Source organism: Muntiacus reevesi, chromosome 1, assembly GCF_963930625.1.
Source record: "Muntiacus reevesi chromosome 1, mMunRee1.1, whole genome shotgun sequence".
In the NCBI taxonomy this organism is placed as follows: domain Eukaryota; kingdom Metazoa; phylum Chordata; class Mammalia; order Artiodactyla; family Cervidae; genus Muntiacus; species Muntiacus reevesi.
In genome coordinates, this window is record NC_089249.1 from 75,788,475 (window position 1) to 76,076,832 (window position 288,358).

Here is a 288,358-nt window from a genome sequence, read left to right on the forward strand (position 1 = left end):
AGCAGAAAAAGAAATAAATCCAGATAGGAAAAGAAGAAGTAAAACTCTCACTGTTTGCAGACGACATGATCCTCTACATAGAAAACCCTAAAGACTCTTCCAGAAAATTTCTAGAGCTAATCAATGAATACAGTAATGTTGCAGGATATAAAATTAACACACAGAAATCCCTTGCATTCCTATACACTAATAATGAGAAAACAGAAAGAGAAATTAAGGACACAATACCATTCAGCATTGCAACAAAAAGAATAAAATACTTAGGAGTATATCTACCTAAAGAAACGAAAGACTTATATATAGAAAGCTATAAAACACTGATGAAAGAAATCAAAGAGGACACAAACAGATGGAGAAATATACCGTGTTCATGGATTGGAAGACTCAATATTGTGAAAATGGCTATACTACCCAAAGCAATCTATAGATTCAACGCAATCCCTATCAAGCTACCAATGATGTTCTTCACAGAACTAGAACAAATAATTTCACAATTTGTACGGAAATACAAAAAACCTCGAATAGCCAAAGCAATCTTGAGAAAGAAGAATGGAACTGAAGGAATCAACCTGCCTGACTTCAGGCTCTACTACAAAGCCACAGTCATCAAGACAGTATGGTGCTAGCACAAAGACAGAAATATACATCAGTGGAAAAGAATAGAAAGCCCAGAGATAAATCCATGAACCTATGGACACTTTATCTTTGACAAAGGAGTCAAGGATATACAATGGGAAAAAAGACAACTTCTTTAACAAGTACTTAACAAGTGGTGCTGGGAAAACTAGTGAACCACTTGTAAAAGAATGAAACTAGAACACCTTCTAACACCATACACAAAAATAAACTCAAAATGGATTAAAGATCTAAATGTAAGACGAGAAACTATAAAACTCCTAGAGGAGAACATAGGCAAAACACTCTCCGACATGAATCACAGCAGGATCCTCTATGACCCACCTCCCAGAATATTGGAAATAAAAGCAAAAATACACAAATGGGACCTAATTAAACTTAAAAGGTTTTGCACAACAAAGGAAACTATAGGCAAGGTGAAAAGACAGCTCTCAGAATGGGAGAAAATAATAGTAAATGAAGCAACAGACAAAGGATTAATCTCAAAAATATACAAGCAACTCCTGCAGCTCAATTCCAGAAAAATAAATGACCCAACCAAAAAATGGGCCAATGAACTAAACAGACATTTCTCCAAAGAAGACATACAGATGGCTAACAAACACATGAAAGGATGCTCAACATCACTCATTATTAGAGAAATTCAAATCAAAACCAAAATGAGGTAACATTACATGCCAGTCAGGATGGCTGCTATCCAAAAGTCTACAAGCAATAAATGCTGGAGAGGGTGTGGAGAAAAGGGAACCCTCTTACACTGTTGGTGGGAATGCAAACTAGTACAGTCGCTATGGAGAACAGTGTGGAGATTCCTTAAAAAACTGGAAATAGAACTGCCATATGATCCAGCAATTCCACTCCTGGGCATACACACCGAGGAAACTAGATCTGAAAGAGACACATGCACCCCAATGTTCATTGCAGCACTGTTTATAATAGCCAGGACATGGAAGCAACCTAAATGCCCATCAGCAGACGAATGGGTAAGGAAGCTATGGTACATATACACTGTGGAATATTACTCAGCCATTAAAAAGAATTCATTTGAATCAGTTCTAGTGAGATGGATGAAACTGGAGCCCATTATACAGACTGAAGTAAGCCAGAAAGAAAAACACCAATACAGTATACTAACACATATATATGGAAAATAAAAAGATGGTAACGATAACCCTATATGCAAAACAGAAAAAGAGACACAGATGTACAGAACAGACTTTTGGACTCTGTGGGAGAAGGCGAGGGTGGGATGTTCTGAGAGAATAGCATTGAAACAAGTATACTATCAAGGGTGAAACAGACCACCAGCCCAGGTTGGATGCATGAGACAAGTGCTCGGGGCTGGTACACTGGGAAGACCCAGAGGGATGGGATGGAGAGGGAGGTGGGAGGGGGTTCGGGATGGGGAACACATGTAAATCCATGGCTGATTCGTGTCAATGTATGGAAAAACCACTACAATCTTGTAAAGTAATTAGCCTCCAACTAATAAAAATAAATGAAAAAAAAAAAAGAAAGAAAGTGGTGCTGGAGAAACTGGTCAACCACTTGTAAAAGAATGAAACTAGAACACTTTCTAACACCATACACATAAATTAACTTGAAATGAATTAAAGATCTAAATGTAAGGCCAGAAACTATAAAACTCCTAGAGGAACACATAGGCAAAACACTCTCTGACATGAATCACAGCAGGATCCTCTATGACCCACCTCTCAGAATATTGGAAATTTAAAAAATAAAGAAACAAATGGGACCTAATGAAACTTAAAGCTTCTGCAGAACAAAGGAAACTATAAGCAAGGTGAAAACACAGCCTTCAGAATGGGAGAAAATAATAGCAAATGAAGAAACAGACAAAGGATTAATCTCAAAAATATACAAGCAACTCCTGCAGCTCAATTCCAGAGAAATATAAGACCCAATCAAAAAAGTCGGCCAAAGAACTAAACAGACATTTCTCCAAAGAAGACATACAGATGGCTAACAAACACATGAAAGGATGCTCAACATCACTCATTATTAGAGAAATTCAAATCAAAACCAAAATGAGGTACCATTACATGCCAGTCAAGATGGCTGCTATCTAACGTCTACAAGCAATAAATGCTGGAGAGGGTGTGGAGAAAAGGGAACCCTCTTACACTGTTGGTGGGAATGCAAACTAGTACAGCCGCTATGGAGAACAGTGTGGAGATTCCTTAAAAAACTGGAAATAGAACAGCTATATGGCCCAGCAATCCCACTGCTGGGCATAAACACTGAGGAAACCAGAATTGAAAGAGACACTTGTACCCCAATGTTCATCGCAGCACTGTTTACAATAGCCAGAACATGGAAGCAACCTAGATGTCCATCAGCAGACAAATGGATAAGAAAGCTGTGGTACATATACACAATGGAATATTACTAAGCCATTAAAAAGAATTAATTTGAGTCAGTTCTAATGAGGTGGATGAAACTGGAGCCCATTATACAGAGTGAAGTAAGCCAGAAAGAAAAACACCAATACAGTATACTAATGCATATATATGGAATTTAGGAAGATGGTAACAACAATCCTGTATGCAAGACAGCAAGAGAGACACAGAAGTATTGAACAGTCTTCTGGACTCTGTGGGAGAGGATGAGGGTGGGATGATATGGGAGAATGGCATTGAAACATGTAAATTATCATATGTGAAACGAATCGCCAGTCCAGGTTCGATGCATGATACAGGGTTCTCAGGGCTGGTGCACTGGGATGACCCAGAGGGATGGGATGGGGAAGGAGGTGGGAGGGGGGTTCAGGGTGGGGAACACATGTACACCCATGGTGGATTCAAGTCAATGTATGGCAAAACAAATTCAATGTTGTAAAGTAAAATTAACAAATTAATTAATTTTTAAAAAAGAACAAAATGTTCATCTCTATTGGTTTTCTATTACTACCTTTAGTGTCTATAGACAGATCTAAATAAGTTTTATGGGTGATTTCATTAAAAACCCTGAAGGAGTCATTTGAACGCAATAGAAAATGAAAGATAAAGACATGGGAATAAATGCTTGAATTTATATATTAGTATTCTCTGGATGCTGTAGCAGAAGATCACAGACTGACTGACTTACATAATATAAATTTATTTTCTCATATTTCTGAAAGTTCACCATCCAAGATCAAGGTGCAGTAAAAGCTGATTTCTGGTGATGCCTTTCTCCTAGGCTTGTGGATAACACCTTCTCACTGTGACCTCATGTGGCCTTTTCTCTGTCAGGGCAAAGAGAGAAATCTTTCTCTTAAGTTCTATCAAATTAGTCTACTTCCTACAACATCATTGAACCTTAACTACCTCCATAAAGGCTATACCTCAAATTCCAATCACATGAGGGTTTAGGAAATGGCAACCTACTCCAATATTCTTGCCTGAAAAATCCCATGGACGAAGGAGCCTGGTAGGCTACAGTCCATGGTGTTGCAAAGAGTCGGACAAGACTGAGTGACTTCACTTTCACTTTCAGGGCCTCAACATATGAATTTTGAGGAGACATACTTCAGTCTATAACAACTGGTTTACAGGATGATGAACTTCTTCTTGGGGTGTATGTGGTTTTACTATTTCTAAGATCAGCTCTGGTCATGTCAATCCCATGCTCAAAAATTTAAATAAATGATGTTTTTCTGTTAGGTATTTTGGAAATATTATTATACAGAAAAGGAAACAGACCCAGAAGTTAACCGCTATCAACATCTTCATATCAATTTTTGTATTCTGTTGTGTCCCACATAAACATATGTGAATATCTTTTAAGAATACCAAGATAACCTAATAGGAGCTGTTAAACCCAGCCACCTATGTGATGTAAATTATTAGAAAGACTATCTGAATGCTGTTTGAAAACAAACTAAAAGGGTACAGAAACAGGGAGACTGTGAAGCTACTAAACTACTCCAGGTAAATATTGATGGATATCTTGGATCAGATATGTGATAAGAGATAGTCATATTACCAATATAGATAGATGACAGGTAAATAGATGATAGATGAGATATATTGATAGAAAAGATAACAGTATTTGGTGATAGAATGTGGGTTATGAGAAAATCAGTAAAATCTAGGATAATCTGTAAGACATTTTTGCCTCATAAGTTTACATAGTCACAGGTTCGGGGATTAGTTCATGGCTATAACACAAGAAAATAATGAGTATAGATAGTGAAGGAAAATCATATGGATGGTCTGTGTCTGACCCCTGGGATATTCCAGAATTTAGAGATTGAAGAGATGAGAAAGAAACTAGTCAAGGCAGCTAGGGAGCTACCACTGAGTGTGAGAGAAATGATTATGATTGTTGAATGCAAGGTGATGCAGGGAATTCAAGCAAAGACAGCTCCATTGCTGCTGAGATTGAAAGGAGATGAAACACGTTGTCTATGAGATGTAATGATAGTTTAATGACGTTTCCTAGTGACTTGAACAAAAGCAGTTCTATTGGTGTGGTGGGAATAAAGCATGACAAGAGGAACTTGGAGAGAAATGAATTAATTCAAATAAGGTACACAAATGGTTAACACACAGGAAATGATGTTCAACCTTGTTTTCATTATTGCTGTTGTTGTTGTTCAGTCACCAAGTCATGTCCAATTCTTCACAACCCCATGGGTTGCAGCACTCCAGGTTTCCCTGTTCATCACCATCTACCAGACTTTGCTAAAGTTCATGGCCATTGAATCAGTGATGCCATTCAACCACATCATCCTCTGTCACCTTCTGCTCCTTCAACCTTCAGTCTTTCTCAGCATCAGAGTCTTTTTCAAAGAGTCAGCTGTTCTCACCAGGTGGCCAAATTATTGGAGCTTCAGCTACAGCATCAGTCCTTCCAAAGAGTATTCAGTGTTGACTTCCATTAAGATTGACTGGTTTGATCTCCTCAAGATCAAAGGATTCTCAAGAATCTTATCCAGCACCACAGTTCAAAAGCATCAATTCTTTGGTGCTCAGCCTTCTTAAGTTCAAACTCTCACATATATGACTATTGGAAAAACCATAGCTTTGACTACATGAACCTATGTCACAAAGTGATGTCTCTGCTTTTTAAAACACTGTCTAGGCTTGACATAGCTTTCCTGCAAAGGAGCGATTATCTTCTAATTTCATTAATTAATCAGCGCAACTCAGTTCAGTCGCTCAGTCGTGTCAAACTCTTTGCGACCTCATGAATTGCAGCACGCCAGGCCTGCCTGTCCATCACCAGCTCCCGGAGTTTACTCAAACTCAGGTCCGTAGAGTTGGTGATGCCATCCAGCCATCTCATCCTCTGTCGTCCCCTTCTCCTCCTGCCCCCAATCCCTCCCAGCATCAGGGTCTTTTCCAATGAGTCAACTCTTCACATCAGGTGGCCAAATGTTGGAGTTTCAGCTTCAGCATCAGTCCTTCCAATGAACACCCAGGATTGATCTCCTTTAGGATAGACTGGTTGGATCTCCTTGAAGTCCAAGGGACTCTCAAGAGTCTTCTCCAACACCATAGTTCAAAAGCATCAATTTTTCGCTGCTCAGCTTTCTTCACAGTCCAACTCTCACATCCATACATGACCACAGGAAAAACCATAGCCTTGACCAGATGGACCTTTGTTGGCAAAGTAATGTCTCTACTTTTTAATATGCTATCTAGGTTGGTCATAACTTTCCTTCCAAGGAGTAAGCATCTTTTAACTTCATGGTTGCAGTCACCATCTGCAGTGATTTTGGAGCCCAAAAAAATAAAGTCTGACATTAATCATTAGGGAAATGCAATTTAAAAGTAACAATGAGCTATTACATCACACACACACACTAGGAAATCTATAATTTAAAAATGTATAATAATTATACACAGAAATTCTCCTATAATGTTGGTGGCATTGTGAAAATGCTGAAACTGCAGGTAGAATATGGGAATAAAGGAATGAGAGGTGGATGGATTACAAGAAGCATTTTGAAGAATGACCCAATGGAAAATAATGACCTGTTGGATGTCCTGAGAAATCTGTATGCAGATCAAGAAGCAACAGTTAGAACTGGACACAGAACAACAGGCTTGTTCCAAATCTGAAAAGGAGTATGCCAAGACTGTATATTGTTACCCTGCTTATTTAACTTATATGCAGAGTACATCATGCAAAATGCCAGGCTGGATGAAGCACAAGCTGGAATCAAGATTGCCGGGAGAAATATCAACAACTTCAAGATATCATTCTAATGTCAGAACGTGAAGAGGAACTAAAGAGTCTCCTAATAAGAGTGAAAAACCTGGATTAAAACTCAACATACAAAAACCATGATCATGCAATCCAGTTCCATCACCTCATGGCAAATAGATTGGGAAAAGTGGAACCAGTGACAGATTTTATCTTCTTGGACTCCAAAATCAGTGCAGATGGTGACTGCAGCTATGAAATTAAAAGATGCTTGCTTCTTGGAAGAAAAGCTATGACCAAACTAGACAGCATATTAAAAAGAAGAGACATCACTTTGACAGAAAGAACTGTATAGTCAAGATATGATTTTTCCAGTAGTTATGGATGGATGTGAGAGTTGAACCATAAAGAAGGCTGTGAAGTGGCTCAGTTGTGTATGTCTCTTTGTGACTCCATGGACTGCAGCCTCCCAGGCTCCTCTGTCCATGGGATTTTCCAGGCAAGAGTACTGGAGTGGGTTGCCATTTCCTACTCCAGGGCATATTCCCAACCCAGGGATTGAACCCAGGTCTCCTGCATTGCAGGCGGATGCTTTACCCTCTGAGCCAAGAGAAGGCTGAAGGAGAACCAAAAAATTAATGCTTTCAAACTGTGGTGTGGAGAAGACTCTTGAGAGTCCCTTGGACTGAAAGACCAAACCAGTCAATCCTAAAAAAAATCAGTCCTGAGTATTCATTGGAAGGACTGATGCTGAAGTTGAAGCTCCAATAATATGGCCACCTAATGCAAAAGCTGACTCATTGGAAAAGTTTCTGATGCTAGGGAAGATTGAGGGCAAGAGGAGAAAGGGACAAAAGAGGGTGAGATGGATGTATGACATCACAACTCAATGGACATGAGTTTGAACAATCTCCATGAGATAGTGAAGGGTAGGGAAGACTGGCATGCCACAGTCCATGGGGTCGCAAAGAGTCGACACGACTTACTGACAAACAACACTTGGAACCACTACTGCTGACACACACTGTTTATGGATGCCCCCCAAGTTTCCAGTACTACACAGGCCTCAGATGTAAATTTTCCTAGTTAACAGTGTTGATTCTTCAGAAAGAGGCAGCAGGACAGAAGTAGCAGTGATTAGGTTTGATAAGCACAAGTGTAGGTGCAGAGGGAACTGGTAAAGCCCAGGATGATCACAACTCCCATTTCTCACCTGGTCCATGCCTTCTTGATACTGGTCTTAACTCTGCTCTGTTCCATTGCCATCATCATGGTTCCTCTGGTCCTCCTGCAATGCTTCTTCTGAGTCACACACATACACAGAGTGGAGCTTGAATCAGCCTCAAAAACCTGTACCCAGTTCCATGGTTAAACCCCAGTGCCATTATCACACCCATCCGCCCTTTTGCAGGGGGAAATCTCTGAGCAGCAAGGTGAAGAAAAAGGGTTTCAATAGAAGACAGGAGTTATCTGAGGAAGAAAAAGAAATGCAACTTGCCTCTTCCAGTATCCATGTTCCTCTCCCTCTTATATATTTTCCAAACGCACAGTCCAGTTCCCAGGAAGTATAGCACAAGCACAGTGATACATAGGAGGACTCCAAAGGGGCCAGAAATGGTCTGTTCTTGTGAACCTGTTTCCCTCACACAGAGAAAATGGAGAATGTTTAAGGGAAGACAGAATTTTAAATATCCATTGCCATAGGGAGATAGAGAGAAAACATATGGAGAAGTCTAAAATCCTGGTTCAGAAGTTGAAGAGGTAAGAGTGCAGTAGGTTCATTCATAACTGAACTGAGAAAATACCACCTGGTACACATGTCTTCAGGATGGGCTGTACAGAGGAGGTGATGCATAAACTGAGTGTTAAAGGAGGAGTAGGAGTTTCCAAGATATTCAAGGTGGGTGGAGAATTTCAGAAAGGGGGAGCACCATGTTCAGGGAATCTTACTGTAAGATCATCAGCCCTGGGGGTTGCCATCACCCCACGCTGCAAGCTGGAGAGGGACAGAGCAGGAAGGAGCCAGATGAAGAGGAGAAGAGGGAGAAAGAACTGCCTTCCCAAGGGTCTTACTGAATGTTTATTTTATCTGACTGTCCATGATGAGGCTGAGGGGAGGGTTATAGGGGTTTAAGTGATGCTGACATATCAGATCCCTCCAGCAGGTCAGGTCTCCCTTGTGGAGGATGGGTTAGAAGGGCGAACTACACATATTCATTCATGATTCAATGAGACAGTGAATGTGAGCAAACATTGCCAAAATCTTTGCTTGGGACATGAATTCAAAGACAACAAGGCATGGCGTCTGCCCTCCAGGTATGCTAACTTACGCAGGAGACAAGTCCATAAACAGAATTGTTAACTCAGTGTGGGGTGGCCTTGGACCACTCCTTTATAAAGATGATGTCTATGCTGGAAGGTCACAGCACCTGCAAGGCACCATACCAAATGAGATGGAGGTTCCTTTTCCTCGAACTTTGTTAAGAGCAGAACCATAAAAAAGTACAGGACCCTGGGTAACCATATTGACCATCCCCCATGGAGCTGGCCTTAACTGAGAGATATCCTTCAACAGGAGTAAATAAGAAATTGAAGAACTCTTGACATTGGAGGACTGATTGTAGAGGTAACAGCATTTCCAGAGGGTCGGAAGCTTGTGACAGCAAGACTCATTCAGGGTCTCTAGTTAAACAATTCAGTGTGAAATATGTGAGGAGAGTGACATGGGCAGAGAAGCATTTAAGCCCTGAATCATACAGGGAGACACTGGAGGTCAATCCCTCAGATGACGCAGTTGACACAATCCAATTCCGTTTTTCTAAGACCACACTGAACACACAATGAATGATGAGTGATGTGGCTAGAGTTACTGAAAGGCTGCTATCTGGACCAACAATGGCAAGGGGTGGAGAGGAGAGCATGGATGTGTGAGAAATTTAAAAGCAGAAGCAAATTGGTTGTGCTTCCCAGGCCCAGGTATCGGGTGACCCCAGTGGAAGGTGGTGCTAATAATAGAGGGGGGAGAGAAGCCCAGAGCTCTCACCCAGAGCACGTGAACTCCAGGAGTGCCCCTCCCCTCTGGCAGGCTGCACTCACCATCGGAGCAGACTTGTGCAAAGTCTACAGAGGCAGTTTCCTTCTCCACATGGTTGCTGACCACACAGGTGAGGATGGCACTGGACTGGATCAGGGGCAAGTTCACAGTCAGTTCCCAGGTGTTGGGGGCTACTTCTGGTGTCCCACTCCACTCCAGCTCCCTGGGAAGGCCCTTGCTCTCCCAGGTCACACTGAGGTCTTCTCTGTGTCCTGGGACCTTACACTCCAGAGTGACATTGCACCAGCTTGATGTGATGGATGATGACTTGACCACGATCTCAGGAATGATCACGGGCTCTGGAGCAGGTGAGACAAAAGAATGGAGCATCACATGAGTGGAAAACATTACAGTTCACATTTTCTCATCCATTATCTCCCTGAAGCTCTGGCAACCTCCCTCTCAGGATGGTGAATGCATTTTCCAGAAGAAACACTATTCTCCCAAAACCCAAATATATAGCAGTGACAATAAGAAAAGAAGCAATTGAGGTAAGCCCTATGTGATCTTACTAGATTACCAAGCCTTAAAATTCTTCCATTAAAAAGAAAAACTATATGCTGGACCTCACCTTCCAGGATGCATTGTATATAAGCAATTGGGATGTTTCCTTCTTTCCAGGGGAAGAAGGTAGGGAAGGAAGGACTTGTCCTGGTCCAGGACCATTGCCCTGCTTCTCCTGTTCAGACGATGCCTGGGACTGCACAGTGCATATGGAGCATTGACATATGGCCTGTGCTGGGATGCCAAAAGTAGAGACATTTCTGAGAGATGCAGTGGCAGTGACCAGCAATTACAAACCAAGTGTGGTTAGAACATGCCACTAAACTTGAGGTCCGCACAGGCAGAGAAGTCACTGACAAGTTTGTCATAGATATCACGTGGGAAACTCAAGCTGTCAAAGTCACTCTCGTAGGAGATATTTCCCTATGCAGCAGAAACTCTAGGGGAAAAAAGAGTTGACTAATGAGGCTCTTAAGATGTGTCACTGTGTAAATTTTCTCCTGTTTCTATTGAGGATTTGAGAGCTAGATTGGAGGGGTGTTTGTGAGCAATTATATCTTTGGTCTTTTCACACCAGAGTTTGAGCAAGCTCCAGGAGTTGGTGATGGACAGGGAAGCCTGGCATGCTGCGGTCCAGGGGGTGGTAGAGTCAGACACGACTGAGTGATGGAACTGAACTGATACCTCTGGCTGGTGAGAAGAGAGAGGACAGGGAGGACTAGCTACATACGGATTTCCAAACTGTGGTCGATGAATAGTGCCCCAACCTCCAGAACCTCTGAATGTGTTAGGTTATTGGGCAAAGGGAAATGAAAGTAACAGATGAATTAAGGATATTTATTAACTGACATTCAAACAGGGAGATTATTCCAGAATAACTGGTTGGAACCAAGGTAATTACAATTGTCTTACAAGAAGAAGAAGGAAAAAGAAGAGGGGATCAGAGAGATCAATGTGAGAAGGAATTGTCCCTTCATTGCTGGCTCTGAAGATGGACAAGTGTGGCCATGAGCCCAAGAATGCAGGTAGACACTAAAAGGCCCAAGGTGAAAGAAAATGTTTGTTTCTCTGGAACCTCCAGGAAGGCACACAGCCCTGACAGCACTGAGAAATGGAACATTTCCTGCCATATCAACAAAGAAGGATGTCACAGCCATCAGTGATTCAAGCCCCCAAATATGAACTTCTGAGCTTAGAAGGGGCCCAGGAAGAACAGTGCCTGTTATCCTGCAGCCATCAGTCACTCCCCATGGTGATTGCTGAGGAGATGGGACAACAGGGGGGTGAAAAAGCCCCAGAGAGCTGAGATGAATATGAAAGGAGTGATTTCAGTAAGCCCAGACTTTTGCACCTTCCCACACATAGAAAAGCACTAAATTCCTTGAGATATCTGCTTTTCCTTAATTAACAATTATCTTTTGATGTTCAGACTACCTGCCCTTTGTTGCAAACTTCTATATGACCTGAGTCCACCCCCTGCCTCCTCAGAGCAGTTCTCTCAGGGTTACTTGAGATATTGTCTCTCAGGCTTGAAGTCCTAAAAATGTACACTGAATAAAATATAATTCTCAATTTCTAGGTTATGACTATTTTTTTTTAAATTAAATTGATTTAGCCCAGTGAGACCCCTATTTGACTTCTGATCTCCAAAATGATAAAATAATACTTTGGTGTTTTAAGCCACTAACTTTATACTAATTTGTGCTAGAAGCTATAGAAAATTAATACACAAATCAAATAAACTGAGTCCTATAAAGAATAATAATTATTATGTCAAATACTAATGAAGAACTATGGATGGAGGTTCATAACATTGTACAGAAGATGGTGCTCATAATCATTCCCAAGAAGAAGAAATGCAAAAAGGCAGTGGTTATCTGAGGAGGCCTTACAAATAGCTGAGAAAAGAAAAGAAGTGAAAGGCAAAGGAGGAAAAGCAAGATATATCCATCTGACTGAAGAGTTCCAAAGAATAGCAAGGAGAGAAAAAATAGCTTTCCTCAGTGATCGATGCAAAGAAATAGAGGAGAACAATAGAATGGGGGAGACTAGAGATCTCTTCAAGAAAATTAGAGATACCAAGGGAACTTATCGTGTAAAGATGGGCACAATAAAGGACAGAAACTGTATGGACCTAGCAGGAGAAGATATTAAGTGAGATTGCAAGAATACACAGAAGAATTATACAAAAAAGATCTTAATGATCCAGATAACCATGATGGTGTGATCACTTACCTAGAGCCAGACATTCTGGAGTATGAATTCAAGTGGGACTTAGGAAGTATCACTACAAACAAAGCTAGTGGAGGTGATGGAATTCCAGCTGAACTGTTTCAAATCCTGAAAGATGATGCTGTTAAAGTGCTGCACTCAATATGCCAGCAAATTTGGAAAACTCAGCAGTGGACATGTTGCAAGAATCTGACTGTTGAAACCAAGCACCACACGTGGAGGGTTGGATAACTCAGGTTTATTAAGCCTGTGGTCCCAGATAAGCTAACGCTCTAGGGTTCTGGGAGCCTGAACTCAGGATGAGCTTTACTTTTACAGGTTCAATACACACAATTACACTTGGCACTGGATGATTGGTTACCTGGGTGCTATGGGAAATGGGCAGTTATAGAGCACAGGAGTTGCTATGGGTTATGTGCAGGGAATTGACAAACAGAAATTCACAGAAGCAGGAATAGAACATTCCATACTTATCAGAACACCTTATGGTAATAGTCGACTGCTAGGTCATCTTGTTCCTATCTTGGAGCTGCAAGAATATTTTTACAGAAGCAGAACTAGCATGAAGTTATTTCTGAGTGTAAGTTTTAAATTTTCCTCTTCAGTCTCCTCTCTTGAAGCACCTTAAATCTTATAAGGCACCAACGTCTTGATCTTCTTGGCCCAGGGGCTGATAACCTCTAGGGCTAGGAGATGTGTGGTGCCCTCCATCTGTGGCAGCTTCTACTAGGCCAGAAACTGCCCTCATGATTAGTGACAAAAGGCACCATAAGAGGAGGCAGGTCCAAAGGAAGAGTAGGACTATTCATGCTAGTGTTTTGAATCCTCCGTGATAAGAAAACCATCCCTCAAGTAGCTCTCCAGGATTCCATCCCTTCCAAGTCTGGACCAGGACATGAGCTATTTTTCTCATTTTCCTGGTTATTTCTTCTATGACCTTGCCTTTATCATCTATCTGTAGACAACAGTTCCTAAGATTGAGGTTCCCACAGATGCCCCCCAACTCCCTGTAGTCAGTAAGTAATCTAGAGCCAGATGATTCTGATAGATAACATTATGCATCTTGGTTTGTTGTTCTACCAATAAGTTAAGAAACTTGACCATTTCATTAGTAAAGATCTCAACCACCATCTGGAGCCAGATAATTCTGTTATGCATGTAAATTGGGGCTTGGTAGCCTCAGGACCCATCTTCTGCTCAATTGGCTTGCCCATAGTGTAGGATTGTACATTCAGGAGGACATTTGTCATCTTTCCAATTTCCAATCTGTAGATATCTACACTTTTTGATGAGGACTTTGTCTTTATAAACTGGGACTCCCCGTGATTCACCTTGGGCTAGGGGAAGTAGTAAAAAGGAGAGATGGATAGTCCCCTATAAGCATGCCCCCTGACCAGTTGGATGGCAAAATTGAATATGCATTAGCCCCATAAATCCAACATGATAATCCTTCTGGAACAGGCCAATGATCTTCAGTGGACAAGTCATCCTGTCTGGTCTTTAAATTGGGGAAGCTTGCTAGAGGGTGAGGATTAGGCTCTGTATAGTTTGTGTTTCCCTACCAACCAGAGGTGTGAGTAGTTGCATTATAATATCTTTGGCAAAGATAAGTGACTCTTCCTACCAGAATGTTGAATATTGGGTCCCACAGCTCCAGACAATTCTTGCCAGTTATGGAAGTCCTTAAATGCCAAATTCTGACCCTGGTTTTCTTGAATTCACCTAAGCTGTTGAAGGGTCTCTGGGGATCTGATTCTTTAGCTTCCCAGGGCCGTTGTTCTCCCATCTTAGTTACCCCACACACATAGCAAGAAATAATCATTAATGTCTGGGCTATGTTCTCGGCTAGAGCTAAGAACAGGTATTTAGTTTTGACTGAAGAAGGAGGGGGACCACTTTCTATCTCTTTATAAAAAGAATGGAGGGCTTGTGTGTAGATGCCAGGAATGGAACAGAAACACTCCGGAAATCCAACACAGTTCCTGGGTCAGCACCTCTCCCATTGATATAAATATCAATTTTGAAACCATTTTTATTCATTTTGAGTCCCCGGGGTTGAAGATAGTGAAACTGACAGGATTATACATCCCTAGCTCACAATTGGGGCCAACAGTTCCCTTTTGAAGGAGAGTTATCTTCTTTTATCTTTTCACATTGGCCATGTGACACAGCTCCAGTGAGGGCAGTGAGCCCAACAATCACCATAGCAAGAGTAGTGTGTGGGTGGTAATTCACACATATGTTTGTCATTGAATGCGTACTCTTGTTCCCATGATAAGCCCCACATTTTATAGTATTCCAGGGGTTTCTGTTAATAGCAGCACACACTTCAAAGTGTACCACCACCAGAAGTTATAATTTGTAGTTTGTGTCTGGTTAATCAGAAGCCTTCCTTCTTGGTGCCGAACCTCTAACCAATCATCATTAGGGGGCAATCTGGGGGTCAAATCAAATATATTGGCCTTCTTGTTGACAAATAGAATAGGTTGCCTTGTTATGAACACAGGTTTCTTGGACCTCTCCTTGGCAGGGGAAGTGCATATGGTGAAGAAGGGTCCAAGTGGCCCCCTGACCTGATCTGGTCATGTGAATGCATGGAGTACATGCGGGGCAGTTTTACTTTCTAATGCACTATGGCTCAGCAGGGTGGAAACTGCTATTATACAAAACATTTGATTCCATTTAATAATCCCATTACTTTGGGGGTAGATTTTAACCAAAGAAATCCCTCATATTTGACCCACAGAAAGCATCAAGGCCAGTGGTGCAACCAGTCCCTACTTGGCAGGGTGTCATCATAACCCTTACTCTCAGATGTCCCTGGTCAAATTCCTCAAGGTTCCACCATGTGTGAACCAGCCAGCCCTGAAGTGACTTGAGCAGGGTTGAAGATCTTGGGCAGGATTTGGGTGTCTATGAAGGAAGACCCAAAGTGGGATTGTTGAAATGAGCCTCAGCAGTCCCGATCTCTTGCCCTTCTAGAGGTGCTGTTATCTTCACCCAGGTATGGTGACTCCACGGAGTGACACCTGTAACTTAAGAGCAGCAGGGGTCGCCAGGACGACAGTTTGAGGGCCTGTCTAGACTGGCTGAAGTGTTGCCTCTTTCCAGTCTTTAACCCATACCTCATCTCCTGGCTTATAGGAATGAACCCAATTGCCCAAAGGAACGGGAGTCCTTCCTAAGGTTTCTTGAGCGACATGGCGGAAGACTCTTCCCAGGGCTTGGAGGTGTCAGGACATCTTCAGGTCAGCTAGTCGTTGGGAGTCTCCCTTGAGCTTCCCTATCACTGGGGGTGGTCTCCCGTATAAGATCTCAAAGAAGAATAGCCTGAGGATCTCAGGGTGCACTGGGCTCAGAGCAAGGCTGGGGTAGCATGACGACCCAAGGTAACTGGGTCTCCTGACAGAGCTTAACTAACGTAGTCTTGAGGGTCTGATTCATGTGCTCAACTTTCCCTGAGCTTTGTGGCCTGTAAGCGGTTGGGAGCTTCAATTTGACCATCAGTGTCTTGGACAAAGTCTGGATTATCTCAGACACAGAGGCTGGCCCTTTGTCATACCCTATGGAGGCAGGTAGCCCGTACTTCAGGCTTATCTCTCTTAGTAGGACCTTGGCCACCTCACGTGCCATTTAGCGTGTCTGGGATAGGCCTCAGCACATCCCAAGTAGGTGCAGACTACCACAAGTAAACATTTAGAACACTTGCAGGGCTTGACTTCAGTGAAGTCAAAGGGCAGTGTCCCAAGTGTCTGAACCCATGGGCTGGGTCTTGGTCGTTGGCTGGCGTTGTCTCACGCACAAGTCACACCTAGCACTGATCTGGGGACACAGGGTTGGGAGCTTAGGAACAGAATAGTAGCAGCTCAGTAAACTTTCCAGTGCACTTTTCCTTAAATGAGTTGTCTCATGGTGCTGTTTCACCAGCTGGACTGCTATATTGCTGGAGACAAAGACCCTTTGCTCTGGCAGACTCCACCAACCCCCTTTTTCTTTTGTTCCTCCCTCATCTAAAGTCCATTGATCTTCTTTCTCCATATATCTCAGGGATGGAGGCAATTTTGGTTCCAAGAGTACCTTAGAAATTGGCTCAGGGCCTACCGTGGGACTTGTCTGGGCTGCTGCCTTCTTGGCTGTCTGGTCGGCCAACGGATTCCCTTTGCTAACTGGATCAGTTCCCCTTTGATGGCCTTTGTAACGGATGACTGCCACTTGGGAAGGCTTTCAAACTGTCTCTAACAGCTGAAGGATTTCTTCTTTGTTTGTGATCTACTTTCCCCCTGCTTTCAGTACTCCCCTTTCTTTATAAAGGACTCCATGAACATGTAAAGCAGCAAAGTCATACCTTGAGTCAGTGTAGATATTGACTCGCTTTCCTTCAGTGTGCCTTAGTGCCTGGATAAGTGCCCACACTTCAGCCCGTTGTGCTGCCCACCCTTGTGGAAGGCCTCAGCCTTTACTATGCTGTCTACTGTTGTTATTGCATAGCCTCTCTGGTGTTGTCTGCCCTGACAAAACTGCTTCCATCAATGAACATTTCCAGTTCTGGGTTTTGGAGGGGAACATCCATCAGGTTTGGCCTGCTCAAGTAAATTTCATCTATGACCTCTTTGTAGTTATGATCAGGGGTTACTGCCTCCTTAAGTAAGAAGATAGTGGGATCCAGCATCTGCACAGTTTCAAGGTGGACCCGTGAGTTTTCAGAGTAGTCCCTGATAGTGAGTCATCCTGGTGTTGGTGAACCGCCTGTACCCGTGGCTGTTCATCAGCGCAGTAACAGCATGGGGAAAAGTTACATTTACATTTTGTACTAGTGTAAGCTTATCTGCTTCTCTGACCAGGACCACAGTGGCAGCTAAAGCCTGGAGACATGAAGGCTATCCCGTGGTCACAAGATCCAGTCGTTTGGACAGGTATGCGACCAGGCACTGCCATGGCCCAACTGTGTGAGGACCCCCAGTGCAGTGTGATTTTTCTATGCATGAAGAGGTTAAAGTCCCATGAAACATCTAGCAGCTCTAATGCTGGAGCGCTGGTCAAAGTCTCTTTATCTCCCTGAAGGCTTTTTCTTGTTTAGGCCCCCACTCTAGGGGGTCCTTACCAGACCTTGTTGTGGTTTGGTACAATGGTTTGGCAATTTCAGAAAAACGCAGTATCCAGATTCGTTAAAATCGGCAACCCCAAGGAACTCACAAACATTTCTTGGTGCTTTGCTGAGGTATTGAGCAGATAGTTTGTTTCCTCTCATGCTCAAGTGCCCAGTGGCCTCTAGAGATGACAAACCCAAGGTACTGACCTCCTGTCTGCAGATAAGAGCCGTTCTCCAATGACATCCTGTACCCTGTAGTGGACAGTAGAGCCAGCAAGGCTTTGGTGAGTTTCCAGCAGTCCCTTTTGGTTTGACTGGCTAGCAACAGGTCATCCATGTACTGGAGTAGGGTGCGGTTCAAAGTTTCTCTGGGGAAGGCAGGAAGATCCACAGCCATGACTTCACCAAACCAGGTAGGTGAGTTCTTGAAGCCTTGCAACAGTCGGGTCCAAGTCAGTTGTGTCTGTCTCCTGGTTGTGTGGGTCTTCCCACTCAAGGGTAAAGAAGGGCTGGCTGGCCCGTGACAGCAGAAACAGAAGGCATCCTTGAGATCGAGACAGTTGACCCAGCTTGTATAGATGGGTAAGAGGCTCAGGAGCTTGTAAGGGTTTGGGAACCACTGGATGGATAGTCATCATTGTGTTGTTGATGGTGCGGAGATCCTGGTTATGGAGACAGTCGTTCCCTCTAGGCTTCTTAACTGGTAGGAGTGGAATGTTGAAGGGAGATTGACAATCAAAATTTGGGTGTCACGCAGGCATTGGATGTGGTCTCAAATTCCCAGGCATGCCTCCTGTGGTACTGGATATTGCCTCTGTCCGACAGCAGTGGCCCTTGGCTTCATGTCCACCATGAAGAGTGTGTGGTTTTTGGCCAAACCTGGGGGCCCCTTTTCTACCCGGACAGTGGAGAACTCTTTTAGCAGGCTGGTTGGATTTGTCTGTTCTCTCTCTGAAGAATAGAGGCACACTTCTTCTTCCCTGGGCACAGTCATAGCCATCATCAGAGCTGATTGCCTCCACAGGATGAGACTCACATGCCTCCTGGGGGCAAAGGTAATCTGCATGCCAAGCTTTGTCAGTAAGTCTCTGCCCAGTAGGGGAATGGGGCACTCCAGTTAGTACAGGAATTCCTGAGTCACTAGGGGGGCTTTCTGGCATGAGCGGGACTTGCAGAATGAGTGGGCAGTCCTGTCCCCTGTGGCACTGATGATAGTTGCTCTTTGACCTGTGAGGGGAATCACAGGTGTGATTATCACAGAGCCTTCAACTCTGGTGTCCACCATAAACGTCATTGATTGCCCCCCTAATTTCATTGCCACCATAGACTGCCAGGAGGCCACGGTCAAGGAGCCTGGTCCTTCCTAGTCTGATTCTGCTCCTGCCAGGCCAATAAGGTTTTGGACAACTGGCTCAGGCTGGTACTTTCCTTTGTTGAGTTGACTGAACTTCTTTGACCTTTCACACATCCTTCTGTGATGGGAGCATTCATTCTTCCAGTGTCCGGTCTCTTTGCTATAGGTGCTTTGGTTGAAATACAGTAGTGGTCCCTTCTTGATGTCCCCTTTACATGGAAGAATGGTCTGTTACACTGGATCTGGGTTCTCCAGTGCAGCAGCCAGCAGCAACACCTACTTCATCCTTTTCTCAGCCATCCTTTGGGCTTCTCGGTAGTGGTTCACAAACACCTTGTTTGCAACCTCCAGCACCTGAGTGGCATTCATTCCAGTGAACCCCTCGGGTTTATGGAGCTTAAGTCAGATGTCAGCATAAGACTGAGCCACAAATGCTGCGTTGACCATGTGTCGATTTTCTTGCACTTCAGGGTCAAAAGTGGTGTACACCCAGAATGCTGCACACAGTCTCTCATAGAACTCCAGGAGTGATTCACCTCTGGTGATTCACCAGGTGCTTCTGGTGCCCCTCCGTTGTCTTAGACATATTGGTAGGTTTTCTGGCTCCTGCCCTCAGTCCCTGTAGCAGGGCTTGCCAGTACTTTTCGAAGGAGTCCTTCCCATCCAGGGCATTGAAGTCTCAGTTGGGCCGAACGTCCCTTGTAGCCCCCAGGGCCCAGGCTGCAGGATCTACTGTACCAGCTGGTGCCTGCCCTTGGATCCATCCTGGAGCCTCTGAAGCATCCAGCAACATGTCTCAGTGTCAAAGAGAGTCAGGAGAAGATGGTGACAGTTGTCCCAGGTAGGTTGGTGGTTGTGAGAAATAGACTGCAAAATACCAATCACTGCCTGAAGTTTCTCTGAGTAAGATGGAGTGTGGTGTTTCCAGTTGAGGAGGTCGGTAGTGGTAAAGGGTTGGTAATAAAGGACTGAGCATCCTAGCTGGACAGAGTCATCCTTATTAATCTGGGGCGGGCCTCAGGTCTCTCATAAAGGCATCAGCAGGGCTGTGGGCTGATGAGCTGGCTGATTGTCTGAGCAAAGTTGCTGTGGGCTCGGAGGGTGCTATGGATTTGGAGGTGATGGAGACACAGATGGTGGAGGGCTGTCTGGTAAAGGGTGAGGAGGCTGAATGAGAACTGGAGAAGCAGTCGGAATGTAGGGCAGAGGCACAGGGACTCTTCTTCAGGGTCTCCTTGGTGGATAACCTTTTTTGGCCCTTCTTTGCCTTTTCTTGGAGCCAGCCGGGCAACTGGCTCAAAGATCCTACACTGTCCCTGCTGGTTTGCATAGAACTGAACCCAAGGAGTTAGCTGATTGGTGATTTGCAACCAGGACTCAATGTTTGGAAAATGGTCTGGGTGCCTGGGGGTCTCTATCACCGCTCAGTATACAGCTCTAACAGTAGGAAGATCTAGACTACCCTCTGCAGGCCAAGCCACCCCAAAAGTAGGCCATTCTGACTCACAGGGTGCAGAGCTTCTCTGAAGTCATCTTAACCCCATAGTCTCCAGAGAAATTTTTCTTAAAGTTTTTATCATACAATCTAAAACAGTTGGCTTAGAGTAACCTCCCCCATATTAGCAAATGTAATCTGCCTCTCTGACCAGGAAAGAGGGGGTGCACAGGGGAAGGGCCTTGTCTTAGGGCCTTATAGCTAAGGTAGCACTGACATCACCACTCCTGGAAAGCCCAGTATTCCCACACAGCGCAATTGCGGGTCTCCTTGAAGATGACCCTGATCCCTAAATGCCTCAGGGAGACAGGACTGAAAGGAGGAAATCCCTTGTAAAGGGATTCATGAAGGAATAATATCAGGTGGGACTACGGAGGGCATCTGGGGTGACTGACCCTCTCAAAGGCACTGAGCAAGTGGAGAGAGCAGTATGCATACTCCTTGCCTAGGTAAAGGGCCCAAAACACTTGGGGAACTGGGGAATTATATGGAAAAGGTGAAAGAGGAAGACAGCCTCATAATGAGAATCCAAAGGTAGGCAGGAGCACGTCAGACTGTGCCTCTTCACATGGGCTGGCCCACGGGACCAAGAGAAAGTGAAGTACAGAATTGCCTGGCAAAAGAGACAAGTTTTTTTTAGGAAAACTCAATTTATTGATAAGGTGGCTCAAAGAGTCAGCTGATGGAAGGGGAAAATGAGCATTCAAAATTTTAAGAAAATAATTTTGGCAGAGGGTCCTAGGGCAAAAGAGCCATTTGGACATACACAACTTCTAAATCAAATCAGTGACCAGTTGTCCCCCTCCCTGTGTATCCTGCCCTGTGTTGGTGGCATGAATAGAAACAAGTGTGGGTACTCCCTCCAAGAAGAGACCATTCAGGTGCCCACCTGGCCATGTCCCCATGGGGAACTTAGGTACCTCTTAGCTTTGGCAGGTAGTATAAGCCTCTAACCAGGATCTGACTCACAGGGAGGGACTGGGTCCCCCAGAGACAGACACTGCCCTGAGCCATATGAGGTCACCCCAGAACCGCAGGTTAGGGCCCACTCAGAACCCAAAGACATGAGGGCCAAAGAGCCACACAATCACCCTGGAACAAGGACAAACTTGGGAGTTCACTCATATACACATTCAGAGCAAAGGTCATCACAACACCTGCCTTCTGCATAGTTCCCAGATTTCCCTAACTCTTGCTCAAGGAGATGATCAATCTCCTCTTCTACCCGTTGAGTTAGGACATGACTGGGGGCTGGCCCTGGGGCCTTACCTTGTTGAGAAGTCTTGCCTGGTGAGTTGGTCCATCCCTCCAATGAGTCCGGCCAGGACTCAGCCACATAGAGATTCAGAATGCCAGTCCAAAACAGAATACAGAAAACCACCAAGTGGCAGCCCTCCTCATTTGTCTCGGAGTTCCTCCACTCCGAACTGGCCAAGACACTGGAGCAGTGTCTCAAGGAGTCAGTGTGGTTGGAATCTCCCTGGGGCTTCCAGAAATGTTGCAGAAGTCAGAAAATCAAGAAACCAAGCACCACACTTGGAGGGTGGGAGAACTCAGGTTTATTAAGCCAGTGGTCCAGGACAAGCTAACCCTCTGACGTCTGGGGGCCCAAGCTCAGGGTGAGTTTTACTCTTATAGGGTCAGTACACATAATTACAGTTGGCACCAGTTGATTGGTTACCTGGTTGCTATGGGTTTTGGCAATTACAGAGCACAGGAGTTGCTATGGGTTACATGCAGGAAATTTCCAAACAGAAACTCATAGAAGCAGGAACAGAATATTCCATACTTGTCAGAATATCTTATGGTAATAGTTGATTTCTAGGTCACCGTGTACCATCTTCACTCATCAAGAATATCTAACAGAAGCAGAATGAGTATGAAGTTAGTTCTAACTGAGTGTTAAGTTTTAAATTTTCCTATGCAGCCACATGATTGGAAAAGATCAGTTTGCATTCCAATCCCAAAGAAAGCAATGCAAAAATACTCAAACTACTGCACAATTGCACTCATCTCACATGCTGGCAAACTAATACTCAAAATTCTCCAAAATAGGCTTCAACAGTACCTGAACTGAGAAATTCCAGGTATTCGAGCTGGATTTAGAAAAGGAAAAGGGACCAGAGATCACAAGCACCTGTTGATTATAGAAAAAGCAAGAGAGTTCCAGAAAAACAATTGCATCTGCTTCACTGGCTATGCTAAAGCCTTTGACTGTTTGGATCACAACAAACTGTGGTAAATTCTTAAAGAGATGGGAATACCAGACCACCTTACCTGCCTCCTGAGAAATCTGTATGCAGGTCAGGAAGCAAAGTAAGTAGTAGACATGGAACAACAGACTGGTTCCAAATAGGGAAAGGAGAACATCAAGGCTATATGTTGTCACCCTGCTTATTTAACTTCTACACAGAGTACATACTGTGAAATGCCATGCTGGATGAAGCACAAGCTGAAAACAAGATTGCCAGGAGAAATATCAGTAACCTCAGATATGCAGATGACACCAGGCTGATGGGAGAAAGAAAAGAGGAATTAAAGAGTCTCTTGATGAAAAACCTGGCTTAAAAATAACAACAAAAAACTAAGATCATGGCATCCAGTACCATCACTTCATGGCAAATAAATGGGGAAACAATGGAAACAGTAACAGACTTAATTTTCTAGGGCTCCAAAATCACTGCAGATGGTGATTAGAGCCACTTGCTCTAATGAAAAGACACTTGCTCCTTGGAAGAAAAGCTATGACCAACGTAGACAGCATATTAAAAACCAGAGACATTACATTGCCGACAAAGTTTATTCTAGTCAAAGCTATGGTTTTACAAGTAGTCATGTATGGATGTGAGAGTTGGACCATAAAGAAAGCTGAGAACCAAAGAATTGATGTTTTTGAACTGTGGTGTCGGAGAAAACTCTTTGAGAGTCCATTGGACTGCAAGGAGATCAAACCAGTCAATAGTAAAGGAAATCAGTCCTGAATATTCATTGCAAGGACTGATGCTGAAGCTGAAGCTCCAATACTGTGGCCACCTGATGTGAAGTACTGACTCTTCACAGCATCAGAAAATTCTCTGATGCTGGGAAAGACTGAAAGCAGGAGGAGATGGGGAAGACAGAGGATGAGATGGCTGGATGGCATCATCCACTCATTGGACATGAGTTTGAGCAAGCTCTGGCAGTTGGTGATGGACAATGAAGCCTGGCATGCTGAAGTCCATAGGGTCACAAAGAGTCAGACATGACTGAGTGATTGAACTGAACTGATGATAAATAACTTACCCCAAATTTTCTTTCTCCTTTTCCAAAACGCTGAAATGATTTTATCCCTGGTTTGAATCTCAGCTCTGTTCATTTGTGGTAAACCTACTTATCCTAGCTCTGAATGAGAAAATGGGATATGAAGTCTGGTATCTTAAAGGGATCCTGAAAAATGGGGCCTGTGTGAAACTCCTACCACAAAAGCAGGAGGGCAGACTTAGGGTGGGGTGAGGAGGTCTCACTTACCATCAACAGTGAGGTGGAAAACCTCGGTACTTTCTATTCCTTCAGTGAAGCTGGCTCGAGCCCAGTACTGCCCACTGTCCTCAGAGGTCAGGCTCTCAATCTTCAGGGACATTAAACTGGGCACGTGGACCCTCTGCTGGTACTTGTCCTGGAGGCTGACCCAGGTCGGGGTGTCTGCCCCACGGCGGACTCGCAGCAGGACTCTGTAGTTTGACTGAGGACCAAAGCCCCATGAGACCTCCTCTGGGTCAGCTTCTTGTTCCTTGATCACTCGAAACAACACAGAACCTCCTCGTATTCCATACATGGGAACAAATCCAGAATCCTGAGCTTCAGAATCACGTGGTCCAGAACTCTGGACCACTGTGCTGCAGATGCCTAGGACATTGGAGATAGAAAATGTGAGTAGTTTCTCACTCAAGAAGAAAAGAGAAAGCAACAGAATTTATCTTTTTCATGAAATCCATCCAATATACTCTCCTGATTCTTGGAATGCAAGTACAGTGAATTTGAAGTAATTCTGGAATCTAATCCTGATTCTGGTGGTGCCTAAGCTTGAACAAGTTACTGAAACTTGCTAACCCAGATTTTCCTTGCTTGGCTGACAATGATGTGTGTGAAATACGTGAGATCATGGTCTGAATCACATTTTCAGGTACATATAAGTGTGAATTTGTAGAAGGAGCTCCCAATGTGTCTCTCAAAGACCCCCCTTCCTCCCGTTCACACCCTTTTGACACCTCTTCCCCTGGAATATGGTACACACCTAGTGATTTGCTTCCAAGGAATAGAATACAGACACAGATGGATGTTACTCCATGATACTGGGTTACACAAGACTGTGACATCCCTCGTCCTTACACACACACTCTCTTTCTCTCCTTCACTCTCTTTCTCACTCTGAGGAATACACCTGCCATGTTGTCAGCTGCCATAAGGAGGGACCCACGTGGCAAGGAACTGAGGGAGCCTCTGGCCAACAGCCAGGGAGGAACTGGGGCCCTCAACCCAACAGGCACAGAAACTGCCTCCCATCAGCAATTGCACAAGTGAGCTTAGAAACAGATCCTTCTCAGATAACCCCAGGGCAGATGCAGCCCTATCAAGACTTTGATGTTAGTTGGGGACACCTTGAGCCAGAAAGGACTCAGCTGAACTACCCCTAAGCCCTGACACACGGAAACTGTGAAACCATATTGGGTGGTGATTGAGGCACTACGTTTTGGGGTGACAGGTTATACAGTAATAGACACCTAATACAAATATGAAGGCTGCTCTCCCTCCTGTTCTTTATAGGCAGCATAGTGGTCAGGACAGATAGACTGTGCTGTGTAAAAAACAGTTATAATACCTCAGGGTCTTAGAACAAGGGGTGTTTATATCACACACCCAGGTCCCAAAAGACAGTGAGAGAGAAGTCCTATCACACATGGAGGAGGTGCCACCTCCTTGTAGCTGCACCCATGGAGCTCACAGCATCCTCACAGGCTCCCAGTCCCACAGCAGGGAGGGGAGACAGGAGAATCACCCAAGGGTTTCCCTGCTTCTCTCCAGAAATGGTGTGATTTCTGTTTTTGCTTTCTTGCCAGCACTGGAATATGAGAGGGAGCAAGTGAGCACTTAGTGAACTCTGCCATCCCTGTCACCAAGTCAGCACTTCCCAACGAGACCCTGAGAAATCACAGTGGGCCTTCCTCAGATAATTTTATGCAGAGTTGTGACCACTTGGCATATTCCTCTCAGGGCCAATTGCTCCAGAGTTTATCTTGCGCTTGAGGCTTAAGGTCCAGGGACCTGATACCTCTGTCCTTTAGGGGACCAGGGTAGGACAGTACAGGACCAGGGAAAGTGCCACAGAATAACTTCATCCTGGCAGGAAAAATAATCTCCTTCTTCCAATAGGTCAAGATTTGCCTGGGTGGGGCTCTGACCGCCGGGGACACAGTCTTCTCTCCAAATCAGTACATTCTCATCTCAAACCTGCCTTCCTCCTGCTGCACTAACACCCATTCCTGGTCTCACTGGAAGCAGAGAAGAGCTCATGCCAGCATTCATATGCACAGGTGTTTCAAATATTTTTGTATTCATTTAGTCATCAACTCATTTAATAAGACATCACCTCAGGATCAGGCCTTCACCACAGTCCTTTCATCTTCTTTTACAGAACTCACAGACACTCTTACAGACCCTCACACTGAGCTTAATTACCTTTTAGTCCCAGGTCAAAAGGCTTCACAACATATATCATTAGGGAAAGTGATCCACAAGAGTAAAAGGTATTCAGTCATCCATAAATTGTGTCCCGCTCCTCAGAGCTCCTCTTTTGTCCCGTCTTTCCACATCTCACTCCTCTATGAGACCCTAGTGCAAGACTAGGTCTGGTGCAAAGGACTGCTGCCCTGTAGAGCTGCAGTCGCCAAACTATTGACACGAGGGACTGGTGTTGTGGCAGACCATTTTTCCACGGGGGATGGTACAGGATGATTCATTTGCATTACACTTATTGTGCACCTTATTATTATAATAATACATTGGGACCTGTAATGAGATAATTATACAGCTCACCATAATACAGAATCAGCAGAAGCCCTGAGCTTGTTTTCCTGAGCTTTGGCAGTGAGGGGGAGTGGCCGTAAATACAGATGAAACGTCACTTACTCACCTGCCACTTAGCTCCTGCTTTGTGGCCAGGTTCCTAACAGGCCAGGGACCAGTGCTTGCCTGTGGCCACGGAATTGAGGGCCCCACTGTAAAGCACACACCCTAGTGTGAGAATGGACCCCCTACACACAGTTCACAGGAGGTCAATTGAGAAGTGCTGGGAAAAACTTTGCTACCAGTCCCTCTAAACAAATCAGGACACAAACGCCATGGCCAGAAGGCCCCCATGACACAGTGCCATATCCCTCTCTCACCAGAAACAGAGCTGGCACAAAACTTGATCTTAGAATACAGCCTCCAGAAGTAAGGGAAAACAAATTTCTGTCGTTAATTCACCCAGTCTGTGGCCTCTTGTTTGGCAGTCCAAACAGTGTGACACACCCTACAGGTTTTAGAGAGAATATATTCCTGCTGACACCTTGATTTTGGACTTGTGAGCACCAGAACAGAAACCATACATCTTTGCATTTTTATGTCATGCAGATTTGTGGTTTTCATTAAGAGATTAGTGCCTATATAGGAAGAAGAAGAAGAAGAAAGAGAGAAGTGTCCCTCTCTCTCCTCCCCCCCCTTCCTCTCTCCCTTTCTCCCTCTGCTCTCTCTGCATGCCTGTCTGTCTTTCTTATGTAATCTTTGAGCCCCAGGAACTATAGGAAAAACAAAACAACTCTAACATATCTCTTTAGTGAAATAAAATTGACAGAAGAGAAAGCTTACAATTTACTGTTGACATAAAGGTACCTAGTTAAATGGGATGTAATATCATGCAAAGTTCATTGTTATTTCAAGACATCTATTTACAAATGATTTCCAGGTGGCACTGATGGTAAAGAACTGGCCTGCCAATGCAGGAGACTTAAGAGACATGAGTTTGATCCCTTGGTCGGGGAAGATCCCCTGGAGGAGGGCATGGTAGTCCACTCCAGTATTCTTGCCTTGAGAATCTCATGGACAGAGAAGCCTGGAGGGCTATAGTCTGTAGGGTCAAAAAGACTCAGATACAACTGAAGCAACTTAGAACGAATGTTTTCAAATGCTCTCTAATTCACTGAATTTTATATAACTCTGACAAGTTCATATAATGACTGGGATACTAAACCCCAAAATTAAAACAATAAAAGCTTTACAAACGTTTTTCAGAATTGCTACTTCACTGGGTCTTATTATTTCTCATCAGTTTTTATTTAATTTAATTATAGACACATAATCTGTGATGAAGTCCTAAATGAGATATACAGAGAACAAGATGGTTGAGGAGTAGGCGGATGCAGAGTACATCTCCCCCCACGGATACATCAGGAATACACCTTCAGACACAGAAGTGCTTGCAGAACACCACCTGAGAGCAGACAGGAGTACCTGACCACCGGAAAAGAATATATAGAAGCATGAAAAAGTCAGTAGGATAAAGGAACCAAGGGGGGGGAAAGAGTTAGTAGGACTGGACCTGCCCTGAGCGGTTGGGGGAAATGAAGCAGGGGTCTGACCCCATATCAGGGCAATTGTCTGGGTCAGAGGAGAAACATTTAAGGCTGAGAGTGAAACAGCTGATCTGTGGCAGCCGAAATGGAAGGAGAATCAGACAGTCCTTGCCGCAGTCATACCGCAGACAGGGACACAGGTCCCCTAGAAGGCACAGTGTCTGGAAGCTGAATTGTATGGACTGTGGAGCAATCCCATGGCAAGGGCTGCTGTTGACTGCGAGAGGCAGAGCTAGGGGACATGAGGCAGCAGGTTGTGGTGGGAAATGCCTATGGAAGAAAGTCAAGCAGCCATGGAAGCAAGGAAATACTGCTGAGTCATGCATCGGGGGTGGAGCCAAGGGGGTTGCACAAGTGAAATCCAGAGGCACCTTGCTTTAGTTTTTTTCTTTTTTCTCCAGCGTCTGCTTCAGTTAGTTGTGTTCTTAACTGGTAGATATCATTTTTGGCTTCCTTTGTTCACCAAGTCTATCTATTGTACTTTATTTTTGTTTGACTGTTTTGATTTTACTTAGGGGTGTATATGTATACGTGTATATTCCATTATTTAAATGATTATTTCCCTGATTTTGTAACTGCCATTTGTCAAATCAAAAAATTCCTAGTAACAAATGACAATGGAAACAAGACAACTCAAGACCTATGGGATGCAGCAAAAGTTGTTCTAAGAGGGAAGTTCATAGCAATACAATCCTATCTCAAGAAACAAGAAAAACCTTGAGTAGACAACCTAACTTTACACCTAAACAACTGGAAAAAGAACTAAAAGTCCCAAAATTAGCAGAAGGAAAGAAATCATAAAGATTAAAATAGAAATAAATGAAAAATAAATAAAAGAAATAATAGTAAAGATGGATAAAACTAAAATCTGGCTCTTTGAGAAGATAAGCAAAATTGACAAACATTTAACCAGACTCATCAAGAAAAAAGAGAGAAGAATCAAATCAACAAAATTAGAAATGAAAAAGGAGAGGTTAAAACAGACAATGCAGAAATTAATAGGATTGAAATGAGACTATTATGAACAATTATATGGCAATAAAATGGATGACCTCGAAGAAATGGACAGATTTTTATAAAAACTCAATCTTTAAGACTGAACCTGGAAGAAATAGAAATTATGAACAACACAATTACAAGCACTGAATAGATGCTGTAATCAAAATTCTCCCAAAAAATGAATGCCCAGTAACAGATGGCATCACAGAATTCTATCAAACATTTAGAGAAGAGCTAATGCCAATCCTTCTAAAACTCTTTCAAACACTTGCAGAGGAAGGAACACTTCCAAACATTCTATGAGATGACCATCACCCCGATACCAAAATCAGACAAAGACAACACACAAAAAAGAAAACTATAGGTCTATATCACTGATGAACATAGATGTAAGATTCTTAACAAAATTTTAGCAAACAGAATTCAACAACACATTAAAAAAAGCTCATATACCATGATTTAGTCGGGTTTATTCCAGGGATGCAAGAATTCTTCAATAAATGCAAATCAATCAATCTGGCACATCATATTAACAACTTGAAAGATAAAAGCCATATGATAATCTCAGCAGATGTAGGAAAAGATGTTGACAAAATTTAGCACCCATTTATGATTAAAACTGGTCAAAAAATGGGCATAGAAGGAACCGACCTCAACATAGTAAAGGCCATGTATGATAAGCCCACAGCAAAAATTATTCTCAATATTGAAAAACTGAAAGCATTCCCCCTAAAACTGGGAACAAGACAAGGGTGTCCACTTTCCCCACTATTATTTAATATAGTTTTGAAAGTCCTAGCTAAAGCAATCAGATAAGAAAAAGAAACAAAAAGATTCCAGATTGGAAAAGAAGAAGTAAAGCTCCCACTGTTTGCAGATGGCATGATACTGTACATAGAAAATCCTAAAGATACTATCAGAAAATTTCTAGAACTAATCAGTGAATTTAGCAAAGTCACAGGATACAAAATCAATACACAGAAATCACTTGCATGCCTTTATACTAACAATGAAAAATCAGAATGAGAAATTAAGGAATCAATCTCATTCACCATTGCAACAAAAAGCATAAAATATCTAGGAATAAATTTACCTAAGGAGACAAAAGGACTTTAGACAGAAAATTATAAGACACTGTTGAAAGAAATAAAAAATGACATAAACAGACAGAGAGATATTCCATCTTCCTGGGTAGGAAGAATCAATATTATGAAAATGACTACACTACTGAATGTAATCTACAGATTCAATGTTATCCCTATCAAATTACCAATGGCATTTTTCACAGAACTAGAACAAAAAATTTTGCAATTCATGTGGAAGCAAGAAAGACCCCAAATAGCCAAAGCAGTCTTGAGAAAGAAGAATGGAGCTGGAGGAATCAACCCCCTGGACTTCAGATTATACTACAAAGCTACAGTAATCAAGACAGTATGGTACTGACACAAAAACAGAAATATAGATTAGTGGAACAAGTTAGAAAGCCCAGAAATAAATCCAGGCACCTATGGGTACCTTATTTTTAACAAAGGAGGCAAGAATATATAATGCAGCTAAGACAGCCTCTTTAATAAGTGGTGCTGGGAAAACTAGGCAGTTGCATGTAAAAGAATGAAATTAGAACACTTCCTAACACCATACACAAAAATAAAATCAAAATGGATTACAGACCTAAATTTAAAATCAGAAACTATAAAACTCTTAAAGGAAAACAAAGAACACTCAATGACATAAATCAAAGCAAGATCCTCTATGACACATCTCTTGGAGTAATGGAAATAAAACAAAAGTAAAAAGCAAGGACTTGATTAAACTTAAAAGATTTGCACAGAAAAGGAAACAAGCAAGGTGAAAAGACAACACTCAGAATGGGAGAAAATAATAGCAAATGAAACAACTGACAAAGGATTAATTTCCAAAATATACAAGCAGCTCATAAAACTCAATACCAGAAAAACAAACAATGCAATCAAAAAAAAAAGGGGGGGGGGGGAAGACCTAAATAGACATTTCTCCAAAGAAGACATACAAATGGCTAACAAACACCTGAAAAGATGCTCAACATTGCTCATTATTAGAGAAATGCAAATCAAAACTAAAATGAGATATCACCTCACGCTGGTCAGAATGGCCATCATCAAACAGTCTACAAACAATAAATGCTGGAGGGGGTGTAGAGAAAAGGAAACACGTGCACTTTTGGTGGGAATGTAAATTGATACTGCCACTAAGGAAGACAGTATGGAGATTTCTTTAAAAACTAGGAATAACACCACTATATGACGCAGCAATCCTACTCCTAGGCACATACCATGAGGAAACCAAAATTGAAAAAGACACATGAATCCCCTTGTTCACTGTTTACAACAGCTAGAACACGAAAGTAACCTAGATGTCAATCAACAGATGAATGGATAAAGAAGTTTTGGTACATACACACAATAGAGTATTACTCCGCCATAAAAAGGAATGCATTTCAGTCAGTTCTAATGAGGTGGATGAACACAAAGCCTATTATACAGAATGAAGTAGGTCAGAAAGAGAAAGATAAATATCATATGCTAGCACATACATACAGAATCTAGAAAGATGGTACCAAAGAATTTATTTGCAGGGCAGCAATGGAGAAACAGACACAAAGAACAGACTTACAGACATGGGAAGAGGGGAGGGAAGGGTGAGATGTATGGATAGAGCAACATGGAAACTTACATTGCCACATGTAATATAGATGTACAAGGGGAATCAGCTGTATGTCTCAAGAAACTCAAACAGGGGCTCTGTATCAACCTAGAAGGGTGCAATGGGGAGGGAGATGGAAGGGAGTTTCAAGAGGGAGGATATATATGTATATCTATAGCTGATTCATCTTGATGTTTGACAGGAAACAACAAAATACTGAAAAGCCATTATCCTTCCATGTAAAAAAAAAATAGAAAACTATAAATAAATAAATAAATAAATGAGATATACAACTTTCTCATGACAGTAGCCCTTAAGTTCCCTTTTTGCTTAATTCCCAGTCCTCTCTGCTTCACCCTCCTTTCTTTCTTCTCCAAGTTCACCCCCTGCTGGAACCCACTTAGCAGTTTACTGTTCCTTCCATGGTTTCTTCATTCTTTTACAACATGTGGCTATACAGACCCTTAAATTTTGGAGGCCGCTCCTCCTTTTACAAAATTAGAATTTTACTGTATTCAACATCCTTCATTGGCCCAAGAAAACTAGACTCCAGTTGCTTCCTCCAGTTCAGATACAGGATTCTAGGTCTGCCCCTTCTCCATTGGACAGTGGCAGAGACTATTACATTCCCTCTGTCGGGTCAGGGGGGTCTTGTTCCCACTCCTTTGGTCCCCAGAAGCTGCTTCTGTATCTCTCTCTAATCCTCTCCCCAAGTAGCTCCAGGCTGCCTTGGCTTCCCTGTTATTGAAACAGTAGTGACCTCACCTCCGTAGCAATGGATCCCTCATGCTAGCTAATGCTGCCTCCAATCAGGGGTCCCAGCCTCAACACAACTTAAGACATCAGAGAGAGAAGGGGTCCCTGTATGTTGCATCCCGACACAAAGAGCCCAGACGACTCACTGAGGAGGAGGCTGGTGAGTCCCAGGAGCCAGGTGGCCCAGCAGAGTTGGGGGTCTTCTGAAGAGGGCTCCATCTCAGGCTGCCTGCCAGCCTATGCAGCTGCAGAGGAAACATTTAGGAGGAGCAGCAAGTGAGCGGGAAAGGCTTCATCTCTAAGAGTTCTTGGGCTCTTCCCCACCCCAAGGGTGGGGCTACCAAGTTAGTTCTGGGTGCCAGCTAACAGGGATAGAATAAGCCATAGAGATGTTTCTTATTATCCCCAGAACCTACAATAGGACCTCAATAAACTATTGCAGAATAAATACATAAACAACTCCACTTTATGTTATACCTGTACTATATTGGCAAGGTGCCCCATTCCTGTGGTCATGCTAATTTGGTGATCACACACTCTTTACTCCTACCCCCATTATAATCCCTTTACTAGTTTTCCCTGGTTAACAGCTCAGCCCAGGCAGCTTTGGTCACTAATATCAGCCTATGATCCAGCACAGAAATTACACTGTTACACCCGGGATGGACAAGGTATCTTCTTCTTTATACCATTTGGAGATAAAATTTCTGTTTGATTTTCTGTGAACTTCAACTATCAGTTGCCCAGCTAAGAAGCCACTAGCAAAAGAAACTAAAGGTTGCTGTGAAAAGTGTCGCGTTCTCACATGCCCAGTACAAATATTAGCATATATCTCTTCTTGCACTCTTCAGGTTTTCTTACTTGTCACTAGTACTAGTTATCCTCCCTACACACAGGGCAAAGCCAGACCCCATGGCCTCTGATAGGCTCTTGTCTGCATCACACCCACCACTTCTCTTTCATCCTCTGCCAGCCCTGCTCCTGCTATCATGGAGGGGCAGGCATGGATATCTACACTCCTCCTGTCCACAGCCTCAGCTGCCTCAGACTCACTGCCACCTGCTGAGGCTCAGGCTCTGGTGTCTTCTCCTTAAACTCGGTCCCCACACCTGAGAACTGTCTCATCCCACACTCCACAGGAGCAGCCCCATCCACCTAACTCCTGGTCCATGCCTCCTTCCCCTGCCCACTGAGGCTTTCTGCTCAGCTGCCCAGACCCCAAAACTACATCCACAAGCCTGACATGCATTCAGTCATGCACTCAAGGCATTCATGGCATGGTGCATTAAACCCATTTTTGGATGTGAAAACAGATATCAAATGTGGCTGCATGTCCTGCGAAAAATCACACAATGAACCAAGGGTAAGGTGTGTACTCTAAACAGCAATCTCTAGAAAAAATTTCACTACATCACAGCCACTGTCCCATCCCACTCTGTGACCTCGAACAACTCACAAGAGTTCATTTTCTGTTCCCTTAAACTGTTCTGCAACATCTCAGACAAGAGAATATCCACCAGACTCATCCCCTCCAACCCAATCTATTATTGAGGAAATTACTTCAAAAGATGGTCCGTGGGTCCTGTGGTCACTAACTTCTGTATGCAGTCAAAATCCAGACAGCTCATCCACTGGTCATTCTCAGGGTGAAGATGAATGAGTCTGGTATGTCCTTCTCTGTCATGTCCCTACACCTGTTGTGAGCAATCTTTGTGTGAGAAATGTTTGGCTTTGAAAATCATTTGCTAAAGGGGGCTGTGAGGGAGGAGCCTAGAGAGAAAGAAGTAGCAATGTGGTACAAGCCACAGACACTGGGAGAGAGCCACATGGTAGAATTTATATGCTGGTAAAACAAGTAGAACTTTTAAAAAGTTGAGGTAGCCTATGTCATATTCCACATACTAACCATCCTGTACTAGGCGTAACACATAAACAAGCACACATACCAACTTCAGAAATCTTTCAAAGAGTTTACTAAACACAAGCATTTGGTGCTGGGATTCTTTGTGGAATTAAAGGAAGACAGACCTGGATCTCCATAGTGTGTGTGTCAGGAAGATCAGATGGGAGGAAAGTGCAGAGTCCAGTGATATGAAGAGTCCAGGAAACAGAGATCTGAGAGATGACGAGAGAAATTAAGCCCCAGAGAATGCACAGAAATTTTCAGAACTCTGGATGTCCAAGGGACTTGATGGATGATCATATTTATTTTTATTTGAATTCCAAAAGCGAACTATTCCAATGGAGAGCTGAGTGTGAAGAATACATTTATTGAATATCTATTCTATGTGTTTTTAATTGCACTTTATTATTATACATAATTATGTGAAAAAAATTACACATAGAAACTTACCTACGATATGTGCTTAATTAAATCCTCATAACATGATATTACCTAAGCATTACATGCATCTAATGAGGGATCATCCTGAAATTACAAAGAGATTAAATAACTTGCTCAAGGTTGTGTTTTAAGTAACTGACAAGTTGCTCACAAGGATCAACATCAGCCCAGCCATGGACTTGCTCAGGAGAGTGTCATTTCTGTGGATCTTACATCATGACTGTGAAAGGCTACAGGAGTTAGAGGCCCGCTGTTTCCTTATATGGGAGGAAACTTCAGCTCTGGGAGAAGGATTAGGTAGCCTAGGTAAAGGAAAATTTGGGATAGAGGATCCCATTAGTCTTTTCTACACTCGCCCTTCCTGGTGAAAGACAAGAGGCACCAAACCTGTGTGGTTTACCACAGAGCAGCAGAGAAGCCCCAGAGCTGGGTTGGAGGGAGAAGCAGATAGCAGCAGGTGCAGACTAGCCATCAGTAATCCTTTCCTCTTCTCTTTCTTCATAATAGAATTAGTAATTTGCCAGTTTGAAATTGTATTTAATATTTTTAATGAAAAATAAACAGCACTAAAATTTTTAAATTATTAAGAGGATGATGGGTGGTTTCAATGAGTCATTCAGGGAAACGTAGGTAAATACTGAGCAACTATAGCCATAATTAGAAAGCAATGAATAATTCAACATGCGTGTTAAAATGCAAAAGGTATAAAATCTCAGAGTAAAAAAATTCTCTCCTTTATAAAATAAATAAGAAAAACAGCATCCCTTCTAGGTCACTTTTTCTGAAGTCTGGAAAATAACTATAACACACAGTAATCCGATGGGGCATTTATTCAAGAAAAAACAGAATCCCAATAAGAACAGGAAGTGTTGTGGTGCTTTAACTTGCTCTATGTTCTCAAGTAGCATAATTCACCTGAAAAAGAATAGCCTGTATTCTTGGTGAACACCAGAGACTTTGCAGCCACCAGAGAGAGCCATTTCAGTGTTTCATTCCCAACAAATCTGTCATGATTTGGCATGCCTGTTGGTACTCTTCAAGATCCCACTTCAAAAAAAAAATCTGTGTTTGCCCTAACAAGGGGTATTCCTTTGAGCTGCCCTAAGTATTGAATAACAGTTAATGCAAACTATAGACTAATTAAAGTCTTATAAGGGAAAACTGGGGAGTGAGGGTGTTTTGAAAGGAGCCAGAGATCAAATCGCCAACATTCTTTGGATCATGGAGAAAGAAAAGGAATTCAGAAAAACATATACCTTTGCTTCGTTGACTACACTAAAGACTTTGACTGTGTGAATCACAACAAACTGTGGAAAAATCTTAAATTAATGGGAGTACCAGACCACCTTCCTTATCTCCTGAGAAACCTGTATGTGGATCAAGAAGCAACCGTTAGAACCAGACATGGAACAACTGAATGGTTCAAAATTATAAAAGGAGTATGAAAAGGCTGTGTATTGTCACCCTGCTCCTTTATCTTCTATTCAGAGTATATCGTGCAAAATCCAGGTTGGATGAATCACAAGCTGGAATCAAGATTGCCAGAACTATCAAGAACCTCAGATATGCACATGATACCACTCTAACGGCAGAAGTTGAAGAAGAGCTAAACAGCCTCTTGATGGAGATGAAAGAGTGAGAGGGTCAATTCCTAGGCAGGTTGATAAGAAGTCTGGGGTCCCCAAGGAGGAGAAACCAGTCTGGGGTTCTCAAGGAGAAGATAGGGGTCTGGAGTTCTCAAGGAAGAGAAAAGGACAAACTTTTTTTTTTTTTCTATAAGCACAGATTTGATGATTGCACAACTAAACAACCCATCTTGCTCAAGATAATGTTTTCCCTTAAAGTCTGTACCAATGATTGTATAACAACAATGTATGCAACTTGAGGACATATTTCTCCTTCTTGAGAAATTTCTGACTAATCCTGTCATCTTAAAATGTATAGAATGGAAGCCGGTCTGGTAAGATCTTTCTATTGTTAGCTCTGATCCTGTTGTCTTAAAATATATATTGTGGGAGTGGGTCTGGTAAGACTTTTACAAACTTGAGACACTACTTTCATTTATTGTAATAATCAATTGAAGAAGTATTTAGCTAGGACTAATGAGACTCCCAACTATAATCATGAACATGAAGAAGTACTTGCTAGGACTAATGAGGCTCCCAACTATAATCATGAACATGGACTTCTCCTGCATAGGAACATCACTCCTGACCTCTAACATGGGATAATATTGTTCGGGGACTTGAGCCCTAATCACAAAGTCCTGACACATGTTTTTGCTTCTGAACTGATGCTCCACCAATATACTGGACCCCCTCTCGCAGTATCTAGTTCTAACCACACCTCTAAGTCTCTGAGGTCAATGTTAAGGGCTGAATATTTGTATACCCACTGAATTCATATTTGGAAGCCCTAACCCCCAATGCTGGGTTTTTAGGAACTGGCCCTTTAAGAAGTGGTTGTTTTATGATCAAATCATGAGGGTGGAGCCCACAGGACAGGATTAGTTCCCTTATTAGAAGAGTAAGAGAGACCAGAATTTCCCCTCCACACCATGCAAGGAGACAGCAAGCCAGGAAGACGGCCTTCGCCAGGAAGACCATCAACCTGATCAACCTTGATCTTCAACCTTGATCTTGGACTTCACAGCCTTCAGAACTAGGAGTAAACTAATTTCTGTCGTTTAAGTCATCTGGTATATGGGATTAAGGAATAGTTCCCTGAGAAGATCAAGCAGTACACCAGGAAGAGAAAAGTATTGATTCCATGACCCGTCAACCAGCATCCAAGCTGCCCTCGAAGCATCTTCCTACCCTGCCTACTCAGGGCTAGTGCTCCCTGGTGGCTGAACACCAAACTGACGTTAGTGCTTTCCTGATGGTGACTTCCAACAAGGTCACTCGCCCTATAGCGATCAGTCACGCAGTGAGAGTCTACTGTGCGCTGCACCACTGGGATACAAAAACAAAAGGCATAGTCACTGTCCTAAAGGAGTTCAAACTCTAGTGGGGAGACTTCTAGAAGCAGAAACTGCTGCAGTGCGGGTGTATGTGCTACAGTACAGAGGAGTTAAGAGGCATTTTCTTTCATAGAGGGATAAAGGGCAGCACGTATGAAACTGAAATAAAGCAGAAAGGCCTCCTGGAGGAGGACTTCAGGATGACCTGCAGGAGGCAGGTCGACCTGGCCACCAGCAGGGGAAGGGGCTGCTTCAATAGTAAGAGCTGTACCTGGGAGGTCTGTGGCCAGGGTCTCCGCCCCTTACAGAGGCCAAGGAAGGTGCAAACTGGGAGGAGACTGGTCCAACAGTAGGGATGAGAGACATAGCCAATGAATTGGCCTTACAGTTAATTTTTTTTTTTTTTACTTTTTTTTTTTTTTAACAGTTAATTTTAAAAGAAAAAATTGAGCTTCTCATGCATAAAAATTTATCAGGAACTAACAGTCTGAGAAAGCAGGATACAAGGGAAGAAGTGAGTTCATTTTCTCCCTAGATTTTCCCCAGATCCCTCTTTACACATCTCCAGGGGTTCAAGTAAGGCTGAGATCTCAGCATACAGGGTAGGAGCCAACAGGAATGAGGAGAGCAGAACTGACCCCCAACAGGTCCTGTCCAACAGACCAACTCAGTGTCCAGAAGGTAGATTTGAATAGGAGAGATGGTGGGTCCCATGGACAAGCCCTAAGAGGATAGACTTTGACCACAGGAGCCTAAAAGCAAAAGTGATGAGCAGAGTCAGCAGCAGCAAGTTCCAGGTAAACCACCCATTTAGATCAAGACTCCACCAACCATCAGGAGGGGTATAGAGAAACCCCACATGCAGGGAGGCAGAACCAGGCCAAGCAGAAAGGGGGTGAGCCCAGGAGACCACGGCCAGCAGGATCCAGGGAATGTGGACAGAGCCCAGTGTCACAGCCAGATCATGTGATGAAAATTAAGGGGAGCAGCAAGACTGATAGCCCTGAGGACTTCAGTCTTTTATGGCTGCAGACGGGGTCTGTGGCTTCCACCAGGAAATAGGGCCCAGAGACCAGACAGTCTTTTTCACTTGTGTCCTCAGGCTTCCCACAGCCCTTCAGAGAGTGGGTGCTGAATAAACATTTGTTGGATGTGAGGATGACTCAACTTCCACCTGAAACAGACATTTCCTACAATACATATCATGGAAGAAAAAGGCCCTTTGTCTCTGAGCTAATCTTTCCCCAGAAGGTGTTCCAGACTCCAGTCAGTGCTCAGAGGTGCCAGCCTGACTGAACTCTACTCCTCAGCCTGACAAGAGCCCAGTTCCCAGCGGCCCTTACATGCAAGGCTAACTCCTCCCACCACCCCTGACCTAACCCAGTACCAACTTCCCCCTGAACCAGGACAGCCAAGACACAGGACCTGTGCAGGTTCAGGATGGGGCACAGAGACGGTGGGTGACATGCCAGGAGTTTCTCTCAAACATTCCATGGACTTAGTGAGCACGGGCTGACTGTTGCTCATACCTTGAAGACAGCCAGGGGCAGAACTGAACAAAAATGGCCCTGGATCTCAGACTAGATATTCTGGGCACCATTCTAAATAACATTAGGTGTTTCTCCTTCTCCCAGAAGAGTCGGAGGCCAAATTCAACTTCCCATGAGATCCTTAGCTCTATCCCTGGACCAGAGGACTTACAAATTTCCCACTTCCTCAAGTCCCTGGTGCTGGGATGCCTGCAACCACAAAACCCTTAAAAATTGCTGACACCTAACCTAGACTCTTACTGCATGTCCCCTCACTGTCAAGGCTGCTCTCACCCCTTGTCCTGTAAGGAGAGAGAATACCCCAGGAGCAGGATCCTTCTTCTGAGCACAGCCCCACTCTGTGCATCCAGCAAACAGTTGAGGTCTGACCACTCCTTTCTATGGACTTTGAGAGAACCAGGATCACATTCCACTTCTCTTCTTGCCAGCCTCTCTTGGTAAATTTTCTCCATAAAGCCTGTTCCTTAACCATATGAATTTTCAGGAATTCTACCTTTGACTGGTTTACAATCATGGTAATAACAAAAGACCCATCTTGCAAACCAGCACAAGACTCTGGAACTCAGCAGTGGGACATTAAAATGATTTTTGAAAGGAATCAAAGGCAGTGGGGCTGTTTCTCCAGACCCCACACTGCCCACAGCATCCCTACCCAGCTCAGGAGCATCCCAGCTTCCCAACAATGCTTGCTGCCCATGACTGTACAGTCCGCTTTCCAGCTTTCTTTCTCTTGCCTCAATATCTCTGGGGGGGTTGGGGAGGAGGAAATATCCAAAAGCCTGAGTATTCTCTTCCTCTGAAATAGCGATTAAAACATTCCCGGTTGTAGTCTAAAAATCCACTACTAAAAAGTGAAGCATCACCCTCTTGTCAATGAGAGATGTTAGTGAAGAATGAGGAGTGGGAGACAGAGGGGTGGGGCAGCTGTCTGGGGCAGCTCTGTCCTGCTGCTGGAGGAAAATCCTAAGGGACTCTCAGGCCGGGAGCTGTGTGAAGCAGAGGATAAATGCTGAGACTGCTCTGGTGGCCAGGAGGACAAACTCAATTTCAGGGTGCTAGAAAGAAGGGCTGGTGGCAGGAGGTGAAGCAGATCAGTACTGAAAATGGGAGCAAAGAGAATCCTCCTTCAACATGCAGTTGAGCCCATGTCAAAGAGGGAAGATAAGAATGACTGTAGTAAGTCCCTACTGTGTTCAGGGCACTGTGCCAGGATCTTTTATTCATTCTTCCTTGTTATCCCTGTGACTCTAATTCTGCTCCTACCTGGTCTACACAAATGCATACACCTGGCTCCAAGGGACATGAGAAGTAATTGGCCTCCAACTAATAAAATAAAATAAAAAAAAAAATTTCTGTAATGTTGGGTGAAGCCAGAGGAGAAAACACAAACTCTGTGCATTCAATTGTGTGAACCCCCAAACAGGCAACGGAAGTCTCCATGTTCATGGATGCCAACCAAGGAGGTCAAACTCTGGAGAAAGGCAAGTGCTTATCTCTGGGGGTGGGGACCTTGTAATTGGTAAGGGACACACAGAGATTCCTAAGATGTAAGGGTGTTCCATTTAGTGACCCGTGGTGCTCTTGTCGACTGTTTCTTTATAATTCATTAGGCTTTTCATTAATTGTTATGTTCTACCTCTGTTGCTTTTCACAATTAAGAAGGTCTTTAGCAAAGAATACAATGAACAACTTTGAAGCATAAAATATTTACAATATATTTGAGGTTTTTTTTTTTTAGAGTGTACTCCCAGATATGAGTAATGAAGCAGATGGTGTGAACAATTTATAGTTTTTGATACACATTACATTTGAATTTCTACCACTGCAAGTAAGTTCAAATGCATGATGAAATGTTTATTAACTGCTTATATTTTTATTTTCTGGACTCTCTATACATACCTTTGAATATTATTTATTTGGGAACTCAAGTCATGTTTGGGAAGCTGACTTAGAGTGATTTGAGGGCAATGAGGTGTCCATAAAGAGGAAGATACTAAAGATACCAATAGGCAGGGGTAACTGAGGGGACCAGCTGGTATCACTTCCCCAGGATGCAGATGCAGAGTCCTGAGAATCCTTTCTGTTTGGCCCCACCCATCCTGTCTCCACTAAAACCGCTCATAGGACAATCTCTGGAGATGCAGAGTGAGCCAACTGCATACCTGCCTGGGAGAAGCAGGGCCAGAGGGATAGCAGACAAATCAAACCAAGACATCAGAGAAACCAGACTGGTAGGAACACACACAGTGATGGAAGGCAGATAACATGAACAGGCAGGGTAGGGAAATGAGCACTTGAAATATCCAAGGAAAGAGCTGTTACAGGGGCAGTAGGGGCTGGGGGAAAAGAAACACAAGCAGATACAGAACTGTAAGGAACATTCAGTATGTTTGAAACTGGTCTGGGGAGACTGGGAGAGACCATGAAGGCCCTGGATGCCATGTTCAGAATCAAACTTTATCTTGTAAGTTGAGATTTCCAAAGTACTAATTTAGTGAAAGCTCAGACATTAATTTAGTAAAAGCTCAGAAGGGCTTTTGCTTGAATAAATTAGAAGGAACATGGAATCCCATGGTCACATATGTTGTGAAATACCGGATCAAAGAATTAAAACTGATGTTCCCACTGGAATAAGAGACTGTTCAATCTCTCAGAAAACATCAGTCTGTATATTTTGCAAAATTATCTGACCTATGGGCCCCACCGTCCTTTTGAAGAGTGTTCTTAGAACTGATGGTCCATGGAGCACCCTGAGAATTTCTGATGTAGATAAGCTGAGTGCCAGCTTGTGGTACAGTGTGTGCAGGAGCCAAGCTATGTTTTGTTCTCTTCACGAGCCCTCACCTTCCTCTCCATCTCCCCCACCTATGGTAGATCATCAACAATGTGATCCTTTTAATGGACCCCCATTTTATTGTCAGTAGCACAGCCACATCTCTGCATTAAGCATGAGCTGATTGAGGTAGACCTGTCTGCTCCAAGCCCAGGTCCTCTTCAGTGGGATCCTCTTCCTTCCACAAATATTCATGAGAACTACTATGTGTTGCTCCGTTTGCTTAGGATACATCCACTAATGAATCCAACACACCTTCTATCTCACAGAGGTTCAGCTCTCAACATTTAGATAATTAAGATGCTGTCATAAATGTAGCAAATTTCTATACATTTTTTTCATTTAAAAATTTTATAGCATTCTCTGCAGGTAAGGCATTAATATTTCTCAGTGCTCATTATGAATTGAATGAGCACTTCTTATATTGAATAAGAAGATATGATCTCTGGCTTTGGAGACCTGTTTTAAAATATATTTTATACTCCTATCGTTAGAATAGCATTAAACTACCTTCTTGCAGTATTTGTATTCTTTTATATCAGTATATTCTTTTATTATTAAACCATCCTTGTTTGGCTCCTGATTTTGGAGAAAAAGCTTTTAATTTTTTAGTAAGACATTGAGTCTGATAATAGTTATGGATTTGTGTATATTGCCTTTGTTATGTTGTTTTGTATCCTCTATATCAACTTTGTTGTGAATTTTTAATCATGAACGTGTCTTGAATTTTGTCAAATGCTTCTTTTGTATCTATTAAGATGATCATGTGACTTTTATTTTTCATTTTGTTAAAGTACTGAGTCATATTAATTGATTTTAGGTATTTAACCATCCTTGAAGTCCTCAAATAAATCCCTCTTCATCATGGTTTCTGATCCCTTTTTTTGTATGATAGAATTAAGTTTTCTAATATTTTAAAGAGAATTTTTGTATCTATGTTCATCAGGGATATAATTTTCTTCTTTATAGTGTCTTTATCTGGTTTTGGCATCATGATATGTCCAGGTGTGTGCCTATTTCGATTCCTCTTGTTTGAATCTTTCTGTGATTCCCATTCCTGGATTTCTGTTTCCTTCTTCAGATTCTGGACATTTTCAGCCATAATTTCATCAAATACATTTTCACCTCCTTCCCATCTCTCTTCTCCTTGTGAGACCCTATGATGTGAATACAAGTGTGTTGGATATTGTGCCAGAAGTCCCCTAAACTATTCCCATTTTTTAAAGTTTTGTTTGCCTTTTGCTGTTCTGATTGAGTGATTTCAATTATTCTATTTTCCAGATTACTTACGCATTCTCCTGTCACCTAATCTTCTAATAATACACTCCAGTGTAGTTTTATTTTTTATTTTATTTTCATTCTTTGTTATATTTTCTTGTTGTTGTTGTTCAGTTGATCTGTCATGTCGGACTCTTTGTGACACCATGGGCTCCAGCAGGCCAGGCTCCCCTGTCCTTCACCATCTCCTGGAAATTCTGTGTTCACATATTATGTTTCCCAGTTCCATTACAAATCCCTTACTATTGCTTTGAACACTTTATCAGACAAATTGCTTCTGTCTCATTAAGGTTTTATTCAGGATTTTTTTGTATTTGTTCTTTCATTTGAAGCCTATTCATCTGTGTGCTCATTTGGTTTCATTTCCTCTGTCTCTATGAAATTAAGTAAAACAATTGCCTATCCCAGTCTTGAAGGCATATCCTTGTGTGAGAGTGTCGCTATGCAATCTGCATCTAGCCAGTTGTTTTGGTGGGAGAGCTGGATCTTAAGTGAGAGCAGTCTGCATCTTCCTCTGGGGTATGCTAGCAGACATCACTTTAGTGGGAGCTAAGCTGGAAGTGTAGGAGCTAGATCCAGAGCCAGGTAAGGCTAGGATTTCTCCTATGCTCTAGTGGTTGGGGGTAGAGGGGGGCTCAAGGGGCTAGAGCAGGAACCCAGAGGTAGTTGAGTTTCTCTCAGTGTGATGGCCCCCTCTTCTTTGGTTTGGGACATGGTCAGGAAGCCTTGGGCTCCTGAGGGCTTGGGGATGTACTTCTGTGTTGGTTGCCATTTTTCCCTGATGTGCCTTGGATGGAGGCTTGGTTGGGTTCAGAGTGGTTGATGCCACCTGAATGAGCTGGCCCTACCTCCTCCTAAACATGCACAGACACACACTCTGGTGATGATGATCTCTGCCCTGGAGCTAAAATTCCTCACTCTGGAGTGAATGCAGGGGTACACGAGTTGGCAATGAGCTGCCTTTACCCTGATAAAGCATAAGTTCAGGGTCCACTGGCTCCATTCTTTCCAGGTGTGCACATTCTCATTGGCGATAGCAGCCTCTGAATTAGTGGGGAGCTGCACTGGAACTAGAAGGGCTGAATCAGGAGCCCACTGTGTGCCCGGCAGGAAGGCTGGGTAGTCCTGTCAAGCTGACAAGAGCCACAGGTAGTTATCCATCAGTTTCCTCTAAATGGTGACTGGGAGCAAGCGTATATGTGTGTATGCACTTCAAGAATGAATTCTTTTTCCTTACAGTGCTCTAATAAGCACATGGGTATTCAAATCAGCTAAGGGGCTTCATCTTCCCAGTATCAGACCCGGGGCAGCATGTTTAATATATGTCTCCTTCTCCTCATCCCCAAGGGGGATGCTTGAGCCTGTGCTTCCGCTTCTCCTCTCTGTGCCCCCTAATGGTGCCGTGAGACATGACGAAAACACTTCTCCTTCTTTCCTACCAGACTCCATGTATCCATTCTCTACAACCTTGGTTGTAGAAGAGCTATAAGGAAGTTGGAGTCATATATGTTTCAGGAACTCTGGGGGTACAGGTGGGAGTTTCCTTCACCTGGTCCCTGTCTAGTAAGAAGTCCATGGATGGAAGCTGAGAGAAGGGTAATAGCTAATATGGAGCCCTTTAAGTAGCTCCAGAGATACAGATGAGAAGGTCTCCCTAAGGTACCTGTATCATCAAGACATTCTTGGTCTGTGATGGGGACAAAAGGGGCACATTTAAATCTTTCAGAATCTAGTCAGACAAACTTTGGTGGACTTACCTCCAAGAGTTTCCCTACCACAGAGGGGCTGAACTGCATTCACAGGCAATTTCAGGGTCCACAGCAAGGACCAAGGTCTGTATATTTGTTACCTGATGCATAGGTGGACATGATTTTTCCTGGGTCTTCTGGCTGTGTTGGTGACAGGCACAGAGCCAAAAGAGGTTCTAACTGACTTCTCAGAGGTAGAGAGCTGATTCCATTTCTGTGGCCAGGACCACAGTTAATAAGTCAGCTTCTTTCTAGAAGTTATATGCTTCATTTTTATTCATTTGGAGACTTGACTTAACATTATGAAATGCATACCTAATCCAAACCCTACATCAATACCTCTGCCCACCTCCTGAAACTGAAAAGGAACTTAGAGCACTTCCATTCTTCTCTCTATACTCCTTAATGTTATTTTTACCCAGTGTTTGTGTTCTGTAATTTCACTACAGCACTTGTAAATTCTTTACTCCCAAACTCATTATATGGGGCTTCTGTCACCCTGATACAAAAACCAGACAAAGATATCACATAAAAAGAAAGAAAGGCCAACATCACAGATGAATACAGATGTAAAAATCTTCAATATAATACTAACAAACTGAATCCAAAGACACATTAAAAGGATCATACACCATGATCAAGAAGGACTGAGCCCAAGGGATACAAGCATTTTTCAATCTATCCAAATCAATCAATGTGATAGGCCATATTGCCAAATTAAAGGATAAAAACCATACAATCATCTCAACTGAAACAGAAAAAGATTTGACAAAGTTCAGCACCCATATGTGATGAAAGCTCTCCAGAAAGTGGGCATAGAGGGAAACTACCTCAACATAATAAAGGCCATACACAACACACATATTGACTGGGAAGAACTGAGTCATTGGAAAAGACCCTGGTGCTGGGAAAGATTGAAGGCAGGAGAAGGGGATGACAGAGGATGAGATGATTGGATGGCATCACTGACTCAATGGACATGAGTTTGAGCAAGCTCCGGGAGTTGGTGATGGGCAGGGAAGCATGGCATGCTGCAGTCCATGGGGTTGCAAGGAGGCAGACACAACTGAGTGATGGATCAGACCTGAACACAGCATTGTAAATCAACTACACTCTAATAAAAGACATTTTTAAAATTGTGAATCTTTTTTATTTTTATACAATGTACTCCCTGTTAAGTTCTACTCCCTGTTTAACTTCTACTCACTTTTTCCACTCACCATTCCTTTATGTTTTCAAGCTTCCCTTCTAGGTTATTTTTTAATGAAGTTTTGCTTAGTGATTAACTGTTGATGGTAATATTCTCAGTTTTAATTTGACTGGAAATATCTTTGTTTTAACTTTTCTTGAATGACAAGGGCAGACCTTGTCTAGAGTAATACATCTGGCATAATCGACACCCTGCTTCCACTACTTGTAGAAGAAGCACCACTGGACCACTGGTGGAGACTGGCATACCTCCTATCCCAGTGAATGGGGGCCACAGGCTCCTGCAGTGGTCCTTAGTGTAATACTCAGTCAAGAGGTCACTCCAAATAGGCACATGTTCCCAAGGTTATAACTTGGATTGGTTTTGTCTTGGGCTCCAAGAGTCATGAACTTGGGTTGACTCACACAGACCCTTCCCTGCAGAGCAGTCTGCAGATAAGTGCAATCTAATTATAATACTATTTGATTTGTCTATGTGATATCAATGCTATCAATACAAACTTAGATTCACCAATCTCTTTTACCCATTGATGGTGGTTTAGTCGCTAAGTCATGTTCTACGCTTGCAACCCCATGGAATGGGAACCTACCAGGCTCCTGCATCCATGGGATTCTCCAGGGAAGAATGCTGGAGTGGGTTGCCATTTCCTTCTCCAGGGGATCTTCCCAACCCAGGGATCGAAGCCAGGTCTCCTGCACTGCAGCCAGAGTCTTTACCTACTGAGCTACAAAGGAAGCCCCCTTTACTTATTATTTTGCTCTGATTTTTCCTTCCTAATCCCTTCCTCTTTGTTCTTTCTTCAGACATTTTTCTTTTTGTATTATAGGTTTCATTCCTTTCTGTATCTTTTGAAAAGTATAAACATAGTTCTCTGAAGTTCTCAGTTGCAGCTTTCTCAGTTAACTGTGGTTTTCAGATTGTGGTTTCCTGTTGGTGGGCTCTGCTGACTCTGTCTCAGAGGGATATGCATTTCCTAACAAACTAGTAATGTTCTAGCATTATCATACACACAGTAGCAATTGTTCCCTATAAGAGTCCAAACACCTGACTTGATATGGAAGTTGCCTTACTGGTCTGTTTACTCTTTGCTCCTGCCAAAGTCCTGTAAGCCCTATTTTATGGTATTGTTTTTGAGTTTTACAGCATAGTGAGAAATCACACTCTCAAATACATATATGTGCAGGCTTGGGTGCCAGTTTCTCACAAATTTCTCACAGATTCCTCCCATACAGTGCAAGTGGCAGCCCTCAAGCCAATTTCCTATGAGGCTGATATTTTCTCACCCTCTATTTACTCCAGCTCCTTATCTGGCCTTGTGCAATACCCCTAAAGGTCAAAGTCACACTTAAGAACATATAACACTGGCCTCTAAGGGACAGATACGTCTCTGACAACTCCACGGGATATGAGAAGTTTAAATCTCATGCACCCCTTTAACATTTAATTTTCTCTTGTTTCTGTGACTGGAGTTCCCTGAACCTCACTTACACAATTAAGTTTAATAAGGCACTGTTCTTTCCTAACTAAAACACTTTATTCTATAGTTATCAAGAATTTTTGTATAGTCAGAGTTTGAGGAGATGTTCCCGAGTCAGTTTGTGTGTCTTCCTCTCTGGAAAATTCCAAAGTATTTTTCCACTCTTGGAATCCTTCCTCCGCACACCCTCCAACACTTGGGGCTGAAGCAGCCATGCTTAAGGCAGAAGCTAGAACTCCACCGAAGGTGCAACTCCATGTTCATCTTTTAACTTCCAGGTATGAAAGACTATATTTTATTGATTAAAAAAGATATGTTTTCAAAAACCAAGGAATGTAGATTCAGAGAAAAAAATATATATTTTTCAAAAAGTACTGATAACAAGCTGAAAAGATGCCAGGAAAGTTCTAGGACTGAGAAGTGTAACAACCCAGGTGATAAAAACTCCAAACAGGTTAAGAAGGAGCACATCAGAAGAAGGAGCTGTGGTGCCTCTCATAATTACTCTGAGATGTAGTTCCATCTCCCAGGAAGTCCTCTGTTTATTAATAACAAACTAAAACTATGCCAGGCAAGCTGTAGGGCTCAGATGTGGAACAAGCCAGATGATAGAAACTCCAAACAGGTTAAGAAGGAGCACTGCAGCAGAGGCTTCCCAGCTTCTGCTAGTGGTGAAGAACCTGCCTGCCAGTGTGGGAGGCATAAGAGATGTGGGTTCGATCCCTGGGTCAGGAATGTCCCTGGAGGAGGGCATGGCAACCTGCTCCAGTATTGTTGCCTGGAGAATCCCATGGACAGAGGAGCCTGGTGGGCTCCAGGCCATAGGGTTGCAAAGAGTAGGACACAAATGAGCAACTCAGCAAGCACACAAGCTCACTGCAGCAGAACCACCCGAGGTGCCTCTCATAATTCATCTGGGACGGTAGTGCCATCACCAAGGAAATCCTCATGGATAGGAATCAAGGCATGGTGCATCTAGGCAGAAGAAAAAACCTCAAATGGGCTCCAAGTTCCCATCACCATTTACATGACGATAGGGAGATTCAGACATTCTCATGGATCCACACAGGAGGAAGAAAGTTCTGGGAGGATCATGTGGCAGAACATGCCTGAGAGGAGAAAAGGAAACCTCAGAGGACACAGATCTCAATCCAGGAGGCAGTGTGGGCTGTCCCAGAGGCATCTCTCCCTTTGGCTTTCTCAGGTGTGAGTCAGCCACCTGTCCAGTGCATCCTCAAAGGACAAGAGACACATCAAGCTCTCTGAGTAGTCTCATTAAAGCTCAGTCTCACGAGCTCATAGCTTTTGGGAACCCACAGAGGGGAGCAAGGGAATCACAATATAGCTTTCTCCAGATAAATTATCTTTTTCCTGGTGTCCAATCCTACTTTTTTATGCCTTCAGTATGTCTGAGATCTTAAGAGTCGCAAACCACTTTTCAAACGCTAACTTGCATATTCTGCCTGTGAAGCTATTTTCCCAAGGTTTACTTTCCCAACCTTTACTTCCCAAAGGCTATAGGTCTTGTTAAGGTGACATGTGTGGAGGTCAACTGGTGATTTCACCTGTTTGCGTGGTATCGGCAGGGGATATGCACGGTGGGGGAAACCAAGAGACTTTAGCCAACTGCCCTTCTCCAAAACTGATATTCTGAATGCCTTTCTCATTACATAACTTTGGGTAAAATATTTTCACTCTCCAAACTTCCGTTGCTTCATCTGTGAAATGCCCTGCCTTCCTAGCAGGGCTTTCTGAAACTAAATAAGATAATAGAAGGGCAATATGCTCTACAGTGCAAAAATAAGTGAGATGTTGCTGATCCAAAGAGGAAATTTAGTTGCTGTAGACATTTATAGAATTGCTGAGAAAATAGAATCAGAAAACTCTGCAAAAAAGACAATATAGAATACAGTAGTGGTACCCATCTTGTTTTCCAACTCCTTGAAAAAGATACTAAGAAGAGATGTAGACTTATTCCCTATTACCAACACGCTTAAAGGTTCAGAATATAACAGCAACAAAATTAAACTTTTTTAAAACTCAGCACAAAAGAAGCCTTGTCTGATGTTCTCAAACTGTTTTATGATTGTTTCTGTTTTTAATGGTAGCAAATAAATTTCATCATATATTCAAAGAATGTTCTTGAAGTACCCACTCTGTTCTGTTTTAGGTACTGTAAGAGACAGTTGGAATAAATTGTCTAAAGCTTCAAAATCATCCTGTGAAATAGGTGTTATAGTCACTTTTTCTAGTTTTCTCAAAAATATGTACAAATGTTTTCATATATATATATATATATATATATATATATATATATCTTCTTATAATTTCTTGTCTATATGGACCTTGTATATATTTATTGTAAACTCTGGTTTTGATTACTTTTACGTTTTTAAGGTCACAGGAAAACTCAACAGAAGGGAGGAAGAGTTCCCTCATATCTTTTGCCTCCACACATCCAAAGCCTCTCCCAGTACCAAAGTCCCCAATCTGAGTCGCATAGTTGTTACAGTTGACTAACCTATATTCACTATCACCTAAGTCCATAGCTGACCCAGCTCTCCATCCTTGGAGTTACACATCTGTGGTTAGGAATAAAATATTATGACGTGTGCTCACCATCAGTGTTGTTGCTGCTGTTGTTCCGTTGCTAAGGCAGGCCCAGCTCTTGGCAACTCCATGGACTGCAGCCAGGCTCCCCTGTCCTTCACTATCTCCTGGACCAATGTTCACTGAGTTGGTAATGCTATCTAACCATCTCATCCTCTACCATCCTCTTTTCCTCCTGCCTTCTATCTTTACCAGCATCAGGGGCTTTTCTGATGAGTTCGCTCTTTACATCAGGTAGCCAAAGTATTGGAGCTTCAACATCAGTCCTTCCAACAAATAGTATCATATTTTCACTATACGCACTCCGAAAAGAAAGGGACCCTGCCCATTCATCCACTAATATTCATTTGTTACCTGCTACCACAGAAGCCAATCCACTCCACAGATTCTATTTTCACAGTTCATCACAATAGGCTGATACAAACAGGACCACAGAGAACCTGAACCTCACCTGGAAAAGCAAAATTCACCCCAAGGAGCTGGAGAAGAGAAAGACCTGCGACCAGACCCAACTTTTGGTCCTGACTATGAGCCAACCTCAGGGACAGTCCAACACCAGCCCCAGCTGCGTGGTGAGAACCTAAGGGACAAGAGAACCACCCCAATGAATCCTAGAAACTTGTTAGGATCAAGAAATGTCCAGGCAGGTGATGCTAGCCACTTCAGAGCACACTTCTTTTCCAGGGGATTGGGGGAGCGGTGGTGCTCACTATCACCAGGAAATGTGAAATCCAATCCCTTCAGGCCTTTGCCTGATGCCAAATGGAATTGCAAAGACTGTAAAGGTCACGTGTACTCCAAGAAACCACTGAGTTGGGAGTAAGTAGGGATTTTTAAGAAGAAGAAATAGCTCTACTGGGCCCTGATGTTTATCTCTGATCAAAAACCCACTTGAAGGGCCATTGAGTTGACAAGGAATCCTATTTGTAATGAGAAAACCCAAGACAGAAACTATTGTCAGAGGATGAAGATAGAGGGAGATAGGTTTTGACTTAAATATTAGAGGATATCTTAAACATTATAGGTGATCTTTCTATAGTCTTTCTATAGTCAGAGTCATGCAAAAATGAAATAGATGCTTTGGGACACAGTGAGCTCCCATAACTGGTAGGATATAGCCATAGGTTCAGTCAGTTTATGGGTAGTTATAAGGCACACAATGGGGTAGGTGGATGGGGATGGGGTAGAAATCCACGGTGAGATTACTACCAATGAAAGACTCAGACATGTCCAACTCTTTGCAGCCCCATGAATTGTAGCCCATCAGGCTGCTCTATCCATGGAATTCTCCAGACAAGAATCCTTGAATGGTTGCCATTCCTTTCTCCAGGGGATCTTCCCTAGCCAGGGATCGAACCTGGGTCTCTTACATTGCAGGCAGATTCTCTAACATCTGACACACCAGTGAAACCCAGCTTCCAATGAGACATCCTTAGAATAAGAAACTCTCTTTACCAAAGTAACAAGATAATTCTGATCCCAAAATCTCATTTTCCCCATAACCATCAAGTGAAGCAGAGTCCCTGGCATTGAGCCAGTCTACTGCAGGGAGAGTGGCCAGTCTAGTATCCATCACCCAGAAGCCTGTTTCTTCCTCCTCTTGTTTCTACTCAATAGAGATCAGAACTCTATTCTTACTCCCATTACTAAGCAGGAGACTGGTGAAAAGCTTTCTGCTCTTCAGGCTCCTTGGGAAATTGAAAGTTTAGTTTACAAGAAGAGGTTTTCATCAGAAACAGGAAAGTCAGAGGTGCCCAAACAACCTTGAGAAATGGATTGGGGGTTTCTTTTTGTGCTTTGTCAAGTTTTAAGTCTCATAAATGAATGATTTCTATCATCTGCCAACTTTTAAGATGTGTTTGTTGGCATAAAAGTTAGCCCCTCTATAAAGATTTGAAGGAATTCACTGCTGATAGAATTTGGCCCTTATACCCTCAAAGGAGAAATACATACTTAGAAGTTTTACAATAATTTCTGTGTTGGTTTCCTGTGATTGATGTACACACATAAGTAAATTTTAGTGATTTGTATTTTTCCAGAAATTGCCCATCATGAAACTTTTTCATTTAATAGATGACATTCTCTTAGGGTTCTATTGTTGTTGTGTTGTACTTTGCAGTTTTAAATATGAGAAGAAATTAACTGAAAGGCTAAGGAATAAAATGGGTGAACACACCAAACTTGAGAGTCACAGGGTTCATTAACCAGTTCACCACATATTGCGGAATCTGTGAAAATTCAGATTTGTGGTTGAGCTGGTGCTATGTGGTATAGTAAGATGTCCTTTCTCTCTTCCCGTCCTCTCTACTAAGAACTCAGAAATAAGTAAATAGGACTAGTGAGAGTTTTCAGGGTCTTTTGTTTGTTTTTCATGTTCTTCTTGTTTAAAAGTTAAACAAAATACAAAATGCCTGTATTACATGAGAGGTATAGAGATTCTTTCAGATCAGAGCAAGCCTTAATCTCACATATGGAAATGATTAAAGAATATATTAATCAATCAAAGAGATGATAAATAAGAAATGTAGCACAAACAGAGATAAGGGACAGAGACAAAGGAAGCGCACAGTTGGGCTGGTAGGAGAATCTCATGCCCTGGGAAGATAAGTTTTTCCACAGGGATGGAGAGCTCAGATGAGAAGGCCACTGGGATCCATGCCAACAGCATCTGCTCACCTGCCCTAATATAGGGCTCCCCAGGCAGCTCAGTTGGACCTTGGTTTCTCATGTGGCCTTTTTTGGGAAAAGGATGCCCTAAGAGAAATATCCAACTCAGTTGACAAGTATCATTTTTACTGTTAATTTGTAAATAAGAAACCTGATTTTGTGTGTCAGCATCTGATGTCATTTGTTATCTAGATTTTTCATCTCCAAGTAAATCTCTTTTCTGGGCAAATGATGAGATGGAGTTTCTAGACTCAACCTGAGCCTAAGTGTCAGATTCTAAACCTTCATTAACACATGCAAATAATGCCAATTCGAGGAGCCTCATTATTCAATCATTCTGCTACTCAATTGATACACTACACTTTGTGCTGAGCACATGGTAAGCATCATCTTGGAAGGCAAACTCTCAACCTCTTTGTCTTCCCATTTGAGCTTTCTGAAGACACCATCTAGACCAAAGATTTTCAGTTCTTAACACACACTATACTTCAAAATCTCTTCAGATTTTTTTTTTTAAATACAGATGGTTTGTATTTTGGGTAGGGGTCTCAGGCTCTGTAGGTGATCTGAAGAATAGCCAGAGTTGTAAGCAATGAAAGGATTTGCATTGGCATCACTTAGAACAAAATGTTCATCTATATTAGTTTTCTATTACTACCTTTAGTGTCTAGACAGATCTAAGTATGGTTTATGTGTGATTTCAATAAAAAATCTGAAGGAGTCATTTGAACACAATAGAAAGTAAAAGATAAAAACATGAGAATAAATGCTTGAACTTATATATTAGTATTCTCTGGATGCTGTAGTAGAAGTTCACAGACTGAATGACTTACATAACATAAATTTATTTTCTCATATTTCTGAAAGCTCACAGTCCAAGATCAAGGTGCAGTAAAAGCTGGTTTCTGGTGATGCCTCTCTCCTAGGCTAAGGACAACACCTTCTCAGAGTGACCTCATATGACTTTTTCTCTGTCAGGGCAGAGAGAGAACTCTTTGTCTTCTCATAAATTCTATCAAATTAGTCTCCTCCCTACAACCTCATTGAACCTTAACTAACTCCATAAAGGCTATATCTCAAAGTCCAGTCATAGTAGGGTTTAGGAAATGGTAACCCACCCCAGTATTTTTGCCTGGATAATCCCATGGATGAATGAGCCGGATAGGCTACAGTCCATGGGGTCGCAAAGAGTCGGACACAACTGAGCGACTTCACTTTCACTTTCAGGGTCTGAACATATGAATTTTAAGGGGACATAATTCAGTCTATAACAACTAGTTTACAGGATGATAAACTTCCTCTTGCGGTGTATGTGGCTTTACTATTTCTAACATAAGCTCTGGTCATGTCAATCCCATGCTCAAAAATTTAAATGAATGATGTTTTTCTATCAGGTATTTTGGAAAATATTATAATACAGAAAAAGAAACAGACCCAGAAGTTAACCACTATCAACATCTTCATATCAAGTTTTGTATTCCCTTGTGTCCCACATAAACGTATGTGAGTATCTTTTTATAATACAAAAATAACCCAGTAGGTGCTGTTAAACCCAGTCACCTATATGATATAAATTATTAGAAAGACTTTCTGAATGCTGTTTGAAAATAAACTCATAGGGGTACAGAAACATGGAGACTGTTAGGCTACTAAACTACTCCAGGTAAATGTTGGTGGCCATTTTGGATCAGACATGTTGTAAAACATAGGCATATTACCAATATAGATAGATGACAGATAAATAGATGATAGATTAGATATATTGAAAGATAGAAAAGATAACAGTATTTGCTAATAGAATGTGGGTTATGAGAAAATCAGTAAGATAACAGAAAAGTTATGTGGCAAAACAATGGAAGTATGAAGGTGGCATTTATTGGGATCGGAAAACTGCATAAACATAGACATGTAAAGTTGGAGATGTCTATTATACATCTAAGTGGAGATGTCAAGTAAACAGTTGTATATTTATTGCACTCTCCAAAGTGGAGTGCCTTGGAGAAATCCAGACCACAATTTTGGAGCAGTCATTATGTTTAAAATCATGAGATGGTATGATATCTATATTGGTTTTCTATTACTGCCATTAAAAAAATCACTACAAATATAGTTGCTTAACACAAAACTATTATCTCACAGCTTTGAAAATCAGAAATCTGGAGTCTCATTCACATTAAATTGAGGTATTCACAAGCTAGAATCCTTTCTAGAGTCTCAGAAGGAGAATGCATTTTCTGCTTGTTCATTTTCTTAACTGTCTCAAACTTTTCCATTATGAAGTAACTTTTTAACTAATTACTTTATTTTATTGAAAGATAATTACTTTACAATATTGTGATGGGTTTTTCTATACATCAACATAATTGGCCCCTTGTATACATACTCTTGTTATTGCCTGAATTCAGTTCTTTGCAGTTGTAAGACTGACGTTTTCATTTTCATTCAGTTGCAGGCTTTCTTAGCTTCTAGAGACCACCACATGTTCTGAACTTCTGTCCCTCTTAGTCCATCTTCAAAGACAGAAATAGCATGTCACATTCTCATCTCGTATCTCTCTGACTCACTTTTCTACCTCTTATTCTTCCACTTTTGTGAACTTCCATGATTAAAATTGAACCATCTGGATAATTTAGAATAATCTCCCAATATCAAGGACCTTAACCTTTATCACATCTGTAAGACATTTTTGCCTCGTAAGTTTACATAGTCACAGGTTCTAGTACATGGCCATAACATAAGAAAAGAATGAGTATAGATAGTGAAGAAAAATTACATGGATGGTCTGTGTCTGACCCCTGGGATATTCCGGAATTTAGAGATTGAAGAGATGAGAAACTAGACAAGGCAACTAGGGAGCTACCACTGAGTGGGAGAGAAATGATTGTGATTCTTGAATGCAAGGTGATGCAGGGATTCAAGCAAAGACAGCTCCATTGCTGCTGAGATTGAAGGGAGATGAAACAGGTTGTCTATGAGATTTAATGATAGTTTAATGAAGTTTCTTACTGACTTGAACAAAAGCAGCTCTATTGGTGTGGTGGGAATAAAGCAAGATGAGAGGGACTCAGAGAGAGAAATGAATTAATTCAAATAAGGTATACAAGTGGTTAACACACAGGAAATGATGTTCAACCTTGTTATCTTTATTGTTGCTGTTGTTGTTGTTCAGTCACCAAGTCATGTCCAGTTCGTCGCAACCCAATGGATTGCAGCACTCCAGGTTTCCCTGTTCATCACCATCTACCAGACTTTGCCAAAGTTCATGGCCATTGAATCGGTGATGCCATTCAACCAGATCATCCTCTGTCACCCTCTTCTCCTTCTACCTTTAATCTTTCTCAGCATCAGGGTCTTTTCCAAAGAGTCGGCTGCTCTCATCAGGTGTCCAAATTATTGGAGCTTCAGCTACAGCATCAGTTCTTCCAGAGTGTATTCAGTGTTGATTTTCATTAAGATTAACTGGTTTGATCTCCTCGAGATCAAAGGATTCTCAAGAGTCTTATCCAGCACCACAGTTCAAAAGCATCAATTCTTTGGTGCTCAGCCTTCTCTATGGTCATACTCTCACATCCATATGTGACTACTGGAGAAACCATAGCTTTGACTATACAGACCTATGTCACAAAGTGATGTCTCTGCTTTTTAAAACACTGTCTAGGCTTGTCACAGCCTTCCTGCCAAGAAGCAATTATCTTCTAATTTCAATAATCATTAGGGAAATGCAATTCAAAAATGACAATGAGGTATTACATCACACACACTAAGAAGGCTATAATCAAAAAATGTATAATAGTTATACACAGAAATTCTCCTATAATGCTGGTGGCAATGTGAAAATGGTGAAACTGGAGGTAGAATATAGGAATAAAGAAATGAGAGGAGGATGGACTACAAGAAGCATTTTGAAGAATAACCCAATAGAAGATGATGATTGGTTGGATGTCCTAAGAAATCTGTATTCAGCTCAAGAAGCAACAGTTAGAACTGGACACAGAACAACAGACTTGTTCCAAATCTGGAAAGGAGTATGCCAAGACTGTATATTGTCACCCTGCTTATTTAACTTATATGCAGAGTACATCATGTGAAATGCCAGGCTGGATGAAGCACAAGCTGGAATCACGATGCTGGGGGAAATACCAACAACCTCAGTTATGCAGATGACACCACCCTTATGGCAGTAAGCAAAGAAGAGCTAAAGAGCCTCTTAATGAAAGTGAAAGAGGAGAGTGAAAAGGTAGCTTAAAACTCAGCATTCAGAAAACTAGATCATGGCATCTGGTCCCATCACTTTATGCCAGTTAGATGGGGGAAACAATGGAAACAGTGAGAGACTTTATTTTATTGGGCTCCAAAATCACTGCAGATGGTGACTGCAGCCATGAAATCAAAAAACACTCACTCCTTGGAAGAAGAGCTATGACCAACCTAGGCAGCATATTAAAAAGCAGAGACATGACTGTGCCGACAAAGGTCCGTCTAGTCGAAGCTATCGTTTTTCTAATAGTCATGCGTGGATGTGAGAGTTGGACTATAAAGAAAATTGAGCACCAAAGAATTGATGCTTTTGAACTGTGGTGTTGAATAAGACTCATGAGAGTCCTCAGACTGCAAGGAGATCCAACCAGTCAACCCTAAAGGAAATCAGTACTGAATATTCATTGGAAGGACTGATGCTAAAGCTGAAACTTCAATACTTGAGCTATCTGATGTGAAGAACTGACTCATTTGAAAAGACCTTGATGCTGGGAAAAATTGAAGGAGGGAAGAGAAGGGGAGGACAGAGGATGAAATGGCTGGATGGCATCACCGACTGGATGGACATGAGTTTCAGCAAGCTCCGGGTGTTGGTGATAGGCAGGGAAGCCTGGTGTGCTGTTGTCCATGGGGTCACAAATAGTTGGACATGAATGAGTGACTGACCTGAACTGAATTTCACTGGATGCCTGGAATAATGGAGGAAAAAAGAGTCAAAATTAGTGAAATTATAATTCTCTATAAATCCAAATCAGGCATATTACTTTACTTGGGAAACGTAAATGTGTTGTTTAACATCTGTAAGTTTTATTTTTCCATCTGTTCAGTGGAAATTTCTGCCTCACAGTATCATTGAATGTTAAATGAAAAACTTATGTAAAACCTATTGAGCAGACTCCTGAATAACAATGGAAGGGGAGCTAGTTTGAAGACTGTGCTGCTGAAATCCAAAACACACCTTGTAAAGATAGGAAGAACTCTTACATGACCCAAGATTGAGAAGCATGTCCTCTCAGAATGTTTCCTCTAAACTGAGGTCATGGTCCCCCTCTCCAAGTCTCCCATGCACCAAGCCCCCATTGTTCATTGAAGGGGTAATTCTTCTATTAGCAACCAGCTGATGCATAAACAGTGAACTCAGTCCATATTGCAGCAGCAGCATCAGAGGCTAGGTCCTTGCGAAAGGAACAAATGAAGAATATTCCCATCCAATATTCCAAGATTCAGTGACCATGTAGAGAAAGGATAAGATGTGAAAACTGGAATCACTCTTTGTTGGAATTAAGGCTTTCCTCTGTCACCAACCAGGTGGAAATAACAATTACTGTCTTGTAAAATATAGAACATGATAGCTACCCTAGAGCATTCTTGTGAAAACTAGAAGAGGTAATATTTGCAGAGTGCCCAGGATAAAACTTAACCCATTATCAGTTCTGAAACTCCAGCTCAATCTCTTGCTGAGCTGGCATCACATGGGTCAAAGTAAAAGATCAGGGGCAGATGGAGCTGAACCTGAACTGGAGATGCAGGTGTCTGGAGGATGTCAGCATCAGAGTGGAGGTGTCCCAGGATTCCCCTGTTTTTTCAATTATCTTCGTGCTCCGGCCTGTGTTCTGGATCGCAGGTTAGACACCACTGAGAGGCAACTCTTCTTTCAGACACTGCTCACTGATACTCTGGGAATGAAAGACAATGGATTCTAAAAGCAGATGAAGCATAAACCAGATCCAAATTTGGAAAACTCAGCAGTGGCCACAGGAAAGATCAATTTTCACTCCAATCCCAAAGAAAGGCAATACCAAAGAATGTACAAATTACTATACAACTGTTCTCATTCCACATGCTAGCAAGGTAATACTCAAAATCCTTCAAGTTAGGCATCAGCAGTATGTGAACCAAGAACTTCCAGATGTATAAGCTAGATTTAGAAAAGACAGGGAACCAGAGATCAAATCGCCAACATGTGTTGTACCATAGAATAAGAGAGGGAATTCCAGAAAAACATCTACATTACTTCACTGACTACACTAAAGCCTTTGACTGTGCAGATCACAACAAATTGTGGTAAATTCTTAAAGAGATGGGAATATCAAATCACCCTACCTGACTGTTGAGAAACCTATATGCACATCAAGAAGAAACAGTTACAACCAGACATGGAACAACAGACTGGTTCCAAATTGGGAAAGGAGTACATCAATGTTGTATATCGTCACCCTCTTATTTAAATTATATGCAGAGTCCATCATGGGAAAACCTGGGCTGGATGAATCACAAGCTGGAATCAACATTGCTGGGAGAAATATCAACAACCTCAAATATGTAGATGCTACCATTCTAATGCCAGAAAGTGAAGAGGAACTAAAGAGTCTCCTAATGAGAGTGAAAAACCTGGATCAAAATTCAACATACAAAATGTATGATCATGCAATCCAGTCCCATCACTTCATGGCAAATAGATTGGGAAAAGTGGAAACAGTGACAGATTTTATTTTCTTGGGCTCCAAAATCAGTGCAGATGGTGACTGCAGCCATGACATTAAAAGCTGCTTGCTTCTTGGAAGAAAAACTATGACCAAACTAGACAGCATATTAAAAAGAAGAGACATCATTTTGACAGAAAGAACTGCATAGCAAAGGTATGATTTTTCCAGTAGTTATGGATGGATGTGAGAGTTGGACCATAAAGAAGGCTGTGAAATGAAGTGAAGTGGTTCAGTTGTGTCCGACTCTTTGCGATGCCATGGACTGCAGCCTCCCAGGCTCCTCCATCCATGGGATTTTCCAGGCAAGAGTACTGGAGTGGGTTGCCATTTCCTACTCCAGTGGATATTCCCAACCCAGGGATTGAACCCGGGTCTCCTGCATTGCAGGCAGATGCTTTACCCTCTGAGCCAAGAAAAGACTGAGGGAGAACCAAAGAATTAATGCTTTCAAGCTGTGGTGCTGGAGAAGATGCTTGAGAGTCCCTTGGACTGCAAGATCAAACCAGTCAATCCTAAAAGAAATCAGTCCTGAGTATTCACTGGAAGGGAGGATGCAGAAGTTGAAGCTCCAATAATATAGCCATCTAATGGAAAAGCTGATCATTGGAAAAGACCCTGATGCTAGGAAAGATTGAGGGCAAGAGGAGAAGGGGACAAAAGAGGGTGAGATGGTTGTATGACATCGTAATTCAATGGACATGACTTTGAACAATCTCCATGAGATAGAGAAGCATCGGGAAGCCTGACATGCTACAGTCCATCGGGTCACAAAGAGCAGGACATGACTTACTGACGAAACAACAAACAACAAAGATCCCACAAGGAACCGATGCTGCTGACACTCACTGTTTATGGATGCCCCCCAAATTCCCAGTACTACACGGGCCTCAGATGTAAATTTTCCTAGTTAATACTGTTGCTTGTTCAGAAAGAGGTAGCGGGACAGAAGTAGCAGTGATTAGGTTTGATAAGCACAAGTGTAGGTGCAGAGGAAACTGGTAAAGCCCAGGATGATCACAGCTCCCGCCTCTCAATTGGTCCATGCCTTCTTGATACTCTTCTTAACTCTGCTCTGTCCCGTTGCCATCATCATGGTTCCTCTGGTCCTCCTGCAATGCTGCTTCTGAGTCACACATATACACAGAGTTGAGCTTGAATCTCAGTCTCAAAAACCTGTGCCCAGTTCCATGATTATGACACCAATGTCATTATCACATCCACCAGCCCTTTTGCAGGGGGAAATCTCTGAGCAACAAAGTGAAGAAAAAGGGTTTCAGTGGAAGAGAGGAGTTATCTGAGGAGGAAAAAGAAGTGCAACTTGCCTCTTCCAGTATCCATGTTCCTTTCCATCTTTTACATTTTCCAAAAGCACAGTCAAGTTCCCGGGAAGAATAGCACAACCACGATTGTCCATAGGATGCCTCCAAGGGAGTCAGTCATCATCTGTCTGTGCGAACCTGTTTCCCTCGCACAGAGAGAAAGGAGAATGGTTAAGGAAAGACAGAATTTTAAATATCCATTGCCATAGGGAGATAGAGAGAAAACACATGGAGAATTCTAAAGTCCTGGTTCAGAAGTTGAAGAGGTAAGAGTGCAGTAGGTTCATTCTTAACTGAACTGAGAAAATTCCACCTGGTACACATGCCTTCAGGGTGGGCCTTCCAGAGGAGGTGATGTATAAACTGAGTCTTGAGGGATTAGTAGGAGTTCCACAGATATTCAAGGTGGGTGGAGAATCAGAAAGGAGCACCATGTTCAGGGAATGTTACTGTCAGATCATAAGCCCTGGGGGTTGCCATCACCCCACGTTGAAAGCTGGAGTGGGACAGAGCAAGGAGGAGAAGAGGGAGAAAGAACTGCCTTCCCAAGGGTCTGACTGAATGTTTATTTTATCTGAGAGTCCATGATGAGGCTGAGGGGAGGGTTATAGGGGTTTAAGGGATGCTGATATATCAGATCCCTCCAGCAGGTCAGGTCTCCCTTGTGGAGGATGGGTTAGAAGGGCAAACTACACATATTCATTAATGATTCAATGAGACAGTGAATGTGAGCAAACATTGCCAGAATCTTTGCTTGGGACATGAATTCAAAGAAAATAAGACATGGCCTCTGCCCTCCAGGTATGCTAACTTACGCAGGAGACAAGTCCATAAACAGCATTGTTAACTCAGTGTGGGGTGGTCTTGGACCACTGCTTTATAAATATAATGTCTATGCTGGATGGTCACAGCACCTGCAAGGCCCTGTACCAAATGAGATGGAGGTTCCTTTTCCTCGAACTTTGTTAAGCACAGAACCATAACCAAGCACAGGACCCTGGGTAACCATATTGATCATCCCCCATGAAGCTGGCCTTAACTGAGAGACATCCCTCAACAGGAGGAAATAAAAAGTGGAGGGCTCTTGACTTTGGAGGACTGATGTTAGATGAAAGAGCATTTCCAGAGGGTTAGAAGCTTGTGATAGCAAGACTCATTCACGGTCTCTAGCTAAACAATCCAGTGTGAAATACGTGAGGAGAGAGACGTGGGCAGAGAAGCATTTGAGCCCTGAATAATACAGGGAAACACTGGAGGTCAAACCCTCAGATGGCACAGCTGACACCATCCAATTCCCTTTTTCTAAGACCACAGTGAACACACAGTGAATAATGAGTGATGTGGGGAGAGTTCCTGAAAGTTTGCTGTCTGGACCAACAATGGTAAGGTGTGGAGAGGAGAGCATGGATGTGCAAGAAATTTAAAAGCAGAAGTAAATTGGTTTTGCTTCCCAAGCTCCGGTTTCGGGTGACCCCAGTGGAAGGTGGTGCTGATAACAGAGGGGGGAGAGAAGCCCAGAGCTCTCACCCAGAGCACGTGAACTCCAGGAGTGCCCCTCCCCTCTGGCAGGCTGCACTCACCGTGGGAGCAGACTTGTGCAAAGTCTACAGAGGCAGTTTTCTTGTCCACTTGGTTCCGAACCACACAGGTGAGAATGACACTGGACTGAATCAGGGACTTTTTCAGAGTCAGTTCCCAGACGTTGGGGGCTAGTTGCGATGTCCCGCTCCACTCCAGCTCCCTGGGAAGGCCCTTGCTCTCCCAGGTCACACTCAGGTCGTTTCTGTTTCCTGGGGACTTGCACTCCAGGGTGACATTGCACCAGCCTGGTATGATGGATGATGACTTGACCAGGATCTCAGGAAGGATCACGGGCTCTGGGGAAGGTGAGACAAAAGAATGGAGCATCACATGAGTGGAAAACATTACAGTTCACATTTTCTCATCCAATATCTCATTGAAGCTCTGGCAGCCTCCCTCTCAGGATGGTGAATGCATTTTCCAGAAGAAACACTATTTTCCCAAAAACCAAATATACAGCAATGACAATAAGACAGGAAACAATTGAGACAAGCCCTATGTGATCTTACTAGATTACCAAGCCTTAAAATTCTTCCATTAAAAGGAAAAACTTTATGCTGGACCTCACCTTCCAGGATTCATTGTATATAAGAAATTGGGATGTTTCCTTCTTTCCAGGGGAAGAAGGTGGGGAAGGAAGGACTTGACCTGGTCCAGGACCATTGCCCTGCTTCTCCTGTTGAGATGATGCCTGGGACTGCACACCCGTATGGAGCATTGACATATGGCCTTTGCTGGGATGCCAAACTAGAGACATTTCTGAGAGATGCAGTGGCAGTGACAAGCAACTACAAACCAAGTGTGGTTAGAACATGCCACTAAACTTGAGGCGCACACCGGCAGAGAAGTCACTGACGAGTTTGTCATAGATACCATGTGGGAAACTCAAGCTATCAAAGTCACTCTCGTAGCAGATATTTCCCTATGCAGCAGAAACTCTAGGGAAAAAAGAGTTGACTAATGAGGCTCTAAAGATGTATCACTGTGTAAATTTTCTCCTGTTTCTATTGAGGATTTGAGAGCTAGATTGGAGGGGTCTTTGTGAGCAATTATATCTCTGGTCTTTTCACACCACAGTTTGAGCAAGCTCCGGGAGTTGGTGATGGACAGGGAAGCCTGGCATGCTGCAGTCCAGGGAGTGGTACAGTCAGACACGACTGAGTGACAGAACTGAACTGATACCTCTGGCTGGTGAGAAGAAAGAGGACAGGGAGGACTAGCTACATATTGATTTCCAAACTGTGGTCGATGAATAGTGCCCCAGCCTCCGGAACCTCTGAATGTGTTAGCTTATTGGGCAAAGGGAAATGAAAGTAGCAGATGAATTAAGGATATTTATTAACTGACCTTCAAATAGGGAGATTACTCCAGAATATCTGGTTGGAATCAAGGTAATTACAAGTGTCTTACAAGAAGAAGAATGAAGTAGAGGAGGAGGTCAGAGAGATAGGTGTGAGAAGGAATTGTCCCTCCATTGCTGGCTCTGAAGACGGACAAGTGTGACCATGAGCGAAGAATGCAGGCAGCCACCAAAAGTTACAAGGTGAAAGAAAACGTTTGTTCCTCTGGAACCTCAAGGAAGGCACACAGCCCTGACAGCACTGAGAAATAGAGCGTTTCCTGCCATATCAATAAACAAGGATGTCACAGCCATCAGTGTTTCTAGCCCCCAAATATGAACTTCTCTGCTCAAAAGGGGCCCAGGAAGAACGGTGCCTGTTATCGTGCATCCATCAGTCACTCCCCATGGTGATTGCTGAGGAGTTGGGCTGGTGGGGCAGCAGGGTTGTGAAAAAGCCCCAGAGAGCTGAGGTGAATATGAAACGAGTGATTTCAGTAAGCCCAGACTTTTGCACCTTCCCACACATAGAAAAGCATTAAATTCCTTGAGATATCTGCTTTTTCCTTAATGTTTAGACTGCCTGCCCCTTGTTGCAAACTTCTATATGACCTGACTCCACCCCCTGCCTCCTCTGAGCAGTTCTCTCATGGTTACTTGAGATGCTCTCTCTCAGGCTTGAAGTCCTAAAAATGTCCACTGAATAAAACATAATTCTCAATTTCTAGCTTATGACTATTTTTTTTAAATCAACTTGATTTAGCCCAGTGAGACCCCTATTTGACATCTGATCTCCAAAAAGATAAAATAATACTTTGGTGTTTTAAGCCGTTAACTTTATACTAATTTGTGCTAGAAGCAATAGAAAATTAATACACAAATCAAATAAACTGAGTCCTATAAAGAATAATAATTATTATGGCAAATACTAATGAAGAACTGTGGATGGAGGTTCATAACATTGTATAGGAGATGGTGCTCATAATTATCCCCAAAAAGAAGAAATGCAAAAAGGCAGTGGTTATCTGAGGAGGCCTTACAAATAGCTGAGAAAAGAAAAGAAGTGAAAGGCAAAGGAGGAAAAGCAAGATATATCCATCTGACTGAAGAGTTCCAAAGAATAGCAAGGAGAGATAAGAAAGCTTTCCTCAGTGATCAATGCAAAGAAATAGAGGAAAACAATATAATGGGAAAGACTAGAGATCTCTTCAAGAAAATCAGAGATACCAAGAGAACTTATGTAGACACGGGCACAATAAAGGACAAAAACTTTATGGACCTAACAGAAGGAGAAGATATTAAGTGAGATTGCAAGAATACACAGAAGAATTATACAAAAAAGATCTTAATGACACAGATAACCTTGAAGGTGTGATCACTCACCTAAAGTCTGACATCCTGGAGTATGAAGTCAAGTGGGACTTAGGAAGTATCACAACAAACAAAGCTAGTGGAGGTGATGGCATTCCAGCTAAGCTATTTCAAATCCTGAAAGATGGTGCTGTGAATGTGCTGCAGTCAATATGCCAGCAAATTTGGAAAACTCAGCAGTGGCCATGTTGCAAAAATCCAACTGGTGAAACCAAGCACCACATTTGGACGGTTGGAGAACTCAGGTTTCTTAAGCCAGCTGTCCCAGATGAGCTAGTGCTCTGAAGTTCTGGGAGCCCAAACTCAGGGTGAGCTTTACTCTTATAGGTTCAGTACACACAATTACACTTGGCACTGGTTGATTGGTTATCTGGTTGCTATGGGAAATGGGCGGTTACAGAGCATGGGAGTTGTTATGCGTTATGTGCAGGGAATTGCCAAACAGAAATTCATAGAAGCATGAATAGAACATTCCATACTTATCAGAACATCTTATGCTAATAGTCGATTGCTAGGCCATCTTGTTCCTATCTTGGCGCACCAAGCATATTCTACAGAAGCAGAACTAACATGAAGTTATTTCTGAGTGTAAGTTTTATATTTTCCTCTTCAGTCTGCCCTCTTGAAGTGCCTTAAATCTTATAAGGCATCAACTTCTTGATCTTCTTGGCGCAGGGGCTGATAACCTCTCAGGGCTAGGAGATGTGTGGTGCCCTCCATCTGCGGCAGCTTCTGCTAGGCTAGAAACTGTCCTCATGATTAGTGACAAAAGGCACAATAAGAGGAGGCAGGTCCAAAGGAAGAGGAGGACTATTCATACTAGAGTTTTGAATCCTCCGTGATAAGAAAACTATCCCTCAAGTAGCTCTCCAGGATTCCATCCCTTCCAAGTCTGGACTGGGACATGAGCTATTTTAGTCATTTTCCTGGTTATTTCTTCTATGACCTTGCCTTTATCATCTATCTGTAGACAACAGTTGCTAAGACTGAACTAACCACAGATGTCCCCCCCACCCCTGTAGCCAGTAAGTAATCTAGAGCCAGGTGATTCTGATAGATAACATTATGCATCTTGGTTTGTTGTTCTACCAATAAGTTAAGAAACTGACCATTTCATTAGTAAAGATCTCAACCACTGCCTGGAGCCAGAAATTCTGTTATGCATGTAAATTGGGGTTTGGTAGTCCCAGGACCCATCTTCTGCCCAATTGGCTGGCCCATAGTGTAGGACTGTGCATTCAGGAGGCCATTTGTCATCTTTCCAATTTCCAATCTGTAGATATCTGCACTTTTTAATGAGTACTTTGTCTTTATAAACTGGGACTCCCCGTGATTCACCTTGGGCTAGGGGCAGTAAGAAAATGGAGAGGTGGATAGTCCCCAATAGCATGCCCCTGACCAGTTGGCCAGCAAAACTGAATATGCATTAGCCCCACAAATCCAACATAATAATCCTTCTGGAGCAGGCCAGGGGCCTTCAGTGGACAAGTCATCCCATCTGGTCGCTAAATTGAGGAAACTTGCTAGAGGGTGAGGATTAGGCTCTGTATAATTTGTGTTTTCCCACCAACCAGAGGTGTGAGTATTTGCCTTATAATATCTTTGGCCAAGACAAGTGACTCTTCCTACCAGAATGTTGAATATTGGGCCCCACAGTGCCAGACACTTCTTGCCAATTATGGAAGTCTTTAAATGCCAAATTCTGACCCTGGTTTTCTTAAATTCACCTGAGCTGTTGAAGGGTCTCTGGGGATCTGGGGCCACTGTTCTCCCATCTTAGTTACCCCACACACATAGCAAGAAATAAACATTAATGCCTGGGCTATGGTCTCGATTAGAGCTAAGAACAGGTTTTTAGTTTTGACTGAAGTAGGAGGGGGGCCACTTGCTATCTCTCTATAAAAAGAATGGAAGAGCTTGTGTGTAGATGCCAGGAATGGAACAGAAACACTTCGGAAATCCAACACAGTTCCTGGGTCAGCACCTCTCCCATTGATATAAAAACCAATTTTGAAACCATTTTTCTTCATTTTGATTCCCCGGGGTTGAAGATAGTGAAACTGACAGGATTATACATCCCTAGCGCACAATTGGGGCTAACAGTTCCCTTCTGAAGGAGAGTTATCTTCTTTTATCTTTTCACAGTGGCCATGTGACACAGCTCCAGTGAGGGCAGTGAGCCCAACAATCACCATAGCAAGAGTAGTGTGTGGGTGCTAATTCACACATATATGTGTCATTGAACATGTACTCTTGTTCCCATGATAAGCCCCACATTTTATAGTATTCCAGGGGTTTCTGTTAATAGCAGCACGCACTTCAAAGTGTACCGCCACCAGAAGTTCTAAATTTGTAATTTGTGTCTGGTTAATCAGAAGCCTTCCTTCTTGGTGCCGAACCTCTAACCAGTCTTCATTAGGGGACGAACTGGGGGTCAAACCAAATACATTGGCCTTCTTGTTGACAGATAGAATAGGTTGCCTTGTTATGAACACAGGTTTCTTGGGCCTCTCCTTGGCAGAGGAAGTGCGTATAGTGAAGCACGGTCCAAGTGACGCCCTGACCTGATCTAGCCATGTGAATGCATGAAGTACATGTGGGGTTGTTTTACTTTCTAATGCACTGTACCTCAGCAGGATGTAAACTGCTATTATACAAAACATTTGATTGCACTTAATAATCCCATTACTATTGGGGTAGATTGTAGCCAAAGCAATCCCTCATGTTTGACTCACAGAAAGCATCAAGGTCAGTGGTGCAACCAATCCCTACTTGGCAGGGTGTCATCGTAACCCTGACTCTCAGATGTCCCTGTTCAAATTCCTCAAGTTTCCACAATGTGTGGACCAGCCAGCCCTGGAGTGACTTGAGCAGGGTTGAAGATCTTGGGCAGGATTTGGGTGTCTAGGAAGGAAGACCCAAAGTGGCTTGTTGAGATGAGCCTCAGCAGTCCAGTTCTCTTGCCCTTCTAGAGGTGCTGCTATTTTCACCCAGGCATGGTGAATCCACAGAGTGACACCTGTAACTAACAGTAGTAGGGGTCACCAGGACGACAGTTTGACGGCCTGTCCAGATTGGCTGAAGTGTTTCCTCTTTCCAGTCTTTAACCCATAACTCGTCTCCTGGCTTACAGGACTGAACCAAATTGCCAAAAGGAATGGGAGTCCTTTCTAAGATTTCTCAAGTGATATGGTGCAAGACTCTTTCCAAACCTGGAGTTGTCCGGACATCTTCAGGTCAGCTAGTTTTGGGGAGTCACCCTTGAGCTTCCCTATCACTGGGGGTGGTCTCCCGTATTAGATCTCAAAGGGAGAATATACTGAGGACGTCAGGGTGCACTGGGCTCAGAGCAAGGCTGGGGTAGCATGGCGACCCAAGGTAACTGGGTCTCCTGACAGAGCTTAACTAACGTAGTCTTGAGGGTCTGATTCATGTGCTCAACTTTCCCTGAGCTTTGTGGCCTGTAAGCGCTGTGAAGCTTCCATTTGACCATCAGTGTCTTGGACAATGTCTGGATTATCTCAGGGGCAAAGGCTGGCCCGTTGTCATACCCTATGGAGAGACGTAGCCCATACCTCGGGATTATCTCTCTTAGTGGGGCTTTGGCCACTTCGGGCGCCCATTGAGCATGCCTGGGATAGGCCTCAGCATATCCCGAGTAGGTGCAGACTACCACAGGTAAATATTTAGAACACTTGCAGGGCTTCACTACAGTGAAGTCAATTTCTAAATCTTCAAAGGGCAGTGTCCCAAGTGTCTAAACTCTTGGGCTGGATCTTGGTCCTTGGCTGGCATTGTCTCACGCACAAGTCACATACATAACATTGATCTGGGGACACAGGGTTGAGAGCTTAGGAACAGAATAGGAGCAGCTCAGTAAACTTTCCAGTGCACTTTTCCTTAAGTGAGTTGTCTCATTGTGCTGTTTCAGCAGCTGGACTGCTATATTGCTGGAAACAAAGACCATTTGTCTGCAAGTCTCCACCAGCTCTCTTTTTCTTTTGTTCTTCCCTCATCTAAAACCCATTGATCTTCCTTGGTATATCTCAGGGATGGAGACAATTTTGGTGCCAAGAATACCTTAGAAACTGGCTCAGGGCCTACCATGGGACTTGGTTGGGTTGCTGCCTTCTTGGCTGTCGGGTTGGCCAATGGATTCCCTTTGCTAACTGGATCAGTTCCCCTTTGACAGCCTTTGCAATGGATGACTGCCACTTGGGAGGCTTTCAAAATGCCTCTAACAGCTGAAGGATTTCTTCTTTGTTTGTGATCTCCTTTCCCCCTGCTGTCAGTAGTCCCGTTTCATTATAAACTATGACCTCTTCACAGTTATGATCAGGGGTTCCCGCCTCCTTAGTCAGAAGATAGTGGGATTCAGCATCTGCACAGTCTCGAGGTGGACCCATGGGATTTCATGGAGTAGTCCCTGATAGTGAGTCATCCTGGTACTGGTGAGCCACTTGTGCCCTTGGCTGTTCATCAGCGCAGTGACAGCATGGGGAAACTTTACATTTATATTTTGTACTAGTGTAAGCTTATCTGCTTCTCTGACCAGGACCACAGCGGCAGCTAATGCCTGGAGACATGAAGGCCATCCAGTGGTCACAAGATCCAGTCGTTTAACAGGTATGTGACCAGGCACTGCCATGGCCCACCTGTGTGAGGATCCACAATGCAGTGTGATTTTTCTCTCAATAAAGAGGTTAAAGTCCCACGTCAAATCTAGCAGTTCTAATGCTGGAGCGCTGGTCAAAAGTCTTTTTATCTCCCTGAAGGCTGTTTCTTGTTTAGGCCCCCACTCTAGGGGGTCCTTACCAGACCTTGCTGTGGTTTCGTACAATGGTTTGGCAGTTTCAGAAAAACCCAGTATCCAGATCTGGCAAAATTCGGCAGACCCAAGGAACACACAAACATTTCTTGGTGCTTGGCCAAGGTATTGAGCAGATGGTTTGTTTCCTTTCATGTCCAAGTGCCCAGTGGCCTCTAGAGATGACATACCCAAGGTACTGACCTTCTGTCTGCAGATAGGAACATTTTCCATGTCATCTTCTACCCCATGGTGGACATGAGAGCTAGCAGTGCTTTGGTGACTTTCCAGCAGTCCATTTTGGTTTGACTGGCTAGCAACTGGTCATCTATGTACTAGAGAAGGGTGCAGTTCAAAGTTTCTCTGGGGACGGCAGCAAGATCCACAGCCAGGACTTCACCAAACAGGGTAGGTGAATTCTTGAAGCCTTGCAGCAGTCGGGTCCAAGTCAGCTGTGTCTGTCTCCTGGTGTGTGGGGCTTTCCAGTCAAAGGCAAAGAAGGGATGACTGGCCCATGACAGCAGAGATGGAAGAAAGTGTCCTTGAGATCGAGACAGGTGAACCAGCTTGCATAGATGGGTAAGAGGCTCAGGAGCGTGTAAGTGTTTGGGACTAGTGGATGGATAGTGATCATTGTGTTGTTGATGGTGTGGAGATCCTGGATATGGAGACAGCCATTCCTTCCAGGTTTCTTAACTTGTAGGAGCAGAATGTTGAAGGGACACTGACAATCAAAATTTTACTGCCATGCAGGCATTAGATGTGGTCTGAAATTCCCAGGCATGCCTCCTGTGGTACTGGATATTGCCTCGGGTGATAGGAGTGGCCCTTGGCTTCATGTCCTCCATGATGGATGCATCGTTTTTGGCCAAACCTGGGGGCCCCTTTTCTGCCCTGACAGCGGGGAACTCTTTTAGCAGGCTGGTTGGATTTGTCTGTTCTCTCTCTGAAGAATAGAGGCAACTTCACCTTCCATGGGCATGGTCACAGCCATCATCAGAGCTGATTGGCTCCACAGGATGAGGCTCGCATGCTTCCTGGGGGCAAAGGTAATCTGCACTCCAAGCTTTGTCAGTAAGTCTCTGCCCAGTAGGGGAGTGGGACACCTCAGTAAGTACAGGAATTCATGAGTCAGTAGGGGGTGTTGCTGGCATGAGCAGGCCTTGCAGAATGAGTGGGCAGCCTTGTCCCCTGTGGCCCTGATGATAGTTGCTGTTCCACCTGTGAGGGGATTCACAGGTGTGATTATCACAGAGTGTTCAGCTCTGGTGTCCAACATAAAAGTCATTGATTGCCCCCTACCTTCATTGCCACCAGAAGCTGCAAGGAGGCCAGGGTCAGGGAGCCCAGTCTTTCCTAGTCTAATTCTGCTCTTGTCAGGCTGATAAGGTCTTGGATGACTGGCTCAGGCTGGTATCTTCCTTTGTTGAGCTGATTGAACTTCTTTGACCATTCACACATCCTTGGGCAATGGGAGCACTCATTCTCCCAGTGACCAGTCTCTTTGCAATAGGTGCACTGGTCGCTATGCAGTAGTGGTCTCTTCTTGACTTCCGCTTTCCATGGGGGAACAGTCTGTTTCACCGGATCTGGAGTCCCCAGTGCAGCACCCAGCAGCGACAGCTTCTACTTCATTCTCTTGTCAGCCATCCTTTGGGCTTCTCAGTAGTGGTTCACAAACACTTTGTTTGCAACCTCCAGCAGCTGAGTGGCATTCATTGCACTGAAGCCCTTGGGTTTCTGGAGCTTATGGCAGATGTCAGCGTAAGACTGAGCCACAAATGCCAAGTTGACCATGTGTTGGTTTTCTTGCACTTCCGGGTCAAAAGCGGAGTACACCCAGAATGCATCACACAGTCTCTCATAGAACTCCGTGGGTGATTCACCTCTGGTGATTCACCAGGTGCTTCTGGTGCCCCTCTGTTGTCTTAGATAGATTGGTTGGTTTTCTGGCTCCTGCCCTCAGTCCCTGTAGCAGGGCTTGTCAGTACTTGTCAAGGGAGTCCTTCCCATCCAGGGCATTGAAGTTTCAGTTGGGCCGAACGTCTAGTGTAGTCCCCAGGGCCCAGGCTGCAGGATCTACTGTACCAGCTGGTGCCTGCCCTTGGATCCATCTCTGAGCCTCTGAAAGGATTCAGCAGAATTTCTCAGTGTTGAAGAGAGTCAGGAGAAGATGGCAACAGTTGTCCCAGGTAGGTTGGTGGTTGTGAGAAATAGACTGAAAAAGACCAATCATTGCTTGCAGTTTCTCTGAGTAAGATGGAGTGTGGTGTTTCCATTTGAGGAGGTTGGTAGTGGTAAAGGGTTGGTAATAAAGGACTGGGCATCCTAACTCGACAGAACCATCCTTATTAATCTGGGGAAGGCCTCAGATCTCTCATAAAGGCATCAGCAGGGCCATGGGCTGTTGAGCTGACCATTTGTCTGAGTGAAGTTGCCGTGGGCTCAGAGGGTGCTATGGATTTGGAGGTGATGGAGACACAGATGGTGGAGGGCTGTCTGGTAAAGGGTGAGGAGGCTGAATAAGAACTGGAAGAGCAGTTGGAATGTAGGGCAGAGGCCCAGGGACTCTTCTTCAGGGTCCTCTTGGTGGATAACCTTTTTTGGCCCTTCTTTGCCTTTTCTTGGAGCCAGCTTGGGCTACTGGCTCAAAGATCCTACACTGTCCCTGCTGGTTTGCACAGAACTGAACCCAAGAAGTTAGCTGATTGGTGATTTGCAACCAGCAGTCTATGTATGGGAACTGGTCTGGGTGCCCGGGATTCCCTGTCACTGCTCAGTATACAGCTCTAACCATAGGAAGATCTAGAGTACCTTCTGTAGGCCAACCCACCTCGAAGGGGGGACCATTCTGACTCACACAGGGTGAAGAGCTTTCTGAAGTCATCTTACCCCATAGTCTCCAGAGAAATTTTTCTAAAGTTTTTCATCATACAATCTAAAACAGTTGGCTTAGAGTAGCCTCCCCCATATTGACAAATGTAATCTGCCTCTCTGACCAGGAAGGAGATGGGTGCACATGGGAAGGGCCTTGTCTTAGGGCCTTATAGCTCAGGTAGCACTGACATCACCACTCCTGGAAAGCCCAGTATTCCCACACAGCGCAATTGGGGTTCTCCTTGAAGATGGCCCTGATCACTAAATGCCTCAGGGAGACAGGACTGAAAGGAGGCAATCTCTTGTAATGGGATTCACAGAGGAATAATTTCAGGTCGGGCTCCGGAGGGGGCCTGGGGTGATTGACCCTCTCAAAGGCACTGAGCAAGTGGAGAGAGCAGTATGCATACTCCTTGCCTAGGTAAAGGGCCCAAAACACTTGGGGAATCAGGGAATTATAAGGAAAAGGTGAAAGAGGAAGGCAGCCTCATAATGAGAATCCAAAAGTATGCAGGAGCACGTCAGAGTGTGCCCCTCTACATGGACTGTCTCAAGGGACCAAGAGAAAGGGAGGTACAGAACTGCCTGAAAACAGAGATAAGTTTTTTGAGGAAAACTCAATTTCTCATTAAGTTGGCTCAAAGAGTCAGCTGATGGAAGGGGAAAATGAGCATTCAAAATTTTAAGAAAATAATTTTGGCAGAGGGTCCTAGGGCAAAAGAGCCATTTGGACATATACAACTTCTAAATCAAATCAGTGACCAGTTGTTCCCCTCCCTGTGTATCCTGCCCTGTGTTGGTGACATGAAGACAAACAAGTGTGGATACCCCCTCCAAGAGGAGACCATTCAGGTTCCCACCTGGCCATGTCCCCATGGGGAACTTAGGTACCTCTTAGCTTTGGCAGGTAGTATAAGCCTCTGACCAGGATCTGACTCACAGGGAAGGACTGGGTCCCCCAGAGACAGACGCTGCCCTGAGCCATATGAGGTCACTCCAGAACCCCAGGCTAGGGCCCACTCAGAAACCAAAGCCATGAGGGCCGAGTAGTCACACAATCACCCTGGAACAAGGACAAACCAGGGAGTTCACTCACACACACATTCAGAACAGAGGTCATCACAACACCTAGTTCTCCATAGTTCCCAGGTTTCCCTAACTGTTGCTCAAGGAGATGCTCAATCTCCTCTTCTACCCACTGAGGTAGGACATGATTGGGGTCTGGGGCCTTATCTTATTGAGAAGTCTTGCCTGGTGAGTTGGTCCATCCCTCCAATAAGTCTGGCGAGGGCTCAGCCATATGGAGATTCAGAATGGCAGTCCAAAAAAGAACCCAGAAAACCACCAAGTGGCGGCACTCCTCATTTGTCTCCAAGTTCCTCCACTCCAAATCAGCCAAGCCACCGGTGCAGTGTTTCAAGGGGCCAATGTTGTTGGAATCTCCCTGGGGCTTCCAGAAATGTTGCAGAAGTCAGACCATCGAGAAACCAAGCACCACACTTGGAGGGCTGGAGAACTCAGGTTTATTAAGCCAGTGGTCCCGGACGAGCTAACCCTCTGACGTTCTGGGGGCCCGAGCTCAGGGTGAGTTTTAATCTTATAGGGTCAGCACACATACTTACAGTTGGCGCTGGTTGATTGGTTACCTGGTTGCTATGGATTTGGGGCAATAACAGGGCACAGGAGTTGCTATGGGTTACATGCAGGAAATTTCCAAACAGAAACTCATAGAAGCAGGAATAGAACACTTCATACTTATTGTAATATCTTATGGTAATAGTTGATTGCTAGGTTATTGTGTACCACCTTTACCCAGCAAGAATATCTAACAGAAGCAGAATGAGCATGAAGTTATTTCTAACTGAGTATAAGTTTTAAATTTTCCTCTTCAGCCACATGACTAGAAAAGATCAGTTTTCATTCCAATCCCAAAGAAAAGCAATGAAAAACTTTTCAAACTGCCACACAATTGCCCTCATCTCACATACTAGCAAAGCAATACTCAAATTTCTCCAAAATAGGCTTCAACAGTACCTGAACTGAGAACTTCCAGGTGTTCAAGCTGGATTTAGAAAACGAAAAGGGACCAGAGATCAAATCCCCAACATTTGTTGATTATAGAAAAAGCAGGAGAGTTCCAGAAAAACAACTACATCTGCTTTGCGAACTATACTAAAGCCTTTGACTGTGTGGATCACAACAAACTGTGGTATATTCTTAAAGAGATGGAGATACCAGACCACCTTACCTGCCTCGTGAGAAATCTGTATGCAGGTCAAGAAGCTACAGTTAGAACTGGACATGGGACAGCAGACAGGTTCCAAATTGGGAAAGGAGTATGTCTAGGCTGTATGTTGTAACCCTGCTTATTTAACTTCTATGCAGAGTGCATCATGTGAAATGCTGGGTTGGATGAAGCACAAGCTGGAAACAAGATTACCAGGAGAAATATCAATAACCTCAGATGTACAGATGACTCCAAGCTAATGGAAGAAAGAAAAGAGGAACTAAAGAGCCTCTTGAGGAAGTGAAAGAGGAGAGTGAAAAAGCTGGCTTAAAACTTGGCAACAAAAAACTAAGATCATGGCATCTGGTACCATCACTTCACGGCAAATATATGGGGAAACAATGGAAACAGCAACAGACTTCATTTTCTAGGGCTCCAAAATTACTGCAGATGGTGATCACAGCCATGAAATTAAAAGACACTTGCTCCTTGGAAGAAAAGCTATGACCAACCTAGGCAGCATATTAAAAAGCAGAGACGTTACTTTGCTGACAAAGTCCATCTAGTCAAAGCTATGGTTTTTCCAGTAATCATGTATGGATGTGAGAGTTGGACCATAAAGAAAACTGAGAACCAAAGAATTGGTGTTTTTGAACTGTGGTATTGGAGAAGACTCCGAGAGTCCATTGGACTGCAAGGAGATCAAACCAGTCAATCGTAAAGGAAATCAGTCCTGAATATACGGACTGATGGTGAAGCTGAAGCTCCAATACTTTGACCACCTGATGTGAAGAACTGACTCTTCCCAGCATCAGAAAAGTCTCTGATGCTGGGAAAGACTGAAGGCAGGGGGAGAAGGGGAAGACAGAGGACGAGTTGGCTGGATGGCATCATCCACTCATTGGACCAGTCTGGGCAAGCTCTGGGAGTTGGTGATGGATAATGAAGCCTGGCATGTTGCATAGGTTCGCAAAGAGTCAGACATGACTGAGGGATTGAACTGACCTGAAATGATGACAAATACACTTACCCCAAACTTTCTTTCTCCTTTTCCACAACACTGAAGTGATTTTATGCCTGGTTTGAATATCAGCTGTGTTCATTTGTGGTAAACCTACTTATCCTAATTCTGAATGAGAAAATGGGATATGAAGACTGGTGTCTTGAAGGAGCCTGTGTGAGGCTGTGTGAAACTCCTACCACAAAAGCAGGAGGGAAGTCTTAGGGTGGGGTGAGAAGGTGTCACTTACCACCGACAGTGAGGTGAAAAACCTGGGTAAGTTCTATTCCTCCAGTGAAGCTGGCTCGAGCCCGATACTGCCCACTGTCCTCTAGGGTCAGGTTCTCAATCCTCAGGGACATTAAACTGGGCACTTGGACCCTCTGCTGGTACTTATCCTGGAGGCTGACCCAGGTTGGAGTATCTGCCCCACGACGGACCCGCAGCAGGACTCTGTAGTTTGACTCAGGGCCAAAGCCCCATGAGACCTCCTCTGGGTCAGCGTCTTGCTCCTTGATCACATGAAACAACACAGAATCTCCTCGTATCCCATCCATGGGACCAAGTCCAGAATCCTGAGCTTTAGAACCATGTGGTCCAGAATTCCAGGCCACTGTGCTGCAGATGCCTAGGACATTGGAGATAGAAAATGTGAGTGGTTTCTCAGTTAAGAAGAAAAGAGAAAGCAACAGAACTTATCTTTTTCATGAAATCCACTGAATATACTCTCCTGATTCTTGAAATGAAAGTGCAATGAATTTGAAGTAATTCTGGAACCTAATCCTGGTCCTGGTGGTGCCTAACCTTGAACAAGTTACTTAAACTTGCTAATCCAGATTTTCCTTGTTTGGCTGCTAATGACGTGTGTAAATTATGTGAGATCATGGTCTGAATCACATTTTCAGGTACATATAAGTGTGAAACTGTAGTAGGAGCTCCCAAAGTGTCTCCCAAAGATCCCCTTCCTCCTGTACACATCCTTTTGACACCTCTTCCCCTGGAATATGGTACACACCTAGTGATTTGCTTCCAAGGAATAGATACGGACACAGATGGATGTCACTCCATGATACTGGGTTACACAAGACTGTGACGTCCGTCTTCCTTACACACACACTCTCTTTCTCTCCTTCACTCTCTTTCTCACACTGAGGAATACACCTGCCATGTTAGCTGCCATAAGGAGGGGCCCACGTGGCAAGGAACTGAGGGAGCCTCTGGCCAACAGCCAGGGAGGAACTGGGGCCCTCAACCCAACAGGCACAGAAACTGCCTCCCATCAGCAATTGCACAAGTGAGCTTAGAAACAGATCCTTCTCAGATAACCCCAGGGCAGATGCAACCCTATCAAGACTTTGATGTTAGTTGGCGACACCTTGAGCCAGAGAGGACTCAGCTGAACTACCCCTAAGCCCTGACACATGGAAACTGTGAAGCCATATTGGGTGGTGATTGAGGCACTACGTTTTGGGGTGACAGTTTATACAGTAATAGACACCTAATACAAATATGAAGGCTGCTCTCCTTCCTGTTCTTTATAGGCAGCGTAGTGGTCAGGACAGATAGACTGTGCTGTGTAAAAAACAGTTATAATACCTCAGGGTCTTAGAACAAGAGGTGTTTATATCACACACCCAGGTCCCAAAAGACAGTGAGAGAGAAGTCCTATCACACATGGAGGAGGTGCCACCTCCTTATAGCTGCACCCATGGAGCTCACAGCATCCTCACAGGCTCCCAGTCCCACAGCAGGGAGGGGAGACAGGAGAATCACCCAAGAGTTTCCCTGCTTCTGTCCAGAAATAGTGTGATTTTTGTTTTTGCTTTTTTGCCAGCACTGGTCACAAGGCCCTGGCTAACTGCCAGGGCCTAGAATATGAAAGGGAACAAGTGAGCATTTAGTGAACTCTGCCGTCACTGCCACCAAGTCAGCACTTCCCAATGAGTCCCTGAGAGATCACATGGGACTTCCTCAGACACTTTCCTGAAGAGCTATGAACACTTGGCACATTCCCCTCAGGGTCAATTGCCTCAGAGCTTATTTTCCCTCTTGAGACTTAAGTTCCAGGGACCTGATACCCTCTGTCCTTTAGGGGACCAGGATAGGACAGTACAGGGCCAGGGAAAGTGCCACAGAATAACTTTATCCTGAAAGGAAAAATAATCTCCTTCTTCCAACAGCTCAAGATTCGCCTGGGTGGGGCTCTGACTGCCTGGGACACAATCTTCTCTCCAAATCAGTACATTCTCATCTCAAACCTGCCTTCCTCCTGCTGCACTAACACCCATTCCTGGTCTCACTGGAAGCAGAGAAGAGCTCATGCCAGCATTCATATGCACAAGTGTTTCAGATATTTTTGTATTCATTTAGTCATCAACTCATTTAATAAGGCATCTCCTCAAGATCAAGCCTTCACCACAGTCCTTTCAACTCCTTTTACAGAACTCACAGACCCTCTTACAGACCCTCACACTGACCTTAATAATCTTTTAAGGTCATCAGGCTTCACAACATGTATCATTAGGGAAAGTGGTCCACAAGAGTGAAAAGTAGTCACTCATCCATATATCCTGTCTGGCTCCTCAGAGCTCCTCTTTTGTCCCTTCTTTCCACACCTCACTCCTCTATGAGACCCTAGTGCAAGACTAGGTCTGGTGCAAAGGACTGCTGCCCTGTAGAGCTGCAGTCGCCAAACTATTGACACGAGGGACTGGTGTTGTGGCAGACCATTTTTCCATGGGGGATGGTTTCAGGATGATTCAATTGCATTACATTTATTGTTCGCTTTATTATTATAACAATACATTGTGACATGTAATGAAATAATTATACAGCTCACCATAATACAGAATCAGCAGAAGACATGAGCTTGTTCTCCTTTGGCAGTAATTTGAGTGAAGGTGAGGTACTGTAAACACAGATGAAGCTTCACTCACTCACCTGCCACTTAGCTCCTGTTTTGTGGCCAGGTTCCTAACACGCCAGGGACCAGTGCTTGTCCATGGCCCTAGAATTGGGGCCCCACTGTAAAGCACACACCCTGGTGTGAGAATGGACCCCATACACACAGTTCACAGAAGGTCAATTGAGAAGAGCTGGGAGAAACTTTGTTACCAGTCCCTCTAAACAAATCAGGACACAGACGCCATGGCCACAAGGCCCCCATGACACAGTGCCCTATCCTTCTCTCACCAGAACAGGGTTGGCACAAAATTTGAGCTTAGACTATAGCCTCCACAACTAAGGGAAAACAATTTTCTGTTGTTAAGCCACCCAGTCTGTGGCATCTTATTTTGGCAATCCATGCAGTGTAACACACCCTACAGGTTTTAGAGGGAATATATTCCTGCTGACACCTTGATTTTGGACTTGTGAGTGCCAGAACTTAAATCATACATTTTTGTTCTTTTATGTCATCCACATCTGGGGTCCTCATGAAGAGATTAGTGTCAATATAGAAAGAAGAAGAAGAAAGAGAGCAGCCTCTCTCTCTCTCTCTTCCTTCCCCCCTTTTCTCTCCCTTTCTTCCTTTCTCCCTCTACTCTCTCTTCATGTCTTGTCTGTCTTTCTTATATAATCTCTGAGCCCCAGGAACTATAGGGAAAACAAAACAACTCTAACGTATCTCTCTAGTGAAATAAAATTGACATAAGAGAAAGCTTACATTTTGTTGTTGACACAAAGTTACATAGTTAAATGGGATGTAATGTCGTGCAAAGTTCATTGTTATCTCAAGATATCTGTTTACAAATGCTTTCTGGTAGTATTGGTGGTAAAGAACTGGCCTGCCAATGCAGGAGACTTAAGAGACATGAGTTCGATCCCTGGGTCGGGAAGATCCCCTGGATGAGGGAATGGCAGTCCACTCCAGTATTCTTGCCTAGAGAAGCTCATGGACAGAGAAGCCTGGAGGGCTATAGTCTGTAGGGTCACAAAGACTCAGATACAACTGAAGCAACTTAGAATGAATGTTTTCAATTACTCTCTAATCCACTGAATTTTATATAACTCTGACAAGTTCATATAATGACTGGGATACTAAACCCAAAAATTAAAACAATAAAAGCTTTCCAATTGTTCTTCAGAATTGCTACTTCACTGGGTCTTATTATTTCTCATCAGTTCTTATTTAATTTCATTATAGACACATAATCTGTGATGAAGTTCTAAATGAGATATACAGAGAACAAGATGGTTGAGGAGTAGGCAGATGCAGAGTACATCTCCCCCCACGGATACATCAGGAATACACCTTCAGACACAGAAGTGCTTGCAGAACACCACCTGAGAGCAGACAGGAATACCTGACCACTGGGAAAGAATATATGGAAGCATGAAAAACTCGGTAGGATAAAGGAACTAGGGGGGAAAAGAGTTAGTAGGACTGGACCTGCCCTGAGCGGTTGGGGGAAATGAAGCAGGGGTCTGTCCCCATATCAGGGCAATTTCCTGGATCAGAGGAGAAACATTTAAGGCTAAGAGTGAAACAGCTGATCTGTGGCAACTAAATGGAAGGAGAATCAGACAGTCCTTGCCGCAGTCATACCGCAGACAAGGACACAGTTCCCCTAGAAGGCACAGTGTCTGGGAGCTGGAGTGCATGGATTTTGGAGCAATCCCAGGGCGAGGGCTGCTGCTGACTGCAGAGAGGCAGACCTAGGGGACATGAGGCAGCAGGCTGTGGTGGGAAATGCCTGTGGAAGAAAGTCAAGCAGCCATGGAAGCAAGGCAATACTGCTGAGTCATGCATCAGGGTGGAGCCAACGAGGTTTCACAAATGAAATCAGGGGCACCTTGCTTTAGCATGTTTTTTTTGTTTGTTTGTTTTTGTTTTTTCTTTTCAGCGTCTGCTTCAGTTAGTTGTGTTCTTAACTGGTAGTTATCATTTTTTGTTTCCTTTGTTCACCAGGTCAACCTATTGTACTTTATTTTTGTTTGACCATTTTGATTTTGCTTAGGGGTGTATATTCCATTACTTATATGATTATTTTCCTAATTTTGTAACTTTCATTTGTTAAATAAAAAAATTCTTAGTAACAAATGACGATGAAAACACGAAAACTCAAGACCTATGGAATGCATCAAAAGCTGTTCCAAGAGGGAAGTTCATAGCAATACAATTCTATCTCAAGAAACAAGAAAATCATTGAATAGAAAACCTAACTTTACACCTAAAACAACTGAAAAAGAACCAAAAATCCCAACATTAGCAGAAGGAAAGAAATCATAAAGATCAAAGGGGAAATAAATGAAGAAGAAATGAAAGAAATAATAGTAAAGATGAATAAAACTAAAAGCTGGCTCTTTGAGAAGATAAGCAAAATTGACAAACATTTAACCAGACTCATCAAGAAAAAAGAGAGAAGATTCAAATAAAAAAAATTAGAGATTAAAAAGAAGAGGTTAAAACAAAGCAGAAATTCATAGGATTATAATAAGAGACTATTATGAACAAGCATATGGCAATAAAATGGATAAACTGGAAGAAATGGACAGATTCTTAGAAAAACTCAATCTTGAAGACTGAACCAAGAAGAAATAGGAATTACGAACAACACAATTTCAAGCACTGAAATAGAAGCTGTAATCAAAATTTTCCCAAAAAATGAAAGCCAGTAAAAGATGGCGTCACAGAATTCTATCAAACATTTAGAGAAGAGCTAATGCCGATCCTTCTAAAACTCTTTCAAAAACTTGCAGAGGAAGGAACACTTCCAAACTCATTCTATGAGGCCACCATCACCCCGATATCAAAATCAGACAAAGACAGCACACAAAAAAGAAAACTATAGGCCAATATCACTGGTGAACATAGATGTAAAGATCATCAACAAAATTTTAGCAAACAGAAGTCAACAACACATTAAAAAGCTCATACACCATAATCAAGGTGGGTTTATACCAGGGATGCAAGAATTCTTCAATAAATGTAAATCAATCAATCTGATACATCATATTAACATATTGAAAGATAAAAGCCATATGATAATCTCAACAGATGCAAAAAAAGACTTTGACAAAATTTAGCACCCATTTATGATTAATACTTGTCAAAAAGGGGCATAGAAGGAACCTTCCTCAACATAGTAAAGGCCATGTATGATAAGTCCACAACAAAAATTATTCTCAATATTGAAAAACTGAAAGCATTCCTCCTAAAATCAGGAACAAGACAGGGGTGTCCATTTTCTGCACTATTATTCAACATAGTTTTGAAAGTCTTAACTAAAACAATCAGAGAAGAAAAAGAAACAAAAAGCATACAGATTGGAAAAGAAGTAAAGGTCCCACTGTTTGTAGGTGACATGATACTGTACATAGAAAACCCGAAAGGTAGTATCAGAAAATTTCTAGAACTAATCAGTGAATTTAGCAAAGTCACAGGGTACAAAATCAGTACACAGAAATCACTTGCATGCCTGTATACTAACAATGAAAAAATCAGAATGAGAAATTAAGGAATTAATCCCATTCACCATTGCAACAAAAAGCATAAAATATCTAGGAATAAACTTACTGAAGGAGACAAAAGAACTATATACAGAAAATTATAAGAGACTGATGAAAGAAATCAAAAATGACATAAACAGATGGAGAGATATTCCATGTTACTAGGTAGGAAGAATCAATATTGTGAAAATGACTATACTACTGAATGTAATCTGCAGATTCAATGTGATCCCTATCAAATCACCAGTGGCATTTCTCACATAACTAGAATAAAAAATTTTGCAATTCATGTGGAAGCACAAAAGACCCCAAATAGCTAAAGCAGTCTTGAGAAAGAAGAATGGAGCTGGAGGAATCAACCCCCTGGACTTCAGATTATACTACAAAGCTACAGTAATCAAGAGAGTATGGTATTGGCATAAAAACAGAAATATAGACTAAGGGAACAAGATAGCCCAGAAATAAATCCAGGCACCTATGGGTACCTTATTTTTAACAAAGGAGGCAAGAATATATAACGCGGCAAAGATAGTCTCTTTAACAAGTGGTGCTGGGAAAACTAGACAATTACATGTAAAAGAATGAAATTAGAACACTTCCTAACACCATACACAAAGATAAAATCAAAATGGATTACAGACCTAAATTTAAGATCAGAAACTATAAAACTCTTAAAGGAAAACATAGAAGAACACTCAATGACATAAATCAAAGCAAGATCCTCTATGACACATCTCCTGGAGTAATGGAAGTAAAACAAAAGTAAACAAGGGGGACCTGATTAAATTTAAAAGATTTGCACAGAAAAGGAAACTATAATCAAAGTGAAAAGACAGCACTCAGAATGGGAGAAAATAATAGCAAATGAAACAACTGACAAAGGATTAATTTCCAAAATATACAAGCAGTTCATACAACTCAATACCAGAAAAACAAACAATCTAATCAAAAAATGGGGAAAAGACCTAAATGGATATTTCTCGAAAGAAGACATTCAAATGGCTATCAAACACCTGAAAAGATGCTCAACATCACTCATTACTAGAGAAATGCAAATCAAACTACAATGAGATATCACCTCACCCTGGTCAGAATGGCCATCATCAAAAAGTCTACAAACAATAAATGCTGGAGAGGGTGTAGAGAAAAGGAAACACGTGCACTGCTGGCGGGAATGTAAATTGATACTGCCACTAAGGAAGACAGTATGGAGATTCCTTTAAAAACTATGAATAAAACCACTATTTGATGCAGCAATCCCACTCCTAGGCATATACCATGAGGAAACCAAAATTGAAAAAGACACATGTATCCCCTTGTTCATTGAAGCACTATTTACAACAGCTAGAACACGGAAGCAACCTAGATGTCCATCAACAGATGAGTGGATAAAGAAGTTTTCATACATATACTTTATAGAACATTACTCCGCCATAAAAGGGAATGCATTTCAGTCAGTTCTAAAGAGGTGGATGAACACAGAGCCTACTATACAGAATGAAGTAAGTAAGAAAGAGAAAGATAAATACCGTATACTAACGCATATATACGGAATCTAGAAAGATGGTACCAAAGAATTTATTTGCAGGGCAGCAATGGAGAAACAGACACAAAGAACAGACTTATAGACATGGGAAGAGGGGAGCGGAGGATGAGATGCATGGACAGAGCAACGTGGAAACTTACGTTGCCACATGTAATATAGATGTACAAGGGGAATCAGCTGTATGTCTCAGGAAACTCAAACAGGGGCTCCGTATCAACCTAGAAGGGAGGATGGGGAGGGAGATGGGAGGGAGTTTCAAGAGGGAGGATATATATGGATATCTATGGCTAATTCATCTTGATGTTTGACAAGAAACAACAAAATACTGTAAAGCCACTATCCTTCAATGTAAAAAATAAATAGAAAGCTAAAAATAAATAAATGAGATATACAGCTTTCTCATGACCGTCGTTCTTTAAGTTCCCTTTTTGCTTAATTACCAGTCCTCTCTGCTTCACCCTCCTTTCTTTCTTCTCCAAGTTCACCCCCTGCTGGAACCCACTTAGCAGTTTACTGTTCCTTCCATGGTTTCTTCATTCTTTTACAACATGTGGCTATACAGACACCCTTAAATTTTGGAGGCCGCTCTTCCTTTTACAAAATTACATTTTACTGTATTCAACATCCTGCATTGGCCCAAGAAAACTAGACTCCAGTTGCTTCCTCCAGTTTAGATACAGGGTTGTAGGTCTGCCCTTTTTCCATGAGACGGTTGCAGAGGCTGTTACATCCCTCTGTCAGGTCAGGGGTACCTTGTTCCTTTGGGGAATACTCCTTTGGTCCCCAGGAGCTGCTTCTGTATCTCTCTCTATTCTTCTCCACATGGAGCTCCAGGCTTCCTTGGCTTCCCTGTTATTGGAACAGTAGTGACCTCACCTCCCTAGTAATGGATCCCTTATGCTAGACAAGGCTGCCTCCAATCAGGGGTCCCAGCCTCAACACAACTTAAGACATCAGAGAGGAAGGGGTCCCTGTATCTTGCCCCCCATCACAAAGAGCCCGGGCGACTTACCGAGGAGAAGGCTGGTGAGTCCCAGGAGCCTGGCGGCCCAGCAGAGTTGGGGGTCTTCTGAGAAGGGCTCCATCTCAGGCTGCCTGCCAGCCTATGCAGCTGCAGAGGAAACAGTTAGAAGGAGCAGCAAGCGAGCAGGAAAGCCTTCACTCCTACGAGTTCTTGGGCTCTTCCCCACCCCAAGGGTGGGGCTACCAAGTTAGTTCTGGATGTCAGATCACAAGGCTAGAATAAGTCATAAAGATATTTCTTATTATCCCCAGAACCTACAATAGGATCTCAATAAACTATTGCAGAATAAATATATAAACAACTCCACTTTATGTTATACCTGTACTGTATTGGCAAGGCGCCCCATTCCTGTGATCATGCTAGTTTGGTGATCCCACACTCCTTACCCCTACCCTCACTATAATCCTTTTACTAGTTTCCCCTGGCTAACAGCTCAGCCCAGGCAGCCTTGGTCACTAATATCAATCTATGGTCCAGCACAGAAATTACATTATTACACCCAGGATGGGCAAGATATCTTCTTCTTTATACCACTTAATGAGATAAATATCCTTTTTGATTTTCTGTGAACTTCAGCTATCAGTTGCCCAAGTAAGAAGACATTAACAAAAGAAACTAAAGGTTGCTGTGAAAAGTGTCGCGTTCTCACATGCCCAGTACAAATATTAGCATATATCTGTTCTTGCACTCTTCAGATTTTCTTACTTGTCACTAGTACTAGTTATCCTCCCTACACACAGGGCAAAGCCAGACCCCACAGTCTCTGATAGGCTCTTATCTGCATCACACCCACCACTTCTCTTTCATCCTCTGCCAGCCCTGCTCCTGCTATCATGGAGGGGCAGGCATGGATATCTACACTCCTGTCCACAGCCTCAGCTGCCTCAGACTCACTGCCACCTGCTGAGGCTCAGGCTCTGGTGTCTTCTCCCTAGACTGAGTCCCCACAGCTGAGAACTGTCTCATCCCACACTCCACAGGAGCAGCCCCATCTACCTAACTCCTAATCCATGCCTCCTTTTCCTGCCCACTGAGGCTTTCTCCTCAGATGACCAGACCCCAGTGCTGCATCCACAAGACTGGCATGCATTCAGTCATGTACTCAAGGTATTCATGGCACGGTGCATTAAACCCATTTTTGGATGTGAAAACCGAGGTCAAATGTGGCTGCATGACCTGTGAAAAGTCATACAGTGAATCAAGGGTAAGATGTGTACTCTCAACAGCAAACTCTAGAAAAAATTTCACTGCATCACAGCCACTGTCCCATCCCACTTTGTGACCTCAAACAACTTACAAGAGTCCATTTTCTCCTCCCTTAAACTGCTCTGCAACATCTCAGGCAAGAGAATATCCACCAGGTTCATTCCCTCCAACCCAATCTATTATCGAGAAAAGTACATCAAAAGATGGTCCGTGGGTCCTGTGGTCACTAACTTCTGTATGCAGTCAAAGTCCAGGCAGCTCAACCACTGGTCATTCTCAGGGTGAAGATGCATGAGTCTGGTATGTCCTTCTCTGTCATGTCCCTACACCTGTTGTGAGCAATCTTTGTGTGAGAAATGTTTGGTTTTGAATATCATTTGCTAAAGGCGGTTGGAAAGGAAGAGCCTAGAGAGAAAGAAGCAGCAATGTGGTGCAAGCCACAGACATTGGGAGAGAGTCACATGGTAGAATTTATATGCTGGCAAAACACCTAGAACTTTTAAAAAGTTGAGGTAGCCTATGTCATATTCCACATACTAACCATCCTGTACTAGGCATAACACATAAACAAGCACACATACCAACTTCAGAAACCTTACAAAGAATTTACTAAACACAAACACTTGGTGCCGGTAATTCTTTGGGGAATTAAAGGAAGACAGACATGGATCTCCATAGTGTGTGTGTCAGGAAGATCAGGTGGGAGGAAAGTGTAGAGTCCAGTGATATGAAGAGTCCAGGAAACAGAGATCTGAGAGATGACAGGAGAAATTAAGACCCAGACAATGCATGGAAATTTTCAGAACTCTGGGTGTCCAAGGGACTTGATGGGTGATCATATCTATTTTATTTGAATTTCCAAAAGCAAACTATTCCAATGGAGAGCTGAGAGTGAAGAATATATTTATTGAATATCTATTCTATGTGTTTTTAATTGCACATTATTATTGTACATAATTATGTGCAAAAAAATTACACATAGAAACTTACCTACAATATGTGCTTAATTAAATCCTCATAAAATATTACCTAAGCATTACATGCATCTAATGAAGGATCATCCTGAAATTACAAAGAGATTAAATAACTTGCTCAAGGTTGTGTTTTAAGTAACTGACAAGTTGCTCACAAGGATCAACATCAGCCCAGCCATGGACTTGCTCAGGAGAGTGTCATTTCTGTGGATCTTACATCATGACTGTGAAAGCATGAGGAGTTAGAGGTCAGCTGTTTCCTTATATGGGAGGAAACTGCAGCTCTGGGAGAAGGATTAGGTAGCCTAGGTAAAGGAAAATTTGGGATGGAGGATCCCATTAGTCTCTTCTACAATCACCCTTCCTGGTGAAAGACAAGAGGCACCAAACCAGCCATGCATCGTTTACCACAGAGCAGGTGAGAAGACCCAGAGCTGGGCTGGAGGGAGAAGCAGACAACAGCAGGTGCAGACTAGCCATCAGTAATCCTCTCTTCTCTCTTCCTTCATAATAGAACTAATAATTTGCCAGTTTAAAATTATATTTAATTATTTTAATGAAAAATAAACAGCACCAAAACTTTTAAATTATTGAGAGGATGATGGGTGGTTTCAATGAGTCATTCAGGGAAACATAGGTAAATACTGAGCAATGATAACCATAATTAGAAAAAAATGAATAATTCAACATGCGTGTTAAAATGTGAAAGGTATAAAATCTCAGAGTAAAAAAATTCTCTCCTTTATAAAAGAAATGAGAAAAACGGCTTCCCTTCTAGATCACTTTTTCAGAACTCTGGAAAATAACTATGACACACAGTAATCCGATGGGGCATTTATTCAAGAAAAAAACAGAGTCCCAATAGGAACAGGAAGTTTTGTGGTGCTTTAACTTCCTCTATGCTCTCAAGTAGCATAATTCACCTGAAAAAGAATAGCCTGTACTCTTGGTGAACACCAGAGATCTTGTAACCACCACAGAAAGCCATTTCAGAGTTTCATTCCCAATAAATCTGTCATGATTTGACATACCTGTTGGTACTCTTCAAGATCCCACTTCAAAAAAAATCTGTGTTTGCCCTAACAAGGGGTATTTCTTTGAGCTGCCCTAAGTATTGAATAACAGTTAATGCAAACTATAGACTAATTAAAGTCTTATAAGGGAAAACTGGGGAGTGAGGGTGTTTCGAAAGGAACCAGAGATCAAATTGCCAACATTCTTTGGATCATAGAGAAAACAAAGGAATTCAGAAAAACATCTATCTTTGCTTCGTTGACTACACTAAAGACATTGACTCTGTGGATCACAACAAACTGTGGTACAATCTTAAATTAATGGGAGTACCAGACCACCTTCCTTGTCTCCTGAGAAACCTGTATGTGGATCAAGAAGCAACACTTAGAACCAGACACGGAACAAGTGAACGGTTCAAAATTATAAAAGGAGTATGAAAAGGCTGTATATTGTCACCATGATCCTTTATCTTCTATTCAGAGCATATCATGCAACATCCAGGCTGCATGAATCACAAGCTGGAATCAAGATTGCCAGGAGAAGTATCAACAACCTCAGATGTGCACATGGTACCACTCTAATGGCAGAAGTTGAAGAAGAGCTAAACAGCCTCTTGATGGAGATGAAAGAGTGAGAGAGTCAATTCCTAGTTAGGGTGATAAGAAACTTGGAGTAGGAGGAGGAGAAACCAAGTTCGGGACTCTCAAGGAGAAGATAGGGGTCTGGAGTTCTCATGGAAGAGAAAAGGACAAACTTTTTTTTCTATAAGCCCAGAGCTGATGATTGCACAACTAAACAACCTATCTTGCTCAAGAGTATGTTTTCCCTTAACCTCTGTACCAATGATTATATAACAACAATGTATGCTACTTGAGGACATATTTCTCCTTCTTGAGAAATTTCTGACTAATCCTGTCATTTTAAATTTATAGCATGGAAGCCGGTCTGGTAAGATCTTTCTATTGTTAGCTCTAAGCCTGTTGTCTTAAAATATATATTGCGGGAGTGGGCCTGGTAAGACCTTTATAAACTTGAGACAATGTTTTCATTTATTGTAATAACCAAATGAAAATGTATATAGCTCCCTTGCTAGGAATAACGAGGCTCCCAACTATAATGATGAACATGGACTTCTCCTGCATAGGAACATCACTCCTGACCTCTAACGTGGGATAATATTGTTCAAGGACTTGGACCCTAATCACAAAGTCCTGAGACATGCTTTTCACCTGAACTTTTGCTTCACCAATATACCGGACCCCCTCTCCCGGTCTCTAGTTCTAATCACACCTATAAGTCTCTGAGGTCAATGTTAAGGGCTGAATATTTGTATACCCACAAAATTTATATTTGGAAGCCCTAACTCCAATGCTGGATTTTTAGGACCTGGCCCTTTAAGAAGTGGTCATTTTATGATCAAATCATGAGAGTAGAGCCCCCAGGACAGGATTAGTTCCCTTATTAGAAGAGGAAGACAGACCAGAACTTCCCCTCCACACCATGTAAGGAGACAGCAAGCCAGGAAGAGGGCCTTCGCCAGGAAGAGCATCAACCTGATCAACCTTGATCTTCAACCTTGATCTTGGACTTCACAGCCTTCAGGACTATGGGAAAACTAATTTCTGTTTTTTAAGTCATCTAGTATATGGGATTTAGGAATAGTTCCCTAAAAAGAACAAGCAGTACTTCGGGAAAAGAAAAGGATTGACTCCAGGTCCCTCCAACCAGCATCCAAGCCTCCCTCACAGCATCTTTCTACCCTGTCTACTGAGCGCTAATATCCCCTGGTGGCTGAACACCAAACTGACGTTACTGCTTTCCTGATGGTGACTTCTGACACTCACTCCCCATTCAGCAATCAGTCACTCAGTGAGAGTCTACTGTGAGCAGCACCACTGGGATACAAACACAAAAGGCAAAGTTACTGTCCTAAAGGAGTTCAAACTCTAGTGGCGAGACTTCTAGAAGCAGAAACTGCTGCAGTGTGGGTGTATGTGCTACAGGACAGAGGAGTTAAGAGGCATTTTCTTTCACAGAGGAGTAAGGGCAGCACGTGTGAAAGTGAAATAAAGCAGGAAGGCCTCCCGGAGGAGGACTTCAGGATGACCTGCATGAGGCAGGTCGACCTGGCCACCAGCAGGGGAAGGGGCTGCTTCAATAGTAAGAGCTGTACCTGGGAGGTCTGTGGCCAGGGTCTCCGCCCCTTACAGAGGCCAAGGAAGGTGCAAACTGGGAGGAGACTGGTCCAGCACTAGGGATGTGAGGCATGGCCAATGCAATGGCCTTAAGGTTATTTTTTTTTTAACTTCTCTTTTATTTTATTTTATTTTTTTTTTATTAGTTGGAAGCTAATTACTTCACAACATTTCAGTGGGTTTTGTCATACATTGATATGAATCAGCCATAGAGTTACACGTATTCCCCATCCCGATCCCCCCTCCCACCTCCCTCTCCACCCGACTCCTCTGGGTCCTCCCAGTGCACCAGGCCCGAGCGCTTGTCTCATGCATCCCACCTGGGCTGGTGGTCTGTTTCACCATAGATAGTATACATGCTGTTCTTTCGAAACATGCCACCCTCACCTTCTTCCACAGAGTTCAAAAGTCTGTTCTATACTCCTGTGTCTCATTTTCTGTTTTGCATATAGGGTTATTGTTACCATCTTCCTAATTCCATATATATGTGTTAGTATACTGTAATGTTCTTTATCTTTCTGGCTTACTTCACTCTGTATAATGGGTTCCAGTTTCATCCATCTCATTAGAACTGATTCAAATGAATTCTTTTTAATGGCTGAGTAATATTCCATGGTGTATATGTACCACAGCTTCCTTATCCATTCATCTGCTGATGGGCATCTAGGTTGCTTCCATGTCCTGGCTATTATAAACAGTGCTGTGATGAACATTGAGGTGCATGTGTCTCTTTCAGATCTGGTTTCCTCAGTGTGTATGCCCAGAAGTGGTATTGCTGGGACATATTGGAGTTCTATTTCCAGTTTTTTAAGAAATCTCCACACTGTTCTCCATAGCGGCTGTACTAGTTGGCATTCCCACCAGCAGTGTAAGAGGGTTCCCTTTTCTCCACACCCTCTCCAGCATTTATTGCTTGTAGACTTTTGGATAGCAGTCATCCTGACTGGCGTGTAATGGTACCTCATTGTGGTTTTGATTTGCATTTCTCTAATAATGAGTGATGTTGAGCATCTTTTCATGTGTTTGTTAGCCATCTGTATGTCTTCGTGGAGAAATGTTTGTTTAGTTCTTTGACCCAATTTTTGATTGGGTCATTTATTTTTCTGGAGTTGAGCTGCAGGAGTTGCTTGTATATTTTGGGGATTAATCCTTTGTCTGTTTCTTCTTTTGCTATTATTTTCTCCCAATCTGAGGGCTGTCTTTTCACCTTACTTATAGTTTCCTTTGTAGTGCAAAAGCTTTTAAGTTTCATTAGGTCCCATTTGTTTAGTTTTGCTTTTATTTCCAGTATTCTGGGAGGTGGGTCATAGAGGATCTTGCTGTGATTTATGTCAGAAAGTGTTTTGCCTATGTTCTCCTCTAGGAGTTTTATAGTTTCTGGTCTTACATTTAGATCTTTAATCCATTTTGAGTTTATTTTTGTGTATGGTGTTAGAAAGTGTTCTAGTTTCATTCTTTGACAAGTGGTTGACCAGTTTTCTCAGCACAACTTGTTGAAGAGGTTGTTTTTTTTACCATTGTATATCCTTGCCTCCTTTGTCAAAAGTAAGGTGTCCACAGAAATACAGAACAGACTTTTGAACTCTGGGGGAGAACGTGAGGGTGGGATGTTTTGAAAGAACAGCATGTATATTATCTATGGTGAAACGGACCACCAGCCCAGGTGGGATACATGAGTCAGGTGCTCGGGCCTGGTGCACTGGGAGGACCCTGAGGAGTCGGGTGGGGAGGGAGGTGGGAGGGGGGATCGGGATGGGGAATACGTGTAACTATATGGCTGATTCGTGTCAATGTATGACAAAACCCACTGAAATGTTGTAAAGTGATTGGCCTCCAACTAATAAAATAATATTAAAAAAAAAAAAAAAAAAAAAAAAAAAAAAGTAAGGTGTCCATAGGTTCGTGGGTTTATCTCTGGGCTTTCTATTCTGTTCCATTGATCTACATTTCTGTCTCTGTGCCAGTACCATACTGTCTTGATGACTGTGGCTTTGTAGTAGAGTCTGAAGTCAGGCAGGCTGATTCCTCCAGTTCCATTCTTCTTTCTCAAGATTACTTTGGCTATTCGAGGTTTTTTGTATTTTCACACAAATTGTGAAATTATTTGTTCTAGTTCTGTGAAAAATACCGTTGGTAGCTTGATAGGGATTGCATTGAATCTATAGATTGCTTTGGGTAGAATAGCCATTTTGAAAATATTGACTCTTCCAATCCATGAACACAGTATGTTTCTCCATCTGTTTGTGTCCTCTTTGATTTCTTTCATCAGTGTTTTATAGTTTTCTATGTATAGGTCTTTTGTTTCTTTAGGTAGATATACTCCTAAATATTTTATGCTTTTTGTTGCAATGGTGAATGGTATTGTTTCCTTAATTTCTCTTTCTGTTTTTTCATTGTTAGTATATAGGAATGCAAGGGATTTCTGTGGGTTAATTTTATATCCTGCAACTTTACTATATTCATTGATTAGCTCTAGTAATTTTCTGGAAGAGTCTTTAGGGTTTCCTGTGTAGAGTATCATGTCATCTGCAAACAGCGAGAGTTTCACTTCTTCTTTTCCTATCTGGATTCCTTTTATTTCTTTTTCTGCTCTGATTGCTGTGGCCAAAACTTCCAACACTATGTTGAATAGTAGTGGTGAGAGTGGGCACCCTTGTCTTGTTCCTGATTTCAGGGGAAATGCTTTCAATTTTTCACTATTGAGGGTGATGTTTGCTGTGGGTTTGTCATATATAGGTTTTATTGTGTTGAGGTATGTTCCTTCTATGTATGTTCCTATGAGGTATGTTCCTGCTTTCTGGAGAGTTTTAATCATAAATGAGTGTTGAATTTTGTCAAAGGCTTTCTCTGCATCTATTGAGATATTCATTAGGTTTTTATCTTTCAATTCGTTAATGTGGTGTATTACACTGATTGATTTGTGGATATTAAAGAATTCTTGCATTCCTGGGATAAAGCCCACTTGGTTATGGTGTATGATTTTTTTAATATGTTGTTGGATTCTGTTTGCTAGAATTTGGTTAAGGATTTTTGCATCTATGTTCATCAGTGATATTGGCCTGTAGTTTTCTTTTTTTTGTGGCATCTTTGTCTGGTTTTGGAATTAGGGTGATGGTGGCCTCATAGAATGAGTTTGGAAGTTTACCTTCATCTGCAATTTTCTGGAAGAGTTTGAGTAAGATAGGTGTTAGCTCTTCTCTAAATTTTTGGTAGAATTCAGCTGTGAAGCCATCTGGTCCTGGGCTTTTGTTTGCTGGAAGATTTTTGATTACAGTTTCGATTTCCTTGCTTGTGATGGGTCTGTTAAGATCTTCTATTTCTTTCTGGTTCAGTTTTAGAAAGTTACACTTTTCTAAGAATTCGTCCATTTCATCCAAGTTGTCCATTTGATTGGCATAGAGCTTCTGGTAGTAGTCTCTTATGATCCTTTGTATTTCAGTGTTGTCTGTTTTGATCTCTCCATTTTCATTTCTAATTTTGTTAATTTGGATCTTCTCTCTTTGTTTCTTAATGAGTCTTGCTAATGGTTTGTCAATTTTGTTTATTTTTTCAAAAAACCAGCTTTTAGCTTTGTTGATTTTTGCTATGGTCTCTTTAGTTTCTTTTGCATTTATTTCTGCCCTGATTTTTAAGATTTCTTTCCTTCTGCTAACCCTGGGGCTCTTCATTTCTTCCTTCTCCAATTGCTTTACGTGTAGAGTTAGGTTATTTATTTGGCTTTTTTCTTGTTTCTTGATGTAAGCCTGTAATGCTGTGAACCTTCCCCTTAGTGCTGCTTTTACAGTGCCCCATAGGTTTTGGGTTGTGGTGTTTTCATTTTCATCCATTTCTATACATATTTTTATTTATTGTTTTATTTCTTCTATGATTTGTTGGTTATTCAGAAGCGTGTTATTTAGCCTCCATATGTTTGAATTTTTAACAATTTTTTTCCTGTAATTGAGATCTAATCAAAAAAGAAGAGAAGCCCTATTTTTAAACCGAACTTCATATATATTTCTAAAAATTTTTTGTGTGTGTTTTGGTTTTTGTTCTTAATATAGAATTTTTAAGAGTCTAACCTCTACTCTAGATTTTTACTTTTTGTTTTTCAGCATATGATATAAACTGTGAGCATTTAAGAATCCAATATTCAGTTCCCATTTTTATTCAGGAGTGTGTTGATTATTCTCTCTCAATCTTGACTCTCTGTTTTCTACGTCAGAAAACCTCTATTTCCTCCTTTCATCTTCTCTTCCCAATCCAATTCTGTGAATCTTTGTGGGTGTCTGGGCTACGGAGAACACTCTGGGAACAGACAACTGCATAGATCTGTCTCTCTCCTCTTGAGTCCCCCTTTTTCTCCTCCTGCTCATCTCTATCTCCCTCCTCCCTCTTCATTTCTTCATGTAACTCTGTGAACCTGTCTAGGTGTCCCTAATGGGGGAGAATCTTTTCGCCATTTACCTAGAAGTTTTTTTATCAGTGCTGTATAGTTGGAGAACTCCTGAGACTACAGGAAGAATAAAACTGAAATCCAGAGGCAGGAGACTTAAGCCCAAAACCTGAGAACACCAGAAAACAACTGACTACATGGAACTTTAAGTAATAAGTGACCGTCCAAAGGCCTCCATACCTACACTGAAACCAACCACCACCCAAGAGCCAATAAGTTTTAGAGCAAGATATACCACGCAAATTCTCCAGCAACTCAGGAACATAGTCCTGAACATAAACATACAGGGTGTCCAAGATCACACCTAACGCATAGTCCCATCTCAAAACTCATTACTGGGCGCTCCATTGCTCTCCAAAGAGAAGAAATCAAGTTCCACGCATCAGAACACTGACGCAAGCTTCCCTAACCAGGAAACCTTGACAAGCCAATCGTCTAACCCCACCCACTGGGTAAAACCTCCACAATAAAAAGGAACCACAGGCCTCCAGGATACAGAAAGTCCACTCCAGACACTGCAACCTAAACAAGATGAAAAGGCAGAGAAATACCCAACAGGTAAAGGAACATGAAAAATGCCCACCAAGCCAAACAAAAGAGGAGGAGATAGGGAATCTACCTGAAAAAGAATTTAGAATAATGATAATAAAAATGATCCAAAATCTTGAAAACAAAATGGAGTTACAGATAAATAGCCTGGAGACAAAGATTGAAAAGATGCAAGAAATGTTTAATAAAGACCTAGAAGAAATAAAAAAGAGTCAGTTAAAAATGAATAATGCAATGAATGAGATCAAAAACACTCTGGAGGGAACCAAGAATAGAATAATGGAGACAGAAGATGGGATAAGTGAGGTAGAAGATAAAATGGTGGAAATAAATGAAGCAGAGAGGAAAAAAGAAAAAAGGATCAAAAGAAATGAGGACAACCTCACGGACCTCTGGGACAATGTAAAATGCCCAAACATTCGAATCATAGGAGTCCCAGAAGAAGAAGACAAAAAGAAAAGCCATGAGAAAATACTCGAGGAGATAATAGCTTAAATCTTCCCTAAAATGGGGAAGGAAATAGCCACCCAAGTCCAAGAAACCCAGAGAGTCCCAAACAGGATAAACCCAAGGTGAAACACCCCAAGACACATATTAATCAAATTAACAAAGATCAAACACAAAGAACAAATACCAAAAGCAGCAAGGGAGAAACAACAAATAACGCACAAAAGGATTCCCATAACAGTTGATCTATCAATAGAAATCCTCCAGGCCAGAAAGGAATGGCAGGACATACTGAAAGGAATGAAAGAGAATAACCTACAACCTAGATTACTGTACCCAGCAAGGATCTCATTCAGATATGAAGGAGAATTCAAAAGCTTTACAGACAAGCAAAAGCTGAGAGAATTCAGCACCACCAAACCAGCTCTTCAACAAATGCTAAAGGATATTCTCTAGACAGGAAATGCAGAAAGGTTGTATAAACGTGAACCCCAAACAACAAAGTAAATGGCAACAGGACCACACCTATCAATAATTACCTTAAATGTAATTGGGTTGAATGCCCCAACCAAAAGACAAAGATTGGCTGAATGGATACAAAAACAAGACCCCTATATACGCTGTCTACAAGAGACCCACCTCCAAACAAGAGACACGTACAGACTAAAAGTGAAGGGCTGGAAAAAAATATTTCACGCAAATGGAGACCAAAAGAAAACAGGAGTCTCAATACTCATATCAGATAAAATAGACTTTCAAATAAAGGATGTGAAAAGAGACAAAGAAAGACACTACATAATGATCAAAGGATCAATCCAAGAAGAGGATATAACAATCATAAATATATATGCACCCAATATAGGAGCACCGCAATGTGTAAGGCAAACGCTAACAAATATGAAAGAGGAAATTAATAGTAACACAATAATAGTGGGAAACTTTAATACCCCACTCACAACTATGGATAGATCAACTAAACAGAAAATCAACAAGGAAACACAAACCTTAAATGACACAACGGACCAGCTAGACCTAATTGGTATCTATAGGACATTTCACCCCAAAACAATCAACTTCAACTTTTTCTCAAGTGCACATGGAACCTTCTCCAGAATAGATCACATCCTGGGCCATAAATCTGGTCTTGGAAAATTCAAAAAAATTGAAATCATTCCAGTCATCTTAAGGTTAATTTTAAAAGGAAAAATCATGCATAAAAATTTACCAGGAACTGACTGAGAAAGCAGGATACAAGGGAAGAAGAGAGTTCATTGTCTGCCTAGGTTTTCCCCAAATACCTCTTTATACATCTCCAGGGGTTCAAGTAAGGCTGGGATCTCAGCATAGAGGGTGGGAGCCCACAGGACTGAGGAAGGCAGAACTGACCCCCAATAGTTCCCATCCAAGAGACCAATGCACTGTCCAGAATGTAGATGTGAATAGGAGAGATGGTGGGTCCCATGGACAGGCCCTACGAGGATGAACTTTGACCACAGGAGCCTGAAGGCAAAAAGGATGAGCAGAGTCAGCAGCAGTGAGTTCCAGGTAAGCCATCCACTTAGATCAAGACTCCACCAACCATCAGGAGGGGTATAGAGAAGCCCCACATGCAGGGAGGCAGAGCCAGGCCAAGCAGAAAGGGGGTGAGGCCGGGAGACCAGGGCCAGCAGGATCAGGGAATGTGGACAGAGCCCAGTGTCACAGCCAGATCATGTGATGAAAATACAGGATAGCAGTAAGACTGATAGCCCTGAGGACTTCAGTCTTCAGGGCTGCAGATGGGGCTTGTGGCTTCCACAAGGAAATGGGGCCCAGAGACCAAGACAGTCTTTTTCTCTTGTGTCCTCAGCCTTCCCACAGCCCTTCAGAGAGTGGGTGCTGAATAAACATTTGCTGGATGTGAGGATAACTCAACTTCCACCTGAAACAAACAGACATTTCCTACAATACATATCACCGAAGATAGAGGCCCTTTGTCTCTCAGCTAATCTTTCCCCAGAAGGTGTTCCAGACTCCAGTCAGTGCTCGGAGGTGCCTGCCTGACTGAACTCTGCTCCTCAGCCTGCCAAGCGCCCAGTCCCAGGGGCCCTTACATGCAAGGCTGCCTCCTCCCACTACCCCTGACCTAACCCAGTGAGTACCAACTTCCCCCGAACCAGTACAGCTGAGACACAGGACCTGTGCAGGTTCAGGATGGGGCACAGAGACTGTGGGTGACATGCCAGGAGTTTCTCTCAAACCGTCTATGGACTTAGTGAGTATGGGTTGACTGTTGTTCACACCTTCTAGACAGCCAGGGACAGAACTGAAAAATAATGGCCCTGGATCTCAGACTAGATATTCGGGACACCATACCAAATAACATTAGGTGTTTCTCCTTCTCCCAGAAGAGTCTGTAGCCAAACTCTACTTCCCATGAGATCCTTAGCTCTATCCCTTGACCAGAGGACTTACAAATTTCCCACTTCCTCAAGTCCCTGGCGCTGGAATGCCTGCAACCAGAAAGCCCTTAAAAATTGCTGACACCTAACCTAGACTCTTACTGCATGTCCCCTCACTGTCAAGGATGCTCTCACCCTTTGTCCTGTAAAGAGAGAGAATACCCCAGGAGCAGGATCCTTCTTCTGAGCACAGCCCCACTCTGCACATCCAGCAAATGGTTGAGGTCTAACCACTCCTTTCTATGGGCGTTGAGAGAACCAGGATCACATTCCCCTTCTCTTCTTGCCAGCCTCTCTTGGTAAATTTGCTTCATAAAGCCTGTTCCTTAACCATATGAATTTTCAGGAATTCTACCTTCGACTGGTATACAATCATGGTAATAACAAAAGACCCATCTTGCAAACCAACACAAGACTCTGGAACTCAGCAGTGGGACATTAAAATGAATTTTTAAATGAATCAAAGGCAGTGGGGCTGTTTCTCCAGGCCCCACACTGCTCGCAACATTCCTTCCCAGCCCGGGAACATTCCAGCTTCCCAACAACGCCTGCTGCCCATGACTGGACAGTCCACTTTCCAGCTTTCTTTCTCTTGCCTCAATATCTCTGGGGGTGGGGGGTGGGGGGGAATGTCCAAAAAGCCTAAGTATTTTCTTCCCCTGAAATATAGATTAAATGATTCCCATTTAAAGTCTAAAGATCAGCCTACTGAAAAGTGAAGGGGCACCCTCTTGTCAATGAAGGATGTTAGAGAAGAGTGAGGAGTGGCAGAGGGGTGGGCTCTGCCTGGGGCAGCTGTGTCCTGTTACTGGAGGGAAATCCTAAGGAACTCACAGGCTGGGAGATGTGTGAAGCAGAAAAATGCCAAGACTGCTCTGGCGGCCAGGAGGTCAAAACTCAATTTCAGGATACTAGAAAGAAGCGCTGGTGGCAGGAGGTGAAGCAGATCAGGACTGAGAATGGGAGCAAAGAGAATTCTGCTTCAACATGCAGTTGGACCCATGTCAAAGAGGGAAGGTAAGAATGACTGTAATAAGTCCCCACTGTGTTCAGGGCACTGTGCCAGGATCTTATATACATTCTCCCATGTTATCCCTGTGACTCTAATTCTGCTCCTAACTACCTGGTCTACACAAATGCATACACCTGGCTCCAAGGGACATGAGAAAAAAACTCCCGTAATGTTGGGTGAAGCTAGAGGAGAAAACACAAACTCTGTGCATTCAATTGTGTGAACCCTCAAAGAGGCAACGGAAGTCTCCATGTTCATAGATGCCAACCAAGGGGGTCAAACTCTGGAGAAAGGCAAGTGCTTATCTCTGGGGATGGGGACCTTGTCATTGGCAAGGGACACACAGAGATTCCTAGGATGTAAGGGTGTTCCGTCTAGTGACCTGTGGTGCTCTTGTCGAGTGTTTCTTCATATTTCATTAGGTTATTCATTAACTGTTATGTTCTACCTCTACTGTTTTTCATAATTAAGAAGGTCTTTAGCAAAAACAACTATGAGCAACTTTGAAGCATATGTTTACAATATTTTTGAGTTTTTTCCTTAGAGTGTATTACCAGATATGAGTAATGATGCAGATGGCATGAACAATTTGCAGTTTTTGATACACATTACATTTTAATTTCTACCACTTCAAGTAAGTTCAAATATGTGCAAAATGCTTTTTAACTGCTTATATTTTTATTTTCTGAACTCTCTATACATATCTTTGAATATTGTTCATTTGGGAACTCAAGTCATGTTTGCAAAGCTGACTTAGAGTGGTTTGAGGGCAAAGAGGTGTCCATGAAGAGGAAGATACTAAAGATATCAATGGGCAGAGGTAACTGAGGGGGCCAGCTGGTATCACTTCCCCAGGATACAGATGCAGAGCCCTGAGAATCCTTTCTGTTTGGCCCCACCCATCCTGTCTCCACTGAAACAGCTCATAGGACAACCTCTAGAGATGCAGAGTGAGCCGACTTCATACCTGCCTGGGAGAAGCAGGGCCAGAGGGATAGCAGACAAATCAAACCAAGACATCAGAGAAACGAGACTGGTAGGAACACACACAGTGATGGAAGGCAGATGACATGAACAGGCAGGGTAGGGAAATGAGCACTTGAAATATCCAAGGAAAGAGTTTGGACATGGGGCAGTAGGGGCTGGGGGAAAAGAAACACAAGCAGATACAGAACTGCAAGGACATTCAGTATGTTTGAAACTGGTCTGGGGAGACTGGGAGAGACCATGAAGGCCCTGGATGCCATGCTCAGAGTCAAGCTTTATCCTGTAAGCTGAAATTTCCAAAGTACTAATTTAGTGAAAGCTCAGACATTAATTTAGTAAAAGCTCAGGAGGGTTTTTGCTTGAATAAATTAGAAGAAACATGGAATCCCATGGTCACATATCTTGTGAAATACCAGATTAAAGAATTAAAACAGATGTTCCCACTGGAATAGGGGACTGTTCAATCTCTCAGAAAGGATCAGTCTGTATATTTTGCAAAATTATCTGACCTATGGGCCCCACCATCCCTTTGAGGAGTATTCTTAGAACTGATGGTCCATGGAGCACCCTGAGAATTTCTGATGTAGGTAAGCTGAGTGCCAGCTTGTGGTACAGTGTGTGCAGGAGCCAAGCTATGTTTTGTTCTCTTCACGAGCCCTCACCTTCCTCTCCATCTCCCCCACCTATGGTAGATCATCAGCAATGTGATCCTTTTAATAAACCCCCATTTTATTCTCAGTAGCACAGCCACATCTCTGCACTAAGCATGAGCTGTCTGAGGTAGACCTGTCTGCCCCAAGCCCAATCCACTTCAGTGGGATCCTCTTCCTTCCACAAATATTCATGAGAACTACTATGTGCTGCTCTGTTTGCTTAGGATACATCCACTAATAAATCCAACAAACCGTCTCTCTCACAGAGGTTCAGCTCTCAACATTTAGGTAATTAAGATGCTGTTACAAATGTAGCAAATTTCTATACTGTTTTTTCTTTAAAAATTTTATAGCATTCTCTGGTGGTAAGACGTTAATATTGCTCAGTGTTCATTTCTATTGAATAAGAAGATATGATCTCTGGCTTTGGAGACCTGCTTTATAATATATTTTCTACTTTTATCATTAGAATAGCATTAAATTACCTTCTTGTAGCATTTGTGTTCTTTTATATAAGTGCATTCTTTTATTCTTTATACATCTTTGTTTGGCTCCTGATTTTAGAGAAAAAGCTTTTAATTTTTTAGTAAGTCATTGAGATTGACACTACTTATGGATTTCTGTATATTGCCTTTGTTATGTTGAGATGTATATCCTCTACATCAACTTTGTTGTGAGAGTTTAATCATGAATGTGTCTTGAATTTTTTCAAATGCTTCTTTCGCATCTATTAAGATGATCATGTGACTTTTATTTTTCATTGTGTTAAAGTCCTGAGTCATATTAATTGATTTGAGAGTGTTAAATCATCCTTGAATTCCTCAAATAAATCCCACTTAATCATTGGATTTGATCCATTTTTGTATGATAGAATTCAGTTTTCTAATTTTTGATGAGATTTTTTTGTATCTACGTTCATCAGGGATATAATTTTCTTCTTTATGGTGTCTGTATCTGGTTTTGGCATCATGATATGTCCAGCTGTGCCTCTATTTGGGTTCCTCTTGTTTGAATCTTTCTGTGATTCCCATTCCTGGATTTCTGTTTCCTTCTTCATATTCTGGACATTTTCAGCCATAATTTCATCAAATACATTTTCACCTCTTTTCTCTCTCTCTTATCCTTATGAGACCATATGATGGGAATATGAGCGTGTTGAATGCTCTCCCAGAAGTCCCCTAAACTATTCCCATTTTATTTTTATTTTATTTTATTATTTGGAGGCTAATTACTTCACAACATTTCAGTGGGTTTTGTCATACATTGACATGAATCAGCCATAGAGTTACACGTATTCCCCATCCCGATCCCCCTTCCCACCTCCCTCTCCACCCAACTCCTCTGGGTCCTCCCAGTGCACCAGGTCCGAGCACTTGTCTCATGCATCTCACCTAGGCTAGTGATCTGTTTCACCATAGATAATATGCATGCTGTTCTTTCGAAACATCCCACCCTCACCTTCTCCCACAGAGTTCAAAAGTCTGTGCTGTACTTCTGTGTATCTTTTTCTGTTTTGCATATAGGGTTATCGTTACCATCTTTCTAAATTCCATATATATGTGTTAGTATACTGTAATGTTCTTTATCTTTCTGGCTTACTTCACTCTGTATAATGGGCTCCAGTTTCATCCATCTCATTAGAACTGATTCAAATGAATTCTTTTTAACAGCTGAGTAATATTCCATGGTGTATATGTACCACAACTTCCTTATCCATTCATCTGCTGAGGGGCATCTAGGTTGCTTCCATGTCCTGGCTATTATAAACAGTGCTGCGACGAACATTGGGGTGCACGTGTCTCTTTCAGATCTGGTTTCCTCGGTGTGTATGCCCAGAAGTGGTATTGCTGGGTCATATGGCACATGAAAAGATGCTCAACATTACTCATTATCAGAGAAATGCAAATCAAAACCACAATGAGGTACCATTACACGCCAGTCAGGATGGCTGATATCCAAAAGTCTACAAGCAATAAATGCTGGAGAGGGTGTGGAGAAAAGGGAACCCTCTTACACTGTAGGTGGAAATGCAAACTAGTACAGCCACAATGGAAAACAGTGTGGAGATTCCTTAAAAAACTATTCCCATTTTTTAAAGTTTTGTTTGCCTTTTGCTGTTCTGATTGAGTGATTTCACTTACTCTATTTTCCAGATTACTTGTGCATTCTCCTGTGTCACCTAATCTTCTATTTATACACTCCAGTGTAGTTTTATTTCATTATTTTATTTTCCTGTCTGACTAGTTTTTGTTATATTTTCTTGTTATTATTGTTCAGTTGATCTGTCAAGTCAGACTCTTTGTGACACCATGGACTCCAGCATACCAGGCTTCCCTGTCCTTCACCATCTCCTGGAAATTCTCACTGTGTTCACATATTATGTTTTCCAGTTCCATTAGAAATCTCTCTTACTATTGCTTTGAACACTTTATCAGATAAATTGCTTCTGTCTCATTAAGGTTTTATTCAGGATTTTTCTGTTGTTGTTGTTTTATTTAAAGTATATTCATCTGTGTGTTCATTTGGTTTCATTTCATCTGTCTCTATGAAATTAAGTAAAACAATTGCCTATCCCAGTCTTGAAGGCATATCCTTGTGTGAGAGTGTCCCTAGGCAAACTGCATCTAGCCAGTGGCTTTGGTTGGAGAGCTGGATCTTAAGTGAGAGCAGGCTGCATCTTCCTCTGTGGTATGCTAGCAGACACCACTTTAGTGGGAGCTAGGCTGGAGGTCTGGATCTGAGGCGAGATCCAGAGGCAGGTGCAAGCTAGGGTTTCTCCTATGCTCTAATGGCTGCCACCACCCGACTAGGGGAAGGGGAGGGCTCAAGGGGCTAAAGCAGAATCCCAGAGGGAGTTGAGTTTCTCTCAGTGTGATGGCACTCGCTTCTTTGGTTTGGGACATGGTCAGGATGCATTGGGCTCCTGAGGGCTTGGGGATGTACTTCTGTGTTGGTTGCCATTTTTTCCGTGATGTGCCTTGGATGGAGGCTTGGTTGGGTTCAGAGTGATTGATGCCACCTGAATGAGCTGGCCCTGCCTCCTCCTAAATACCGTGTTTAATATACGTCTCATACTCCTCATCCCCAAGGGGGATTCTTGAGTCTGTGCTACCCCTTCTCCTCTCTGTGCCCCCTAATAATGGTGTGGGACCTGAACAGAACACTCCTCCTTCTTTCCTACCAGATTCCATGTATCCTTTCTCTACAACCTTTGTTGTAGAAGAGCTATAAGGAAGCTGGAGCCATGTATGTTTCAGGATCTCTGGGGGTATGGATGGGAGTTTCCTTGACCTGGTCCCTGTCTAGCAAGTAGTTCATGGATGGCATCTGAGAGAAGGGTAATAGCTAATATGGAATACTTTAAGTCTCTCCAGAGATGCAGATTAGAATGTCTCCTGAGGGTACCTATATCATCAAGCCATTCTTGGTCTGTGATGGGGACAAAAGGGGCACATTTAAATCTTTCAGAATCTAGTCAGAAAAACTTTGGTGGACTTACCACCAAGAGTTTCCCTACCACAGAGAGGCTGAACTGCATTCACAGGCAATTTCAGGGTCCACAGCCAGGACCAAGATCTGTATATTTATTACCTGTTGCACAGGTGGACGTGATTTTTCCTGGGTCTTCTGCCTATGTTGATGACAGTCCCACAGCTAAAAGAGGTTCTGACTGACTTCTCAGAGGTAGAGAGCTGATTCCATTTCTGTGGCCAGGACCACAGTTATTAAGTCAGCTTCTTTCTTGGAAGTTATATGCTTCGTTTTTATTCATTTGGAGATTTGACTTAACATTTTGAAATGCATACCTAATCCAAACCCTACATCAATACCTCTGCCCACCTCCTGAAACTGAAAAGGAACTTAGAGCACTTCCGTTCTTCTCTCTATAGTCCTTAATGTTACTTTTACCCAACGCTTGTGTTCTGCAATTTCACTACAGAACTTGTAAATTCTTTACTCCCAAGCTCATTCTATGGGGCTTCTGTCACCCTGATACCAAAACCAGACAAAGATATCACATAAAAAGAAAGAAAGGTCAACATCACTGATGAATACAGATGCAAAACTCTTCAATATAATAGTAACAAACTGAATCCAAAGACACATTAAAAGGATAATACACCATGATCAAGAAGGACTGAAACCAGGGATGCAAGGATTCTTCAATCTATACAAGTCAATCAATGTGATGGGCCATATTGCCAAATAAAAGGATAAAAACCATACAATCATCTCAACCGATACAGAAAAAGATTTGACAAAGTTCAATACCCATATATGATGAAAGCTCTCCAGAAAGTGGGCATAGAGGGAAACTACCTCAACATAATAAAGGCCATATACAACACACATATTGACTGCTGAGAACTGACTCACTGGAAAAATTCCTTGGCTGGAAAAGATTGAAGGCAGGAGAAGTGGATGACAGAGGATGAGATGATTGGATGGCATCACTGACTCAATGAGTTTGAGCAAGCTCTGGGAGTTGGTGATGGACAGGGAAACCTGGTGTGCTACAGTTCATGGGGTTGTAAGGAGTCAGACACAACTGAGTGATGGATCAGATCTGAACACAACATTGTAAATCAGCTACACTCTAATAAAGAATACTTTTTAAATTGTAAATTTTTGTTATTTTTATACAATGTACTCCCTGTTAAGTTCTACTCCCTGTTTAAGTTCTACTCACTTTTTCCACTCACCATTCCTTTATGTTTTCAAATTTCCCTACTAGGTTATTTTTTTAATGAAGTTATGTTTAGTGATTAACTCTTTGTGGTAACAGTCTCAGTTTTAATTTGACTGGAAACATCTTTGTTTTTACTTTTCTTGAATGACAGGGGCAGACCTTGTCTAGAGTAATATATCTGGCAGAAGTGACACCCTGCTTCCACTACTTGTAGAAGAGGCACCACTGGACCACTGGCGGAGACTGGCATACCTGCTATCCCAGTGAATGGGGGCCACAGGCTCCTGCAGTGGTCCTCAGTGTAATACACAGCCAAGGAGGTCACTCCAAACAGGCACAAGTTCCCAAGATTATGACTTGGCTTGGTTTGTCTTGGGCTCCAAGAGTCATGAACTTGGGTTGACTCACACAGACTTTCCCTGGAGAGTAGTCTGCAGATAAGTGCAATCTTATTATAATACCATTTGATTTTGTCTATGTGATATCAATGCTATCAATACAAACTTAGATTTGCCAACCTCTTTTACCCCTTGGTGGTGGTTTATTCGCTAAGTCATGTTCTACTTCTGCAACCCCATGGAATGGGAACCTGTCAGGAATGTTTGACGGGAGGGTTCCTACGTGCTGTCTCTCATGAGTCCTTTGTCCCTCGTCAAGCGGAACAGCACGCTGCTCCCAGGGACTGAGGTCGTTGTGTGAGGCAGGCTTGGGTCTCCTTTAGCAAACATTCTCTTTAGGACAAAACTGCTTAGTCTCCTTCCCCTTTCTTGAGATATAGATTGTCTCCTGACCTGTGACTAACATTACCCCTGTTCCCTTGGTTACGGTGGCTGTACGTTTGGTTTTCTGATCTCTATCATTCCCGAAACAACTTTCTTGTGCCACAGCCTATATATACTCATAGAGAAATCATTAAAGCACTTTGCTCCATCAGAGCTTAGGTCCCCGGGTCTTTTTTTGTCTCTCTCTCTCTTTCTCTCTTTTACTTTCTTATCGTCGACTCCGTACCACCAGGTTCCGGTCCATTAGAGGACCCCAACAAATGGCGCCAAGGAACAGGGACGCTGGTATATGTGACATATCGGGTGGAGTGACTCGGGGACCTTTTGAGGTCGGTAAGTACTAGGGCATGGGTCAAGAGGCTGGCCAGCCCCATTATTTTTCTACTTTACTTCACCATTTGTTTAAATTTCAGGGTCTTCTGGTTTCACACCAATGAATAGAGGCTTGCCTTCAAACAGTAGTTGAACATAATTCTTAGTTTCCTGATAAATGCAGTGTTGATTTAGAAATTTGGCTCCAGGTCAAGGAAAATGTTAAATAAGCAGCCAAACAAGGAAAAAATATTCCAATTGATCTCTAGCCTCTATGGGCTCTTATTAAAGCTGTAATTCTGTCATTTCAAGGTACATTCTAGCCCTTCCAATATTCAGCAACAGACAGAACACTTATTACATAAATAGAAATTAATTGATTAAACTTTACAAAAGGCCCAATTAAAACAATAATACAAAATATCTCAAAATTTTCTTACTAACCCTGCCCCGGCTGCTCCAAATGCTTCTCCTCTGCCAACAGTCGCAACTGCAAAATTCTCTCCTTTGTTGGAACCTAATGAAAAGTTATGCTAATTTTTAAGCTAGATTAGAAGCTGCTATTTCTCGTACTGTAATCGGAGAAGAAACCAAAAAACAGCTAGAGAAATTACTTGCTTATGAGAATGCAAATCAGAAATGACAAAGAGCTATAGCTGCAATTTGTGAGACTAGGACTATTATTGGTTATTTGAAGGCTTGTCACAATCCAGGATCAAAAATTTAAAAGATGCAAATACTAGCTGAAACAATGGCTACTACCTTTTAAAAATGGAAATGAAGGATGCTTTACATGTGGAGATAAAAACCGTTTAAAAAGGGACTGCCCTAAGAAGGCTAATAAAAAAAAACCTCCAAAAATTTGCCCTTGCTGTCATAGAGGAATGCATTGGGCCAAAGACAGTAAATTTAAATTTGATATTGAAGGAAAACCTATTCTAGGAAACTCCAAACAGGGGACCTCCCAGGTCCCCTACAACAAAAACCAGGGGCAAATTCTATCTTTTCCATCAAACCCTCAACATCCAGCAGTGCTGCCATTAATATACCAGCCCTAAATGATTTTTTTCCTTTACCCTTAAGCAGTCCCTTCTAGAATGCCTACTGGACTTTTTGGACTCCTGCCCCCACAAACCTTCAGTCTTTTACTTGGCTGATCTAACTTGGCTTCTAAAGGAATTACTATTCACCCTGGAATAATTGATTCAAATTATAAAGGAGAAATTCAAATTATGATGTCAGCTCAGATTCTATGGCAATTCAAAAGGGGGGACAAAATTGCTCAATTACTTCTTTTGCCTTACATTTCTATTAACTCCTCTAATAATGTACAGACAGGCAGATTTGGCAATACAGATCAAAAACAATCCTTATGGACATCATTTGTATTTAAATATGTCCGACCAAATATAAATATCAAAATTAGTGGTAAAAGATTTTCTGATCTCCTCGGCACTGGATCTAATATCATTATTATTTCCAAGCACTTGTAGCCCAAATCCTGACCTAAATAAAAGGTCTCTTGCCAAATTGCAGGAATTTCTCAAACCAAAGTATAAGAAATTTATCAAAATATTCAAATCTACCCATATGATAGACCAAAAGGCCAACGTACAACATTAAGACCTTATGTGATAGATGCACCCCTTAATCTAATAGGAAAGGACATACTTATGCAGTGGCAAATTCAGATATACATTCCACATTTTTCCTAGGGGCCACTGCTCATTTAACAAACAAAACAATTATTAAAACAACTGAGAAAAATTATGAACCTATTTGGACAAAGCAATGGCCCCTTACGAAAGAAAAATTACAAAACTACTAACAAACTTATAAACACACAATTAAAATTGAAACATTTTGAGGAATCTTGCTCTTTTTGGAACTCTCCTATTTTTGTTATAAAAAGGAAATATAACAAATGGTGTCTCTTAACAGAGTTTAGAAAAGTTAATTCTTTTATGAAACCTATGGGTGCATTGCAACCAGAGATCCCATCACCTATTACTATTCCTCAAAATTGGCACATTATTATTACTGATTCACAAGATTGTTTTTTTAATATACCTTTACACCCTTTAGACCGGGAGAGATTCACTTTCTCTCTCCCTAATCCTAATCACATCGGGCCTCATAAAAGATTTCAGTAGACTATGTTACCTCAAGGTATGCTTAAAAGTCCTGCTACTGCTGCTGCTAAGTCACTTCAGTCGTGTCCTACCCCATGCGACCCCATAGATGTCAGCCCACCAGGCTCCCCCATCCCTGGGGTTCTCCAGGCAAAAGTACTGAAACAGGGTGCCATTGCCTTCTCCATAACAGTCCTAGTATTTGTCAGCATTTTGTAGCCAAGGCTTTACTTCCTATGTGACAGCAATTCCCTCATGCATATATCATTAATAATATACTATAGCTACAAAAAAGAAAAATGATATTTTTAACACTGAATGGCTATGATATTCTTTAGACTCTGGAGAAAACCGATTAAAATAAAATCTTTTTTGAAATTGCAAAACTGGTTCTTCTTGCACGTGCAGTTAGGAAAAGGTTAACTTGTTAAAGTATTTTTTTGGAGCTCCGGTTCTGCCTGGGAAACAAAAATAGGCCTAAGAAAAAACCTTAAGTTAACTCTTATCGTGTCCTTGGGATACACAGCTCACTCCATCTAGGACTCCAGCCATTAACAAATTGGTGGAGCTCAAAACAAATAAATGAACCAAAAAGATATTTTAAATTTCAAACGGAGAACTATTCTTATGTATCTAAAATCATCTATGTCTCAATGTATGTCTTTGTTTTTGGATAATATAAAGTTAATAAGCTCTACTGAAATTCAACTTCACATGAACTGAAAAGTATTCAATATTAAATATAATATTTATTTAAATATAAATATAATTTAAATATAATTATTTGTTAATCTAATTAAGACATGTCTTAAGTCATCAACATTATATAATACTTTTATTATGCCTTGGTTTAAGGTAGACTAAGTTTGTCAACAAAAAGGTAACTCTTTATATATATATATGTACAAATATATAAGTGAGATGAAAACTTTTATATAAGCTCTATTAGAAATAATTATATTTTTAATAGAATAATCTATTATCTATAATCTAAAACAATCTCTTAGGATTGGAGTGACTTAGGTTTCTGGAGTTGTACTGAACTAAATAGTGGAAGTTTGTTGAATGGCTGGGTCATTTCCAAATGAAGTAGGATTTTGAAGCATTAATTACTGAATATTGGCTTACTCTTACAAGGGGTTTTTCTTGCAGAAGAGCTGAAGAGATTTTTGAGCTGTTAATGAATATAAATATATATTTATATAGGAATGGATATATATATATAATATAATATTATTTGATAAATATATTCAACAGTCTATAAAATACTAACATATAAGACACTTCATAGTTGCTATAGAAAAGCAAAATATATACTTTTAATAGAAAGATATAAGAAATGGCAAATAAAATGATGAATACAAAAATATTTTTTAATTGTTGAAACATTTATTATAAAATAAAGAAGTATTTACATAAGCTTTACTAAACTAGTTTTTCATTGTCCTTCTAGCTACAGCAAATGTTCTTTCTCCAAATTAAACCAAATTAGAAACAAAAGATAAATTCTGGGAAAACAACATTTAACAGAATTAACTCTAGTCAACAGATACATTCAGACTGCAAAAATATTGGAAAATGCAGTTAAAATATTTAGGTAGATCACAATGAAAACCACAAAGTATGATGTGTTTATTTGAAATAAACATTGCATTTGTTTTTTGTGCTTTCATATTTTGTTTTGGCCTTTTAACTTTTAAAGATATTTAGTGCTGGAATTTTAAAAAGGCTTATGACAAATGAAAGAAAATTTTATGGCAAATAAATGTAACTCATGGTCCTGAACTTTCTTCCTCTTCCTTCTTACATGTCTCGATCAATACAAATTCTTCTTTTCTAGGGGCAACACCTCTCTAAGGTAAAACTACACAACATGTTATAACCCACCTATCAACTTACTTCACGATAATGAGAACACCTAATTCTATAAAAACAGACAATGACTCTGCCTATATTTCTAAGCAGTTCAAACAATTTTTACATTCATTCACTATTAAACAGATTACAGACATTCCTTATAATCCACAAACACAAGACATAATTAAACAAACACATTGCACGCTGTAACTGCAAGTAAAAAATTAAATAAGAGGAAATACACAGGAACACTTTTATCTTCCTTATCCAGAACAAACTTTACTAGATTCTAATGTAATATAGTCTTTAAGCCTATAACTATTATTAATATGACTTTATTTCTGTTTCCAATCTGTAAGATTCTTAAAACGAAAACAACATAAAAAAAGATACCATTTCTCGAATAAATTATTTGTTCATAAGAATATCAAAAATGTAAAATATTCACCTTCTTTTCAGGTCTGTCTTGAAAGTATAATCATCTTCTTTAACACACTGAACAGTGAGATTCAACAGTTGCTAAGCTGCATTTCTTTTTCAAGGACAAGGTCAAATATGTTTGGATGCGAGCAACATTTCATTTGTCAAGTTGTTCTGCATCACCTTTTCAATAATTTCACTTAGGAAAAAACATTTGAATGGTTACTCCTAATCCTTTGCCCCAAATAACACAAACCACAGCCAAATACCAGTCCCAAACAGATTTCTGAATGATTTTTTTCTTTTGGACTGAAATATTTCCTAAGAATGTTTTCATCATTATCGCTTTCCTTTTTATAACTATTGTTAATCTAGCCTTATTTGTTTTAAACTTTTTAAGCTTACCACAAAGAGATGTTTTGACAAAAACAAAAAACAAACAAAGAAGTTTTGAAACATTAAAGGACACCTCCTTTCCTTTGCCCATTTGATATCAAGACGGGTTAACTAATCAATGGAAATCTAAGAAACTAATCTTACAGGGAAAGGGTATGCTTCTATTTCTCCAGATAGATCCAACGAGCTCACATGACTTCCTCTTCAGAATATTCAATCTAAGGCGGCCCCCAGCATTCAGACTAGAGATGAAACAGCAAAAAACCCAGGAAGAAAGAATTCCAATACAAGCCATGGCGACATTAAAAATTTCCCAAAAAACGCCGCACTCGATGTCATCGACCTTATGATCTCCCTACTTGGGGACAGATAAAAACCCTTACTACTCAAACTGAAAATCTGATTTCTCAACAGGGAATGCCTCAGAATCCTGAAAATATTTTTCTTCGCTATGCTTGTTTTGCTTGCTTTTGCTTCCCCTGCTCAGGCTGACTTGATTGATCATACTTACTGGGCTTATATACCTAACCCCTTTTTTTATTGTAGGTTGTAAAATGGACAGATATAGGACCAGTCATATCCACTAATGAGTCAACACATATGCCCCCTCCTTGGAACTGGGAGGGGCCCTCTCATCCTGAAGGAAAAGAAAAACTATAATTATTATCTTTCTAGGTTATGAAATCCTTCCTTTGTGTATGGGCACAACAGAATTATGCATAAACATTAGCTGACAAACTTAGGCCTTCCCCTGCCTCCAAAAGAGGACTTTCTGATGCTTTTTGGATTACTTACTGCCCTTTCTTTGTCCATGAATCATGTTTATACTACTAAAACTTTAGGAAAAGAATTAAAGAAAAAACAAAGAACACTATGCAAAGGTTTACTAATAAGAAATTTAAATATATTCCTGTTCATTAAGACAAATGTCAGGCCAAACCAGGAAAATTAATGTTTATAGCTAATCATACAATTGTCAATTGGGGATCCCATAGTATGTAGTTATTGAACTGCTCAGATGATATTAACAATACTATGTATGATTATATTACCCAAGTAACATAGAAGGTTACTAATACTACAATGGAACATTACCATGACAGAGGACTTCTTGGCTAGCTTGATGATGGAATGGCCCCCACCTCGTCCTTGAATCATCCTTGATAAACAGATTGGGCCTAAACAATGGGACATCTGAAAACTTGCTGCAAACACCGAAGAACTTGGGACTTGGACCAGACATTTCACAGGGATCAATTATAGCTATAGCAATTATTTCTTTCACTATAATCAATCATATTTTTTTCTTTTTTCTATATATTTAGTTTTAATTTGTAAGTGCCTATCTTTAAGTCAATTAAATATAGCTCAGCCAATCAAAGTAAGTACCATCATACATACATACAAATAATAAAACATTGTCCCACAAACAGAAGGTCAAAGTATAGCCCGAAGATTCCACTTCTGCTCCCAGAGAGAGGCTTCCATGGAGATTGAGAACAGGGCTAACACTCAGGGAACCGAGTGGCTCAGATCCCCCCAAGGAAGTAAGCCCAGAGTGGAGTGGAGAGAATTTCCAATCTTGCCATTCCTGTGACAAAAACATAGCTGAAGAGTTGTGTATGCTACCATACAAAGTTTCAAAGTCCCAAAATGGCCTCAACACAGTTTGGTCATTCCTGAAGTTACCGGCTCCTGACCTGTCTCGAGTTTTAGATTATTAATAGTCCATTCTATACAGTTCATTCCACCTCCCACCCCTAGTAGTTTTTCAGAACATACTTCCCAGCATGTAGAGGTGCTGGTAAATGTTTTGCACTATTTCAGGTACTGTTTGTACTGGAGAATTTTTTTCCTCCTGTGTCCATGCAAACATTTTTTTTTTTTTTAGTTGGAGGCTAATTATTTTACAATATTGTAGTGGGTTTTGTCATACATTGACATGAATCAGCCATGGAGTTACATGTATTTCCCATCCTGATCCCCCCTCCCACCTCCCTCTCCACCCGATTCCTCTGGGTCTTCCCAGTGCACCAGGCCCGAGCACTTGTCTCATGCATCCAACCTGGCTGGTGATCTGTTTCACTATAGATAATATACATGCTGTTCTCTCGAAACATCCCACCCTCGCCTTCTCCCACAGAGTCCAAAAGTCTGTTCTGTACATCTGTGTCTCTTTTTCTGTTTTGCATATAGGGTTATCATTACCATCTTTCTAAATTCCATATATATGTGTTAGTATGCTGTAATGTTCTTTATCTTTCTGGCTTACTTCACTCTGTATAATGGGCTCCAGTTTCATCCATGTCATTAGAACTGATTCAAATGAATTCTTTTTAATGGCTGAGTAATAGTCCATGGTGTATATGTACCACAGCTTCTTTATCCATTCATTTGCTGATGGGCATCTAGGTTGCTTCCATGTTTGAAAGGGGACTGAAAGTCTAAGCAAAATAATTTGATCAGTAAAGGGTCTTTTGAAGTACTTTATAATAAGGATAGTTTAAGCAGAGTATCGGAGAAGGCAATGGCACCCCACTCCAGTACTCTTGCCTGGAAAATCCCATGGAAGGAGGAGCCTGGTAGGCTGTAGTCCATGGGGTCGCTAAGAGTCGGACACGACTGAGCGACTTCCCTTTCACTTTTCACTTTCGTGCATTGGAGAAGGAAATGGAAACCGACTCCACTGTTCTTGCCTGGAGAATCCCAGGGATGGGGGAGCCTGGTGGGCTTCCATCTACGGGGTCGCACAGAGTTGGACACGACTGAAGCGACTTAGCACCAGCAGCAGCAGCAAGCAGAGTATGTTCAGACTCAAGGTCTCTTTTGTGATCTAAACCTGGGATGAAGCAGCTTTGGAATCAGGCTGGCTTGGGAACAAATTCTTGCCCTATCACTTTTTGGAAGTGTGATCTTGGGCAAAATTCTTTAACTTCTCTGAGCCTCAAACTGCCTTGCACAGTGAGGTGGATCAATGAACTAAGGCATGTGAAGTTTACAGCACAATGCCTGCATCTGATAGGTAAGCAAGTCTCAATTTTGTAGCACAGGGCAGGCTCAAATGAGAGGAATGAGGTAAGAGGTTCTTCACTTATTTTCAGAAGGGTTTCCAAACATCTCCTTGGAGGTGTTGCACAGAACAGAAGAATGTTTGTAACGTTTGTGAAACTGAACAAGATACCTCTCTCTAATCTCAGTTTTCTCATCTGTAAAGTGGGAATTACAATTTCTTTTATGCAGGATCATTGGAAAAAAGACAAGATTGGCCATAGAATGCTATGCAGTGTTAAAGATCATTATTAGAGTTATTCTTCACTCACCCCCGTCAGTTCTTAATTTTTCCAAATGAAACAACAAACTACCTATCCCATCTTCTTATTTTTCTTATTTCAAGCCATTACTAAGATTTCTTTCATATTGTGGAAATTGATGCCAACAGTTATGATTCAGAAATGCTAACCCTAAAGAAGGTGAAGTATCGGAATTGGATAACAGAGAAAAAAAGTGTGGCAAATACACAGAATGGTAATTTCTACAAGAAAAATGATAATTTCTAAAATCATAAAACTCATTAGGAGATTAAGCCAGAATTTAAAACTTCTATACATAAAAAAACACAACCAACAGAATGAAAAAGTGGCTTATGGAATAATGGAATGCAAGTCATGATAAAAAGATTAATATCTAGAATATATAAAGAACTCCAATGAGAACACAAAAAACCTGACTAAAAAATGAGCAAAGAACTTAAATAGATATTTCTCCAAACAAGATATTCAAGTGGTTAACAAGCTATGAAAAGGTGCTCAGCATCACTAGTCATTGTAGAGATGCAAACCAGAACCACCAGGACGGTGCTGTGTGCTTAGTCACTCAGCCGTGTCTGATTGCGACCCCAAGGACTGTATTCCATCAGGCTCCCCTGTCCATGGGGATTCTCCAGGCAAGAATACTGAAGTGGGTTGCCATATCGTCCTGCAGGAGACCTTCCCAACTTAGCATCAAACCCAGGTCTCCTGCACTGCAGGCAGATTCTTTACCATCTGAGCCACTGGGAAGACCAAAACCACCATGAAATATCACTTTATACCCATTAGGTTGGGTACAGTCAAAAAGATAGGAATAACAAATGCTGGGAAAGATATAGAGAAACTGAAAATTTGGCACCCTGTTAGTAGGAATGTTAAATGGTGACCCCCTGTGGAAAATGGTATAACAGTCTCTAAAAAATTCTATTAGAAATAGAATTTCCATATGATTCTGCAATTTCACTTCTGGGTATATAAATAAAAGAATTGAAAGAAATGTACACCCATGTTCATAGCAGCAATATCCACAATAACTGAAAGGTAGAAGAAACCCAAGTGTCCATTAACAGATGTATGGACAATCAAAATTTACTGTAGATATATGTAGATACATATAATGGAATATATGTATATGATGGAATATATATATAATGGAATATCATTTAGTCTTAAAGGGAAAGAAATTCTGACACATGCTTCGATGTGAATGAACCTTGAGGGCATTATGCTAAGTGAAATAAGTAAGTCACAAAAAGATAAATATTCTATGATTCTACTCACACAGGGTATCTAGAGTAACCAAATTTGTAAAAGCAGAAAGTAGAGTGGTAGGTTCCAGCGGCTTAGAGGAAGAGAAAATGAGAATGGTTGTTCAATGGGTATAGAGTTTAATTGTGTAAGATAAAATTGTTCTGGGGATTACTTGCACAACAGTATGAATATACTTAACATTACTGAACTGTACACTTAAAATGGCTAAGGTAGTAAATTTTATGTTATGTGCATTTTGTTACAATTGAAAAAAGCTTGTTTGGCAAAAAGCAATAGGAAGAAGTATAAAAGAGAACAGAAGAGTGAGCAGGTGACAAGAGTACAGTAACATTATGTGAGCATCAGAAATGCATTTGACAACTACTTCCATAAAAGTTGTGCTTCAAATTAAATTGGCCTGTTTTTGAATGTTCTCATCTAAATAGATTGCTGGCAGGGTGAAAATACTATGTAATCAGGGATAAATGGGAAGTACATCTGGTTGGAAGCAAAAGGTCCACTAGGGCATGTCAGAGGCAGGTGCTGAATTGACCTCATTTAACAAACTCATTAATGACCTAGAAGAAAACGGAAATAGCCACTGCTAATGAAATTTGCAAAGATATGTTGGCAATGCCCTGGACTTGGCCATCACAGCGTAAGCATTGCTGGGATGGAGAGATTTTCCACTAGGTAATTAATTGGATTAAAGGAATGACTTCCTAGGATAAGAACACTTGCTCATTTTCAACTCTCATCTCCAGAGCAGAAAGCAGATTTTGTCATGTGATGCAGATCAGAAAACCACACTTGATAGAGGCCTATGAAAGAATAGTGCTTTCCAGAGCACAATTCTGCCTTTGTCCTTTATCTCTAGGTAGAAGACAATGGAATCTATTCCTTAAAAAGGTAGAAGAAAGGAGAAGGTAAAAGAAGCAGAGGAGATACAGTCTTTCTTCCACGGAGGAAGGTCTAGGCAAGAAGCCCATATGTGCTCAGTCACTCAGTCGTGTCCCCACTAAAACTTAATGTATACTCTCTGAAGCTTGGCACAAATTATGCCATCCTCTTCCCCTGCTTAAAACCTGTCTGTGGTCTCCCAGGGCACTCAGGAGGAATCCAGAATCTTTGACAAGGCCCCGAGGGATCAGCCCTGCCTCGCTATCCAGTCTCATCTTGCACAACTGCCCTTCTCTCCCACGTAATGCCCATCAGCTTCTCTGCCATCCCAGCAGAAATTCAGCACCACTATCTGCCTTGGCAGTTTCACCCCTTCCCACTCTGAGCCACTGTGCTTGGTTCAGGAGTGGACAGGGGACTCAAGCTGTGCCAATCTGATTCCATCCCATCACTTCCAGAGCAACAAACTCCGAGAAGCAGCTCTCCTGATGAGGTTGACTGCCTATAGGGCTTATCAGATGAAGATGTTGTTAGCATTTCAAGCAGGATTCTTCTTTATTATGCAGAACCCTCATTAGTCTTTAGTATTCGCACTTCTATATGCAAACTTTCAGTTATACTCCCTGAATCATTGTGATGACAACAACAGCAACAAAATGATACACCTGAACACTACCCAGGGTTGAGAACTGCAAGACATAGAACTTTTTGTGGTGAGATGGAAATCGAGGAAAGAAGCAATTTGCCTAAGGCATTCAAGTCTTCAGTTAATGTGTCACTTCCTCAGAGAACTTTTCATATCTCCCCCATCTGAAGTAGGTCTCTGCCATGACACTACTTATTGCGTATAGTACAGAACCAGTTTACAAATACATGCTTAGTTGTGTGGTTTTTTTGTTTCATATCTGTTTTCTCCCACTAGATTGGAAGTTCCATGTTGTTGCTGTTCAGTCTTTAAGTCCTGTCTGACTCTTTTTGACCCCACGTACTGCAGCATGCCATGATCCCCTGTCCTCCACTATCTCCCAGGATTTGCTCAAATTCATGTCTATTGAATCAGTGATGCTATCTAACCATCTCATCCTCTGCCACCACCTTCTCCTTTTGCCTTCAATCTTTCCCAGCATCAAGGTCTTTTCCAATGATTCTTCACATCAGGTGGTCAAAGTACTGGAGCTTAAAAAGGGGCTGTTTTGGTTTCAAATGACTGACATTCAATAAACATTTGTAGAGAAAAGAAGGGAGGGGGAAAGGAAGGTTGTTTGGAAACTAGTAACACTGTTCAGTTACTAACATCTCAATCCAACCCACAAAAGTCTGTTTAATCTAAGAACTTAAATGTCATCCCTACATTGCTTTTATGAGAGATGGGTTGATTGTAGGGCCCCAGGAGCCCACCTGCCTCTCTATAAAGCCAGTTTTGAGAATTCCCCTGGCTCCCAAGGAAACAGGTCCCACTTCAGAAGAGCAGGGCTTGGAAGATGGAGGGGGCTGGTATGAGTCTGATAGCAGTTCATTAACCCTTTCCTCTCCCCTCCCTCACTCCAGCATTGGCAGTACTCTCAGGGGCTCCAACAGCAGGGAGAAAATGTAGGCTTCAGAGAGGGAACATTTGCACTACTTCGGAAATCAGACACCTCTCTTCTAAAAGACTCCTTTTCTGGAAACATGCTGTTTTGTGGTCACCCGGCACCATGCCCCCCTCCCTAATACACCCTGCCCTTAGGAGGAGTTACCCTTTCTTTTGTGGGTTTGCCTTTTTGGGGTGGGAAATCCAGATGCCTGACTCCCAATCCAGAAGCCAATAGATCAAATCCTTCCTGCCATGGTTGTTGTATAGCTGATAGAGTCTCTCCAGGGCTTTAAACACTGAGTGAGCAATTTTTTTAAAAAGACTGGGGGACATTCCCTCAGTAATGTAACACTGATCATAGTGTTTCTACTGCTTGGTTAGTCCTGACTTCTATTTTCCTGGCCCTCAAGGGCTGCCTTGCCTCCTGCCCATTTCCAGGCCTAGTTCTCTATTTTCTCAATCCTTGGACTATCTCAAAATCATTCCAATAAAATCTCCTTTGTTTAAATTACCAGAGTCAAAGACTCTGTAGGCAATGCAAGATTCTAGATGAATTTCCTGAGTCCTGATCAAATTATTCATTGGAGTTTCACATTTGCATTCATGCGTTCCAAGTATAGCTAATGAAAGTCCATTATTCCCCACACTCTGGACCAAGTGTTAAGCGTGCAAAAACAAATAGGATTCGGGCCCAGGCCTAAAAGAACACATTCTGCTTGAAGAGGCAGTGAATTAGATCAGAAATTGAAACTGAAGTGGTGTAACCTGTTGCAAGAGTCCTTGGAAGATAACGATCCAAACTCCTTCACTCTCTCAGGTACGCATTCAATCTCTCTACCTCTCCCACTTCTAGGGCCTTCTGGGGTCTTTGGACAGCAGGGTCTAGTGAAGATGTGGGTAATGTGAGTTTCTGCTGACATGGAAATATCCATAAGAAGACACAGAATGCATGTACAGTGAAATAGAGCTGCTGAAGAAGAATGTCAACACTTTTAAAATGAATTTTTAATTTAATTTATTAAATTAAATTAAATTAATAATTTTTTAAATAAAAATAATGAGTACTTGGGGACTTCCCTGGTGTTCCACTGGTTAACACTCCATTCTCCCAATGCAGGGAACATGTGCTCGATCCCTTGTTGGGGAAATAAGATCCCACATGCTGCAAAGCATGGTCTGAAAAGAGAAATTAAAAATAAAATAAAATAAAAAATAACAAGTACTTATGGAGACTCATGTACGAAACACACAAGAGCAAGATAGCCTTGCTGGTGTCTAAAAAAATCTCAACTAAGAGATTCAGGAAAGAAATCACAATAAAGCGTGGTCATTGTTGAGATCCAAGTTAATGGCCTGGACGATCAAATTATAAGAAATATTTCAAAGCACAAAGGAAAAATGTGAAGAGATGAAAATCATGAAGGAGAACTTAAGAGCCGTGGAGAGCATATCCAGAAGGCCCAGTATGTGAAACATGGGTGTTTCAGGAGAAGCAAGAGAGTTATAACACAAGACTCTCTGAGTTCTGTTGGGACTATAGAGTCAAGACACATGAAGAAGCATCTTGGTAATATTCCAAACTTTGGGTGAAAAGAAAAGCATTCAAATAAAAAGAATGTAAGCTCAGACTTGTAGAGACAATGCGGGAAGGAGAAGGTGGGACAAATTGAGAGAATAGCATTGAAACATTACCATATGTAAAATTAAATAGCCAGTGGGAGTTTCCTGTATGGTGCAGGGGACTCAAATCATGTGCTCTATGACAGCCTAGAAGGGTGGGTTGGGGTGTGAGGTGGGAGGGACGTTCAAGAGGAAGGGGACATACTTATACCTATGGCTGATCCGTGCTGCTATATGGCAGGAACTAACACAATATTGTAAAGCAATTATCCTTCAATTAAAAATAAATTAAAAAAATAAAAGAACTCAAGGTCTGTAAGGGAAAATAATCAGAATGGCATCAGATTTCTTTACTGCCACCATAGACACTGAAAAACAGTAAAATAGCAGTCAGAGACACTGTGAGATTGCAATCTAGATTCTACTCCCAACCAAGATTATTCCCTTATTAGAATGAATGGAAAATGTATAGGAACACGCTGGAAATTGGAGAGTGTATAAGCACCTTAGGAAAAGAATCTAGGGAGGATATCCATAGGCAAAACAACAAAGTGGGATTCCTACTTAAGAAAAGTGGAACATAGACATAAATATAATAGCTAAAACTCCTAGAAGAAAACATAGGAGTAGATCTTCATGACTTTGGGTAAAGCAATGATTTCTAAGCAATGTCACTGAAATCACAAGCAACAGATGAAAATATTGGAAATATTGGACTCTTCGAAATTTAAAATGTTTGTGGTTAAAATGACACCATCAAGAAAATAAAAAGACAACCCATAAAAAGGAAGAAACTATCCACAATTCATGTATCTGGTAAATGACATGTATCCAGAATACAAAAAGAACACTTTTCAATTCATTATTTTCAAGGTAGATTTTATTTTGGGGAGCTCCAAAATCGCTGCAGATGGTGACTGCAGCCATGAAATTAAAAGATGCTTGCTCCATGGAACAAAAGCAATGACCAATCTAGACAGCATATTAAAAAGCAGAGACATTACTTTGCCAACAAAGGTCCATCTAGTAAAAGCTATGGTTTTTCCAGTAATCAGGTATGGATGTGAGAGTTGGACCATAAAGGAAGCTGAGCACCAAAGAACTGATGTTTTTGAACTGTGATTTTGGAGGAGACTCTTGAGAGTCCCTTGGACTGCAAGCAGATCCAACCAGTCCATCCTAAAGGAAATCAGTTCTGCATATTCATTGGAAAGACTGATGTTGAAGCTGAAACTCCAAAACTTTGGCCGCCTGATGCGAAGAACTGACTCATTTGAAAAGACCCTGATACTGGGAAAGATTGAAGGCAGGAGAAGGGGACCACAGAGGATTAGATGGTGGATTAGATGGCATCACTGACTCAATGGATATGAGTTTGAGCAAACTCCAGGAGTTGGTGAAGGACAGGGAAGCCTGGCGTGCTGCAGCCCCTGGGGTCACAAAGAGTTGGACAAGACTGAGAGACTGAACTGAACTGAACTGAGAACTGACAATAGAAAGGTCTTACCAGACCCACTCCCACATCATACATTTTAAGATGACAAGATTAGTCAGAAGGTTCTTAAGAAGGAGAAACAATTCCTCAAGCAGGATACATTGTTTTATATTATCATTGGTACAGAGTTTAAGGGAAAACATAGCCTTGAGACATTAGTTCTGGTCTTAAAGAAAAAGTGTTTTATGTGACTAAGACAAGGAATGTAGGAAAAAAATGTTTGTCCCTTTCTCCTCCTTGAGAGCCCAGGACACTTTTCTCCTTCTCAAGGGCCTGCACTACTTCCTCCTTGAGGACTCTGGACTCCTTATCAATCTACCTAAATTAACTCTCTCATTGGAGATTGAGGAAATGAATAATAAAATTATAGGTATATTTCAATCCTAAATCCACCAAACAAGAACTACTCATTTTTTTATTATGTCCCTGGAATATTTATGAAAACCAGCTATGCATTTGTCCACAAAGAATATATTACTTGGAAAAAATTAAGGGTTAAATTAATAGTCAATAAAAAAAAAGAAAGTTTTTCAGCCAATAAAAAGGAAATGAATAATTTAAAAGTAATCAAAAGAAAATCTTAACTTTTAGAAATTAGAAATACCTTCTTGAATAATATAGTATATATATGAAACATATTAGTCAGGTTTTTCTCTAGAGAAGCAGAATTGAAGACAGGGACTCAAATTCATGTGCATCATAATTATTTTGCTTTTAAAAGATTTGTTTTATTGAAGGATAATTGATTTACCATGTTGTGTGGATTTCTGCTTTACAGAAAAATGATTCAGTTATACATATATATGTATACATATGTATATTCTTTTAAAATTTCTTTTCCATTATGGTTTATCATAGGATATTGAATATAGTTCCCTGTGCTACATAGTAGGACCTTGTTGCTTATCCATTCTGTATATAATAGCCTGCATCCAAACTTCCAATCCATCCCACCTCCCTCCCTATTGGTAACCACAAGTTCGTTCTCTATATCTGTGAGTCTATTTGTGGGGAGAGAGCAAATGAGCCAAGATGCTGTGGTCATGCTCTCTCGCCCATTTTGTAAATAATGACTGTGTAACAGTTGAGATCACTTATGTCTGACACCTGAGCTTAAAAACTGAGAATTTTAGGGACTTTTCCCATGGTCCAGGAATTAAGACTGTGCTCCCATTGCAGGGGGGGGTGCAGCATGGGGGCAGGTTTGATACCTGGTCGGGGAACTAGATCCCACATGCTGCAACTAAGAGCTTGCGTGTTGCCACTAACAGCCGGCACAGCAAAATGAACAAATTACAGCGTGAGTGTGAGTGCATGCTCAGTCACGTCCGGCTCTTTGTGACTCCACGGGCTGTAGCCTGCCACGCTTCTCTGTCCATGGGATTTCTCAAGCAAGAATACCAGAGTCGGTTGCCATTTCCTCCTCCAGGGGATCTTTGTGACCCAGGGATCAAATTGGCATCTCCTGCTTTGGCAGGCAGATTTTTAATAAGTGAGCCACCTGGGAAACCCAAATAAATAAATAATAAATATTTTTTAAAAAGGGAAAATTTGAAAGCTACTAAAATTTAGACTCTGTATAATTTATATGTTAGCTTCACTCAATCACTTAGCAGTTACATTAGCACACTTATTTGGGGCATATTATGTGTAAACTCTCTGTGCCTCAGTTTCCTCAGCTGAAAGGAGATGATCACAGCACATTCTCCAGAGAGTGGTTGTAAGAACTGAGAAAGTTAAACATTCAAATGGTACTTGTTGTCATTACTTTCTATGTGGCTGGTTCTTTCCGCACATTTTGCATGAAACCACAGCTGTACAGAAAGTAAACAGAGGATCATTATTCTCCTCACTGGTTTTTCTTCCTCTTCTCCCCTCCTTTTCCTGTAGTGGAAGTGCTTGTTCTTCCTTGTTCTTGCTTGTTCTGTGGCAACTCTGGAGTCATGGCAACACTGAAATGAGAAGTAGACCAAGCATCGGGCAAGGCCAAGTGATAATATAAATGGACTTAGTGGATTAGAAATATGGACAGCACATAATAAAATGAGATTTATCTTGGGAGAAAAATAGTTTATCTAAGAAGAAACAGTTCGATGCATAGTCAACCCAGAAGGGGAAAACGGTGTATCTCAGAGAGGTAAAGATAATGAACAGAGGAAAGGGTACTGGCAGAAATACAGCCAGAGGGCCCCTGTTCTATACAGCATGACCCTAGGAAAAGGAGATGGGATGGCCTCTGATAAATATCTCCTCATCCTATGGACTGCTCGTTTTGTGCTTGATTTAAGATTTCCAACTCTAACAGAGGTCAGTGGCCAAGTGGTTGATGTCACTGTGCACCAAGAATATTTTTGTCAGTTGCATTAGTCATTATTTTGGCTGTTTGAATAACCGAATTAGAACAATCACAGACAGTCTGAACTGTAGCTGGGCAATGTGCCCTCATGACGAGCACAGATACCAAATCTAGTACCGAGAGAAGTCTCAGTCACACTGCATAGACACAGCCCTGGGTTCCAGAGCTATTGCCAGAAAACACAGTCCAGTCCAGAGCTGGTGCTGGGAGCTGAGGGATCGTGCTGCCATTGCATCTCTAAACTGAGTGCCATGGGAGCCTGCCTTTCCTCTGCTGTGGGTTAGGTCAGCTCAGGAGGCTTTGTGTCTGTAGACAAGAGCATTGGACTCCCTTAATTAAGAACTAAGGCATTAGTGTAAAACTGATCAATAAAGACACAATCTTACTTGAAATTCCTCCCCATCTTAATTGGTTTAAAACTAACATCAATGGAGAAAACAAAGAGAGCCAGGGTATAATTAGCCCCTGGGATGGTGCTGTGAGGCAGTAGACCCAACAGAGGCTGTGATACCTTTATCGCATCCCTCCAGGGGCAAAACCCCAGGATGAGGAAGACCTTCAGCCTGGGAGGCACCCAGAGCCAGAAGGGTGACTTCCTGCTGTCTGACCATGATGGAAAAGAATTCGCAAGAACTGGATTCACCCCCAAAACAGATCATTATGTTTCCTCAGTTTTCCCTTCAAACAATCTCAGGGACCTGTCCTTAGTTCTTCAACACCACTAATTGTCCCTTACTTCAGATACCCTCTATACTGGCTCCCAAACTGATCTCCCTGCCCCTCGGCATCGAGGCCTTCCACCCTTCAACACCTCCCCAACTTCATCTGTCCTTTGAACAATGAAATGCATGTAGCCTAGAAGATCTACTTAAAGCGCAAATGTGACTATGACAGTCTCTCATCCATCAATTTAAAAATACCCAGGTAATTTATTCAACAAAGTTTTAATGTGCATAGGTGGGTCCCAGGCACTGTACTAGGCACTGAGAATATGATGATAAAAAATAAAGAAGCCCCACCCTCATGAAGCTTGGAGTTTAATGGGGAAAAAAGACAGCCAAACAATTACACAAGAAGACATGGTTAAATTCTATGAAGAAGAGGGGGCTCTAGCAGAGGCTCAATCTAGCCTGGAAGGTCAGGAGACTTTCCTGAAGAAGCAACTTGTGAACAGAGATCTGAAAGATAAGTAGGAATCAACTAAGCCAATGCTTCTTGTAAACTCTGATTAGGTTAAGGAAATTAAATAGTGTGCCATGACCAATATCTTTTGAAATGAAATAATAGACTGGACAATAGCACAGTAGAAGAGAAAAGGATAGAAGGAAACAGAATAGAGTATAGATCAGAACATATGTCAGGTAGCAAAGGTTAATATTTCATGATATGTTTATAATGAGTTAACTATAAAATGTATTTCTTAGTGTGGGCCGTAAACTAGCCAGTGGCAGAAGTAAGGGGAATGGAAGCACACATCTTAGAAAGGGAACAGCTTCTGCAAGACTTAGGTGAGAGAAAGCAGGAGGTATTTAGCCTCATTTTTAATCTGTGAGGGAACCCACACATCATTCATTCAGCAAATGCTTATTTAATTCTCTTTCAAAGCAGCACACCCAATCAGAGTCACAAGGAGGAGCCAGGCAGCTTTCCTTGTCTAAATGAGTTTACATGCCATCAGGAGAGAGAGGTATGTAAATAAATATTAGACTAAGTTTGAAAAAAAGCTGCAGGAATAAATCAAATATAATGAGAAGAGAATATAAGGAAATTGCTTCTATCTAGGAAAGATCTCAGAGAGCTTTATGAAAAGAGAAGGCTTTTTCTTGAGGTCTGGAAGGACAGCTAGAGGTGAAAATTCAGGAGAGGAAGGGACACAGAGGTACAAACAGTCCAGGATAAAGAACAGTGGTGATAAAGGCATGGAATGCCTTTGGGGATTCCATATTTGGGGAATGGTAAATCAAGGCTGAGAGTGGAGAGAGGGTCATTGAAAGACTTCATAAGGACCAGAGTGGATCAGTATCTGTCTCAACCTCCAACTGTGATACCTCAGACAACTCTAGCCTTCTCTCCATTGGTTATCCCCTCTGTGAATTGGGAAATATAACTCTGGCCTCTGATACAATCAGCAGAGCTGGGGAAAATAAAATGCACTCGACCACATAAAATGTTTATAGCTCACTGGAGTCAAGGTGCCCAAAATCTGCAAAAATCTTAGTAGCCCCAAAGAAAGTCAGTTGTTTTAGAGTAATAGGATTAATGGGGCTTGGGGTTGGGGGGCATATTTTTCAGTCCTGCCAATCTTCTTATTGTTGAGCTGCCTCAATTTCCTTTTTAAGAAAATTTTTCCTTTCTAAGAATAAAAGCTAAAAGACCTGAGGGTCATTATAGAGTAAAACAAATATCAAAGCATGAGTATTTCTGTAATAATACTATGAACATACCTTCAAAGTCATAGGATCTATCCTCAGGTGGTCCTATCCATCAACAAAGGGTATTGTCAAAATCTGTTAATTTTTCTCTATATCTATGTATCCTGGATTCTTGATTCACTAAAATCTGTTAGATTGTAATCTCTGTTAGGTAAACAGAGATCTTGGTTACCTGACACATCTTTATCGCCTCACACAAGTAGACACCCATCATTGAATGAATGAATGAATGAATTCTCCTCCAGTGAATGAAGCCATTCTCCAACCAGCAAAATGTCACAGAATCACTTTAATCAGACCACTCCAATAAAGTAAGGGAAAGTGTCTGATGGACCCAAGCACTTTTTCTAGGGGAGGAAATATATTTTTTTTAATGTATATGTATCTCTGGGACTGTGTGGTGGTGCAGTGGTCAGGACTCTGCACTCCACTGCAGGGGGCACAGCTTCAATCTCTGGCTGGAGAACTAAGATCTCACATGACTCGCAGCATGGCAAAAAAAAAAGTATAAGTATTTCTAAAACACTGAATCTTATTTCCTGCAGACTGACTTCTTTCTGTCTCGTTCTCGTTTTTCTTAAGGGTCTGAACATAAATGCTGAGGCAGAAGGTATGCTGATCAGCAGCATCATTTGAGTCAAGACTCTATGTTACATGTGACAAAAATCTATTCAAACTGGTTCATATAATGGCAAAGCACAGGATCAGGTTTGTCTTCAGGTATGACCAAACCCATATATTCAAACAAGGCCAGCAGAGTTTATCTCTCTCCATCTCTTGGCTCTCCTTTCCTCTGTCTGCATTCTTGGCTGAACTCTCCTTTGTTTGTGACAAAGAGACCAGAAACTCTAGGCTTAATGGAAAGACAGAGCTGTTCTCTCCCCATGTGTGTGTGTGTTAAGCCGCTTCAGTTGTGCCCGACTTTTTGTGACCCTATGGACTATGGCCCGCCAGGCTCCTCTGTCTGTGGGATCTTCCAGGCAAGAATACTGGAGTGGGCTGCCATTCCCTCCTCCAGGGGATCTGTCCAACCCACGGACAGAACCTGCGGCCTGTGTCTCGCATCTCCTGCTTTGGCAGGGGGGTTCTTCACCACTAGTGCCACCTGCGTCCCAGGGTTGCCTCTCACTGGCTCAGCTTGGGTCGCATGACCATCCCTAAACCAATCATTGAGATTCTAATTGTGTGAGACCTGCCCTGGAGCAAGGGAAATGAGATCAGCTCTACTTGAACCACAGAGAATATAAGCAGGCAAAGTATAGGAGGAAGGGTAGGGTCCCAAAAGGAAATCAGGTGCCATTATCAGAAAGGGTAAATGATTGCTGAGAAGACCAGACTGGCAGCTGTCATCATCTCCATCTGTCCAGAAAGAGGTTGAAGAGGGCCATCAGATGGGCTGGCAAAGAGAAAGTGATTAAGCCTTTTGCCACTATTGATGCTATGCATGTGCTTAATGATAACAGATGAGATTCAGCACCAGTGAGCAGCTGCAGAAAAGAGCCAGTAGGGTTGGGAGTGGAAGCCAAGCGGCAATCCATCTCACAGCCTATGAGTTCCCCCAAGTCTGTTTTACTACATGAAATGCCCAAACTGACTCAGGCACTTTTCAAGTTGCAAAACTTGCACTCATGTTCAGCAGATATATTTAAAACTGTTTTACAACCAACAGTTAAACAGAAGGAAATTAAGGGAGAAAAATCAAGGATATAGCTTGATGCATAAAACTCAACCATACAATTAACAGAGTCCATATTAGTCACATGTCAGTTAGGCCTCAGTGGTTTGGTAGTTTTTCGTCAGCAGAAATAAGCCAATTCTGATAGGCAAAGATGGTTGATGTCAGTATAACTGAAAGACTTTAAACGTAGGGCCCCTATCATTAATTAATCAAGTAATTACTCTCTTAATGCCATATTTGGTAATTAGGTTTTTAGCATTTTTCCCCCTTTGGCTCTAGCTCTTTATCATACCAACATTCCTTTATCTAGAGTTTCCAGTGGAAGATGAGATGTGTTTTTAATAATAATAAAAATGCTTGTATTTGTAGATCACTTTGTGCTCTATAAAATCACTCACTAGAGTCTTCCAGCAGCCTTTGCAGATAAGCAGGACAAATATTATTCTCCCAAATAACTGCCAGAGTGTCTGGCTTGGACTCAGACTTGCAAAATGCCAACAGAATCCCATTCTCTTGCAGGTGGAGTAAGGCATCGTCTCATTCTGATGGCGGAGTCTTGGTTCCGGGGTGATGCACAGAACAGCATCACCCTTAGTACTTACAGTCCCCGAGGACACGAGTCAGCACCACACAACTCCAAAGGCATTGCATGTACCTGGGCTTGAGAGGAACCACAATTCTCTCGAGGGGGAGAAAAGCAATCAAATAGAAAACATGAATTCACAAGATAACATTTCACAAGATAATAAAAACGTGCTTTAATGATGCTCCCACTCATATTGTGGTTAGGAATCCTTCATGAAATGCATTATCCCATTAGTCCTCAATCTCTGTAGATCAGAAGTACTGTCATCTCTATGATGGTGAGAAATCTTATAGGAAACAGACAAGGTCCTGCATTGCTGAGAGACCTCATAGCTTTTAGATTAATCTTTCTCAGGGCTGATAATACAATCAATGTATTCAGGAAGTGACTCTTTATTTTAATAAGAAAAATATTGGCTCCTTGAATTAATAATATTCATTAGCTTTTTGCATGACTTTGAGGTCCATTCTTGGAACTACTATCCTGAAAAATGATAATTATAAAAAGCTACCTGAATTTACTCTCTAAAGCATTCATATATCCATTCATTTAGTCAATAAGCTTTCAAGGGCACGATGCCAAGTCCTACGGTGGTGCAGAGTATGTAAAGATGAAAAGTTATAGTCCCTTAATTCAGCAGCTAGCCATGCAAGTCAATCATTACAACAGTAACAACAAATAATGCCAGATGTTTCTGAGCACTTACCATAGTCCAGGCACTGTGCCAAGTGCCTTCTCTGTAGTTTGTAATCTTTCCCACAGCCAATGAGGTAGATATTATTAATAATACCATTTTACAGATGAGTAAACTGAGCCCTGAGAAGGGAAAAAGTAGAAGCAGTGACAGACTTTATTTTCTTGGGCTCCAAAATCACTGTGGATGGTGACTGCAGCCATGAAATTAAAAGATTCTTGCCACTTGGAAGAAAAGCTATGACAAACCTAGACAGGTATTAAAAAGAGACATCACTTTGCTGGCAAAGGTCTATCTAGTCAAAGCTATAGTTTTTCCAGTAGTCAGGTATGGATGTGAGAGTTGGTCCATTAAAAACACTGAGCATCAAAGAACTGATGCTTTTGAACTCTGGTGTTGGAGAAGACTCTTGAGAGTCCCTTGGACTGCAAGGAGATCCAACCAGTCCATCCTAAAGGAAATCAACCCTGAATATTCATTGGAAGGACTGATGCTAAAGCTATAGCTCCAATTCTTTGGCCACCTTTTGCAAAGAGCCACCTCACTGGAAAAGACTCCAATGCTGGGGAAAACTGAAGACAAAAGGAGAAGGAGGCAGCAGAGGATGAGATGGTAAGGTATCACGATATGACTTTGAGCAAACTCCAGTACATAGTGTAGGACAGAAGAGCCTCACATGCTCCAGTCCATGGGGTCACAAAGAGTCAGATATGACTTAGCAACTTAACAACAACAACAAACTGAGGCTCCCATTATTTTAGTGACTTTTCCAGTTAGATATGGAGCTGAGAGCCAAGCTCAGGCAGTCTGACCCCATAACACATTCTTTTAGCTCTGTAACTCATACTTCATATGCACTAGTCATAGCATATGGAGAAAGTTTGGTGGTTGCCCAAGGGAAGAGGCTGTACGATATCCATGAAGGAATTAGGTAAGCATCACAGGGGAGAGAGGATCTAGGCTGAGACCTAATGGACTTGTAATACTTGTTCAGGCTGAATAGCTTGCAAAGAGCATCCCAAGTAAGGGAATGCATGCAGCAAGCACAAAGCAGGGAGAGAAGCCTGGTGCATTCTATGATGGAGAGCTAGATCCCAGGAGCTTGGGCACTGAGCAAAGACTGGGGAGAATGGAAGGCAAGGCCAGTGAGGAAGGCAGGATCTGAATACCATGCCTTATTATGTAAGGTATCTATGAGCAGCAAGTGGCGATGGTGCTGGAGCGGCGAGCAGCCAAGAGGAGACACCCCATGTCCAAGGTAAGAGAAACCCCAGGAAGATGGTAGGTGCTAAGAGAGGAGATCAGAGGGCAGACAGACTGAAACCACAATCACAGAAAACTAACCAATCTAATCACATGGACCACAGCCTTGTCTAACTCAATGAAACTAAGCCATGCCATGTTGGGCCACCCAAGACAGACGGGTCATGGTGGACAGTTCTGACAAAATGTGGTTCACTGGAGAAAGGAATGACAAACCACTTCAGTATTCTTGCCTTGAGAACCCCATGAACAGTACGAAAAGGCAAAAAGATAGGACACTGAAAGATGAGCTGCCCAGGTCGGTAGGTGCCCAGTATTCTACTGCAGATCAGTGGAGAAATAACTCCAGAAAGAATTAAGGGATGGAGCCAAAGCAAAAATAACACGCAGTTGTGGATGCAACTGGCGACAGAAGCAAGGTCCAATGCTGTAAAGAGCAGTATTGCATAGGAACCTGGAATATTAGGTCCATGAATTGGAAGTGGTCAAACAGGAGATGGCAAGAGCGAACATTGACATTTTAGGAATCAGTGAACTAAAATGGACTGGAATGGGTGAATTTAACTCAAGTGACTACTATGGGCAAGAATCCCTTAGAAGAAATGGAATAGCCATCATAGTCAGCAAAACAGTCTGAAATGCAGTACTTGGATGCAATCTCAAAAAAGACAGAATGATCTCTGTTCGTTTCCAAGGCAAGCCATTCAATATCATGGTAATACAACTCTATGTCCTGACTAGAAATGCTGAAGAAGCTGAAGGTGAATGGTTCTATGAAGACCTACAAGATCTTTTAGAACTAACACCCAAAAAAGATGTCCTTTTCATTATAGGGGACTGGAATGCAAAAGCAGGAAGAAAACACCCAGAATAACAGGCAAATTAGGCCTTGGAGTAGAGAATGAAGCAGGGCAAAGGCTAATAGAGTTTTGCCAAGAGAACGCACTGGTCATAGCAAACACCCTCTTCCAACAACACAAGACAAGACTCTACACATGGACATCACCAGGTGGTCAATACCAAAATCAGATTGATTATATTCTTTGCAGCCAAAGATAGAGAAGCTCTATACAGTCAGCAAAAACAAGATTGGGAGCTGACTGTGGCTCAGATCATGAACTCCTTATTGCCAATTCCAGACTTAAATTGAAGAAAGTAGGGCAAACCACTAGACCATTCAGGTATGACCTAAATCAAATCCCTTATGCTTATACAGTGGAAGTGAGAAATAGATTTAAGGGACTAGATCTGATAGACAGAGTGCCTGATGAACTATGGATGGAGGTTCATGACATTATACAGAAGACAGGGATTAAGATCATCCCCAAGAAAAAGAAATGCAAAAAGGCAAAATGGCTGTCTGAGGAGGCCTTACAAATAGCTGTGAAAAGAAGGGAAGTGAAAAGCAAAAGAGAAAAGGAAAGATATACCCATTTGAATGCAGTTTTTGCAAAGAATAGCAAGGACAGATAATAAAGCCTTCCTCAAAACCAGATCTGAAAGAGACACGTGCACCCCAATGTTCATCGCAGCACTGTTTATAATAGCCAGGACATGGAAGCAACCTAGATGCCCATCAGCAGACGAATGGATAAGGAAGCTGTGGTACATATACACCATGGAATATTACTCAGCCATTAGAAAGAATTCATTTGAATCAGTTCTAATGAGATGGATGAAACTGGAGCCCATTATACAGAGTGAAGTAAGCCAGAAAGATAAAGAACATTACAGCATACTAATGCATATATATGGAATTTAGAAAGATGGTAATGATAACCCTATATGCAAAACAGAAAAAGAGACACAGATGTACAGAACAGACTTTTGGACTCTGTGGGAGAAGGCAAGGATGGGAAGTTTTGAGAGAACAGCATCAAAACATGTATATTATCAAGGGTGAAACAGATCTCCAGCCTAGGGTGGATGCATGAGACACGTGCTTGGGCCTGGTGCACTGGGAAGACCCAGAGGGATGGGGTGGGGAGGGAGGTGGGAGGGGGAATCGGGATGGGGAATACATGTAAATCCATGGCTGATTCATGTCAATGTATGGCAAAACCCACTACAATACTGTAAAGTAATTAGCCTCCAACTAATGAAAAGAAATGGGAAAAAAAAAAAAAAAGAAAGCCTTCCTCAGTGATCAGTGCAAAGAAATAGAGGAAAACAATAGAATGGGAAAGACTAGAGATCTCTTCAAGAAAATTAGACTTACAAAGGGAACATTTCATGCATAGATGAGCTCAATAAAGTACAGAAATGGTATGGATCTAACAGAAGCAGAAGACATTAAGAAGAGGTGGCAAGAATACACAGAAGAACTGTTCAAAAAAGATCTTCATGGCCCAAATAACCACAATGGTGTGATCATTCACCTAGAGCCAGACATCCTGGAATGTGAAGTTAAGTGGGACTTAGGAAGCATCACTACAAACAAAGCTAGCAGAGGTGATGGAATTCCAGTTGAGCTATTTCAAAGCCTAAAAGATGATGCTGTGAAAGTGCTGCACTCAATATGCCAGCATATTTGGAAAACTCAGCAGTGGCCACAGGAATGGAAAGGGTCAAATTTCATTCTAATTCCAAAGAAAGGCAACGCCAAAGAATGCTCAAACTACTGCACAATTGCACTCATCTCACACGCTAATAAAGTAATGCTCAAAATTCTCCAAGCCAGGCTACAGCAACATGTGAACCGTGAACTTCCAGATGTTCAAGCTGGTTTTAGAAAAGGCAGAGGAATCAAAGATCAGATTGCCAACATCTGCTGGATTATTGAAAAAGCAAGAGAATTCCAGAAAAACATCTCTTTCTGCTTTATTGACTATGGCAAAGCCTTTGACTGTGTGGATCACAATAAACTGTGGGAAATTCTGAAAGAGATGGGAATACTAGACCACCTGAACTGCCTCTTGAGAAATCTGTAGGCAGGTCAGGAAGCAACAGTTTGAACTGGACATGGAACAACAGACTGGTTCCAAATAGGAAAAGGAGTACGTCAAGGCTGTATATTGTCACCCTGCTTATTTAACGTATATGCAGAGTACATCATAGAAATGCTGGGCTGGATGAAGCACAAGGTGGAATCAAGACTGCCCGGGAGAAATATCAATAACCTCAGATACACAGATGAGACACCACCCTTATGGTAGAAAGCAAAGAGAAACTAAAGAGCCTCCTGATGAAAGTGAAAGAGGAGAGTGAAAATTTTGGCTTAAAATTCAACATTCAGAAAACTAAGATCATGGCATCCGGTCCCATCACTTCATGGGAAATAGATGGGGAAACAGTGGAAACAGTGGCTGACTTTTTTGGTGGGGGCACCAAAATCACTGCAGATTGTGACTGTAGCCATGAAGTTAAAAGACACTTACTTCTTGGAAGCAAAGTTATGACCAACCTAGAGAGCATATTAAAAAGCAGAGACAACACTTTACCAACAAAGGTCCATCTAGTCAAGGCTATTGTTTTTCCAGTAGTCATGTATGGATGTCAGAATTGGACTATAAAGAAAATTGAATGCCAAAGAATTGATGCTTTTGAACTGTGGTGTTGGAGAAGACTCTTGAGAGTTCCTTGGACTGCAAGAGATCTATCCAGTCCATCCTAAAGGAGATCATTTGAAGTGTTCATTGAAGTGTTCATTGAGTATTCATTGGAAGGACTGATGCTGAAGCTGAAACTCCAATACTTTGGCCATCTGATGCAAAGAGCTGACTCATTTGAAAAGACCCTGATGCTGGGAAAGATTGAGGGCAGGAGGCGAGGGGGATGACAGAGGATGAGATGGTTGGATGGCATCACCGACTCAATGGACATGGGTTTGGGTAGACTCCAAGAGTTGGTGATGGACAGGGAGGCCTGGCATGCTGTGGTCCATAGGGTCGCAAAGAGTCGGACACGACTGAGTGAACTGAACTGAACTGATGTAACTGTCCAGTTATGAAACAAATCTGTCATTTAATTTTGTCTGGCAAGTCATAGCTCTCACTGCCTGATTAACATCAGAATGAACTTACCCTTAGATTGTTGGGGTCTAGTCACATTGGTAAATAGGCTAATTTTACTGCTATTGTTTAATGCCAAAGGTCTCTTTGCAGAAAGATTTTAATATCATGTTTATTTTGGTTTCATTTGAAATCATAAGGGAGATTTTAAATGTTACAAATTATCTATGGAATCTAAGTTAATCAGTTTAGATTCACAAATTTGAATACATCAAGTTGTATCCTTACTCCACATAATCACAAATGTGTGTAAATGTAATTGATCTCAAAAGACTAGAAGACAATGGGCCAATATTTTAATAGTTACCTCTAAATCCTGGAGAAGTTTTATATCGTTTCTAAATTTTCCATAGTGAAAGCATATCACTTTCAGGAGTACAGAAAGAAATTTTTGTAGAGTGGAAACCAGATATTTTAAAATTCAGTGTAATGCACACACATAGTTCAAAAGTCAAATTTGTCTACAAGGACTAATAATGAAAATAATACTCTGTTCTTCACTCTCACCCTGTCTTAACTCCCCAAAATCAGCCCGCTAACTCTATAACTTGTTTATTCTATAGCTACATCAAAATTCTGTATTTCTTCTATGATTCTACAGTAAATGTGAGTTTATATACAATGTCTGAATTTGTCCATTTTAGATATTCAAGTTGCTGCTATAAGATTCAGCTCACTTATATCACCTCACATCTATCTTCCCCAATTTCCCCGTGTAATTATAACACATATTTATTTCTTTATTGTTTGGCTATCTTTGAAATTTTAGGCAGTAAACATACACCAAATATAGTCGGTCTCTTAACATCCCCTTGGGTTTAAAGAGAACACTGATGCTCTCAGACTTATCTTTAGCTCTGCTGTCTTCCTTTTCTGGCATTCCAATCGTAGAGCATTCCAGATGATAACATTTACATTTGGTTCTATAATTAAAATTACATCTTCCATGCTTTCTCTATCAGTTCATTTTAAAATTTGTAAACTAATAACAACGTTTTACATCATTGCGACTTTGTAAGCATTATTCACGGAGGGGTCAAGTGGTATTCTGTGAAGTTAACTTTCTCCTTATACTTGTTTTTGTTTCTTCTAATTCTCTCAGTATTTTTAAATTTTCCATGACAACAGATATTCTACAACATCTTTTGTCCCAGGAGACCTCTCCCCCAGAGCCACCTGTCCTCCTGTTTTACCTGGACTGTACGTTCTGCAGGTACAGTGGACAGTTTGAATGATTCCCCAGATCCATTCCATCGCAGACAATGACTGAGGAGACAGTCATGTCCCCTCATTAGACCGAGGAGACATCCTCAGTGAGGATGTTCCCAAACACCATTCCTAAAGTTCCAGCAGTCTACAACACTTCCTATTCCTTCCTCTACTTTATCTATTACACCAACACATATCACGTTATAGCATAGTTGCTTTTCATCTCTTCACCTGAAAGTAAGCTCCATGAAGGCAGGAAAGTTTGTCTTTATTTTGTTTTTTCCCATATATTTCATATATTTCCATACATTTCATATATTTTCATATATTTCATACATTTTCAGATATTTCATATTTTCCATATTTTTCATATATTACATGTATTTTCATATATTTTCATATATTTCATATAATTTCATATATTTCATATATTTAATATTTTTCACATATTTTCATATATTTCATATTTTCCATATTTTCCATATTTTCCATATATTTTCATATATTTCATATTTCCATATATTTCATATATTTTCATATTTTTCATATATTTCATATATTTTCATATTTTTCATATTTTTCATATTTTTTATATATTTCATATATTTTCATATTTTTCATATTTTTCATATTTTTCATATATTTCCTATATTTTCATATATTTGATATTTTCCATATTTTCCATATATTTCATATATTTTCATGTATTTCATATTTTTCATATATTTCATATGTTTTCATATATTTGATATTTCCCATATTTTCCATATATTTCATATATTTTCATATATTTGATATTTTCCATATTTTTCATATATTTCATATATTTCCATATTTTTCATATATTTCATATATTTCCTATTTCATATATCTGTCTCTTAAAATCTCCAAAAACTCCTCCATAATCCATATAGTAAATGTCCTCTTTTGATAACCTTTCCCCAAAAATTTCCACAAGCTCCCAGGACATCATCTTATCTACATTTCCTCATGTTATCTACATGTCCATCATCTTATCTACAGGTCTTCATGTTCTTTGCCTTCCATCTGTGTTCTTAGCCGTCCCCTTTACACAATACACTATCCCTCTTCTCTACTCAAAGAAATTGCTCTAAAACTGTCCTTTCCTTCCTCCACCATAAAACTTTCCTTCCCTACCAGATCATTTCTCCAATTATTTCTCCCTTCTTAAAATAAACACAGCAAAAAAAATCAACACTTTGTCTTCCACTTCACTTCCAGCCATAGCCCTCTCTTCTTTTCATAAAATAACATCTACTTCAGTTTACCATGACAGTTGCAGTTTATATTTTATTATTAACAATGCCCTTTTCAAATGCATTCCAGTTTGGATTGTAAATTACATAGCTAGCTTACCACTTGGTGTAAAACTCCCTAAAACTGTTGTCTGTATTCATTCTCTCCAGTGTTTCACTTTTATTCTCTTGTGCTCCAACGACAAACAGAACTTGCCCCCACAATTCCACTACAACTTTTTCAAGGTCAACAGCCATGTTCTTATTGTTAGATCTGACTGTCAGTTTTCACTCATCTTTTTGACCTCTGAGCAGCATTTAACAGTCAACCATTCCCTTCTTCTTAAACAATGTTCATTAGGCTAAATTTTAGGGCACCACTGTCTGATTTTCCTTCCATCACCACTTCATGGTCTCCTGTCCTGATTTTTCCTTACCTTTCTGGCCTCTGAACACTGGATTGGCAAAGAGCTCATTCTTTAAACTTCTGCTTTCTATCTATATCCATTCTCTCCTTACTATTCTCCCAAGCTATTTAGGGATGGAACTAAAATCCATCATACCTCCCCAACAACATACACTCGTCTTTATTTTCTATGAATACTTTTTCCTAATGCTGAAAACAGTGCCTGTCTACTGAAAGAATCCAATGAAACGAACTAAATGAAAGAATCAAAATAACTCCATCTTCCTTGCTAGAGACTCTTTCAGCAAAGGGCAACCCGCATAGGCCAGTTTGGGCTAATGAATTGTGAGGGAATACTTGCTGGAAAAGAAAAACCAGTCCTTTTCCTACTAGATATGAACAAAGAAGCATTTGATCAAGTTGCTTCAGGCAGCCAGGTATCATCAGGAGGAAAAGCATCTTTGTGTAAGTTGCTACAATCATGTCCGACTCTTTGTGACAACATGGACTGTAGTTCTCCAGGCTCCTCTGTCCATGGGATTCTCCAGGCAAGAATACCGGCGTGGGTTGCCATGCCCTCCTCCAGGGGATCTTCCTGACCCAGGGATTGAACATGCATCTCATGTCTCCTGCATTGGCAGGCAGGTTCTTTACCACTAGCGCCACCTGGGAAACCCCCTAGCTTTAGGATGAAGGTAATACCAGGAATGACAGGGCAGAAAGATGGTAAAAAGACTGGATCTTTGTTGACCTATGAACTATTAAATCAATTTGGGAGACCTCCCTATCTTCAGTTTTTACTTAAGCCAATTTGAGCTGGATTTTTCTTTACTTGCAGTCAAGAATCTCAGCAGTTACTTTAGTTCTGCTGCATATCTGCCATCGTAGGAGCTGCCTTCACTGCCTTTCTGAACCTGAGTCACACTTTTATGTACTCTGTCTTCTTTGGTTTACTTGCCAGCTTTATTGGGATGCATACTGGATAAATTTCTGAGAGGTCATTTTTCTAGGCCCTTGAATGTCTTAAAAAGTTTTCATTTATCCCTTCATTGATGACTTGGGTAGGTGTGGGACTATAGGTTGAAAATTTTAATGTCTCCGAATTTTTAAAACATCAGTCAAATTGCCTATTACCATCCACTGCTAATTGATGGGATGTTTGGGTAATCTGATTTTACTCTGAAAAACAGCATTGCCACATCTAGCAAGTAAAAATATAGGATATACAACTAAGTTTGCATTTCAGATAAACAATGAAATTCTAGAAACATACTTATTCTAAAATTTACTTATTGTCTATTTGAACTTCAATGTTAACTAGCTGTCCTATATTTTATGTTAACATTATTGGGACATTTTTAGGATATTCTTTTTATCCTTAACATTCTGAAATTTCACAGTATTTCTAGTTGTGAGTCTTTAAAAAAAAAAATGTCTTTATATTAGTGCTTGAGCCCCAAGAAAGAGGGTATGATTATTATTGACATAATAATGTTTAAATGATGAGTCATTATTGCTTCCAGGCTCTGGCTGTCTATCAGCTTGAGTCTGGGGAGCAGGAACAAGAAAAAAAATGTAAAAAGTTTCATCAGTCTTAGGATTTGAAAATCTTTAGAGTAATTATCAGAGTGAAAGCATGAGATGACTATAACCTATTTCATACAGAGCCTGGTTATCTAGTAGAGTTGTCTGGTTTCAAACCTTGCCACCCAACTGGCATTTCATACAAGTATCAGTGAGCAACCAACATTCAGGCTGAAGAGCCTCGTTTTATAAGAGTGAATATTCTGGACACATCCCAGATTTACCATGTAATTGCTCCACAGTGAACACAGCATAGATGTCTCCAAAGGAGAAAATGGTTTGCTTGTGAGTTGCATATTTCCTGTGGTTTTCTCTGAGTGAACTAGCCATAAAGTAAGTGAAGAGGTGACAGACAAGAAGTAATCACTTTGCAAAGTAGTGGTAAAATCAACCAAGGTAAAACTGGTTTAAAGAAATTTGGAGAACTATAGAGTTGAGAGAGAAATTTTTAAAACTGACTTTAGAATCAGTTATCTAGGTCAGCCCACCTTTTATAGGTGACACTAGCCAGGCTAACAGAGTGGAAGAGACTTGCCCAGAGTCACCGAACCAGACTAGACCAGTTCCCGATTCCCAGTCCAGTGTTTACTCCCCTTCATTGCTGCTGTGGGTTGGGACCTATTGCCCAACAGCCCTATTTAATCATCCTGACAGCAATCCGGAGAATGATAAACTTTCTCTGCAACAATCTGACTCAGCTCAGGTAGCAGCTTCACCAAATGCCCCATTAAAATGCAGTCAACTCCAAGGGGAGGTGAAAAAAAAGGAAGGGGGTGGTGGTCCAGAGGGCTTGGAAAAGTTTCTCCTAACCAAAAATATTGCCTGCACCCACATACCTGTGTGCCTGAAATTAACCACTGAACATGTCTGCTGTAAGGCAAATTATCATCTTTAACATTTTGCTTGGATTTTTGGAGAGGCTCCTTAACAAAGAAGAGGGTCTTAATGGTATATGACACCAGACAAATACATTGTGACTGAACATGGTAGAATGACTAGACAGTGGTCTGAAATGTATTAGGACCCATCCGGTGCAAATAGCAGCAGGTGCCTATTTTACCATCATCGTTTCACATCAGAACAAAGCAACAGATTGCTGTGTGCTCTAATCATTTCCCTGTCATCAGATTTCACTTTTGGTGTCTGGTGTCATGGTAAGGTACTTTAGTAGACCTAGTTTCCTTGATTACTTGAATAATTCACATTTTGATTCTGAATATGGGATGTTTTCAGCAGAACAAAGGCCCTTTCAATGGCAATTTCGATCTCAGCACTGAAACTCAGTTTGTCTGGACTCAAACTTCAAAATGTATTTCCCACACCTTAAGGTCATTTGTCTTCTTCTCTTTGTGGTCAAAAGTTAAGCAAGATGAAGATTGAAAGATAACCATTTGCTTTTGTTACTGAAGAGGTAGTTTTAACCAGAGCTGGTATAATGGTCGTTAGGAGGCCAAGGGCAGATTGCCATGCCTTGCTAAGAAACAAATGCAGGTGGAAAGGTGGAGAAAAATTAATGCAGATAACCTTTTAAGAAGGTTGACTAGGACCAAAAAGAGAAAGTCTTTTAAAGAAATGTTTGGATGGATATTGATTGATTGGTTAATTTTAAAGGGCATAGGGGAGACATGAGCATTTCTATTACCTGGGGGTGGGGGGGGGGGTGAGTCAGGTCCTTAGCTTCTCCATCCAAATATTGCAGAAATGTTAATATAACTGTAAACAAAGAGTCTGTCCAAGGTCATCCAGCCAACTGACCAAAGCATCAGAACTAAAATCCTGGTCCTTCAACAGCTTGTTTTCTTGGGCACATGAGGTCTCTCCATTTTGCAACTGTTTTTGATTTCAGTGGGTCATGGGAGGATGAAGGTGGTCATTTCTGTACAACTGCATTTGTAAAGAGCTATAATGTCCTCTTGGGCAGGGAAGGGATAAGGAGAGTAAATACTTGATTAAGTTAACATTTTCCATTTGCCAGACACCAGGCTAAGTGCTTTACCTAAATAAGTTATTCAACCCTCACAGCAACATATGAAGCAGATTAAGTTATTATCTTTTCACAGACAAAGAAATTGTGGCTCGAAGAGATTTAGTAATTCACCTGAAATCACACCAGCAAAAGCCAAATAAAAAAAGTGGGGGTTTTAACCAGTAGATTATCCCATCTCTCATATGCTATTTCAAATCCTGAAAGATGATGCTATGAAAGTGCTGCACTCAATATGCCAGCAAATTTGGAAAATTCAACAGTGGCCACAGGACTGGAAAAGGTCAATTTTCATTCCAATCCCAAAGAAAGGCAATGCCAAAGAATGCTCAAACTACTGCACAATTAGTGATATTTTTAAATATCACAATTCATTTTTTCTAGGTACAGTCACATTTTTGTCCTGTTTTATTTCCAGAAAATGCTGTGAGACAACTGAAAACGTCAACTCCACTTGAGAATAGGGACAATGAAACATATTCTCTCTCTCTCCACTGCTCCCACTTCTCTCTCATACACACACATATACACACCATTAGGGAGGAAAGCCCATTAGAATGGAAGTAACAGAGCCTAGATAGCTCGGTGGCCGAATTTGCCACAGAGCTGCCAGGACCCTTAAGAGAAGAGATTCAGTCCTCTGCTGTTTTTAGCCTGCAGCACCTGGTGTCCAGGGCAAAGGAAATAAACCCATTCCATCAAAATGCCAGAATGTATGCCCACAAGCAGCTTTATTGGAAGACCAGGTGAGAGGACTCATAAATAATAACTAGGAAAGCTATTTCCAAGTGGAACAAACTCTTAAAATAATAAACGCAGCAGATCTTGACCACTACTAGGATCCTTTCCTCTCCCCAGTGAACTACAATGAGTCTCTTGGCATCACAGGGCTCTGTGCTGAGATGAGAATTTGCAATTAGCTTTAAGAATAAAAGAGTAAGTACAAATTGGCCCCATATAGCCTTGATTCATAACATACCACTTAAAAGACAGCATCCATCAGTTACAAAAAAAGAGTCTCTGTGTGAAGGTCAGCCTAGGTATGGTTTGTTTGTAATTTTTGTGCAAGAGCTATGTCTTACTCATCGTTGCATTCCCAGCACCCAGCATAATGTCTGGCACATTGTTAGTACCCAATAAGCTTTGTTTAGTGATTAGTGAATATTAGCCAGGATAAAATGGTGCCATGTCTGCCACTTTGCTCCAGTTCTCTAAAACCAAGAAATATATTTGGGATTATGTTAATCAAATATACTTAGTTGGATGAAGGTAACACTGGATTGACATTAAACAGCTCTAGCCTGAATTTCCTAGGGAATTGCCTCAACTTTTAACTTACATGGTTTGTAGCATTCTTATTTAATGGAAGCAATTCCTTTATTAATGGGTGAGTTTCTAGATCAGCTTGTAAAATTCAGTCAGTTAGTTCAGTCGTTCAGTCACGTCCAACTCTTTGCAGCACCATGGACTGCAGCACGCCAGGCCTCCCAGTCCATCACCAATTCCCAGAGCTTGCTCAAACTCATGCCTATAGAGTCGGTGATGCCATCCAACCATCTCATTCTCTGTCATCCCCTTCTCCTCTTGCCTTCAATTTTTCCCAGCAGCGGGGTCTTTTCAAATAAGTCAGTTCTTTGCATCAGGTGACCAAAGAATTGGAGTTTCAGCTTCAACATCAGTCCTTCCAATGAATATTCAGGACTGATTTCCTTCAGGATGGACTGGTTGGATCTCCTTGCAGTCCAAGGAACTCTCAAGACTCTTCTCCAACACCACAGTTCAAAAGCATCAATTCTTTGGCTCTCAGCTTTCATTATGGTCCAACTCTCATATCCATACATGACCACTGGAAAAACCATAGCTTTGACTAAATGGACCTTTGTTGGCAAAGTAAGTCTCTGCTTTTTAATATACTGTCTAGGTTGATCATAACTTCCCTCCCATGGAGTAAGTGTCTTTTAATTTCATGGCTGCAGTCACCATCTGCAGTGATTTTGGAGCCCCCAAAAATAAAGTCTCTGTTTCCATTGTTTCCCCATCTACTTATGGGACTGGATGCCATGATCTTAGTTTTTTTAATGTTGAGCTTTAAGCCGGCTTTTTTACTCTTCTCTTTCACTTTCTTTTTTTTTTTTTTTTTTTTTTTTTTTTGATAGTGGAGTGCAGTTTATTACACCGGCGGGCCCAAGGCAGAGTCTCCTCTTAGCCAAGGACCCTGTCCAGCATTTGTGAAAATCTTTTATACCCCATGTGTACGTGTCTAAACCCACCACCTACCCCATGTGTACATGTCCAAACCCACCACCCCAATTCCCTTGAGACCTACCTAAACAAAGGAAGGGTAAATACAACTACAATAACCCCATCATTCACGTGTTATGTGTTTAAACAGTCAATAACCAATAAGCCCGCAGTTACATTCCAAGTAGTTAATAACTGATAAGCCTGTGCTTACATTCTGATAGATAGTGTCCGGAGGCAGGGGTGATTAGTGTCTGTTTTCTCTTAGGTGATGAGTAACCTGGATGTGATCTTCATGGTTCCCCTGTCCGGAGGGGGTCTTATCCTTCCATTGTCGTTCCCACAGGCGCTAAGCAGAGAGTTCAGAGTTCACTGGAGAGGTGGCCAAGCACGGTCAGCACAGACAGGCCTGAGATGGAGTCCAGGCCGTATGAATTCCTTCTTCAGTACAATTATTCTTAATGGAGTTTATGTAAAAGCTCTTGTCACATTTATATTTTTCTTTTTTTAAGAAAAATTTTCTTCACTTGAGTTGCTTTCCTTATTGACAAATTTAGCTTACATTAAAGTTAGGAACAATAAAAGTATTATACAGTGTTGATGACTCAAGACATGTCTTAATTATGTCAGGCGAGTGTATTCCCCTTGGTTCTGTCTCATCGCAACAAAGATTGGGAGTGACGGACATTAAAGCCCTCGGCATGTCACAGCTCTAGGGTCTTGGACAGACCGTGTCGTAGCTCTCAGGTCTCGAACGGACTCTGTTATAGCTCTTAGACAAATCAATGTAACAGCTCCGTGTTACAACTCTAATTTATTTAGATAATAGCAGGAAAATCCATCATTGAGGCGTGAGGACATGTCGACCCAAAGACTCAAAGAGAAGAGCACCCCAGAGTGCGGGAGAGAGAGAGAGAGCCCTGGCCCTTTGGCTCCTCTTTTTATATGTTTTTTTCTCCCCCTGGGCCTGCCCTATGTAGATTGGGCTAGCCAGGAGTATTGTTTGTTCTACGTGAGGTCCTCACTCTGGTCCTTGGACCTTCCTTTGTTCTATTTTCACAGTATTTTCCCTTCCTTGTCTTTTAGCCACCGCCATTCTGGACTCCTGTTTCCTATTCTAACTACTTAACAATTAGATTAGCAAACAAACATTAATACTAGATATTTAATATTGAATATTTCCCAGTTCACGTGAACCTGAAATTCATTTAGGTTAATTTCTCTTGTAATTGATTTGGAAGCACTTACTATTCTTTATTTTTATTTTATTTTTTTTTAAATTTTATTTTATTAGTTGGAGGCCAATTACTTCACAACATTTCAGTGGGTTTTGACATACATTGACACGAATCAGCCATAGAGTTATACGTATTCCCCATCCCGATCCCCCCCTTCCACCTCCCTCTCCACCCGATTCCTCTGTGTCCTCTCAGTGCACCAGGCCCGAGCACTCGTCTCATGCATCTCACCTGGGCTAGGGATCTGTTTCACCATAGATAATATACATGCTGTTCTTTTGAAACATCCCACCCTCACCTTCTCCCACAGAGTTCAAAAGTCTGTTCTGTACATCTGTCTCTCTTTTTCTGTTTTGCATATAGGGTTATCATTACCATCTTTCTAAATTCCATATATATGTGTTAGTATGCTGTAATGTTCTTTATCTTTCTGGCTTACTTCACTCTGTATAATGGGCTCCAGTTTCATCCATCTCATTAGAACTGATTCAAATGAATTCTTTGTAATGGCTGAGTAATATTCCATGGTGTATATGTACCACAGCTTCCTTATCCATTCGTCTGCTGATGGGCATCTAAGTTGCTTCCATGTCCTGGCTATTATAAACAGTGCTGCGATGAACATTGGGGTGCACGTGTCTCTTTCAGATCTGGTTTCCTCGGTGTGTATGCCCAGAAGTGGTATTGCTAGGTCATATGGCAGTTCTATTTCCAGTTTTTTTAAGAAATCTCCACACTGCTCTCCATAGTGCTGTACTAGTTTGCATTCCCACCAACAGTGTAAGAGGGTTCCCTTTTCTCCACACCCTCTCCAGCATTTATTGCTTGTAGACTTTTGGATAGCAGCCACCCTGACTGGCGTGTAATGGTACCTCATTGTGGTTTTGATTTGCATTTCTCTAATAATGAGTGATGTTGAGCATTTTTTCATGTGTTTGTTAGCCATCTATATGCTTTCTTTGGAGAAATGTCTGTTTAGTTCTTTGGCCCATATTTTGATTGGGTCATTTATTTTTCTGGAATTGAGCTTCAGGACTTGCTTGTATATTTTTGAGATTAATCCTTTGTCTGTTTCTTCATTTACCATTATTTTCTCCCAATCTGAGGGCTGTCTTTTCACCTTACTTATAGTTTCCTTTGTAGTGCAGAAGCTTTTAAGTTTCATTAGGTCCCATTTGTTTAGTTTTGTTTTTATTTTCAATATTCTGGGAGGTGGGTCATAGAGGACCCCACCGAGATTTATGTCAGAGAGTGTTTTGCCTATGTTCTCCTCTAGGAGTTTTATAGTTTCTGGTCTTACATTTAGATCTTTAATCCATTTTGAATTTATTTTTGTGTATGGTGTTAGAAAGTGTTCTAGTTTCATTCTTTGACAAGTGGTTGACCAGTTTTCCCAGCACCACTTGTTAAAGAGGTTGTCTTTTTTCCATTGTATATCCTTGCCTCCTTTGTCAAAGATAAGGTGTCCATAGGTTCGTGGATTTATCTCTGGGCTTTCTATTCTGTTCCATTGATCTATATTTCTGTCTTTGTGCCAGTACCATACTGTCTTGATGACTGTGGCTTTGTAGTAGAGTCTGAAGTCAGGCAGGTTGATTCCTCCAGTTCCATTCTTCTTTCTCAAGATTACTTTGGCTATTCGAGGTTTTTTGTATTTCCATACAAATTGTGAAATTATTTGTTCTAGTTCTGTGAAAAATACCGTTGGTAGCTTGATAGGGATTGCATTGAGTCTATAGATTGCTTTGGGTAGAATAGCCATTTTGAAAATATTGATTCTTCCAATCCATGAACACGGTATGTTTCTCCATCTGTTTGTGTCCTCTTTGATTTCTTTCATCAGTGTTTTATAGTTTTCTATGTACAGGTCTTTTGTTTCTTTAGGTAGATATACTCCTAAGTATTTTATGCTTTTTGTTGCAATGGTGAATGGTATTGTTTCCTTAATTTCTCTTTCTGTTTTTTCATTGTTAGTGTATAGGAATGCAAGGGATTTCTGTGTGTTAATTTTATATCCTGCAACTTTACTATATTCATTGATTAGCTCTAGTAATTTTCTGGAAGAGTCTTTAGGGTTTTCTATGTAGAGGATCATGTCATCCGCAAACAGCGAGAATTTCACTTCTTCTTTTCCTATCTGGATTCCTTTTACTTCTTTTTCTGCTCTGATTGCTGTGGCCAAAACTTCCAAGACTATGTTGAATAGTAGTGGTGAGAGTGGGCACCTTTGTCTTGTTCCTGATTTCAGGGGAAATGCTTTCAATTTTTCACCATTGAGGGTGATGCTTGCTGTGGGTTTGTCATATATAGCTTTTATTATGTTGAGGTATGTTCCCTCTATTCCTGCTTTCTGGAGAGTTTTAATCATAAATGAGTGTTAAATTTTGTCAAAGACTTTCTCTGCATCTATTGAGATAATCATATGGTTTTTATCTTTCAACTTCTTAAAGTGGTGTATTATGTTGATTGATTTGCAGATATTAAAGAATCCTTGCATTCCAGGGATAAAGCCCACTTGGTCATGGTATATGATTTTTTTAATATGTTGTTGGATTCTGTTTGCGAGAATTTTGTTAAGGATTTTTGCATCTATGTTCATCAGTGATATTGGCCTGTAGTTTTCTTTTTTTGTGGTTACTCTTCTCTTTCACTTTCATCAGGAGGCTCTTTAGTTTCTCTTCACTTTCTGCCATAAGGGTGGTGCCATCTGCATATTTTGGGTTATTGATATTTCTTCTGGCAATCCTGATTCCAGCTTGTGCTTCATCCAGCCCAGCATTTTGCATGATGTACTCTGCATATAAGCTAAATAAGCAGGTGACAATATACAGCTTTGATGTACTCCTTGTAAAATTATTTTATCAGAATATAGAAAAATAATGCTATTCAATTATATTACAGACCTGTTTTCCCATTGTAATCATTCTTATTTGGGAATATTTATTTGAAGTTCCAGTCTAAGATGGCAGAAAGAGACTGTCTGCTGTTCAGATTCGGGAATCCCTTCTTAACTCTCCATTCTTTCCTACCTTCCGTTACCTGTATTCACCTACCCACCTTCATCCAAATAAAGCCTACTTCTCCTCCTGTTTTCTGAATCTCAGTGAGTAGCACTTGTCGTCTACCATTGACTGAAGTCTGACACTTTGGAGTCATTCTCCCTTAGTGTGTCCCCTCACTCGCACTACATAGATCCACATCCACACAGACATGTCTAGTGGGCTATCAGGTAGTGATGATTCTATCTCAGCCACTGCTCTAGTTCAGGACATTATCTTTCTCGACTACTTCATATGGTTTCTAGGTTCCAGAGAGAAGAAATCTGTAAATATGGCAAGTCTTCTTGCCATTTCCATGCATAGAAAATTTACCTGAATTCATAAGTTAACACATACACTCAGGTGAAGACAACTCTGAGGTAATAAATAAGATTTTAGTAGTGGATAAACTCTCCAAAGGAGGACACAATCTTTCATCAGGACCTTGGAGAGAACCAGCAAAGTAGCTGATAAATAGAACTAGGCAGGTTTTGTCAAAACCAGGATTATAAATGGGCAAATACTGGAAAGAAGTCAGCTTAGACTTTCCAGCCACAGGTTGACTTTCTGATCCTTAAATGCTTCAAGTCCAGTCCTGTGACAGGCTTTTGCACCAGATGTTTCCCTTGATTGCAACCCTCTTCCCCCATATCTTTGCATTGCTGTCACCTTCTCACCATTCAGGTCTCAATCCAAATGACTGTGCAGTACAGCCTTTCCTCAATCACTCCTATCCCATTTCCCCATTTTACTTTCTTCATAACAATTATCACTGCTTGAAACTGTGTTATTTATTCATTTGTTTACATGACTATTGTCTCCCTAGGCTTCACAGAGAGTAAGTTTTGTGGGTGAATAGACCATGTCTATGTGAATAACTGTCATATATCTTTAGTGTTTAAAACATATCTGACACCTAGGAGGCAGTCTATAAATATTTGACAAATGAGAAAATGAAATAAGACAGGCAATTAGATTTGAAGTTTAGGAGACTAGTGAGGACCTTGAACTGAGAAGTTGGAGCTAATATCAGACACTAATTATTGGGTTTGAGAAATAGGATTCAAGATGCCATGTATAGATTTGTGTTCACATGACCCATGTAGGGCCAAACACCAAACACACTCATTGGGTGGCATGCATACCAATACTACATTTTAATTTCTAGAATAATTACTATAGTTTGAATAAAAGCAAGATAGCCCTTATTTTGATCTCTGCAAAAGGAACAACACTGTTCCCTGCATTTTCTCTAAAAAGGGATTTTTATTCTCTCAGTGGCATTAAGTGGGAACTGACCAAGCAAATCAGTGGGTGGGGTGTTTGACCACTCCAGAGGTCAGTGAGTTAGGACTATTTCCCTTGAGCCCCCACTTCCAGAGTTCTTAGAAACGAGAGAGTCCTGTGGCTTGGAAGCTTGGATCTTGCAATTTCTCTCTGCAAATGGAGAAGTCACACAAAGGGTGGTAGGGCAAACTATATGTCCAGGGTTTTAATTAGGTACACATGTTTTAATTAAGTACACACATTTGGCCAATGCAGAGGTTTTAAATGTTTTTGATTAGTCACCAACATTATAAAAATCAGGAGATTTCTTATAAAGAAAGATTTCCAGCCTCTCTTAGAAATACAGGAGTTCTAGAAGTACTAGCCCTTGATTTCCCACATGACAAAAATCACCTGACATGGAGTGGCAGCTGCCCCTTCAAATAGGACTTGTAGTCTCAACACCGCCTCTGTCTCCAGGTCTCCACCTACTTCACTCATTTACCATAACTACATGGCCCTTGAAGGTGTTTGAGTCTGAGGTCCTCCACTATGAAATACAAGAATTAGATGATTTTAAGAATTGGAGACATATGAATAATTATGAAGGTAAACTATCTATAAGGAATCACAGTGTGCATTTCCCCAAAAAGCAACTAATTTTTGGTATATTGCTATGGGTATGAAACTTGTATGTATTATAAGATATTTATGAGGATATTGACACCATTCACACAGTGTCTCCATAAAAGAAGATCTAATGAAATTGTGTTTATGTGTGTATGTGTTCACACATGCACACAGATATGCACAGAGTAGATACTCAGTAAATATTTCTTGAATAAAGTAATGAGAGGCTCAAGAGCATTCATCAAAACCCTAAGCAATAATAAATATTATGAACTGCTGCTGCACACCTCACAGCTTATGAACTCACTCTACTTCTCTTTTTTCTTATTTTCCCCCAGTTGTAATCCAAGTCTGAGAATCTAATTGAGATATAATGAAAATTTATTAATTAATTGTAAATAGAATGGGTTGATCAAGCATCAGTTAGCCTATCTGCATTAGTTTGATGTGGTCTGAGAGTGAATTCATTACTATAGTGAAACCAGAACTTCTTAGTTTGGAGATATGGATTCTGGCCCTGATTCTACCACTAACTGTAGTTCTTTGAATAAGTAACTTGGCTCTCTGGCCAAAGTTTGATCATCCATAAAGTTATATGGTTTTTAGGGCTTCTCTCTGCTTTATGATCTCTCTTTATGTGAAAAACAAAGACACATCAGAGGTAAGAGCTAGAAACTCAGAGCCAGCAACGTCTAGCAAGGAAAGACCAAGAAGAGATTCTTTCCCCCAATAATTAAGGCAAGGAAGTCTCCAAATGCATGGGCAACAATCCATGGAGGGACAAGAGTGGAATGTGAACTCATTAGCAGAATGTTGAGTAAAACTCAGGGAGGAAAAGAGAGTAATAGAGAGGGAATCCAACTGTAGACTAAGAGAATTCTAAAGAAAAAAATGGGAAAATTGCTGCTAATTAGGTCATTTAGAAACTGAACAACTGAATGTAATTCTTGCTGATGCAATAAGGAAACAGCCATGGGATGCACAATAATAACAAGAATACATGCTAATAGACAAAATTAGGATCCCCCAAGTAACTTAAGAAGTCCCATACAAACTAGTAGATATCAGGTGGAAAATAGCACTTGAATTTCACACAGATTTTTAAAATATACTGAGGAAACATGTAGCAAAGGATCAGATAATATTTGCTGAATCAAATTCTGTTATTAAAAACTCTGGTATGCTTCACTATTTAAAAACTTTAATGTGGAAAATTAAAAATTTGAAAAATCTCAGAGTGATTATTTCTTTTTATAAAAGAATTCATTGCCGGTATATTTTAAACAGAAATCTTTCACCCTTAAAATGAAAAAAAAAAAAAATTTGAAACATTTCCTTTTACAAAAATCTTTCATTAACAAAAATGAGGTAGAGTTCAGAATCAATGCTTTATTTAGTCTTACATTCACGTCACCTAATGCAACGTCAGGCACAGATGGACAGTTCAGTAACTTTCAGTGAATGGATTATGTGTGGTTTTCTACTGCTACATAACAAACCACCCCAAGTTAATGGCTTAAAATGACTTTACCTTTCACAGTTCCAAAGGTTGACTAGGCTCAAATGGGAAGTTCTTCTGGTGGTTTCACTTGGGTTCTCTTGTTTGCTTGCAGTCAGATAACAGCTTAGCATGGGTTCATATGGAGGCTCAACCAGGATGCTAGGTTGACATGGTCTCTCTCCCTCTCCGCAGTCTCAAGTTTCTTCCTCTCTATGTAGACTCTACATGTGGTCTTTGCAGCAGGGAAACCATACCTCTTACATGGTGGTGGCTCAGGCATCCCCAAAGTACAAAATCAGAAAACTGCCAATGTCCATTGGTTAAAACAGATCACTGGGCCAGTCCAGATTCAACGAGTAGGGGAACCACAGAAGAATATGAACAGGAGGTGTGATTCATTGGGGCATTTTCATAGACTAGCCACCTAAGTTTGGCTTCAGTTTGGGCCCTTAACTTCCAAAGAGATAGGAAACGGGTTTAGAGTTAGACAGCTACAAACATAGGCTATTTTAATGAAAATGGAAGAATGACTCAGAGCCAGAACCCAGAGGATAAAACCAAGAGCAGAGGGAAACCATTCCTAAAAAGCAAAACTGTACCTTAATCAAGGACTATCCTCTGCCTTGAGTTAGAGAAATTGGGATATGCACCAGGTTGGATTTTAGAATTGCTATAAATCAGGAAATGCTCTTGTCTCCCTTTTCTCCTCTTTTTGAACATGGGAGTCTGCTGAAGTTTTTCTGTCTCTTTCACCATTACATGAAAGATATGGGTTGGGGGGTGGATGGATAATCTGCTCTTCTTCACTGGTCTCTGCACCTGAGAAAGTGCATATGAGAAGATGCCTCCGAGCAGTCACATCCATACCAGCACCTGATTTTGTTGACAATATCCTGGAATTTAAACTGATACCATATTAGGATGAGATTTGCAGAGGTAAGCACATTTTTCATGTAGAAAGGCCATGAATCAGTAAGAGCCAGAGGATGGTACCCTAGTCTCCAAAGATGGCTCCCAATGAACCACATCTCCTTGAATTTGCACCATGTGTAGACCCCTCCCTCATTGAAGCTGGGCTTTTCTGGGACTTGATTTAAATAACAGAATATGGCAGAACTGACACTATACCAGCAGCTAGAGCCTAAGCTTTATAGACCTGGCAGCTTCCACTTTTTAGTTTTGAAAACCTTGAGTCTTCACGTAAGAAGTCTGGCTTTCCTTCTGGCAAGATCACATTGACAGAAAACATAGAGAGGCCACACGGAGAGACAGAGGAGGCCACTTAAAGTGGGAAAGAGGAGCAGCTATCCTGGCATCTCAGCCAAGCCTGCATCTAACTACAACTGCGTGAGAGAACTCAAATGTGATCAGCAGAAGAACTGCCCCGATGACCCCAGGCATCCCACAGAAATATGAAAGGTAATAAAATCATTGTTTTAAGCCACCAAGGTTTTCAATAGCTTATTAATGCAGCTATAGATAAATAAAAGAGTATCCATAAATGAATATGGACAAAGTACCCTATTTAGGGGAGTTACAGTTTCACATACTAACCATGAAGTTCTCTTCTCTATTCAAGAAATATTTACTAAGCCCCTACATCAGTTAACACATCCTTCTTATGTATATAAGAAAGATATAGGCTTATGGAAAAACATCTTTAATTGAAAACTGGAAAGTTTAGTTGAAAAAAACTTTCATCTATCATTTGCTCCAGCCTCCTCAGGCCTCAGGGGAGGTAATTTCGATATATTAGCAACAGGAAACTACTGCAAACTCTTGGGGGAACAGTGACATGATGGAAATGGTATTTGGAAAGGTTCATTTGGCAGTAGAAAACAGGGTTAGTGGCAGGGCTAGTGAGGCACAATCTTAGATGCAAGTTGATCTGGGTTGAAACCAGGGTAAATGGAAGAGGAAAGAACTTGATTACAGATCTTGAAATTTTATTGAAAGAGTAAAAGAGAACATGTCCAAGATTACAGAAGCTGGGAGAATAATGATGACAACAACAACTAAAGGAAGAATGTGGGGCACTTGGAAAAAGAGTCATGAATGGGAAGAACAGATCCATACAGATTTGGATTTAATCATTTGGATAAGAGGAAAATTGAACAGAGCTATCTGATAGGCAGCTGGCATTTCGTTAACTTAAAAACAAAACAAACAAGCAAAAAGACTAGGGCAGCAGACTACAGGTGAGAGAAAAAAGGATAAGGATTCAGGAGATGATGATCTGCTTCTATGCTTACACCCTTGGATTCAACATGGCTTTGACACACCAGCCAGTGAACCGTGTGGTCTAGGCCACAATGTCTAGATCTGAGACCTGGAATTCTGCAGACCTATCCAGTCATCCTGCTTCTAATGAAGAGCCTAATGCATGTGGGAGGATCCAGGAAACACAGTGGAGGGCTGAGTGCTAGCAAGGAGTAGATATCAAAGGCCAAACCTCTATGGATCAGCCAGTGGCTAAGCTAGCAAAATTTGAACACAGAGCATATCATTTTCTGACTTCTCCCTCAAATTATCTTCAAAGTGGTAATTTCATTACTGATTGTCTTGGACTGAATGTTTGTGTCCCACCTCAAATTTCTTTGCTGAAGCCCTAACCCTAAGGTATAGCATTAGGAGGTAGGGCTTTGGGGAAGTGACTAAATTTAGATGATTTCATAAAGGTGGAGCACCCATGGTGGGACTAGTGCCCTTATAAGAAGAGGAGTAGATATCAGAGTTTCCTTTCTCTACCATGTGAGGATACAGCAAAAATGCAGCCATTTGCAATCCAAGAAGAGAGCCCTTACCAAGAACCAAACTGGCCAGCATCTTCACCCTGAACTTACCAGCCTCCAGAACTGTGAGAAACAAATGCCTGTTGTTTAAACCAGCCAGCATGTGGTATGTTTTATAGCAGTCCATGCTGACTAAAACACTTTATCCTTTAAGTAGATACTATATTCTATATGGAAGTGAATTTGGTGAGCTTCCAATTAGTTCATAATGGCTTAGCATAACTGGAAAAGAACTGACAGTCCCTTGAACTGCAAGGAGACCAACCCAGTCAATCCGAAAAGAAATCAACCCTGAATACTCATTGGAAGGACTGATGTTGAAGCTGAAGCTCCAAAATTTCAGGCACCTGATGTGCAGAACCAACTCACTGGAAAAGACCCTGATGCTGGGAAAGACTGAGGGCAGGAGGAGACGAGGGTGACGGAGGATGAGATGGTTGGATGGCATCATCGACTCAATGGGCATGAGTTTGAGCAAACTTCTGGAGATAGTGAGACAGGAAGCCTGACATGCTGCTGTCCATGGGGCCACAAAGAGTTGGACATGACTTAGCAACTGAAAAACAACAAGAGCTCCCTTTGGGACCACTTTGTGTCTCCAACACCTGTGATACTAGATATTCTTGCATTTAAGCTGTAAAGCAAAAATAAACAATGTTTGTGAAGATGATGGAACAGAAGCTGAGTTCCTTTAGTTCTAACATTCTATGTGACCACATGCTTTCTATTTGTGTTCAAAAGTTTAGAACATGAAACATCCCACCTTGCCTTCTCTCACTGATGATTTGAAAGAATAGCAGTGAAACATGTACATTACCATATGTAAAATAGATGACCAGCACAAATTCAATGCATGAAACAGGGAATCCAAAGCCTGCTCTGGGACAACCAGAGAGAGAGGGTGGGGAGGAAGGTGAGAAGGGCGTTCAGGATGGGGGAGGGGGAAACATGAATACCTGTGGCTGATTCATGTTGATGCATGGCAAAAACCATCACAATATTGTAAAGTAGTTATTCCCCAATTAAAGTGAGTTACTCAATTTAAATAAATAAATAAATAAAACACTGAAACAGAGTGACCAGGGTGATTATTTGAAAACATGCTCAAATGAAACTGAAATCCAAATACCTCTGTAATGTACTCCTCAAGTGTGCAGTTGGGCCTTTGTGTGTTAAGGGCCCATTCTAGCTACATAATACAATTAAATCTCAATAGTATTGCAGTAACTGTTTAGGTCTTCAGTTCAGTTCAGTCGCTCAGTCGTGTCCAACTCTTTGCGACCCCATGGACTGCAGCACACCAGGCTGTCCATCACCAACTCCCAGAGTTTACTCAAACTCATCTCCATTGAGTTAGTGATGCCATCCAACCAGTTTATCCTCTGTCATCCCCCTCTCCTCCTGCCTTCAATCTTTCCCAGCATCAAGGTCTTTTCAAATGAATCAGTTCTTCACATTAGGTGACCAAAGTATTGGAGTCCTTGCATCAGTCCTTCCAATGAATATTCAGGACTGATCTCCTTCAGGATGGACTGGTTGGATCTCTTGCAGTCCAAGGAACTCTCAAGAGTCTTCTCCCACACCACAGTTCAAAAGCATCAATTTTTTCGTGCTCAGCTTTGTTTATAGTCCAACTCTCACATCCATTCATGACTACTGGGAAAACCATAGCTTTGACTAGACGGACTTTTGTTGGCAAAGTGTCGTCTCTATTTTTTAATATGCTGTCTAGGTCGATCATAACTTTCCTCCCAAGGAGTAAGCGTCTTTTAATTTCATGGCTACAGTAACCATCTGCAGTGATTTTGGAACCCAAAAAAAGTAAGTCTGCCACTGTTTCCACCATGTCCCCATCTATTTGCCATGAAGTGATAGAACCAGGTGCCATGATCTTAGCTTTCTGAATGTTGAGCTTTAAGCCAACTTTTTCACTCTCCTCTTTTACTTTCATCAAGAAGCTCTTTAGTTCCTCTTCACTTTCTGCCATAAGGGAGGTGTCATCTGCATATCTGAGGTTATTGATATTTCTCCCGGCAATCTTGATTCCAGCTTGTGCTTCCTCCAGCCCAGCGTTTCTCATGATGTACTCTGTACATAAGTTAAATAAGCAGGGTGACAATATACAGCCTTGATGTACTCCTTTTCCTATTTGGAACCAGTCTGTTGTTCCATGTCCAGTTCTAACTGTTGCTTCCTGACCTGCATACAGATTTCTCAAGAGGCAGGTCAGGTGGTCTGGTATTCCCAACTCTTTCAGAATTTTCCACAGTTAGATAACAGTTTTTCTTTTAGGAAGGAATATTTTATTATTATTTACTGGCATATGACAATAATAAAAAAAAAAAAAAAAGATCAACTCACAGATGGTTTTATAATTTAAAAAATTTCCTTGCAAAAAATGTACCAACTCATTTCCTGCACCCAGGGAAAATCATTCATATCCTTCTTCCTTGGTATGCCAGATAGGCCCTGATTCTCAAAAACAGCATAACAATGTGGCATTAAACAGCCTCAATTCCTAGTATGAATGGACACAGACCAGAATGAAAAGACAGATTGGCGTGAGGTCACTTCTACATGATTGTACAATCCACACAGGACTATTTAACTATCAGAGAAATCAAGTAACTTGCCTAGTTACCTAGTTAATGAATTGCTAAATGAGACAGATTTCTGTATCTCACCAATATGTACCTTCTCTCTTTCCTTGGCACTCTACTGGATCATGTTCCCAGTCCCTTTACATCTAGGTGGGACCATGTGACTAGTTTCAGCAATGGAATGAGTTAACATCTGGCATTTACAGCCCTGGCCCTTAAACCCACCAGATTCTCCATGTTCTTTTTCTTTTTCTTGTCTCCTGGCTGGTTGCAGAAGATCCAGTGGAGGACCCAGAGAACACACTAGGTGGAAGGAGCCGTGTTCCCTGAATCTCTACATGAATATACATGAGTGTGATCATGCACAAGTTAGCCAGCTGGAGGATAAGATACCATCCCAACTGAGCCCTCTTAGACCTGGCAGCCAGCCAGCTCTGCAGATCATCACAGATGTGAGTGAAGTGTGTTTGTTGTTCAACCATGTCCAACTCTTTGCAATCCAATGGACTGTAGCCCACCAGGGTCCTCTGTCCATGGAGTTCTCTAGGCATGAATATTGGAGTGGGTTGCCACTTCCTTCTCCAGGGGATCTTTCTGACCCAGGGATCAAACCTGATCTCCTGCAATGCAGGCAGATTCCTTACCATATGAGCCACCAGGGAAATACCATCGCATATGTATAGGGCACCAAATACATAAATATATAGATAAGCAGTGCCATAGGAGAGAAATACACCTTTCTGGTGTGAAGCCACTGAGATTTTGATGTTTTTATACCGTTGAGATTTTATAACTGTTACTTCCACATTGACATAATGCCATGATTCGAATCAATGCCAATTTGACTCCAAAGCCTGTGCTCCTGAACAGCACAGAGTATGACTGGTAACAGCCCACCTGCTAGCCCAGTTCACCCACATTACACTTGGTGCAGCAGAAACTGTCCCTAAAATCCCACCCATATGATCCCACCCTTGGCAATGGGCTCTAGAAGAACACTTAGGGAAATATCTGTCAGTTAACTTTTGCTACATAACAAAACAGTTCAAAACCAGGTGTTCAAAACAGTTCAAAACAAATCAATTCAAAACCAGTTCTAAAACAACAACAAAAAGAAAAAAGAAAAAAAAAAGACATTACTTTGGCTTACAATTTGAGAAGTTGCAGTGTAGGCCTCTTGTGCCTGAGTGGTTCTTGCAGCTTGGGACCAGACTCTGCTAATATCAGCTGGGCACTCATACATCTGTGATCAGCTGTAGAGTTGACTGGCAACTGGCTAGTCTATGATGGCTCGAGTGGGATGGCTTATCTCTGATCATGTGGTATCTCCTCCAGGAAGCAAGCTCATGCTTGATCATTTGGTGGCAGCAGCAGTGGTTGCAAGACCAGCAAGAGGACCAGCCCCAATATACAGGCACTTTTCAGGCTGCTCCCTTGGCCAAATCAAGACACACGACTGTGCCAAAAGTCAGTGCAGGGGGGCATTATCAAATGCCTGGATACAGGTGGTGGGAAAAAATTCAGACATTACTACAATCAATCAACCCGAATATCCAAGGGTCACTGGGTGGAGACCAGAGCACAGAACAAGTGTGTCCTAGATGTTCAGTTCAGTTCAGTTCAGTCGCTCAGTCAAGTCCAGCTCTTTGCAACCCCATGAATCACAGCATGCCAGGCCTCCCTGTCCATCACCAACTCTCGGAGTTTACTCAAACTCATGTCCATCGAGTCGGTGATGCCATCCAGCCATCTCATCCTCTGTTGTCCCCTTCCCATCCTGCCCCCAATCCATCCCAGCATCAGGGTCTTTTCCAATGAGTCAACTCTTCACATCAGGTGGCCAAAGGATTGGAGTTTCAGCTTCAGCATCAGTCCTTCCAATGAATACCCAGGACTGATCTCCTTTACGATGGACTGGTTGGACCTCCTTGAAGTCCAAGGGATTCTCAAGAGTCTTCTCCAACACCACAGTTCAAAAGCATCAATTTTTTGGCACTCAGCTTTCTTTAGAGTTCAACTGTCACATCCATACATGACCACTGGAAAAACCATAGATATTAGAGCTCCTCAAATAATTTCTTCCAATTTCTGACTTCCATACCTGCAGCACTCCCATGGTAATACTGATGTAATCTAGGAGACAACAGAATCAGTTTGTTGCTTTTTGTGTTTTCCTGTGTTTGTTTTGTTTTGTTAGTTTATTGAAAGCCATGCTTGGGAGGAAATGACCGATTGACTGCTCTTGTGGACGGTTTGGCAGAACCCTGGAGGCAGAGAGCCTTCTCTATCTGACAGAACGATGGTTCTGCTGGGTGTGGGGAATCTTCTTCCTGCAAAAAAAAATGAGTCATGATAAGAATATAGTGCCAGACCTCCTTCGTACTCTTCATGTGGAAAGGAGAATGTGACCAAATCCCTGGTGAATACAGCCCTTTTCCTAAGAGGGAAGAGATAAAAGGCTATCAGGCAGAAGAGAACTGCTATTGAAGCTACTGCCTGGTCTACTCTCTCCTAGAAGTTTCCCTTCTGTCTTCATTTCTATGTTCAAGATCTTCTCTTTGTGGCTTGCTGTTATTTCTGTAAAAATGACTTTCACTTGGCAACATCTTAGCCAAGAAAAGCAAAATATCTACCATGAAAAAACACGACATGTCTGTCATTCCAGTGACTTAAGGCCAGAGCAATAATGAGTTGTTATGGATTAAACTGTGTTCTCTCAAAATTCATATGTTAAAGTTTTAAACCCCCGTAGCTCAGAATGTCATCTTATTTGAAAATAAGAATATTTCAGATGTAATTAGTTAGGATCGGGTCATAGTGGACATTCACACAGAGAACACGCTGTATGATGATGAAAACAGATTGGTGTGATGCAGCAGAAGACAAGGAACCCAAAGATTGGCAGCAAAGCCCCAGAAGCTCAGAGAGAGACATGGGGACAGACTTCAGAAGGAACTGACCTCACCAACACCTTGGACTTCTGGGCTTTAGGACTATTTCTAAATAGTTCTACAAATTTCTGTTGAGACAGATTTCTGCTCTTTAAACAGCCTACTTTGTGGTACTTTGTTATAGTAGTCCTAGCAAACTAATAAACGAATGAACAACCACCCATGTCATGGGATATTTCAAGCTCATTTTCTTTTTTAATCCTTGTTCCCAAGACTGTTGGCCCCTGTTTCAGGCTGAACCAGCATGGCCAAAAGCCAGATTCAAATCTGGCTCTCCTGACCTTCTCTATACATTTCCATTTATACACGGTTGCTGGCAAAGGCTGGTGGCAAGGAAAACGTTGGAGCAGCAATTCTAAAGATAGTTACATCCCCGTTGTGCAATAGATTGGTTTCTGAAGGAATTGGTTCTTAATCGATCCCTTATAAACTCAGTGATATTTTAACTGCTCCCTACCAGTTCCCTATTTAAAGGAACCCCGTGGGAGATCCTTTTGTTTAGAAAAGGGTCTCTTTGGATTGTGAGTTATCACCCGCTTCTCTCTAAATTCATTTGCTTCAAAAGTGTAATTTGTTTTTTGTGAAAGCAGGCCTGCCTTCAATTCTGCACCTCTGCCTCGGCTGGCAGGGGCTCAGTGAACACAGGCTGTTCCCATTGTGGTTAACGATGGTAATGAAGGATGACCGCCAGCAGCATTGCCTTTTAACTACACATGATGTCTGGAGTGATTTCCTCCCCTTTCATGCCATTTTGAGCATCCTCAACTTAAAATCATTGCTTGGGTAGAAAAAGGGGGAAACATTTTGTTAAATGCCAACATTTGCCTATTAATTACTCCCTAACTATTAGTGAGCTCTGTGCTAATTATTACTCGAAATACCCTGGTGTTTGTAAATTAACAGGTGTTTCATTTCATTTTCTGGGTCTGCTTTTAGGCTGTCTGTGCAAAAAGATTCCCCTTAGGGGATGCACATGGTTCACTGGAGAGGGGACAGTTGTGGCCAGAGTGACTAGAATCTTACTATTTTAATAACAGCCTCTATTTGGGAATTCAGGGTGCTGAGTTGCCAGTGTTTTCAACTAGTTTCAAGATTCTTTCCTGAAAGTGTTTTTATTATTAACTAATTTGCTAATTTCACAAGCATCATCTGAGTTTCTACTAAGTGCCAGGCACTGTCCTTGAACCTGAAGATGCAGAGGTGAAGAGAACTCTGCCCCTACTCTTTACAACCTCACCATCTAGTGAGAAGATAAATATGTAGGAGTCAATAAACACAATAATGTGGTAAGTGCTATATTAGAAGGATGGGAAAAGGCTGGGAGCACAGAAAAGGAATTGCTACACTTTGATGGAAATGGCAGAAACCATTTCCCAGAGTTGGATGGCATTATCACTAAATCTTGAAAGATGAGTAGGAGCATGCCAAATTCATAATATGACAAAGGACATTTCAAGAAAAAGGGGTAGGGCACAATGAGATGCAGCTCTGAGAGCCAGATACTTGGAAACTGCTGGATGGCTACACAAGGAAGGTGATGAAGGAACAGCAGGAAGTGTATCTAAAATGATTTTCTGGGGCAAGATTACAAAAGAGCTTGGACATTATTCTCCTAGAAATAGGGAACCATTGGAGGGTTTTATCTTGGAAGGAATGGTGGCTCGATTAAATTCAGTGGCATGGAAGATGGCCTGAAATGTGAAGAGGCTGGAGGCAAAAACTGAACTAGGAGACAAACATGACAGATGGAGGACTAAGCTAAGGAAGCGCCAGTGGAGATGAGAAGAAGAGCAGTAATTTAAGCAGTAATATCAAGGTCAGATTCTGAAAGTCTGTCACTGGTAAGTGAGGGAGAGGAGTGGTCTGCGATGACTGCACACCTCAGGCTGGGCATCCAGTCTGATATAATCCTGATAGGATACTCTCAGATTAGTGGATACTAATGGAAGTGGAGGATGCAGGCAGAAGAACACTCATGCCCAGTATATTTAGAGTGCAGAAACTGCAAGGAAACCTCTTTAGAAGTGAGAAGTATGCTCACTTCTTCAAGAACAGTTTGGGACCTACTCATTCATTCTGACCCAGCAGCTCTTAAAAAGCTGTACCTTTAATCAAACAAACAAACAAATGAAATCTCTTCACGTTTGCTTAAAAAGGAAGCACTTTAAAAGAAGTCTTACCAGTCAACAAGGGAGAGATTTTTCAGTCGGGTTCTCAGTTACACATAACAGAACTTCCTCTAGCTACCTTAAGCACAGAAATAATTTATTAAAGATTTTGCGGAATTTCCTTCGTGGTCCAGTGGTTAAGAATCCACTGTATAATGCAGGGGACTCAGTTTCGATCCCTGGTCAGGAAATTAAGATCCCACATGCCTCAGAGCAAATTAAGCCTGTCAGCCAAAACTAAGACCCGACCCAGCCAAATAAATAAATAAACATTAAAAAAAAATTGGGGGGTAGCTCAGAAAATCTCTAGAAGGGTCACAAAGCCAGCCTTGGAGGTGACATGATGAGGAACGTTTGGACCATACTGATGTCTTCCTCGGAGATCCCACTGAAGGTTTGACACAGCACAGATTTCACACTGCTGACAGTGGGACCTGGGAGCCTAAAACCCTGACTCCCAATCTGAGGGCTGTCTTTTCACCTTGCTTATAGTTTCCTTTGTTGTGCAAAAGCTTTTAAGTTTCATTAGGTCCCATTTGTTTAGTTTTGCTTTTATTTCCAATATTCTGGGAGGTGGGTCATAGAGGATCCTGCTGTGATTCATGTCATTTTGCCTATGTTCTCCTCTAAGAGTTTTATAGTTTCTGGTCTTACATTTAGATCTTTAATCCATTTTGAGTTTATTTTTGTGTATGGTGTCAGGAAGTGTTCTAGTTTCATTCTTTTACAAGTGGTTGACCAGTTTTCCCAGCACCACTTGTTAAAGAGGTTGTCTATTTTCCATTGTATATCCTTGCCTCCTTTGTCAAAGATGAGGTGCCCATAGGTTCATGGATTTATTTCTGGGCTTTCTATTCTGTTCCATTGAACTATATTTCTGTCTTTGTGCCAGTACCATACTGTCTTGATGACTGTGGCTTTGTAGTAGAGTCTGAAGTCAGGCAGGTTGATTCCTCCAGTTCCATTCTTCTTTCCCAAGATTACTTTGGCTATTCGAGGTTTTTTGTATTTCCATACAAATTGTGAAATTATTTGTTCTAGTTCTGTGAAAAATAACGTTGGTAGCTTGATAGGGATTGCATTGAATCTATAGATTGCTTTGGATAGTATAGCCATTTTGACAATATTGATTCTTCCAATCCATGAACACGGTATGTTTCTCCATCTGTTTGTGTCTTCTTTGACTTCATTCAAGAGTGTTTTACAGTTTTCTATGTATAGGTCTTTTGCTTCTTTAGGTAGATATACTCCTAAGTATTTTATTCTTTTTGCTGCAGTAGTGAATGGTATTGTTTCCTTAATTTCTCTTTCTGTATTTTCATCGTTAGTGTATAGGAATGCAAGGGATTTATGTGTGTTAATTTTATATTCTGCAACGTTACTATATTGTTTGATTAACTCTAGTAATTTTCTGGTATAGTCTTTAGGGTATTCTATGTAAAGGATCATGTCATCTGCAAACAGTGAGAGTTTCACTTCTTCTTTTCCTATCTGGATTCATTTTACTTCTTTTTCTGCTCTGACTGCTGTGGCCAAAACTTCCAAGACTATGTTGAATAGTAGTGGTGAGAGTGGGTACCCTTGTCTTGTTCCTGATTTCAGGGGAAATGTTTTCAATTTTTCACAATTGAGGGTGATGATTGCTGTGGGGTTGTCATATATAGCTTTTATTATGTTGAGGTATGTTCCTTCTATTCCTGCTTTCTGGAGAGTTTTAATCATAAATGAGTGTTGAATTTTGTCAAAGGCTTTCTCTGTATCTATTGAGATATTAATATGGTTTTTATCTTTCAATTTATTAGTGTGGTGTATTACATTGATTGATTTGCAGATATTAAAGAATCCTTGCATTCCTGGGATAAAGCCCACTTGGTCATGGTGTATGATTTTTTTAATATGTTGTTGGATTCTGTTTGCTAGAGTTTTGTTAAGGATTTTTGCATCTATGTTCATCAGTGATATTGGCCTGTAGTTTTCTTTTTTTGTGGCATCTTTGTCTGGTATTGGTTTTAAGGTGATGGTGGCCTCATAGAATGAGTTTGGAAGTTTACCTTCTTCTGCAATTTTCTGGAAGAGTTTAAGATAGGTGTTAGCTCTTCTCTAAATTTTTGGTAGAATTCAGCTGTGAAGCCATCTGGTCCTGGGCTTTTGTTTGCTGGAAGATTTCTGATTACAGTTTCGATTTCCTTGCTTGTGATGGTTCTGTTAAGATCTTCTATTTCTTCCTGGTTCAGTTTTGGAAAGTTATACTTTTCTAAGAATTTGTCCATTTCTTCCAAGTTGTCATTTTATAGGCATAGAGCTGCTGTTAGTAGTCTCTTATGATCCTTTGTATTCAGTGTTGTCTGTTGTGATCTCTCCATTTTCATTTCTAATTTTGTTAATTTGGTTCTTCTCTCTTTGTTTCTTAATGAGTCTTGCTAATGGTTTGTCAATTTTGTTTATTTTTTCAAAAAACCAGCTTTTAGCTTTGTTGATTTTTGTTATGGTCTCTTTAGTTTCTTTTGCATTTATTTCTGCTCAAATTTTTAAGATTTCTTTCCTTCTGCTAACCCTGGGGTGCTTCATTTCTTCCTTCTCTAATTGCTTTAGGTATAGAGTTAGGTTATTTATTTGGCTTTTTTCTTGTTTCTTGATGTAAGCCTTTAGTGATATGAACCCTGCCCATAGTACTGCTTTTACAGTGTCCCATAAGTTTTGGGTTGTTGTGCTTTCATTTTCATTCATTTCTATACATATTTTGATTTCTTTTTTGATTTCTTCTATGATTTGTTGGTTATTCAGAAGCATGTTATTTAGCCTCCATATGTTAGAATTTTTAACAATTTTTTTCCTGTAATTGAGATCTAAACTTACTGCACTGTGGTCAGAAAAGATGACTGGAAAGATTTCAATTTTTTTGAATTTTCCAAGACCAGATTTATGGCCCAGGATGTGATCTATTCTGGAGAAGGTTCCGTGTGCACTTGAGAAAAAGGTGAAGTTCATTGTTTTGGGGTGAAATGTCCTATAGATATCAATTAGGTCTAACTGGTCCATTGTGTCATTTAAGGTTTGTGTTTCCTTGTTGATTTTCTGTTTAGTTGATCTATCCATAGTTGTGAGTGGGGTATTAAAGTCTCCCACTGTTATTGTGTTACTATTAATTTCCTCTTTCATACTCGTTAGCATTTGCCTTACATATTGCCGTGCTCCTATGTTGGATGCATATATATTTCTAATTGTTATATCTTCTTCTTGGATTGATTCTTTGATCTTTATGTAGTGTCCTTCTTTGTCTCTTTTCACATCCTTTATTTGAAAGTCTATTTTATCTGATATGAGTATTGCGACTCCTGCTTTCTTTTGGTCTCCGTTTGCCTGGAATATATTTTTCCAGCCCTGCATTTTTAGTCTGTATGTATCTCTTGTTTTGAGGTGGGTCTCTTGTAGACAGCATATATAGGGGTCTTGTTTTTGTATCCATTCAGCCAGTCTTTGTCTTTTGGTTGGGGCATTCAACCCATTTACATTTAAGGTAATTATTGATAGGCGTGGTCCCGTTGCCATTTACTTTGTTGTTTGGGGTTCATGTTTATACAACCTTTCTGTGTTTCCTGTCTAGAGAAGATCCTTTGGCATTTGCTGAAGAGCTGGTTTGGTGGTGCTGAATTCTCTCAGCTTTTGCTTGTCTGTAAAGCTTTTGAATTCTCCTTCATATCTGAATGAGATCCTTGCTGGGTACAGTAATCTAGGCTGTAGTTTATTCTCTTTCATTACTTGCAGTATGTCCTGCCATTCCCTTCTGGCTTGGAGGGTTTCTATTGATAGATCAGCTGTTATCCTTATGGGAATCCCTTTGTGTGTTATTTGTTGTTTCTCCCTTGATGCTTTTAATATTTGTTCTTTGTGTTTGATCTTTGTTAATTTGATTAATATGTGTCTTGGGGTGTTTCACCTTAGGTTTATCCTGTTTGGGACTCTCTGGGCTTCTTGGACTTGGGTGGCTATTTCCTTCCCCATTTTAGGGAAGTTTTCAGCTATTATCTCCTCGAGTATTTTCTCATGGCCTTTCTTTTTGTCTTCTTCTTCTGGGACTCCTATGATTCAAATGTTGGGGCGTTTCACATTGTCCCAGAGGTCCCTGAGGTTGTCCTCATTTCTTTTGATTCTTTTTTCTTTTTTCCTCTCTGCTTCATTTATTTCCACCATTCTATCTTCTACCTCACATATCCTATCTTCTGTCTCCATTATTCTACTCTTGGTTTCCTCCAGAGTGTTTTTTATCTCATTTATTACATTATTCCTTTTTAATTGACTCTTTTTTATTTCTTCTAGGTCTTTATTAAACATTTCTTGCATCTTCTCAATCTTTGTCTCCATATTCATTTTTAATTTACTCTTTTTTATTTCTTCTAGGTCTTTATTAAACATTTCTTGCATCTTCTCAATCTTTGTCTCCAGGCTATTTATCTGTAACTCCATTTTGTTTTCAAGATTTTGGATCATTTTTATTATCATTATTCTAAATTCTTTTTCAGGTAGATTCCCTATCTCCTCCTCTTTTGTTTGACTTGGTGGGCATTTTTCATGTTCCTTTACCTGTTGGGTATTTCTCTGCCTTTTCATCTTGTTTAGATTGCTGTGTCTAGGGTGGGCTTTCTGTATTCTAGACGTCTGTGGTTCTTTTTTACTGTGGAGGTTTTACCCAGTGGGTGGGGTCCACGATTGGCTTGTCAAGGTTTCCTGGTTAGGGAAGCTTGCGTCGGTGTTCTGGTGCGTGGAACTAGATTTCTTCTCTCTGGAGTACAACAGGGTGTCCAGTAATGAGTTTTGAGATGGGTCTATGTGTTAGGTGTGACTTTGGGCAGACTGTATGTTGACCTTCAGGGCTATGTTTCTGCGTTGCTGGAGAATTTGTGTGGTATGTCTTGCTCTGAAACTTACTGGCTCTTGGGTGGTGGTTGGTTTCAGTGTAGGTATGGAGACGTTTGGATGGTCTCTTATTACTTAATGTTCCGTGTAGTCAGGAGTTTTCTGGTGTTCTCAGGTTTTGGGCTTAAGCCTTCTGCCTCCGGATTTCAGTTTTATTCTTCCAATAGTCTCAAGACTTCTCCCACTATACAGCACTCCTTCTTTTCTGGGCGCCTAATCACCTCAGCTAGCGATCAGAATTTGTTTTGTGAAGTTTCTCTGCATTCAATTGTTCTTTCAATGAATTTGTAGGGGAGAAAGTGGTCTCCCCATCCTATTCCTCTGCCATCTTGGCTCCTCCTCCCCTATAATCAATCATATTTTATACAAGTCTATGTTCCACTTCCTTTTGTTGTAGCTATAGGAAATTTACAATTCAATAAAACTTTACGTTCTGTAACTTGCATTAATTGTAAATTATATACTTGTCTTCACTCCTCTATTTCCTTAAAAAATTGACTCCCTTTTGATTCTTTGATCTCAACGTAATCTATGCTTACCAATAAATCTTCAATGGCTCTGGGAAGAAGGTCCCAAGGCTAGACTTGCTTCCCAATTATTTACTAAATTACTATAGCAATCTAAACGATTCATTGGATGGCTGATTTTTGGCATTATAGGATTAATAACTATTTGGGCCATTGCTGCCATCACTAGCATTACTTTACAAACCTCAATTCAAACACATAATTTTATCCAAAACTGGACTAAAAATGCTCATACTATGTGGGCCACTCAGGCTCAAATAGATGAGGATATTTAAAAAGAAATACAGGAACTGAGAACAGACATCAAATGGGTTAGAGATCAATGAACAGATGTACAAAACCAGATGATGCTAAAATGTGATTGAAATTCTACTCAATTTCATGATACTGCTGTTCATTTCTATAATAGTGGCTAAAACTGGAAACAAATCAAGTTTCATTTACAAAACATATATGATAGTGCCTTTCTGAATGTACAGTTATTACAAAAAAGAAATATATGAAACCTTTTCTAATAATCTGCCCTCTTCCACTAGTATGGGAACTTTAGCTAAACAATTGGCTGATCAATTATCTGGGCTAGACCCACGGTTTCAAAGCCTTACTCATAGCATTGGGTCTAGAACTATAATTTTGGTGATTGTCTTAACAGTTATATTTGTTGTCTACCGTTGCATTCATGCAAAGATTGTCAAAACTAAACAAAATCTGATGGTCAGAACTCTTCTTACAAATATTATAAATAAATAAGCGGGAATTGTCAGGGAATGTTTGACGGGAGGATTCCTACGTGCTGTCTCTCATGAGTCCTTTGTCCCTCTTCAAGCGGAACAGCACACTACTCCCAGGGACTGAGGTCATTGTGTGAGGCAGGCTTGGGTCTCCTTTAGTAAACATTCTCTTTAGGACAAAACTGCTTAGTCTCCTTCCCCTTTCTTGAGATATGGATTGTCTCCTGACCTTGTGACTAACATTACCCCTGTTCCCTTGGTAACGGTTGCTGTAGGTTTGGTTTTCTGATCTCTATCACTCCTGAAAGAAGTTTCTTTTACCACAGCATATATATACTCATAGAAAAATCATTAAAGCACCTTTGCTCCATTAGAGCTTAGGTCCCCGGGTCTTTTTTTGTGTCTCTCTCTTTCTCTCTTTTACTTTCTTATCGTCGACTCCATACCACCAGGTTCTGGTCCATTAAAGGACCCCAAAAGGAATCTACCAGGCTCCTCCATCCATGGGATTCTCCAGGAAAGAATGCTGGAGTGGGTTGCCAATTCTTTCTCCAGGGGATCTCCAGGGATTGAACCCAGGTCTCCTGCATTGCAGCCAGAGTCTTTACCTACTGAGCTACAAAGGAAGCCCCATTTACTTATTATTTTGCTTTAAATTTTCCTTTCTAATCCCTTCCTCTTTGTTTTTTCTTCAAACATTTTTTCATTTTGTATTATATTTTTGTATATATATAATACAGTATTATATATTGTATTATAATTAGAAATATATTATATTCTGTATTTCATTTCTGTATCTTTTGAAAAGTATAAACATAGTTCTCTGAAGTTCTCAGTTGCAGCTTTCTCAGTTAACTGTGTTTTTCAGACTGTGGTATCCTGTTGGTGGCCTCTGTTGACTCTGTCTCAGAGGGATATGCATTTCCTAACAAACTAGTAATGTTCTACTGTTGTCATACACACAGTAGCAATTGTTCCCTATAAGAATCCAAACACGTGACTTGATATGGAAGTTGCCTTACTGGTTTGTTTGCTCTTTGCTCCTGCCAAAGCCCTGTAAGCTCTATTTTATGGTATTGTTTTTGAGTTTTAGAGCATAGTGAGAAATCACACTCACAATTACATATATGTGCAGGCTTGGGTGCCAGTTTCTCACAAATTTCTCACAGATTGCTCCCATACAATGCAAGTGGCAGCCCTCAAGCCAATTTCCTATGAGGCAGGTATTTTCTCACCCTGTATTTACTCCAGCTTTTATCTGGCCTTGTGGAATGCCCCTAAAGGTCAAAGTCACACTTAAGAGCATATAACACTAGCCTCTAAGGGACAGATACGTTTCTGACAACTCCATGGGGTATGAGAAGTTTAAATCTCATGCACCACTTTAACACTTAAATCTCTCTTGTTTCTGTAACTGGAGTTTCCTGAACCTTGCTTATGCAATTAAAACACTTAGTTTAATAAATCACTGTTGTTACCTAACTAAAACTTTTCATTATATAGTTATCAAGCATTTTTGTATAGTCAGAGTTTGAGAAGGAACTCCCAAGTCAGTTTGTGTGTCTCCTTCTCCCGAGTCAGATTGTGTGTCTTCTTCTCTGGAAAATTCTAAAGTATTTTTCCACTCTTGGAATCCTTCCTACACACACCCTCCAACACATGGGGCAGAAGCAACCATGCTTAAGGTGAAAGCTAGAGCTCCACCAAAGGTGCAATTCCATGTTCATTTTTTAACTTCAAAATATGAAAGACTATATTTTATTGATTAAAAAAAAGATTTGTTTTCCAAATCCAAGGATTGTAGATTCAGAGAAAAAAAAAATTTTTTTAAGTACTAATAACAAACTGAAAAGATGCCAGGAAAGCTCGAGGACTGAGAAGTGTAACAACCCACGCGATAAAATTTCCAAACAGGTTAAGAAGGAACATAGCAGAAGAAGGAGCTTCTGTGGTGCCTCTCATAATTACTCTGAGATGTAATTCCATCTCCAGGAAGTCCTCTGTTTATTTATAACAAACTAAAAAGATGCCAGGCAACCTGTGGGGCTGACATGTGAAACAAGCCCGATGATAGAAACTCCAAAGGGGTTAAGAAGGAGCACTGCAGCAGAGGCTTCCCAGCTTCTGCTAGTGGTGAAGAACCTGCCTGCCAGTGTGGGAGGCATAAGGACGTGGGTTCGATCCCTGGGTCAGGAATGTCCCTGGAGGAGGGCATGGCAACACACTCCAGTATTGTTGCCTGGAGAATCCCATGGACAGAGGAGCCTGGTAGGCTCCAGGCCATAGGGTTGCAAAGAGTAGGACACGACTGAAGCAGCTCAGCAAGCACACACGCTCACTGCAGAAGAAGGAGCCGAGTTGCCTCTCATAATTCATCTGGGATGGTAGTGCCATCTCCAAGGAAGTCCTCATGGATAGGAATCAAGGCATGGTACATCTAGGCAGAAGAAAATCCTCAGAAGGACTCCAAGTTCCCATCAACGTTTACATGACAATAGGGAGATTCAGACATTCTCATGGATTCCTACAGGAGGAATAAAGTTCTGGGAGGATCATGTGGCAGAACATGCCTGAGAGGAGAAAAGGAAAGCTCAGAGGACACAGATCTCACTCCAGGAGGCAGTGTGGGCTGTCCCAAGGCATCTCTCCCTTTGGCTTTCTCAGGTGTGAGTCAGCCACCTGTCCAGTGCATCCTCAAAGGACAAGAGACACATCAAACTCTCTGAGTAGTCTCATTAAAGCTCAGTCTCACCAGCTCATAGCTTTTGGGAACCCACAGAGGGGAGCAAGGGAATCACAATATAACTTTCTCCAGATAAATTATTTTTTTCCTTGTGTCCAGTCCTACTTTTTATGCCTTCAGTATGTTTGAGATCTTAAGAGTCGCAAACCACTTTTCAGACACTAACTTGCATATTCTACTTGTGAAGCAACTTTCCCAAGAGATTTTACTTTACTTCCCAAAGGCTGTGGGTCTTGTTAAGGTGACATGTGTGGAGGTCAACTGGTGATTTCACCTGTTTGCATGGTACGGGCAGGGGATATGCACGGTTGGGGAAACCAAGAGACTTTAGCCACCTGACCTTCTCCAAAACTGATATTCTGAATGCCTTTCTCATTACATAACATTGGGTAAAATATTTTCACTCTCCAAACTTCTGTTGCTTCATCTGTGAAATGTCCTGCCTTCCTAGCAGGGCTTTCTGAAACTAAATAAGATAATAGAAGGGCAATATGCTCTACAGTGCAAAAATAAGTGAAATGTTGCTGATCCAAAGAGGAAATTTAGTTGCTATAAACATTTATAGAATTGCTGAGAAAATAGAATCAGAAAACTCTGTAAAAAAGACAATATAGAATACAGTAGTGGTACCCATCTTGTCTTCCTACTCCTTGAAAAAGATACTAAGAATAGATGTAGACTTATTCCCTATTACCTACCAACAGGCTTAAAGGTTCAGAATATAACAGCAACAAAATTAAACTTTTTTAAACCTCAGCACAAAAGAAGCCTTGTCTGATGTTCTCAAACTGTTTTGTGATTGTTTCTGTTTTTAATGGTAGCAAATAACTTTCATCATATATTCAAAAAATGTTCTTGAAGTACCCACTCTGTTCTGTTTTAGGTACTGTATGAGACAGTTGGAAGAACTTGTCTAAATCTTCAAAATCATCCTGTGAAATAAGTGTTATAGTCACTTTTTCTAGTTTTCTCAAAAATATATACAAATGTTTTCATATATATATATATATATCTTCTAATAGTTTCTTGTTTATATGGACCTTGTATAGATTTATTGTAAACTCTGGTTTTGAGTACTTTTAGGTTTTTAAGGTCACAGAAAAACTCAACAGAAGGTAGGAAGAGTTCCCTCATATCTCTTCCCTCCACACATCCATAGCCTCTCCCAGTACCAAAGTCCCCAATCTGAGTCGCATAGTTGTTACAGTTGACTAACCTACATTCATTATCACCTAAGTGCATAGCTGACCCAGCTCTCCATCCTTGGTGTTACACATCTGTGGTTAGGACTAACATAGTATGACGTGTGCTCACCATCAGTGTTATTGCTGCTTTTGTTCCTTTGTTAAGGCAAGCCCAGCTCTTGGCAACTCCATGGACTGCAGCCAGGCTCCCCTGTCCTTCACTATCTCCTGGACCAATGTCCACTGAGTCGGTAATGCTATCTAACCATCTCGTCCTCTACCACCCGCTTTTCCTCCTGCCCTCTAACTTTACCAGCATCAGGGTCTTTTCTGATGAGTTGACTCTTTACATCAGGTAGCCAAAGTATTGGAGATTCAGCATCAGTCCTTCCAACATATAGTATCATGTTTTCACTATATGCACTCTAATAAAAAGGTGCCTGGCCCATTCACCTACTAATATCCATTTGTTACCCGCTACCACAGAACTCAAATCCATTCCACAGATTCTATTTTCACAGTCCATCATGATAGGCTGATACAAACAGAGCCACAGAGAACCTGAACCTCACCTGGAAAAGCAAAATTCACCCCAAGGAGCTGGAGAAGAGAATGACCTGGGACCAGACCCAACTTTTGGGTCCTGACTATGAGCCAACCTCAGGGACAGTCCAACACCAGCCCCAGCTGCATGGTGAGAACCTAAGGGACAAGAAAACCACCCCCAATGAATCCTAGAAATCTGTTAGGATCAAGAAATGTCCAGGCAGGTGATGCCAGCCACTTCAGAGCACACTTCTTTTCCAGGGGATTGTGGGAGCGGTGGTGCTCACTATCACCAGGAAATGTGAAAGCCAATCCCTTCAGGCCTTTGCCTGATGCCAAATGTAATTTGAAAGACTGTAAAGGTCACTGTGTACCCCAAGAAACCATTGAATTGGGAGTAAGTAGGGATTTTTAAGAAGAAGTAATAGCTCTACTGGGCCCTGATGTTTATCTCTGCTCAAAAACCCATTTGAAGGGCCATTGAGTTGACAAGGAATCCTATTTGTAATGAGAAAACTCAAGACAGAAACTATTGTCAGAGGATGAAGATAGAGGGAGATAGGTTTTGACTTAAATATTAGAGGACATCTTAAATATTATAGGTGATCTCTCTATAGTCTTTCTATAGTCAGAGTCATGCAAAAATGAAATAGATGCTTTGGGACACAGTGAGCTCCCATAACTGGTAAAATATAGCCATAGGTTCAGTCAGTTTATGGGTAGTTATAAGGCACACGATGGGGTAGATGGATGGGGATGGGGTAGAAATCCACGGTGAGATTACTTCCAATGAAAGGTTCAGACATGTCCAACTCTTTGCAGCCCCGTGAATTATAGCCCATCAGGCTGCTCTATCCATGGAATTTTCCAGGCAAGAATCCTTGCCATTCCCTTCTCTGGGGGATCTTCCCTAGCCAGGGATCAAACCTAGGTCTCTTGTATTGCAGGCAGATTCTCTACCATCTGACCCATCAGTGAAGCCCAGCTTCCAATGAGACATCCTTAGAATAAGAAACTCTCTCTACCAAAGTAGAGATAATTGTGATCCCTAAATCGCATTTTCCCCATAACCATCAAGTGAAGCAGAGTCCCTGGCATTGAGCCAGTCTACTGCAGGGAGAGTGGCCAGTCCAGAATCCATCATCTGGAAGCCTGTTTCTTCCTCCTCTTGTTTCTACCCAATAGAGATCAGAACTCTATTCTTACTCCCATTACTATGGATGAGACTGGTGAAAAGCTTTCTCCTCCTCAGGCTCCCTAGGAAATTGAAAGTTTAGTTTACAAGAAGAGGTTTTCATCAGAAGCAGGAAAGTCAGAGGTGCCCAAACAACCTTGAGAAATGGGTTGGGGGTTTCTTTCTGTGCTTTGTCAAGTTTTAAGCCTCATAAATGAATGATTTCTATCATCTGCCAACTTTTAAGGTGTGTTTGTTGGCATAAAAGTTATCCCCTCTATAAAGATTTGAAGGAATTCACTGCTGATAGAATTTGGCCCTTATGCCCTCAAAGGAGAAATACATAATTAGAAATTTTACAATAATTTCTGTGTTGATTTTCTGAGATTTATGTACACACATAACTAAATTTCAGTCATTTATATTTTTCCAGAAATTGCCCATCATGAAATTTTTCATTTAATAGATGACATTCTCTTAGGGTTCTATTGTTATTGTGTTGTACTTTGCAGTTGTTTTTTTTTTATTTTAGATAAATTAATGAGTTTATTAATTTCCTAAATATCTTTAGAACTAAAATGACATACTGAATGACTCACATTTTGTAACTCTTTTAGTTATTTTAAATTCAAGTTGAGTAAATATCCTTCATGGAATTTTAAGTGTGTAACATTAAAGAAATCTCTAGGTTCAACTCATTTGATATTGAATCTTTAGCTGTATTTTCCCTGTTGTTTCATGATACTGAAATTTACTCATTTTAAAGGCTAACCAAATTTGGAATCATTACTCAGTGTACTACCCAAAGGTTTTAACGTGACCTCTTGCTGCACAGAGGATCTCTCCTTGTGGCTCTTTTCTTTTTGGCTCTTTCTTTGTGGCTCACAGTCTCCCTAGGTGCAGGCTGTCTAGTTGCAGGACTCAGGCTTAGTTTTTCTGTGGTATGTGAGATCCTAGTTCCCTGACCAGGGGTTGAACCTGTGTCCCAGCATTGCACGGAGGATTCTTAATCACTGGACCACCAAGGAGGTCCCAATTTATGACCTCTTAAAAGGCAGGCTAACTGGTCCATCACAAGCTTTTGGTGTTGTCTTGAATTTGATATATTATATGTGATCACTGACTGGGAAAGCCCCTCCTCATGAAACTAAAGCTGTCATAGTCCCCAGTCTTCTCTATTCTCCTTTGATAACTGAAGCAGTAAGTATAATTTATTTTGGAATCTGAGTATTTTTTAACCAAATACACATAAGAGACATACACAATGAATTTAGTAAAAGACATACACAATTATGGATGATAATACTGGCTTATTACAGCTAATAATGTTGCTCAACAGTGGCTAAGGGTTATTCCTGAAACTTGATATTTTAACTTGAATCCCAAGTCAATCTTAACTGCAGTAAGTAAAATTATTAGTGCATCTGTTAACAAAAAGGAATTTTTATCTTAAATAAGAAAAAAAGTTGGGTACTTTAATTAAAAATTAATTCATAAAGCATTTGTTTCAGAGAGGTGAATTTTAACTTCACTTTGCAGTTTTAAATATGAGAAGAAATTAACTGAAAGGCTAAGGTATAAAGGAGGTGAACACCCCAAACTTGAGAGTCACAGGGTTCATTAACCAGTTCACCACATATTGTGGAATCTCTGTGAAAATTCAGATTTGTGGTTGAGCTGGAGCTATGTGGTATAGTAAGAAGATGTCTTTTCTCTCTCTTCCCGTCCTCTCTACTAAGAACTCAGAAATAAGTAAATAGGGCTGGTGAGAGTTTTCAGGGTCTTTGTTTTTCATGTTCTTCTTGTTTAAAACTTAAACAAAATACCAAATACCTGTATTACATGAGAGGTATAGAGATTCTCTTTCAGATCAGAGCAAGCCTTCATCTCACATATGGACATGATTAAAGAATATATTAATCAATCAAAGAGATGATTAATAAGAAAAGTAGCATAAACAGAGATAAGGGACAGAGACAAATGAAGTGCATAGTTGGGCTGGCAGGAGAATCTCATGCCCTGGGAAGAAAAGTCCTTCCACAGGGATGGAGAGCTCAGATGAGAAGGCCATTGGCATCCATGCCAACAGCATCTGCTCACCTGCCCTAATTCAGGGCTCCCCAGGCAGCTCAGTGGGGCCTTGGTGTCTCATGTGGCCTTTTTTCAGAAAAGGATGCCCTAAGACAAATATCCAACTCAGTTGACAAGTATCATTTTTACTGTTAATTTATAAATAAGGAACCTGGTTTTACGTGTCAGCATCTGATGTCGTTTGTTATCTAGATTTTTCATCTCCAAGTAAATGTTTTTTGGGCAAATGATGAGATGGAGTTTCTGGACTCAGCCTGAGCCAAAGGGTCAGATTCTGAACCTTGGTGAACACATGCAAATAATGCCAATTCGAGGAGCTTCATCATTCAATCATTCCGCCACTCAACTGATACACTACACTTTGTGCTGAGCACATGGTAAGCATCATCTTGGAAGGCAAACTCTCAACCTCTTTGTCTTCCCATTTGAACTTTCTGAAGACACCATCTAGACCAAAAATTTTCAGTTCTTAACACCCACTATGCTTCAGAATCTATTCAGATTATTTCTTTTAGATAAAGATAATTTGTATTTTGGGTAGGGGTCTCAGGCAATTGTGTTTTTGAAAGCTCTGTAGGTGATCTGAAGAATAGCCAGAGTTGTAAGCAATGAAAGGATTTGCATTGGCATCACTTAGAACAAAATGTTCATCTATATTAGTTTCTATTACTACTTTTAGTGTCTAGAGAGATCTAAGTATGTTTTATGGGTGATTTCAATAAAAACCCTGAAGGAGTCATTTGAACACAATAGAAAGTAAAAGATAAAGACATGAGAATAAATGCTTGAACTTATATGTTAGTATTCTCTGGATGCTGTAGTAGAAGATTACAGACTGAATGACTTACATAATATAAATTTATTTTCTCGGTGTGTATGCCCAGAAGTGAGATTACTGGGTCATATGGCAGTTCTATTTCCAGTTTTTTAAGAAATCTCCACACTGTTCTCCATAGCGGCTGTACTAGTTTGCATTCCCACCAACAGTGTAAGAGGGCTCCCTTTTCTCCACACCCTCTCCAGCATTTATTGCTTAAAGACTTTTGGATAGCAGCTATCCTGACTGGCGTGTAATGGTACCTCATTGTGGTTTTATTTGCATTTCTCTTATAATGAATGATGTTGAGAAAGATAAAGACCAATATGTATACTAACACATATATATGGAATTTAGAAAGATGGTAACGATAACCCTATATGCAAAACAGAAAAAAAGACACAGATGTGCAGAACAGACTTTTGGATTCTGTGGGAGAAGGCGAGGGTGGGATGTTTCAAGAGATCAGCATCGAAACATGTATATTATCTAGCATGAAACAGGGCACCAGCCCAGGTTGGATGCATGAGACAAGTGCTCAGGCCTGGTGCACTGGGAAAACCCACGGTAGAGAGGGAGGTGGGAGGGAGGATCGGGATGGGGAATACATGTAAATTCATGGCTGATTCATGTCAAGGTATGGCAAAAACCACTACAATATTGTAAAGTAATTAGCCTCCAACTAATAAAAATAAATGAAAAAAAAAGAAAAAAAATTTATTTTCTCATTTTCTGAAAGCTCACAATCCAAGATCAAGGTGCAGTAAAAGCTGGTTTCTGGTGATGCCCCTCTCCTAGGCTTAAGGACAACACCTTCTCAGAGTGACCTCATATGATCTTTTCTCTGTCAGGGCAGAGAGAGAACTCTTTCTCTTCTCATAAGTTCTATCAAATTAGTCTCCTCCCTACAACCTCATTGAACTTTAACTAACTCCATAAAGGCTATATCTCAAAGTCCAGTCATAGTAGGGTTTAGGAAATGGTAACCCACTCCAGTATTCTTGCCTGGATAATCCCATGGACAAAGGAGCCTGATAAGCTACAGTCCATGGGGTCGCAAAGAGTCAGACACAACTGAGCGACTTCAATTTCACTTTCACTTTCAGGGCCTCAACATATGAATTTTGACGGGACATAATTCAGTCTATAACAACTAGTTTATAGGATGATAAACTTCCTCTTAGGGTGTATGTGGCTTTACTATTTTTAAGATCAGCTCTGGTCATGTCAATCCCATGTTCAAAAATTTAAATGAATGATGTTTTTCTATCAGGTATTTTGGAAAATATTATAATACAGAAAAAGAAACAGACCCAGAAGTTAACCACTATCAACATCTTCATATCAAGTTTTGTATTCCCTTGTGCCCCACATAAATGTGTGTGAATATATTTTTTTTTCATTTATTTTTATTATTTGGAGTCTAATTACTTTACAATATTGTAGTGGTTTTTGCCATACATTGACATGAATCAGCCATGGATTTACATGTGTTCCCCATCCCGATACCCCCTCCCGCCTCCCTCCCCATCCCATCCCTCTGGGTCTTCCCAGTGCACCAGCTCTGAGCACTTGTCTCATGCATCCAACCTGGGCTGGTGCCAATAGGTGCTGTTAAACTCAGTCACCTATATGATGTAAATTATTAGAAAGACTATCTGAATGCCATTTGAAAATAAACTTAAAGGGGTACAGAAACATGGAGACTCTTAGGCTACTAAACTACTCCAGGTAAATATTAGTGGCCATTTGGGATCAGATATGTGGTAAGACATAGTCATATTACCAATATAGATAGATGACAGAAAAATAGATGATAGATTAGATATATTGATAGATAGAAAAGATAACAGTATTTGCTGATAGAATGTGGGTTATGAGAAAATCAGTAACATAACAGAAAAGTTATGTGGCAAAAAAATGGAAGTATGAAGGCGGCATTTATCGGGATTGGAAAACTGCATAAACAAAGACATGTAAACTTGGGGATGTCTATTATACATCTAAGTGGAGATGTCAAGTAAACAGTTGCATATTTATTGTACTCTCCAAAGTGGAGTACCTTGGAGAAATCCAGACCAGAATTTTTGGAGCAGTCATTATGTTTAAAATCATGAGATGGTATGACATCTATATTGGTTTTCTATTACTGCCATAAAAAAATCACTACAAATATAGTTGCTTAACACAAAACTATTTTTTTTAATTTTTATTTTTATTTTTTTTATTAGTTGGAGGCTAATTACTTCACATTTCAGTGGGTTTTGTCATACATTGATATGAATCAGTCATAGAGTTACACGTATTCCCCATCCCGATCCCCCCTCCCACCTCCCTCTCCACCCAATTCCTATGGGTCTCCCTAGTGCACCAGGCCCGAGCACTTATCTCATGCATCCCACCTGGGCTGGTGATCTGTTTCACCATAGATAATATACATGCTGTTCTTTCGAAACATCCCACCCTCGCCTTCTCCCACAGAGTTCAAAAGTCTGTGCTGTACTTCTGTGTCTCTTTTTCTGTTTTGCATATAGGGTTATCGTTACCATCTTTCTAAATTCCATATATATGTGTTAGTATGCTGTAATGTTCTTTATCTTTCTGGCTTACTTCACTCTGTATAATGGGCTCCAGTTTCATCCATCTCATTAGAACTGATTCAAATGAATTCTTTTTAACGGCTGAGTAATATTCCGTGGTGTATATGTACCACAACTTCCTTATCCATTCATCTGCTGATGGGCATCTAGGTTGCTTCCATGTCCTAGCTATTATAAACAGTGCTGCGATGAACATTGGGGTGCACGTGTCTCTTTCAGATCTGGTTTCCTCAGTGTTAACACAAAACTATTATCTCACAGCTTTGAAAATCAGAAATATGGAGTCTCATTCGCATTAAATTGAGGTATACACAAACTAGAATCCTTTCTAGAGTCTCAGCAGGAGAATCCATTTTCTACTTGTTGATTTTCTTAACTGTATCAAACTTTTGTGAGGTAATTTTTTAACTAATTAATTTATTTTTTTGGAGGATAATTACTTTACAATATTGTGATGGGTTTTTCTATATATCAACATAAATTGGTCCCATGTATACATATTCCTGTTATTGCCTGAATTCAGTTCTTGGCAGCTGTAAGACTGACGTTTCATTTTCATTCGGTTGTAGGCTTTCTTAGCTCCTAGAGACCACCACATGTTCTGAACTTCTGTCCCTCTTACTCCATCTTCAAAGACAGAAATAGCATGTCACATTCTCATCTCGTATCTCTCTGACTCACTTTTCTACCTCTTATTCTTCCACTTTTGTGAACTTCCATGATTAAAATAGAACCATCTGGATAATTTAGAATAATCTCCCAATCTCAAGGACCTTGACCTTGATCACATCTGTAGGACATTTTTGCCTCGTAAGTTTACATAGTCACAGGTTCAGGGATTAGTACATGGCCATAACATAAGAAAATAATGAGTAGAGATAGTGAAGAAAAATTACATGGATGGTCTGTGTCTGACCCCTGGTATATTCCAGAATTTAGAGATTGAAGAAATGAGAAAGAAACTAGTCAAGGCAACTAGGAATCTATCACTGAGTGTGAGAGAAATCATTGTGATTGTTGAATGCAAGGTGATGCAGGGATTCAAGCAAAGAGAGCTCCATTGCTGCTGAGATTGAAGGGAGATGAAACAGGCTGACTATTAGATTTAATGATAGTTTAATGTAGTTTCCTAGTCACTTGAACAAAAGCAGCTCTATTGTTGTGGTGGGAATAAAGCATGACGAGAGGGACTCAGAGAGAGAAATGAATTAATTCAAATAAGGCATGCAAATGGTTAACACACAGGAAATGATCTTCAACCTTGTTATCATTATTTTGTTGTTGTTCAGTCACCAAGTCATGTCTGATTCGTCGCAACCCCATGGATTGCAGCACTCCAGGTTTCCTGTTCACCACCATCTACCAGACTTTGCCAAAGTTCATGGCCATTGAATCGGTGATGCCATTCAACCACATCATCCTCTGTCACCCTCTTCTCCTTCTACCTTCAATCTTTCTCAGTATCAGGGTCTTTTCCAAAGAGTCAGCTGCTCTCATCAGGTGTCCAAATTATTGGAGCTTCAGCTACAGCATCAGTTCTTCCAGAGTGTATTCAGTGTTGATTATCATTGAGATTGACTGGTTTGATCTCCTCGAGATCAAAGGATTCTCAAGAGTCTTATCCAGTACCACAGTTCAAAAGCATCAATTCTTTGGTGCTCAGCCTTCTCTATGGTCAAAGTCTCACATCCATATATGACTACTGGAGAAACCATAGCTTTGACTATATGGACCTATGTCACAAAGTGATGTCTCTACTTTTTAAAACACTGTCTGGAGTCAATATTGCTGGGAGAAATATCAACAAGTTCAAATATGTAGATGATACCATTCTAATGGCAGAAAGAGAAGAGGAACTAAAGTCCCCTAATGAGAGTTAAAAAGCTAGATTAAAATTCAACATACAAAAAACTATGACCATGCAATCCAGTCCCATCACTTCATGGCAAATAGGTTGGGGAAAGTGGAGACAGTGACAGATTTTATTTTCTTGGGCTCCAAAATAAGTGCAGATGGTGACTGCAGCCATGAAATTACAAGATGCCTACTTCTTGGAAGAAAAGCTATAACCAAACTAGACAGCATATTAAAAAGAAGAGATATCACTTTCACAGAAAGAACTGCATAGTCAAGATATGATTTTACCAACAGTTATGTATGGATGTGAGATTTGGACCATAAAGAAGGCTGTGAAGTGAAGTGAAGTTGCTCAGTCGTGTCCAACTCTTTGCGACCCCATAGACGGCAGCCTCCTAGGCTCCTCCATCCATGGAATCTTCCAGGCAAGAGTACTGGAGTGGATTGACATTTCCTACTGCAGGGGATCTTCACAACCCAGGGATTGAACCCAGGTCTCCTGCATCACAGGTTTACCTTGTGAGCCAAGAATAGGCTGAGGGAGAAAAAAAGAATTAATGCTTTCAAACTGTGGTACTGGAGAAGATGCTTGAGAGTCCCCTGGACTGCAAGATCAAACCAGTCAATCCTAAAAGAAATCAGTCCTGAGAATTCATTGGAAGGACCGATGCGGAAGTTGAAGCTCCAATAATATGGCAACCTAATGGAAAAACTGACACATTGTAAAAGACCCTGATGCTAGGAGACATTGAGGGCAAGAGGAGAAGGGGACAAAAGAGGGTGAGATGGTTGTATGACATCGCAACTCAATGGACATGACTTTGAACAATCTCCATGAGATAGTGAAGGATAGGGAAGCCCTGCATGCTACAGTCCATCAGGTCACAAAGAGTAGGACATGACTTACTGACGAAAGAATAAACAAAAAGATCCCACATGGAACCAATGCTGCTGACACGTATTGTTTATGGATTCCCCTAAAGTTCCCAGTACTACACGGGCCTCAGATATAAATTTTCCTAGTTAATACTGTTGCTTGTTCGGAAAGAGGCGGTTGGACAGAACTAACAGTGATTAGATTTGATAAGCACAAGTGTAGGTGCAGAGGAAACTGGTAAAGCCCAGGATGATCACAGCTCCCGTGTTTCAGTTGGTCCATGCCTTCTTGATACTGGTCTTAATTCTGCTCTGTCCCACTGACATCATCATGGTTCCTCTGGTCCTCCTGCAATGCTTCTTCTGAGTCACACACATACACAGAGTGGATCTTGAATCTCAGTCTCAGAAACCTGTGCCCAGTTCCATGATTATGACACCAAGGCGATTATCACATCCAACAGCCCTTTTGCAGGGGGAAATCTCTGAGCAGCAAAGTGAAGAAGAAAGGGTTTCAGTGGAAGAGAGGAGTTATCTGAGGAGGAAAAAGAAGTGCAACTTGCCTCTTCCAGGATCCATGCTCCTTTCCCTCTTATACATTTTCCAAAAGTGCAGTCAAGTTCCCGGGAAGAATAACACAACCACGATGGTCCATAGGATGCCTCCAAGGGAGTCAGCCATCATCTGTCTGTGAGAACCTGTTTCCCTCACACAGAGAGAATGGAGAATGGTTAAGGGAAGACAGAATTTTAAATATCCATTGCCATAGGGAGATAGAGAGAAAACACATGGAGAAGTCTAAAGTCCTGGTTCAGAAGTTGAAGAGGTAAGAGTGCAGTAGGTTCATTCATAACTGAGCTGAGAAAATACCACCTTGTACACATGCCTTTGCAGTGGGCCTTCCAGAGGAGATAATGCATAAACTTAGTCTTAAGGGGGGAGTAGGAGTTCCCCAGACATTCAAGGTGGGTGGAGAATTTCAGAAAGGAGCAGCACTCTGTTGAGGGAATGTTACTATCAGATCATCAGCCCCGGGGGGTTGCCATCAGCCCACGCTGCAAGCTGGAGTGGGACAGAGCAGGAAGGAGCCAGATGAAGAGAAGAGGGAGAAAGAACCACCTTGCCAAGGGTCTTACTGAATGTTTATTTTATCTGAGAGTCCATGATGAGGCTGAGGGGAGGGTTATAGATGTTTAAGTGATGCTGACATATTAGATGCCTCCAGCAAGTCAGGTCTCCCTTGTGGCCGATGGGTTAGAAGGGCGAACTACACATATTCATTCATGATTCAGTGAAACAGTGAATGTCAGCAAACATTGCAAGAATCTTTGCTTGGGACATGAATTCAAAGAAAAGAAGACATGGCCTCTGCCCTCCAGGTATGCTAAGTTACACAGGAGACAAGTCCATAAACAGAATTGTTAACTCAGTGTGGGGTGGCCTTGGACTGCTCGTTAAAAAGGATCATGCCTATGCTGGAAATTTACAGCACCTGCAAGGCCCCGTACCAAATGAAATGGAGGTTCCTTTTCTTCAAACTTTGTCAAGAGCAGAACCATAACCAAGCACAGGACCCTGGGTAACCATATTGGTAATCCCCCATGAAGCTGGCCTTAACTGAGAGACATCCCTCAACAGGACCAAGTAAGAAAGTGAAGGGCTCCTGACTTTGGAGGCCTGAGGGCAGAGGAAAGAGCATTTCCAGAGGGTTGGAGGCTTGTGATAGCAAGATTCATTCAGCGTCCTAGTTAAACAATCCAGTGTGAAATATGTGAGAAGAGTGACATGGGCAGAGAAGCATTTGAGCCCTGAATCATACAGGGAGACACTGGAGGACAATCCCTCAGATGGCACAGCTGACACAATCCAATTCCCTTTTTCTAAGACCACACTGAACACACAATGAATGATGAGTGATGTGGGGAGAGTTACTGAAAGGCTGCTGTCTGGACCAACAATGGCAAGGGGTGGAGAGGAGAGCATGGATGTGTGAGAAATTTAAAAGCAGAAGCAAATTGGTTGTGCTTCCCAGCCTCCTGTATTGGGGGACCCGGTGGAAGGTGGTGCTAATAAGAGAGGGGGGGAGAAAAGCCCAGAGCTCTCACCCAGAGCACGTGAACTCCAGGAGTGTCCCTCCCCTCTAGCACGCTGCACTCACCATGGGAGCAGACTTGTGCAAAGTCTACAGAGGCAGTTTTCTTCTCCACATGGTTCCCGACCACACAGGTAAACTTGGCACTGGGCTGAATCAGGGACTTGTTCACAGTCAGTTTCCAGGTGTTGGGGGCTATTTCTGGTGTCCCACTCCACTCCAGCTCCCTGGGAAGGCCCTTGCTTTCCCAGGTCACACTCAGGTCTTCTGTGTTTCCTGGTGACTTGCACTCCAGGGTGACATTGCACCAGCCTGGTGTGATGGATGATGACTTAACCAGGATCTCAGGATGGATCACGGACTCTGGGGAAGGTGAGACAAAAGAATGGAGCATCACATGAGTGGAAAATACTACAGTTCACATTTTCTCATCCATTATCTCACTGAAACTCTGGCAGCCTTCCTCTCAGGATGGTGAATGCATTTTCCAGAAGAAACACTATTTTCCCAAAAACCAAATATACAGCAATGACAATAAGAAAGGAAACAATTGAGGTAAGCCCTATGTGATCTTACTAGATTACCAAGCCTTAAAATTCTTCCATTAAAAAGAAAAACTTTATGCTGGACCTCACCTTCCAGGATTCATTGTATATAAGAAATTGGGATGTTTCCTTCTTTCCAGGGGAAGAAGGTGGGGAAGGAAGGACTTGACCTGGTCCAGGACCATTGCCCTGCTTCTCCTGTTCAGATGATGCTGGGAATGCACAGTGCATATGGAGCATTGATATATGGCCTTTGCTGGGATGCCAAACTAGGGACATTTCTGATAGATGCAGTGACAGTGACCAGCAACTACAAACCAAGTGTGGTTAGAACATGCCACTAAACTTGAGGCACACACTGGCAAAGAAGTCAATGACAAGTTTGTCATAGATACCATGTGGGAAACTCAAGCTATCAAAGTCACTCTCGTAGCAGATACTTCCCTATGCAGCAGAAACTGTAGGGGAAAAAAGTTGACTAATGAGGCTCTTAAGATGTGTCACTGTGTAAATTTTCTCCTGTTTCTATTGAGGATTTGAGAGCTAGATTGGAGGGGTGTTTGTGAGCAATTATATCTCTGGTCTTTTCACACCAGAGTTTGAGCAAGCTCCAGGAGTTGGTGATGGACAGGGAAGCCTGGCATGCTGTGGTCCAGGGGGTGGTAGAGTCAGACACGACTGAGTGATGGAACTGAACTGATACCTCTGGCTGGTGAGAAGAGAGAGGACAGGGAGGACTAGCTACATACGATTTCTGAACTGTGGTGGATGAATAGTGCCCCAACCTCTGCAACCTCTGAATGTGCTAGGCTATTGGGCAAAGGGAAATGAAAGTAACAGATGAATTAAGGGTATTTATTAACTGACCTTCAAATAGGGAGATTATTCCAGAATATGTGGTTGGAACCAAGGTAATTACAAGTGTCTTACAAGAAGAAGAAGGAAGTAGAGGAGGAGATCAGAGAGATCAGTGTGAGAAGGAATTGTCCCTCCATTGCTGGCTTTGAAGATGGACAAGTGTGACCAGGAGCCCAAGAATGCAGGCAGCCACTAAAAGTTACAAGGTGAAAGAAAATGTGTGTTCCTCTGGAAACTCCAGGAAGGCACACAGCCGTGACAGCACTGAGAAATGGAGCATTTCCTGCCAAATCAATAAAGAAGGATGTAACAGCCGTCAGTGATTCCAGCCCCCAAATATGAACTCTGCTCAGAAGGGGCCCAGGAAGAACAGTGCCTGTTATCGTGCATCCATCAGTCACTCCCCATGGTGATTGCTGAGGAGTTGGGCTGGTGGGGCAGCAGGGTTGTGAAAAAGCCCCAGAGAGCTGAGGTGAATATGAAATGAGTGATTTCAGTAAGCCCAGACTTTTGTACCTTCCCACACAGAGAAAAGCATTAAATTCCTTGAGATATCTGCTTTTCCTTAATTAACAATTATCTTTTGATGTTCAGACTGCCTGCCTCTTGTTGCAAACTTCTATGTGACCTGACTCCACCCCCTGCCTCCTCAGAGCAGTTCTCTCACGATTACTTGAGATGCTGTCTCTCCGGCTTGAAGTCCTAAAAATGTCCACTGAATAAAACATAATTCTCAATTTCTAGCTTATGACTATTTTTTTTAATCAACTTGATTTAACCCAGTGAGACCCCTATTTGACTTCTGACCTCCAAAAAGATAAAATCATACTTTGGTGTTTTAAGTCACTAACTTTATACTAATTTGTGATAGAAGTAATCAAAAATTAATACACAAATCAAATAAACTGAGTCCTATAAAGAATAATAATTATTATGACAAATACTAATTTAAAACTATGGATGGAGGTTCATAACACTGTATAGGAGATGGTGCTCATAATCATCCCCAAAAAGACGAAAGGCAAAAAGGAAGTGGTTATCTGAGGAGGCCTTACATAATAGTTGAGAAAAGAAAAGAAGTGAAAGGCAAAGGAGGAAAAGCAAGATATATCCATCTGACTGAAGAGTTCCAAAGAATTGCAAGGAGAGATAAGAAAGCTTTCCTCAGAACTCAATGCAAAGAAATAGAAGGAAACAATATAATGGGAAATACTAGAGATCTCTTCAAGAAAATTAGAGATACCAAGGGAACTTATGTAAAGATGGGCACAATAAAGGACAGAAACTTTATGGACCTAACAGAAGGAGAAGATATTAAGTGAGGTGGCAAAAATACACAGAAGAATTATACAAAAAAGATCTTAATGACCCAGATAACCATGATGGTGTGATCACTCACCTAAAGTCAGACATCCTGGAGTATGAAGTCAAGCGGGACTTAGGAAGTATCACTACAAACAAAGCTAGTAGAGGTGATGGCATTCCAGCTGAGCTATTTCAAATCCTGAAAGATGGTGCTGTGAATGTGCTGCAGTCAATATGCCAGCAAATTTGGAAAATTCAGCAGTGGCCATGTTGCAAAAATCCAACTGTTGAAACCAAGCACCACACTTGGAGGGTTGGAGAACACAGATTTGTTAAGCCAGCTGTCCCAGATGAGCTAGTGCTCTGAAGTTCTGGGAGCCCGAATTCAGGGTGAGGTTTACCCTTATAGGTTCAGTACACACAATTACACTTGGCACTGGTTGGTTAGTTATCTGGTTGCTATGGGAAATGGGCAGTTACAGAGCATGGGAATTACTATTGTTATGCCCGATGTCCGAATCCCCGAGCGGGAAGAGAGAAGGCTTCCAAGACAATGCAACTGGCAAAAAGGGGAAGTGTATTACTGACTCGAGCCTGGCTCGACATCCAACACATGCATCCAACACAGTGGTGCAGGTCAGAGAGCCCTGAGCCCAAGCTGTTACACAAATTTATAGGGCGAGCACACGCTGGTTGGTAGTTGGTTTAAGTGGATTGGTTACAAATTTGCAAAGCAATTTCATTGGTCAAAACTTTCGCACAGGCGGGACTTTCCCAGGGGTTTCTGCCTCATTCCTAATTTCCTAATTGGCAAACAGCGGTCAGTGTTAAGCGAAAGCTAATTGGTCCTTATTGGCAAACAGAGATCAGTGTTAAGCGAAAGCTACTCCATGGCATTACTTCTGCTTGCCCCACATTTCCCCCTGTCTGTTATTCAAGTAGAGGAATCTTCCTCTTTTCCATCTTGGGCCACTGGCTGATACTAGTCAGTTGAGTGGACCAAGGAGGGTGGAAATTAGTCAGCCAGGGGGAGTGTTGAAACCAAGACTCAAAACATCTCTGTTGGGCTTCCTGTTCTCTCCTTTGTTGTGCCAGTCCCTCTCTCACTTTTGCTATAGATTCTCTAACCACTCTTGTATGGTCTGCATAGAAAACAACATTCTTTTCCCAGAACCTCACAGACCCTACCCTGTTGGAGAAAAATCAAGTCTAATCCTCTCTTATTCTGCAAGACCACTTCAGACAAGGAAGTCAAAGACTTCTCTAAGTGACTGACTGCATCTACAGCGGCTCGTAGGGAGGAAAGCCCTTGGCCTTGCAGAGATAATGAAGCTTGGTTAAATTGCACCCATATCTGAGGTACTTGGCCCTGCAGTTTGCGCCACACTCGGGGCTACTAAATCTCTGTTTCCTACGTCCCATTCCCAGGGCCCATCACAAGAGGTTACACAGCTCCAGCTCCTGCAATAATAGCTTTCCATGCCACCACAGATTTGCCCGGGCACGCAAAGAACCCCTCTTGGCCGAGTTTTCTCCCAGTCCCCACGGCTCCCCATGGCCCGAATTGTGGGTATTTCCCCCAGGGTCCTTCCCTGGGGAAGATTCCCCCGGCCACCAGGTTTTTCGGAGGGTGGATTCCTGAGGTCTCATTGAGCAGCTCATGAGTCTGCCCATTGCTGATCAGCAGGAGAATTAGGAGACCTCCTGGTGGACGAGTCAAAGGATTTGACGGGTGAGGACTCGCCTTCCACTCTGCTCACGCTTTTTCCTGTTCTTCCGGTGTGGCTTGCCGCACGTGATGGCAGTGAACCCAGGGTCCAATCCCATCGACCTTGACAACAGTAGGAGTGGTAAGGAGAACAACATAAGGGCATTTCCATCTAGGTTCTAATATACACAGGAGGGGATCTTCCATACAGAATCTCAAAAGGGGTAAGATTCAGCTTATAAGGGGTGTTACGCACCTGAAAGAGTGCAAAGGGAAGGTGGGTCACCCAGTCCCCGCTAGTCTCTATTGCCAACTTTGTCAAAGTTTCTTTTAGGGTTCAATTCATTCTCTCAACCTGTCCTGAGCTCTGGGGATTATATTCACAATATAATTTCAATTTCATCCCCAGAGCATGGGCCAGCCCTTGTACAATCTGACTCACAAAGGCAGGTCCGTTATCAGAGCCCATAGTCACTGGCAGCCCGTACCTAGGCACTATCTTCTCTAAGATCTTTTTAGCAACCACTATTGCTGTCTCTCCCTTAGCAGGGAAGGCTTCCACCCACCCTGAGAAGGTATCTACCAGAACCAACAGATAGCGATACCTGTACTTGCCTGGCCTCACCTCAGTGAAATCTATCTCCCAGTGTTTCCCTGGCTCTTCCCCTCAGTATCTCATTCCCGTGTGCTGCTTTTTCTCTGTCCTCATCAGCTGGCATGCTTTGCAAGCCTGGATTATCTCTCGTCCATTTGCATTTTCCTCAAACACTGATCAACATGCAGATTCAGTCCATATTTGCTTTCATTTATCTACTGAGTGTACCCAAGCTTCTTCTTCAGAGACTCTGGCATCTCAGGGGGAGGAGGGCGAAGGAGCCTGAAGTAGACCTTCACAGAATCATAGATAAACCACTGCAGTGCAGTCAGAGTGCTGATAATGATGATGCGAACAAAGAGTCCCTTCCATACACCTCTAAATCCAAGTCTCTTGAGGACCTGAGAGGCACTGCTACCCTTCTCTTTATTCAACAGAGACACCACGGAATCGGCAACAGTACGTTCAAAGCAGGCAAACTTCATCATGGTGTATGGTATCTGTCTCATCCAAAGAGGAGCAACCCCCTTGTAGAACGCCTTTAAGCCTTCTTCCTTATACATTTTGGGAGCTGCATCCCTCAGAGTGTTAGCATAACCTGGTTGGGTTTGAATTCGAACCTTAACAGCTTCCATAGGAACAAGAGCAATGACAGCAAAGAATTCAGCACTGGCAGAGGCAGCCAAATACAGTGATGTGCGCCACAGATAGGTATTCTCCTCTCCAAGCATGTTGCTGTACAAAACCTTGAAAACTTCATAAAAGCCAAACTTGCAGAGCCCCTGCAGGGAGTAGCCAATGAAGGTCGGGGCCCATCCTTTGGCCAAACCACGGAAACCATCCTCTTTGAGTGTAACTGAAAATCCATTAAAAATGCCCTTGTACTTCTGTGGGTCCACCTGCATACGGCATTTCACTAAATCCAGAGGGACAACAGCAGTGTGTGTCAGACCACAACTTAAGACCCCACCAAAGCCACACAGTGCATAAAACTTCACGGAGCCATATTCACAACTGTACTCGTCTACCGCGGCGGCTCCAGCTTTCCTTTGCCCACCTTTTACATAGATGTTCCCATTGGTGAACCATACTAGCTCACTGTTCTCTAGGGGTACATCAGTTAAGTCTTTTCGTGCCGCCAGGGCCTCCACCAGTATCTCGCTGCAATCATGGAGCTACAAACAGCTGGAATGGCTTATTTGGGTTAGGCAGGGCAAGGGTTGGGGCTTCTAGTAGGGCCCGTCTGAGTGTCTGGAAAGCCTGTTTCATTGGCTCAGTCCAAGTCCGGTTTGGGGTCTCTTTACTTCCGTCATACAAGGGCCGGGCCTTCTCAGCAAACCCCATGATCCACAGTCTGCAATATCCAACAGTCCCCAGAAACTCTCTCACCTGGCGGGGGGTCTTGGGCTCTGGTATCTGCAATATTGTTTCCTTCATGGCCTGCGTTAGCCACCTTTGCCCCTGCCTGATCTTATACCCCAAATAGGTGACCTCTTGCCGGGCTATTTGTGTAGCAGAAGAACCTCTGGGTCTCAAGTCCGATATTCGTAGAGGTCCTCACTCAGAGCCTCATTAAACAAGGTAGGGGAGCTCTTGAACCCCTGTGGGAGGCGGGTACCAGTTGGCCTTCCCCCTCGGTCCACTCAAAGGCAAATATCTCCTGGCTCTTGGCCACCAGGGGTAGGCTGAAAAAGGCATCTTTCAAGTCCAACACAGTGTACCAAGTGTACTCAGGCAGCAAACTGCTCAGGAGGGTATACGGGTTAGGGACAGTGGGGTGTATATCACTCACCCGTTTGCTGATTTCTCGAATATGTCCCCCCTGACTTCTACACTGGCAGTAAGGGTGTGTTCCAAGGGGATTGGCACCGCCTGAGAATTCTGGCATCCATGAGACGTTGAATGTGGGGAGTGATTCCCCCACCGAGCTTCCTGGCTCATGGGGTACTGTCTCACCCTCACAGGAGTTGCCTAGGCCTTTAGCTCAATGACGACCAGATGTCTGTTTGGCCAGTCCCATCCCTGCCGTTTCAGCCCAGGCCACCGTGTATTTATTCATCTCTTAAGGCTAGGGATAAGACATGTATCAGCTGTCCAAGTCCATCCATGACTGTCATTCTCCCAGCTCTGTAGACTTCACTGAATAAAACCCAATGGCCTCTCATTTCTTCCACAGAATTTTAGCATAATCAGTACTGCTATGACACAGAAATGGGATCTCGTTTCTCTCCATTTCCTGCTTTAACCACTCTCTCCCCAAGAGTTCTCTCCTGCTTAAGCCCCTCTCTAGAAGGGACAGATGTTTTCACAATATCATCTATAGCCCACCACTGATCAGCAAGGTAAAGTGCCACAGCTGTGAGTGAGTCCTCAGCTGCAAAAAGAGCAAGAACTTTCTGGGTCTGATCTCCACCATAGAGAGGTACAAAGCCTACATTTGACAGGCTAATAGGAAAACATTCCGGATTTTCAGGGTCCCCACACCTCAGATCTAACATGTAATCTTCAGCAGAATTTTCCAGTTCCTTATGACTGCAATTATCCAACATCTCCACAGGGAATGCCATCGGCCAAAACGAATCTGAGCATTAACTTTAGTCAAGAAGTCTCTTCCAAGTAGAGGGGCTGGGCATTCTGGTATCACCAAAAAAGTAATGGGACTCCTGGTGGGTCCCCAAATCTACTTTTCGTTCTGTGGTCCAATAATATCTTTTTGTCCCCGTGGCTCCTTGCACCAAGCTTGTTTTCTTAGACATTGGTCCCAGTTTTTGATTTAAAACAGAGTGTTAGGCACCAGTATCTACCATGAAGCCAATGGTTTCCCCTCCACATGTATGGTTACTCAGGACTCGGGGAGGGGTACTGAGTCTTGACTCCCCCAGTCACTGTCTTCCACCGCATATAGAACTTGAGTTCTAGGGGAGATTTTCTCTCTCTGGGTCGTTCCTCTCCTCGGGTCCGTCTTAGGGCACTCGTTTTTCCAGTGCCCCTGTTCTTTGCAGTAGGTGCACTGATCTTTCTTTAGGGCCTGCCTTTTTGGTTTCTCTTTTTCTCTCGTCCGGGGGTCTCCAGGTTCCCTCAATTCTGTTCCAGCTTTTATCCCCACAAAAAGAACCTGGGCTAGCTCCCTCTGGTTCTTCTGGTTTTCCCTCGCTCTATGTATTGTCTGTTCTCCCAATCCCTCTATCTTTTGTAATTTCCTCCTAATTTACAAACGCTAACAGAACTGCAGCACGTGACTCCTCAGCCTGGGGGTCCATAGGTGTATATTCCCTGAAAGCTTCCATCAGCCTCTCTAGGAAGGCTGCCGGGCTCTCAGTGGGCTCTTGCTTACTAAATTTACCTTTGCCAAATTTGTCTGTTTCCTTGCTGTGGCCGCAGGCCAGTCATCAGAGTCTAGCGGTACACTTGGAGACACTCCCTACCTTCCACTCGCTCAAAATCCCAGTTAGGCCGCAACAGAGGAAACCACTCGTCCACGAGATGAGGCTGGACGGTTGGCCTCCCATCGGCCCCTGGGACCCGTTTCTGCGCTTCTGCCAGAATTCGCTCCCATTCTTCTGTGGTGAAGAGCACCTGCAACAGCTGCTGACAATCGTAGTGAAAGGAGAGTTTTACCTGGTCGGGCTCTAGTTACTGAGGCTCACTTGTAGTAGGGCCTTCAGAGTCCGCCAGAGTGTAGCCCTGGCCGGGACTCATCAATTGCCCCCACAACCATTCACCTGTTCACTGAAACTCCTGAAAAGAGTAGGAACGAGACCAGAGACAATGCCGGTACACACACAAACACGGAGAGCCGAAAACAAACACGGACAGACAAACGTCGGCCGACAGCACAGAAAGCTTTCTCCTGTGCCAGATACCTTCCTCCTTCACAGCAGGGCCTCGGATTTACACTGGACTTCCTGTGCCAGATACCTTCCTGCTTCACAGCAGGGCATCGGATTTACTCTGGACATCCTGGGCCAGATACCTTCCTGCTTCACAGCAGGGCCTCGGATTTACACTGGACTTTCCTGTCCTGCCTGAGACAATGCAGGCACACACACAAACACAGAGAGCCAAAGACAAACACACGGACAGACAAACGTCGGCGGACAACACAGCACTGGGTTTTCGAGCCCCCTGAGTTTTCCTAAGCACCGGTGCTATTATCTATCCTTCCCCTCTGTCCTGGAAGTGTTCTCTTCCCCCGGTCAAGGGATCCTGGATGAGCCCCCAAATGTTATGCCCGATGTCCGAATCCCCGAACGGGAAGAGAGAAGGCTTCCAAGACAATGCAACTGGCATAAAGGGGAAGTTTATTACTGACTCAGGCCAGGGCCCTCTGCTGCATCCAACACAGTGGTGCAGGTCAGAAAGCCCTGAGTCCAAGCTGTTACACAAAGTTATAGTGTGAGCACATGTCATTGGTAGTTGGTTTAAGTGGATTGGTTACAAGTTTGCGAAGCAATTTCATTGGTCAAAACTTTCACGTGGGCGGGACTTTCCTGGGGGTTTCTGCCCCGTTCCTAATTTCCTAACTGGCAAACAGCAGTCAGTGTTAAGTGAAAGCTAATTGGTCCTAATTGGAAAACAGCGATCAGTGTTAAGCGAAAGCTACTCCTAATCTTAGCTGCCATGGCGTTACTTCTGCTTGTCTCACACTATGCATTCTGTGCAGGAAATTGCCAAACAGAAATTCATAGAAACAGGAATAGAACATTCCATACTTATCAGAACATCTTATGGTAATAGTCGATTGCTAGGTCATCTTGTTCCTATCTTGGCACACCATGCATATTATACAGAAGCAGAACTAACATGAAGTTATTTCTGAGTGTAAGTTTTATATTTTCCTCTTCAGTCTGCCCTCTTGAAGTGCCTTAAATCTTATAAGGCATCAATTTTTTGATCTTTTTGGCGCAGGGGCTGATAACCTCTCAGGGCTAGGAGATGTATGGTGCCCTCCATCTATGGCAGCTTCTGCTAGGCTAGAAACTGTCCTCATGATTAGTGACAAAAGGCACGATAAGAGTAGGCAGGTCCAAAGGAAGAGTAGCACTATTCATACTAGAGTTTTGAATCCTCCGTGATAAGAAAACCATCCCTCAAGTAGCACTCCAAGATTCCATCCCTTCCAAGTCTGGACTGTGACATGAGCTATTTTAGTCATATTCCTGGTTATTTCTTCTATGACCTTGCCTTTATCATCTATCTGTAGACAACAGTTGCTAAGATTGAACTACCCACAGATGCCCCCCCCCACCCCCTATAGCCAGTAAGTAATCTACAGCCAGGTGATTCTGACAGATAACATTAAGCATCTTGGTTTGTTGTTCTACCAATAAATTAAGAAACTTGACCATTTCATTAGTAAAGATCTCAACCACTGCCTGGAGCCAGATAATTCTGTTATGCATGTAAATTGGGGTTTGGAAGTCCCAGGACACAAATTCTGCCCAATTGGCTGGCCCATAGTGTAAGACTGTGCATTCAGGAGGCCATATGTCATCTTTCCAATTTCCAATCTGTAGATATCTGCACTTTTTGATGAGGACTTTGTCTTTATAAACTGGGACTCCTAATGATTCACCTTGGGCTATGGGAAGTAGGAAAATGGAGAGGTGGATATTCCCCAATAGCATGACCCCTGACAGTTGGCTGGCAAAATTGAATATGCATTAGCCCCACAAATCCAACATGATAATACTTCTGGAGCAGGCCAGTGGCCTTCAGTGGACAAGTCATCCCGTCTGGTCTTTAAATTGGGAAAGCTTGCTAGAGGGGGAGGATTAGGCTCTGTATAGTTTGTATTTCCCCACCAATCAGAGGTGTGAGTAATTGCATTATAATATCTTTGGCCAAGACAAGTGACTCTTCCTACCGGAATGTTGAATATTGGGCCCCACAGCTCCTGACACTTCTTGCCAATTATAGAAGTCTCTAAATGCCAAATTCTGACTCTGGTTTTCTTGAATTCACCTGAGCTGTTGAAGGGTCTCTGGGGATCTGGGGCCATTGTTCTCCCATCTTAGTTGCCACACACACACAGCAAGAAATAACCATTAATGTCTGGGCTATGGTCTTGATTACAGCTAAGAACAGGTTTTTAGTTTTGACTGAAGTAGGAGGGGGGCCACTTTCTATCTCTTTATAAAAAGAATGGAAGAGCTTGTGTTACATGCCAGGAATGGAACAGAAACACTCCGGAAATCCAATACAGTTCCGGGGTCAGCACTTCTCCCATTGATATAAAAACCAACTTTGAAACCATTTTTTTTCCATTTTGATTCCCTGGGGTTGAAGATACTGAAACTGACAGGATTATACATTCCTAGATCACAATTGGGGCCAACAGTTCCCTTCTGAAGGAGAGTTATCTTCTTTTATCTTTTCACATTGGCCATGTGACACAACTCCAGTGAGGGCAGTAAGCCCAACAATCACCATAGCAAGAGTGGTGTGTGGGTGCTAATTCACACATATATGTGTCATTGAACGTATACTCTTGTTCCCGTGATAAGCCCCACATTTTATAGTATTCCAGGGGTTTCTGTTAATAGCAGCACACACTTCAAAGTGTACCGCCACCAGAAGTTCTAAATTTGTAATTTGTGTCTGGTTAATCAGAAGCCTTCCTTCTTGGTGACGAACCTCTAACCAATCTTCATTATGGGGCGACCTGGGGGTCAAAGCAAATGTATTGGCCTTCTTGTTGACAAATAGAATAGGTTGCCTTGTTATGAACAAAGGTTTCTTGGGCCTCTCCTTGACAGGGGAAGTGCATATGGTGAAGCACAGTCCAAGTGACTCCCTGACCTGATCTAGCCATGTGAATGCATGGAGTATATGTGGGACTGTTTTACATTCTAATGCACTATAGCTGAGCAGGATATAAACTGCTATTATACAAAACATTTGATTCCACTTAATAATCCCATTACTTTTGGGGTAGATGGTAGCCAAAGCAATCCCTCATGTTTGACCCACAGAAAGCATCAAGGCCAGTGGTGCAACCAGTCCCTACTTGGCAGGGTGTCATTGTAACCCTGGCTCTCAGATATCCCTGGTCAAATTCCTCAAGTTTCCACCATGTGTGGACCAGTCAGCCCTGGAATGACTTGAGCAGGGTTGAAGATCTTGGGCAGGATTTGGGTGTCTAGGAAGGAAGACCCAAAGTGGCTTGTTGAGATGAGCCTCAGCAGTCCAATTCTGTTGCCCTTCTAGAGGTGCTGCTATTTTCACCCAGGTATGGTGAATCCACGGAGTGACACCTGTAACTAACAGCAGTAGGGGTCACCAGGACGACAGTTTGAGGGCCTGTCCAGACTGACTGAAGTGTTTCCTATTTCCAGTCTTTAACCCATACCTCGTCTCCTGGCTTATAGGACTGAACCCAATTGCCCAAAGGAATGGGAGTCCTTTCTAAGGTTTCTCAAGTGATATGGTGGAAGACTCTTTCCAAACCTGGAGGTGTCCGGACATCTTCAGGTCAGTTAGTTTTTGGGAGTCACCCTTGAGCTTCCCTATCACTGGCGGTGGTCCCCGTATTAGATCTAAAAGGGAGAATAGCCTAAAGTCATCAGGGTGCACTGGGCTCAGAGCAAGGCTGGGGTAGCATGATGGACCAAGGTAACTGGGTCCCCTGACAGAGCTTAACTAACGTAGTCTTGAGGGTCTGATTCAAGTGCTCAACTTTCCCTGAGCTTTGTGGCCTGTAAGTGGTGTGGAGCCTCCATTGGACCGTCGTGTCTTGGACAAAGTCTGGATTATCTCAGGGGCAAAGGCTGGCCCGTTGCCATGCCCTATGGAGAGACGTAGCCCATACCTCGGGATTATCTCTCTTAGTAGGGCTTTGGCCACTTCGGGCGCCCATTTAGCGTGCCTGGGATAGGCCTCAGCACATCCCGAGTAGGTGCAGACTACCACAGGTAAATATTTAGAACACTTGTAGGACTTGACTTCAGTGAAGTCAATTTCTAAATCTTCAAAGGGCAGCGTCCCAAGTGTCTGAAACCCTGGGCTGGATCTTGGTCCTTGGCTGACATTGTCTCACGCACAAGTCACATACGTAGCACTGACCTGGGGACACAGAGTCGGGAGCTTAGGAATAGAAGAGGAGCAGCTCAGCAAACTTTCCAGTGCATTTTTCTTTAAGTGAGTTGTCTCATGGTGCTGTTTCAGCAGCTGGACTGCTATGTTGCTGAAAACAAAGACCCTTTGTCTGCAAGTCTCCACAAGCTCTCTTTTTCTTTTGTTCTTCCCTCATCTAAAGCCCGTTGGTCTTCCTTGGTATATCTCAGGGATGGAGGCAATTTTGGTGCCAAGAGTACCTTAGAAACTGGCTCAGGGCCTACCGTGGAACTTGGTTGGGTTGCTGCCTTCTTGGCTGTCGGGTTGGCCAACAGATTCCCTTTGCTACCTGGATCAGTTCCCCTTTGATGGCCTTTGCAATGGATGACTGCCACTTGGGAAGAATTCAAAATGCCTCTAACAGCTGAGGATTTCTTCTTTGCTTTTGATCGTTCACCCAGCTGTCAGTAGTCCCATGTCTTTATAAATGACTCCTTGAATATGTAAAGTGGCAAAGTCATAACTTGAGTCAGTGTAGATATTGACTCACTTTCCTTCAGTGCGCCTTAGTGCCTAGATAAGTGCCCACACCTCAGCCCGTTGTGCTGCCCACCCTTGTGGGAAGGCCTCAGCCTTTATTATGCTGTCTACTGTTGTTATTGCATAGCCTGTCTGGTGGTGTCTGCCCTGACAAAACTGCTTCCATCAATGAACAGTTCCAGTTCTGGGTATTAGAGGGGAACATTCTTCAGATTTGGCCTGCTCAAGTAAATTTCATCTATGACCTCTTCAAAGTTATGATCAGATATTCCTGCCTCCTTAGGTCAGAAGATAGTGGGATTCAGCATCTGCACAGTTTCAAGGTGGACCTATGGGTTTTCACGGAGTAGTCCCTGATAGTGAGTCATCCTGGTGCTGGTGAGCCGCTCGTGCACTTGGCTGTTCATCAGCGCAGTGACAGCATGGGGAAATTTTACATTTATATTTTGTACGAGTGCAAACTTATCTGCTTCTCTGACCAGGACCACAGTGGCAGCTAATGCCTGGAGACTTGAAGGCCATCCCGTGGTCACAAGATCCAATCGTTTAGACAGGTATGCAACCAGGCACTGCCATGGTCCAACTATGTGAGGACCCACAATGCAGTGTGATTTTTCTCTGAATAAAGAGGATAAAGTCCCACGTCAAGTCTAGCAGTTCTAATGCTGGAGCACTGGTCAAAAGTCTTTTTACCTCCCTCAAAGCTGTTTCTTATTTACGCCCCCACTCTAGGGTGTCCTTACCAGAACTTCTGTGGTTTCGTACAATGGTTTGGCAATTTCAGAAAAACCCAGTATCCAGATCTGGCAAAATTCGGCAGACCCAAGGAACACACAAACATTTCTTGGTGCTTGGCTGAGGTACTGAGCAGATGGTTTGTTTCCTCTCATGTCCAAGTGCCCAGTGGCCTCTAGAGATGACAAATCCAAGGTACTGACCTCCTTTCTGCAGATAGGAATCTTTTTCCATGACATCTTGTACCCCATGGTGGACATTAGAGCCAGCAGGGCTTTGGTGACTTTCTAGCAGTCCTTTTTGGTTTGACTGGCTAGCAACAGGTCATCTATGTACTGGAGTAGGGTGCAGTTCAAAGTTTCTCTGGGGAAAGTGGCAAGATCCACAGCCAGGACTTCACCAAACAGGGTAGGTGAATTCTTGAAGCCTTGCAGCAGTCGGGTCCAAGTCAGCTGTGTCTGTCTCCGGGTGTGTGGGGCTTTCCAGTCAAAGGCAAAGAAGGGATGACTGGCCCATGACAGCAGAGAGGGAAGAAGGTGTCCTTGAGATCAAGACAGGTGAACCAGCTTGCATAGATGGGTAAGAGGCTCAGGAGCGTGTAAGGGTTTGGGACCAGTGGATGGATAGTGATCATTGTATTGTTGATGGTGTGGAGATCCTGGATATGGAGACAGTCATTCCTTCCAGGTTTCTTAACTTGTAGGAGCAGAATGTTGAAGGGAAACTGACAATCAAAATTTTAGTGCCATGCAGACATTGGATGTGGTCTGAAATTCCCAGGCATACCTCCTGTGGAACTGGATATTGCCTCAGTCTGATAGGAGTGGCCCTTGGTTTCATGTCCTCCATGATGGGTGCATGGTTTTTGCCAAACCTGGGGGCCCCTTTTCTGCCCTGACAGCGGGGAACTCTTTCAGCAGGCTGGTTGGATTTCTCTATTTTCTCTCTGAAGAATAGAGGCAATTTCACCTTCCCGGAGCATGGTCACAGCCATCATCAGAGCTGATTGGCCTCACAGGATGAGGCTCACATGCTTCCTGGGGGCAAAGGTAATCTGCACTCCAAGCTTTGTCAGTAAGTCTCTGCCCAGTAGGGGAGTGGGACACCTCAGTAAGTACAGGAATTCATGAGTCACTAGGGGGTGTTGCTGGCATGAGCAGGCCTTGCAGAATGAGTGGGCAGTCCTGTCCCCTGTGGCAATGATGAGAGTTGCTGTTCGACCTGTGAAGGGAGTCAGAGGTGTGATTATCACAGAGTGTTCAGCTCTGGTGTCCACCATAAAAGTCGTTGATTCCCCCCACCCACCTTCATTGCCACCAAGGCTGCCAGGAGGCCAGGGTCAGGGAGCCCGGCCCTTCCTAGTCTAATTCTGCTCTTGCCAGACTGATAAGGTCTTGGATGACTGGCTCAGGCTGGTACCTTCCTTTGTTGAGCTGATTGAACTTCTTTGACCATTCACACATCCTTGTGCAATGGGAGCATTCATTCTCCCAGTGACCAGTCTCTTTGCAATAGGTGCACTGGTCGCTATGTAGTAGTGGTCTCTTCTTGACTTCCGCTTTCCATGGGGGAACAGTCTGTTTAACTGGATCTGGAGTCCCCAGTGCAGCACCCAACAGCGACTGCTTCTACTTCATTCTCTTGGCAGCCATCCTTTGGGCTTCTTGGTAGTGGTTCACAAACACCTTGTTTGCAACCTGCAGCACCTGAGTGGCATTCATTCCAATGAAGCCCTCGGGTCTCTGGAACTTATGGCAGATGTCAACATAAGACTGAGCCACAAACGCCATGTTGACCATGTGTTGGTTTTCTCGCACTTCGGGGTCAAAAGCGGAGTACAACCAGAATGCATCACACAGTCTCTCATAGAATTCCATGGGTGATTCACCTGGCTTCTGGTGCACCTCTGTTGTCTTAGATATATTGGTTGGTTTTCTGGCTCCTGCCCTCAGTCCCTGTAGCAGGGCTTGTCAGTACTTGTCGAGGGTGTCCTTCCCATCCAGGGCATTGAAGTCTCAGTTGGGCCGAACGTCCAGTGTAGCCCTCCAGGCCCAGGCTGCAGGATCTACTGTACCAGCTGGAATCTGCCCTTGGATCCATCCCGGAGCCTCTGAAAGGATTCAGCAGCATTTCTCAGTGTCAAAGAGAATCAGGAGAAGATGGCAACAGTTGTCTCAGATAGGTTGGTGGCTATGAGAAATAGGCTGAAATAGACCAGTCATTGCCTGTGGTTTCTCTGAGTAAAATGGATTGTGGTGTTTCCAGTTGAGGAGGTTGGTAGAGGTAAAGGGTTGGTAATAAAGGACTGGGAATCCTAGCTGGACAGAGTCATCCTTATTAATCTGGGGAAGGCCTCAGGTCTCTCATAAAGGCATCAGCAGGGCTGCGGGCTGTTGAGCTGGCTTGTCTGACCGAAGTTGCTGTGGGCCCGGAGGGTGCTCTGGATTTGGAGGTGATGGAGACACAGATGGTAGAGGGCTGTCTGGTAAAGGGTGAGGAGGCTGAATGAGAAATGGCAGAGCAATTGGAATGTAGGGCAGAGGCACAGGGACTCTTCTTCAGGGTCCCCTTGGTGGATAACCTTTTTTGGCCCTTCTTTGCTTTTTCTTGGAGCCAGCTGAGCCACGGGCTCAAAGATCCTACACTGTCCCTGCTGGTTTGCATAGAACTGAATCCAAGGAGTTAGCTGATTGGTGATTTGCAACCAGAAGCTATGTATGGAAACTGTTCTGGGTGCCAGGGGTCCCTGTCACTGCTCAGGATACACCTCTAACAGTAGGAAGTTCTAGAGTACCCTCTGCAGGCCAAGCCACCCCAAAAGTGGGATATTCTGACTCATGCAGGGTGCGGAGCTTTTCCGAGGTCATCTTAACCCCATAGTCTCCAGAGAAGTTTCTCTCCAGAGAAGTTTATCATCATATAATCTAAAACAGTTGGCTTAGAGTAGCTTCCCCCATGTTGACAAATGTAATCTACCTCTCTGACTAGGAAGGAAGGTTAACAGTGGAAGGGCCTTGTCTTAGGGCCTTATAGCTCAGGTAGCACTGAAATCATCACTCTTGGAAAACCCAATATTCCCATAGAGTGCAATTACGGGTCTCCTTGAAGATGGCCCTGATCCCTAAATGCCTCAGGGAGACAGGACTGAAAGGAGGAAATCCCTTGTAATGGGATTCATGGAGGAATAATTTCAGGTGGGGCTCCAGAGGGGATCTGGGTGATTGACACTCTCAAAGGCACTGAGCAAGTGGAGAGAGCAGTATGCATACTCCTTGCCTAGGTGAAGGGCCTGAAATCCGTGGGGAATCAGGGAATTATAAGGAAAAGGTGAAAGAGGAAGGCAGCCTCATAATGAGAATCCAAAAGTATGCAGGAGCACGTCAGAGTGTGCCCCTCTACATGGACTGTCTCAAGGGACCAAGAGAAAGGGAGGTACAGAACTGCCTGAAAACAAAGGCAAGTTTTTTGAGGAAAACTCAATTTCTCAATAAGTTGGCTCAAAGAATCAGCTGACAGAAGGGGAAAATGAGCATTCAAAATTTTAAGAAAATAATTTTGGCAGAGGGTCTAGGGCAAAAAGCCATTTGGACATACACAACTTCTAAATCAAATCAGTGACCAGTTGTCCCCCTCCCTGTGTATCCTGCCCTGTGTTGGTGACATGAAGACAAACAAGTGTGGGTACCCCCTCCAAGAGGAGACGATTCAGGTGCCCATCTGGCCATGTCCCCATGGGGAACTTAGGTACCTCTTAGCTTTGGCAGGTCAGTATAAGCCTCTGACCAGGATCTGACTCACAGGGAGGGACTGGATCCCCCAGAGACAGACACTGCCCTGAGGCATATGAGGTCACCCCAGAGCCGCAGGTTAGGGCCCACTCAGAATCCAAAGCCATGAGGGCCGAGTAGCCACACAGTCACCCTGGAATGAGGACAAGCCAGGGAGTTCACTCACACACACATTCAGACCAGAGGTCATCAAAACACCTCCATTCTCCATAGTTCCCAGGTTTCCCTAACTGTTGCTCAAGGAGATGCTCAATCTCCTTCTACTCACTGAGGTAGGATATGATTGGGGTCTGGCCCTGGGGCCTTACCTTATTGAGAAGTCTTGCCTGGTGAGTTGGTCCATCACTCCAATGAGTCCCGCCAGGGCTTAGCCATATGGAGAGTCAGAATGCCAGTCCGAAAAAGAACCCAGAAACCCACCAAGTGGCGGCACTCCTCATTTGTCTCTGAGTTCCTCGACTGGAACCGGCCAAGCCACCAGTGCACTATCTCAAGGGGTCAATGTGGTTGGAATCTCCCTGGGGCTTCCAGAAATGTTGCAGAAGTCAGAACATCGAGACACCAAGCACCTCAATTGGAGGGCTCGGGAACTCAGTTTGTTTAAGCCAGTGGTCCCAGCTAAGCTAGCCATCCAATGTTCTGGGGGCCCAAGCTCAGGGTGAGTTTTACTCTTACAGGGTCAGTAATTACAGTTGGCACTGGTTGATTTGTTACCTGGTTGCTATGGGTTGTGGGCAATTACAGAGCACAGGAGTTGCTATGGGTTACATGCAGGAAATTTCCAAACAGAAACTCAGAGAAGCAGGAACAGAACATTCCATACTTACCATAATATCTTATGGTAATAGTTGATTGCTAGGTCATCGTGTACCACCTTGACCAGCAAGAATATCTAACAGAAGCAGAATGATCATGAAGTTATTTCAAACTGAGTATAAGTTTTAAATGTTCCTCTTCAGCCACAGGACTGGAAAAGATCAGTTTTCATTCCAATCCCAAAGAAAAGCAATGAAAATTTTCAAACTACCACACAATTGCCCTCCTCTCACATACTAGCAAAGTAATACTCAAATTTCTCGAAAATAGGCTTCAACAGTACCTGAACTGAGAACTTACAGGTGTTCAAGCTGGATTTAGAAAACGAAAAGGGACCAGAGATCAAATTAACAACATCTGTCGATTATAGAAAAAGCAGGAGAGTTCCAGAAAAACAACTACATCTGCTTCACAAATTATGCTAAAGCCTTTGACTGTGTGGATCACAACAAGCTGCTGTAAATTCTTAAAGAGATGGGGATACCAGACCACCTTACCTTCCTCCTGAGAAATCTGCATGCAGGTCAAGAAGCTACAGTTAGAACTGGACATGGAACAACAGACTGGTTCCAAATTGGAAAAGGAATGTGTCGAGGCTGTATGTTGTAACCCTGCTAATTTAATTTCTATGCAGAGTACATCATGTGAAATGCCAGGCTGGATGAAGTACAAGCTGGAAACAACATTGCCAGAAGAAATATCAATAACCTCAGATGTACAGATGACTCCAAACTAATGGGAGAAAGAAAAGAGGAACTAAAGAGCCTCTTGAGGAAGTGAAAGAGGAGAGTGAAAAAGCTGGGAGACCGGGATGGGGAATTCGTGTAACTCTATGGCTGATTCACATCAATGTATGACAAAACCCACTGAAAAATAAAAAAAAAAAATAAAAATTAAAAAAAAAAAAAACTCGACAACAAAAAACTAAGACCATGGCATCCGGTACCATCACTTCATGGCAAATATATGCAGAAACAATAGAAACAGCAACAGACTTCATTTTCTAGGGCTCCAAAATCACTGAAGATGGTGAACACAGCCATGAAATTAAAAGACACTTGCTCCTTGGAAGAAAAGCTATGACCAACCTAGGCAGCATATTAAAAAGCAGAGACGTTACTTTGCCAACAATAGTCTATCTAGTCAAAGCTATGGTTTTTCCAGTAATCATGTATGGATGTGATAGTTGGACCACAAAGAAAGCTGAGAACCAAAGAATTGATGTTTTTGAACTGTGGTATTGGAGAAGACTCTTGAGAGTCCATTGGACTGCAAGGAGATCAAACCAGTCAATCGTAAAGGAAATCAGTCCTGAATATACGGACTGATGGTGAAGCTGAAGCTCCAATACTTTGACCACCTGATGTGAAGAACTGACTCTTCCCAGCATCAGAAAAGTCTCTGATGCTGGGAAAGACTGAAGGCAGGAGGAGAAGGGGAAGACAGAGGATGAGTTGGCTGGATGGCATCATCCACTCATTGGACCAGTCTGGGCAAGCTCTGGGAGTTGGTGATGGACAATGAAGCCTGGCATGTTGCATAGGGTCGCAAAGAGTCAGACATGACTGAGGGATTAAACTGACCTGAAATGATGACAAATACACTTACCCCAAACTTTCTTTCTCCTTTTCCACAACACTGAAGTGATTTTATGCCTGGTTTGAATATCAGCTGTGTTCATTTGTGATAAACCTACTTATCCTAATTCTGAATGAGAAAATAGGATATAAAGACTGGTGTCTTGAAGGGATCCTGAAAAATGGAGCCTGTGTGAAACTCCTACCACAAAAGCAGGAGGGAAGCCTTAGGGTGGGGTGAGAAGGTGTCACTTACCACCAACAGTGAGGTGAAAAACCTGGGTAAGTTCTATTCCTCCAGTGAAGCTGGCTCGAGCTTGGTACTGCCCACTGTCATCTAGGGTCAGGTTCTCAATCCTCAGGGACATTAAACTGGGCACGTGGACCCTCTGCTGGTACTTGTCCTGGAGGTTGACCCAGGTTGGGGTGTCTGTCCCCTGGGGGACTTGCAGCAGGACTCTGTAGTTTGACTCAGGACCAAAGCCCCATGAGACCTCCTCTGGGTCAGCTTCTGGCTTTTTGGTCACATTAAACAGCACGGAATCTCCTCGTATCCCATACATGGGAACAAATCCATAATCTTGAGCTTCAGAACCACGTGGGACAGAATTCCAGGCCACTGTGCTGCAGATGCCTAGGACATTGGAGATAGAAAATGTGAGTAGTTTCTCAGTTAAGAATAAAAGAGAAAGCAACAGAACTTATCTTTTTCATGAACTCCGTCCAATATACTCTCCTGATTCTTGGAATGCAAGTACAATGAATTTGAAGTAATTCTGGAATCTAATCCTGGTTCTGGTGGTGCCTAACCTTGAACAAGTTACTTAAACTTGCTAATCCAGATTTTCCTTGCTTGGCTAATAATGATATATGTGAATTATGTGAGATCATGGTCTGAATCAGATTTTCAGGTACATATAAGTGTGAAATTGTAGAAGGAGCTCTCAAAGTGTCTCCCAAAGATCCACTTCCTCCTGTTCACACCCATTTGACACCTCTTCCCCTGTAATACGGGCTGCACCTAGTGATTTGCTTCCAAAGAATAGAATATGGACACAGATGGATGTCACTCCATGATACTAGGTTACACAAGACTGTGACATCTCTCTTCCTTACACACACTCTCTCTTTCTTTCCTTCACTCTCTTTCTCACTCTGAGGAGTACACCTGCCATGTTGTCAGCTGCCTTAAGGAGGGGCCCACATGGCAAGGAACTGAGGGAGCCTCTGGCCAACAGCCAATGAGGAACTGAGGTCCTCAATCCAACAGGCACAGAAACTGCCTCCTATCAGCAATCGCACAAGTGAACTTAGAAACAGAACCTTCTGAGATGACCCCAGGGTTAATGCAGCCCCAGCCAAGACTTTGATGTTAGGTGGGGAGACCTTGAGCCAGAGAGGACCCAGCTGAACTACCCCTAATCCCTGACCCACGGAAACTGTGAAACCATATTGGGTGGTGATTAAGGCACTACGTTATGGGGTGACAGGTTATACAGCAATAGACACCTAATACAAATATGAAGGCTGCTCTCCTTCCTGTTCTTTATAGGCAGTGTAGTGGTCAGGACAGAGAGACTGTGCTGTGTAAAAAACAGTTATAATACCTCAGGGTCTTAGAACAAGAGGTGTTTATACCACCCTCCCCAGGTCCCAAAAAACAGTGAGAGAGAAGTCTTATTACACATGGAGGAGGTGCCACCTCCTTGTAGCTACACCCATGGAGCTCACAGCATCCTCACAGGCTCCCAGTCCCACAGCAGGGAGGGGAGACAGGAGAATCACCCAAGGGTTTCCCTGCTTCTCTCCAGAAATGGTGTGATTTCTGTTTTGCTTTCTTGCCAGCACTAGTCACAGGGCCCTGGCTAACTTCCAGGGCCTAGAATATGAGAGGGAACAAGTGAGCATTTAATGAACTCTGCCGTCCCTGCCACCAAGTCAGCACTTCTCAACGAGTCCCTGAGAAATCACAGTGAGCCTTCCTCAGACACTTTTCTGCAGAGCTATGGCCACTTGGCACTTTCCCCTCAGGGCCAATTGCTCCAGAGTTTATCTTCCCACTTGAGGGTTAAATTCCAGGGACCTGATACCCTCTGTCCTTTAGGGGAGCAGGGTAGGACAATACAGGACCAGGGAAAGTGCCACAGAATAACTTTATCCTGAAAGGAAAAAAAAATCTCCTTCTTCCAGCAGGTCAAGATTTGCCTGGGTGGGGCTCTGACTGCGGGGGACACAGTCTTCTCTCCAAATCAGCACATTCTCATCTCAAACCTGCCTTCCTCCTGCTGCACTAACACCCATTCCTGGTCTCACTGGAAGCAGAGAAGAGCTCATGCCAGCATTCATATGCACAGGGGTTTCAGATATTTTTGTATTTATTTAATCATCAACTCATGTGATAAGGCATCGCCTCAGGATCAGGCCTTCACCACAGTCCTTTCAACTCCTCTTACAGAACTCACAGTCCCGACCCTCTTACAGACCCTCACACTGAGCTTAATGACCTTTTAGTCCCAGGTCAAAAGGCTTCACAACATGTATCATTAGAGAAAGTGGTCCACAATGTAGTCACTCATCCATATATTGTGTCTGGCTCCTCAGAGTTCCTCTTTTGTCCCTTCTTTCCAGACCTCACTCCTCTATGAGACCCTAGTGCAAGACTAGGTCTGGTGCAAAGGACTGCTGCCCTGTAGAGCCGCAGTCGCCAAACTATTGACGCGACGGACTGGTGTCATGGAAGACCACTTTTCCACAGACGGGGGATGGTTTCAGGATGATTCAATTGCATTACACTTCTTGTGCTCTTTATTATTATAATAATACATTGTGACATATAATGAGATAATTATACAGCTCACCATAATACAGAATCAGCAGTAGCCCTGAGCTTGTTCTCCTGAGATTGGCAGTAATTTGAGTGAAGGGGAGTGGCTGTAAATACAGATGAAGCTTCACTCACTCACCTGCCACTTAGCTTCTGCTTTGTGGCCAGGTTCCTCACAGGCCAGGGACCAGTGCTTTTCCATGGCCATGGAATTGGGGGCCCCACTGTAAAGCACACACCCTGGTGTGAGAATGGACCCCCCCACACACGGTTCACAGAAGGTCAATTGAGAAGACCTGGGAAAAACTTTGCTACCAGTCCCTCTAAACAAATCAGGACACAAACGCCATGGCCAGAGGGCCCCCATGACACAGTGCCCCATCCTGCTCTCACCAGAAACAGGGTTGGCACAACATTTGAGCTTAGAATATAGCTTCCAGAACTAAGGGAAAACAAATTTCTGTTGTCAATTCACCTGTCTGTGGCATCTTGTTTCACAGTCTTTACAGTGTAACACACCCTACAGGTTTTAGAAAGAATATACCCTGCGGACACCTTGATTTTGGACTTGTGAGCACCGGAACTGAAACCATACATTTTTGTTTTTCTATGTCATGCAGATTTGGGGTTCTCATTAAGAGATTAGTGCCTATATAGGAAAAAGAAGAAGAAAGAGAGAAGTGTCTCTCTCTCCTCCTCCTCCTTCTCTCTCTCTTTCTCCCTCCACTGTCTCCATGTCTGTCTGTCTTTCTTATGTAAACTTTGAGCCCCAGGAACTATAGGGAAAAACAACAACAACAACAACTCTAACATATCTCTCCAGTGAAATAACAATGACAGGAGAGAAAGCTTACATTTTATTGTTGACACAAAGTTACTTAGTTAAATGGGATGTAATGTCATGCAAAGTTCGTTGTTATCTCAAGATATCTGTTTACAAATGCTTTCTGGTAGTATTGGTGGTAAAGAACTGGTCTGCCAATGCAGGAGACTTAAGAGACATGAGTTTGATCCCTGGGTCAGGATGATCCCCTGGAGGAGGGCATGGGCATACACTCCAGTATTTTTGCCTAGAGAATCTCATGGACAGAGAAGCCTGGAGGGCTACAGTCTGTAGGGTCAGAAAGAGTCAGATACAACTGAAGCAACTTAGAACAAAAGTTTTCAAATGCTCTCTAATCCACGGAATTTTATATAACTCTGACAAGTTCATATAATGACTGGGATACTAAACCCAAAAATTAAAACAATAAAAGCTTTCCAAACTTTCTCCAGAATTGATACCTCACTGGGTCTTATTATTTATCATCAGTTTTTATTTAATTTCATTATAAACTCATAATCTGTGATGAATTTCTAAATGAGAAATAGAGAGAACAAGATGGTTGAGGGGTAGGCAGATGCAGAGTCCATCTCCCCCCATGGATACATAAGGAATACACCTTCAGACAGAGAAGCGCTTGCAGAACACCACCTAAGAGCAGACAGGAGTACCTGACCACTGGAAAAGAATATATAGAAGCATGAAAAACTCAGTAGGATAAAGGAACTAGGGCGAAAAATAGTTAGTAGGACTAGACCTGCCCTCAGCTGTTGGGGGAAATGAGGCAGGGGTCTGACCCCACATCGGGGCAATTTTCTGGGTCAGAGGAGAAACATTTAAGGTTGAGAGTGAAACAGCTGATCTGTGGCAGCCAAAATGGAAGGAGAATCAGACAGTCCTTGCTGCAGTCACTATGCAGGTCCCCTAGAAGGCACAGTGTCTGGAAGCTGGAGTGCATGAATTTTGGAGCAATCCCAGGGCGAGGGCTGCTTGTTGACTGCAGAGAGGCGACCTAGAGGCCATGAGGCAGCAGGCTGTGGTGGGAAAAGCCTGTGGAAGAAAGTCAAGCAGCCATGGAAGCAAGGCAATACAGATGAGTCTTGCATCAGACATACAAAATCACAGGGTACAAAATCAATACACAGAAATCACTAGCATGCCTGTATATTAACAATGAAAAAATCAGAATGAGAAATTAAGGAATCAATCCCATTCACCACTGCAACAAAAAGCTTAAAATGTCTACGACTAAACTTACCTAAGGAGAAAAAAAAATTGTATACAGAAAATTCTAAGACACTGATGAAAGAAATAAAAACTGACACAAACAGATGGAGAGATATTCCATGTTCCTGGGTAGGAAGAATCAATATTGTGAAAATGACTACTATTGAATATAACCTGCAGATTCAATGCGATCCCTATCAAATTACCAATGGCATTTTTCACAGAACTAGAGCAAAAAAATTTGTAATTCAGGTGGAAGCACAAAAGACCCCAAATAGCCAAAGCAGTCTTGAGAAAGAAGAATGGAGCTGGAGGAATCAACCTTCTGGACTTCAGATTATACTACAAAGCTACAGTCATCAAGACAGTATGGTATTGGCACAAAGACAGAAATATAGACTAATGGAACAAGTTAGAAACCCCAGAAATAAATCTAGGCACCTATGGTTACCTTATTTTTAACAAAGGAGGCAAGAATATATAACGCGGCAAAGGCAGGCTCTTTAATAAGTGATGCTGGGAAAACTAGACAGTTACGTGTAAAAGAATTAAATTAGAACACTTCCTAACACCATACACAAAAATAAAATCAAAATGGATTACAGACCTAAATTTAAGACCAGAAATTATAAAACTCTTAAAGGAAAACAGAGAACACTCAATGACATAAATCAAAGCAAAATCCTCTATGACATATCTCCTGGAGTAATGGAAATAAAACGAAAGTAAACAAGGGGGACCTGATTAAACTTAAAAGATTTGCACAGAAAAGGAAACTATAAGCAAGGTGAAAACACAGTACTTAGAGTGGGAGAAAATAATAGCAAATGAAACAACTGACAAAGGATTAATTTCCAAAATATACAAGCAGCTCATACAATTCAATGCCAGAAAAACAAACAATCCAATTAAAAAAAAAAATTGGGAAAAGACCTAAATAGACATTTCTCCTAAGAAGACATACAAATGGCTAACAAACACCTGAAAAGATGCTCAACATTGCTCATTTTTAGAGAAATGCAAATCAAAACTACAATGAGATACCACCTCATGCTGGTCAGAATGGCCATCATCAAACAGTCTACAAACAATAAATACTGGAGGGGGTGTAGAGAAAAGGAAACACGTGCACTGTTGGTGGGAATGTAAATTGATACAGCCACTAAGGAAGAGGGTATGGAGATTTCTTTAAAACTGGGAGTAAAACCACTATATGATGCAGCAATCCTACTCCTATGCACATATCATGAGGAAACCAAAATTGAAAAAGACACATGTATCCCCTTGTTCATTGCAGCACTATTTACAACAGCTAGAACACAGAAGCAACCTAGCTGTCAATCAACAGATGAATGGATAAAGACGTTTTCGTATGTATACACAATAGAGTATTACTCCACCGTAAAAGGGAATGCATTTGAGTCAGTTCTAATGAGGTGGATGAACACAGAACCTATTATACAGAATGAAGTAGGTCAGAAAGAGAAAGGTATATATCATATGCTAATGCATACATACGGAATCTAGAAAGATGGTACCAAGAATTTATTTGCAGGGCAGCAGTGAGAAACAGACACAGAGAACAGACTTACAGACATGGGAAGAGGGGAGGGGAGGGTATGATGTATGGATAGAGCAAATGGAAACTTACATTGCCACATGTAATATAGATGCACAAGGGGAATCAGCTGTATGGCTCAGGAAATTCAAACAGGGGCTCTGTATCAACCCAGAAGGGTGCCATGGGGAGGGAGATGGGAAGGAGTTTCAAGCAGGAGGATATATACGTATATCTGTGGCAGATTAATCTTGATGTTTGACAGGAAACAACAAAATACTGTAAAGCTCTTATCCTTCAATGTAAAAAATAAATAGAAAGCTAAAAATAAATAAATAAAAGAGATATGCAACATTCTCATGACAGTCATCCTTTCAGTCCCCTTTTTGCTTAATTCCCAGTCCTCTCTGCTTCACCCTCCGTTCTTTCTTCTCCAAGTTCACCCCCTCCTGGAACCCACTTAGCAGTTTGCTGTTCCTTCCATGGTTTCTTCATTCTTTTACAGCATGTGGCTATACAGACACCCTTAAATTTCGGAGGCTGCTCCTTCTTTTACAAACTTAGAATTTTGCTGTATTCAACATCCTGTATCAGCCCAAGAAAACTAGACTCCAGTTGCTTCCTCCAGTTCAGATACAGTGTTCTAGGTCTCCATGGGACAGTAGCAGAGGTTGTCACATTCCCTCTGTCAGGTCAGGGGGGTCTTGTTCCCACTCCTTTGGTCCCCAGAAGCTACTTCTGTATCTCTCTCTATTCCTCTCTCCAAGTAGCTCCAGGCTGTCTTGTATTCCCTCTTATTGATACAGTAGTGACCTCACCTCCCTAGTAATGGATCCCTTATGCTAGACAAGGCTGCCTCCAATCAGGGGTCCCAGCTCCAACACAACTTTAGACATCAGAGACAGAAGGGGTCCCTGAATCTTGCCCCCCCACCACCACAAAGAGCCCAGGCTACTTACCGAGGAGGAGGCTGGTGAGTCCTAAGAGCCGAGTGGCCCAACAGAGGTGGGGGTCTTCTGAGGAGGGCTCCATCTCAGGCTGCCTGCCAGCCTATGCAGCTGCAGAGGACACAGTTCGGAGGAGCAGCAAGCAAGAGGGAAAGGCTTCACTCCTACCAGTTCTTGGGCTCTTCCCCACCCCAAGGGTGGGGCTACCAAGTTAGTTCTGGATGCCAGCTCACAGGGCTAGAATAAGCCATTCAGATGTTTCTTATTATCCCCAGAACCTACAATAGGACCTCAATAAACTATTGCAGAATAAATATATAAACAACTCCACTTTATGATATACCAGTACTGTATTGGCAAGGCGCCCCATTCCTGGAACTAGACATAAAAACTACACATAAAACCTTAGCTGCAATATATGCTTAATTAAATCCTCATAACATGATAATACCTAAGCATTACATGCATCTAATGAAGGATCATCCTGAAATTACAAAGAGATTTAATAACTTGTTCAAGGTTGTGTTTTAAGTAACTGACAAGTTGCTCACAAGGATCAACATCACCCCAGCCATGGACTTGCTCACTAGAGTGTCATTTCTGAGGAACATACATCATGACTGTGAAAGCCTGAGGAGTTAGAGGCCCACTGTTTCCTTATATGGGAGGAAACTGCAGCTCTGGGAGAAAGATTAGGTGGCCTAGGGAAAGGAAAATTTGGGATACAGGATCCCATTAGTCTTTTCTACAATCACCCTTCCTGGGTGACAGACAAGAGGCACCAAACCAGCCGTGCGTCGTTTACCACAGAGCAGCAGAGAAGCCCCAGAGCTGGGCTGGAGGGAGAAGCAGACAGCAGCAGGTAGAGGCTAGCCATCAGTAATCCTCTCCTCTTCTCTTCCTTTATAATAGAACTAATAATTTGCCAGTTTAAAATTATGTTTCATATTTTTAATGAAAAATAAACAGCACTAAAAATTTTTAAATTATTAAGAGGATGATGGGTGGTTTCAATGAGTCATTCATGGAAAAGAAGATAAATACTAAGCAATGATAGCCATAATTAGAAAACAATGAATAATTCAACATGCGTGTTAAAATGTTAAAGGTATAAAATCTCAGAGTAAGAAAATTCTCTCCTTTATAAAAGAAATGAGAAAAACAGCATCCCTTCTAGGTCACTTTTTCAGAACTCTGGAAAATAACTATGGCACACAGTAATCCAATGGGGCATTTATTCAAGAAAAACAACAGAATCCCAATAGGAACAGGAAGTGTTGTGGTGTTTTAACTTGCTCTATGTTCTCAGTGCATACTTCACCTGAAAAAGAATAGCCTGTATTCTTGGTGAACACCAGAGATCTTGCAACCACCACAGAGAGCCATTTCAGAGTTTCATTCCAAATAAATTTGTCATGATCTGACATACCTGTTGGTACTCTTCAAGATACCACTTCAAAAAAAAATCTGTATTTGCCCTAACAAGGGGTATTCCTTTGAGCTGCCCTAATTATTGAATAACAGTTAATGCAAACTATAGACTAATTAAAGTCTTATAAGGGAAAACTGGGGAGTGAGGGTGTATTGAAAGGAGCCAGAGATCAAATTGCCAACATTCTTCGAATCATGGAGAAAGCAAGGGAATTCAGAAAATCACCTATGTTTGTCATTGACTACACGAAAGCCTTTGACTATGTGGATCACAACAAACTGTGGGAAAATCTTAAATTAATGGGAGTACCAGACCACCTTCCTTGTCTCCTGAGAAACCTGTATGTGGATCAAGAAACAACACTTAGAACCAGACATGGAACAACTGAATGACTCAAAATTATAAAAGGAGTATGAAAAGGCTGTATATTGTCACCCTGCTCCTTTAACTTCTATTCAAAGTATATCATGTAAAATCCAGGCTGGATGAATCACAAGCTGAAATCAAGATTGCCAGGAGAAGTATCAAGAACCTCAGATATGCACATGATACCACTCTAATGGCAGAAGTTGAAGAAGAGCTAAACAGTCTCTTGATGGAGATGAAAGAGTGAGAGGCTCAATTCCTAAGCATGTTGATAAGAAATCTGAGGTCCCCAAGGAGGGGAAACCAGTCCGGGTTTCTCAAGGAGAAGATAGGGGTCTGGAGTTCTCAAGGAAGAGAAAAGGACAAACTTTTTTTTCTATAAGCCCAGAGCTGATGTTTGCACAACTAAACAACCCAATTGCTCAAGAATATGTTTTACCTTAACCTCTGTACCAATGATTATATAACAACAATGTATGCTACTTGAGGACATGTTTCTCCTTCTTGAGAAATTTCTGACTAATCCTGTCATCTTGAAATGTATAGCATGGGAGTGGGCCTGGTAAGATCTTTCTATTGTTAGCTCTGATCCTGTTGTCTTAAAATATATATGTGGGAATGGGTCTGGTAAGACTTTTACAAACTTGAGACACTCTTTTAATTTATTGCAATAACCTTTTGAAAAATTATATAGCTCCCTTGCTAGGACTAAAAAGGCTCCCAACTATAATCATGAACATGGACTTCTCCTACGTAGGAACATCACCCCTGACCTCTAACGTGGGGTAATATTGTTCAGGGACTTGGGCCCTAATCACAAAGTCCTGACACATGTTTTTGCTTCTGAACTGATATACTCCAACAATATACTGGACACCCTCTCGCAGTCTCTAGTTCTAACCACACCTATAAGTCTCTGAGGCCAATGTTAAGGGCTGAATATTTGTATATTCACTAAATTCATATTTGGAAGCCCTAACCCCTAATGTTGGGTTTTTAGGAACTGGCCCTTTAGGAAGTGGTTATTTTATGATGAAATCATGAGGGCAGCGCCCTCAGGACAGGATTAGTTCCTTTATTAGAAGAGGAAGAGCGACCAGAACTTTCACTCCACAGCATGTAAGGAGACAGCAAGCCAGGAAGAGGGCCTTCACCAGGAGGAGCATCAACCTGATCAACCTTGATCTTCAACCTTGATCTTGGACTTCACAGCCTTCAGGACTATGAGAAAATTAATTTCTGTTGTTTAAGTCATCTAGTATATGGGATTTAGGAATAGTTCCCTGAAAAGAACAAGCAGTACTTCGGGAAAAGAAAAGGAATGACTCCAGGACCCTCCAACCAGCATCCAAGCCTCCCTCACAGCATCTTTTTATCCTGCCTACTGAGCGCTAATATCCCCTGGTGGCTGAACACCAAAATGACATTACTGCTTTCCTGATGGTGACTTCCAACACTGTCACTCACCATTCAGCAATCAGTCACCCAGTGAGAGTCTATTGTGAGCACCACCACTGGGATACAAAGACAAAAGGCAAAGTCACTGTCTTAAAGGAGTTCAAACTCTAGTGGGGAGACTTCTAGAAGCAGAAACTGCTGCAGTGTGGGTGTATGTGCTACAGGACAGGGGAGTTAAGAGGCATTTTCTTTCACAGAGGAGTAAAGGGCAGCATGTGTGAAACTGAAATAAAGCAGAAAGGCCTCCTGGAGGAGGACTTCAGGATGACCTGCAGGAGGCAGGTCGACCTGGTCACCAGCAGGGGAAGGGGCTGCTTCAATAGTAAGAGCTGTAGCGGGAGGTCTGTGGCCAGGGTCTCCGCCCCTTACAGAGGCCAAGGAAGGTGCAAACTGGGAGGAGACTGGTCCAGCACTAGGGATGTGAGGCATGGCCAATGCAATGGCCTTAAGGTTCATTTTAAAAGGAAAAATTGAGCTTCTCATGCATAAAAATTTACCAGGAACTGACAGTTTGAGAGCAGGATACAAGGGAAGAAGTGAGTTCATTGTCTGCCTAGGTTTTCCGCAGATCCCTCTTTACACATCTCCAGGGGCTCAAGTAAGGCTGGGATCTCAACATAGAGGGTGGAAGCCAACAGGAATGAGGAGGGCAGAACTGACCCCCAACAGTTCCTGTCCAACAGACCAACTCAGTGTCCAGAAGGTAGATGTGAATGGGAGAGTTAGTGGGTCCCATGGACAGGCCCTAAGAGGATGGACTTTGACCACAGGAGCCTGAAGGCAAAAAGGATGAGCAGAGTCAGCAGCAGTGAGTTCCAGGTAAGCCATCCACTTAGATCAAGACTCCACCAACCATCAGGAGGGCTATAGTGAAACCCCACATGCAGGGAGGCAGAGCCAGGCCAAGCAGAAAGGGGGTGAGGCCGGGAGACCAGGCCCAGCAGGATCAGGGAATGTGGACAGAGCCCAGTGTCACAGCCAGATCATGTGATGAAAATACAGGATAGCAGCAAGACTGATAGCCCCAAGCCCTGAAGACTTCAGTTTTCTAAGGCTGCAGACGGGATCTGTGGCTTCCATTAGGAAATGGGGCCGAGAGACCAGGACAGTCTTTTTCATTTGTGTCCTCAGGCTTCTCACAGCCCTTCAGAGAGTGGGTGCTGAATAAACATTTGCTGGATGTGAGGATAACTCAACTTCCATCTGAAACAAACAGACAATTCCTTTAATACATATCACTGAAGATAAAGGGCCTTGGTCTCTGAGCTAATCTTTCCCCCAGAAGGTGTTACAGACTCCAGTCAGTGCTCAGACGTGCCAGCCTGACTGAACTCTGCTCCTCAGCCTGCCAAGCGCCCAGTTCCCAGCGGCCCTTACATGCAAGGCTGCCTCCTCCCACTACCCCTGACCTAACCCAGTGAGTACCAACTTCCCCCTGAACCAGTACAGCCGAGACACAGGACCTGTGCAGGTTGAGGATGGGGAACAGACTGTGGGTGACATGCCAGGAGTTTCTCTCAAACCATCTATGGACTTAGTGAGTACGGGTTGACTGTTGTTCACACCTTCTAGACAGCCAGGGACAGAACTGAAGAAAAATGGCCCTGGATCTCAGACTAGATATTCTGGACACCATCCCATATAATATTAGGAGTTTGTCCTTCTCCCAGAAGAGTCTACAGCCAAACTCAACTTCCCATGAGATCCTTAGCTCTATCCCTGGACCAGAGGACTTACAAATGTCCCACTTCCTCAAGTCCCTTGCGCTGGGATGCCTGCAACCACAAAATCCTTAAAAATTGCTGACACCTAACCTAGACTCTTACTCCATGTCCCCTCACTGTCAAGGCTGCTCTCACCCCTTGTCCTGTAAAGAGAGAGAATACCCCAGGAGCAGGATCCTTCTTCTGAGCACAGCCCCACTCTGCGCATCCAGCAAATGGTTGAGGTCTAACCACTCCTTTCTATGGGCGTTGAGAGAAACAGGATCACATTCCCCTTCTCTTCTTGCCAGCCTCTTTTGGTAAATTTTCTCCATAAAGCCTGTTCCTTAACCATATGAATTTTCAGGAAATCTACCTTTGACTGGTATACAATCATGGTAATAACACAAGACCCATCTTGCAAACCAGCACAAGACCCTGAAAGTCAGCAGTGGGACATTAAAATGATTTTTTAAATGAATCAAAGGCAGTGGGGCTATTTCTCCAGGCCCCACACTGCCCGCAACATTCCTTCCCAGCCCGGGAGCATCCCAGCTTCCCAACAATGCCTGCTGCCCATGACTGTACAGTCCACGTTCCAGCTTTCTTTCTCTTGCCTCAATATCTCTGGGGGAAAAAAATGCCCCAAAATCCTAAGTATTCTCTTCCTCTGAAATATAGATTAAATCATTCCCATTTGTAGTCTAAAGATCAACCCACTGAAAAGCGAAGCAGCACCCTCTTGTCAATGAAGGATGTTAGTGAAGAATGAGGAGTGGGGGACAGAGGGGTGGGTTCTGCCTGGGGCAGCTTTGTCCTGTTCCTGGACGAAAATCCTAGGGAACTCTCAGGCTGGGAGCTGTGTGAATAGCAGAGAATAAAATGCAAAGACTGCTCTGGTGGCCAGGAGGACAAAACTCAATTTCAGGGTGCTGGTAAGAAGTGCTGGTGGCAGGAGGTGAAGCAGATCAGTACTGAGAATGGGAGCAAAGAGAATGCTCCTTCAACATGCAGTTGGGCCCATGTCAAAGAGGGAAGGTAAGAATGACTGTAGTAAGTCCTCACCATTTCAGGGCACTGTGCCAGGATCTTACATACATTCTTCCTTGTTATCCCTGTTACTCTATTTCTGCTCCTAACTACCTGGTCTACACAAATGCATACACCTGGCTCCAAGGGACATGAGAAAAAACTTCTGTAATGTTGGGTAAAGCCGGAGGAGAAAACACAAACTCTGTGCATTCAATTGTGTGAACCCCCAAACAGGTAATGGAAGTCTCCATGTTCGTGGATGCCAACCAAGGGGGTCAAACTCTGGAGAAAAGCAAGTGCTTATCTCTGGGGATGGGGGGGGCCTTGTCATTGGTAAGGGACACACAGAGATTACTAGGATGTAAGGGTGTTCCATCTAGTGACCTGTGGTGCTCTTGTCGACTATTTCTTCATAATTCATTAAGTTATTCATTAACTGTTATGTTCTACTTCTGTTGCTTTTCACAATTAAGAAGGTCTTTAGCAAAGAATACAATGAACAACTTTGAAGCATAAAATGTTTACAATATTTTTGAGTTTTTTCTTTAGAGCGTACTCCCAGATATGAGTAATGAAGCAAATGGCATGAACAATTTATAGTTTTTGATACACATTACATTTGAATTTCTACCACTGCAAGTAAGTTCAAATGCATGCTGAAATGTTTATTAACTGCTTATATTTTTATTTTCTGGACTCTCTATACATGTTTTTAAATATTATTCATTTGGGAAGTCAAGTCATGTTTGGGAAGCTGACTTAGAGTGATTTGAGGGCAATGAGGTGTCCATGAAGAGGAAGATACTAAAGATACCAACGGGCAGAGGTAACTGAGGGGGCCAGCTGGTGTCACTTCCCCAGGATGCAGACGCAGAGCCCTGAGAATCCATTCTGTTTGGCCCCACCCAAACTGTGGCCACTGAAACCACTCATAGGCCAATCCCTGGAGATGCAGAGTGAGCCGACTGCATACCTGCCTGGGAGAAGCAGGGCCAGAGGGATAGCAGACAAACCAAACCAAGACATCAGAGACATGGGACGGAACACACACAGTGATGGAAGGCAGATGACATGAACAGGCAGGGTAGGGAAATGAGCACTTGAAATATCTAAGGAAAGAGTATTTACATGGGACAGTGAGGGCTGGGGGAAGAAGAAACACAAGCAGATACAGAACTGTAAGGAACATTCAGTATGTTTGAAACTGGTCTAGGGAGACTGGGAGAGACCATGAAGGCCCTGGATGCCATGCTCAGAGTCAAGCTTTATCTTGTAAGCTGAGATTTCCAAAGTACTAATTTAGTGAAAGCTCAGAGCTTAATTTGGAAAACTTAGGAGGGTTTTTGCTTGAAAAAATTAGAAGGAACATGGAATCCCATGGTCACATATGCTGTGAAATACAAGATTAAATAATTAAAACAGATGTTCCCACTGGAATAGGGGACTGTTAAATCTCTCAGAAGGGATCAGTCTGTATATTTTGCAAAATTATCTGACCTATGGGCCCCACCGTCCTTTCGAGGAGTGTTCTTAGAATTGATGGTCCATGGAGCACCGTGAGAATTTCTGAGGTAGGTAAGCTGAGTGCCAGTTTGTGGTACAGTGTGTGCAGGAGCCAAGCTATGTTTTGTTCTCTTCATGAGCTCTCACATTCCTCTCCATCTTCCCCACCTATGGCAGATCATCAGCAATGTGATCCTTTTAATCAACCTCCATTGTATTGTCAGTAGCACAGCCATATCTCTGCTTTAAGCATGAGTTGTCTGAGATAGACCTGTCTGCCCCAAGCCTATGTCCTCTTCAGTGGGATCCTCTCCCTCCCACAAATATTCATTAGAACTACTATGTGCCAGTCTTTGCTCCATTTGCTTAGAATACATCCACTAATGAATCCAATAAACCTTCTATCTCACAGAGGTTCAGCTCTCAGCATTTAGATAATTAAGATGCTGTCGTAAGTGTATCAAATTTCTATACATTTTTTTCTTTTAAAAATTTTATAGCATTCTCTTCTGGTAAGACATTAATATTTCTCAGTGCTCATTTTGAATTCAATGAGCACTTCTTATATTGAATAAGAAGATATGATCTCTGGCTTTGGAGACTTGCTTTAAAATATATTTTCTACTTCTATCATTAGAAAAGCATTAAACTACCTTCTTGTAGCATTTGTATTCTTTTATTCTTTATACATCCGTGTTTGGCTCCTGATTTTAGAGAAAAAGCTTTTAATTTTTTGGTAAAGCAGTGAGACTCACACTAGTTATGGATTTCTGTATATTGCCTTTGTGATGTTGAGATATGTATCCACTACAACAACTTTGTTGTGAGTTTTTAATCAGAATGTGTCTTGAACCTTGTCAAATGCTTCTTTTGCATCTATTAAGATGATCATGTGACTTTTATTTTTCATTTTGTTAAAGTGCTGAGTCATATTAATTGATTTGTGGGTGTTGAACCATCCTTGAATTCCTCAAATAAATCCCTCTTAATCATCCTGTTTGATCCCTTTTTTCTATGATAGAATTAAGCTTTCTAATATTTTGATGAGAATTTTTGTATCTACGTTCCTCAAGGATATAATTTTTTTCTTTATAGTGTCTTTATCTGATTTAGGCATCTTAATATGTCCAGGTGTGTGTCTATTTGGGTTCCTCTTGTTTGAATCTTTCTGTGATTCCCATTCCTGGATTTCTGTTTCCTTCTTCAGATTCTGGACATTTTCAGCCATAATTTCATCAAATACATTTTCACCTCCTTCCTCTTTCTCTTCTCCTTAGGAGACCCTATGATGGGAACATGAGTGTGTTGAATGCTGTCCCAGAAGTCCCCTAAACTATTCCCATTTTTAAGTTTTGTTTGCCTTTTGCTGTTCTGATTGAGTGATTTCACTTGTTCTATTTTCCAGATTACTTACGCATTCTCCTGTGTCACCTAATCTTCTATTAATACACTCCAGTGTAGTTTCATTTCATTATTTTATTTTCCAGTCTGACTAGTTCTTTGTTATATTTTCTTGTTGTTGTTGTTCAGTTGATCTGTCAAGTCAGACTCTTTGTGACACCATGGACTCCAGCAGGCCAGGCTTCCCTGTCCTTCATCTCCTGGAAATTCTCACTGTGTTCTCCTATTATTTTCTCCAGTTCCATTAGAAATCTCTCAGATAAATTGCTTCTGTCTCATTAAGGTTTTACTCAGGATTCTTTTGTTGCTGTTCTTTCATTTGAAGCATATTCCTCTGTGTGCTAATTTTGTTTCATTTCTTCTGTCTCTATGAAATTATGTAAAACAATTGCCTATCCCAGTCTTGAAGGCATATCCTTGTGTGAGAGTATCCCTATGCAATCTGCATCTAGCCAGTGGCTTTGGTGGGAGAGCTGGATCTTAAGTGAGAGCAGGCTGAATCTTCCTCTGGGGTATGCTGGCAGCGACCACGTTAGTGGGAGCTAGGCTGGAGGTGTAGGAGCTAGATCCAGAGCCAGGTGCAAGCTAGGGTTTCTCCTATGCTTTAATGGCTAGGGGCAGAGGGAGGCTCAAGGGGCTAGAGCAGGAGCCCAGAGGGAGTTGAGTTTCTCTCAGTGTGATGGCACTCTCTTCTTTGGTTTGGGACATGGTCAGGAAGCCTTGGGCTCCTGAGGGCTTGGGGATGTACTTCTGTGTTGGTTGCCATTTTTCCGTGATGTGCCTTGGATGGAGGCTTGGCTGGGTTCAGAGTGGTTGATGCCACCTGAATGAGCTGGCCCTGCCTCCTCCTAAACATGCACAGACACACACTCTGGTGATGGGGATCTCTGCCCTGGAGCTAACTGTCCTCACTCTGAGGTGAATGCAGGGGTACATGAGTTGGCAATGAGCTGCCTTTACCCTGATAAAAGACAAGTTCAGGGTCCAAGCTGGCTCCATTCTTCCAGGTGTGCACACTCTCATTGGCAACAGCAGCCTCTGAATGAGTGGGGAGCTGCACTGGAAGTAGAAGGACTGAAGGAGGAGCCTACAGTGTGTCCAGCAGGAAGGCTGGGTAGCTAGCAAGAACCACAGGCAGTTTTCATCTGTTTCCTCCAAATGGTGACTGAGAGCAAGCATATATGTGTGTATGCTCTTCAATAATGCATTCTTATTCCCTATAGTGCTCTAATAAGGACATGGGTGTTCAAACCAGCTAAGAGGCTTCGTCTTCCCGTATCAGGCTGGGACACGATGTATAATACAGGTCTCATACTCCCCATCCCCAAGGTGGTTTCTTGAGCCTATGCTATCCCTTCTCCTCTCTGTGCCCCCTAATAGTGGTGTGGGATCTGAACAGAACACTTCTCCTTCTTTCCTACCAGATTCCATGTATCCTTTCTCTACAAACTTTGTTGTAGAAGAGCTATAAGGATGCTGGAGCCATGTATGTTTCAGGATCTCTGGGGGTACAGATGGGAGTTTCCTTGACCTGGTCCCTGTCTAGCAAGTGGTCCATGGATGGCAGCTGAGAGAGGGGTAATGGCTAATACGGAGCCCTTTAAGTAGCTCCAGAGATGGAGACGAGAGTGTCTCCTGAGGGCACCTGTATCATCAAGACAGTCTTGGTCTGTGATGGGGACAAAAGGGGCACATTTAAATCTTTCAGAATCTAGTCAGACAAACTTTGGTGGACTTACCTCCAAGAGTTTCCCTACCACAGAGTGGCTGAACTGCATTCACAGGCAATTTCAGGGTCCACAGCCAGGACCAAGATCTGTATATTTATTACCTGATGCACAGGTGGACATGATTTTTCCTGGGTCTTCTGCCTATGTTGATGAGAGGCCCACAGCCAAGAGAGGTTCTGGCTGACTTCTCAGAGGTAGAGAGCTGATTCCATTTCTGTGGCCAGGACCACAGTTAATAAGTCAGCTTCCTTCTTGGAATTATATGCTTCATTTTTATTCATTTGGAGATTTGACTTAACATTTTGAAATGCATACCTAATCCAAACCCTAAATCAATACCTCTGCCCACCTCCTGAAACTGAAAAGGAAAATGAGCACTTTCATTCTTCTTTCTCTAGTCCTTAATGTTATTTTTATCCAATGCTTGTGTTCTGTAACTTCACTACAGCACTTGTAAATTCTTTACTCCCAAGCTCATTCTATGGGGCTTCTGTCACCCTGATACCAAAACCAGATAAAGATATCACATAAAAAGAAAGAAAGGTCAACATCACAGATGAATACAGATGTAAAATTATTCAATATAATACTAACAAACTGAATCCAAAGACACATTAAAAGGATAATGCACCATGATCAAGAAGGATTGAACCCAGGGATGCAAGGATTCTTCAATTTATGCAAATCAACCAGTGTGATAGGCCATATTGCCAAATTAAAGGATAAAAACCATACAATCATTTCAACTGATGCAGAAAAAGATTTGACAAGGTACAACACCAATGTATGATGAACACTCTCTAGAAAGTGGGCATAGAGGGAAACTATCTCAGCATAATAAAGGCCATATACAACACAGATATTGACTGCAAATAACTGAGTCATTGGAAAAGACCCTGGTGCTGGGAAAGATTGAAGGCAGGAGAAGGGGATGACAGAGGATGAGATGATTGGATGGCATCACTGACTCATTGGATCTGAGTCTCAGTGGATCTGAGTGGATTGAGCAATCTCCGGGAGTTGGGGATGGGCAGGAAAGCCTGGAGTGCTGCAGTCCTTGGGGTTGCAAGGAGTCGGACACAACTGAGTGACAGATCAGAACTGAACACAACATTGTAAATCAACTACACTCTAATAAAAAATATTTTTTAAATTGTAAATTTTTGTTATTTTTATACAATGTACTCCCTGTTAAGTTCTACTCCCTGTTTAAGTTCCACTCACTTTTTCCACTCACCATTACTTTATGTTTTCAAACTTCCCTACTAGGTCATTTTTTAATGAAGGTTTGTTTAGTGATTAACTATTGATTGTAATATTCTCAGTTTTAATTTTACTGGAAATATCTTTGTTTTAACTTTTCTTGAATGACAGGAGCAGACCTTGTCTAGAGTAATATATCTGGCATAATCGACACCCTGCTTCCACTACTTGTAGAAGAAGCACCACTGGACCACTGGCGGAGACTGGCATACCTCCTATCCCAGTGAATGGGGGCCACAGACTCCTGCAGTGGTCCTTAGTGTAATACTCAGCCAAGGAGGTCACTCCAAACAGACCCAAGTTCCAAAGGTTATGACTTGGATTGGTTTTGTCTTGGGATCCAAGAGTCATGAACTTGGGTTGACTCACACAGACCCTTCCCTGTAGAGCAGTCTGCAGATAAGTGCAATCTTATTTTCATTCCATTTGATTTTGTCTATGTGATATTAATGATATCAATACAAACTTAGATTCGCCAATCTCTTTTACCCATTGGTGGTAGTTTAGTCGCTAAGTCATGTTCCACACTTGCAACCCCATGGAACGGGAACCTACCAGGCTCCTGCATCCATGGGATTCACCAGGGAAGAATACTGGAATGGGTTGCCATTTCCATCTCCAAGGGAACCTTCCCAACCCAGGGATCGAAGCCAGGTCTCCTGCATTGCAGCCAGAGTCTTTACCTACTGAGCTACAAAGGAGGCCCCCATTACTTATTATTTTGCTCTAATTTTTCCTTCCTGATCCCTTCCTCTTTGTTCTTCCTTCAAACATTTTTCATTTTGTATTATACATTTCATTTGTTTCTGTATCTTTTGAAAGGTATAAACATAATTCTCTGAAGTTCTCAGTTGCAGCTTTCACAATTAACTGTGGTTTTCAAACTATGGTTACCTGTTGGTGGCCTCTGCTGACTCTGTCTCAGAGGAATATGCATTTCCTAACAAACTAGTAATGTTCTAGTGTTATCATACACACAGTAGCAATTGTTCCCTATAAGAGTCCAAACACGTGACTTGATATGGAAGTTGCCTTACTGATCTGTTTGCTCTTTGCTCCTGCCAAAGCCCTGTAAGCTCTTTTTTATGGTATTGTTTTTGAGTTTGAGTATAGTGAGAAATCACACTCACTATTACATATATGTGCAGGCTTGGGTGCAGTTTCTCACAAATTTCTCACAGATTCCTCCCATACAGTGCAAGTGGCAGCCCTCAAGCCAATTTCCTATAAGGCAGGTATTTTCTCACCCTCTATTTACTCCAACTCCTTATGTGGTCTTGTGCAATACCCCTAAAGGTCAAAGTCACACTTAAGAACATGTAACAGTGGCCTCTAAGGGACAGATACGTCTCTGACAACTCCATGGGATATGAGAAGTTTAAATCTCATGCACCCATTTAACACTTAATTCTCTCTTGTTTCTGTAACTGGAGTTTCCTGAACCTCACTTATACAATTAAAACACTTAGTTTAATAAGGCACTGTTTTTTCCTAACTAAAATACTTTATTATATAGTTATCAAGAATTTTTTATAGTCAGAGTTTGAGGAGGCGCTCCCGAGTCAGTTTGTGTGTCTTCTTCTCTGGAAAATTCTAAAGTATTTTTTGACTCTTGGAATCCTTCCTCCCCACACCCTCCAACACTTGGGGCTGAAGCAGCCATGCTTAAGGCGGAAGCTAGAACTCCACCGAAGGTGCAACTCCATGTTCATCTTTTAACTTCTAAATATGAAAGACTATATTTTATTGATTAAAAAAGATTTGTTTTCAAAAACCAAGGAATGTAGATTCAGAGAAAAAAAACATTTTTCGAAAAGTACTGATAACAAACTGAAAAGATGCCAGGAAAGCTCTAGGATTGAAATGTGTAACAACCCAGGTGATAAAAGCTCCAAACAGGTTAAGAAGGAGCACGTAAGAAGAAGGAGCTGTGGTGCCTCTCATAATTACTCTGAGATGTAATTCCATCTGGAAGTCCTCAGTTTATTTATAACAAACTAAAAAGACACCAGGCAACCTGTGGGGCTGACATGTGGAACAAGCCCGATGATAGAAACTCCAAAGGGGTTAAGAAGGAGCACTGCAGCAGAGGCTTCCCAGCTTCTGCTAGTGGTGAAGAACCTGCCTGCCAGTGTGGGAGGCATAAGAGACGTGGGTTCGATCCCTGGGTCAGGAATGTGCCTGGAGGAGGGCATGGCAACCTGCTCCAGTATTCTTGCCTGGAGAATCCCGTGGACAGAGGAGCCTGGTGGGCTCCAGGCCATAGGGTTGCAAAGAGTAGGACACAAATCAGCAACTCAACAAGCACACATGCTCACTGCAGCAGAAGGAGCCGAGTTACCTCTCATAATTCTTCTGGGACGGTAGTGCCATCTCCAAGGAAGTCCTCATGGATAGGAATCAAGGCATGGTGCATCTAGGCAGAAGAAAAAACTTCAAAAGGGCTCCAAGTTCCCATCACCGTTTACATGACGATAGGGAGATTCAGAGGTTCTCATGGATTCGTACAGGAGGAAGAAAGTGCTGGGAGGATCATGTGGCAGAACATGCCTGAGAGGAGAAAAGGAAATGTCAGAGGACACAGATCTTACTCCAGGAGGCAGTTGGGCTGTCCCAGAGGCATCTCTCCTTTGGCTTTCTCAGGTGTGAGTCAGCCACCTGTCCAGTGCATCCTCAAAGGACAAGAGACACATCAAACTCTCTGAGTAGTCTCATTAAAGCTCAGTCTCACCACCTCATAGTCTTTGGCAACCCACAGAGGGGAGCAAGGAATCACAATATAGCTTTCTCCAGATAAATTATTTTTTTCCTGGTGTCCAATCCTACTTTTTTATGCCTTCAGTATGTCTGAGATCTTAAGCGTCGCAAACCACTTTTCAGATGCTAACTTGCATATTCTGCCTGTTAAGGTATTTTCCCAAGAGATTTTACTTTACTTCCCAAAGGCTATAGGTCTTGTTAAGGTGACATGTGTGGAGGTCAACTGGTGAATTCACCTGTTTGCGTGGTACGGGCAGGGGATATGCACGGTTGGGGAAACCAAGAGACTTTAGCCACCTGACCTTCTCCAAAACTGATTTTCTGAATGCCTTTCTCATTACATAACTTTGGGTAAAATATTTTCACTCTCCAAACTTCCGTTGCTTCATCTGTGAAATGCCCTGCCTTCCTAGCAGGGCTTTCTGAAACTAAATAAGATAATAGAAGAGCAATATGCTCTACAGTGCAAAAATAAGTGAGATGTTACTGATCCAAAGAGGAAATTTAGTTGCTGTAGACATTTATAGAATTGCTGAGAAAATAGAATCAGAAAACTCTGTAAAAAAGACAATATAGAATACAGAAGTGGTACCCATCTTGTTTTCCAACTACTTGAAAAAGATACTAAGAAAAGATGTAGACTTATTCCCTATTACCAACAGGCTAAAGGTTCAGAATATAACAGCAACAAAATTAAACTTTTTTTTTAAACCCACTGAAATATTGTGAAGTAATTAGCCTCCAACTAATAAAATAAAATTTAAAAAAATAAAATAAAATAAAAATTAAACTTTTTTAAAATTCAGCACAAAAGAAGCCTTGTCTGATGTTCTCAAACTGTTTTATGATTGTTTCTGTTTTTAATGGTAGCAAATAAATTTCATCATATATTCAAAAAACGTTCTTGAAGTACCCACTATGTTCTGTTTTAGGTACTGCACGAGACAGTTGGAATAAATTGTCTAAATCCTCAAAATCATCCTGTGAAATAGTTGTTTTAGTGACTTTTTATATCTTCTTATAGTTTCTTGTTTATATGGACCTTGTATAAATTTATTGTAAACTCTGTTTTTGAGTACTTTTAGGTTTTTAAGGTCACAGAAAAACTCAACAGAAGGTAGGAAGAGTTCCCTCATATCTCTTGCCTCCACACATCCATAGCCTCTCCCAGTACCAAAGTCCTCAATCTGAGTCGCATATTTGTTACAGATGAATAACCTACATTCATTATCACCTAAGTGCATAGCTGACCCAGCTATTCATCCTTGGTGTTATACATTCCGTGATTAGGACTAAAATAGTATGACGTCTGCTCACCATCAGTATTGTTGCTGCTGTTGTACCGTTGCTAAGGCAGGCCCAGCTCTTGGCAACTCCATGGACTGCAGCCAGGCTCCCCTGTCCTTCACTATCTCCTGGACCCAAGTCCATTGAGTCGGTAATGCTATCTAACCATCTCATCCTCTACCACCCTCTTTTCCTCCTGCCCTCTATCTTTACCATCATCAGGGTCTTTTCTGATGAGTTGCCTCTTTACATCAGGTAGCCAAAGTATTGGAGCTTGAGCATCAGTCCTTCCAACATATAATATCACATTTTCACTATATGCACTCCGAAAACAAAGGTGCCCTGCCCATTCATCCACTAATATTCATTTCTTACCTGCTACCACAGAACCCAAATCCATTCCACAGATTCTATTTTCACAGTCCATCATGATAGGCTGATACAAACAGAGCCACAGAGAACCTGAACCTCACATGGAAAAGCAAAATTCACCCCAAGGAGCTGGAGAAGAGAAAGACCTGCAACCAGACCCAACTTTTGGGTCCTGACTATGAGCCAACCTCAGGGACAATCCAACATCAGCCCCAGCGGTGTGGTGAGAACCTAAGGGACAAGAAAACCACCCCAATGAATCCTAGAAATCTGTTAGGATCAAGAAATGTCCAGGCAGGTGATGCCAGCCACTTCAGAGCACACTTCTTTTCCAGGAGATTGTGGGAGCAGTGGTGCTCACTATCACCAGGAAATGTGAAAGCCAATCCCTTCAGGCCTTTTCCTGATGCCAAATGGGATTGCAAAGACTGTAAAGGTCACGTGTACCCCAAGAAACCACTGAGTTGGGAGTAAGTAGGGATTTTAAAGAAGAAGAAATAGCTCTACTGGGCGCTGATGTTTATCTCTGCTCAAAAACCCATTTGAAGGGCCATTCAGTTGACAGGAAGCTTATTTGTAATGAGAAAACTCAAGACAGAAACTATTGTCAGAGGATGAAGATAGAGGGAGATAGGTTTTGACTTAAATATTAGAGGACATCTTAAATATTATAGGTGATCTTTCTATAGTCTTTCTATAGTCAGAGTCATGCAAAAATGAAATAGATGCTTTGGGACACAGTGAGCCTCCATAACTGGTAAAATATAGCCGTAGGTTCAGTCAGTTTATGGGTATTTATAAGGCACACGATGGGGTAGATGGATGGGGATGGGGTAGAACTCCATGATGAGATTACTTCCAATGAAATGCTCAGACATGTCCAACTCTTTCCAGCACAGTGAATTGTAGCCCATCAGGTTGCTCTATCCATGGAATTCTCCAGACAAGAATCCTTGAATGATTGCCATTCCCTTCTCTGGGGGATCTTCCCTAGCCAGGGAACGAACCTGGATCTCTTACATTGCAGGCAGATTCTCTAACACCTGACCCATTAGTGAAGCCCAGCTTCCAATGAGACATCCTTAGAATAAGAAACTCTCTCTACCAAAGTAACAAATTAATTCTGATCCCTAAATCCCGTTTTCCCCATAACCATCAAGTGAAGCAGAGTCCCTGGCATTGAGCCAGTCTACTGCAGGGAGAGTGGCCAGTCCAGTATCCATTATCCAGAAGCCTGTTTCCTCCTCCTCTTGTTTCTACCCAATAGAGATCAGAACTCTATTCTTACTCCCATTGCTAAGGAGGAGACTGGTGAAAAGTTTTCTGCTCCTCAGGCTCCTTGGGAAATTGAAAGTTTAGTTTACAAGAAGAGGTTTTCATCAGAAGCAGGAAAGTCAGAGGTGCCCAAACAACCTTGAGAAATGGGTTGGGGGTTTCTTTCTGTGCTTTGTCAAGTTTTAAGCCTCATAAATGAATGATTTCTATCATCTGCCAACTTTTAAGGTGTGTTTGTTGGCATAAAAGTTATCCCCTCTATAAAGATTTGAATGAATTCACTGCTGATAGAATTTGGCCCTGATGCCCTCAAAGGAGACATACATACTTAGAAGTTTAACAATAATTCCTGTGTTGGTTTCCTGTGATTGATGTACACACATAAGTAAATTTTAGTGATTTGCATTTTTCCAGAAATTGCCCATCATGAAACTTTTTCATTTAATAGATGACATTCTCTTAGGGTTCTATTGTTGTTGTGTTGTACTTTGCAGTTTTAACTATGAGAAAAAATTAACTGAAAGACTAAGGAATAAAACGGGTGAACACACCAAACTTGAGAGTCACAGGGTTCATTAACCGGTTCACCACATATTGTGGAATGTCTGTGAAAATTCAGATTTGTGGTTGAGCTGGTGCTATGTGGTATAGTAAGATGTCCTTTCTCTCTTCCCGTCCTCTCTACTAAGAACTCAGAAATAAGTAAATAGGACTGGTGAGAGTTTTCAGGGTCTTTTGTTTGTTTTTCATGTTCTTCTTGTTTAAAAGTTAAACAAAATACCAAATGCCTGTATTACATGAGAGGTATAGAGATTCTCTTTCAGATCAGAGCAAGCCTTAATCTCACATATGGACATGATTAAAGAATATATCAATCAATCAAAGAGATGATAAATAAGAAATGTAGCATAAACAGAGATAAGGGACAGAGACAAATGAAGCGCACAGTTGGGCTGGCAGGAGTATTTCATGCCATGGGAAGATAAGTCCTTCCACAGGGATGGAGAGCTCAGATGAGTAGGCCAGTGGGATCCATGCCAACAGCATCTGCTCACCTGCCCTAATTCAGGGCTCCCCAGGCAGCTCAGTGGGACCTTGGTGTCTCATGTGACCTTTTTTGGGAAAAGGATGCCCTAAGAGAAATATCCAACTCAGTTGACAAGTATCATTTTTACTGTTAATTTATAAATAAGGAAACTGATTTTATGTGTCAGCATCTGATGTCGTTTGTTATCTAGATTTTTCATCTCCAGGTAAATCTGTTTTTTGGGCAAATGATGAGATGGAGTTTCTGGACTCAGCCTGAGCCTAAGTGTCAGATTCTGAACCTTGGTGAACACATGCAAATAATGCCAATTCGAGGAGCCTCATCATTCAATCATTCTGCCACTCAACTGATACACTATACTTTGTGCTGAGCACATGTTAAGCATCATCTTGGAAGGCAAACTCTCAACCTCTTTGTCTTCCCATTTGAACTTTCTGAAGACACGATCTAGACCAAAGATTTTCAGTTCTTAACACACACTATGCTTCAAAATCTATTCAGATTATTTTTTTTTAATACAGATGGTTTGTATTTTGGGTAGGGGTCTCAGGCAATTGTGTTTTTGAAAGCTCTGTAGGTGATCTGAAGAATAGCCAGAGTTGTAAGCAGTGAAAGGATTTGCATTGGCATCACTTAGAACAAAATGTTCATCTATATTAGTTTTCTATTACTACCTTTAGTGTCTAGACAGATCTAAGTATGGTTTATGGGTGATTTCAATAAAAATCCTGAAGGAGTCATTTGAACACAATAGAAAGTAAAAGATAAAGACATGAGAATAAATGCTTGAACTTATATATTAGTATTCTCTGGATGCTATATTAGAAATCACAAACTGAATGACTTGCATAATATAAATTGATTTTCTCATATTTCTGAAAGCTCACAGTCCAAGATCAAGGTGCAGTAAAAGCTGGTTTCTGGTGATGCCTCTCTCCTAGGCTTAAGGACAACACCTCTCACAGTGACCTCATATGACCTTTTCTCTGTCAGGGCAGAGAGAGAACTCTTTCTCTTCTCATAAGTTCTATCAAATTAGTCTCCTCCCTACAACCTCACTGAACTTTAACTAACTCCATAAAGGCTATATCTCAAAGTCCAGTCATAGTAGGGTTTAGGAAATGGTAACCCACTCCAGTATTCTTGCCTGGATAATCCCATGGACGAAGGAGCCTGATAGGCTACAGTCCATGGGGTCGCAAATATTCAGACACAACTGAGTGACTTCACTTTCACTTTCAGGGCCTCAACATATGAATTTTGAGGGGACATAATTCAGTCTATGACAACTAGTTTACAGGATGATAAACTTCCTCTTGGGGTGTATATGGCTTTACTATTTCTAAGATCAGCTCTGGTCATGTCAATCCCATGTTCAAAAATTTAAATGAATGATGTTTTTCTATCAGGTATTTTGGAAAATACTATAATACAGAAAAAGAAACAGACCCAGAATCAACATCTTCATATCAAGTTTTGTATTCCCTTTTGTGCCCCACATAAATGTGTGTGAATATATTTTTTTTTCATTTATTTTTATTATTTGGAGGCTAATTAATTTGCAATATTGTAGTGGTTTTTGCCATACTTGACATTAATCAGCCATGGATTTACATGTGTTCCCCATCCCGATCTCCCCTCCCACCTCCTTCCCCACCCGATCCCTCTGGGTCTTCCCAGTGCACCAGCCCCAAGCACATGTCTCATGCAGCCAAATTGGGCTAGTACCAATAGGTGCTGTTAAACCCAGCCACCTATATGATGTAAATCATTAGAAAGACTATCTGAATGCCATTTGAAAATAAACTTAAAGGGGTACAGAAACATGGAGACTGTTAGACTACTAAACTACTCCAGGTAAATGTTGGTGGCCATTTTGGATCAGACATGTGGTAAGACATAGTCATATTACCAATATAGATAGATGACAGATAAATAGATGATAGATTAGATATATTGAAAGATAGAAAAGATAACAGTATTTGCTGATAGAATGTGGGTTATGAGAAAATCAGTTAGATAACAGAAAAGTTATGTGGCAAAACAATGGAAGTATGAAGGGGGCATTTATTGGGATCAGAAAACTGCATAAACATAGATATGTAAAGTTGGAGATGTCTATTATACATCTAAGTGGAGATGTCAAGTAAACAGTTGCATATTTATTGCACTCTCCAAAGTGGAGTGCCTTGGAGAAATCCAGACGAGAATTTTTGGAGCAGTCATTATGTTTAAAATCATGAGATGGTATGATATCTATATTGGTTTTCTATTACTGCCATTAAAAAATCACTACAAATAGAGTTGCTTAACACAAAACTATTACCTCGCAGCTTTGAAAATCAGAAATCGGGAGTCTCATTCACATTAAATTAGGGTATTCACAAGCTAGAATCCTTTCTAGAGTCTCAGCAGGAGAATGCATTTTCTGCTTCTTCTTTTTCTTAACTCTCAAAACTTTTCTATTGTGAGGTAATTTTTTAACTAATTAATTTATATTATTGGAGGATAATTACTTTACAATACTGTGATGGGTTTTTCTATACATCAACATAAATTGGCCTCATATATACATATTCTTGTTATTGCCTGAATTCAGTTCTTGGCAGTTGTAAGACTGAGATTTTCATTTTCATTTGGTTGTAGGCTTTCTTAGCTTCTAAAGACCACCACGTGTTCTGAACTTCTGTCCCTCTTACTCCATCTTCAAAGACAGAAATAGCATGTCACATTCTCATCTCGTATCTCTCTGACTCACTTTTCTACCTCTTATTCTTCCACTTTGGTGAACTTTCATGACTAAAATAGAACCATCTGGATAATTTAGAATAATCTCCCAATATCAAGGACCTTAACCTTTATCACATCTGTAAGACATTTTTGCCTCGTAAGTTTACATAGTCACAGGTTCGGGGATTAGTAGATGGCCATAACATAAGAAAATAATGAGTATAGATAGGGAAGAAAAATTACATGGATGGTCTGTGTCTGACCCCTGGGATATTCCGGAATTTAGAGATTGAAGAGATGAGAAACTAGTCAAGGCAACTAGGGAGCTACCACTGAGTGGGAGAGAAATGATTGTGATTGTTGAATGCAAGGTGATGCAGGGATTCAAGCAAAGACAGCTCCATTGCTGCTGAGATTGAAGGGAGATGAAACAGGTTGTCTATGAGATTTAATGATAGTTTAATGAAGTTTCCTAGTGACTTGAACAAAAGCAGCTCTATTGGTGTGGTGGGAATAAAGCATGACGAGAGGGACTCAGAGAGAGAAATGAATTAATTCAAATGAGTTATACAAATGGTTAACACACAGGAAATGATTTTCAACCTTGTTATCATTATTGTTGTTGTTGTTGTTGTTCAGTCACCAAGTAATGTCCGGTTCGTCGCAAGCCCATGGATTGCAGCACTCCAGGTTTCCTTGTTCATCACCATCTACCAGACTTTGTCAAAGTTCATGGCCATTGAATCGGTGATGCCATTCAACCACATCATCCTCTGTCACCCTCTTCTCCTTCTACGTTCAATCTTTCTAAGAATCAGGGTCTTTTCCAAAGAGTCAGCTGCTCTCATCAGGTGTCCAAAGTATTGGAGCTTCAGCTACAGCATCAGTTCTTCCAGAGTGTATTCAGTGTTGATTTTCATTAAGATTGACTGGTTTGATCTCCTCGAGATCAAAGGATTCTCAAGAGTCTTATCCAGCACCACAGTTCAAAAGCATCAATTCTTTGGTGCTCAGCCTTCTCTATGGTCATACTCTCACATCCATATGTGACTACTGGAGAAACCATAGCTTTGACTATATGGACCTATGTCACAAAGTGATGTCTCTACTTTTTAAAACACTGTCTAGGCTTGTCACAGCTTTCACGCCAACAAGCAATTATCTTCTAATTTCAATAATCATTAGGAAAATGCAATTCAAAAATGACAATGAGCTATTACATCACACACACTAGGAAGGCTATAATAAAAAAATGTGTAATAGTTATACACAGAAATTCTCTTATAATGGTGGTGGCAATGTGAAAATGGTGAAACTGGTGGTAGAATATAAGAATAAAGGAATGAGAGGAGGATGGACTACAAGAAGCATTTTGAAGAATACCCCAATAGAAGATGATGATTGGTTGGATGCCCTGAGAAATCTGTATGCAGGTCAAGAAGCAACAGTTAGAACTGGACACAGAACAACAGCCTTGTTCCAAATCTGGAAAGGAGTATGCCAAGACTATACATTGTCACCCTGATTATTTAACTTATATGCAGAGTACATCATGCAAAATGCCAGACTGGATGAAGCACAAGCTAGAATCAAGATTGCCAGGATAAATATCAACAACCTCAGTCGTACAGATGGCACCACCCTTATGGCAGTAAGCAAAGAAGAGCTAAAGAGCCTCTTAATGAAAGTGAAAGAGGAGAGGGGAAAAGTAGCTTAAAACTCAACATTCAGAAAAATAAGATCATGGCATCTGGTCCCATCACTTCATGCCAGTTAGATGGGGAAACAATGGAAACAGTGAGAGACTTTATTTTATTGGGCTCCAAGATCACTGCAGATGGTGACTGCAGCCATGAAATTAAAAAAAAAAAAAAAAAAAAAAAAAAAACACTCACTCCTTGGAAGAAAAGCTATGATCAACCTAGACAGCATATTAAAAAGCAGAGACACGACTTGGCTGACAAAGGTCCATCTAGTCAAAGCTATCGTTTTTCCAGTATTCATGCATAGATGTGAGAGTTGCACTATAAAGAAAACTGAGCACCAAAGAATTGATGCTTTTGAACTGTGGTGTTGAATAAGACTCTTGAGAGTCCTCAGACTGCAAGGAGATCCAACCAGTCAATCCTAAAGGAAATCAGTACTGAATATTCATTGGAAGGACTGATGCTCAAACTGAAACTCCAATACTTGGGCTATCTGATGTGAAGAACTGACTCATTTGAAAAGACCCTGATGCCTGGAAAGATTGAAGGAGGGAAGAGAAGGGGAGGACAGAGGATGAAATGGCTGGATGGCATCACCGACTCGATGGACATGAATTTCAGCAAGCTCCAGGTGTTGGTGATAGGCAGGGAAGACTGGTGTGCTGTTGTCCATGGGGTCCCAAACAGTCGGACACGAATGTGTGACTGAACTGAACTGAAATGAATGGATGCCTAGAATAATAGAGGAAATATGAGTCAAAATTAGTGAAATTATAGTTCTCTATAAATACAAATCAGGCATGTTACTTTACTTGGGAAACTTAAATGTGTTGTTTAACATCTGTAATTTTTATTTTTCCATCTGTTCAGTGGAAATTTCTGCCTCACAGTATCATTGAATGTTTAAATGAAAAACTTATGTAAAACTTATTGAGCAGACTCCTGAATAACAATGGAAGGGGAGCTAGTATGAAGACTGGGCTGCTGAAATCCAAAGCACACCTTGTACAGAGAGGAAGAACTCTTACAAGACCCAAGATTGAGAGGCATGTCCTCTCAGAATGTTTCCTCTAAAATGAGGTCAAAGTCCCCCTTTCTAGGTCTCCCATGCAACAAATCCCCAGTACTCATCTGAGGGGTAATTCTTCTATTAGCCACCAGCTGATTCATCAACAGTGAACTCAGTCCATATTGCAGCAACAGCATCAGAGGCTAGGTCCTTGCGAGAGGGACAAATGAAGAATATTTCCATCCAATATTCCAGGATTCAGTGACCATATAGAGAAAGTGTAAGATGTGAAAACTGGAATCACTCAGTGTTGGAATTAAGGCTTTCTTCTGTCACCAACCAGCTAGAAATAACAATTACTGTCCTGTCAAATATAGAACATGATACCTGCCCTAGAGGGTTCTTGTGAGAATTAGAAGAGATAATATTTGCAGAGTGCCCAGGATAAAACTTATCCCATTATCAGCTCTGAAACTCCAGCTCAATCTCTTGCTGAGCTGGCAACACATGGGTCAAAGCAAAAGACCAGGAGCAGCTGGAGCTGAACCTGAATTAGAGAGGCGGGTGTCTGAAGGATGTCAGCAACAGGTGGAGGTGTCCCAAGATTCCCCTGTTTTTTCAATGATTTTCATGCTCTCTCCTGTGTTCTGGATTGCAGAGTAGACACCGCTGAGAGGCAACTCTTCTTTCAGACACTGCTCACTGATACTCTGGGAATGAAAGACAATGGATTCTAAAAGCAGATGAAGCATAAACCAGATCCAAATTTGGAAAACTCAGCAGTGGTCACAGGAAAGATCAGTTTTCACTCCAATCCCAAAGAAAGGCAATACCAAAGAATGTTCAAATTACTATACAATTGATCTCATTCCACATGCTAGCAAGGTAATACTCAAAATCCTTCAAGTTAGGCATCAGCAGTATGTGAACCAAGAACTTCCAGATGTATATGCTAGATTTAGAAAAGACAGGGAACCAGAGATCAAATCGCCAACATGTGTTGTACCATAGAAAAAGCAAGGGAATTCCAGAAAAACATATACTTTGCTTCACTGACTACACTAAAGCCTTTGACTGTGCGGATCACAACAAATTGTGGTTAATTCTTAAAGAGATGGGAATCCCAGATCACCCTACCTGTCTCCTGAGAAACCTGTATGCACATCAAGAAGCAACAGTTACAACCAGACAAGGAACAACAGACTGGTTCCAAATTGGGAAAGGAGTACATCAAGGTTGTAAATCGTCATCCTCTTATTTAAATTATATGCAGAGTCCATCATAGGAAAAGCTGAGCTGGATGAATCAAAAGTTGGAATCAACATTGCTGGGAGAATATAAACAACTTGAAATATGTAGATGATGCCATTCTAATGGCAGAAAGTAAAGAGGAACTTGAGTCTCCCAATGAGAGTGAAAAACCTGGATTAAAATTCAACATAAAAAAAAAACTATGATCATGCAATCCAGTCCCATCACTTCATGGCAAATAGATTGGGAAAAGTGAAAACAGTGACAGATTTTATTTTCTTGGGCTCCAAAATCAGTGCAGATGGTGACTGCAGCCAAGAAATTAAAAGATGCTTGCTTCTTGGAAGAAAAGCTATGACCAAACTAGAAAGCATATTAAAAAGAAGAGACATCACTTTGACAGAAAGAACTGCATAGTCAAGATATGATATTTCCAGTAGTAATGTAAGGATGTGAGAGTTGGACCATAAAAAAGGCTGTGAAGTGAAGTCAAGTCACTCAGTCGTGTCCAACTCTTTGCGACCCCGTGGACTGCAGCCTCCCAGGCTCATCCATCCATGGGATTTTCCAGGCAAGAGTAATGGAGTGGGTTGTCATTTCCTACTCCAGGGGATATTCCCAACCCAGGGATTGAACCCGGGTCTCCTGCATCACAGGTTTACCCTGTGAACCAAGAGAAGGCTGAGGGAGAACCAAAGAATTAACGCTTTCAAACTGTGGTGCTGGAGAAGATGCTTGAGAGTCCCTTGGACTGCAAGATCAAACCAGTCAATCCTAAAAGAAATCAGTCCTGAGTTTTCATTGGAAGGACCAATGCGGAAGTTGAAAGCTCCAATAATATGGCCACTTAATGGAAAAGCTGACTTGTTCGAAAAGACCCTGATGCTAGTAAAGATTGAGGGCAAGAGGAGAAGGGGACAAAAGAGGGTGAGATGGTTGTATGACATCATAACTCAATGGACATGAGTTTGAACAATCTCCATGAGATAGTGAAGCATCAGGAAGCCTGCATGCTACAGTCTATGGGGTCCCAAAGAGTAGGACACGACTTACTGACGAAATAGCAAACAACAAATATCCCACGTGGAACCAATGCTGCTGACAGGCACTGTTTATGGATGCCCCCCAAATTCCCAGTACTACAGGGGCCTCAGATGTAAATTTTCCTAGTTAATACTGTTGCTTGTTCAGAAAGAGGCAGCGGGACAGAAGTAGCAGTGATTAGGTTTGATAAGCACAAGTGTAGGTGCAGAGGAAACTGGTAAAGCTCAGGATGATCACAGCTCCCGCCTCTCAGTTGGTCCATGACTTCTTGATACTCTTCTTAACTCTGCTCTGTCCCGTTGCCATCATCATGGTTCCTCTGGTCCTCCTGCAAGGCTTCTCCTGAGGCACACATATACACAGAGTGGAGCTTGAATCTCAGTCTCAAAAACCTGTGCCCAGGTCCATGATTATAACACCAAGGCAATTATCACATCCACCAGCCCTTTTGCAGGGGGAAATCTCTAAGCAGCAAGGTGAAGAAAAAGAGTTTCAGTGGAAGAGAGGAGTTATCTGAGGAGGAAAAAGAAGTGCAACTTGCCTCTTCCAGTATCCATGTTCCTTTCCCTCTTATATATTTTCCAAAAGCACAGTCAACTTCCCAGGAAGAATAGCACAACCACGATGGTCCATAGGATGCCTCCAAGGGAGTCAGTCATCATCTGTCTGTGCGAACCTGTTTCCCTCACACAGAGAGAAAGGAGAATGGTTAAGGGAAGACAGAATTTTAAATATCCATTGCCACTGGGAGATAGAAAACACAAGGAGAAGTCTAAAGTCCTGGTTCAGAAGTTGAAGAGGTAAGAGTGCAGTAGGTTCATTCTTAACTGAACTGAGAAAATACCACCTGGTACACATGTCTTCAGGGTGGGCCTTCCAGAGGAGGTGATGCATAAACTGAGTCTTTAGGGGGGAGTAGGAGTTCCTCAGGTATTCAAAGTGGGTGCAGAATTTCAGAAAGGAAGAGCACCATGTTCAGGGAATGTTACTGTCAGATCATCAGCCCCGGGGGTTGCCATCACCCCATGCTGCAAGCTGGACAGGGACAGATCAGGAAGGAACCAGATGAAGAGGAGAAGAGGGAGAAAGAACCTCCTTCCCAAGGGTCTGACTGAATGTTTATTTTATCGGACAGTCCTTGATGAGGCAGAGGGGAGGGTTATAGGGGTTTAAGTGATGCTGACATATCAGATCCCTCCAGTAGGTCAGGTCTCCCTTGTGGAGGATGGGTTAGAAGGGCAAACTACACATATTCATTCATGATTCAATGAGACAGTGAATGTGAGCAAACATTGCCAGAATCTTTGCTTGGGACATGAATTCAAAGAAAACAAGACATGGCCTCTGCCCTCCAGGTATGCTAAGTTACACAGGAGACAAGTCCATAAACAGCATTGTTAACTCAGTGTGGGGTGGCCTTGGACCGCTCCTTTATAAAGATAATGGCTATGCTGGACAGTCACAGCACCTGCAAGGCCCCGTACCAAATGAGATGGAGGTTCCTTTTCTTCGAACATTATTAAGAGCAGAACCATAACCAAGCACAGGACCCTGGGTAACCATATTGATCATCCCCCATGAAGCTGGCCTTAACTGAGAGACATCCCTCAACAGGAGGAAATAAGAAAGTGAAGGGCTCCTGACTTTGGAGGACTGATGGTAGAGGAAACAGCATTTCCAGAGAGTTGGAAGCTTGTGATAGCAAGATTCATTCAGGGTCTCTAGTTAAACAATCCAGTGTGAAATATGTGAGGAGAGTGACATGAGCAGAGAAGCATTTGAGCCTTGGTTCATACAGGGAGACACTGGAGGTCAAACCCTCAGATGACACAGCTGGCACAATCCAATTCCCTTTTTCTAAGACCACACTGAACACACAGTGAAAGATGAGTGATTTGGGGAGAGTTCCTGAAAGGCTGCTGTCTGGACCAACAATGGCAAGGGGTGGAGAGGAGAGCATGGATGTGCGAGAAATTTAAAAGCAGAAGCAAATTGGTTGTGCTTCCCAGGCTCCGGTATCGGGTGACCCAGTGGAAGGTGGTGCTAATAAGAGAGGGGGGAGAAAAGCCCAGAGCTCTCACCCAGAGCACATGAACTCCAGGAGTGTCCGTCCCCTCTGACAGGTTGCACTCACCATGGGAGCAGACTTGCACAAAGTCTACAGAGGCAGTTTTCTTGTCCACCTTGTTGCTGACCACACAGGTGAGGATGGCACTGGGCTGACTCAGGGACAAGTTCACAGTCAGTTCCCAGACGTTGGGGGTTAGTTCTGGCATCCTTTTCCACTCCAGCTCCCTGGGAAGACCCTTGCTTTCCCAGGTCACATTCAGGTCTTCTCTATTTCCTGGGGTGTTGCACTCCAGGGTGACATTGCACCAGCCTGATGTGATGGATGATGACTTGACCAGGATCTCAGGAAGGATCATAGGCTCTGGGACAGGTGAGACAAAAGAACGGAGCATCACATGAGTGGAAAGCATTCCAGTTCACATTTTCTCATCAATTATCTCACTGAAGTTCTGGCAACCTCCCTCTCAGGATGGTGAATGCATTTCCAGAAGAAACACTGTTTTCCCAAAACCCAAATATACAGCAATGACATAAAGACAGGAAACAACCGAGGTAAACACTATGTGATCTTACTAGATTACCAAGCCTTAAAATTCTTCCATTAAAAAGAAAAAGTATATGCTGGACCTCACCTTCCAGGATGCATTGTATATAAGAAGTTGGGATGTTTCCTTCTTTCCAGGGGAAGAAGGTGGGGAAGGAAGGACTTGACCTGGTCCAGGACCATTGCCCTGCTTCTCCTGTTCAGATGATGCCTGGGACTGCACAGCCCATATGCAGCATTGACATATGGCCTGTGCTGGGATGCCAAAAGTAGAGACATTTCTGAGAGATGCAGTTGTAGTAACCAGCAACTACAAACCAAGTGTGGTTAGAACATGCAACTAAACTTGAGGTCCGCACAGGCAGAGAAATCACTGACAAGTTTGTCATAGATATCACGTGGGAAACTAAAGCTGTCAAAGTTGCTCTCATAGCAGATATTTCCCTATGCAGCAGAAACTCTAGGGAAAAAAGAGTTGACTAATGAGGCTCTTAAGATGTATCACTGTGTAAATTTTCTCCTATGTCTATTGAGGATTTGAGAGCTAGATTGGAGGGGTCTTTGTGAGCAATTATATCTCTGGTCTTTTCACACCAGAGTTTGAGCAAGCTCCAGGAGTTGGTGATGGACAGGGAAGCCTGGCATGCTGCAGTCCAGGGAGTGGTAGAGTCAGACACGACTGAGTGACGGAACTGAACTGATACCTCTGGCTGGTGAGAAGAGAGAGGACAGGGAGGACTAGCTACATACGGATTTCCAAATTGTGGTCGATGAATAGTGCCCCAACCTCCGAAACATCTGAATGTGTTAGGTTATTTGGCAAAGAGAAATGAAAGTAACAGATGAATTAAGGATATTTATTAACTGACCTTCAAATAGGGAGATTATTCCAGAATATCTGGTTGGAACCAAGGTAATTACAAGTGTCTTACAAGAAGAAGGAGGAAGTAGAGGAGGAGGTCAGAGAGATCAGTGTGAGAAGGAATTGTCCCTCCATTGCCGGCTTTGAAGATGGACAAGTGTGGCCATGAGCCCAAGAATGCAGGCAGACACTAAAAGTTACAAGGTGAAAGAAAATGTGTGTTCCTCTGGAACCTCCAGGAAGGCACATAGCCCTGACAGCACTGAGAAATGGAGCATTTCCTGCCATATCAATAAACAAGGATGTCACAGCCATCAGTGATTCCAGCCCCCAAATATGAACTTCTCTGCTCAGAAGGGGCCCAGGAAGAACAGTGCATGTTATCGTGCATCCATCAGTCACTCCCCATGGTGATTGCTGAGGAGATGGGGTAGGGGGGCAACAGGGGTGTGAAAAAGCCCCAGAGAGCTGAGGTGAATATGAAAGGAGTGATTTCAGTAAGCCCAGACATTTGCACCTTCCCACTCATAGAAAAGAGCTAAATTCCTTGAGATATCTGTTTTTCTTTAATTAAAAATTATCTTTTGATGTTCAGACTACCTGCCCTTCTTGTAAACTTCTATATGACCTGAGTCCTCCCCCTGCCTCCTCAGAGCAGTTCTCTCACGGTTACTTGAGATGCTGTCTCTCAGGCTTGAAGACCTAAAAATGTCCACCGAATAAAACATAAATCTCAATTTCTAGCTTGTGACTATTTTTTTTTAAATCGACTTGATTTAGCCCAGTGAGACCCCTATTTGACTTCTGATCTCCAAAAAGATAAAATAATACTTTGGTGTTTTAAGCCACTAACTTTGTACTAATTTGTGATAGAAGCAATAGAATATTAATACACAAATCAAATAAACTGAGTCCTAAAGAGAAAAATAATTATTTTGACAAATACTAATGAAGAACTATGGATGGAGGTTCATAACATCATACAGGAAATGGTGCTCATAATCATCCCCAAAAAGAAGAAAGGCAAAAAGGCAAAGTGGTTATCTGAGGAGGCCTTACTGAGAAAACAAGACAAGTGAAAAGCAAAGGAGGAAAAGAAAAATCTATCCATCTGAATGAAGAGTTCCAAAGCATAGCAAGGAGAGAAAGAAAGCTTTCCTCAGTGATCAATGCAAACAAATAGAGGGAAAAAATAGAATGGGGAAGGCTAGAGATCTCTTCAAGAAAATTAGAGATACCAAGGGAACTTATAAAGATGGACACGATAAAGGACAGAAACTGTATGGACCTAACAGAAGGAGAAGATATTAAGTCAGGTGGCGAGAATACACAGAAGAATTTTGCAAAAAAAGATCTTAATGACCCAGATAACCATGATGGTGTGATCACTCACCTAGAGCAAGACATCCTGGAGTATGAAGTCAAGTGAGACTTAAGAAGCATCACTACAAACAAAGCTAGTGGAGGTGATGGCATTCCAGCTGAGCTAATTCAAATCCTAAAGGATGATACTCTTAAAGTGCTGCACTCAATATGCCAGCAAATTTGGAAAACTCAGCAGTGGCCATGTTGCAAAAATCCGACTGTTGAAACGAAGCACCACACTTGGAGGGTTGGAGAACTCAACTTTTTTTTTTTTTTTTTTAATGAATCAGCCATGGAGTTACATGTGTTCCCCGTCCCGATTCCCCCTCCCACCTCCCTCTCCACCCGATTCCTCTGGGTCTTCCCACTGCACCAGGCCCGAGCACTTGTCTCATGCATCCCACCTGGGCTGGTGATCTGTTTCACTATAGATAATATACATGCTAGAACTCAACTTGTTTAAGACAGCTGTCCCAGATGCGCTAATGCTCTGCAGTTCTGGGAGCCCGAACTTAGGTTGAGCTTTACTCTTATAGGTTCAGTACACACAATTACACTTGGCACTGGTTGATTGGTTATCTGGTTGCTATGGGAAACGGGCAGTTACAGAGCCCGGGAGTTGCTATGCGTTATGTGCAGGGAATCGCCAAACAGAGTCTCATAGAAGCAGGAATAGATCATTCCATACTTATCAGAACATCTTATGATAATAGTCATCTTGTTCCTATCTTGGCCCAGCAAGCATATTTTATAGAAGCAGAACTAACATGAAGTCATTTCTGAGTGTAAGTTTTATATTTTCCTCTTCAGTCTGCCCTCTTGAAGCCCCTTAAATCTTATAAGGCATCAACTTCTGGATCTTCTTGGCCCAGGGGCTGATAACCTCTCAGGGCTAGGAGGTGTGTGGTGCCCTCTGTCTGCAGCAGCTTCTGCTAGGCTAGAAACTGTCCTCATGATTAATGACAAAAGGCACGATAAGAGGAGGCAGGTCCCAAGGAAGAGGAGGACTATTCACACTCAAGTTCTGAATCCTCCAAGATAAGAAAACCATCCCTCAAGTAGCTCTCCAGGATTCTATCTCTTCCAAGTCTGTACTGTGACATGAGCTATTTTAGTCATTTTCCTGGTTATTTCTTCTATGACCTTGCCTTTATCATCTATCTGTAGACAACAGTTGCTAAGATTGAGCTTTCCACAGACACCCCTCTCTGTAGCCAGTAAGTAATCTAGAGCCAGGTGATTCTGATAGATAACATTATGCATCTTGGTTTGTTGTTCTGCCAATAAGTTATGAAATTTGACCACTTCATTAGTAAAGATCTCAACCACTGCCTGGAGCCAGATAATTCTGTTATGCATGTAAATTGGAGTTTAGTAGCCTCAGGACCCATCTTCTGCCCAATTGACTGGCACATATTATAGGATTATGCATTCAGGAGGCCATTTGTCATCTTTCCAATTTCCAATCTGTAGATATCTGCACTTTTTGATGAGGCCTCTGTCTTTATAAACTGGGACTCCCAATGTGTCACCTTGGGCTAGAGGAAGTAGGAAAAAGGAGAGATGGATAGTCCCCAATAGCATGCCCCCTGACCAGTTGGCTGGCAAAATTGAATATGCATTAGCTCCACAAATCCAATATAATAATCCTTCTGGAGTAGGCCAATGACCTTCAGTGGACAAGTCATCCCGTCTGGTCTTTAAACTGGAGAAGCTTGCTAGAGGGTGAGGATTAGGCTCTGTATAGTTTGTGTTTCCCCACCAATCAGAGGTGCGAGTAGTTGCATTATAATGTATTTGACCAAGACAAGTGAGGCTTTCTACTGGAACATTGAATATTAGCCCCACAGAGCCAGACAGTTCCTGTCAATTATGGAAGTCTTTAAATGCCAAATTCTGACCCTGGTTTTCTTGAATTCCCCTGAGCTGTTGAAGGGTCTCTGGGGATCTGATTTTTTAGCTTTTCAGGGCCGTTGTTCTCCCATCTTAGTTACCCCACACACATAGCAAGAAATAGCAATTAATGTCTGGACTATGTTCTCTGCTAGAGCTAAGAACAGGTTTTTAGTTTTGACTAGAGTAGGACGGGGACCACTTTCTACCTCTTCCTAAAAAGAATGGAAGTGCTTGTGTGTAGATGGCAGGAATGCAACATAAGTACTCTGGAAATCCAACACAGTTCCTGAGTCAGCACCTCTCCCATTGATATAAATACCATCTTGAGACCATTTTGTTCATACTGAGTCCCCGAGGTTGAAGATAGTGAAACTGAGAGGATTATACATCCCTAGATCACAATTGGGGCCAACAGTTCCCTTTTGAAAGAGAGTTATCTTCTTTTATCTTTCCAGGTTATCCATGTGACACAGCTCCAGTGAGGGCAGTGAGTCCAGCAATCACCATAGCAAGAGTGGTGTGTGGGTGCTAATTCACACATATATTTGTCATTGAACGCGTACTCTTATTCCCATGATAAGCCCCACATTTTATAGTATTCCAGGGATTTCTGTTAATAGCAGCACACACTTCAAAGTGTACCACCACCAGAAGTTCTAAATTTGTAATTTGTGTCTGGTTAATCAGAAGCCCTCCTTCTTGGTGCCGAACCCCTAACCAATCTTCCTTAAGTGGGAATCTGGGGGTCGAAACAAATATGTTGGCCTTCTTGTAAACAAATAGAATAGGTTGCTTTGTCATGAACACAGGTTTTCCAGGTCTCTCCTTGGCAGGGGAAGTGAATATGGTGAAGCAAGGTCCAAATGACCCCCTGACCTGATCTAGTCATGTGAATGCATGGAGTACATGTGGGATCTGTTTCACTTTCTAATACACTATAGCTCAGCAGGATATAAACCAATGTATCTATAAAAATATATAAACTAATGTATATTCTTTGTACATAGCTAATGTACAAAACATTTGATTCCACTTAATAATCCCATTACTTTTAGGATAGATTGTAGTCAAAGAAATCCCTCATGTTTGACCCACAGAAAGCATCAAGGCCAGTGGTGCAACCAGTCCCTACTTGGCAGGGTGTCATCATGACCTTGATTCTCAGATGTCCCTCGTCAAATTCCTCAAGTTTCCACCATGTGTGGACCAGCCAGCCCTGGAGTGACTGGAACAGGGTTGAAGATCTTGGGCATGATTTGGGTGTCTATGAAGGAAGACCAAAAGTGGCTGGTTCAGATGAGCCTCGGCAGTCCAGTTCTCTCGCCTTTCTAGAGGTGCTGCTATTTTCACCCAGGTATGGTGAATTCATGGAGTGACACTTGTAACTAATGGCAGTAGGGGTCGCCAGGACAACAGTTTGAGGGCCCGATCAGACTGGATGAACTGGTTCCTCTTTCTAGTCTTTAACCCATACCTCATCTCCTGGCTTATAGACATGAACCCAATTGCCCAAAGGAACAGGAGTCCTTTCTAAGGTTTATTGAGTGATATGGTGGAAGACTCATCCCAGGGCCTGGAGGTGTCTGGACATCTTCAGGTCAGCTAGTTGTTGGGAGTCTCCCTTGAGCTTCCCTATCACTGGGGATGGTCTCCTGTATAAGATCTCAAAGGGAGAATAGCCTGAGGACCTCAGGGTGCACTGGCCTCAGAACAAGGCTGGGGTAGAATGTCGACCCAAGGTAACTGGGTCTTCTAACAGAGCTTAATTAACGTAATCTTGAGGTTCTGATTCATGTGCTCAACTTTCCCTGAGCTTTGTGGCCTGTAAGTGATGTGGAGCTTCCATTTGACAATCAGTTTCTTGGACAAAGTCTGGATTATCTCAGACACAAAGGCTGGCCCATTGTCATACCCTACGGAGAGAGGTAGCCCATACCTCGGGATTATCTCTCTTAGTAGGCCTTGGCCACCTCGCGTGCCCGATTAGTGTGCCTGGGATAGGACTCAGCACATCCTGAGTAGCTGCAGACTACCACAGGTAAATATTTAGAACACTTGCAGGGCTTGACTTCAGTGAAGTCAATTTCTAAATCTTCAAAGGGCAACGTCCCAAGTGTCTGAACCTCTGGACTGGGTCTTGGTACTTAGCTGGCATTGTTTTACACACAGTCACATACCTAGCCCTGATCTGGGAACAGAGGGTCAGAAGCTTAGAAACACATAGTAGCAGCTCAGTAAACTTTCCAGTGCACTTTTCTTTAAGGGAGTTGTCTCGTGGTGCTGTTTCAGCAGCTGGACTGCTATATTGCTGGGGACAAAGACCCTCTGGTCTTGAAGCCTCCACCAGCCCTCTTTTTCTTTTGTTCCTCCCTCATCTAAAGTCCATTGATCTTCAACCTTAGTATATATCAGGGATGGAGGCAATTTTGGTGCCAGGAGTACCTTAGAAACTGACTCAGGGCCTACCGTGGGACGTGGTTGGGTTGCTGCCTTCTTGGCTGTCGGGTTGGCCAATGGATTCCCTTTGCTAACTGGATCAGTTCCCCTTTGACAGCCTTTGCAATGGATGACTGCCACTTGGGAAGGCTTTAAAACTGCCTCTAACAGCTGAAGGATTTCTTCTTTGTTTTTGATCTCCCTTCCCCCTGCTATCAGTAGTCCCCTTTCTTTATAAAGGACTCCATGAACATGTAAAGAGGCAAAGTCATACCTTGAGTCAGTGTAGATATTGACTCACTTTCCTTCAGTGTGCCTTAGTGCCTGGATAAGTGCCCACACTTCAGCCCGTTGTGCTGCCCACCCTTGTGGGAAGGCCTCAGCCTTTACTATGCTGTCTACTGTTGTTATTATATAGCCTGTCTGGTGGTGTCTGCCCTGACGAAACTGCTTCCATTAATGAACAGTTCCAGTTCTGGGTTTTGGAGGGGAATATCCCTCAGATTTGGCCTGCTCAAGTAAATTTCATCTATGACCTCTTCACAGTTATGATCAGGGGTTCCCGCCTCCTTAGGTGAGAAGATAGTGGGATTCAGCATCTGCACAGTTTCGAGGTGGACCCATGGGTTTTCACAGAGTAGTCCCTGATAGTGAGTCATCCTGGTGCTGGTGAGCCGCTCATGCGCTTGGCTGTTCATTAGCGCAGTGACAGCATGGGGAAACTTTACATTTATATTTTGTACTAGTGCAAGCTTATCTGCTTCTCTGACCAGGACCACAGCGGCAGCTAATGCCTGGAGACATAGAGGCCATCCCATGGTCACAAGACCAGTCATTTAGACAGGTATACAACCAGGCACTGCCATGGCCCAACTTTGTGAGGACCCCCAGTGCAGTGTGATTTTTCTATGCATGAAGATGTTAAAGTCCCACATCACATCTAGCAGCTCTAATGCTGGAGCGCTGGTCAAAAGTCTCTTTATCTCCCTGAAAGCTGTTTCTTGTTTAGGCCCCCACTCTAGGGGGTCCTTACCAGATCTTGCCATGGTTTGGTAAAATGGTTTGGCAATTTCAGAAAAACCCAGTATCCAGATCCGCAAATTCCAGCAGCCCCAAGGAACTCAGAAACATTTCTTGGCGCTTTGCTGAGGTACTGAGCAGATAGTTTGTTTCCTATTATGCCCAAGTGCCTGGTGGCCTCTAGAGATGACAAACCAAAGATACTGATCTCCTGTCTGCAGATAGGAACATTTTTCCATGACATCTTGTACTCCATGGTGGACAGTAGAGCCAGCAGGGCTTTGGTGACTTTCCAGAAGTCCCTTTTGGTTTGACTGGCTAGCAACAGGTCATCTATGTCCCGGAGTAGTGTGCAGTTCAAAGTTTCTCTGGGGAAGGCAGCAAGATCCACATTCAGGACATCACCAAACCGGGTAGGTGAGTTCTTGAAGCCTTGAAGCTGTGTCTGTCTCCTGGTGTGTGGGTCTTCCCACTCAAAGGCAAAGAAGGAATGGCTGGCCCATGACAGCAGAAACAGAAGAAGGCATCCTTCAGATCCAGACAGGTGAACCAGCTTGTATAGATGGGTAAGAGGCTCAGGAGTGTGTAAGGGTTTGGGAACCACTGGATGGATAGTGATCATTGTGTTGTTGATGGTGCGGAAATCCTGGATATGGAGACAGTCATTCCCTCCAGGTTTCTTAACTGGTAGGAGTGGACTGTTGAAGGGGGACTGACAATCAAAATTTTGTGACATGCAGGCATTGGATGTGGTCTCAAATTCCCAGTCATGCCTTCTGTGGTACTGAATATTGCCTCTGTCTGACAGCAGTGGCCCCTTAGCTTCATGTCCACCATGATGGGTGTGTGGTTTTTGGCCAAACCTGGGTACCCCTTTTCTGCCCAGACAGCAGGGAACTCTTTTAGCAGGCTGGTTGGGTTTGACTGTTCTCTGTCTGAAGAATAGAGGCACACTTCATCTTCCCTGGGCATGGTCACAGCCATCATCAGAGCTGATTGGCTCCACAGGATGAGACTCGCATGCTTCCTGGGGGCAAAGGTAATCTGCACTCCAAGCTTTGTCAGTAAGTCTCTGCCCAGTAGGGGAATGGGGCACTCCAGTAAGTACAGGAATTCCTGAGTCACTAGGGGACGTTTCTGGCATGAGCAGGCCTTGCAGAATGAGTGGGCATTCCTGTCTCCTGTGGCCCTGATGATAGTTGCTGTTGGACCTGTGAAGGGAGTCACAGGTGTGATTATCACAGAGTGTTCAGCTCCGGTGTCCACCATAAAAGTCATTGATTGCCCCCCACCTTCATTGCCACCATAGGCTGCCAGGAGGCCAGGGTCAGGGAGTCCGGTCCTTCCTAGTCTAATTCTGCTCCTGCCAGTCCAATAAGGTCATGGACAACTGGCTCAGGCTGGTACCTTCCTTTGTTGAGTTATTGAACTTCTTTGAGCATTCACACATCCGTCTGTGATGGGAGCATTCATTCTTCCAATGTCCGGTCTCTTGCAGTAGATGCACTGGTCAAGATGCAATAGTGGTCTCTTCTTGACTTCCCCTTTCCATGGGGGAACGGTCTGTTTCACTGGATCTGGGTTCCCCAGTGCAGCAGCCAGCAGCAACACCTACATCATTCGCTTGTCAGCCATCCTCTGGGCTTCTCAGTAGTGGTTCACAAACACCTTGTTTGCAACCTGCAGCAGCTGAGTGGCATTCATTCCAGTGAATCCCTCAAGTTTCTGGAGCTTATGTCAGATGTCAGCATAAGACTGAGCCACAAATGCCACGTTGACCATGTGTTGGTTTTCTCACACTTCAGGGATAAAAGTGGTGTACACCTAAAATGCTTCACACAGTCTCTCATAGAACTCCATGGGTGATTCACCTGGCTTCTGGTGCACCTCTGTTGTCTTTATTCTAGAATTGTGGACCCAGGCAGATAGACCCTTCACTTTTACAGCAGTTGAAGTCACTAGAACAACCTGATATGGCCCTGTCCATTTCTCGGACAGCTGGTTTGGACTCCCTTTTTCTTGCCAGGTCTTTACTGATACTTGATCCCCTGGCTTTACCTGGGGATCCTGCCCTCAGTCCCTGTAGCAGGGCTTGTCAGTTCTTGTCGAGGGAGTCCTTTCCATCCAGGATATTGAAGGCTCAGTTGGGCCGAATGTCCAGTGTAGCCCTCCAGGCCCAGGCTGCAGGATCTACTGTACCAGCTGGTGCCTGCCCTTGGATCCATCTCTGAGCCTCTGAAAGGATTCAGCAGCATTTCTCAATGTTGAAGAGAGTCAGGAGAAGATGGCAACAGCTGTCCCAGGTAGGTTGGTGGCTGTGAGAAATAGACTGAAAAAGATCAATCATTGGCTGCGGTTTCTCTGAGTAAGATGGAGTGTGGTCTTTCCAGTTGAGGAGGTCGGTAGTAGTAAAGGGTTGGTAATAAAGGACTGGGCATCCTAGCTGGACAGAGCCATCCTCATTAATCTGGGGAGGGCCTCAGGTGTCTCGTAAAGGCATCAGCAGGGCTGTGGCCTGCTGAACTGGCTGGTTGTCTGAGCAAAGTTGCTGTCGGCTCAGAGGGTGCTCTGGATTTGGAGGTGACGGAGACACAGATGGTGGAGGGCTATCTGGTAAAAGGTGAGGAGGCTGAATGAGAACTGGCTGAGCAGTTGGAAGGTAGAGCAGAGGCACAGGGGATTCTTCTTCAGGGTCCCCTTGGTGGATAACCTTTTTTGGCCCTTCTTTCCCTTCTTTTGGAGCCAGCTGGTCCACTGACTCAAAGATCCTACACTGTCCCTGCTGGTTTGTACAGAACTGAACCCAAAGAGTTAGCTGATTGGTGATTTGCAACCAGCAGTCTATGTATGGAAACTGGTCTGGGTGCCAGGGGTCCCTGTCACTGCTCAGGATACACCTCTAACAGTAGGAAGATCTACAGTACCCTCTGCAGGCCAACCCACCCTGAAGGTGGGCCATTCTGAGTCACACAGGGTGCAGAGCTTTCCCGGGGTCATCTTAACCCCATAGTCTCCAGAGAAATTTTTCTTAAAATGTTTCATCATACAATCTAAAACAGTTGGCTTAGAGTAGCTTCCCCCACATTGACAAATGCAATCTACCTCTCTGACCAGGAAGGACAGGGGTTAACAGGGGAAGGGCCTTGTCTTAGGGCCTTATAGCTCAGGTAACACTGACATCATCGCTCTTGGAAACCCCAGTATTCCCACACAGCGCAATTGCGGGTCTCCTTGAAGATGGCCCTGATCACTAAATGCCTCAGGGAGACAGGACTGAAAGGAGGCAATCCCTTGTAATGGGATTCATGGAGAAATAATTTCAGGTGGGACTCCGGAGGGCGTCTGGGGTGATTGACCCTCTCAAAGGCACTGAGCAAGTGGAGAGAGCAGTATGCATACTCCTTGCCTAGGTGAAGGGCCTGAAACCCTTGGGGTATTGGGGGAATTATAAGGAAAAGGTGAAAGAGGAAGGCAGCCTCATAATGAGAATCCAAAATTATGCACGAGCACATCCGAGTGTGCCTCTTCACATGGGCTGGCCCTAGGGACCAAGAGAAAGGGAGGTACAGAACTGCCTGGCAAAAAAGACAAGTTTTTTGAGGAAAACTCAATTTCTCAATAAGTTGGCTCAAAGAGTCAGCTGATGGAAGAGGAAACTGAGTATTCAAAATTTTAAGAAAATAATTTTGGCAGAGGGTCCTAGGGCAAAAGGGCCTTTTGGACATACACAACTTCTAAATCAAATCAGTGACCAGTTGTCCCCCTCCCTGTGTATCCTGCCCTGTGTTGGTGGCACAAAGACAAATAAGTGTGGGTACCCCCTCCAAGAGGAGACCATTCAGGTTCCTACCTGGCCATGTCCCCATGGGGAACTTAGGTACCTCTTAGCTTCGGCAGGTCAGTCTAAGTCTCTGACCAGGATCTGACTCACAGGGAGGGACTGGGTTCCCCAGAGACAGACACTGCCCTGAGCCATATGAGGTCACCCCAGAACTGCAGGCTAGGGCCCACTCAGAATCCAAAGCCATGAGGGCCGAGTAGCCACACAATCGCCCTGGAACAAGGACAAACCAGGGAGTTCCCTCACACACACATTCTACCAGAGGTCATCACAACACCCCCCTTCTCCATAGTTCCCAGGTTTCCCTAACTGTTGTTCAAGTAGATGATCATTGTCCTCTTCTACCCATTGAGATAGGATATGACTGGGCACTGCCCTGGGGCCTTACCTTATCGAGAAGTCTTGCCTGGTGAGTTGGTCCATCCCTCCAATGAGTCCGGCCAGGGCTCAGCCATATGGAGAGACAAAATGCCAATCCGAAAAAGAACCCAGAAAACCACCAAGAGGCAGACCTCGGAGTTGCCCCACTCTGAGCCGGCCGAGCCACCGGTGCAGTGTCTCAAGGGGCCAATGTGGTTGGAATCTCGCTGGGGCTTCCAGAAATGTTGCAGAAGTCAGACCATTGAGAAACCAAGCACCACACTTGGAGGGTGGGAGAACTCAGGTTTATTAAGCCAGTGGTCCTGGACAAGCTAACCCTCTGACGTCTGGGGGCCCGAACTCAGGGTGAGTTTTACTCTTATAGGGTCAGTACACATAACTACAGTTGGCACCAGTTGATCGGTTACCTGGTTGCTATGGATTTGGGGCAATTACAGAGCATACAAGTTGCTATTGGTTATATGCAGGAAATTTCCAAATGGAAACTCAGAGAAGCAGGAACAGAGTATTCCATACTTGTCAGAATATCTTATGGTAATAGCTGATTACTAGGTCATCGTGTACCATCTTGGCTCAGCACGAATATCTAACAGAAGCAGAATCAGCGTGACGTTATTTCCAACAGAGTGTAAGTTTTAAATTTCCCTCTTCAGCCACAGGATTGTAAAAGATCAATTTTCATTCCAATCCCAAAGAGAGGCAATGCAAAAATACTCAAAGTACCTCACAATTGCACACATCTCACATGCTAGCAAAGTATTACCCAAAATTCTCCAAAATGGGCTTCAACAGTACCTAAACTGAAAACTTCCAGGTATTCAAGCTGGATTTAGAGAAGGAAAAGAGACCAGAGATCAAATCACCAACATCTGTTGATTAGAGAAAAAGCAAGGGAGTTCCAGAGAAACAACTACATCTGCTTCACTGACTATGCTAAAGCCTTTGAGTGTGTGGATCACAACAAATTGTGGTAAATTCTTAAAGAGATGGGAATACCAGGTCACCTTACCTGCCTCCTGAGAAATCTGTATGCAGGTCAAGAAACAACAGTTATACTGGACATGGAACAACAGAACCAACATGGAAAGTTCCCTGGTTTCAAATAGGGAAGGGAGTATGTCAAGGCTATATGGTGTCACCCTACTTGTTTAACTTCTACACAGAGTACATAATGTGAAATGCCGTGCTGGATAAAGCACAAGCCGGAAACAAGATTGCTAAGAGAAATATCAATAACCTCAGATATGCAGATGACACCATGCTTATGGGGAAAAGAAAAGAGGAACTAAAGAACCTCTTGATGAAAATGAAAGAGGAGAGTGAAAAAGCTAGCTTAAAACTTGACAACAAAGAACTAAGATCATGGCATCTGGTACCATCACCTCATGGCAAACATATGGGGAAACAATCGAAACAGACTTAATATTCTAGGGCTCCAAAATCACCGCAGATGGTGATCGCAGCCATAAAATTACAAAACACTTGTTATTCAGAAGAAAAGCTATGACCAACGTAGACAGCATATTAAAAACCAGAGACATTACTTTACCGACAAAGGTCCTTCTAGTCAAAGCTATGGTTTTACAAGTAGTCATGTATGGATGTGAGAGTTGGACCATAAAAAAAGCTGAGAACCAAAGAATTGCTGTTTTTGAACTGTGGTGATGGAGCAAACTCTTTAGAGTCCATTGGACTGCAAGGAGATCAAACCAGTCAATCGTAAAGGAAATCCATCCTGAATATTCATTGCAAGGACTGATGCTGAAGCTGAAGCTCCGATACTTGGCCACCTGATTCGAAGAACTGACTCTTCCCAGCATCAGAAAAGTCTCTGATGCTGGGAAAGACTGAAGGCAGGAGGAGAAGGAGAAGACAGAGCATGAGTTGGCTGGATGGCATCATCCACTCATTGGACATGAGTCTGAGGAAGCTCTGGGAGTTGGTGATGGACAATGAAGCCTGGCATGCTGCAGTCCCCAGGATTGCAAAGAGTCAGACATGACTGAGTGACTGAACTGAACTGATAATCAATACACTTACCCCAAATTTTCTTTCTCCATTTCCAAAATGCTGAAATGATTTTATCCCTGGTTTGAATCTCAGCTTATCCTTATCCTAGTTCTGAAGGAGAAAATAGGAATGAAGACTGGTGTCTTGAAGGGATCCTGATAAATGGGGCCTGTGTGGAATTCCTAGCACAAAAGCAGAAGGGAAGCCTTAGGGTGGGGTGAGGAGGTGTCACTTACCACCAACAGTGAGGTGAAAAACCTGGGTAAGTTCTATTCCTCCAGTGAAGCTGGCTCGAGCCCGGTACTGCCAATGTCCTCTAGGGTCAGGTTCTCAATCCTCAGGGACGTTAAACTGGGCACGTGGACCCTCTGCTGGTACTTGTCCTGGAGGTTGACCCAGGTTGGGGTTTCTGCCCCACGGCGGACTTGCAGCAGGACTCTGTAATTTGACTGAGAACCAAAGCCCCATGAGACCTCCTCTGGGTCAGCGTCTTGCTTGTTTATCACATGAAACAACACAGAATCTCCTCGTATCCCATACATGGGAACAAATCCAGAATCCTGAGCTTCAGAACCACGTGGTCCAAAATTCCGTGCCACTGTGCTGCAGATGCCTAGGACATTGGAGATAGAAAATGTGAGTAGTTTCTCAGTTAAGAATAAAAGAGAAAGCAACATAACTCATCTTTTTCATGAAATCCATCCAATATACTCTCCTGATACTTGGAATGCAAGTACACTGAATTTGAAATAATTCTGGAATAGAATCCTAGTTCTGGTGGTGCTAACCGTGAACAAGCTACTTAGAGTTGCTAGCCCAGATTTTCCTTGCTTGGCTGATAATGATGTGTGTGAATTATGTGAGATTATGGTCTGAATCACATTTTGAGGTACACATAAGTGTGAAATTGTAGAAAGTGCTCCCAAAGTGTCTCTCAAAGAGCCCCCCTTCATCCTGTTCACACTGTTTTGACACCTCTTCCCCTGGACGCACCTAGTGATTTGCTTCCAAGGAATAGATATGGACACAAATCGCTCCATGATACTAGGTTACACAAGGCTGTGACATCCCTCTTCCTTACACACACACTATCTTTCTCTCCTTCACTCTCTTTCTCACACTGAGGAATACACCTGCCATGTTTTCAGGTGCCCTAACGAGGAGCCCACATGGCAAGGAACTGAGGGAGCCTCTGGCTAACAGCCAGAGAGGAACTGAGGCCTTCAGCCCAACAGGCACAGAAACTGCCTCCCATCAACAATCCAAAGTGAGTTTAGAAACAGATCCTTCTGAGATGACCCCAGGGCGAATGTAGCCCCAGCCAAAACTTTGATGTTAGTTGGGGAGACCTTGAGCCAGAGAGGACTCAGCTGAACTACCCCTAATCCCTGACCCACGGAAACTGTGAAACCATATTGGGTGGTGATTGAGGCACTACGTTTTGGGGTGACAGGTTATACAGCAATAGACACCTAATACAAATATGAAGGCTGCTCTCCTTCCTGTTCTTTATAGGCAGTGTAGTGGTCAGGACAGACAGACTGTGCTGTGTAAAAAAACAGCTATAATGCCTCAGGGTCTTAGAACAAGAGGTGTTTATATAACCCTTCCCAGGTCCCAAAAGACAGTGAGAGAGAAGTCCTATCACACATGGAGGAGGTGCCACCTCCTTGTAGCTGCACCCATGGAGCTCACAGCATCCTCACATGCTCCCAGTGCCACAGCAGGGAGGGGAGACAGGAGAATCACCCAAGGGTTTCCCTGCTTCTCTCCAGAAATGGTGTGATTTCTGTTTTTGCTTTCTTGCCAGCACTGATCACAAGACCCTGGCTAACTTTCAGGGCCTAGAATATGAGAGGGAACAAGTGAGCATTTAGTGAACTCTGCCGTCCCTGTCACCAAGTCAGCACTTCCCAACGAGTCCCTGAGAAATCACAGTGAGCCTTCCTCAGACACTCTCCTGCAGAGCTGTGATCACTTGGCACATTCCCCTCAGGGCCAATTGCCTCAAAGCTTATTTTCCCTCTTGAGACTTAAGTTCCAGGGACCTGATACCCTCTGTCCTTTAGGGGAGCAGGGTAGGACAGTACAGGACCAGGGAAAGTGCCACAGAATAAGTTTATCCTGAAAGGAAAAATAATCTCCTTCTTCCAGCAGGTCAAGATTTGCCTGGGTGGGGCTCTGACTGCCGGGGACACAGTCTTCTCTCCAAATCAGCACATTCTCATCTCAAGCCTGCCTTCCTCCTGCTGCACTAACACCCATTCCTGGTCTCACTGGAAGCAGAGAAGAGCTCATGCCAGCATTCATATGCACAGGGGTTTCAGATATTTTTCTATTCATTTAGTCATCAACTCATGTAATAAGGCATCTCCTCAGGATCAGGCCTTCACCACGGTCCTTTCAACTCCTCTTACAGGCCCTCACACTGAGCTTAATGACCTTTTAGTCCTAGGTCAAAAGGCTTCACAACACGTATCATTAGGGCAAGTGTTTCACGAGAGTAAAAGGTATTCACTCATCCATATGTGTGTCCCGCTCCTCAGAGCTCCTCTTTTGTCCTTTCTTTCCACACCTCACTCCTCTATGAGACCCTAGTGCAAGACTAGGTCTGGTGCAAAGGACTGCTGCCCTGTAGAGCAGCAGTCACCAACATTTTGACACGAGGGACTGGGTCGTGGCAGACCATTTTTCCACAGATGGGGGATGGTTTTAGGATGATTCGATTGCAATATATTTATTGTGCACTTTATTATTATAATAATACATTGTGACATGTAATGAAATAATTATACAGCTCACCATAATACAGAATCAGCAGAAGACCTGAGCTTGCTCTCCTTTGACAGTAATTTGAGTGAAGGGGAATGACTGTAAATACAGATGAAGCTTCACTCACTCACCTGCCACTTAGCTTCTGCTTTGAGGCCAGTTTCCTAACAGACCAGGGACCAGTGCTTGTCCATGGCCCTGTAATTGGGGGCCCCACTGTAAAGCACACACCCTGGTGTGAGAATGGACCCCTACGCACAGTTCACAGAAGGTCAATTGAGAAGAGCTGGGAAAAACTTTGCTACCAGTCCCTCTAAACAAATCAGGACACAAACACCATGGCCAGAGGGTCCCCATGACACAGTGCCCTATCCCTCTCTCACCAGAAACAGGGTTGGCACAACATTTGAGCTTAGAATATAGCCTCCAGAACCAAGGGGAAACAAATTTCTGTTGTTAAGCCACCCAGTCTGTGGCATCTTATTTTGGCAATCCATGCAGTACACACCCTACAAGTTTTAGAGGGAATATATTCCTGCTGACACCTTGATTTTGGACTTGTGAGTGCCAGAACTAAAATCATACATTTTTGTTCTTTTATGTCACCCAGATTAGGGGTTCTCATGAAGATATTAGTGTCAATATAGAAAGAAGAAGAAGAAAGAGAGAAGTCTCTCTCTCTCTCTCTCTCTCTCTCTGTCTCTGTCTCTCTATCTCTCTCTCCCGCCTTTCTCTTTCACTTACTCCCTCCACTCTCTCTGCAAGTTTGTCTGTCTTTCTTATGTAATCTCTGAGCCCCAGGAACTATAGGAAACAAACAACTCTAACACATCTCTCTAGTGAAATAAAATTGACAGAAGAGAAAGCTTACATTTTATTGTTGACACAAAGTTACTTAGTTAAATGGGGTGTAATGTCATGTAAAGTTCATTGTTATTTCAAGATATCTGTTTACAAATGCTTTCCAGTAGTATTGGTGATAAAGAACTGGCCTGCCAATGCAGGAGACTTAAGAGACATGAGTTCAATCCCTGGGTCTGGAAGATCCCCTAGAGGAGGGCATGGGCATACACTCCAATATTCTTGCCTAGAGAATCTCATGGACAGAGAAACCTGTAGGGTTACGGTCTGTAGGGTCAGAAAGAGTCAGATACAACTGAAGCAACTTAGAACGAAAGTTTTCAAATGCTCTCTAATCCACTGAATTTTATATAACTCTGACAAGTTCTTATAATGACTGGGATACTAAACCCAAAAATTAAAACAATAAAAGCTTTCCAAACTTTCTTCAGAATTGCTACTTCACTGGGTCTTATTATTTCTCATCAGTTTTTATTTAATTTCATTATAGACATATAATCTGTGATGAAGTCATAAATGAGATATACAGAGAACAAGATGGTTGAGGAGTAGGCAGATTCAGAGTACATCTCCCTCCACGGATACATCAGAAATACACCTTCAGACAGAGAAGTGTTTTCAGAACACCACCTAAGAGCAGACAGGAGTACCCGACCACTGGAAAAGAATATATAGAAGCATGAAAAGCTCGGTAGGATAAAGGAACTAGGGGGGAAAACAGTTAGTAGGAATGGACCTACCCTCAGCAGTTGGGGGAAGTGAAGCAGGGGTCTGACCCCACATCGGGGCAATTGTCTGGGTCAGAGGAGAAACATTTAAGGCTGAGAGTGAAACAGCTGATCTGTGACAGCCTAAATGGAAGGAGAATCAGACAGTCCTTGCCGCAGTCATACTGCAGACAAGGACACAGATCTGCTAGAAGGCACAGTGTCTGGGAGCTGAAGTGCATGGATTGTGGATCAATCCCAGGGCGAGGGCTGCTTGTTGACTGCAGAGAGGCAGAGCTAGGGGACATGAGGCAGCAGGCTGTGGTGAGAAATGCCTGTGGAAGAAATTCAAGCAGCCATGGAAGCAAGGCAATACTGCTGAGTCATGCATCAGTGGTGGAGCCATGGGGGTTTCACAAATGAAATCACGGGCACCTTGCTTTAGCATATTTTTTGTTTGTTTGTTTTTTCTTTTCAGTGTCTGTTTCAGTTAGTTGTGTTCTTAACTGGTAGATAACATTTTTGGTTTCCTTTGTTCACCAGGTCAACCTATTGTACTTTATTTTTGTTTGACTGTTTTGATTTTACTTGGGGGTGTATATGTATATGTGTATATTCCATTATTTAAATGATTATTTGCCTGATTTTGTAACTGCCATTTGTCAAGTCAAAAAATTCCTAGTAAAAATAACAATGAAAACACGACAACTCAAGACCTATGGGATGCAGCAAAAGCTGTTCCAAGAGGGAAGTTCATAGCAATACAATCCTATCTCAAGAAACAAGAAAATCATTGAATAGACAACCTAACTTTACACCTAAAACAACTGGAAAAAAAAACAAAAAAAAATCCCAAAATTAGCAGAAGGAAAGAAATCATAAAGATCAAAGTGGAAATAAATGAAAAAGAAATGAAAGAAATAATAGTAAAGATGAATAAAACTAAAAGTTGACTCTTTGAAAAGATAAGCAAAATTGACAAACCTTTAACCAGACTCATCAAGAAAAAAGAGAGAAGAATCAAATCAACAAAATTAGAGATGAAAAAGAAGAGGTTAAAACAAAGCAGAAATTCATAGGATTATAACAAGAGACTATTATGAGCAACTACATGGCATTAAAATGGATAACCTGGAAGAAATGGACAGATTCTTATAAAAACTCAATCTTAAGACTGAACCTGGAAGAAATAGAAATTATGAACAACACAATTACAAGCACTGAAATAGAAGCTGTAATCAAAATTTTCCCAAAAAATGAAAGTCCAGTAAAAGATGGTGTCACAGAATTCTATCAGACATTTAGAGAAGAGCTAATGCCGATCCTTCTAAAACTCTTTCAAAAACTTGCAGAGGAAGGAACACTTCCAAACTCATTTTATGAGGCCACCATCACCCTGACACCAAAATCAGACAAAGACAACACACAAAAAAGAAAACTATAGGCCAATATCACTGGTGAACATAGATGTAAAGATCATCAACAAAATTTTAGCAAACAGAATTCAACAACACATTAAAAAGCTCATACACCATGATCAAGTTGGGTTTATTCCAGGGATGCAAGAATTCTTCAATAAATGCAAATCAATCAATCTGATACATCATATTAACAAAAGAAAGATAAAAGCCATATGATAATCTCAATAGATGCAGAAAAAGACTTTGACAAAACTTAGCGCCCATTTATGATTAATACTTGTCAAAAAATGGGCATAGAAAGAACCTAACTCAACATAGTAAAGGCCATGTATGATAAGCCCACAGCAAAAATTATTCTCAATATTGAAAATCTGAAAGCATTCATCCTAAAATTGGGAACAAGACAAGGGTGTCCACCCTCCCCACTATTATTCAACATAGTTTTGAAAATCCTAGCTAAAGCAATCAGAGAAGAAAAAGAAACAAAAAGAATTCAGATTAGAAAAGAAGAAGTAAAACTCCCACTGTTTGCAGATGACATGATACTATACACAGAAAACCCTAAAAATAGTATCAGAAAATTTCTAGAACTAATCAGTGAATTTAGCAAAGTCACAAGATACAAAATCAGTACACAGAAATCACTTGCATGACTGTATACTAACAATGAAAAATCAGAATGAGAAATTAAGGAATTAATCCCATTCTACATTGCAACAAAAAGCTTAAAATATCTAGGAACAAACTTACTTAAGGAGACAAAAGAACTGTATACAGAAAATTATAAGAGACTGATGAAAGAAATCAAAAATGACACAAACAGATGGAGAGATATTCCATGTTCCTAGGTAGGAAGAATCAATATTGTGAAAATGACTATACTACTGAATATAATCTACAGATTCAATGTGATCCCTATCAAATTACCAATGGCATTTTTCACAGAACTAGAACAAAAAAACTTGTAATTCAGGTGGAAGCACAAAAGACCCCAAATAGCCAAAGCAGTCTTGAGAAAGAAGAATGGAGCTGGAGGAATCAACCTTCTGGACTTCAGATTACACTACAAAGCTACAGTCATCAAGACAGTATGGTATTGGCACAAAAACAAAAATATAGACAAAGGGAACAAGATAAAAAGCGCAGAAATAAATCCAGGTACCTATGGGTACCTTATTTTTAACAAAGGAGGCAAGGATATATAATGCGGCAAAGGCAGTCTCTTTAATAAGTGGTGCTGGGAAAATTAGACAGTTACATGTAAAAGAATGAAATTAGAACACTTCCTAACACCATACACAAAGATAAAATCAAAGTGGATTACAGACCTAAATTAAGATCAGAAACTATAAAACTCTTAAAGGAAAACATAGACAGAACACTCAATGACATAAATCAAAGCAAGATCCTCTATGACACATCTCCTGGAGTAATGGAAATAAAACAAAAGTAAACAAAAGGGACCTGATTAAAATTAAAAGATTTGCACAGAAAAGGAAACTATAAGCAAGGTGAAAAGAGAGCACTCAGGATGGGAGAAAATAATAGCAAATGAAAAAACTGACAAAGAATTAATTTCCAAAACATACAAGCAGCTCAATACCAGAAAAACAAACAACCCAATCAAAAAATGGGGGAAAGACCTAAACAGACATTTCTCCAAAGAAGACATACAAATGGCTAACAAACACCTGAAAAGATGCTCAACTTCGCTCATTATTAGAGAAATGCAAATCAAAACTACAATGAGATGTCACCTCACCCTTGTCAGAATGGCCATCACCAAAAATTCTACAAACAATAAATGCTGGAGAGGGTGTAGAGAAAAGGAAACACGTGTACTGTTGGTGGGAATGTAAATTGATACAGCCACTAAGGAAGACAGTATGGAGATTCCTTTAAAAAGTAAGAGTAAAGCCTCTATATGATGCAGCAATCCCACTCCTAGGCATACACCATGAGGAAACCAAAATTGAAAAAGACACATGTATCCCCTTGTTCATTGCAGCACTATTAACAACAGCTAGAACACGGAAGCAACCTAGATGTCCATCAACAGATGAATGGATAAAGAAGTTTTTGTACATATACATAATAGAACATTTCTCCACCATAAAAGGGAATGCATTTGAGTCAGTTCTAATGAGGTGGATGAACACAGAGCCCATTATACAGAATTAAGTTAAATCAGAAAGAGAACGATAAATACCGCATACTAACGCATATATACGGAATCTTGAAAGATGGTACCAAAGAATTTACTTGCAGGGCAGCAATGGAGAAACAGGCACAGAGAACAGACTTACAGACATGGGAAGAGGGGAGGGGAGGATGAGATGTATGGAGACAGCAACGTGAAAACTTACATTGCCACATGTAATACAGATGCACAAGGGGAATCAGCTGTATGTCTCAGGAAACTCAAACAGGGGCTCCGTATCAACCTAGAAGGGTGCGATGGGGAGGGAGATGGGAGGGAGTTTCAAGAGGGAGGATATATATGGATATCTATGGCAGATTCATCCTGATGTTTACAGGAAACAACAAAATACTGTAAAGCCATTATCCTTCAATGTAAGAAATACATAGAAAGCTAAAAATAAATAAATAAATGAAATATACAGCATTCTCATGACAGTCGTTCTTTAAGTTCCCTTTGTGCTTATTTCCCAGTCCTCTCTGCTTCACCCTCCTTTCTTTCTTCTCCAAGTTCACCTCCTGCTGGAACCCACTTAGCAGTTTACTGTTCCTTCCATGGTTTCTTCATTCTTTTACATGTGGCTATACAGACGCCCTTAAATTTTGGAGACCCCTCCTCCTTTTACAAAATTAGAATTTTACTGTATTCAACATCCTGCATTGGCCCAAGAAAACTAGACTCCAGTTGCTTCCTCCAGTTCAGATACAGGGCTCTAGGTCTGCCCCTTCTCCATGAGACAGTTGCAGAGGCTGTTACATCCCTCTGTCAGGTCAGGGGGACTTTGTTCCTTTGGGGAGCACTCCTTTGGTCCACAGGAGCTGCTTCTGTATCTCTCTCTATTCCTCTCCACATGAATCTCCAGGCTCTCATGGCGTCCCTGTTATTGAAACAGTAGTGACCTCACCTCCCTAGTAATGAATCCCTTATGCTAGACAAGGCTGCCTCCATCAGGGGTCCCAGCCTCAGCACAACTTAAGACATCAGAGAGAGAGAAGGGATCCCTGTATCTCGACTCCTGCCACAAAGAGCCCAGGTTACTCACTGAGGAGGAGGCTGGTGAGTCCCAGGAGCCGGGCGGCCCAGCAGTGGTGGAGGTCTTCTGAGAAGGGCTCCATCTCAGGCTGCCTGCCAGCCTCTGCAGCTGCAGAGGAAACAGTTAGGAGGAGCAGCAAGCGAGCAGGAAAGGCTTCACTCCTACGAGTTCTTGGGCTCTTCCCCACCCCAAGGGTGGGGCTACCAAGTTAGTTCTGGGTGCCAGCTCACAGGGCTAGAATAAGCCATTCAGATGCTTCTTAACATCCCCAGAACCTACAATAGGACCTCAATAAACTATTGCAGAAAAATATATAAACAACTCCACTTTATGTTATACCTGTACTGTAGGCAAGGCGCCCCATTCCTGTGGTCATGCTAGTTTGGAGATCACACACTCTTTACCCCTACCCCCATTATAATCCCTTTACTAGTTTCCTCTGGTTAACAGCTCAGTCCAGGCAGCCTTGGTCACTAATATCAAACTATGATTCAGCACAGATACTACACTGTTACACCTAGGGTGGACAAGTTATCTTCTTCTTTATACTATTTTGAGATAAATTTCCTATTTGATTTTCTGTGAACTTCAACTATCAGTTGCCCAGCTAAGAAGCCATTAGCAAAAGAAACTAAAGGTTGTTGTGAAAAGTGTCGAGTTCTCACATGCCCAGTAGAAATATTAGCATATATCTGTTCTTGCACTCTTCTGGTTTTCTTACTTGTCACTAGTAGCAGTTATCCTCCCTAAGGGCAAAGCCAGACCCCGTGGCTTCTGATAGGCTCTTGTCTGCATCACACCCACCACTTCTCTTTCATCCTCTGCCAGCCTTGCTCCTGCTATCATGGAGGGGCAGGCATGGATATCTACACTCCTCTTGTTCACGGCCTCAGCTGCCTCAGGCTCACTGCCACCTACTGAGGCTCAGGCTCTGGTGTCTTCTCCCTAGACTGAGTCCCCACCACTAAGAACTGTCTCATCCCACACTCCACAGGAGCAGCCCCATCTACCTAACTCCTGGTCCATGCCTCCTTCCCCTGCCCACTGAGACTTTCTGCTCAGCTGCTCAGACCCCAAAGCTGCATACACAAGACTGGCATGCACTCAGTCATGCACTCAAAGTATTCATAGGGTGATGCATTAAACCCATTTTTGAATGTGAAAACCAAGATCAAGTGTGGCTCATGTCCTGCAAAAAAGCACATAGTCAACCAAGGGTAAGGTGTGTACTCTCAACAACAAACTCTAGAAAAAATTTCACTACATCACAGCCACTGTCCCATCCCACTCTGTGACCTCGAACAACTCACAAGAGTCCATTTTCTGTTCCCTTAAATGGCTCTGCAACATCTCAGACAAGAGAATATTCACCAGGCTCATTCCCTCCAACCCAATCTATTATCGAGGAAATTACTTCAAAAGATGGTCTGTTGGTCCTGTGGTCACTAATTTCTGTATGCAGTCAAAATCCAGGCAGCTCATCCACTGGTCATTCTCAGGGTGAAGATGCACGAGTCTGGTATGTCCTTCTCTGTCATGTCCCTACACCTGTTGTGAGCAATATTTGTGTGGGAAATGTTTGGTTTTGAAAATCACTTGCTAAAGGGGGTTGGGAAGGAGTAGCCTAGAAAGAAAGAAGGAGCAATGTGGTACAAGCCACGGACACTGGGAGAGAGCCACACGGTAGAATTTACATGCTGGCAAAACACCTAGAACTTTTAAAAAGTTGAGGTAGCCTGTGTCATATTCCACATACTAACCATCCTGTACTAGGCATAATACATAAACAAGCCCACATACCAACTTCAGAAACCTAAAGTAAAACCTTTAGCAAAGGGTTTACTAAACACAAACACTTGGTGCCGGGAATCTTTGGGTAATTAAAGGAAGACATACCTGGATCTACATAGTGTGTGTATCAGGAAGATCAGATGGGAGGAAAGTGTAGAGTCCAGTGATATGAAGAGTACAGGAAACAGAGATCTGAGAGATGACAGGAGAAATTAAGACCCAGACAGTGCACGGAAATTTTCAGAACTCTGGGTGTCCAAGGGACTTGATGGGTGATCATATCTATTTTTATTTGAATTTCCAAAAGCAAACTATTCCAATGGAGAGCTGAGTGTGAAGAATACATTTATTGAATATGTATTCTAAGTGTTTTTAATTGCACATTATTATTATACATAATTATGTGTAAAAAATTACACATAGAAACTTACCTACAATATGTGCTTAATTAAAACCTCATAACATGATATTACCTAAGCATTACATCCATCTAAGGAAGGATCATCCTGAAATTACAAAGAGAGTACATAACTTGCTCAAGGTTGTGTTTTAAGTAACTGACAAGTTGCTCACAAGGATCAACATCAGCCCAGCCATGGACTTGCTCAGGAGAGTGTCATTTCTGAGGGTCTTACATCATGACTGTGAAAGCATGAGGAGTTAGAGGTCAGCGGTTTCCTTATATGGGAGGAAACTGCAGCTCTGGGAGAAGGATTAGGTAGCCTATGTAAAGGAAAATTTGGGATAGAGGATCCCATTAGTCTTTTCTACAATCGCCCTTCCTGGTGAAAGACAAGAGGCACCAAACCTGTGTGGTTTACCACAGAGCAGCTGAGAAGCCCCAGAGCTGGGCTGGAGGGAGAAGCAGACAGCAGCAGGTGCAGACTAGCCATCAGTAATCCTCTCCTCTCCTCTTCCTTCATAATAGAACTAATAATTTGCCAGTTTGAAATTGTATTTAATATTTTTAATGAAAAATAAACAGCACTAAATTTTTAAATTATTAAGAGGATGATGGGTGGTTTCAATGAGTCATTCATGGAAAAGAAGATAAATATTGAGCAATGATAGCCATAATTAGAAAACAACGAATAATTCAACATGTGTGTTAAAATGCGAAAGGTATAAAATCTCAGAGTAAGAAAATTCTCTCCTTTATAAAAGAAATGAGAAAAATGGCTTCACTTCTAGGTCACTTTTTCAGAACTCTGGAAAATAACTATGACACACAGTAATCCGATGGGGCATTTATTCAAGAAAAAACAGAATCCCAGTAGGAACAGGAAGTGTTGTGGTGTTTTAACTTCCTCTATGCTCTCAAGTAGCATAATTCACCTGAAAAAGAATAGCCTGTATTCTTGGTGAACACCAGAGACCTTGCAACAACCACAGAGAGCCATTTCAGAGTTTCACTCCCAATGAATCTGTCGTGATTTGACAAACATGTTGGTACTCCTCAAGATCCCACCTTAAAAAAAAAAAAATCTGTGTTTGCCTTAACAAGGGGTATTTCTTTGAGCTGCCCTAAGTATTAAAAAACAGTTAGTGTAAACTATAGACTAATTAAAGTCTTACAACGGAAAACTGGGGAGTGAGGGTGTATTGAAAGGAGCCAGAGATCAAATTGCCAACATTCTTTGTCATAGAGAAAGCAAAGGAATTCAGAAAAACATCTACCTTTGCTTTGTTGAGTACACTAAAGACTTTGACTGTGTGGATCACAACAAACTGTGAAAAAATCTTAAATTAATGGGAGTACCAGACCACCTTCCTTGTCTCCTGAGAAACCTGTATGTGGGTCAAGAATCAACAGTCAGAACCAGACATAGAACAACTGAATGGTCCAAAATTATAAAAGGAGTATGAAAAGGCTGTATATTGTCACCATGCTCCTTTATCTTCTGTACAGAGTATATCGTGCAAAGTCCAGGCTAGATGAATCACAAGCTGGAATCAAGATTGGCAGGAGAAGTATCAACAACTTCAGATGTGCACATGATACCACTCTAATAGCAGAAACTGAAGAAGAGCTAAACAGCCCCTTGATGGAGATGAAAGAGTGAGAGAGTCAATTCCTCGGCAGGTTGATATGAAGTCTGGGATCCCCATGAGGAGAAACCAGTCCGGGGTTCTCAAGGAGAAGATAGGGGTCTGGAGTTCTCAAGGAAGAGAAAAGGACAAACTTTTCTTCTATCAGCCCAGAGCTCATGATTGCACAACAAAACAACTCATATTGCTCAAGGATATGTTTTCCCTTAAACTCTGTACCAACAATGTATGCTGCTTGAGGACCTTTCTCCTTCTTGAGAACCTTCTGATTAATCCTGTCATCTTAAAATGTATAGCATGGGAGTGGGTCTAGTAAGATCTTTCTATTGTTAGCTCTAATCCTGTTGTCTTTAAATATAAATTGTGGCAGTGGGTCTGGTAAGACTTTTACAAACTTGAGACACTCTTCATTTATTGTAATAACCAATTAAAAAAGTATTTAGCTCCCTTGCTAGGACTAACGAGGCTTCCAACTATAATCATGAACATAGACTTCTCCTGCGTAGGAACATCACCCCTGACTTTTAACATGGGATAATATTGTTATGAGCCCTAATCACAAGGTCTTGAGACATGTTTTTACATCTGAACTGATGCTCCACCAATATACTGGACACCCTCTCCCAGTCTGTAGTTCTAACCACACCTGTAAGTCTCTGAGGTCAATGTTAAGGGCTGAATATTTGTATACCCACTGAATTCATATTTGGAAGACCTCCCCTATGCTGGGTTTTTAGGAACTGGCCCTTTAAGAAGTGGTTGTTTTATGATCAAATCATGAGGGTGAGCCCCCAGGACAGGATTAGTTCCCTTATTAGAAGAGGAAGAGAGACCAGAACTTTCACTCCACACCATGTAAGGAGACAGCAAGCCAGGAAGAGGGCCTTAACCAGGAGGAACATCAACCTGATTAACCTTGATCTTCAACCTTGATCTTGGACTTCACATCCTTCAGGACTAGTAGTAAATTAATTTCTGCTGTTTAAGTCATCTAGTATATGGGATTTAGGAATAGTTCCCTGAGAAGACCAAGCAGTACTTCAGGAAGAGAAAACAACTGACTCCAGGACCCTCCAACCAGCATCCAAGCCTCCCTCGAAGCATCTTCCTATGCCTCCTGAGGGCTAGTGCCCCCTGGTGGCTGAACACCAAACTGATGTAGTGCTTTCCTGATGGTGGCTTCCAACCCGGTCACTCACCATTCAGCAATCAGTCACGCAGTGAGAGTCTACTGTGCGCTGCACCACTGGGATACAAAGACAAAAGGCAAAGTCACTGTCCTAAAGGAGTTCAAACTCTAGTGGGGAGACTTCTAGAAGCAGAAACTGCTGCAGTGTGGGTGTATGTGCTACAGGACAGAGGAGTTAAGAGGCATTTTCAATCATAGAGGAGTAAAGGGCAGCACGTGTGAAACTGAAATAAAGCAGAAAGACCTCCTGGAGGAGGACTTCAGGATGACCTGCAGGAGGCAGGTCGACCTGGCCACCAGCAGGGGAAGGGGCTGCTTCAATAGTAAGAGCTGTAGCTGGGAGGTCTGTGGCCAGGGTCTCCGCCCCTTCAGAGTCCAAGGAAGGTGCAAACTGGGAGGAGACTGGTCCAACACTAAGGATGTGAGGCATGGCCAATGCAATGGCCTTAAGGTTAATTTTAGAAGAAAAAATTGAGCTTCACATGCATAAAAATTTACCAGGCACTGACAGTTTGAGAGCAGGATACAAGGGAAGAAGTGAGTTCATTGTCTGCCTAGGTTTCCCCCAGATCCCTCTTTACACATCTCCAGGGGTTCAAGTAAGGCTGGGATCTCAGCATAAAAGGTGGGAGCAAACAGGACTCAGGAGGGCAGAACTGACCCCCCAACAGACTCCGTCCAACAGACCAACTCAATGTCCAGAAGGTAGATTTGAATAGGAGAGATGGTGGGTCCCATGGACAAGCCTTAAGAGGATGGACTTTGACCACAGGAGCCTGAAAGCAAAAGTGATGAGCAGAGTCAGCAGCAGCAAGTTCCAGGTAAGCCACCCATTTAGATCAAGACTCCACCAACCATCAGGAGGGGTATAGAGAAGCCCCACATGCAGGGAGGCAGAGCCAGGCCAAGCAGAAAGGGGGTGAGGCCAGGAGACCACGGCCAGCAGGATCCAGGGAATGTGGACAGAGCCCAGTGTCACAGTCAGATCATGTGATGAAAATACAGGATAGCAGCAAGACTGATAGCCCCCGCCCTGAAGACTTCGGTCTTTAATGGCTGCAGACGGGGCCTGTGGCTTCCATTAGGAAATGTGGCCAAGAGACCAGACAGTCTTTTTCTCTTGTGTCCTCACGCTTCCCACAGCCCTTCAGAGAGTGGGCGCTGAATAAACATTTCCTGGATGTGAGGGTAACTCAACTTCCACCTGAAACAAACAGACATTTCCTACAATACATATCACCAAAGATAGAGGCCCTTTGTCTCTGAGCTAATCTTTCCCCAGAAGGTGTTCCAGACTCTAGTCAGTGCTCAGACGTGCCAGCCTGACTGAACTCTGCTCCTCAGCCTGCCAAGCGCCCAGTTCCCAGCAGCCCTTACATGCAAGGCTGCCTCCTCCCACCACCCCTGACCTAACCCAGTGAGTACCAACTTCCCCCTGAACCAGTACAGCCAAGACACAGGACCTGTGCAGGTTCAGGATGGGGCACAGAGACTGTGGGTGACATGCCAGGAGTTTCTCTCAAACCATCTATGGACTTAGTGAGTATGGGTTGACTGTTGCTCATACCTTGAAGACAGCCTGGGGCAGAACTGAACAAAAATGGCCCTGGATCTCAGACTAGATATTCTGGACACCATCCCATATAATATTAAGTATTTCTTCTTCTCCCAGAAGAGTCTGCAGCCAAACTCAACTTCCCATGAGATCCTTAGCTCTATCCTTGGACCAGAGGACTTACAAATGTCCCACTTCCTCAAGTCCCTGGCTCTGGGATGCCTGCAACCTCAAAACCCTTAAAAATTGCTGACACACAGCCTAGACTCTTACTGCCTGTCCCCTTACTGTCAAGGCTGCTCTCACCCCTTGTCCTGTAAGGAGAGAGAATACCCCAGAGGCAGGATCCTTCTTCTGAGCACAGCCCCACTCTGTGCATCCAGCAAAAGGTTAAGCTCTAACCACTCCTCTCTATGGGCGTTGAGAGAAACAGGATCACATTCCCCTTCTCTTCTTGCCAAAATGTCTTGGTAAATTTTCTCCATAAAGCCTGTTCCTTAACCATATGAATTTTCAGGAAATCTACCTTTGACTGGTATACAATCATGGTAATAACACAAGACCCACCTTGCAAACCAGCACAAGACCCTGAAAGTCAGCAGTGGGACATTAAAGTGATTTTTGAAAGGAATCAAAGGCACCGGGCTGTTTCTCCAGGCCCCACACTGCCCACAGCATCCCTACCCAGCTCAGGAGCATCCCAGCTTCCCAACAACGCCTGCTGCCCATGACTGGACAGTCCACTTTCCAGCTTTCTTTCTCTTGCCTCAATATCTCTGGGGGGGAGGGGAGGGTGCGGAAATGTCCAAAAAGCCTAAGTAGTCTCTTCCTCTGAAATATAGATTAAATGATTCCCGTTTGTAGTCTAAAGATCCACTACTGAAAAGTGAAGCAGCTCCCTCTTGTCAATGAGGGATGTTAGTGAAGAATGAGGAGTGGGAGACAGAGCGGTGGGCTCTGCCAGGGGCAGCTCTGTCCTGCTGCTGGAGGAAAATCCTAAGGGACTCTCAGGCTGGGAGCTGTGTGAAGCAGAGGATAAATGCTGAGACTGCTCTGGTGGCTAGGAGAACAAACTCAATATCAGGGTGCTGGAAGAAGGGCTGGTGGCAGGAGGTGAAGCAGATCAGTACTGAGAATGGGAGCAAAGAGAATCCTCCTTCAACATGCAGTTGGGCCCATGTCAAAGAGGGAAGGTAAGAATGACTCTAGTAAGTCCCTACTGTGTTCAGGGCACTGTGCCAGGACCTTATATACATTCTTCCTTGTTATCCCTGTGACTCTAATTCTGCTCCTAACTACCTGGTCTACACAAATGCATACACCTGGCTCCAAGGGACATGAAGAAAAAAACTTCTGTAATGCTGGCTGAAGCCAGAGGAGAAAATACAAGCTCTGTGCATTCAATTGTGTGAACCCTCAAACAGGCAACGGAAGTCTCCATGTTCGTGGATGCCAACCAAGGGGGGTCAAACTCTGGAGAAAGGCAAGTGCTTATCTCTGGGGGTGGGGACCTTGTCATTGGCAAGGGACACACAGAGATTCCTAAGATGTAAGGGTGTTCCATCTAGTGACCTGTGGTGCTCTTGTCGACTGTTTCTTTATAATTCATTAGGCTCTTCATTAACTGTTATGTTCTACTTCTGTTGCTTTTCACAATTAAGAAGGTCTTTAGCAAAGAATATTATAAACAACTTTGAAGCATAAAATATTTACAATATATATGAGGTTTTTTTTTAGAGTGTACTCCCAGATATGAGTAATGAAGCAGATGGCATGAACAATTTATAGTTTTTGATACACATTACATTTGAATTTCTACCACTGCAAGTAAGTTCAAATGCATGCTGAAATGTTTATTAACTGCTTATATTTTTATTTTCTGGACTCTCTATACATACCTTTGAATATTATTCATTTGGGAAGTCAAGTCATGTTTGGGAAGCTGAGTTAGAGTGATTTGAGGGCAATGAGGTGTCCATGAAGAGAAAGATACTAAAGATACCAATGGGCAGGGGTAACTGAGGGGACCAGCTGGTATCACTTCCCCAGGAAGCAGATGCAGGGCCCTGGGAATCCATTCTGTTTGACCCCACCCATCCTGTGGCCACTGAAAACACTCAAAAGACAAGCTCTGGAGATGCAGAATGAGCCGACTGCATACCTGCCTGGGAGAAGCAGGGCCAGAGGGATAGCAGACAAATCAAACCAAGACATCAGAGAAACAAGACTGGTAGGAACACACACAGTGATGGAAGGCATATGACATGAACAGGCAGGGTAGGGAAATGAGCACTTGAAATATCCAAGGAAAGAGTTTGGACATGGGGCAGTAGGGGCTGGGGGAAAAGAAACAAAAGCAGATACAGAACTGCAAGGAACATTCAGTATGTTTGAAACTGGTCTGGGGAGACTGGGAGAGACCATGAAGGCCCTGGCTGCCATGCTCAGAGTCAAGCTTTATCTTGCAAGCTGAAATTTCCAAAGTACTAATTTAGTGAAAGCTCAGACATTAATTTAGTAAAAGCTCAGGAGGGTTTTTGCTTGAATAAATTAGAAGGAACATGGAATCCCATGGTCACATATCTTGTGAAATACCAGATTAAAGAATTAAAACTGATATTCCCACTGGAATAGGGGACTGTTAAATCTCTCAGAAGGGATCAGTCTGTATATTTTGCAAAATTATCTGACCTATGGGCCCCACCATCCCTTTGAGGAGTATTCTTAGAACTGATGGTCCATGGAGCACCCTGAGAATTTCTGATGTAGGTAAGCTGAATGCCAGCTTGTGGTACAGTGTGTGCAGGAGCCAAGCTATGTTTTGTTCTCTTCACGAGCCCTCACCTTCCTCTCCATCTCCCCCACCTATGGTAGATCATCAACAATGTGATCCTTTTAATAAACCCCCGTTTTATTGTCAGTAGCACAGCCACATCTCTGCACTAAGCATGAGTTGTCTGAGGTAGACCTGTCTGCCCCAAGCCCAATCCTCTTCAATGGGATCCTCTCCCTTCCACAAATATTCATGAGAAACTACTATGTGCTGCTCTGTTTGCTTAGGATACATCCACTAATGGATCCAACAAACCGTCTATCTCACAGAGGTTCAGCTCTCAACATTTAGGTAATTAAGATGCTGTTATAAATGTAGCAAATTTCTATACTGTTTTTTCTTTTAAAATTTTATAGCATTCTCTGGTGGTAAGACATTAATATTGCTCAGTGTTCATTTCTATTGAATGAGAAGATATGATCTCTGGCTTTGGAGACCTGCTTTATAATATATTTTCTACTCTTATCATTAGAATAGCATTAAATTACCTTCTTGTAGCATTTGTGTTCTTTTATATAAGTACATTCTTTTATTCTTTATACATCCTTGTTTGGCTCCTGATTTTAGAGAAAAAGCTTTTAATTTTTTAGTAAGGCATTGAGACTGATACTAGTTATGGATTTCTGTATATTGCCTTTGTTATGTTGAGATGTATAACCTCTACATCAACTTTGTTGTGAGAGTTTAATCATGAATGTGTCTTGAATTTTGTCAAATGCTTCTTTTGCATCTATAAAGATGATCATGTGACTTTTATTTTTCATTGTGTTAAAGTCCTGAGTCATATTAATTGATTTGAGAGTGTTAAATCATCCTTGAATTCCTCAAATAAATCCCACTTAATCATTGGATTTGATCCATTTTTGTATGATAGAATTCAGTTTTCTAATATTTTGATGAGATTTTTTGTATCTACGTTCATCAGGGATATAATTTTCTTCTTTATGGTGTCTGTATCTGGTTTTGGCATCATGATATGTCCAGCTGTGCCTCTATTTGGGTTCCTCTTATTTGAATCTTTCTGTGATTCCCATTCCTGGATTTCTGTTTCCTTCTTCATATTCTGGACATTTTCAGCCATAATTTCATCAAATACATTTTCACCTCCTTCCTCTCTCTCTTTTCCTTATGAGACCCTATGATGGGAATATGAGTGTGTTGAATGCTGTCCCAGAAGTCCCCTAAACTATTCCCATTTTTTTTTTTTTTTTGGAGGCTAATTACTTCACAACATTTCAGTGGGTTTTGTCATACATTGACATGAATCAGCCATAGAGTTACACGTATTCCCCATCCCGATCCCCCTTCCCACCTCCCTCTCCACCTGACTCCTCTGGGTCCTCCCAGTGCACCAGGCCTGAGCACTTGTCTCATGCATCTCACCTGGGCTGGTGATCTGTTTCACCATAGATAATATACATGCTGTTCTTTCGAAACATCCCACCCTCACCTTCTCCCACAGAGTTCAAAAATCTGTTCTGTACTTCTGTGTCTCTTTTTCTGTTTTGCATATAGAGTTATCGTTACCATCTTTCTAAATTCCATATATATATGTGTTAGTATGCTGTAATGTTCTTTATCTTTCTGGCTTACTTCAATCTGTATAATGGGCTCCAGTTTCATCCATCTCATTAGAACTGATTCAAATGAATTCTTTTTAATGGCTGAGTAATAGTCCATGGTGTATATGTACCACAGCTTCCTTATCCATTCATCTGCTGATGGGCATCTAGGTTGCTTCCATGTCCTGGCTATTATAAACAGTGCTGCGATGAACATTGGGGTGCACGTGTCTCTTTCAGATCTGGTTTCCTCAGTGTGTATGCCCAGAAGTTGTATTGCTGGGTCATATGGCACATGAAAAGATGCTCAACATCACTCATTATCAGAGAAATGCAAATCAAAATCACAATCAGGTACCATTACACGCCAGTCAGGATGGCTGCTATCCAAAAGTCTACAAGCAATAAATGCTGGAGAGGGTGTGGAGAAAAGGGAACCCTCTTGCACTGTTGGTGGGAATGCAAACTAGTACAGCCACTATGGAAAACAGTGTGGAGATTCCTTAAAAAACTATTCCCATTTTTAAAAGTTTTGTTTGCCTTTTGCTGTTCTGATTGAGTGATTTCACTTACTCTATTTTCCAGATTACTTGTGCATTCTCCTGTGTCACCTAATCTTCTATTTATACACTCCAGTGTAGTTTTATTTCATTATTTTGTTTTCCTGTCTGACTAGTTTTTGTTATATTTTATTGTTGTTATTGTTCAGTTGATCTGTCAAGTCAGACTCTTTGTGACACCATGGACTCCAGCATACCAGGCTTCCCTGTCCTTCACCATCTCCTGGAAATTCTCACTGTGTTCACGTATTATGTTTTCCAGTTCCATTAGAAATCTCTCTTACTATTGCTTTGAACACTTTATCAGACAAATTGCTTCTGTCTCATTAAGGTTTCACTCAGGATTTTTCTGTTGTTGTCCTTTCATTTGAAGCCTATTCATCTGTGTGCTCATTTGGTTTCATTTCCTCTGTCTCTATAAAATTAAGTAAGACAATTGCCTATCCCAGTCTTGAAGGCATATCCTTGTGTGAGAGTGTCCCTAGGCAAACTGCATCTAGCCAGTGGCTTTGGTGGGAGAGCTGGATCTTAAGTGAGAGCAGGCTGCATCTTCCTCTGCGGTATGCTAGCAGACACCACTTTAGTGGGAGCTAGGCTGGAGGTCTGGATCTGAGGCTAGATCCAGAGCCAGGTGCAAGCTAGGGTTTCTCCTATGCCCTAATGGCTGCCACCACCCGACTAGGGGTAGGGGAGGGCTCAGGGGGCTAAAGCAGAATCCCAGAGGGAGTTGAGTTTCTCTCAGTGTGATGGCACTCGCTTCTTTGGTTTGGGACATAGTCAGGAAGCATTGGGCTCCTGAGGGCTTGGGGATGTACTTCTGTGCTGGTTGCCATTTTTCCCTGATGTCCTTTGGATGGAGGCTTGGTTGGGTTCAGAGTGATTGTTGCCACCTGAATGAGCTGGCCCTGCCTCCTCCTAAATACCGTGTTTAATATACGTCTCATACTCCTCATCCCCAAGGGGGATTCTTGAGCCTGTGCTACCCCTTCTCCTCTCTGTGCCCCCTAATAATGGTCTGGGACCTGAACAGAACACTCCTCCTTCTTTCCTACCAGATTCCATGTATCCTTTCTCTACAACCTTGGTTGTAGAAGAGCTATAAGGAAGCTGGAGCCATGTATGTTTCAGGATCTCTGGGGGTACGGTTGGGAGTTTCCTTGACTTGGTCCCTGTCTAGCAAGTAGTCCATGGATGGCATCTGAGAGAAGGGTAATAGCTAATATGGAACCCTTTAAGTCTCTCCAGAGATGCAGATTAGAATGTCTCCTGAGGGTACCTATATCATCAAGACACTCTTGGTCTGTGATGGGGACAAAAGGGGCACATTTAAATCTTTCAGAATCTAGTCAGACAAACTTTGGTGGACCTACCACCAAGAGTTTCCCTACGACAGAGGGGCTGAACTGCATTCACAGGCAATTTCAGGGTCCACAGCCAGGACCAAGATCTGTATATTTATTACCTGTTGCACAGGTGGACGTGATTTTTCCTGGGTCTTCTGCCTATGTTGATGACAGTTCCACAGCTCAAAGAGGTTCTAACTGACTTCTCAGAGGTAGAGAGCTGATTCCATTTCTGTGGCCAGGACCACAGTTATTAAGTCAGCTTCTTTCTTGGAAGTTATAAGCTTCATTTTTATTCATTTGGAGATTTGACTTAACATTTTGAAATGCATACCTAATGCAAATCCTACATCAATACCTCTGCCCACCTCCTCAAACTGAAAAGGAACTTAGAGCACTTCCGTTCTTCTTTCTGTAGTCCTTAATGTTATTTTTACCCAATGCTTGTGTTCTGTAATTTCACTACAGCTCTTGTAAGATCTTCACCTCCAAGCTCATTCTATGGGGCTTCTGTCACCCTGATACCAAAACCAGACAAAGATATCACATAAAAAGAAAGAAAGGTCAACATCACTGATGAATACAGATGTAAAACTCTTCAATATAATACTAACAAACTGAATCCAAAGACACATTAAAAGGATAATACACCATGATCAAGAAGGACTGAACCCAGGGATGCAAGGATTCTTCAATCTATGCAAGTCAATCAATGTGATGGGCCATATTGCCAAATAAAAGAATACAAACCATACAATCATGTCAACAGATACAGAAAAAGATTTGACAAAGTTCAATACCCATATATGATGAAAGCTTTCCAGAAAGTGGGCATAGAGGGAAACTACCTCAACATAATAAAGGCCATATACAACACACATATTGACTGCTGACTCACTGGAAAAAACCCTTGGCTAGAAAAGATTGAAGGCAGGAGAAGTGGATGACAGAGGATGAGATGTTTGGATGGCATCACTGACTCAAAGGACATGAGTTTGAGCAAGCTCCGGGAGTTGGTGATGGGCAGGAAAGCCTGGTGTTGGGGTTGTAAGGAGTCAGACACAACTGAGTGATGGATCAGACCTGAACACAACATTGTAAATCAACTACACTCTAATAAAGAATATTTTTTAAATTGTAAATTTTTGTTATTTTTATTTTATACAATGTACTCCCTGTTAATTTCTACTCCCTGTTTAAGTTCTACTCACTTTTTCCACTCACCATTCCTTTAAGTTTTCAAACTTCCCTACTAGGTCATTTTTTAATGAAGGTTTGTTTAGTGATTAACTCTTTGTGGTAACAGTCTCAGATTTAATTTGACTGGAAATATCTTTGTTTTAACTTTTCTTGAATGACAGGGGCAGACCTTGTCTAGAGTAATATATCTGGCATAATCGACACCCTGCTTCCACTACTTGTAGAAGAAGCACCACTGGACCACTGGCGGAGACTGGCATACCTCCTATCCCAGTGAACGGGGGCCACAGGCTCCTGCAGTGGTCCTTAGTGTAATACTCAGCCAAGGAGGTCACTCCAAACAGCACACGTTCCCAAGGTTATGACTTGGCTTGGTTTTGTCTTGGGCTCCAAGAGTCATGAGCTTGGGTTGACTCACACAGACCTTTCCCTGGAGAGCAGTCTGCAGATAAGTGCAATCTTATTATAATACCATTTGATTTTGTCTATGTGATATCAATGCTATCAATACAAACTTAGAATTGCCAACCTCTTTTACCCCTTGGTGGTGGTTTATTCGCTAAGTCATGTTCTACGCTTGCAACCCCATGGAATGGGAACCTGTCAGGAATGTTTGACGGGAGGGTTCCTACGTGCTGTCTCTCATGAGTCCTTTGTCCCTCTTCAAGCGGAACAGCACGCTGCTCCCAGGGACTGAGGTCACTGTGTGAGGCAGGCTTGGGTCTCCTTTAGCAAACATTCTCTTTAGGACAAAACTGCTTAGTCTCCGTCCCCTTTCTTGAGATGTGGTTTGTCTCCTGACCTGTGACTAACATTACCCCTGTTCCCTTGGTTACGGTGGCTGTACATTTGGTTTTCTGATCTCTATCACTCCTGAAAGAAGTTTCTTGTACCACAGCCTATATATACTCATAGAAAAATCATTAAAGCACCTTTGCTCCATCAGAGCTTAGGTCCCCGGGTCTTTTTTTGTCTCTCTCTCTCTCTTTCTCTTTTACTTCCTTATCGTCGACTCCGTACCACCAGGTTCCGGTCCATTAAAGGACCCCAACAAATGGCGCCAGGGAACAGGGACACTGGGATACGTGGCATATCGGGCGGAGTGACTCGGGGACCTATTGAGGTCGGTAAGTGCTAGGGCATGGGTCAAACGGCTGTCCAGCCCCATTGTTTTTCTACTTTACTTCACCATTTGTTTAAATTTCAGGGTCTTCTGGTTTCACGCCAATGAATAGAGGCTTGCCTTCAAACAGTAGCTGAACATAATTCCCAGTTTCCTGATAAATGCAGTTTTGATTTACAAATTTGGCTCCAAGTCAAGGAAAATGTTAAATGAGCAGCCAAACAAGGAAAAAATATTCCAATTGATGTCTAGCCCCTATGGGCTCTTATTAAAGCTGTAATTCTGCCATTTCAAGGTACATTCTAGCCCTTCCAATATTCAGCAACAGACAGAACACTTATTACATAAATAGAAATTAAATGATTAAACTTTACAAAAGGCCTAATTAAAACAATAATACAAAATATCTCAAAATTTTCTTATTAGCCCTGCCCCGGCTGCTCCAAATGCTTCTCCTCTGCCAACAGTCGCAACTCCAAAATTCTCTCCTTTGTTGGAACCTAATGAAAAGTTATGCTAATTTTTAAGTTAGATTAGAAGCTGCTATTTCCCGTACTGTAATCGGAGAAGAAACCAAAAAACAGCTAGAGAAATTACTTGCTTATGAAAATGCAAATCAGAAATGACAAAGAGCTATAGCTGCAATTTGTGAGACTAGGGCTATTATTGGTTATTTGAAGGCTTGACACAATCCAGGATCAAAAACTTAAAAGATGCAAATACTAGCTGAAACAATGGCTACTACCTTTTAAAAAGGGAAATGAAGGATGCTTTACATGTGGAGATAAAAACCGTTTAAAAAGGGACTGCCCTAAGAAGGCTAATAAAAAAAACCTCCAAAAATTTGCCCTTGCTGTCATAGAGGAATGCATTGGGTCAAAGACAGTAAATTTAAATTTGATATTGAAGGAAAACCTATTCCATTAAACTCCAAACAGGGGACCTCCCAGGTCCCCTACAACAAAAACCAGGGGCAAATTCTATCTTTTCCATCAAACCCTCAACATCCAGCAGTGCTCCCCTTAATATACCAGCCCTAAATGATTTTTTCCTTTACCCTTAAGCAGTCCCTTCTAGAGTGCCTAGTGGACTTTTTGGACCCCTGCCCCCACAAATCTTCAGTCTTTTACTTGGCTGATCTAATTTGGCTTCTAAAGGAATTACTATTCACCCTGGAATAATTGATTCAAATTATAAAGGAGAAATTCAAATTATGATGTCAGCTCAGATTCTATGGCAATTCAAAAGGGGGGACAAAATTGCTCAATTACTTCTTTTGCCTTACATTTCTATTAACACCTCTAATAATGTACACACAGGCAGATTTGGCAATACAGATCAAAAACAATCCTTATGGACATCATTTGTATTTAAATATGTCCGACCAAATATAAATATCAAAATTAGTGGTAAAAGATTTTCTGATCTCCTCGGCACTGGATCTAATATCATTATTATTTCCAAGCACTTGTAGCCCAAATCCTGACCTATACAAAAGGTCTCTTGCCAAATTGCAGGAATTTCTCAAACCAAAGTATAAGAAATTTATCAAAATATTCAAATCTACCCATATGATAGACCAAAAGGCCAACCTACAACATTAAGACCTTATGTGATAGATGCACCCCTTAATCTAATAGGAAGGGACTTACTTATGCAATGGCAAATTCAGATATACATTCCACATTTTTCCTAGGGGCCACTGCTCATTTAACAAACAAAACAATTATTAAAATAACTGAGAAAAATTATGAACATATTTGGACAAAGCAATGGCCCCTTACGAAAGAAAAATTACAAAACTACTAACGAACTTATAAAAACACAATTAAAATTGAAACATTTTGAGGAATCTTGCTCTTTTTGGAACTCTCCTATTTTTATTATAAAAAGGAAATATAACAAATGGTGTCTCTTAACAGAGTTTAGAAAAGTTAATTCTTTTATGAAACCTATGGGTACATTGCAACCAGAGATCCCATCACCTATTACTATTCCTCAAAATTGGCACATTAATATTACTGATTCACAAGATTTTTTTTAATATACCTTTACACCCTTTAGACAGGGAGAGATTCACTTTCTCTCTCCCTTATCCTAATCACATCGGGCCTCATAAAAGATTTCAGTAGACTATGTTACCTCAAGGTATGCTTAAAAGTCCTGCTGCTGCTGCTACTAAGTCACTTCAGTCGTGTCCTACTCTACGAGACCCTATAGATGTCAGCCCACCAGGCTCCCCCATCCCTGGGATTCTCCAGGCAAAAGTACGGAAACAGGGTGCCATTGCCGTCTCCATAATAGTCCTAGTATTTGTCAAAATTTTGTAGCCAAGGCTTTATTTCCTATGTGACAGCAATTCCCTCATGCATATATCATTAATAATATACTATAGCTACAAAAAAGAAAAATGATATTTTTAACACTGAATGGCTATGATATTCTTTAGACTCCGGAGAAAACTGATTAAAATAAAATCTTTTTTGAAATTGCAAAACTGGTTCTTCTTGCACGTGCAGTTAGGAAAAGGTTAACTTGTTAAAATATTTTTTTGGAGCTCCGGTTCTGCCTGGGAAACAAAAATAGGCCTAAAAAAAACCTTAAATTAACTCTTATCGTGTCCTTGGGATACACAGCCCACTCTACCTAGGACTCCAGCCATTAACAAATTGGTGGAGCTCAAAATAAATAAATAAAACAAAAGGATATTTTAAATTTCAAACGGAGAACTATGCCTATGTATCTAAAATTATCTATGTCTCAATGTATGTCTTTGTTTTTGGATAATATAAAGTTAATAAGCTCTATTTAAATTCAACTTCACATGAACTGAAAAGTATTCAATATTAAATATAATATTTAAATATAAATATAATTTAAATATAATTATTTGTTAATCTAATTAAGACATGTCTTAAGTCATCAACATTATATAATACTTTTATTATGCCTTAGTTTAAGGTAAACTAAGTTTGTCAACAAAAAGGTAACTCTTTATATATATATACAAATATATAAATGAGATGAAAACTTTTATATAAGCTCTATTAGAAATAATTATATTTTTAATAGAATAATCTATTATCTATAATCTAAAACAATCTCTTAGGATTGGAGTGACTTAGGTTTCTGGAGTTGTACTGAACTAAATAGTGGAAGTTTGTTGAATGGCTGGGTCATTTCCAAATGAAGTAGGATTTTGAAGCATTAATTGCTGAACATTGGCTTACTCTTACAAGGGGTTTTTCTTGCAGAAGAGCTGAAGAGATTTTTGAGCTGTTAATGAATATAAATATATATTTATATAGAAATGGATATATATAATATAATATGTTTGATAAATATATTCAACAGTCTATAAAATACTAACATACAAGACATTTCATAGTTGCTATAGAAAAGTAAAATATATACTTTTAATAGAAAGATATAAGAAATGGCAAATAAAATGATGAATACAAAAATATTTTTTAATTGTTGAAACATTTATTATAAAATAAAGAAGTATTTACCTAAGCTTTACTAAACTAGTTTTTCATTGTCGTTCTAGCTACAGCAAATGTTCTTTCTCCAAATTAAACCAAATTAGAAACAAAAGAAAAATTCAGGGAAAACAGCATTTAACAGAATTAACTTTAGTCAGCAGATACATTCAGACTGCAAAAATATTGGAAAATGCCGTTAAAATACTTAGGTAGATCACAATGAAAACCACAAAGTATGATGTGTTTATTTGAAATAAACATTGCATTTGTTTATTGTGCTATCATATTTTGTTTTGGCCTTTTAACTTTTAAAGATATTTAGTGCTGGAATTTTAAAAAGGCTTATGACAAATGAAAGAAAATTTTATGGAAAATAAATGTAACTCATGGTCCTGAACTTTCTTCCTCTTCCTTCTTACATGTCTCGATCAATACAAATTCTTCTTTTCTAGGGGCAACACCTCTCTAAGGTAAAACTACACAACATGCTATAACCCACCCATCAACTTACTTCACGATAATGAGAACATCTAATGCTATAAAAACAGACAATGACTCTGCCTATGTTTCTAAGCAGTTCAAACAATTTTTACATTCATTCACTATTAAACAGATTACAGACATTCCTTATAATCCACAAACACAAGACATAATTAAACAAACACATTACATGCTGTAACTGCAAATAAAAAATTAAATAAGAGGAAATACACAGGAACACTTTTATCTTCCTTATCCAGAACAAACTTTACTAGATTCTAATGTAATATAGTCTTTAAGCCTATAACTATTATTAATATGACTTTATTTGTTTCCAATCTGTAAGATTCTTAAAACGAAAACAACATAAAAAAGATACCGTTTCCCAAATAAATTATTTGTTCATAAGAATATCAAAAACGTAAAATATTCACCTTCTTTTCAGGTCTGTCTTGAAAGTATAATTATCTTCTTTAACACACTGAACAGTGAGATTCAACAGTTGCTAAGCTGCACTTCTTCTTCAAGGACAAGGTCAAATATATTTGGATGTGAGCAACATTTCATTTGTCAAGTTGTTCTGCATCACCTTTTCAATAATTTCACTTAGGAAAAAACATTTGAATGGTTACTCCTAATCCTTTGCCCCAAATAACACAAACCACAGCCAAATACCAGTCCCAAACAGATTTCTGCATGATTTTTTTCTTTTGGACTGAAATATTTCCTAAGAATGTTTTCATCATTATCGCTTTCCTTTCTTTTTATAACTATTGTTAATATAGCCTTAATTTGTTTTAAAGTTTTTAAACTTACCACAAAGAGATGTTTTGACAAAAGCAAAAAACAAACAAACAAAAAAAGAAGTTTTGAAACATTAAAGGACACCTCCTTTCCTTTGCCCATTTGATATCAAAACGGGTTAACTAATCAATAGAAGTCTAAGAAACTAATCTTACAGGGAAAGGATATGCTTCTATTTCTCCAGATGGATCCAACAAACTCACATTACTTCCTCTTCAGAAGATTCAACCTAAGGGGGCCCCCAGCATTCAGACTAGAGGTGAAACAGCAAAAAACCCAGGGAGAAAGAATTCCAATATAAGCCATGGCGACATTAAAAATTTCCAAAAAACGCTGCACTCGACATCATCGACATTATGATCTCCCTACTTGGGGACAGACAAAAACCCTAACTAATTAAACTGAAAACCTGATTTCTCAACAGGGCATGCCTCGGAATCCTAAAAATATTTTTCTTCGCTATGCTTGCTTTGCTTGCTTTTGCTTCCCCCGCTCAGGCTGACCTGATTGATCACATTTACTGGGCTTATATACCTAACCCCCCTTTTTTATTGTAGGTTGTAAAATGGACAGATATAGAACCAATCATATTCACTAACGAGTCAACACATATGCCCCCTCCTTGGAACTGGAGGGGCCCTCTCATCCTGAAGAAAAAGAAAAACTAATTAATATCGTTCTAGGTTATGAAGTCCTTCCTTTATGTATGGGCCCAGCAGAATTATGTACAAAGGTTAGTCGACAAACTTGGGCTTTCGTCCTGCCTCCAGAAAAGGGTTTTCGGACACTACTTGGATTATTTACTGCCCTTTCTTTGTCAGTGAACCATGTTTATACTACTGAAACTTTAGGGAAAGAATTAGGGATAGAACAAAGAACAACATGCCAAGGGTTTACTAATAAGAACTTTAAATATATTCCTGTTCATTGGGACAAATGTCAGGCCAAACAAGGAAAGTTAATGTTTATAGCTAATCATACAATTGTCAATTGGGGATCCCATAGTATGTGGTTATTGAACTGCTCAGATGATATTAACAATACTATGTATGATTATATTACCCAAGTAACATGGGAGGTTACTAATACTACAATGGAACATAACCATGACAGAGGACTTCTTGGCTAGCTTGACGATGGAATGGCCCCCACCTCGTCCTCGAATCATCTTTGATAAACAGATTGGGCCTAAACAATGGGACACCTGAAAACTTGCTGCAAACACCGAAGAACTTGGGACTTGGACCAGACATTCCGCAGGCACCAATCATAGCTATAGCAATTATTTCTTTCACTATAATCAATCATATTTTATACAAGCATGTGTTCCATTTCCTTTTGTTATAGCTATAGGAAACTTACAATTCAATAAGACTATACGTTCTGTAACTTGCATAAATTGCAGATTATATACTTGTCTTAACTCCTCTATTTCCTTAAGGTATGATTCTCTTTTAATTCTTCGATCTCGACGTAGTCTGTGGTTACCAATAAATCTCCAACGGCCCTGGGAAGAAGGTCCCATGGCTGGACTTGCTTCCCGGTTGCTTACTAAATTGCTCCGGCGATCTAAACGATTCATTGGATGGCTGATTTTTAGTATTTTGGGATTAATAGCCATTTGCACCACTGCTGCTGTCACTGGTGTTGCTTTACAAACCTCTATTCAGACACATAATTTTATTCAAAATTGGACTAAAGATGCCCATAGTATATGGGCCACTCAGACTCAGATAGATGGGGAAATTCAAGAAGAAATACAGGAACTGAAAACAGCCATCGAATGTGTTGGAGATCAATTAACAGATGTACAAAAACAGGTGATGCTAAAATGTGACTGGAATTCTACTCAATTTTGTGTTACTCCTGTTCATTTTAATAATAGTGCCTACAAGTGGGAACAAATCAAGTTTCATTTACAAAACATACATGATAATGTCTGTCTGAATGTACAATTATTATGAAAAGAAATATTTGAAACTTTTTCTAATAATCTGCCCTCTTCCATTGATATGGAAACTTTAGCTAAACAATTAACTGATCAATTATCTGGGCTAGACCCACGTGGATGGTTTCAAAGTCTTACTCATAGCATTGGATCTGGAACCATAATTTTGGTGATTGTCTTAACAATTATATTTGTTGTCTACCGTTGCCTTCATGCAAAGATTGTCAAAACTAAACAAACTCTGATGGTCAGAACTCTTCTTACAAATATTATAAATAAATAAGGGGGAATTGCCAGGGAATGTTTGATGGGAGGGTTCCTACGTGCTGTCTCTCATGAGTCCTTTGTCCCTCTTCAAGCGGAACAGCATGCTGCTCCCAGGGACTGAGGTCATTGTGTGAGGCAGGCTTGGATCTCCTTTAGCAAACCTTCTCCTTAGGACAAAACAGCTTAATCTCCTTCCCCTTTCTTGAGATATGGATTGTGTCCTGACCTTGTGACTAACATTACCCCTTGTTCCCTTGGTAACGGTTGCTGTACATTTGGTTTTCTGATCTCTATCATTCCCGAAAGAAGTTTCTTGTACTGTAGCCTATATATACTCATAGAAAAATTATTAAAGCACCTTTGCTCCATCAGAGCTTAGGTCCCCGGGTCTTTTTTTGTCTCTCTCTCTCTTTCTCTCTCTCTCTTTCTCTCTTTGACTTTCTTATCGTCGACTCCGTACCACCAGGTTCCGGTCCATTAAAGGACCCCACAGGCATCTAGGTTGCTTCCATGTCCTAGCACTGTTTATAATAGCCAGGACATGGACTATTACTCAGGTTGCTTCCATGTCCTGAAAGGGGACTGAAAGTCTAAGCAAAATAATTTGATCAATAAAGGGTCTTTTGAAGTACTTTATAATAAGGATAGTTTAAGCAGAGTATCGGAGAAGGCAATGGCACCCCACTCCAGCACTCTTGCCTGGAAAATCCCATGGAAGGAGGAGCCTGGTAGGCTGTAGTCCATGGGGTCGCTAAGAGTCGGACACGACTGAGCGACTTCCCTTTCACTTTTCACTTTCATGCGTTGGAGAAGGAAATGGCAACCCACTCCACTGTTCTTGCCTGGAGAATCCCAGGGACGGGGGAGCCTGGTGGGCTTCCATCTATGGGGTCGCACAGAGTCAGACATGACTGAAGCAACTTAGCAGCAGCAGCAGCAGCAGCAGCAAGCAGAGTATGTTCAGACTCAAGGTCTCTTTTGTGATCTAAACCTGGGATGAAGCAGCTTTGGAATCAGGCTGGCTTGGGTACAAATTCTTGCCCTATCACTTTTTGGAAGTGTGATCTTGGGCAAAATTCTTTAACTTCTCTGAGCCTCAGACTGCCTTACACAGTGAGGTGGATCAATGAACTAAGGCATGTGAAGTTCACAGCGCAATGCCTGCATCTGATAGGTAAGCAAGTCTCAATTTTGTAGCACAGGGCAGGCTCAAATGAGAGGAATGAGGTAAGAGGTTCTTCACTTATTTTCAGAAGGGTTTCCAAACATCTCCTTGGAGGTGTTGCACAGAACAGAAGAATGTTTGTAACGTTTGTGAAACTGAACAAGATAACTCTCTCTAATCTCAGTTTTCTCACCTGTAAAGTGGGAATTACAATTTCTTTTATGCAGGATCATTGGAAAAAAGACAAGATTGGCAATAGAATGCTATGCAGTGTTAAAAATCATTATTACAGTTAATCTTCACTCATCCCAGTCACTTCTTAATTTTTCCAAATGAAGCAACAAACTACCTATCCCATCTTCTTATTTTTCTTATTTCAAGCCATTACTAAGATTTCTTTCATATTGTGGAAATTGATGCCAACAGTTATGATTCAGAAATGCTAACCCTAAAGAAGGTGAAGTATCAGAATTGGATAACAGAGAAAAAAAGTGTGGCAAATACACAGAATGGTAATTTCTACAAGAAAAATGATAATTTCTAAAATCATAAAACTCATTAGGAGATTAAGCCAGAATTTAAAACTTCTATACATCAAAAAACACAACCAACAGAATGAAAAAGTGGCTTATGGAATAAAGGAATGCAAATCATGATAAAAAGATTAATATCTAGAATATATAAAGAACTCCAATGAGAACACAAAAAACCTGACTAAAAAATGAGCAAAGAACTTAAATAGATATTTCTCCAAACAAGATATTCAAGTGGTTAACAAGCTATGAAAAGGTGCTCAGCATCACTAGTCATTGTAGAGATGCAAACCAGAACCACCAGGACGGTGCTGTGTGCTTAGTCACTCAGCCGTGTCTGATTGCGACCCCAAGGACTGTATTCCATCAGGCTCCCCTGTCCATGGGGATTCTCCAGGCAAGAATACTGAAGTGGGTTGCCACGCCGTCCTGCAGGAGACCTTCCCAACTTAGCATCAAACCCAGGTCTCCTGCACTGCAGGCAGATT

General features: G+C 42.0%; 2 protein-coding genes, 2 long non-coding RNA genes and 1 pseudogene across 5 annotated transcripts; all 5 read right to left on the minus strand.

Moving 5' to 3' along the window:
* Positions 1 to 4,532: 4,532 nt before the first annotated feature.
* Positions 4,533 to 32,872, minus strand: LOC136161302 (SLAM family member 5-like). The gene is made up of 5 exons (XM_065926040.1): positions 32,793 to 32,872; positions 24,068 to 24,445; positions 9,889 to 10,185; positions 8,006 to 8,425; positions 4,533 to 6,349 (listed from the first exon to the last, which is right to left on the minus strand). Exons 1-4 carry the CDS (start codon positions 32,863 to 32,865, stop codon positions 8,259 to 8,261), a joined length of 915 nt encoding a protein of 304 aa, XP_065782112.1. The 5' UTR covers positions 32,866 to 32,872; the 3' UTR covers positions 4,533 to 6,349; positions 8,006 to 8,258.
* A 16,656-nt stretch (positions 32,873 to 49,528) lies between these two features.
* On the minus strand, positions 49,529 to 172,788 carry LOC136144027 (uncharacterized). Its single transcript, XR_010658460.1, has 2 exons — positions 172,715 to 172,788; positions 49,529 to 51,012 (listed from the first exon to the last, which is right to left on the minus strand). It is a non-coding gene; the product is annotated as an uncharacterized lncRNA (long non-coding RNA).
* LOC136144011 (uncharacterized) lies at positions 53,938 to 65,962 on the minus strand. Of its 2 annotated transcripts, none has more exons than XR_010658458.1 (3): positions 65,691 to 65,962; positions 62,968 to 63,264; positions 53,938 to 61,525 (listed from the first exon to the last, which is right to left on the minus strand). It is a non-coding gene; the product is annotated as an uncharacterized lncRNA (long non-coding RNA). The 2 variants fall into 2 exon arrangements; XR_010658459.1 differs by having other exon boundaries at positions 62,915 to 63,264.
* Positions 172,789 to 182,678: 9,890 nt separating the features above from the next.
* LOC136148243 (SLAM family member 9-like) lies at positions 182,679 to 207,847 on the minus strand. The gene is made up of 5 exons (XM_065907676.1): positions 207,779 to 207,847; positions 206,601 to 206,694; positions 205,072 to 205,449; positions 184,360 to 184,656; positions 182,679 to 182,899 (listed from the first exon to the last, which is right to left on the minus strand). Exons 1-5 carry the CDS (start codon positions 207,845 to 207,847, stop codon positions 182,817 to 182,819), a joined length of 921 nt encoding a protein of 306 aa, XP_065763748.1. The 3' UTR covers positions 182,679 to 182,816.
* On the minus strand, positions 189,461 to 190,324 carry LOC136161309 (solute carrier family 25 member 3 pseudogene; annotated as a pseudogene).
* Positions 207,848 to 288,358: the final 80,511 nt, after the last annotated feature.

Coding starts and splice junctions, on each gene's coding strand:
- LOC136161302 (XM_065926040.1), bottom strand. CDS start 32,865: ATGGAGCCCTCTTCAGAAGACCCCCAACTCTGCTGGGCCACCTGGCTC. Junction 24,446..32,792: donor ACTCACCAGCCTCCTCCTCA/GTGAGTCGTCTG, acceptor CCAATGTCCTAG/GCATCTGCAGCACAGTGGTC. Junction 10,186..24,067: donor TTTCCACCTCACTGTTGATG/GTAAGTGAGACC, acceptor CACCTGCTCCAG/AGCCCGTGATCATTCCTGAG.
- LOC136148243 (XM_065907676.1), bottom strand. CDS start 207,847: ATGGCCATGGAAAAGCACTGGTCCCTGGCCTGTGAGGAACCTGGCCAC. Junction 205,450..206,600: donor AGAAGCAGGGAAACCCTTGG/GTGATTCTCCTG, acceptor CCAATGTCCTAG/GCATCTGCAGCACAGTGGCC. Junction 184,657..205,071: donor TTTTCACCTCACTGTTGGTG/GTAAGTGACACC, acceptor CACCTTCCCCAG/AGTCCGTGATCCATCCTGAG.